We start from the raw sequence: 243,793 nt of genomic DNA on the forward strand, positions 1-243,793 counted from the left end.
ATTAAGAGACCAAAAGGGGAGATAGAGGGAAAGATGAAGAATATAACTAGGACCTTTTCAGTGCCCTGCCACTATTTAGTAGGTGTTTGGCTTGAACTACACCAGTTTCATCTGAAAATGTGGCTGTAGGTTTGTGTGTTCTGAGATTTATTTTGGCCTAAAATAATGTGATTCGGTATAATGTTCACAAACAGTTGCTGAATGTGTACGCTGCCTTGTGCATCACTTTATTTTGCATCCGTGTGTGTGTTCAGAAGTACATCTCATTATTAGTTTGTGATAGATGTCCTTTATGAGCAAAACCAGTTTGCTGTTTTTAAAGATCGTCTCAAATTTTCCTGTGAAATCTTTTTGATTATTACTATTGTTGTCTAGCAATCTGGATTTAATTGCCCTTTGGTTTTCCTACTTCAGAGACTGAAATGATGCATAGCTTTACTTAAAGGTTTTTTTATTAAAATGAATGAGGCTTTTAACATGAATAAACATAAGTGTATGATTTAATGAAAAAAGAATACCTTTGAGCTTGTTTTGAAAGGCCTGAAATTATGAGATTTCCAGATAAGAGGGCTAATATTAAAATCCTTTATTTCTTCCTTAAAACAGGAATTCTTCCCTAAAAGCATTGTCTAGATTAATGTAGAATCTTCAGTTTTGGTATTAAGCATTTGCTTTTTAAGTAGTGTTTTGAAAGTTTGTCCCCTTGCAGTGAAATTGGAAAAAATCCCAGACTTTGTACTGATCAGAAAACCATTGAGAGAGAATAAAAATACAAAATTGTGAAGACTGAAATGTACTCTGAATCATGCCCCAGCAGGATGGCATCTGTTTCCAGCCACATTTTCAGAGTCTTGAACTGTCTCCTGAAGTAGACACCTAAAAGCAAGTTTGTTCTTTGAAGGGACTGTAGAAAACTTACTCTTTTAAGCAATGTGCTTGTAAGTTCTCTATGAAGTATGAGAGATCAATTGAACTGCAGTTCTCCTCTCTTATAGCTGTATACCTTTGAAGAGGAAAAAGAAAAAAAAAAAAAAAAGAAAAAAAAAGAAAAAGAAAAAAAAAAAAAGATTCCTTGAGATACAGAGAAAAGAAATCTGCGGTCACATGTTTAAATTTAGAGCGTAACGGTTAAACCCCTGAGAGGGAAGTTGCAGGACTCCGTCCCTCCCCCACTGTATTGTGTGTTTTACCTAATGATTGTTTCATGTAAAATACATGAATACATTTAAAAATTACTAGCTGAGGAACCAAACTGCAATGTCTTAATTCACAGATGAGCACTCAACCTACTAATGCAAAAGAGTCAGATGTTCTTACTTGCCTACTGTCATTGTTACTATCGAATCTTCTCGGAAAGATGGAGAGTGTTACTTTTGCAGAATTGCTAAAAAAGATTGCAATGCTCTCTAGACTTCTTGGAGATATTTGTTTTTACATTCTTGGGCATGTGCATGAATTAAACCAAGGTACTCTGAGTATGGTTTATTTTATATAACAGCTGCGTGGAACAACTTTTACCTCTTCTTCTTACCTTTCCTTCCTGTCCCCACGCCATGTATTTCTGGGAAAGATTTGAGCAATTTAAACAGGTTTTTGAGCAATTAAATAATTCTAGAGCAATTCAGTGTGACAGGTTGATAGAACCTGACTTATCTTAAGCACTGAGTTATTCGGCCATGTCAAGATTTAAGGGTTGTTGCCAAGAATACTTAAAAGTATAGTTTTAGGTGTTGGAAGATATTTAAAGGAACATATCTGAAGTAAGTAATTTAAGTACCTCTAGGGCTTAAGTGACAGCTGAACAAGGGCTTGTGATTTTGGATTTAAGAGTTTAAATTCCTTTTTAAATCCATTTTTAAGTGCTGAAATCCCATTTTTGCATTTAGCAGAGTATCAAGATAAGGGCTTCTATAATGCCTAGTTCTTACATTTATCCATTAACTGTAAAAGCAATAAAGCAGTGATGACTGCATCCCATTCTACTGTTAGGTTGATTTGTCCTTGAGCTAGAAACATTTAGTTCCTTGCAGTAGTAGGAAAAATTATTTACTTCATTTTTATGGCGCTCTTTTTTTTTCCCACTAAATTGTATTCAGTTTGTGGAAGCAGAATTCTTGATAATACAGAAATCTATATTCAGTATGTATGTATGACTTAAAATCCAGAGAAAGGTCATTTTATTTTGACTTCTGCTGATTACTTTTGATCTGCTGCAACTCTTAAAAACCACTAAAATTAATCAGGATTACATATTGGCAGCACTGAATTTGATAGGATTTACACTGGTAATCCTAAAACATAAACTGCCACTTAAGAGATACAGTATAATGTACAAATTCTCAGCTGAGGTGACTGTATCAGTCTAACCGCAGCAGCACAGAGCATAGCAATATAAATTAGCTCATAATGAGTTTCATGTTGCCCTGACCAGTTTATTGTCAGTGCCTGAAGTAAATAATTGAAAATGTGCTTTCAATTAAAGCTTCTCTATGGTGTGCTTCAGTCTCACTGATGGTATCTAGCACAGACTGACTTGAGTTTCTTTAAAAATGCATTTTAAAATACACCCCCTAAAAATACTTCTTTTTTGTGTGAGGGGAGATATTCAGTTCTGTGCTGCCTCTGTGGAGTACTCACACCGCTGATTCTTGTGGCTCAACAGTGGCATTTTCACTAGTTACCACATAAATGACTATGGAAATTAGTTGCAGATAAAATATCCTTCCTTCCTTTTTCTGCTTCCTCCACTCTCAAAATGAACAGCTTAAATCATTATGATTGTGAAAAGTTTCATTTTATTCTTCTTTTTAATATTTGTTGTTTCACTTGATATGTGATACTTGATGTGTGATATTCTTACTTCTAAGATGCTACTTTTGGGGGGACAAAAAAATTACAAAACCCCTCAACTGTTGAACAAAGTTTTTTTACACCATTTTTTGTTTCTTTCTCTCTTTTTTTTGGCCCCAGTCGTTGTTCACAATCTCAGTGACACATGCAATTACTGTAACTGACAAAACAAATGCTACCTTGATACCAAGGAGAAACCATGTTTGCTGTTGCCACCACAGAAGAGTAATTACATAGCTAAACACCGGAAATTAAAACTACGATGTAAGGAATTCTGAAAAATAAGTAAGACATTAACTGCAGTTCTGTTTGGCACAGTAATTATGTGTAAATGCCAGCTTTTGACCCAAAAATGTACTCCCAGACTGTGATTGCAGTTTAATTTATAGCAGTGTAAATCTGGAGTAAATGTGATGTTGGAGTCAGTGGCATTACAGGAGCATAAACCAAATGTAACTAGCATGCACACTTTGGATTATTCCCAGTTTTACCATTAGTCAAACAAGAGCATGAGTTGCACCAATAAAAACAGAATTCTTCTCTGCAGCTGGGTCTTACACAGTGTTGTAATCAGCAGCACTGATTGTTGATTGCCACAGCTGCAGTTGCTACAAATGTGTCACAATGCTGATGGTGAGAATTCAAGTGCTTCCAATTTTCAGCTATTAACAAGGTATGACCAGAAAAAGAAAGATGTAAAATTGAAGTTACCAGAAAAGTATAAGTTTGGAAGAAAACTGTTAAATGTGAATGAATAAATATTAACATGTTGAACTGTTTGAAATGGCAGCTATTTGTAGTTTATGGGATTTTAAGCTTTAAGGGCTTAAAATGAGGTTCAAGCACAGAAAATTGTAAGGGGACAATGATGTAAATATTATCCACATGAGACCACTAGGAAACAGTGTTATGGGTTCCTTTGAAAGTAGATGCAACTGGATTTTTATGCTTAAATGCAACTTTGTTCTTATTGAAATCAGCAGCAATATTGAACTAATAATTAACTTCTAGTGTATGCCATGTGTGCTGTTGAATGCTCTGTCATAAACACTGTAGGCCTAACTGGTTGTTTTTACCATAACTTATGACATGAGAAATTTACATCAATTGGCTGTTGAGGGCTCTGTTGGATAACATTAACTGTCCCAGCCTAGTCGAAGCAAGTATATTGATTGACTGGAGCAAATACAACAAGAGTAGTTTCATCATCTGTGTAAAAGCAGTTGATTAATTTCTGTTCTAGATATTGTCAGACCTGTATTTTTTTCTAAATTTATATTTTCAATGTCATTTAATCTAAACAATTTAAGGTCTTGACCTTTCATACTTTCTATTTGCATTTGTTAAAGAGATGGAAATGATAGTGCAAACTTCAGGATTGGAATTTAGTTTTAGAAGTTGTTCCAACACATTACACTACAACTACAATTAAAATTATAACCTGGGATTCTATAAAATGCAGCAAAAGCCATTCCTTTAACTTCAGCCTACCAGCAAAATTTCTCTTTAGGCTGAACTATTTCCCAGAAGGGTTTATTCTGTCAGATTATGAAGAGAGGCTTTTTGAAACAGGAGTAAACCTTTTGTGCTCATTCAGTCATGACCAGTACTGCCAGCTAGTGGTTGTAACTTCAAAAGCTTAACCTAATGGAATTTATATAGCAATTTTAAAATAGAAAAATATAATAGAAATAGAAAAATGCAATAATCTGCTGGGATAGCTGACTCTCCTAGTATTTGTCTTGAGTGACATGAACAGGGAAAAAGAACCTACCTTTATTAAGATTGCCTTCAACTTTTAATACTCATTTATCTGTCAGACTTATTTCAGGAAGATAAATTAACTAATTCATGTCACAAATTGCCATAACAGGATGAATAGTCACAGGAGTTGTCCACAGAAATCACAGAGGATTTTCCAATTCATTTTTTCTGTAAACAATGTTGTATGAAATATGCAATATTCAGGATACAGTGAAAGTATATCTAATATGCCTATTCAATGCAGGAAAGCTTTGCCTAGATTTTTTCTCTTTAAATACACTCAATTTATCACAGGTTTCAAAAAGTTGGAGCGATATAAATTTCATCTAAAGCTAGTATTATCATCTAAAAGCTAGTACTAAATTTCTTACTAATCTACCACAGAGAGTAAGGAGGCAGAAAAAAAGATTCTACAAAAGTACTGGACTTCTGAATTTGCTTGAGCATCTAAAGTCACTTCTATAAGAGGTAATCATTCCCTTACACATCCTCTGTTTCACACATGCAAAATAATTTTAAGGTAATTTTTCCTTCTTTTCATGTAACTTGGATCTCTAAGAATGTTTTCTACATCTGAATGGTGAGAATTGCTAATAATTTTAGATAATCCCATTTATTTCAAAATACTATTACACTCAATTTCATATTTAAGGTGGAAATCATAGCTGCAAATACTAGTTGCCTACTAGCGTGGTTCTGATTTGCTAAACCTATAAATTCTTAATCTGTAACAATATCAGACTGCCAGACAAACTTTATTCTTCCCTTTATTCCTTTTGGTATCTCTGAGAATGTGAAGACTGAAATTTTGGAGGGAATTCACCCAGTTTAAAAACTTGCTCATTTTAATAGCACTTCTGCAAATTCTTTCTTCTTGTCCTTTAATTTCGTAGAATGGAATCTGTTTCTTTCTAATGTGCTATAAGGCTTTCTGCTGTTCCAAATGATACATTAAGATTTTTCTTTTGGTTTCTATTTTGATCTTTGCCAAAGGACTAAGTCTTTAGTCTCTGTAAGAAGTGGGATTTTGGCCTATTTTCAAGTACGCAATAAAGAATGTCTTCGACAAGATGCATTCTCTACATTTCCATCTTCTTTGCAAGTAGATTGAGAGAAGTTTATACTGCAATAAGAAAAAATGCCTGGGGGTTTCCACATCACCTGCACAAGAGTCAAACCAGTCTACAATAAAGGACGGGTAACCAGAAACTGAACTGCAAACATTTAGCATCATTACCAACTAATGTCTTCATACATAAACACATATATGAAATCTTTGTTATGACAGCAGCAGTGTTGGCTGAGTTCTTCACCTGACACTTTGGTGGTTAATGCAAGCTGGTATGTAAAAGGTAGAAATATTGTAATAAACTGTTTAGAGATACAGATCACAGAGCTGTCATTTTTGAGCAAGTCTAATAGAAGACAACTGAAGCAGTTTTTCACAGTGCTTAGGTTTCTGGTCTGTACCAGCTCTCTCTGTTTAGTAGACAGGTGGTTAGTTAACCAGATTAGTTAACCAGATTCTGATGTGTCTGGCCAGGAAACTTGCATCCGTATCAGTGGTTCCACCTGCACCATCCATCAATTCATCCACCTGCATCAGCAGAGGAAGGAGGCCCCTGGGCAGTGACTCAGTCTCCCTGTACTTTACACAAAGTACTTTTGTTGGAGAGTCTCCCTGAAGCTCTGCTGTTTTATTGTGGGTAGTGTTTTGTTTTTCATACAGTAATGGATTTTTTTGAGTGTGTGTTGACTGGCTAGAGGATTTCTATTAGGATGCAGATGCTTGTGATTTAATACAAAAAATATCATTATGCTAGTTGCAATTGAGAAGATATTGAGAATATAATTTTGGAATGAGAATGTGATTTTGATGTGAGTTCTATGTCTGCCGGATATTAAACAGAAAATTAATTAACTTAATACATTATTTTTAATTAATGATTTTGGTGAAGTTGACAAGAGGAGGTAGGCATGAGTAATGCCCCTCTTATGTACAAATGCTGAGTCTTTGATGAGGTACAATATTATAGGAAACAGCACTGCATTTTGATATGCATTACTCTGTTCTGTTTTGTTGTGAAATAGATCTGTGTGCTTACCCAATTTTTGAAGCATATTCTAAATGTGAGTTAATTTTTACTTCTTGATGTTTTTCAGTTTTTCACTTTCTCCTGAATTTTTCCTCACGTTGTGTTTACAAGTGAGACCATTTTCAAGCAACCATGTTTTAAAATCCTTTCATTTTCTACTGTGTGGGATGCTATTGCCTATACTGTTCAGGTACTTTCAAGATTACAAAACAAAGACAAAAATCATGCATGCTTTCATCCTTCTGTTTCCCTGCAGGAACATCTGAAATGTCTGTTAAGCTCTTTATGAATCTACTAACAAGGGAGGAAAGCACTGGGCTCCGCAGACTCTTCACACAGGTTTTTGTTTGCTTGTTTTTTAAATATATTAAATGTTTAATTTAATTTAAATATTGTTTGAAGAGGGTGGGATGATAAACAGTCATGATAGTAACAAGTGGCCTTTGGACAGAAGGCGGCTAAGATTTCCAGTTTTGCTTTAAATATAACAGCTGGCTGAGTTTTATCACTGTTAAAATGTCAGATATGACAGAGAATATTGTCCATTAGATTTGAGATTTTGAAGCTAAAAGTAAATTTTTTTTCTTTGATATATTTAAAGCTACACACAACATGTGCAATTCTTAGGCACTAAGGAACATACATGTCCACATCACACCAAAGCCAAAATGTTACCATCTTTAGAATTCACAGAAACTTGAAGTTCAACCTAAATTTATTTTTAGCTGAGTGACTACTGCTTCCACATTGCTTATCTCATATAATCTCAGTATTGTTTTTGCTGGTGATGGTGAGATATTGATAATGATGGTGAGATACTGATTTTGTCTATTAGTCAGCCAGCTTTAGTAGCCTTTCTCAATGTTAGGGGAAAAAAAAAAAAAAAAAAAAAGACATTTTTTCAGTGTTTTAATCCCTTTGAAAAATGATGTTGTACTCCCATCTTGGTGTCTGATGTCAGGAAACTTGAAAATAACTTGAAGTATTGAAATTTATGAAAAATACATTCAAATTAGCAAACTAGAAAAATCTGCCATTTAATCAAGCAACAATATACATTGCTTTTTAGGACTTCTACCATAATCCATTATAATAATCATTATAAACTAATAAAAAAATTTTGCGGATGAGTTATAATACTGAATTAATATTTGTGGTTCATTATTTCAGTTCTCTGGTATCACAATGTATTTGATTATGTACCTTCAGAAAAAACCTGCAGAGGACAAAATGAAGGAAAAAGCTGAATAAACACTGATTGTGCTGTCTAGTTTTAATTAGTCTCAACAATTGTACATTCTGTAATGCAATAATGTCTCATTTTATGTAAAAGTTGCATGTTAGAAGCAACTCCAGGATGCTCCAATGTAATAGTTCTCTGATAAGTGCATTGCTCTCTAGTACTGTAATGTATAGATTTTTTTCTTCTAGAAATTATTTCTTGGTTTAGAACACAGATATCAATCAGTCTTAAGTAGAAAATACTGATATGTATGAGTAGCATTCTCTACATCAACACTGGATAGATGAAGTTTGGTTCTCTTCACTATTTTTTTTGATTACTACCTTGAAGGCAGATGTGCTTTGCTGGGGGCAGTCATGTAATTAGACTAATATAATGGCAAATAATTTTTTTGCTAGTTAAAGTCTTGCAGACTTGTGATCTCTGAAAGCAGTATGGGCCTAATGGAACAGTGGGAAATTTATTATTTATTTGTGAATACACTGATACTAAACTTGTCCTGATCTGAAGGTCTAGCTTTTCATGCACCTTCAACTTGCTCCTCCTGTCTGCTGCTAATTTGTGTGCACTTTCCAAGGTTTACTTTGCTCCAGGTTAGTGCCTTCAAGCAGCTCCCTGGAGTGGAGCATTTTTTCTGGGAGTTCTAGAGACAGAATTATATCCTGGTTTTTATCTGTCCTTTCAGATATGTCCTCTTTGTCATATATTTCAAAAAACATGTTACTACTTGAAATATTTTTCCATGTTGTCATCTTTTGCTGAGTGAAATTGTTGGTATTAAAAAAGTGGATGGAGTAGGCTGAATGAAAAGTGTACACCACTCCTCTGGAAAACTTAACATCTGTCTCTTCCATATGTATAATATCCATAATAGTTGTCATTATTCTCTACAAGTGTACTATCAAACTATTTTACCATATAATGGATAATCTGTTGATAATCTATTTGATATGCTGTCAAATTATTTCTGTTATACCTCTGCAACATCACTTAGTCACTGTCTTGTGTGTGCTAAATATATCGTAGTTAATGTAATTGTTGGTCCTGCCACTTTTGAGTGGATCTGTACTGGCAATAAGACTGAAACTCTTTTAAAACTCTTTAATGCTTAGCCTGGAAAACCTTTTCTGCTCATCTGAGTGCAGTGCAGCTGCCTGAACAGAAGCATCTAGTACCATTTTAGAAACACTAAACTGTATTACCTCTCTTGCAGCTACTACTGGAAAAGGGCATGGTCTTCTAGAGGTCATGTCATGTCCATCAGCAGCATGCAGATACCTTTGTTACCTTAAGGCACAACACTCAGTGCTTATGTGGAGGCAGCTGAACTGATCCCCTCACTATCAGATTTTATCTGATCAAAACAGTGTGCCTGCTTAAAATACCTTTTGACTCATGCCTAAGTGAGTGAAAATGTCTCTGTGTTGCCCAGTTGAGTATCTGAGTAGCCTGGAAACGTTATGACAGAGAAAAATGCACTGGCATTACACTAGTTTGGGCATGAAATTACTATATATACAACTACATATATACTGTATTCAAGCCAATAACCAATAACTGTCACCCATACAGTATGGTTTTAATTTCTTTGGGTAGCTGTTTTACTCTATACTATAGAAACCTACTTTCCGAAATGATGCATGAATTAACAGAAATGACTATGTGCTGTTTAAATCAGAGGGACTTGGGCCCTACACCCCTGCTGACATTTCGGGTTTTCATCCCTTGAACTAAGTTTAGGGAGTCTTAAAATCAAAAATCTTGATTTTTGCTTTGATACTATGTGGCAACAACTAGGTGTGCACCTCAGCTTCAGAGAAGTTTTCTAGGATTAATTAATGCTTTGTTTTCTACAAGGGAAGGGCAAAACTGTTCATGGTTTTTCATTACTTTTTTTTTGAGAGCGGAACTTTTATTTGGAATTAAAGTACTTTCTCATTTGAATCAGTTGCTTTATTTTTTCTTTTTGAAATTAGTGTATTGGCATTATTTTTGAAGCATTGTAAGAATGTTTTATCGAGTCTGTGTTCGTTAACTTCAGTGTTTAAGAAATTTTTTTTTGGTGAAGCAAAGTCATATTTTACTGTCTCCTTTGTGATAGGTTTCTGTTCATTTAGCCTAAAAACATTTTCTTTAAACAAAAATGATCAATTTTGTACACCACATTTAATGCCTAGTCTAAGGTTATCAGGTCCTTGGTAAGGATAGTATAGATCTTAGAGTGGCTCTTTTCTGTAGGGCATTCCAATGTCATGTAATTTCAGATTCTTTTGATTAACCTATTGATTTGGGAGGATAAAGGGTAAACTATTTTTATTTTTATTGTCTTTTTCCATGAGCTTGCTTTCTCTTCACCAGTAAAAGAAGAAATAGAAGTTTCTAGTGCAATTTTGTCAGAACCTATTAACATTTGCATTATATTTGTTCATTAGGAACAGTAGTTCATTTTCAGAATCTTTAGGTAATGATGAAATAGTGAATTCTTAAAAAGAAAAAAAACAAACAAAAAAACAAACAAACAACAAAACAGTTAATGAATTCACTAGAAGTGTTTTTCATAGATACTGAGAATATGGTAGTATTATATCATATATATTTAATGATCTGTTGCTAAAACCCATAGATTTTCCTCAGAAAGAACAAAATTTTACAGGCTTAGGGGTTTTTTAACATGTTAATGGAAGGTATCTGACAAAAAGAACCATTGTCTTATTTTTATTTGAAGATATATACTTTTTTTAACATTTACAAATGGAAATTTTTGTTACACCATTTCAGAATCCAAAATGGAAATGCCAGTGTTTTTAATTTTATTTTCATAGAAGCAAAAAGTTTGCTTTCCAGAACAGAAATTTAAAAATGCTGTCTAAAATACTTTTCATTCCTTAATTTAAAATCTTTACTCCAGTCCATTATCTATGTGATGCTCTCATTTAAAAATGCTTTATTTTTCATCAGGAATATTTTAATGTGAAATATTCTGGTCAGCACTGTGACACACTTCTTTCTCTGAAAATTTCTGTGAAAATACGTTGTGATGAGTCATGTTCTGCAACTGTGCAAGGTGGGGATTTAGATGGTTTGCAATTTTCCATAAGTGAAGTTACCCTACTTTAAAAAATGCTTGCCAACTGCTTTTAGCATCCACAGTACTTCTAAGTCATGCTGTTTGTCTATAAACAGAAAGTAGTTTGTTACTTGTAAAGAAGCTCTTAAATTCCTGTGTTTAAAGAATCATAAAAGGATATATGTGTTCATAGATTTTCATCTTGGTCTACTGTATGCCTGTGTTGACTAGAAAGGGACTAGTAATCAAATTCATGTTTAGAACCAAGGTATGGACTGCCATGCTTGTTGTTGGAATGCCTGGACAGGAACTTTATTTAACTGAAATATGAGATTGTCACAGAAGTAGAGTCCCAGTTGGTTGACAATGAGTAAACATACTGTAAGGTAACTAGAGTGAAAATAGCTTTTTTTTTTAGTTTGGATGCTGTTTATAGCTGATGCCTTGCTGAAGATCCTTTAATCTGCTCAAGCAGAAGTCAGGGAGACTTACATGGGTAGGCTTGATGGGCTGTCTAGATCCAGGCTTCCATGATTTCCATGGAAGATACCTCAGTAGGTGACCTTATTGAAACCCGAGCAAGTACTTCAAATATTGGAGGAAACTCTTAGTTCAAAATCTTGGCTCAGATTGCTACAGGGTCTGATGTATTTAAATTCAGTTTGTAGGATTCAGACTCTTAGAAAATCTATGTAGGTATATAATGATAGCTCTATGTTTTAAACATCATCTTCAAAGTCTCTGGAAATTGTAACTCTGTAGAGTAGATAAATTGCATTAATTTAGCAATTACGTGAATCTTATGATCTAGGCAACATTTTATTGTTAGTTGCTTAATCTGAAAATTGTTTCCAGATTATTTTTATGTACATAAATTATAATTCAGAATACATCCCACACAGAATACAATTATATATCCAGAATGATTAGGAAAAAGCAGAAATAATATTTCTCAAAGTTTACATTTATAAAACTTTGCATGATTATCAACATATAACAGAGTAATTCAACTGTCAGTAACCACATATAACCATGGCATAAATGTATACAGAAAACAAAGTCATTAAATAGAAATAAAAATTGAAAGGGTTGTTTGTTGTTTTTTTTGTTTTGTTTTGTTTTTTTAAAGTAGAACAGAAGCATAAAATAGTTTGTCTTAGGGAGAGGATAGCAGGTGTAGGAATGGGCAGCAGTCATTTGTCAACATAAGAAAACCATAATGGTAGCATCAAGAAGAAAATTATGCTAATAAAAAAAGTCATGCCTCATGGTACCATTATTACTTGCCTGTGATACATGAATGATAATGAGAATTTCATCACTTCTTGAATTTCTAAATTGCTTTACAACCTGATTGTTTATACATTACATTCTGCTTCCCAGTTGGCAGATTTTCAGCACTTTCCAAAGAGTTTATATTGTAACATTGTATGTTCTTTGCCTTAATTATACATGAAGATGTTGCTTCATGTTTCCATAAACCTCATGAACCTTATGCCTGAGGCTTGTCCCAATTTGTTAAGATACAGGGACTAGGAATTTCTGGTGCAGAAAGGCCAGATAACCTTTCTACTTACATGGAAAATCGTCTTTCCCAATCATATTATTCTGTGTTTTGGGTTTTTATCATTTGTGAACCTAGCACTGAACCTAGGCTCCTCCTTCTTATTTATATGTATTTTTTTTTCTTGGTAGGATTTGTAAACTTTTTTTTTTTTTTTTCCCCAGAAAAAGGATGTTCTGATGCAGTTTAACTTTGAAATTGTTCATCTAACACTACTTTAATGTCTTTTACCAAATATCCATTTTCTTTTATTTGGATCACAGAAGAAATGGTGATAAACCTTTCAGAAACATCAATATCATAGCCTTGTAATTCCAAATAATCATACAAATAATTTTATTTAATCTAGACCCTAATATGTAAATCCCACACAGCAGTTTCTCCAAATTGTATCACACAAGATCCAAAATGCTTTTGAAGATGAGTTGAACAATATTGATGTTTTGAAAACTGACGGATCCTAAACTGATAATCTATTTGATTCAATATTGGTAGTCATAAACCCTTAAATTTGCTCTATGACCAAATAACTCCAATTAGTTTATTTTACTAAAATTCTGTTATTCATGTTAGACATGAATTTGAAACACGATGATTTGGTGATATATGCAAGAAAGTAACCACCTACATGGATGGATATACTCAGTTGCAATGAAAGAAGTATCTTAATTTTAAATCTACTTCTGTCAGTGTTTTTCAAAGTATAACATAGTCTTACTAGAACCTGCAGCAGATCATGCAGTAACATCTTCGTAAGGTTTCTGTCCTGATGCAGAGAGACGTGTTGAGTAATTAAAGAAAATATGGAACTTTAGATAAAGTGAAGGCTTGTCTGTGCAGAAACTGTGCAGAGCCAACTGTGAATTTGGTATTCACTGCATGCTCCTCACTACTCCCTAGCAAATATTTTTAGTTTTTACCAGGAGTGCATTCTTGTGCTGCAGCTGTCTACATGAGTGAAATTAGTTAGGGTATTATTAATTCATAGCCTGGCTTGTCATGTGCTATCTTGCTATAGACAAGTCCTGACTTCTTTTTTTAAACTCTCTTCAGTTTCTGGAGTTTAAGTCAAACTGTTGAACTTTATTGCTAAACATTTTGAAATATGCAGTACCCTGTTCCAACCTGATTTATTAATTTTTATTGTTCACTTATGTACAGTTATGCTGCTTCCATAAAACACAAATATAAAAGATTTCTTCTGAGTCAGCCTCATGTTAACTGTAGCCCAAAACTGCATTCAGAAAAAGCTCCAAGTTTCACCATAGTGTTGAAACAGCTCTTCTCTTATGACAGTACATGTGAAGAAGAGTTTTGGAAACACACAACTGTTCAGTTTCATTTAAATTATGAATAGAAAATTTATGTCATTACAGCTTTCTAAATGCACAATATCCTGTTAATTATGCTTTATGGGTCTCTTAGGGATTTCATAATGCTTCCTGTAGCACAATATATTTTTCTTTATTACAATATGTTGCTTAGTAATGCACAAATCTCACTTAAAATGCAGATGCTTGTGTTTTTTTTAATGGTAGTGTACCTTTACTTAAAGAATGGCAGCAGTAATATGCCCCTCTCTCTGTAGTGGCAACGAGAATGATAGTTTCATATCATGCTTGTCAAAGTTGCCATCATTAAAAGGGTGATAGCTCTCTTTATATGTCTTTTCAGACACTGGAATTCATGAGTCAAAAAACCCCATATACATGAGGGTGAGGGCAAGCAGTTTGCGTAATCTAGGATGATATAAAAAAAAAAAAAAATGGGAGAGGCAGAAGTGGAGAGCAATATACATTAGTCTTTAATGTTCTGCACCTGGATTCAATCACCCTTTCAGGCCAAGTACTGGGCATTCTGGAATGCAGTTTTGCAGCTGGAACAAAATACTGCCTCTTGGGCAAGCCAAAACCATTAGGGGTGTGAGAAAGGGCTGGTTGGATTTAGGGTTGAAATGCTCAGTTCATAGTAAGATTTCTATTTTAAAAAGGTTAATTTCATCAACCACATCTATTAAAAAAATGTAACTGCAAATTAAATCATGATGTGATGTTTTTTCTTTGCAATGGGCACCCGTGAACAAGTGAAATCACAAGCAGTATCATCCACATACAAGCTGCTTATAGGAATGACAGGTGGTTTTGTTTTTTCCATGCAATTTAATCCCTTGTTGGCATTCAGTATGACACTGACTTAAAGCTCTCAGCTTTTTAATTAAAATTCATAGGAAAATGGGAAAAAATTGTAATAAATGATGGCAGAGTGTGGGAGGAAGGTTGCTAAGTAAGATTTGGGATTAGGGCAGAGAACATAAAAGGAAAGGTCTTTAGTAGCTTTTCTGTTTCCTGAAATAGGGATGACAAATTAGCTAGGGAGGGCCTGGTATGTTGTTGTAAGGAGGCTCATTCCCTATACCTCCTGATTCGTATTCCTGAATACTTATAGGCATACAAACTCTTCAGGTCTGAGTAGTTTCTGAGAAAAAATATTTAAAAGTTTAGTTGTAGCTTATAAGAGAGTTTGAGACAGAATGGTTATAGACAATGGCATAGTTGTCTGGCTAGTGAGAAGCTGCTTTTGACCTTGACAAAAAGGAAACGTTTACTTTGTGTATCAGAGCAGCTAGCTCAAAGTAAAGAGGGTCTTTTGGTGCCTCAATCACTAGTACAGTAATACGAGGAACTTTAAATAAAAGGGATCATTCCTTCTGTGCAGAAATACTCATAGTTTGAAAACAATCTACAACTGTGACACTATTCAGATTTAAGGTATGTGATAAGATCCATGAAGGTTTGGAGATTTAGCTTTACATATGTGTAATGCTTTATTTAGTCACAGGCAGATTTCAGTCACACTTTAGTCTGTTTTTTATTGACCCCAAATCGTTGTGCACAAATTTGTTGTCTTTGCCTTGTTACAGAAGCACAATCTTTTTTTTTTTTTTTTTCTTTTGAGTTTCTTCCTTCTACCTGAAATTTTTTTCAAGGCTACTTGACATCAACATTAACAGCCTCAGACCCAAGTTTTCTGGCTCTGTATAGAGTCATGGAGCTTCATGGATCACAGTGCTTCATCAGCAAATGCTGCTTTGCAACCTGTTTGCAGAAACACTCTTAGACCTCAGGCCCATGATGCCCAGGGAATGCAGAAAACTTTTCTGCAGGTAACTGTGGGGAATTCTGCTTCCTATTTTTTGCAAACAGTAAAACCATATCAGTTTTCTAGTGGTGGGTGAGAAAGGAAATATTCCCTAATAAAAAAGACCCTACTTTTGAAATGGCCCCCAAATTGGCAGAGGTAAAGATTTTGTCTCATATATGGTAAACAGTAGGATTACTATTTAAGCAGTCCTTGAATAAAATGGTATGCAAAGTTACATAAGCACATCTTTTTCCTTCACAGTTTTCATATTGAATTGATGAAAAATTAAGTAATTAAATGAAAATAATTAAACTTTTCTTTTTTTCTATTTTGCTTGCAAAGTTGAGGGAACTGAGTTTGTTTATTGCAAAGGAGATAATAGCAAGAAGAAATCTTCAATTTTGTAGATATTTCTGGAACAGATATGTGTTTGACAATAAACTGCTCTTGTGTTCATGGCAGGAAGGACAAGAAGTAGACTTGTATAAGGCAAAAAAGATATAGGTTAAAATTGTGAAAAACTTTCTAATGGTAGTAATATTGAAACACTGGAATAGATGGCATGGAAGAGTAGCAGAGATTTAATTTCTGCAGCTTTTTAAAGACACATCAGATTACTAGTTGGAATTAAATGTCTGAATTGTGTAGGTGGGAGAAATGTTTCCTGTACAATTCTCTGCATGTATTTTCTGAAAGTGCAGTCATTTCAAAATAAATGACAAAATGTGATCTGATCTATTTAAGGCTTTTGGGCATGTAACAATGTATCTTAAACAAAATATAATTTTTAAATTACCTTCCTAATAAAATAGTTTTGAGGCAGCCTTATCTTAAAATCAGGAAGTTCAGAAAAATAAAAATCTGATGGATTGGTGTTGGAGGGCAGTGAATATTTGTGTAATCTGCCATAAGAAGATGTACTTTAAGTGTTTGTTAAGGGTGAGAGAGTTTCATGGAAGCACAGCTATCCTCAGAAAAAATGAAACAATTAGTTGGAACCTACAAGATGTTGTCTGTCCTATAGTTTTTATCAAAATGTGTGCTTACGTGTTGAATGACAAATTCCTTTAAATTCCTCTTTGGTCTAAAATGTGATTTAACACCAATTATATGCACTGATTAGAATATGTGTCAGGTTCCATATTAAATTTCTACCACGTTAAAATTACATGTGATCATGAATAATTAAAATAACCAGTAGAAAAGCATTGGCTTTGAAGGTTAGAAAAGCATATTGTCTGTGAAAATCTTTTTGTGCTCCACTTTGAAATTATGTTCTGATGTAAGAAAAACATAAAGTGAAATCCACTTTTTTCCCTCTTTAAAATTCAGAATAGAAAATACGCAATGTACATTTAGATCATGCTTAGACAAATTCACTCTGTAGCTCAGTGCATGCTACAGGCCAAATTGGTAGAACTACAACTTAATTGCTATGAAATGAATGCTTGTACCTGTTCTCAAAGCCTTTACGTTTACCCAGTTTCAGTTAATGGAAATCATGTTAAATTCAAAAAGACAATATTGTAGCTGTGAACAATATTTCAATTCTTATTTTTTTTTCCTTAGAAAACAATTATATCTCTAAAATGAAGTGAATCTCCAAAATCTTGCAATGAAAATTAAGTGATTTTCCTCCTTCTCTATTGTCATAGTATATAGAAACTACTGTTAATATTATGTCCATAATGTTCTATTTTAAATTAGGTTTTCATAAAGGTATTGCTGCATAAAGTTGCAGCTTTTTATCTTCCCAAGATGTTTGATTAACAGACTGTAACTGGAGATTTTGAGAAGGAGAATATGGCAGCTTGTCAGTGATATGGCCCATTGAACCAATCAATCAGGCCTAAACCACAACAGAACTCTTCTGATGCCCAAACAACGCTAACTTATTCTTGTTTGGATAATGGCTTAGAAGGAGCAGTGTCTTACAAGAAAGGTACTTTTCCTCTATTTGGCTATTTCCTTGGGTTTTTTGAGCATTAAATACATCCATTTCTTCTAGGTTATCTTGCATTGTATCCAAGCATACTTATTTGAGAGACTAACATACACCATTCAGATGGTTATACAATATACCTTATATTATGGTCAGATACTTGTTTCTTCTCTGGTACTGATATATTCTAGTTAATGTTGAGTAATCTGAAGGATAGAACACTGACATTAATGGATAGATACATTCTTAAACAAATCTTGATCTGTGATAAAATAGTTTTTTCTAAGTTCTGGATACCTTCTCTGGCGTTTTGATATGTCTTGCTTGAGCCAAACTTGTTTACATTACAAATACAGTTGATGTTAATCAAACTCTTGACAGTCAGTAGAACTAAGCAAATTTGTAACAGCTGAGATTTTGCTCGTCTGCTACGCACTACACTGTATGAAACTTTTTTTTGTTTGTGTTCACATGAGCTGAAAAATTAATTCTTAGAAATTACTGTAGTACTCATCAGCACATAGGTATTTTTAATCAGCAATTATGAAGGGAAGATTTTAGATTATATTACCTTAATTTTCATCTGTTCAATAAATTTAGACTACCTGTCAATGAAACTACCTCAACAAAGTGAAATTTTGTCCTAATACCTTTCTCCCTATATTTTTTTTTATCTCTTTTATATTTGATAGCTTCTTCAGAATTATGTAAGGTGTTCCTTTCTTCCTATCCTAAACAGTCACGTAACAGTGCTGACATAAGGAATTGATCTGCTGATGCGCTGTTTCCTTTTCTGTTTGTAAAGTCCATGGGAACTTTGCTGCTTGGGAAAGTGTTTCCTAGAGAATAGCTTATTCTGGTAGGTGTGAGGAGGGGAGATTAAACTTCTGGAAAGGAAAAAAGTCATCCTTGATCTTTTGAAAGAGTTATGTAATACCCTGATACAGGTGCAGACTCTCTAGCCCCCCTGGTTGACTTTGACATGTTTTTTTGATTTCAGATGCAGGAAGTTCAAACAGTGATATATTTTGCAGCTCTTCATACCCCAGCCTGTGGGCTGAAGAGTATATGCACTGCTTTTGCATTGTGCAAGGGGATGAACCAGTCTGAAGTACACAGTTCAAAACCCTCAGCATGCCTCTGGTCCTTCTCTTGCAGTACATAATCTTCTTACTGGTACTTACCCAGTACCTATGGGGAAAAAAGGGAGACAGGGATTCTCCATTAAAAGGATCAGTTTAGCTTTGGAATAGATAAATACCATCTTCCTTAGGACTTAACTTTTCTTATAGGAAGTCAGAACAGCTGGAGATTGAACTGTTGAAAATTGCTTCTAATGAATTCTGGAGGATAAAAAGTAAAAGGAAGAGCACTTTCACTTTGTTGCTTCCCCTTCTATTACATTCTCATGCAATATTATTAAGTTTTCCAAAAAATCTTCAAAGTAAAAATGAAATCTTTTACACTACCCTTCAGGGAAAAACAGTTTGTTTTTAACAAGATTCAATATTTCTTATAATTTATTATTAATTTCATTCAGTGATTTTAACTTTTCAATGTAGCCATAGAGAAATAATTTCAAAAGAAGTTGAAACTACTTAGATCCCCTCAGAGGAGATGAGCAAATGGCTGTTAGCCTTTATTTCTCTTATTCAGAGAGTAACTATGACTTTCTTTCATCAGGTGAACAAAAATATAATTGTTTCCTATCAAAAAAGATTTTATTTTCCTTACAGCATTGTGATTTAGATTCATTTTTATAATAAAAAGATAATTTTGAATGCTGCTCAGCTCTATTTTTCTGAGCTCCAAAATATAAAACATTGTCAAATATTCTATATTAATATATCTCTCAATATGTAAAATGTTTTCAATACAAGGGAGAGGTATAAACACATCACTCAGATATAAATGGATTTCAAAATGTTTCTCATCTTTCTTTAAAAATTTCTGGTGTTTGGCTAGAAAGATTCAGGGTTTGCTTCAAAGCCAACTGAAAGCTGATTGGATGAAAAATATATTAATCAGCTTGATATCTTTTTTCTTGTATTTCTTTTTTATTTTCCTAAGAAGGGAACTAATTATATAGTTTCAGGTAATGATAAATTTCATACCTATTACCATCGAAGCTTACAATGCTTGGTTCCAGGCTTTTGAAATTATTTCCAATAGCAACTTCAGAATATTTCTATTGTTGGAAAAAAAAAAATGAAACTTTGACTATATTTTCAATACAAATTAGCTTGTCTTGGTACCTGAGATGATGCCAGAAGGTCTTGATAAGAGAATTCAGTGACCATCCAAAAGAGAGGAACTTGCCTTCCTCTTCCTTTTTAAATTTGATTTCCAGCCCTGAAAATAAAAACTATTGCATTTTTTTTTTCAGTAGGAAAGGGACCAAGGATCTTGCCATTTCTACAGTGTAACATGGTGAATAGCGAGCATTTTATCTGAACTGCATTTACTTGTATTCAGAGTTTTTCACAAGGTGTCAGTCTTCTAGCAAATCCTGGCTTGAATTGGCCTATTGTTTCCTGTGTCTAGAATTCAAGGATTTCATGCTTATTATGAAACACATAAAAACGTAAAGTGTTATGAAATTTTACTGCAGCTACAGTAATATTTTGTTTCTTTCCTAAAGTACCGTGTGGCAGAATATTGCAGCATGAATCATACCTGGTGTACCAGAGCAGGATCATGATCTATTTATATGGGTTTTCTTTATGCTTCAATGAATTTCAAACCTTTTCACTTCATTGCTCAGCCTTACTTCTACTACTACACAATATTTACAACAGATGTTCTTTTATTTATCAATAGAAAGCAGAAAAACACAAGGTCTCTACAAAAAAAAGGACGTTTTCTTCCCATCCTTCCATGACAATAAACTCTTGCTTTACCCAAAGTAACTGAATTTGCTTAATACTTGATGGCATATTTTGTCTCAGTTCTTTTCTCAATTTATGGTGGAAAGAGAACAACTAATTTGCTTTGCATAATGCTTTGGCATGAAAATATCTAGTAATAATAATAATAATAATAATAATAATAATAATAATAATAATAATAATGCTTACTTTTCAGCTCCAAAAGAGATTTCTAAAATATTTCTAAGATATAAATATTCTATTTTAATACAGTAATAAACTACCATAAATTGGACACAGGAGAAAATTTGAATTCTATTAGTTCTTCATTGATATTGAAGTGGAGTTTGCATTTACAAAGAGGTTCCACTACCTAAAATGCTGAGGGGGTGTTTTTTCAGATAATTTTAATGCTAATGTGTGAATTTACCATTTTTGTATATTAACACTGTGTACTGTAAGAGTTTCCATTTTCCTAAATGACAGAAAACTTCTGCTTGCTATCACTATTCTAATTATAGCTTCTACTTCACAATAAATAACTTCAGAGGTGGTAAGAATAGTTCTTTCTCTGCTCTGTTAAGATATTGCTAGTCTTTTTTTTTTTTTTTCAGCAGGTGTGGCATGGTCTTAAATCCAAGGTACTTGCCAGACCATAACCCACTACATTAGTTGAGGCAGAGGGATATTGATGGGATATTCAAAAAAGCCTCAGTAACTAGGTTCTCATCTATTTTCTGAAAGTGTTGAATTGAGTTAGCAATAATCTTATGAATTCAGTAAAGGAATTTTAACAGTTCATACCAGCTGAAGATCTAGACCTCAGGTGATAAGGTTTGATATGGGTAATAATTAATATATGCAATCATTTTCAAAGTGCAAGAAGGATGTGAGGACACAAAGAATGCTTTATTTTGAGACATGAAGTACTGGATAGTTAAAATCTGAGATTACAGGATTAGGGGGCAAAGTTAAATCTAGTAAAACAGTTCTTGTTTTAAGCTTAAAGACCTCTTAAAAAATTAAGGCATGACTCAGTTGTTAGTATTTAAGAAATCTGAGATCTGCTGTCCTAGAGTCTGTAATAAGTTATAAAGTTGAGGGAGTGGTGTTGTGGGGGGAGACCTGTTTCCCTCCTCTGCCCTTTTAAAGGAAATGAGATATGAACTTCATATGGGAAGCTAAATGCTTTTCTAACAGAAATGGAAGAGACTTGTTTTTGCTGAGGCTGAGATTCAGCCTTTTGTATCAAGCCCACACAAGATGTGTGTATCACCTGCCTCAATTAACTTCCACTTAAACAGTAGTTTAATAATGTGCCTGAGGCATCATAATTAGAATGATCATGCATGTCACATCACCGAATGCCATATTCCAAGGTAGACAATGGTAACTTGTGTTTTTTGTATTATACAAGAGCTCTCATAGAAATACCATAGCAGTTAAGTTGCACGAGTTTTAGCTATTTCTTGACCTTATGGGCTAATGTTGCAAATGATAGCACCTTGGCACATTTCCATTTGTTTCAGTGAGATTGGGATCATTTTGGGGAAAACCTGAACGTCTTTATTACTTTTTTTCTTCTTTATGCTTCTTTAAGTCAGAAACAGTAACAAAGCTACAGACCAGAAGCTTTCTTGTTACACATTCAGTATGCTTCTTTCAAAGACAACAGGAATCTGATCAATCCTATAAAAAGATATTTTGTCTTAAGAATTGATTCTGATTTGTGAATTGTTACAGTGGCTGATTTCTACCGTGAAAAGGCAGTTTGGTATGATAAATTAGAGCATATAGAATAAAAAAAATCTTTTATCCATGTGTTTTTCATACTATTATGGTAACTCCTGCAAGTTTCACAGAGTTTCAGTTCTATTTTTTTTTTTGTTTAAGATGATTTTAATTGCTTATGTAGGGATAAACCAGACTCCAGAACGCCCGCTAGTCTGTGATTACTTGGTAGAAAACAATCAACCTCTCATCTTATGATGAGACTAGAAACTCCATCTTCAATTCCTCTTCCTCACAACTGGAGAGAATCTCAGAATATTTCCTGGAATTTTTGTTGTTATGAAATGTGATAATGGTATGAAAAAAAATTGAGATCATTCAGGACAGTTACCTGGTTATGAATGAAACCTCTGAAAATCAAAAGATTCCAAATCTGTAGGGTAAAAGAAAATGAAGAGGTGACTAGTATCGGGGTAACTCTGCACAAGTATAACTATTTGAATGCGCAATATAATTTTCCCATGTATACTTATCTAACTTTCTACTAAGGACTTACTTGCTGAACCCTCTTTGTCTGGTGAACGAAACAGTTATCACCTGAACCACAGTGCCTGAGTGAGCTTGAGGGGGAAAAAATAGCTTTGGCTTTTACCCAGGAGGAAAGGAGAAAGAGTATTTTTCTCTCTATCTCTCATCTTACAGCAAGGGTGTCTGAGTTGTGTTTTGCTCACATTATGTGAAAGTCTCCAGGCATTTACTCCCAACATTTGCTGCAATTCTGGGCACAGGCTGTTACTGAAATACATGATGAGGTACAGTCAGTAATTTTTTTATTTCTTTGATCTTGGCCAAGGAAGCTACTCTATATAAGAATTTGCTTTAAAGACCTAGGAGACAAACATCACAATCTGTACAGGTCTAATGCTATGATGGAAGAATGAAGTTTGAGGTTGAACCAGATGGCTCATTAGCTAGAGATTGCAATTTTCCTCGTTAGCTATAGGGATACATTTAGAGAAATATCTTTTCACCTGACATGAAGTATGTGTCTGTTCACATATATACATACCAAACCCTCTCTCCACTGTAATATCTGAATCTATCTGGAATTAATTTTTGTTAGATAATAAAAAGAAAAAGGGTGAGAAAAACATAAAAATACTCAAGGCTTCTTTTACTGACATGTAATGAAAAGTTGTATGACCACACATTACATCTTGAAGATCTATGAGGATACTATAGAGTCAAGTTCTGGTCTTCCTGTGGTTTTGGAAGAACTGTTCAAAAAAAAAACCCCAAACCCAGCAAACTCATGAAGGTTTATTCCAGGAAGTGTGGTGGTTTGTCTCTTAGATAGCTTTGTATGATATATTAGTCAGGACCTCAAAAGCCTTTTTACTGATTTCTTTTTTTTTTTTTGGGGGGGGGGGTGGGAGGCAGAGAGGGAACAAAACAATGGTAATAGAACAACTAGCTAAAGTGATCCCTTCAGAAAACACAGACCATTTAAAAAGATACTGTCTTTCCTGCAGCTCACAACTCGGGCAGCTGCACATATGTTTATCAGACATTGACTGCTTCTGTTACAGAGCCTTTTAGGGGAATAATCTACTTTATACCAATTGAAAAAGCAGCATGATATGATCAGCTAGGATGCTTTATAACACCCCTTAAAACCGTATCACCATTTTTCATATCTTCCCATTCAATTTGATCCTTCTTTATTATTCTGCAGTATTCTTCAAGGTTCTTAACTGGGCATATGTTTTGTTTAGTCAAAGTAAAAGCTCTATAAACCCAGAGAAAACAAAAATATTAAGAAAAAAAGAAATTAATTATTTCAATTTACTTTAGAGTTACTTTCATAACACCTAGCAAAGTTTATATACCCTGTCATTTTTTTCCCATTAGAAAAAACTTTAAAAAAATTTATATAAGCACTTTTTACTTGAATATATTCTCCATATTCTTTGCCTCCATTGGATTTCTAATTCAGAATTGTGTCAAATATTAGCTGTAGCATATAGATATAATTTTTTTAACTTTTTTTTTCTTGCTTATCAGAATATGGCAGACCAAGCTTTGTATGTTAGTGGTTATATTTCTGAAGTGGTGAGTATTTACCATACGCAGCCATTCTGTGAGATCATTGGAACATAGAATGATGACTTGATTGTTAGAAGTCTGTATGTTTTGAGGTACCCTTGATATCCACTTGCCAGTCACCAGATCTCCTCATTTAGACCTGTTACAGTATGACTGCTAGAATATCTGAAATTTGCAAAGCATATAATTATATGAAAGATCAAGTTATGTAAAAATCAGTAACTACTTAATAAAAAATGCTGCTTAATTTCTGTGGCTAGAATAGGATAACACTGTAGTATTATTTCTTCTAGACTGAGGACAGGTGCTTTTTTTGGAGAGTTTTAATGTATTTATGTTACAGATGATATTTCCAGGTTTAAATCTCTGTGTTCCACTTCTGATAATCTAAGTACCTAAACATCTACCCTCCATGAAAATGCATCTGAAATATACTCAGAAATGTAGTTCACTACAAAAGTTTTTGAAATTTGAAATAAAAAGTCACTATAGTGTGACCTGCTATTTCTTGGGAAATGCATATGTAAGCAGCTTTTTTGTAATTGTTCATGAAGCTTTCAGACAGGTATCCCCTCAGCTACCTGCAAATTTCAGTGCAGTGTGTGATGATGTTGTTTATTCAGGTTAGATATTAGCATTCTTTATACTTCACTACTTCATTTGATGTCTGGTACTTTGTATAATTGGTTCTGTAAACTTATTTTACTTGCCTACGTTGTGAAAATTATTCTCTATAATGTCACATCTCACTATGGAACAAAGTAGAAGCTGTACAATGACAGTTTCCTGATGTTTACAGAAGTTTACCTCTTGCCCCTGCAGGCCATAGCAAGTCACATGGGAATTCAGAGTCTAATGCCCAAAGTTTTGTAATTTGACGTGCCAATAGGTATGTCTAAAATTATTTTGCTGATGAACATTCCTCTGTTTCACTGATCTGAAAAGTCCAGTGAATGCCTCAATGGTTTCACCTTTCACTAAGATTTGAACATAACTCTATCCTTTTACACATAATAAGAAAATATTATATTGGTCAAGAGAGATTCCTCATCTTTTATAAATTTTGGTGTTACCAAATTCCTTGTCACCTTTCCACCTGTCCTCTGATTCACTTGGAGTTACTAGCTCTGGAATGATTTTTCTTTTCAGCAGATAAATTTGGGATTTTTCTTAAGAGTAGTTTTAGCTACTCAAAATTTTGAACCTGTGGAAAGGAATACGTAGCTGACAAGCTGTTTACTGAGGACTACACATCCCCTGTAGTAACCCACCAGAAAAAAAAAGGTAGTCTGCAAGTTTTCCTACAATCAGAAAGTATCTATTTTATCTTTGAGAGTATTATTTTGAATAAAACTAAATATGGCACCAATTGGCATGATTATCATGAGGTAATTGGACCCAAGGGATTGGAAGTATTTGGCTATAGGTTGTACCTGTAATAACCTAGAATGCAAATTATAATACTTACTTCACAATAAAACTCTCTATAGCTGCACCTTATTTCCCAAGTAGCCTGAGGTTAGCAAAATGCTTTTGGATACCTTCAGCAATTTCATTTCCTTCATACCTAAAGGTTACTTCTATTAACATCAGTTTTATGAAGGAGAGAAGTGAACAAATGCAAATATAACTGAATTATGGTTCTATGACTTCAGTGCTGTTTTGTAAAGAAAATGTTTATGCCAGTATTGTGTCATTATTTCTACTTTTTTTTTTTTTTTCAAAATAAATTCTGTAGATGACTTGTCCTACACAGGTGTTCAGTGGTTATTATCTATAAAGTCACATTACTCTGAGATTTTTAAGCAAGCCAAAGAATTTTGATACATTACAGTCAGAAGCCGAAGAGGTTAGGAGGAATCTATAAGGTAGCTTTAAAGACTTAAGCCTTTTATCCTGAGCTTTATGCATCTTGGATATTTTACTGTAGTTAGTACTGCTATGCTTGTCATATTATGTAGCCTCAACTGCTGACAATGCCACTTTCTGCACTAGGAACTCCTTATATCACTTCAACTGGCAAGTATATAGTAGTCTGACAAGGGGAAGGGAGAAATCTCTAGGGTCATAAAAAATGAAAAGGGTGATTTATAGCTTATGTGATGAAGCAAGTACTTTTGGCTCTGCTTACGTGACCTGGTAGAAGAGAAGGACACATTAAATTTTTGCATATGTTCTCTTTCACTTCTGTATATCAGAACTTCCATAGTAGTTAGTTAAGAAACAAATGTCCCTAACCTGTTCCTGTTTTGGCAACTGTATTCTACTCATAAGAATAGTAGTGGTAAGAACTGTATGTTCTCTGCATTTTCGGGGCCTAAAAATGTTAAGACATTGTTAAAAGAAAAAAAAAAAAAGGTAATGGATCTGGCTTTTGCCTTTCTGATACTTCTCTCTTAGAACTAAAGTTATCCATTGGATAACGCTAGTTCTGTAGCCCAGCCAAATCTCTCTATTTCTACTAATCTCACCATAAAATTTCCCATGGCTCTATCAAATCCAGTAGTAAAAAACACTAATGTTACAACTTCAGAGAATTTCAATCCCATAATACTTTATCACCACTGAGTGATGCAATAATTCCAAACCACGCAACACTAGTTGGAGGACATACATTTCTAAGATCTTTACTCACAGCCTTAACTTGCCACACTGAATTATCCCTTAGTGTTTGTATATATTAGACAATGAATGTTTCACAGTATCACAGTGATGTTATGAATGGATGTGTTTTCTTGCACTTATGCGATACTAGAGAGTTCATAAGATCCTTAAAGATTGCTATCTGATGTGCTCATTTCTCCACCTGAATTTGCCTCCTCTTTTTCTTTCATTTATTTTTCATTAACAAACAAACTTTATACTGAATTACTATCTTGAGTCAATTTGAACAGGCTGTCTTTTCATGAATTATATTGCTTGATAAATCATGCCTCAGAACTGACTTCTTTAAGCAGTGTGTCCCAATCTTAGTTTATTTGCAAGTGTGTACATCTATATATATATATATATTTTATTATTATTTATTTAAACATCTCAATACTAAAGCAATTTGAAAAATTATATGTCTGAAATAGTTTTAGGTGAGTGGCTGATTCTGGAGTACGCCTAACTCCATGCTAAGTATAACAAAATTCATTAGGGAAAGTTTCTGCATGTTTTCCTTATTTGTCAGACTTTGCAATGAAAGGGATTCAGTGAGGATTCCTACTTTCATTAGATTTAAGGCTTTAGTGGAGCTAATGATACTACAACTGGTGGAGGGGAAAGCAACAAAAAAACCTCCTTTCATTTCTTTGATTGTTGTCTTTCTCTTTCTTCTGGTATTTAAGATCTTCATCTTGTTCATCTTACTTCATAGGATGCTATTAAACTCTGTAGATTATGGCACTGTTCTAAAGTATAACTGTGAGTGAATGCACTTCTCTACCTTAACCTTTTGTTAGAAATTAAATGCTTCTCTGACTGAACAACTTTGTGACTAAAGGAATAAGTGAAGCTAAAGTTTTTAAGCAGAACTGGAAAGTAAAACTTATTTTGTGCTCTGGTATGAGGCCTTCAAATATGCAGGAATTTGAGATACATTTTCTTTTTTCTTTCTGAAAATATGGGTTAAAATTGATCTACCCCTTAAAACTTACATATGCATAAGAATACAACTGAACAGTGTTTGCTAGCACAATAATGACCTAAGCTGAGTAGTCATTAATTATTTCCATCACAGAAATATATAATGCCATTAGAACAAAAGCAGACTGTCTTTATAACTCCAGGAAATCAAGCATCAGCCACCCAAAACTAATAGCCTGTCATTACATTTCTGTTTACCAGAGGAAAAAAAAAAAAAAAATTGTTCTTGCTGATTTGAAAAGGTTCCCTGGAGTAAATGCTCCTATAACATACATAAATCATATCCTCCATCAAGTAACCTAATGATGCTTTGGGGGTGCAATCATTAGGCTTCCACATAATATTTTGCCTGTCAAGAGATGAAAACTGTCTTCTAATTATCAGGGAACTAAATAACAGGGACAAATAAATGATATTACATGAGATTTACTATCATCTTTTCCTTAAAAACAAACAAAGAAAATAAAGCACACATTTCTGGGGTCTGATTTTACTAAAATCCCAGTCCCAAAGAATATATTCTTGTTTTCAGTAGGAGTAGAACTGGATTCTTTTTTTATTCAATTTTTTGCTTGATGTTCTTATTGTCTGTTCTCATAGATAGGGTGGGTAAAATGCTTGCAGTTTGTCATTGGGAGTAGGTCACTGATTTTTCTTCATGCTTATTGAAAATTTCTTCAAGACATTGGCCAAAATCTGTTTGATTTTGTGTACTGCATCTGCAGTATTGTTTCCTTGAAAACACTTTTTCTTGTCTTTCCTTTCAAGAAAAGTAGCAAGAGGCATTAATTGTTTCCATATTTTACTTTTATAAATCAAAGTGCCAAATGTGAAATGCTTTTAAAACATCCAGAACTGCTAATCTGTGTAAGAAAGTATTAATTCCATTTATTCCATACATAGTAACAAACTGTTATATAAGTGCTACTATGAAAGAACGTAAATTAAAATTTGAATATCAAAAGAATATGATTTTTCAAGTTGTGTCACACTATGGTTACCAGTATTGCCATTTCTGCTCTAACAAGGGAGAATAAAAAAATGTCCTGTGATCACTTTAAGCTGCCCCATGGTACTGGGGAGGGAATATTTCCTTGTAGGAAGTATGACTAACTTCTGCTGCATCCTTTAACACTGATTTCCTTAGGATCTACCTGCAATTTGAATCCAGTGTCTTCTGGAAATTGTAACTGAAATACCCATCTTAAGAAAGAAAAACTATGAACAAGCAAATGTCAGATCACTGTTTCTATGACTCCACTTTGTGTAGGCTGACTGACTCCCTCACATAAAGAGAAGGTGGGGATCAGGAAGGATGGAATGTTTGGGCTATTGATGTGGATCTCGTATCTGAATTATTCATCTATAATGGTAACAGATTAGTGCTTCATTTATAGTGTTCAGAGTTGAACCTAATTCTTCCAGTGCTGAAACATTTCTGCTTAACCATAGTACCGATGTTAATTTTTTCTTACTCTAATGTCTTGAAATCCACAACATACTCTCCTTCTAAGGTTTGCACGAATTTAGCATTCTTATTTTCAAAAGTAGATCTTGGCTTAAAGTGGTGCTAAAAGCACATTAGGCAACTTGCATTATGATGATAAATCTTTCTGTCCTATCTATAAATCATGTGGTCCAGGCAGTAGAGTCAGGAATCACAACAACATGAATCATTTTATACAGTGTGCCTGACTGAGATGATTTGAGTATGTTACTAAATTATACATACACACTTCTATGTTTCTGCATGTACCTCAACACCAACTAGTTCTATGAAATCAGAATCATCCCAATTCACTATTAGACCATAATAACCGCCATTCGTGGTTTGCTACCCTCTGCTCTGCCAGTTTTCAATCTTCGGGTATAAAATTAATGAAATTGCTGACACTTAAATGTCTCTTCATCCATACTCCAGATAATTACCTGTATATACTTTAATGATTTCCTCACACACTTCATGCAATTAAAGACACGAGCAATTTGTCTTTCTTCTAATACCTTTTTAGGAAGCATACATCTTAGGGCTATTTGTGTAAAAATGTTATTTTGGCGTCAACATTGTCCTCTACAATTCAGAAAGTTCCCTAATGTCATATCCTTGGAGTATCCGACACTAATTTAGCTGTTTTAAAAAATAAATTGCTTAAATTTGCCAAAGTTTTATTTTGGTGATTTTCGTTGAAACTGGTCATCTATAGCAATGTGGTGGCACATCTCTTCAAGCCTAGAAAGAAAATTTAAGACACCTGTTAAGAGACAGTAACTTGATGTATTTTAGATACTGCCATCTATAGTATTAAACAGAAGCTGTGTAGATATTTTGAGGACTGTAACTTTGGACGTCACTTCGTTCTTCAAGAAGGCATATACTTTTTGTGTCTGGCTTTCTGAGCCTTCTTGAGTGACAAATTACCTTGTTATCTTTTTATAATTTTCTCCATCGAGTATCATGGGGTTTTTAATTTAACTTTATCCTATTGCTTTTTGTTGTGGTTCTTACTTGTCCACATCTGTCATAGATGAGTGGCCATGCCATAGAAACTCTTGGCATAGATAACCGCATGATTAAACTATGCACAAAGTTAGAATGAAGTTTAACTCACTCTGGTACTGTTTGTTCTTGATGTCTAATATAACAAGTGCTGTTCTAGACTGTAGGTCAGTACTTGATAATAGCGTTTCTGTAATATCACTATTTGTTTTTTCTTTCTTGTGGAGAGAGGGCAGATACAGTATGTAAGAGCTATTAAATCAGAGATTCATTTATTTCATAGCATTTCTACTTGCAACTGTGTTCTACTTACAGTGTGACCGGGCAGGAAGCCAAGTAGATCGAATTCTTTTGCTTCCATTACAAGAACATTCCTTTTCTACAGCTTAAGGCTAATGGTTGATATTCACAACTATTACAGCTTCAAGATCCTTCATTTCTGGTGATTGTTGTGCACTAAATTTTGTTCTACTACTGCAAATAGAAGCTAGGATTTCTCATTTTACCATTTCCATTACACTTTATTTTAAATCATATAAATCAAAATATGCTTTCTTTTTTTTTTTTTTTTTTTTTTTTTTTTTAATTTCAAGTTTAAAGCTCATTAAACCTACATCAATTCTATTAAATTCCATACCAAGACTAATGGTGACCAAGCTGTGATATTTAGTAGTGAGAACTGTTTGGTTTTGATCATAAAAAAAAGCCAACTTTCATTCATTTTGTATGGTCCATCAAAGAGCCCCTGCATGCTTGAAATGGTTTTCCCTATGAATTTTAAGTAGCAAGCTGAAGACTTTACAGTCAACATATCTTTGCTAATCTCTTGAGCCATTAAGTTTCCTTATCCAAAATAAATTTTAGTGTTATCATATGTCTTGTTACCGATGTTTCATACCTGTAATGAGACAAGCCTTCCTTAGATTGTTAGCTGACAAGCTTCTAGAGCTGATCAATCTCTTTGATCCTTCACATGGACACAGGAAACGTTGAAGAGGCTTACTCAGATATTGACACATAATCACAGCAAAATCCCTTCCTTCCCCACCCCCAATTCACATTCAGTTAGCTCATGTAATGAACTATGCTAACATTTCTGAAGTACTTTGAAGTTATAAAATGTTTTATAAGTGTCTTCAAACAAGTATCAAGCAATAGCCATTTTATATTGAGGTGTTGTTTCATATCTTGTTATACTGAAAACATGGTTTCTGTGATTTTTAGATCCCTTTGAAAAAATTGCTTCTCACTTTGAGTTTTCTCAGCTTCATCTGTGAGTTTCATGAAAATGGATAAACCAGTAATTTTTCTACTGTTGTGTTAGACTTGTGGCTGAAATCTATGGTGTTACAGGAAGATTACTTCTATTACCTCAGTAGTTCAAAACTATCTAAACTCCTACAGGAGATGCAGTCCTGCTTTCAAGACAGACGTCTCCAGGAATATCTTTCTTTATTGTTAAGGTCATAAATTGGATTTAGTACTTACTCCTTTTTAAAAATTTGTGTGTGAGACTGATATGTATGAAACTGGATGGATGGCCAGGCCCAAAGAGTTGTGGTGAAAGGAGTTAAGTCCAATTAGTGGCCAGTCACAAGAGGTGTTTCCCAGGACTCAGTACTGGGGCCAGTTCTGTTTAATATCTTTATCAGTGATCTGGATAAATGTGCCCTCAGTAAGTTTGCAGATGACACCAAGTTGGGCAGGGGTGTTGATCTTCTTGAGGGTAGGAAGGCTCTTCAGAGGGATCTGGACAGGCTGGATCAATGGGCCAGCGCCAGCTGTATGAGGTTTAACAAGGCTGAGTGCTGGGTCCTGCACTTGGGTCACAACAACCGCACACAACACTACAGGCTTGGGGAAGCTACCCCGTGGAAAAGGATCTGGGGCTGTTGGTTGACAGCCGGCTGAATAGGAACCAGTGGTGAGCCCAGGTGGCCAAGGCAGCCAACAGCATCCTGGCTTGTGTCAGAAATGGTGTGTCCAGCAGGACTAGGTCAGTGCTCATCCCCCTGTACTCGGCACTGGTGAGGCAGCACCTCGAATACTGTGTTCAGTTTTGGGCCCCTCTCTACAGGAAAGACATTGAGGTGCTGGAGTGTGTCCAGAGAAGGGCAACAAAGCTGGTGAAGGATCTAGAGCACAGGTGTGATGAGGAGTGGCTGAGAGAACTGGGGTTGTTTAGCCTGGAGACAAGGAGGCTTAGGGGAGACCTTATCACTCTCTACAATTACCTGAAAGGAGGTTGTAGTGAGATGGGTGTCGGTCTTTTTTCCCAAGTAACAAGTGATGGGGCAAGGATAAATGGCCTCAGATTGCACCAGGGGAGGTTTAGATTGGATATTAGGAAAAATTTCTTCACTGAAAGTGTTGTCAAGCATTGGAACAGGCTGCCCAGGGAAGTGTTTGAGTGACAACCCATGGAGGTATTTAAAAGACATGTAGATGTAGTGCTTAGGGACGTCGTTTAGTGGTGGACTTGGCAGTGCTTTGTTAACAGCTGGACTTGATGATTTTAAAGGACTTACCCAACCTATATGATCCTATGATTCTATGATAGTCTGAGTAAATGTCACACTATGGCCAATAACATGGCTTTCACACATTGAACAGGAAAGTGAACATTGCAGGATTCCCCATACAAAATCTTACCATTAATTTGGGAATAAGCAGGCCCATATAATGCCTCACAGCTGGAGCTATAGCATTTCCTTGACTAGAGATGTAATGAACCATTAGCATACTACACTGTCTGGACAACTTCTTCATACTTCAAAAGGAAGAGGGAGATGAAAAAGCACAGAGATGAAGCACAAATTTTTCCCATTCCTTAGTTGTTGAAAATAGAAAAGATCACGTATAAAAACTAAACTGCAGGGTTGATCTCTGAGAAAGAAAGACTCTTTGGTTTCTTCTGTCCCAAAGAAGCTTAGATATTTAGGAAAACAATCTGGTACCATCTGCAGCACAAAGTAGCTGAGTGGCAAGCTGTTAACGATAGCTGTGGATTTCTGTGTTGATGTATGTACATCACCGTTAAAGTTCAGAGAGCCATGCCACAAGTATTTTAATGTAAACGTAATGGATTTTTAACATTAAATCCTTACTTATTTCAAAAGCAAATTTCCTAGACATTTGTATAATAAAGGTTATTTTCTGAGTTTTTATCTAAACTTTTAAACAGAGTTACTCAGCTTCTAAAACCATAGAAGTTTTAAAAATGTTTGCCATCTTAAATGAGCTCTTCGTGTCAGAAATTTATGTAGACACATCACATTTGGCTAACTTTTTATTCTAGAAAAAGTAGGTGTAAGTTAGGTATGACTAGGAGACTGTATCAAAATTCAAAGGTTGAATTCCTCACTTTTCCAGATTAAATCAAACTGGAATTTTAGGCTTTGTTCTGGTTCTACTTTTAGCATTGTAGATTTTGGAGATTCCATGACAAGAAAATTTAAGTACATGTTCAAAAAACATCTGCTTATTTACTGAGACTTTAAATTCTGAAACTTCTTAACAGCAGATGTAAAAAGGAGCTATTCTAGAACATCTAACTGACCTTTTGGATACTGCTTATCTGAGGTTCTGACATCCACGGTGTGTAAGTCCATAGGCATAATTGTATAATACCATTGTCAGTCCATGGTTGTAATTAGAGACAAAGAGCTGTAATGCTTTTTTTCAGGTTACCATAGTTCCTGATTTTACTTACAGAAATTCTAGTTCAATCCCCCTTTACAGCAGCCAGTAATATTTTAGGCACATCTGCATGTATGTGCACAGTGATTGGAAATGCTTTTATGCTTTTTCATTTTGTTCTGTGATGAACATATGGAGCTTTTAAAGACACATCCAAGCCTGGCCCATCACCTCTGACCTGTTAACGAAACCCAAGATTTTTTAAAAAGAAGCTAAAATATCAGTAAGATGACATTTGTGAGCTGTGTAGTTAATTCAATCTTGCCTACACTGGTAGAGCAATGTATGGGTTTGCACAGTAGTTACAGTAGTTCTTTCCTCCCTTTAGTATATTCTCAAAATTGCTTCTAGTGTTGACCTGCGTTATAAAATTATCTCATTCAGGAAAGAGTTGGATGAGATGAACTTAGGTGAAGTCTGCTGCAGAGAACCTAAAATCTTTTTCGGGCTTAAAAGTGTGGATGTTTGCAGGATCAAGCCTTTATCATATGTAAAGCATGTAAAATTCAACATGAAATCTGCTCCAGATGACCCTGCTTGAGTAAGGGGTTGGGTAAGAGGACCTTCAGAGGTCTTATCCAACCTCAACCATTTTCTGATCCTATATCCTCTTGTTATATCAATCTTTATTTTTATTTTCTTATATTTCTGAGTAGCTAGTGAGAACAGGACATGCAAGACCTCATTCCATTTCTTCTAAATTCTGTAAGATTTGTATATTAACTCATGGAATGTCCCTGGCTTCTGAGGACAATTTTTCAAAATAGTGTATAGCCACAGATTTAGCTAAAGTCAGTAGAGGTGATAAACCCTGAAGGAAAATTCACCACTCTCCTTTTAGTTCCTTTGTACTGTACAGAAAAAGCTGATTTCCTACAGGGGAATTTCCATTGTTGCTGTACTGTTGAGGATGTCTGGAGGAGTCTCATAGGCCCCATGGAAAGTGATGGAATGACAGTGTACCAGAGAGATATTGGAGACTTCTGAAATGGCAAATGCTGTCATTTGATGGACTCTGTCCTTGAACAGTGTTAGGCCATGTGTGGGATGGCAAAAATCTTTCTTGAAACTGACTACACTCATTGCGGCCTCGGGAAATCATGATCCACCTCTTATCAGCAAAGTAGAAAATCACAGAGTATCCCAAATAAAGTGTTTACAGGCAAATTAATAGCCTGCAGAATTAGAGTGTAAGTGCATGATGCCATAAATACTAATGGCAGTGTATATCACTTAACTCAGCTATTAGGTCTAATTAGCTTGATGTAGACTATTTGGTAATAATAAACTAATGGTATATTCCTTGGAATTAGAACATGAAAACATTGCACTCCTGTTGATAAAATGACAGAATTATGTTCAATTACCTATTGGGAGATACATTCATTACTAAATCTTGATATCTATGAAATGCAAACTCAAATGTGTCCTTAGAAATAAATTACTTCATAAAACTTTCACCCCCTTACTATAGCAAGGCTGTTATGTGTACTGATGAGTTGGATCTTTGCCTTACTTTGTTTTCTAATGTAACAGATGCGCTACTTCACCTTATTGTACATTGAGCAAATCCAGAAAGCACTTGATTTTTCTTCTAATGTCTATCTAATTTTCATGCTCCTGCAATTTTAGGAGTAGACAGCTGAAAAATATTCCCAAATATCTTTATCAAAACTAGAAGAAATTAAGTTTATATCAAGCATTTTAAAATAAAATATTCTTATAAAATATAATCTTCAGAACATGGATTCAGTTGTGTTAAATGTGCTAAAACACAGGCAGGGTTGTGCTGTTGATGACATTATTTATAAGTGCCTTAACTGACAGCTGATGACAACTGGGATCAAATGCCTATGCATGACTACTTAATGCAGCAATTAGAAGTATTTGCATATAGTACTTCCCCTTCTCTCTTTTCTTGCTTAGAAGCTTGTCTTTTCCTTCCTAGCACAGCCTCACAGGCTAGGAAGGATGTTGTTTTTTATTTATGAAGTGAAATGTCTGACGAAAGTTACATTTAAAATTTGGCTTCTTGCTGCATATACACAGACATATGGACTCTTTAAGACAGAGTAGAAATATAGGACGTACACTAGCAGCAGTGAACTGTGTGAAGAATTTGTTTCAACTACTGATTTTTTTAAGAACTAATAGGAGCTTTAAAGTATTTTCCTGTTGAATCTTACATGCTTCTACCTGTAGTCAGGGCTTGATCCTTCAAACCCTCTCAGATGTAAATATGCTGAAGATTTCAGGATCTCTGTGGCAGGCATCACCTGAGCTCGTCTCATCCAGATGTTTAGTGAATGAGATATCTTATAACTCAGGTCAACACTACAAATGAAAAAATCACACCATTAATTATTGAAGGAGATAGAACTATGTGAAACTTGCAGGAAAATTGTTTCATACTTGTCTATCAAACCTTTTGATATTCTGAGGCCATACCATCACAAGCTGATTACAAAGAAGTGCTAGTTATTTTTTCAGAACTGTTTTGGAAGCCTGCAGTGATAGTAGTTTATCAACAGAGTAAATATGTTGCCTCATACTAATAAATTTACAAAATTTTGAAAAATGCAAGTCTGTACAGGCAAAGATTTAAGTGCCTTACAATTTGTAAGTTTACCTTCTCAGTGATAAAATGTTTATTGTAAACAGTAGAAACTATTACGGAAATCACACCTCACAAAATTATTGCCAACTTGCAACTGAGGTCTAAAATTAAAATCCATTCAGCTTTCCCACTAGTCAACTGCACTTGACAAAATTTACAGTTTTAAATTAAAATTACATATTAATGAAAGTGCAGTTGTCTATTGCTGTATAAAGGTAAGGCTGTGTTCCATTAGTTTCTATGCCATCTTTAAGTAGCCTTGTTCTGTATCATAAATGTAACTAAAATGCCGTTACTGGCAGATTTCTAAAGAAATCATTTCTATTAATAAAATTATTTTTTACAGGAAAAAACAAACAAGAAAAAAAAAAAGAAAAAAAAAAAGAAAAAAAAAACAAAAGCAAAAACAACAACAAAAAAAACCCAAACAAACAAAAAAACCAAACAAAACCAAGCAAACAATAAAAATAACTGGATAAGGTGGATTTTAGAATGTTACACTTTATAATATAATAATATTTTCCCTCTTGTTCTATTTTTCCCGTTAAGAGATGTCAGAAGGACATCAGACCAGATGTTTGTCTAATCAAAGAGTTGAACATCTACATTAAAAAAGAAAGATGCAAAGTGGCTTTAATAACATCCTTTTTTTTTTTTCCTCTTTGAATTCTTATTCCATCAGAGTTTTATTGGATAGTTGGACCTAATCCTTCAGGCTTTCAATGTAGGGCTAATTTTTTTTTTTTTTTTTTATTATTGGGAGAGTTCCATAATACTAGGGCATATGGGATGTTTTCCCATAGAAAAAAACAGACTCTGATCAGCTGATACAAATTATACCCATCTATGCATGTAAAATTCTAATGATGTTAATTGAACTGCTCAAATAAAGGCTGCTCATGGGGCACATGGGAAAATTAGCCTGTATTTTGTGAAGAAATTAAAAATATCACTTTGTCAGTATTGCTTAATATGTAAAACCTGTTATACAAAACCCAGTGCTCGGGGAAGAGAATACATTTTGCTTTTATATTCCCATTATGCTAGGAGCTTTGCCAACTCATAAACAAAAGTACTATTTTCTATGTTCTTTGAATATAAAACAGGCAGTAGAGTTGTGTGACCTATTGATTTGAGTGTTTAATTTGTGCAAGAACTCCTGAAAGGCTAAAAAATCCTCTGTTCCTGTTAAGACTTGGGGTCTTCTATAGGCTCTAGCATGTCTGAGAGCTTTTTGCATTCCAAACTGGTGATTCAGTTTTCCCTACGTGCTCCAGATTCATGAGACCATATTCAGAAATGAAATTTCATTGGAGAAAAATAAGGTGATATTTTCATCGTCAAAAAACAGTTAACTCAATTGATTAGCAAGAGAGAGAAAAAAAATGGGAAAACGGTCTAGGAAGTAGCATTTCCCACTTCTTTCATCTGAATATATAAAAATATAGATGAAGTTGCATATCTATAGAAATACATATATATGTAAGTTTATTATCAACGAATGTACTCAAGCCTGATTTACAGTTTGTTGAAATTAATGAGAATTTTTTTCAATTATCTGTGGGTCATTGCTAGGAGAATTATTATTCTGAATCTGGATTTATAAACTTTGGCTTTTGTATCATATTTTTAAAACATTCTTTTGATAAAGATATGAAAATCAAGGTTCTCAATGTCTAATTGGAATAAATTTCCTTTTACATGGATCTTATTTTCTTTAAACCCTAAAATTTGTGGCACAACATGAGGCATGCTCTGCAGATTATGAAAAATCCAGAGAAACTGCATTGGTTTTGTTTCAACTTGGGTTTTCCAACAGTATGCAGGTGCACAGCTGGCCAGTTATGTGATAATGGGACTAAAACCACAATATTCAGTGACATACACTCTAAAATTTATTTACTAACCAGGATGAAAAGTGATTCTTATTTCATGGCAATTGCACATTACACACATACAGAAATCTAGGTCTTGCATCCTCTGGTCCACTGTAGACCAGCATCACGGACCTAGCGGGATGGGGCATCACTCACTTGTCAGTGTCCTCCTATCTCATGGCCTAGCCCCTACATGTAGGTGTTCCACCTTGGGCTTAGTTTTCTATATGGTGTTCAATACCCATGTAAGTATTCTACCACCCACTTCAATTATGTATTTGTATTCTCACTAAGTAAAAGTGGAAAGGAAGGTTTTAAGGTCTTAAAAAAACAAAGTGGGCAAAATTAGTAGATGCAGGTACATTTTTGTAACAGAACAGGAATCTTACTTTGCAGGTCCTAAACTGCTTTATAACATACATTACTTTATCACAGAATATTTAGTATTACAATCAATCTTCTTTTTATCTGGGCAGTTTATTTTCTTTCCTTTCTCTTCAGAGTTGTTTGTTCTTCTTAAAAAAAAAAATAAAAATAAATCCAAGGACATATTTCTAATTGTGTGAAACTAACTGTTTCATGTCAAGATTGTCAGATGTGTTTAAACAGTATTTAAATACTGAGGGATGTAGCTATTGTGAAAGTGTCACACCACATTTTGGTGTTAAGCTGACTAGATATGATGATTTGAAGGCACTTAGTGTTCATCTTCTTGCAGAATGTACCTGTCAATGTGAGGGCTGGCACAACACTAACATAGAGCAGGTTTTGGTGCAGTCAACACTTGAAACTGTGTCAGGTCTCCATTTTGTAAATTCCTTCCCACACTTGTCCAGTTTTGTTTATCTCTTCAGGTATTAGTGATGGTTAAGAAACTACTGTATGAAGTAATGTACAGAGTCCGCTAAAACATCTGTAATACATCCAGCGGTAATACATTTTAAAAAATGAGCATCGTTTCTTTTGTAGTCAAAGATTTTTTTGCTTTAATGTATGGGGACAGACAACATGGCACACCTTATCCTATACCGATTGTAATTTCTTGAAAATACACTAAATATTAATAAAATTAACACCACCATGATCCACAACAGTAAGTTTAAAATTATGTGGAATACCACCATCCCCCTGCGCAAAACAGAAACTAATGTCCGTGCTGGAACTTGGTCGAAGGCAATGACAATTGTTGCATGGTAAGGCAAGAGATCATAGAACACTGGCAGCAAATTACAGTAATGTTTGATAGTAGCTCCCAACTCTAGCCAAGTTTCCTCAGGCATGAAAACTGTTGGCTAGTTAGGGGAAATTTGCTGGTAATCACCTGTCTGGGAATAAAAGCAGGGACCCGGTTAAAAGTTAGCTTTATTTTTTTCTGATGTTTGGGGACACATTTTACAAGTTGAATTGATTTCCTGGAGTTGCCATAGTAAGATAAATTTATTTGCCAGAATTATTTTCAAGAAGCTGATTCTGCTGCCATCTTAATCATTTTGCTTGAAATACTAGATCCAAAAATAGAATATGGTTGTACATTTCCCCAAATATCTGTATAACTTAAATGTAATAAAAAAAGCATAAGTAATTATTTTAAAATTGTACCATAGTTATAGGGCTAGTTTAATAAAGGGTAAATGAAACCTTTCTGCAGGAAGTGAGGTTTAGGCTAAAATAATTTAAAAGAGGAGATATAGTGCATGTTAAGCATGATATTAGTGTCAATACAAGCCTAGTTTCAGGAGAGATCTAATATTCTATCATTCACTAACCATGACTTTTCATTTGTTAGTACCTGTTTTTTCAAGCTATCTTGCTTCTATTTCAGTAATATTTGTAGGAGACTGGCAAAGAGTCCTCTGAGGCAAGGAGTCTATAGGAGTCTTAAAAAGTAACTGTGGGTACACTGCTGTTTTATTTTGTTTTGTTTTTTAATTGAGGAGAGTTTTTTCCTTGTATGTATTCCTAGAACAGAATTAGGCACTGAAAGAGAAATTTATTCCACAAAGAAGTGAATATTATAAGAAAATATTCTTGTCAGCAGGTGATTTAAAGAAGATAATGTGACAGTGCCTGAAATATCAAAAGCTGAATAGCAAACATCTGAAATATGATCGAATAAAACAGTTATGGAATTCAGTGGTACAATGTGATTATAGTTTTCTAAATAAATTAGAATATACAAATTCAGCTGTGAATACCATCTTTGTTCTGTGTAAGTCAAAAGGAAGCATGAAATCTGAAAGCTTGATATTTGTGTATTCTAAGCGTCCTCTTGACAAAAGGCTATTTTGAAGGTTTCGACTCCTGGACTTCATTTAGAATTAAATTTGAAACTGTTGCCCAGATTGCTAGCATTTCTTTTCCATCTGGTTGAGGATGTGATGCTGTATCTTTAGTAATGTAGTATTTTTCACTGCAGGATATAATGATTTCAGAATAAGATTATAAACAAAAAGCACATGCTTTAAAAACGTCACTTTTATTAACTCATATTTTTTTATCCCAATAATCTTTCAATTTAAAAATACATTATTTTTCTTCAGATGATTAGCTAAAGATGGCTTTATACAATAATTTAATGAGATCTGCTATGTCGCTATGGGTCTTTGGAACATTCTGTATCTAAATTGCTAGAGATTGCAAAAACAAAATTTAAGTATCCAAATCTCACAGAGGCATCTCAGGCCAAATTTGTATGCATCCTCATATAGAAATAATAAGTAAATGGAAATTATCCTGGTTCTTGTATTTTCTAAATTCAGTGCTATTCAAGGATAACAACATTAAAACATTCAAGATATAAACAAACTGCTTCTTTGAACAGAAACACTACATATCTCGTTAATAAAAACCTGTTACATTTTGACAAGATCTACTGATAATTTATTTTCATTAGATTTATTTATTTTTAATATATTTATATGGAAAGACATATGCTTTTCAGAATGTTATACCTAAGTTTCTCAACACACAAAAGTAATTATCTCATTATTGCCTTTGAAAGATATTTGGTAGTGTATGCTTTTCAAGTCGAGATAAAACTGGAAAAGCAGCCTGTAGCATTCTTTACTGCAAATGTTTGTGATTATAGAAAATAGTATTTCCAAAAATAGGGTGCCATTAAGCCTTGTTCCTTCCTTGCATTACAATTAGATGAATCTAATTAATACTGTGTTTCCACTGAGATCACCAATGGGAAAACATGTTCAGTTTGTTCCAGGTTCTCCTTTCCATCCCAGTCTACTCATGAAACTCTTTAACCAGCTGCAAAACACCAGTTCTAAGCATAAGGAGATAAATAATTTATGAACTTTGTTTGGAGGTTTTTTTTTTTTTTTTTTTTTTTTGATTTGTGTAGAGCAGCGTGGAACCCAGCTTTGCAAATTTCAGCTGTGATAATTTTCTAAGGACTCACTTCTATCTACAATGAGTAGAGGCTAGAAAGAAATGGTTATCAAAAAGCTGTATTTAACTTGAGCTAGGATATTAGGCATTCATCTAAGATTATCAAAGCTTTGTTGAATATATAGCTTGGAGGGGGGTGGTGTGTAAATTGAGAGGGGCAATTCATCTCATACTCTTGGTTTTGTGTGATGCATATGAAAACGCAATGACTCTTGCAGACAATTCCTCTAAAAGAAATAATGAAATAGAAGCTGTTACATCAGTAGAGTAGTTGCCACTGTGAACAAGCTTCCAACAAGAATAAGATGTTCTATAAAAATGAGTTTCCTTTTCCTGTAACTTGCACATAGGTTTGGATAAGGAGAAACCAGAGATGACTGCATCCCAAAAGCAATGTTCTTGATAGTTCAGGCAGCCTGTAAAAGATTATGAATTTTACCTGAAGCAAAGTAACTTTGCCAGGCCTGGGTTTTGTAGGTACTGCCTATGGCAGAGCAGCTGTATACACCATCTTTGTTATTGGTGACAATACAAATTTCCAAATGTTACCTTCAGTTAAATTTATTTCCATTCAGAAAGTAACCGTGGAGGCTTGAAAGCTCTGGAAATAGCTGTAAATTAATTGCATTGTCTAAACATAATAAATATGGTGGACTAACAAATATAGTAGACTTCAAATTCCTAGGGCTCTCTTGTTAAAGTCAATCTTTACAATCATGAAAAGTATGCTTAAATTAAGACTGATCTTTTTCTTACAATTGTATTTTCTACAGAAGTACATTTGCAATTTGCATTTGTAATATGTGCAACTGTGTTTATCCATTTATTGTGCTCATTTTTAGATTTCTATAACTGAATGTTTGAAGCATCTTTGTTATGGTTATTTTGTCTTGAAAATCCAGGGATAATTTCCATTAATCTGGTTAATTGCCTTCCTTACCAGTTCCATTAACCACTTTAGCAGAGTGTCTGCCAAAAGATAGTATGTAAAGGCTCACTGAGCCTTTAATTATAGAATCAAACCCACTTCAGTACATCAAAATATCATCTAAATACCTTCTGTCAACCTATTATTAATTTCTTTAGCTCCAACCAGATGTAGACTTGTTGGGCTGTCACAGGCTCAACCCAGGACAGCCTGTTACCATTGTGGTCAAAAATGTTTGTCTAGAAGTAGGCTATGGCAGTGATTCTGCATGCTGCAGCATATTTTATTTCCCTAAGATCAGGATATTTATGTAGATTCACATGTTTTCCTTCAAATTGTAGTCTAAGTCCTCTGACTGTATGATTTTCAAAGTGAGTGTGACCACTTTATTACCAGAATGTTATATTCATATGAAGTAAATTAAAAGAAAAATAATAAAATGTAGGCTTTTTGACACGGTGATGTAATTATTGTTCCATTTAAGTATCACACATTGACTGACCTCTATGAGAGAATGCCAGAGCCAAAGCAGTGTAATTTAAGGATCCACTCTGTCAATCTGCATTTCTGAGTAAATGATTTGTTTCTATTATAGAAGTTTGTCACAGGTAAAATTATTTCAAAGATGTCCTGCTTTTTCTTCAGAAAGTTTGCATGCTGTGAGTTAACGAGCTCTGGAGAATAGCTGTTCACAACAATGATCTCCTTTACTGAGTTTATGTTTTCAATTATATTTGCAGCAGTTGGTTTTAACTGATACTGTATTTCAGCTGACAGCTGTCTGTTCAAATGACTGAAAATCCCAAGATTTACACTTCCTCACTAATGTCCCCTTATGTCCTCTCTTGTTGTGGTCCTGTGCCACAAGTAACATAAGGTTCTACTTGTAAATTTTAACCAAGAAATTAAAGCATTTTGCTGCAAGTTTATACTAATAAAAAAAAAAAATAACTTAGCCATTGGATTCTTGAAATCAGTTTGCAAAAATGATATTATATGCTCTTTTCTAGGTTTAACCATTCACCAATTCACTGTTCTAAACTCTCTCCCATCTGGAATTGTGATTTATTTTTTTTTTTTTTTTTTAATTTTTTTTTTTTAATTTTTTTAACACACTCAGTAGAAGAGGTATCTCATGCTGGGTAGAGTGAGGATGGAATACTCTGCTGCAGTTCTGCTGCTTATGTTATAAGATAAAGTGCTTATTATGGAAGGCAGTACTGCTTTGTAAAACAGGAGATCTTGTTGACTAAAGGAGGTGTCAGTCTCCACCAGCGTCTGATGATGATGTCTTGTGTGACCCTTGCCTTCTTGGGCTTTCAGTCTACCTCCTCATTTTATCTTTTCTGGAATGTGTACATTTTCTGTCAGTGGCTTATCATGTGCAAACCATCAGCTCTGAGTATTCTAGGCAGTACTTGAAACCATTGATGGTTTGTTCTTGCAATATTTATAATGTAAAGAACAGGATAACCAGCCCCTGACTGGAAAAAAAAAGGTGTTCTTCATGGATTGCATGATCAGATCATGAACTGTTGATTTTCTTCAGTTTTGTGGGGACTTTTAAAATAATAAGCAGACATGATTACACTGGTGACTCATGAGTGCAACCTGCTTGAGACCAGATTGATCTGTAGGGCATGGATGAGGTCCTTATTTGCTACATGAGGACTACTGCAGGTAAAAGGGTGACCTTCATTATTCAGCTTTGAATTTAAAACTTGCAAAAACCAGACTCTTTATGATGGCAAGTAGTTCTAATTAAGTTTTTTTAAGTCACAAATTGTGTAAAAAAGTCCAGTGATTCTTCAACAAAGTGATAAAAAAGTTTTTTTTTCTGTTTAGCTACACATTTGTGGGAGACAAGCAGTGTAAAAGAGGAAGTGCCTGATGGAATCTGACTCTAATAGTCAGCAATTAAACATGCTGCATCATTCAGATATAACCTTTCCACATCCTGTCTGTACATGCCCTCTAATTTTAAAACACGTTAGTCATTACATGTAGTAGGTCAGAGGATAATGTTAAACTCTAAATCAGTTTCTTTTCTAATCTTTCTAAACCTTTAATGCCTTCTTTCAGACAGAAATGCAATTGCTAAAAGGATTTTGTCAGCCATTCAGTGTCAGAATTTGCAGCAACAGGATGGACAGTATCTTTTCACACTTTTCGCTTATAATCATAAAAGAAGAAATGTCTGTTACCATTATTTTTCCAATCCAAATCGATTATTATAACCAATGAGAAAGGGAAAGAGGTATATTGTGACTTCATTAGAACTACTTGCTATTTCTACCATGAATTGAAAATTCCTTAGTACCAGCTTCTAAATGATAGTGTTTCATTAACAGCTTTCATCTGTGGATCTTTAAGAGGTTTAATTATTTAGTAGTAGTGGTACATTAAATTAATTAGTTAAGCCTTATTATATAGATTTGTGAAAGAACCAAAACATTTTTAATCTTAGATAGGGAGAAAAAAATGTCACAGAGACTTTAACACTTATCTCATAAAGCATGTGTGATAAACTCGGATATAGGCATTTCAGATGACTGACCTGATTTTCATGGATGTTGCATATGTGAAATCTAAATTGTCTGTTTGATTTAATGAAAAATAGGGAAGGCTGTTCTAAATGATTTGCCCACAACTGCTTGATGACCTAGGTCATTTAACTCTCAGTCCCCTGCTTTATTGATATAGCATGCTTCACTCCCATGTAAAAAATATGTTTTTCATTGCCATTAAGACCTTTCTGCCACATTGTGTCTGGTACTACCAGAAAAAATCAGTAGTAATTCATAACCGTAGAAGAGAATCCAGCTATGTTTGGATGGAAAATCCAATCTATAGTGCTTCACTGGTGAAACTGAATAAAAATAGGGGATAAATATATTGAAAAATTTAAAAAGAGGAAGTATGGCTTTTCAACACCAGAAAAGACATTGCTGAAAAAGAATGTGCCAGATGGGGGAAGAACCACCAGATTTTTGCTGGTCTTTCTCAGTTAAAATATAGGTGAATTTGGCTGAAGTTGTTCCAGTAAAATCTGCTTTAGAATAAAATCACTGCCACTGAAGCTAATGAAAAAAACCTCTCACTTGAATTAATGTGCCCTCTGTTTTATCTGCAGTTTTTGCACAGTGTAAGAAGGCTATGAAAATCAAGAAAAAAAGAACTATGGTCGTCAAGGGGTCTAATAATGTCTGTCAGAGGAAAACAGTCTCTCTAATGGCAAAAATTTCAGTGAGATACTCTTTCAGTTGTTTGGTGTATATTTTACTCATTGGATTTCCAAATCCTGTGAGCAGATGGAGTAACTTAAAAATAGGAGTCATGTCTTTTGCAATTAACATTGGATTCTTGAAGAAGTTGGGGCTGGGCTATTTCAGGGAAGGAATCGTATGAGACCTTTAAGGGTATCTCTTTTTTTTTTTTTTTTTTTTTCCTTCTTCTGTAAAAGAAATGGTTGGCAAATGATTGCACCTCTAAGATCTCAAATATATACTAGATGATACAGAGAACCATGATTTATATTGGTGGTAGTATAAACCCAGGGCACCTCTATTCTGTTAATTATTTTGCCTGGCTTACAGGAGGAACTGCATCTTGTAAGAGGCTTTTCAATAATACATAATGAATTAACTAGAAGGAGGTTAACAAAACAGTATGTATCAGCACATAAACCTTTTCCATTAAGCACTAACTGCATGAATTGCCCTCCTTTCTTTTCTTTTAGAGATAAGAATAGATTTATTAAAGTAATTCTAAATATTTTATCACCTTTAATGTACTCATATAGACAAGATGTTGCAATACAGTCTCAGACATAATTTCTAAATGAGCTCCTTCCTTCATAAAATCTCTCATTAATCTGTCTAAAAAAGGGATATATGACTGTCTGCTCAATACAAGCGTTGTCAAACCTGTGATATGTTGGTTTACGTGTAATAAAGAAGCCTAAACTACATAGATAAAAGCATCAATGACATAAAATTATAATTCCTGAAGCTAACTGAAATCTTACCTTGTTCTCTATAGCGAAATAAGATTATTGTTTTTTGAGGCAATGAGTACCTCTCATAATTAAAATGAGTGGCCATAGAGTGTACTCGCCACCCTTCTGAAATAGAGGGACATTTTCTTCCCATGTAGTGACATGCTGGACCCCATCAAAACCATTCTGAATTTACTTCTGACTCGAAGGATGTAACCAATGAGCTATTCTTTGGAATGACTAATTGCTATTTAGATTACAGGTGCTCCCTTGATAACTGAAAATCATCTTTTCTTTGATAGCCTTTGTCACATTGTGGCATCTTGTGGAACAAATCAGCCCTAACCTACAGAAGAGGAGCATTGTTCTCCTGCTTTCTAATGGAACTTGTGACTGAGATGGCTGGAAAGGCTAAACACCTTCAAAAGTAGCATTCATCTCAAGAAAGACTAACAGTGGAGACTGCCTCATATGTGTAGTACTTTATACCTGTTCCCAAATGTCTTTGGGGACTCATGATATATGAATCTCACTTGTCTCTGTATATTTTCTCAGGATTGTTTTGGGGGTAAAATAGGGGACAGAGCAGTTGTTAGGCCTAAATTTCAGTACATTACAAGTATCTGCCCTTCAAATCAAAGTAATTAAATTAAGTTCTGCTGTTCTTCATTTCTAATTCTTACTCAATAAGCAAGACTGCTTTCTTCTGAACCAGTAGCACACCTGAATATCTTCTGTTCTGCCTGTTCACGTTCATCTCATACCCAGTTAATACAGTGCTCAGTTTTCACACCTGTATTACCTGTATTCTTCAGGGCACTGCACTGTTAAAGTTCACTCTGTGCTTCCCCTAGGTGAAGCTAACAGATCAGTAGGAATCTGATAAATAACCGACTAAAGTCACAGACTGACTTATTACTCCACTATGAAACTGGAGACAGGAATATGGAGAGCAAGGTAAACACCATGTATTATACAAGTGGACTGAAGAATTAAGTATTAATTTTCCAAAATGTGAACCTAGCTTCACTCTGACTCCCAGGTTGCTGAAATGGAAATGCAGCTGTAGCCTTTCTCTCCTTTACCACCTCCTTATCCACTAAGGGAAGAATGCAATTCAGCACTTGGCTGTTTTAAGTCATAAACTAGATAACTGCACAGTCCAATGGTCCTCTGGTACTTGCTAGACATTAAAATATAAGAATATTACATCTTAATTTGTATTGTGTGCCCTGCAAGCTGTTAACTAAAAAACAAAACTATCAACAGCTGCCGAGAAGCTGTAGGAGCAATCCAATATTAACTACCTGTTAGCAATAAAGAACAAAACAACCCCTATTTAAACCAGCCTTTTTGAAGTATGTAGGGTGATATATATCTCATATGTATGTGTGCACTTTCAGTCAGCTCTGCTAATATAATTTGTTACATCTCCTACCCAGAAAATGGTTGCTGATTTCCAGCAGACACATGAGGATGCCATGGAGAGAGAACTTTTGGAAGCCCTTTTATAAAGGGTCTTGATTATTCCTTTTGGGACAGTAATAAATTTTCAATAGTCTTGTTCATGGTATAATAGAAAACTTTGCAAAAATCTTAGACAGCTCAGGCAGAATGGAGAATATTTCCAAAGTACAAGATAGTAGTCAAATGAAAGAGCAACTCCTGTTTCTGGAGAAGTGCTAGGCAGGCATATGAAGAAACTTAGATGGACAGGTAGAAATGTACTAAGGAGAAAGAATGATTCGAATGAAGAAAAATATTTTGACTTGGAAGAACAGTGAAAATAGAGAATGTGACCTTATGGCTAAAGTGTTCATCTTTCTGTCAGGCACCTGAACATGGAAATGTAGCATCCTCTATCTTTAGATTGTTGTGGATGAAGAGATAAACCTTAAAAAGCTACTGTGAAGAGCTTCACCTTTGTAGATTGTCTATTCAGAATCTCTTTAGTGGCACATTATTAAGCTTTATTTTACATGAAGGGTAGTGAAGGAAGGAAAAGGTTTTCTGATTTATGGCAGAGTCTCCAAGTATTTAATGTTTCAGTGATGGGTCTTAATCTCTCTTTGTGTAAAGATTTTGCTCTGAGAGGTGGTACAGCTGGTACTAAGTAAGTTCCCAATGTTTGGGGTTTCTTTTTAATAAAAAATAAAGAAAAAAAAAAAAAAAAAGCTAGATTTCATTTTGGAAATCCATGCATTGGCCAACCATAGATAGACATGAAAGAGAACACTTGGGTTGCTGTTTGCAATATGTATGGTTTGGTGGATGGCACTGAGAGAACTGTGATCTTTGGAATATTCCCATAAACAGGTTTTAAAGAATTAGTAAACAATTCTTGGAAGAAGGAGGATGCTTAATCATCATTTGGAAAAAAGTTCTGCTGTTGCTTTGTTCCAAGTTTGTAAGTTTTCATAATTTCTCTTTTTCGTATATAATTCTAGAGAAAACAGATGTGTTATTTCACAGAGCATGTATTTAGTTTTCTTGTGTTGTTGGATAAGGGCTTGAGCTGGTGTATTTATTTGTACAGAACCAAGATCTATTGCATGCAGTCCTTTATGCTGGACTTATTGAGCTTGCAGAATGTTTACAAATAAATAAAAAGACTGTGGTATAACTGAATGCAGTGGTAATAGAGCACAGTAAATATAAATGTATGTACATCACTGCATGATACTCCCAGAATAATAGCCAGAGAATCCAAGATGTGTTTTGAAGGGGTAACTGTGGGTATTGTTATAATACATAGTTTACACATAGATATCGATAAATTCCACAAAACGTACCTTTAAAAACTCTTTAAATACATTAACATATCTTATCAAAAGGTCATTCCCACTATTAGTATCTTTGTGCCAGCTATACTTTTGTGTTAAATCAAATGAGGGATGTTGTGCAGGGAGAAAGACTTGTCACTTGGAAGGGTATGTAGTGTGATGTTTGAAACAAGAATGAGTTGAAGTATTTTTGGGAACACATGGAGCTTGGGAAAATCAATGCAGTAACAGCACTGCAGCGTGTGGAAGAGAAAGACATCTTTCTTGTAGCACTCTGCTTTAAAGCTTACACAATGATGCTTCCAAAATATCTAAGAATAATGCAAAAGAAATAACAGTAACTTTGTCCACATTAAGCCTGTCAGACTGACTCTATAACTTGTCCATAGTGAAAGCATCTCCAGAGATTCTATACCTGTGAATTCTTGCAGGACCTCTGAATTCAGACATAGTTTAGTCAACAGATGATAGGATGTTTTTTCAGGGTACACCCAGATTTCCCATAGGAAATCTGGAAATCATCCCAATCTGGCAAGTAACAACTGCACAGCTGGTGTGGCCGCATCTGTACAGAGTGGCCTAGATTAGCCAATTCTTTCTACTGTACAGAAAAACCTATGGCTATGTTTTCTAATTAAGACAGATAACAGAGCTATTTCTGTGAAAATGTATTGTTCAAATCAAAATATTTGATTAAAAGCAGGGTTCTATCCTTAGAACTTTATTTCAAGAAAAAACACACATGAAAATTAAGTAGTCCTGGCAACCTCAGGTTATTCTATTTTAAAACTTGTTACAAACAGTATATCTTTTTTAGAACAATTTTTAATATTGGTTGTTAAAAAAAAAAAATGTGTTATAATACCAAGCAAAAAGAAAGTTTAAAAATTAACTCTCCTGGTCAAAACAAATTGTCTTCAGATAAATGTATTTCCCTTATGGAGATTATAATGATTTGGTTTAGAATCACGGCAAAACTGTATTTTGAAATCTCAAAACCTTAGCGAAGTGGAATTCTTGCTCTCCAAACAGCCTGACACTTTAAAAATAGACCCGAGTTAAAATCTGGAAGTATGAAATATGAATAGCATTTGGAGAGGAAGATGGAATACAGTTTAAGGTAATTGTGAGAGACAGGTGCTTCTCTGGGGAGGGAGAAAAAAAAAAAAAAAAAAAAAAGGAAAAAAAAAAAAAGAAAAAAAAAAAAGAGGAAAAAAAAATGTTTTCTGTGTCAGCAATTGAAACCTCTTAACCAAAGGCTAAGAATTTTTAAAATCTTTATATTAATTTGGGACAGGTATATTTTTCATTTTTTTCTCTGAATGTCATTCAAAGAAATAGTTTTTGCAAACGTTCGACAGAAGTGGCTGTTCCAGTGGTACATTTAAGACTGAGTAGTCTCACTGTCTCAAATAAAATGATGTGTGCTGAAGTGGGTTATTACATTTGTGAGACAGTGAGTCTTTTCCTCATAAATTATGAGTAAGCTGAGCATGAAGTTATATGCCGGGGCGTGTCTGCTCCTGAAACACCTTTATCCCATATAGAACTGAACTGGCAAGTATTTTTGTACTGGTTTAAGGAAAATGGAAGGAAACAGAAAAAAATATTCAGTGGTTTCAAACTTTAAATCAAACTTTTTTAAAATTAAACATTTATTCTTAGGGGGTTAATTATGATATTTTCATAATGGAGAAGATGGTTTGAAAAGCTTACAATTTTTTTTTTTTTTTAACAATTAAACTTTATATTATGCAGATAGTTTAGGGGTTGTTTTTTACTTTTATTCAGTTTTACATCTGAACTGGTACCTTAACAAATGGAAGCCAATGTGAACTGCTTTAGTTTGTTTATTTGTTTACTGTAACAAAAATAGAAAATAAAAAGAACTCAATTTAAAACTTTCCCTTGCACCTGGAAGTAGGACAGGACAGAAACACACATTTCCCTTCTTAGAATTACTCTTTCTTTCTAAATATTTACATATTTTGTGTAGAAATTAGTAACTCCCAAGATAAGTAACTTAACTACATATATACCTTAACCTTGGAAGAGCTGATCTAAATCTCTGGTTTGGTTCAATGAGAGAGTAGATTTAGGAGGGGAAGGCAGCATCAGATTTGTGGTGTCTTTAATGCATAAGACTTGTGACCGGCAGCAATCGAGAATGTGGAACAGTTTATGTAGCGATCGCTTTTCCACAAACTCAGTGAATGTGAACCAGGCACTTATCCGGTGGTGGGTATCAGTCGAGTAGACTGAAGTCTATTTTATAGTTCTGTAGCAGAACACAGAAGACATTTGTTTTTTAAATGACTTCTTGGCTGTGTTTCTTACAGGCACAGCTAGAAGTAATTGTGAAAGAAGACACAGCTAGAAGGTATTACAGCCAAAAGTATTACTGAAGTTACTTCCAGGGAATATTCCTACCATTGGTTCTCATAGCATCTGGCTTCAACCTTGCTTGCAATAAAAAATGAAGCTCTAATGCACTGTGGAATCAAAGCCATTGACTCTTATCAACAACAGTAACTTCTTGAAGTTACCCTTGAAGATGATCAGTGAAGCTGTGAAGGATTTAATGGATCAGTGAGGAGATAGGCAGAGGTCCCCACAGCCTCCTGAAACAGAATCAGAAGGCCTCATAGAACTGTGTTCTCAGACCTCCATCTCCCCACCTTGAGACCTCTCAATGGCTTACTTGCAAAACTCGTCTCCCTGATCCTGCCTCAGAGCGTTGCTTTGCCGTTGTAGCAAAACTTTGCAAAGCAAGATTTCCACCAGAATGAGAACAAGGTATTTTCCCTTCTCATTCTTGCTGAAGCAATGATGAAATACTTTGAACAGGTTGTCTTACTAGTGAATCTTGAAAAGAGAATTTCACTTTCCTTATCCCAACACCTTACAATGCTAATTTCATTTAGGGGTGAATGGTTTTGTATAGACATTCATAATTTTCTCTCTTTAGAAAAAAAATCCACACACAGAGGAAAAGTCAATCTCTAAAGATTCAGTCTCTAAGAACAAGATTCCTATTGCATGAATCTTCATCAGAGTATCTCATTAGATGGCTCAATGTATTGCAGAACAGTCTTTAACCTTCTGCTGCACAGATTAAGTGATCAACTAGTTGCAGGATTTCAAACACTTTGCTTAATCATGTCTCATTATAAGCTCTTAATGATGGAAGAGGGAAGGGGAGAGATATTCATATTCTTTCCATTTCCTCTTTAAAATAGTCTCAACTGACCTTGCCTAAATGACCCTCAGATTAGGTTCCTAATAACTTCTAATTAATATTTTCCACATGGTGCTTTACATATGAAATCTTATGTCCTACTTTTTCAAATACCCAGCAATTACTGTATTCAGTCATGGTTTATGAACTTGACTTCAGCAGTGCATGTGAGGTCTTCTAAAACTTATTTTTGTAGGACGTCCAATATAAATGCAAAATACTACCGGTGTTAGATGTGCAAAATGAATTCAAAGTATTCTTTGCTATGACAGTAAGATTAATTTTTAACAGATTTTTGCTGAAGAGTATTAAAGGTTATTATGAATCAATCACACTGTAAAATCTGTAGAGATACATGTAATGCCATCTTTCACTGTCATTGCATCAGTTTAAAAAACATGTTTACATTGACAAAGCATTTATAATTTATCAGTAGCAACCTTGCTTATAGCGCAATCATAACTTTTCATGGATTTGACATCTAAAAGAAGGTAACTGTAATTCTTCAATATTTTTGTGATTTTCAAGATTTAAAGAAGAGACAAAGTTACATCTGGATACAAAATAGGCTTTATTCTCTGAAATTATTCTATGTGAGTACAAGAGTTCCCATTATTAACAGGAAAATTTGTGATTTCATCTATTCTGAGTTTTACTGTTTCCGATGAATCTTTTATTCTAAAATACATTATAAATGTAGGTAGTTGAGGGCTAAGATATAATGATATGTCATTTTCCTGGGATGCAACCAGCAGTGACATGCAAAAGCCCTCTAAGCTCGAACCTGGGATTTTGGAAAAAACAAAAACAAAACAGAACAAAAAAAAAACAACAAAACAAAACAAACAACAACAAAAAAAAGACAAAACCAAACCCCCCAAAAAACTAACAAGATTTAATAAATTTGAAAGTATGAGCTGGAACAAATTGACATTCATAAAATTTGAATGGAGAAAGACTTAGAAGAAGTACTTCTAGCACAGTTAGAAGTTTTAAATAATTTTTTTTTTCTACAGTTCAGGCATGAGGACATTATTCTGTGTGACTCAAGCTGACAAGTTTGATGGTTTTATGATATTTTGTAATAAATGGTGTTACAAAATGGTACTACTACATGTATAATGTATTTTAGAATTCACAGACAGTTACAGTGAGGCAACTGTTATTTTTTTTGGTAATATTTAGAGAATGCAGTAATACATCCAACACAATAAAAACTCTATGTGGAGCTACCAAGTAACCTACTACTGAGATGTTTCTACATGTGCTAGAATTTTTTATTTTTTTTTTTTAATTTTAAGCCTGACTTCCCAGTTCTTATCTAAATGCAGTGCTACTTTAAGAGTTCAGAGATCCACAGGGCTCACACCAAAAGTAACATTTATAGCTTATTGGAGTAGGAGGGCCAAACTACTCAAATGCTAAATTTTCTATTACAAAACGATTAATATTTTAATAGTACTCTTAAATGTATGTCAGGAGTATAACTATTCATACCATTCTAGCAAGTGCTCATATTTTTACATGGTACATGCGTGACAGTAATTTAATAGGTGACAGACTTTGCAACAAAATGCTTGCTTCAGTCTTTGATCAAAAATTTATTTTCGCTATTTGTCAATTGTGGGGATTTGAGGAACTTAAGCAGTTGCAATCAAGATTCTTTAGGAGCTGAGTGAAGTAATTTAAACCATCAAGTAAGGTAAATATGAATTACTTCTTTGTACTGTATTTTGTATTGCCGCTTTTTTCTTGAAAGTGTGGAATGAATCTATTAGAAGTCTTGATTGGAGTGTAAGTGTGCCGTGTATACAGAGGAGAAAACATCTCTCTATATATTCAGAATTTCAATAACATTTGAAGATACACAACTATCACATGAGATCATGCTGAAGTGATTATCCAGGATAGTTTCTGAGTATATTTCAAGCTTCATGTTTGTCGTGATTCTATAATATTATTCTATCCCAAAGATACAACTCAAGTTTTGTCTTCCCAGGAGTATTAAAGCACAAGTTGTGGTTTCAGACCATTTGAACAAGCAATTAAAACTGTCCTGTAACAGTCATTTGTCATCTGCATTTTCTAATGTCACCAATCTCTACAAAATTTTACTTTGTTGCAACAAACACATCTCATTTACGCTGGATATCTTCTCTGTTTTTTTTTTTTTCAGGATTAGTAATCAGTTTAGAAGAAGCTGTCCCATGTCTTTTGTGCTACATATAGCAAAATTCTCCATTCTGTGTCCAGTTCCATTTTTTTTAGGTAGGATGAAATGAACTGGTACCCTCTGCTTAATTCTTGAAGTTTGGTGAATAAACTTGTGTAATTCTTTGAGGATAAGTGTGCAGAGGGCCCTAGTAGATGCGGTAAACTCAAGCACTGTCAGCAAAGATAAAATCTCCAAATGAAGTAATAGTCAAAATTAAATCTCTGAGCATGGAGGAGCCTTTGGTTTTTTTTTCCCTATTTTGGAGAGTGGGAAGGGATGGCCCCCTGTGGAGACCCATAACTTAACTATTGGATGTTTTTTTCATGGAAAGAGCAAAGATATTTTTTGTAGCAGGGGATTCTTCCTCAAATTTCATGACACCTATCCAAGCTATGATAGCACTTAAATTTCTTCAAAACAGTTCTGATAATCTTTTTAAAATATGGACAAAACATATCTCTAACTATATTCTAGGAAAGGCTCATTAAGTGGTAATGTATACCTGTTGAGAGTATCTGCCAGAAATTCTGTCGTGGAAACATATCCACAAATTCTAATTCCTAAACAATAACATTAATACTTGGAATGTCCTTACGTTAGATTAGACTGGTCACTGTAAACAAATTCAGTTCCAAATGCTAATGAAAATTTCCAAATATTCAATTAAAGTTGTTTATAATACGTTGCTAAAGCAGGTCATTTACAAAATTAAATCACAGCAACAGGTTAAAAGAAAAAAAAAGTATTGCTGGATCTGACTCATAGACAGAATTTCTGCTAAATCTGTGACCTTTGAAGTCTTCAATTACTTACTAGAACCTGAAATTTCACCTCTGAATTTCTTTTCTGAGATTACTTAAGAACTTATAGCAATCCCCCAGCTAAAGGTCACAGTGCTGTGTGGTGTTATCTGGGGTTTTATTATTTCCTCGTAAACTATGACATTTATGAAATGTCAGCATCTGAGGAAATCAGGCCTATATGAACATGGAGGATGAATAGAAAAAACCTGCTTACTTTTGCAATTCCATCAGTGGTGGTTCGGAGTTATAAATGTAATTGCAATAAATAATACAGTGTTCTCTATTGTTTACAGGTATTAGTAATTGTCATCCTGGGTGAACAAGTATGTTAGTACACTTAGGAATAAAAATCCAAGTTATATACTTTGTTTAGAGTGATTGTGCCATGCTTAGTGACCACAGAAAGCTCTTTCTTCTCAGAACTAACAAATTTGGTTCTTTAATTTTCTTCTTCCTAATCCTAACCTGGGGTGAGCCACGCTTAGGTGACTCATTTTGGTACCAGAGTTCAGACAAAAGTAGATCTTTCCCATATTCTGATAACTCACAGATTATCTGGGGGGTAAAGAAGGATAGTCATGATGATAGTAAGCTAACAGAAGGTAATATGTTAGATAAAAAAAGGAACAGCAGAGGAGCAAGAGTAAGCAACATCCCTGTCTGAGCCAAGCTGCTTTCTCTTCCTGCTATCATCTATTTCTCTTGCTGGTGTCTCACCCTGCTGCCCTTTCAGGCTTGACTGCCCATTGACCCTCCAACTGAAATGACAATTTATATTTCTGTGAAGTGAAAGAAAATGTTAGCATTTTCTAATCTCAATGCACAGGCATTAAGTGATAACACACTGTGATATCAGTGAGACATTGGGCACTTGACAACAAACCCCCCTGTACAAAGCAATGGAGATCCACTGTCTTCAATTTTACTACTTTATTTGCTTGTTTTAATTTATAGCAAGATTGAAATCAGCTTAGATTGTTAACTTGTGACTGGTTTTCCAACTTCGGCTTGCTTAATTTACAGTAATTCTTGATTCTGAGTCCTCGAACCCCCCTGACAAATATTTACTGAAATCAGAGGGACACAGCAGGGACAAAGAACATAGATATGTTTCCTTTTAATTCTAAAATCAGTGTTTAATCACTGGAGTGAGTCACTTTGGGAAAGGAACAGCAGTTGATGTATCTATACACCTTATTTCTAGATTCTAGATACATGCACTGACTGCATACTTGAGGCAAGGCAGGAGGATAAAAGGTTTTGGGTAGGAACCAGGCAGAATCCTGGGCTCAGGTAAGGGGAAACACCTGACACGGAAGATTTACATCTCCTCCAAATTTTCCATTCTCAGGTGTTTTTCAAGTCAGGCAGGAGGAGCAACAATTCATGGGCATCTGATGGAAATTTTGGAAAGAGTTTTGTGATCTGACTGAGAATAAAAAAATTTCTAGTGGCCTTTTATCAGAGGCAGAGACTGGTTAGAAATTAGGAGGTAGAGTGAAAAAACTGGAAATGGGTGCAGAAAAGTAGCTGGTAGTAGGGATGGAGAAGTTAACTGAAAAATAAATAGGTGAAGATAGGGGATTACAGGTATCTTGTAGGGCATGTGTCAACTGTTTGACAGTGATTCAACTGGTAGAGGTGGCAGTCAAAATGAGCAGGATTAGAGCATTGGGACTCCAGTTGGCGTGGGGGCTTCTGGTAAACTGGGGAATAGATCTTCATCGTGACAGTGGTCCAGTTCTCTGAAAATGAGGGACAATTAACCAAGCGGTTAATGTCATAGTTATATCTGAAAAAGCCTATGAGTTGCAATACATTTTCAAACAAGCCTTCTGTTTCATCGACAGTACTCTTTTGTCACCTAGAATTGGATTTGAGGAACCTCACAATAATAATGAGAAACAATTCAGACCATAGGCTTATCCTTCTGTAAGTTTTTTCCTGACTGGCTTGTTACTCAAATTCCAAAGGATTTTTATGCTCATGTATGCTTAGTATGCAAAATATATGTATGGGTTCCTCCACATGACACCCCCAATTTATCATATTGAGATCAGTTTCTTTTTTAAAAAACAAAACAAAACAAAACATCCCCATAAAACTTAAAACCCACCTCACAGTGTATCACTTTGCAGTTAAAAATAATTATACACAGCAATGTAAATAATGCTTCCGTTATGTTAATGCAAATTAACATCTCTGTGGACATTCTTGTCTGTTTAATTCTGGGTATCTCTGTGTTATATGTAATTAAAGTGTTATTTGCCATTAAATAGAAGGTGTAAAATACATTTTAACATTTTAGAGCATTTATCAATTTATACCTAACTGCTGGTCATTGGGAAAGTCTGTTAAAAAAATAAGCATAACTAATAAGTACTATTTATATTATCACAGTGGAAAAGAATGGTAACCATAACAAGAGAAAGAAAGGAGCATGGTAAGTAATCAGTGAAGACAGGACAGGGAAGGCATGGGATCCATTTAAAAAACATCAAAAATACAAGTTATATTTGTCAACATTTGGACTTGTTCTCCTGGCTCTCTTTATTGTCAGCGGAGAGAAACAGGGACAGTGATTTACCTTTTTTCTAACATTGGCATCTAAACTAGGATGATATATTTGTCTTTAAATTTTTTTCCTTTTTTCTATTTTTCAGCTCCAGTTTTTAACTTGCATTGAGAAGCAGATCCAGGTGTGTGGTTACTATAAAGATACATGAAACAGAGTAAAATAGACTCGGTATCTGTTGCTAGTGAAAGGCAGCTAAATATCCTCCAGGAAACAGGCTTCATTTTTTTCACACCTTGCTAAGTTAACAGAATTGTGGCTGCATTTTGGTACCACTGAAATTGCATTTGATGGCTTTCATCACTTTGGATTTTTATTTTAGGAAATGAGATTCTGATTTCCTTGTCATCAGTTTAAAATCCATTGCAGTTAATGAGTTGATTAAGTAAGGAAATGGTATATGAGCAGTAAGTATTGTCTATTAAGAATTGGGTCGAATATCTAGCTACACTATCTCTGTTAAAATGTCATTGTAATGAGATATTGAGGGAAAGTATGGATTTTCCTTTGATACTGATAAGGTTGGTGCAGTTATGCACTTTTCCCTAAATATATATTTTTTGCTCTTTGAATGTAGTGGGCATACTGGTATATTTGAACAGTTTTCCATGATTATTGCTAAACGCACTGGTTCTTTTACTTGTAACAGCATTATCACATTGTACCCATGAACTGATAAGGCAACTTCACTCTCAGATGAAGCAGGTCCTGTAAAGAGTAACTTGACCTTTGAAAGGAGCATTGATTTTCAACCATTTTCTTTACATTAGCAAATGTGTATAGGAGAGGAAATAACTCATTATTTTCAATACAATAGCAAAGTTTAGAAACTTTTTTCTTACCAGAAAAGGTGATCATTAAACATGGTGGGAACATTTCAATATTTATTACTAGTATCTGTGATCATTCTCAGCCTTTTTTGATTAGTAATCAGGTCACATTATTCTTGAACTTTGACTTTACAGATCCTCTTTCCATAGGTTATATATGACTTTGGACCCTGTAAGATAAAGTCTTGATTTTGTGTTCTTTAATTAATAGCATAGATCATTTAGTGCTGTTTCTGCTCTCTTCTTCAGAACATTTAAAACTGAAAATCAATATAATATTCAGCAAGTTGTGATACTTTGAAGAAAAAAATGAAAAACATGCTTTATTCCCTGGATATGTCAGGAATATGGACTTTTTCCTGAATAAAAAGGTATCATTTATATCACCAGGTTTAAAGACTCATGATGTACATGATTTAAGTTCTTCTTGTGCTAGTGGCAGTGCTCTTTTTACCTCCAATAGTCAAAGCTATTTAAATAAATTGCATGTCATTATGAAGTCCACTAGAAATAAAGGGTTAGAAAAATAAAACCTTCATGGCCTCACAAAGAAATAAATTAATTAGTTTCAGTTCTGTGCCTCCAGCTGTACAGCCCCTTCATTATGTGGGAAAGGAGTTGGTATGTCTGCCATCTGTCAGCACTTTTTCATCTGTATCCCATTCTTGCTCATGCTGCTTCACCTGTGAGCTGAATACTCATAAACACTGTCTTCTAGTGTTACATGACTATATCCTGCTGCAACAGCAGGAGCTTTTTAAAATCTATTTGTCCAGCTTCTTAAAAAATGCAAATAATTTTTAGCAACTCTCACACTTTGCCAAGTTTCACTGAAATAATTCACTCTTTCTTTGATTCACCTCAAAGCCACTGATAAAATAGAGAAAATGATCCCAGATAAACTGAATGTCATAGAAAGACCTGGAAATGACAACAAAATTAGTTTGAAGTAATAAGAAGCTGTTCTGAAGTATAAGCTATTTTATGGGCAGAGCCATTTTCTCAAAACAAGAAACTTGCCATATAAAGTATGAAGAAGATGAAAGCTAGTATAAAGAGAACTGAAGACTTAATGCAGATTCCTTTCTGTGACATAGATCAATTATTGTCAGAATATGAGGCAAAGTCATGTACTTGTATAAAGATCTCAGAAATTAATGGGAACCTTGAATATTTCATTGAAGAGAATAAATTAACCGGGTGGGGGGTGGGGAATTCTTTTTAAAAAAGGGTCTACCGAGTGTTTTGTGTGTTTGTTGTAAGATGAAGTTTGTCTAATTTATTCTTAAAGCTCTTCAGTGATGGAAGCTTCAAAAGCTTCCTGTGCAAATCTAATTTAGTGCTTCCTGTGTTTATTTTTCACTTTCATTGTACTTTCTGACAGAAATGGATGAAAAAAATCTAAGATACGTTCCTATTCCTGTGTGTTTTGTTTTCTTACTAGTGTTTTTGCTGGTTCCCATAGCTCTAGCTAAGTGCCCACAGACTTTCTCATGAGAGAAAAATCGAATACTGCTTGACTGAATCCAAGAGGATGCAACTAAGAAGATGAAGCATAAGGGTTGTATAAGCTAAATCTCCATATGGTTAGAAGATCTAGCTAAGATGAAGCTTTATAATGAAAATGGGACTTTGGAAAATTAGGTAATAATGGGCAGCCAGCTGAATGCTTTTAGTCAGACTCACTTTCACCCATAACATCATAAACATGATACGATTTAAGAAAATGAAAACTGAAGTTTGGCTTTAGACATTGTGCAAAAAGAAGACATGTATGAAATGTTTTTTAAATTGATTCTCACTGTTCTATTCTGAACCTTTTGCGCAGTTCTGAACTTTCCCTTCCCCAAGAGTACCTGAAGATTATTTTTTTAGTTGATTTTTATCAAGCAAAGACACAACTATTCATATACATGTTTGCCTCCTGTTTTCTAGGATGGGACTTGAATCATCCTGTCAGCCTTACATCAACCAAGTACTGTTACCACAAGCTCAGAAGAGAAGCAGAGGTGGTCAGTCTAGGTCAATGTAGTCATGGGCTTGAATTCTCTTTCTTTCCCCTCTCCTGACTCATCATTCTTTGTTGCTTGCCCCAAACTTGCATTTCTGTTCTTTGGTTGTAGCCTCTGTGACCACAGCCTTGGATTTATAAAACTGTTTTCAATGTCTTTCTTGCCTGTTACATCAAATATTTATTATTATATTATTCATATTATTATGTTATTATATAAATTATTTCAAATATACAGTATTTTAGCTTTTTCTTTCTTTTTCAAACATATCTAACAGGGACAAATAGAGTATTTCTCTGGGACACAGAAATCCCTGTTGACATAATTTCTTAGCTGTAACCCCATGCTGACCCCATGCACACTTATGCCTGTAAAGGACAAATAACAGTGTTAACACTGACCAGTGCCTCCCCACCAAGGGAAAAGTAAACAGCTGGGACAAAACTTAAAACCCAGTTACCTATTGTGAATTCTGTTTAAATTGTTTTAGAACTTGTGATCCTTCTGTCCTTAGATGTTCAGAGAGGGATATCTTTGATATATATTGCTGGTAAGAGGCTTATTCCATTAAGCTGTAGTGATTCTAGTTTTCATGCATCATTTGACAGAGAAAATGAGAATTTGCAGAAGTAATAGCTAATGTAAAGTATATTAGGTTGCAATGCAGTTAGATAGGTAGGAAATAAAGTATATATATTATGTTATAGAGGGACTCACACGTTTTATTGTATGTGCACAAAAGAGATCTTTTGGGGTTGTTTATTCCATATGAAGTTTTAAAAATGCTAAGACCACTGTTTCTGGAGCAGACTGTATCCTCTTAACAGGGGTTAGGATTTAATTTCAAATAAATATTCTTACAGAAGTCATAAAGGTTAAATTGAAAGTGGAAGAAGAAATGGAAAGCTGTAAGCAAAAGCATGAGGAAAATAAAATGGTAGTTGGCTCAAATAATAGTTTTACTAGTTCCATATCCTACCTAATATCTTCAAGCATACACACAGACACAACCTTAATGATTAAGTAATGCTTGTGTGACATATTTTTTGGCATTATTTCAAGAGCTTGTCAAACTAGTTCTCACCCTGTTTGCTGAAGTTCACCCTGAAGAGGGATTTCTTCATCATACATTTCTACTGATGAGAGGATGGGAGGAAAGCATTGCAAACATTGAGAAAGTGCATGCAATTGCATTTTAATTAATGCCTTTGATATCCGAGAAAAAAAATTTCAACAATTAAGTACTTTGTTGCACAGCGAATTGTGAAAGTGACTTGAAATGACAAAATATATTACAGCTTATTAAAATATCCAAGCTTTTTGGACATATGGTAAGCACAGAGATAGATATTTCATTCCTGCTGTGCTTTAATGCATCCATAGCTTCTAAGCAATAATCTGAATTGCCTATTATTTCCAAAAATGGAATAAATAACTTAAGATATCACTATTTATGTAAGGAAATAAAGTGACTATGACAACTTGTATAATGTCAGAAAGCATAAGCACTATTTTATATTGTGGTCTTTGCATAGCTGTGCATAAGAAGTTGTTTTCCATGTTAGCAGTATGATTGTCTCCCATACTTTAGAAACAAGATATGAAGAAAAAGAGGGACAAAGCCTGCATTCCTTCATACTGTGCACTTAAAGGAAATTCAGCTTAACAAGATTTCATGAATAAGCCTCGGTTCTGACAGTTTCCTGGAAACCTTATCCACTTTCAAAAGGTGTTTCAACTGCACCAATAGATGATCAAAACATTTCAAGCTTATTGAAAATTCATTTTTCCCCCCTCTGCAGCCCTATAATAGAAGATGAAAAGGAAAACAAAACTTAAGTTTGGGAGTGTGCATTGTTTTGGTAACTGAGATGCTCCCCTGGGATGTGTGAAACCCATGTCCATTTCTCTGGTCAATTTGTTTTGGAGGGAAAAGTTCTTTGGTAAGATCATGGAGATAGCACGAAAGCAGGCAAATTAAGGGTTTCTTCTACATGCACAGGTGAAGCAAATAGCCAGCTTGTAAAAAGCATATCCTTCTTTCACCAAAATTTAGAGTCAGAAATTTCCAATAATTTCTTATTTTTGCCATATATAAAACAATAGAATATTTTATTATTTCCATAACATTTTATTTATATCAATCCTAACCATAAATAATTAACATGTTCATATTAAAATGTCATCTTAATATTTCCAAAAGTCTTTGTCCTTTGTTTAGAATGACCTGCTTATCTTAACACGAGCAGGTGGTGTTTCAGATCTCAATTCACTGTCCCCTTTCCTACTACCACAGTATTTCAGATAGGAATGCGAAGTCTGAAAATATCTCTGCTTTCAGACTAAGGAAGAAATTTGCAAGTGATCACAGAATTCTAGTGTTGGAGCCTTTTATTTATGTTTCCCTTTTTAGATGACTTGTTTATCTGATGTTATCAGGGAATGGTGGCTTTTTTCTCCCTTGGAAACTTTTGATCACAAGGGAGTTACACAACAAAGTACTGTTATGAAAATCGGTAAATCCTTTATGCAGTATTAATAAATTTTACTTTCCACTGCTTTTGCGGCTGAGTGGAGCTTCCCTTTTGTTGCCACATATATGTTACTTCTATGTTATGAAAAAATAAGTTACAGTTCAAAACTATGTTTTATTTATATATGATAGACTTGTAGTATTCTGAAGTGCAGAACTGAATTATAAATCCTAGTAAAAATGGTATAAGATCTCAAAGTATGTTAACAAATGGAAGAACATTAGAACTCAGCGAAAAAAACTTCATGTCTAATTGCTTCTTTTCTTTTGCTTTGAGAAGGTGATTCCCATGAAATAATTCCACTGTATTTTTTTCAGCTACTACAACATTTTTCTGTAGCAAAAAATCAGTAAGAGAAACAGGGAGATTATAACTGAAGAAGAATGTAAATAATACCAAAAGTAACTTGTTATCACCCACTTCACATACTAATTTTAGAACATTACAGATATTATTGCTTTCCTAGTTCAGCTATATACTTCAAATATGTTGTAATACTTTTTTCCGTAAATTCCAATTTCTGTAACTCACATAATTTCCTAGTAGCCATCATAATCTTATTTTTAAGAGATTACAATGTAATCCAGTAATGTGATGAAAAAAATACTGTATTTGACAGGGAAATACCAGTTTAACTTTGTGTTTGAAAGCCCAGTATTTTTAGTGGCTGAAGTCTTCTCATCATTTGCTTTTGTATTTATTGTCTTCAGGACAAAAGATTTTGGTTTAGGAGACTATTGCTATTTATCTTGATTTCACAGATTCTTTCTATATTATGTGACACTAAACTGTATTTGTTTTTCAGGATTGTGACTACTTGATATTTGATTAGCTTCAGAAGGGTAGAACACAAGACAGTTACCTAGTATAGGAACAATATATATAATTCAAAAGGCATTGAATCTGATTTCTAGTTACAACTAGACAGATTTTTGCAGTTATGTGTCTTGCACTTGAGAAAGCTGTGGATGAAGCCCCTTTTATTTGTTCACTAACTATGTGAACTAACTACACTTTTATAAACAAGTTCATGCAATTCCTGTAATGTAAATTCCTGTCCAGTCAAGAGGATCCTATGATGCAGATAATGTGCTAGGAACACACTTCCACTGCAAAGACTATGGCCTAAAGAAATGAGTATCTTATCCTTCATTTCAAAATCCAGTCTCAGAGGTGATCAGAGAAATAATATCTCATTATTTTAGATATGCTGTACTGTGTATAGTGCCTTGATAAAGGTTCAGTCTACCTGCTGTGATATCCTTAGTGACTAGAAAACTATGGTTTTCTTAAGCTTTGTAGGAGTGATTTTGAAAACTTAGTTTTCCAACTCAGCAACTCTGTAAGAAGTAAAACTTAGTATGAATCAAAAATAATCATTACATCATTTCACTGTGATCAGTTCAGTCATCATAACCCATTATTTAATATAGAAGACACATAAATATATCTTGGCACAATTAATGCATAAATTTGTTATGAACTGATTAACTTTATAGGTAAATAATCTAAACATCAAGAGCAGAACATGAAAGCAATTTTAAAGTACTGCAAAAATATATCCTGAAAAGACTACATGAGACATTCTAAATCCTCCCAGAGTTCATTTTCCCAGAAGGCTATTGCTGACATAAAAGTGATGTTTGTTTAGATGTCTGACTAAAATGACAATTATATTTTTTTTTCCTCTAAAGGAACATAAAAAAAATCTTTTTATATTACAGTGGAGTGTTTTAACCCTGATCTGTGCTAGGGAATAATGATTTGGCTGTCATGGCCAGTAAGAGTGCAAATTCAGATGGTGGAAACCAGACAGTTTTCCAATAAAACCTGAACTGGAACTACTGGCTTGTTTTATGGAGACTGATAAGGCATGGATTTTATGACTACTTTGCAACATGAGCTCGGTATTGGCCACTGATAAAAATGAAAATAACCATATTCCATGCCAATCTTTTCTGTTACTATTAATGGTATTACACTACCATCTAGAGGGCCAGCTGAGATTAAGCTATGATAAAGGAATACTTAGACCTATAGAAATGTTGTGCTTTGAACTAGTTACATATAAACACCAGTACAACTTCTGGAGCATTTCAGCAAAGTTCTTCTATACAAGTGAAAAATGCTCTCTATTCTGTGCAACCTGAACAGTGGCACAAGTGCTGGAAAAGCATTTTCTGTTTATATTTATCAGTCCTTTATGATTACCTTCAGTGCATGATTATTATTTCAGCACATGCTTTGACTTCTGAAGTTTTTAGCCTAATGGAGAACTTAAGAAATCTTAATGCACAATATTGTTTCCCCTTGAAATGCAAAGTTAAAATAAAATAAAATCTTCCTTCCCAGAATTTCTTAAACAAATTGACTTAGAAATAATTTTTTTTTTTTTTTAAGAATCAGTGTAAGAACTTGCTGTTTTGAAGTACCTTATGAGTATCAAAATTTTGTCCTTTTAGGCCCATTTTGCTGAAAGTTGTCAATGCCTGGCAGTGCAACTGCCCGAGTACACTATGGCAACTTGCTGAATATCTTCTAGAAGTATTCTTCTTGACTGTCAGGACTGAGATTAAATTCCTTGGGATCCAGCAGAAAGGTGAAGGGTTTGACAGGAAGGGCATAGATAGATATTCTCACCCAGGAAATTAAAGGTGCTTTTTAAGTTTTATTCAACCCTGCATTTCATTCTGTTCATGGTTTTGCATCTTCTGATTGTTTTAGAACTGAAATGTGATGTAGTGTTTTTGAAACAATTATACCAGAGGACGCATGCCTCCACATCTGGATTTGCAGCTGTATCTGGCGAAGTTAGATGAGGAACAGTAAGTAGATACCTGTGCTGATATTGCTCTGGAATTGTCTAAAAATGAGGGTGATCTCTCTCCTACATTGAAGGGGGCTTATCTGTAAAGGTTTAGAGAAGAACCACAAATCTGAAAATCTAGGTTTTAAAATCTGTGCATGGATCAGATATCTTCTGCTCAGCAATCCTGGGAGCCCTAGTGCTCCAGTGATCAACATTGCCATGGTCTCTTTGAAATACTATGTGGCTTTAGATAGTGAAAGTATTTTACCACATGCAACAGAACATGGACTGCATAAAGGAAGATTAAGGTGAAATTTAGATGTATATTCCAGTAAAACTGCAAGTCTCAACTAAACTTCAGTCTAGCCCCACAGCACCTGAAAAATCCTTTGGTGTCTATATTTTCACTGAGAAGGTTTCTCGAGGGCTGTGCGTAGTGCCTCTGGACACGCTCACAGCAGTCTGGGAAAGGCTGACAGCTTCTATCCATCTCGCTTCTAAACTCACCTCTAGAATATTCAAACAGGGTAATATTTTGGTTTCATCTTTTGAAGGTCTGATGAGCGTGCATTGCTCATGCCTGATGTATAAGAGTGACATTAAGAAACATAGCAGCAACCATAGGAGATGAAGGTACCCCTCTGTCCAGGAGAGGAGACAGCTGATTCGGTGCCTTTCCCAGCTGGAGGGGGTTCCAGGTTACCTCTCCTGTGATTTGACTCCCTGTGGTGAATCCATATAGGAAAGAGCATGAGACCCACACAGTTACATTGGTGAAGAAACATTCCCAGTCCCTGCAGGGAACAAGCCCTTTGAATGACAGCCAGCAACTGCTGAACAGAAACCCTGACTTTCCATATGCATGTCCCCCTGTGACGACAGAACAAGGAGCTCATGTTCTAGAAAATAATGAAGCTTTATAAATGTTAGTTTTAGCTGAATTAAATTATACTAGTTCATGATTAACTGAGAGAAAACTTGAATGTTCTGCAGTTTTTACAGGAATCCACATAAAGCATTAGGAGACACTAATCCTGAAGACTAGTTGTTTATGAACTACTCACACATAAACACCTGTAATTAAATTTATGTTAAATTTTGTTGTGATTGATCGAAGTAACTCATTACTGTCAGAACTTATAATTATAAAATATAAATTAGCCAAACATCTCTAATATAAATTGCTATTCTAATTTATTCTAATTCATATAAAAACCCAGTCATGTACTAAAGTTAATAAAGAAAATTGATGTAATTTTGGTTCTTGTGCCCATGATAAATTTAGTTTAAGAATCCAGACATAATTGCAACAAACAAGTATAAGATAAATTTCATAAAATGAAAATTTAACCTAATGTGTTGTTTCTAACCTGTGTCTAAGCTAGTCTTTTATGCATGTTGTTCTGATTCATTTAAGAAAACAGTTGCATGGATGTGTGAGTATGTAGAGTATAAAATAGCTGTCTAATTCATAATGGGGCCACCTCTGGGTGGACGATCAATGGAGAAAGTATGTTCTGCAGATGGCTCCCATTAGACTACTGCTAACATCAACTGCTTTAAAATAGAATATCACTCTTCTGATTCCAAATTTTGAATTGAATTCCTCATACTCACACACCCTTACCTTCATGTCTTTTTATATACACTAGTAAATTCAGATAATATTTGAGGTAGCTGTGTGTAGTAAGGTAATATCCTTGCAGAGACCCAGTTTCCATAATGGTAAAATGATATCTTTAAATTCTAGTGCCAGTTCCACATATGCAAATAAGGTTTGGGTTTTTTTAATACTCAGAAACTATTGGGAGTTTTATTTGGCACATTTTGTTTGGACTATATGTTGAAGACCCAGACCCCTGATGAAAACCTAACCATGGGGAAACAGTTTTAGGTTAAGCAAAGAAATGGGAAAAAAACTGGTAGTCACTGCCAACAGTTTGATCCTAACACTGTTCACTAGCTGCCCGAGACTAAAGTAGATGGAAAAAATGAAATGTTGCTGTAGTTCTAGACGGAGTGTTATTTTCACCATGGTCACAAGATGGCATCATTACAAAACCCTTCACGTCAAGTAAACTAGAAAACAATTTTGTATGTAGGAAAGTCTTACCTATTTTGTCATTGCTTAGATGTGTAGGAGTGTTTATAGCTTTAATACTATCAACTCTACATTTAAATTATTATGTTAAATTATGTACTTATGTATATCTTTCAAGTGTCAAAGATTTTCTGTGATGTAGCGCATAAATAATTAATAAATAGGGTGGTTAGTGTTCTGTCTATGGTCACAATGTCTGATCAGTTCCTAAGTGACTATAATGGAAACTGCATTTCCATAATCTGTGTAAAAGCATTTCAAACTTACTGCCAATACTTACTGTTTTGTCAGAAATAAGGAGAAACTACGCTGACATTTTTGGATAAGCAGTGAAGGATCTAATGACAGGGTGCTTGTCACTGTTGGTAGTGAGTGGGGCAGGATCACTAGGTAAGGAGCTGTGGGGCAGATGAAACTACCATGAGTGGATTATATAACTGTCTAGAAAATCAGTCTCAGAGACTACCTTGCAGTGATTTCTTATGAAAGTGGAATTCTACATTGACCAGGGCTTCATAAGGGGCTTGGAATAATGTGCTAAAATAATGAGATTGTGATGGATAGGGTAAAGTGGAAATTATCTGAGATCATGAGAAGCAAAGGTAGCGTGTTGGCTAAGTTGACCAGCCATGTGGAAATGGGTCCCAGCATGGAGCAAGTCACAAGCTATACCTAGTTTTGCAGTAGCAGATAATGTGGATCAACAATCTAATAGTTACAAAAAAGACAAATGTTTTCCCAGTGTATATGAACAGGGAGAAAGCCTGGTGGGCACATGAAATAATCTTTCTGTTCTAATCCCCCAGTGCTAGGCTTCACCTGAAGTAATAAGTCCCCTTTGTCCTTTTGGGGAGATGTCAATCCGTTGGAGAGAACTGAAGAGGAAGAATAAGAATGGTTAGAAGTTCAGAAAACATATCAGAATTGGAGATATAAGTGAAGTCTGAGAAGGGACAAGGTGAAAGTTATCAAATGCTCTTCACAGAAAAAAAGAATATTTGTTTTCAAAGCTTTAAGAAGTAATAAATTTAAAGTGTAGCATGGGAATACCAGGTTGGATTAGGGAAATAGGCAGAGTAATGAAGCATTGAAGAGATGCTTTGGAAGGTTATGGGGTCCAAATTATTTAAGTACAGATTGAAAAGGCATGAGCAGATGTTTGTCAGAAATTACTTGGTTAAAACTGATACTGTTTTGGGACAACTTATGGTCTAGAAGTCCTGTTAACGTCTCTCTTTGTTCAGTTTTCTATGGATATCTGTAACACAAACAGCTCAAAATGCTGTCATTACTCAACCTCTTTCTTTGTTCTACCTAGATGATTAAATACATTCTGTTTGAATTTGCCAGAGAACCTGAAACTACAGAAGCTGTCTTCCTTCAGAACTGCTCTGCTGTGTTCAGCGTCTTTGCTGATAAGAAGCAGTATCATTTTCCTTTTCACTAGAATGGCATTTTCTAAGGGTGACTAGGAACCTGGGACTTTTCATAAATTCCCACATGATCCCCATAGGTGTGGATCCATTTTCTTCTATCTGCGTATTGTTGATGATTGCTGAGAATACAATATATTTTAATTTTAAAAACAACAGATATAATAAGTAGTAGAAGGATATTCAGCATATGTAAATTAACCTTATAGTTCTCGGGTCTAATTGCTGGATGTGACATAGGAAGAAAACACAGTTTAATACCTGGGGCAAAGTTTCATTCTTATCCACAGAGGGTTTGCTGGGTGACCTTTGATCTTATTGCTTTTTCTTCTTCCTATTACCCTCAGTGATAATGCGTAGCTGAACTGGCACACTGTTTGGCATGCTTATGTTACACCTTCATTTATCTCTTACCTCTTCACTATGAAAGTTCTTTCTGGAAGGAAACTTTAAATATCAGGAACTGGTTTTATGTTTGTGGGTTTGTGTCTCTGTTTTGATTTTTTTAACAAGGTACTGTTCTATTTTAAGCACAGATACAATATCAAAACAAAATAAAAATATTTTAAATATTGGAGAACTCTCCTGTTTTTTCTACTCTCATAATCAGGGAAAAGAGCTAAGTAAATTGCTTATTTCATTAGCATGGTGCTTATGCTTTTGTGAACAAAAGTACTATAAGGTGCTTACGGTATGTGCTTATGTGAATATCCCTTTGTAAAAAGAAGGGTGAGTACAATAAAACATACTTTATTAGGCTGTAGTTTAAGTTTACATCTCCGTTTAAAAAATTGTACTTTCTAGCAAGTCCAAATTAAATTTTGTTTTAAAGTGAAATATTATACCTCAGAAAACACAATGTAGTTGAGGTAGCTTTAATATACTAGTCCAGCAGGCATTTTCAGAAGCCAGAGTCTCTTCTCCATATGTATTCCTGTCGCACCTGAGAGAAGAAACATCTGTTCTTAGGTTAGCACTGCTTAGCTGTTTACCAGGAAGACATTTTTCTTTTTCTGATGAATGTTACTATCTTGATAAAGCCATTTATCAGACTGCTGGGGAAATAATAGTTTATGACAGATAGGAAATAGAAATATAAAAGTAGAAACGCTTTTGTTTCTAGGTCCAAGTTTCCGAGTTCATGCTAATTTTAACTTTCTTCAACTGAAATAATGGTGTTGGCCACTTCTAAATCAATGATATATTTGCTGTCTTTATTTTTTAACAGTTTCCATCACAGTTCTGTTGAATTTTACTGCCGTGAACCAAACCACATCGGACAGCAAAACTGCTGCAACATTACCAGGATCATTCTTTGTACTATGCTCTCAAGCACACCCTTGCTTTTATCTCACAAAGCTACATACTGTTTCCTTCTTCAGGTCAGTTAAAAGGATATGGTCCATTATCTTTGTATGAATTCTGCAAGCCTCAGAACAAGACAGATTTGTCTGATCTGGCCTTGTATGTGTAGAGCTTTGTTATAGCTTTTTTAAGCTGTAACAGCGAATTGTATAGTGATTTGGTTACAATTACTCAATTAGTTTTAGCTTTAGTTTAGCTTTCCACAGTTATGTGGCATAACTCCTATTTTTATAGCCATTTTGCTTTATTTCTGCAGCAAATAGCTATTTTGTGTTGAGTACCTGTTTATGTCACTACACTAAAAGTATAGTGTAATAGGGAAATGTGTAGGTATGGGATGATAACTGAGGAAAAGTGCCACCAGTAGTTAATTCCTTACTACTATAGGAATGCACCGTTGGGAGCTGGGTAAAACTGGATTTAGCCATAACAGGGAACAAAGAGGAAATATCCAATGTAAACACAATAGGCATAATAAAATCATTTTCATGTGTAACTGAGAACCAATGAAGAGAGAGGAAAGTGTTGTATTAGAAAACACATGGAAATTAGCACTAGTGCATTCTCAGGTAGGGAAAACACTTCATCAACATCAGGATGTTCCTTCTAGTAGAGAATGTGGGACACTGATAATTTGCTGTAAAGCCCTCTCCTCCTCCACCTCCTTCTTGAGAAAATCTGGCACCACTGACTCATAAGACTCCACCAGAGGGGCATTAAAAAAGGTAAGAATGATGTGAGGGAAAAGGGGGAGATACCAGGGACTGTGTGTAGAACTATTTAGCTCATTCCCCCACTCCCCCCCTTTGGTAATAATTAAATTAAACTAGTAACTGGTTTTTGATTGGACAGTTTTGTCAGACTAAATAAATTCTTGGCTCCACACATGCAGTGTATTCCCTTTTCTGTCCCATGACAAATTTTTACATGTAAGGAATGCACTTTGCTTGCATGAAACCAGGGAATTGCGCTGTTTATATGTGATTAAATATTTAGTATCCACATTTCTGTGTGTACTTTAAGAAACATTGATATAGCGGCTAACTAGAGACAAGCAAACCCTAAGATAGCTATCGCTGTTAAATTTTCCTTTAAGATTGTTTTTGAATCTGTAATATAATTATACAAAGAAAAAGGGAACCTAACATTTTTCTTCAGTTTTTCACATATTCCTGTTTTTTTTTAAAAAAAAAAAACAAAACCAAACAAAACAAACAAACAAAAAAAAAAAAACCAAACACAAAACCCCAAACTTTTACAAATATTCCAGTGAAAAGTAAATATTGTTTCTCTGCAGAAGTAGCATTTTGATGAGATTAACTCAGTGTAGGCATAATTTAAATCAGAAAAATGCATATAGAAAGATTTTACAGAACACTAGAAAATATACTTTATATATCTGTTAAATTGGTTCCATATGTTCATTAAATACTTAGAAGTAGTACGTTAATAACAATACAGTGTTTTCTTTAAAGTGCTTAATTCCCTTCACAGTTTATTAAGCCATTTGCTTTTCAAATTGCTGTAATCATTGTAAAAGAAAGTGGTGTTAAAAATATACATAACAAGAAATTTATGCAAAATAAACCCTTATTTCAAATCTTGAAATAACTGAATTCAGATCTTTCAAACAATACACAGCAAGATAAAAAGTTTTTTCCTTCTCTCCACCACAAGCCTCAGCAGTAGACATCTGGACGAGTTAATAGGTGTAAGTGACAGTAGAATTGCCTGGGTTTTCTGGGAGGCCAAATGATCCTGGTAAAAGGAAGTGGAACTAGCTTTCTGGTCCTCGTGTGCCTTTAAGAAAGCTTTTTTTCACCTGTAACCCAAGAATAAATTAGTAGAGCTTGCTTCAAAAACGGAAACGGCAATATCCCTGTTTCTCTTTATAACCACTGAGAGTGAGTGTCACCAGGATGTCCAAATTAATCCTCCAAATATATATGTTTATATATATATAGTATATAGGTTTGAAATGAAATACTGGTTTCGAAAAAGAGGGGTGAAATGGCTGTTGCTTCATCTCACTAACTCCACGGTCATCTCTGGGACTTCTTACAAATCAAGCAGGAGGTGGGGATTGGGGCTTTTTTCAATCTAGTCCTCACAGAAGGCTGCTTTCTCTGCTGATCTGGGACTGCAGGGAGATGGCAAAGTGCTGAGCAGAGCTGCTCTCCAGGAGAGGCTGCCTTTATTTTAGCTGGGTGCATCTCTGCTCTTCTCTCACTTCCCAGCTCGTCCTTTGATGTATGTTAAGTCAATTCGACTAGAAGTCAGTTTAACTAAATTGAAACAAAGTAGTCAAGATACTCTGATCTGTTTACCAACTGGCAGCTTTAAATTAACTTCTGTATCTCACGCTTTCCGGCAGCCTTTAGTTTGCAACTTCAAACACCTGGATCATTTTCTCGAGAGATTACTTTGCAATTTGCCGTTTGTGTGACCACCTTAGAAGGACTGGACTGTAAAACTCATTACTTCCAGAAGTTGGACAAATATCAAAGCATTGCTAGAATGTGAGGGGTTGGTTTGTCTTATTTTGAAATTCTTCCAAAAATCTGGCATGAGATAGGGTAGAATTAGAACATTGTGAGGTAGATTTTCACTCATGAACTGTCAAGTCAGTCTTTTTTAAATAAATACGGAAAAGATAACATAAACAGGAGTGGCAACAAAAAGTACCATATTCATCTCCTTCCTTTTTTTCTAATTCATTTTCTGGTTTTCCTTACTCCTTTCTACTCTTCTTAATATTTTAATAAGGCCTAGTTCTGGCTTCTTACAGCATATTCGATGTAATGTTAAATTCTGAATATAGTTAAATTGCATGTATATGTGAATAATCAGTGTATCACTGAGGCAACAATGTATATGGGGACTATAATTCCAACTTCGATACATGGTTGTTTTTAGAAAAATAATCCTCATGAATTCTGATTGTTTTGGTTTAATAGTATAGGTAATTATTGTGATTATTGTGAGTAAGAATTTATTTGCAAAGTATGTTTCTTTTTTTTTTATGTGAAGAATTTTAGTAAAAAAGGAAGATTGTATTTTGAGAGCTTCCTAGCATTTTTAAAAGTTATAAGCAAGATAAACTGTCATTTTTCAGATATATATACTGTTTGCTTTTCTGCAACTTGAATTCTTTATTAATCTTGTAATAACTGTATCAAACTTGAAACAATAAGTACTCTAGCTCCCTGTTAGAAAAGTCTTCTTAGAAGTTCCTGTTCTTTCCACAGTGGAACCAGGTTTTCATGTAACAAATTTGCACTTTTTAAAATGAACAGAAGCTAAAAAAGACTTCGACAAAATGTTTTCAGCTTAATCATGAAAATTTCCATGCAGAAGTACACTGAAAATTACCTTTTACTCTTGCTGAAGTTCTCACATTTCAAATACCAGCAAAGCAATTGGTGGATACAGAAATGCCTCTCACCTTCTGAAACGGTACTGCCTACATTCTTTCTTACATTGCTTTATATTTACTTTTGTTTTTGGATCCTTGATATTTAAAATGTTAATATGTCAAAATATAGATTTTCTAAAAAACTAAAAATGTTGCTAGAGCTAAGCCATTACTCACCCTGTTCTTAATATTTTATGGATGCATGACATATGTAAGGTGCATTAGTTGAACAACTGACCAGTTTATAATAGAAAATGCTTATGCCCTTTTTCTCTCAAGCCTAGAGCAGTTGGATATTTCCTGAAGGAACTGTGGCCCTTGAAGAGCTCACACTGGAGCAGATTTTTCTGAACAGGAAGAGGAGCTGTGAGGGACCTTAACCCCAAACCTCTTTCTGCTGCTGGGGGAGCAGGTAAAGGAGTTAAGAGGAGCTCTGGAAAAGATAAAGAGGGGGTACTGTTTTCATTTTTGTCTTTCTTTCTCACTATCCAAATATATTTTAATTAGAAGTAAATTAAATTAATTTTCTCCAAGTCTGTTTTGCCCTTGTCAATATCTGGTAAGTGATTTCTCTATCATTACTTTGATCCACAAGCTTTTTCATCTTATTTTCTCCCCTTGTCCTGTCAAGGAGAGGTGGAGTGGATGAAAAATGAGGTGGGTGTTTGGATGCTGGCCAAGGGTAATTCACCATGCATTTGCATTCAGATTAATCAACATCTATTTTATCCAGATTAAATTATAATTGAGCATGTTAATTTTTTAGTTTACATTTCTATTGCATATCCTAAAATGGCTAAATGCAATCACATTTTATAGACTGTCTCTTCACTGCTACCAGTGTCAGTATTTTTTCGCTTTCAAATAGAATGGTGAATGTCCTGGTGCATTTTCCTTTGCATTAATTCATAATTCCTCTGGAAAAGGCTTAGGACAGAACCTCAGGGCCCCGGAAGCTTGTCCCCAGGTTCTCCATGGGCGCAGAGATAGGATCTCTGACTCTATTTCAGTCCTCCTAAATCTATCATTTCTTTATGAAGCAGCAAGAATCTACTGAAGAATCTGTTCCAAAAATACCATGATTGTATGACTGGGATGAACGTACACTTTCAAAGATGATGGTAAGAAGTGTTGAATTTTACTGTTTGATTGTGAGCTACATTGCACCTATCAGGTAGCGTTTGGGCACAAAAAATTTGAAAAACTAACCTACTATACTTCTGCGGCTCACTTCAGAATATGTGTGACAGAGGTAACATGTTTACAGAAGTACACGCTTACAGAGGTAGATGCTGGCAGGGGGCACTTTGTCTCATGTAAGACAACTATCTTTTGATGGCTAAGTTCGCCTCTGGAAATGCTACCTCTCTGTCTGCATTAACATTTTATATAGCCTGGACAATCACTTTCAGTTGTGTATCAAACTTTTAAATGGCCAAATGTACCTGCCGTGTGATTTATCCTAATAGTCTCCAAGGCTGTGAATCCATAATCAATCATAAACTTTCATTAGCTTTGGATTATTCAACTACACAGTAACGTTTTGTAAAGCTTACATGAATATAAGCTATATTTCTTCTACTCTTATAACCCAGAAGGGAGTGTTGTAGCAATTGGAATAGCACAATCTTTATTTTAAACATGTATCTTTTTAGTGTGTTTTAATAAATGTATGCATTTGAAATAGAATATATATTCTACATTCTACCATAACTCTTATGTATTCAGTACTCTGCTATTAGTATTGAAGACAACCATGTTGAAAGATTGATAGGCATTTTGCATATATGTATAAAAATATTAAAAGATTGATTGAAATATTAGATTAAATTCACATTTATATTTTACATATATTCCAATATTTATATATATATGATTAAGCTCTGTTCTATCTGAGAAAGTTATTATTTTTGATACTGTAGTTATTTAGTTTTATTTATTGCTTACTGTATTTGTCATACAGTATTTATCTTAGGAAGTAAATCCTGAAAATGAAATAATTAAAATTTTTTTAAGATTTTTTTTTTTTTTGCTCCTAAGAAAATCTTTACAATTTATTCTAAGATGAAATAATGGGATACCTTTAACAAACAAAAAAAGGAATTCTGAAGAATCAGAAGCTTGCAGATTGCTTTTATCTTCCTGTGTTACTGAGGAAAACAATTACAAATAACTGCTCTTCTGACAAGATATCTGTTCAATTAAAAAATACCCTTTTGTGCATTCTCTCAAAGCTGCCAACATGAACTACTGTAGCGGATTCTTCTTCTCTCCTTGGGATTGTGCCAAGAGAAATGTTTTCCTGATTGCCTCCATCTCTTTTACAGCAATATGTTTGATTTCCTATCTTGTGAATTCTGATTGCCTTGCTCTCATAGCTCAAAGTAAAGGTCAGAACAATCATGACATAGAAGAAAAAGACATACTTTTTACCAAAAGGTATGATAATCTTCAGATGGAAAGTGAAAATATTTTACATAAAAACATTATTTCAAGTTTCAAGAAATTCTTATGGAAAGAAAGTGGAAAACTACCAGCTGAAAATGAGAAATTTGAGAATAAAACCAGATCCACCTCAAGATGGCCATTTAAATTCATTATTAATGAAGAAGAGAAGTGTAAAGATAAAACACCTTTCTTGGTATTATTAATAGCTACTACAGCTGCTGAAATTCAGCACAGAAGTTCCATCAGAAGAACCTGGGGAAATGAATCTGTGGTTCACGGAGTTGAAGTTGTTCGGTTGTTTATGCTGGGCATTGAGAGCAAGGGTCCAAATGCGGTCCTACTGAGAGAAAGCGAGCAATATCATGATATTATTCAGCAGGACTTCATGGACACTTACCATAACTTAACTCTTAAAACTTTGATGGGCATGAAGTGGGTTGCCTCTTACTGCAGTGGCACAAGCTTTGTCATGAAGACAGACAGCGATGTTTTTGTTAATACAATATACCTGATAGAAAAGCTCCTCAGGTCTCTTTCACCTCCTCCACAAAATTATTTCACAGGTTGTCTTATGAAAGGGCATAAGCCTATTCGGGATAAAAACAGTAAATGGTACATATCAGAAGAAGAGTACCCGGGTGACAAATACCATCCTTTTTGTTCAGGAACTGGCTACGTCTTTTCTGGGGACCTGGCTTCAAAAATTGTCAGTGCTTCTGTAATGATAAAATATATACATTTGGAAGATGTTTATGTAGGGCTCTGTCTTAATGCAAAGGGAATACAGATAGTACCTCCACCTAGTCCTTCACTTTTTAACATATACAAGGTTCCATTTTCTCCTTGTCTGTACAACAGTATAATTACTTCTCATCACATTGGGACATATGAGCACATACACTATTGGGAAACACTGCAGAAGAACCGCCACGCATGTCAGACAGGAGGGAAAGGCCCATAGCAGAGAATCCTTCCTTTCTTTGACAATGGACAAAACAACAGGTGTTTTCATAGAAACAGGGCACCTATGCAGTGTTAACTTTCAAGGTTCAGGAACATTCTGAATCAGGGGTATGGGGTTTATTTTAAGTTCAAAGCATTTTTCTTCCATAAAACAGGGTTTCTCTGTTGAATGAATACTGCTTGGTACCTTGCTTTGTTTTGGATGAAGCACAATTAATTCTTATACTGTTTTAAAACATGCCAAGAGATCATATCAACTACACTGAAGCAAAAGCAATGAAGATGCAATGAAACTTAATTTTTCTTGAATGGGTAATAATGAGTTAATATGTTAATTTTATATTGGTCAGATGTGATTAGTCTACATAACATTACATTTACTCAGGTGGCATTTCAAAATGACTGAAGAAGATGCATACATGATATCCTGTGCTGGTGAATTAGTGATAGAAATATAGATGGAAACTGCTTTTTTTTTTTTTTTTTTTTTTTTTTTTTTTTTTTTTTTTTTTCAGAAAATCTAATACTAGCATTTGCCAGATCTCTGTTAGTGCATGTAGCTACTGTTACTCTTTGTAGTCATATATACAAAGAACATGTCACATACAAGATACCACTTTGTTGCTATTAGTATGCAGATATAGCAAATGAGGAAAATTAAATGCTGAGTGTTTTGATATGTTTTGATACAGTTTGAACATATTGAATTCCATTTTGGGGTACTCAGCCGTGTATAAAATATCCTCATAGCTAAGATAAAAATAAGATGATGCTTAATAACCTTACATACTAAAAGTTTCAGTCAAAATGCTTATGTAAGTAAATTACTTTCCAGATTTCTCTCCAACCAAGAATATAAATTACCTGCTACTCCCAATAAGAATTAAAAGAGTGTAACTGTAGTTACTGAGTGGACCAACTGGCTGGATTAATTGGATAGCTAGAAAAAATACCTGTACCTTTGCAGGAAGCTTATCAGATGCATGTGGTAATCAAAATGTCAATCACATAAATACCAAATACTTCAGCTGGAGCTGAAGTGAGAAAGTGAGTATACAACATATATGTCCTCACTGTCATTTTATAAGGATACGTTATGATGTTTACTAAGGAAACCTAACTGAATTATATGTCTTCCTGTGGAGAAAATCCTTTTCTGCAGTTGCTCAGAAAAATCCAAAATACGTGTCTTTTAGGAAATTCACCTATAGAAATCAAGGTTATGGACTGAGTTTCCTTTTCTTCCTCTTGGAAAGCAGGTTATTTCTGTGTGTTTTCCACTGAGTCCAAAGATTTGAACCATTTAGAGAGAGACCAAAGGACAAAAACATGAATTACCAGGACTCTTGATTAAAATGACCAACAATGAAAACCTGAAGAAGCTACAACTCATTTCTCTATGTCATCTTCTAATTCTAGGTTGTGTTATACTAATATGCCAGCAATAGCTTAGCTGATCTTCCCTGGGGTAGAGGTAAAGATTAGATTGTACTTTTCATCCCTACAACTAGAAAAAGCCCTGAGCAGCCTGGTCTGAGCTCACAGCTTCTCCTGCTTTGAGCAGGGGGATGGAGACTGGAGACCTCCTGAACTTCCAAACAGCATTATTCTGTGATTCCATGAGTTTTACTTTTCCAGTTCTCTTCCCCATCCCACTGGGAGCGGGGAGGAGTGAGCGAGCGAGAGGCTGTGTGGTGCTTGGTTGCTGGCTGGAGTTAAAGCACGACAGGGCTCTAATGAACAGGGATGTGAATCTGGCACCAGAAAGAGAGAACAAGTCATTACATACTGCTTTGTTTCTGCTATATGGCCTAAGCCCTTTCAAAACATTTTTATTTGTCCCCAGAACAAAAAAGACTCTTAAAGTGAGATTGGATTCTACATTAGTCATGGTAGAAAAGCACTTGAAATTCATGTTTTTATTGTTATGCTTTTGGGAAATATTTAACTTTTATTTTGCAAATGAAATCGATATGACCTGTGTAAGACATGATGTTGGTTCTTTAAGGCTGGGTGCAGACACAGGTAAATCTTTTTATTGGGGTGGTTTACAAAGAATCATGGCAGAGATTGTGGTTCTTGTGGGAGGTGTTTGAGCTGCACAGTCCTCCCTCCTCTGAATCCTTCTTTTTTTCAAGTCTTAATTATGTCAGAAACAGTGTGGGTAGAAGGATACTGGGAAACATAGCTTTTCTGTATCAGGTTCCTGCATTCAGGTTAGACTAATCTCAGAAAATACTAGCCTAAGAAGATTACCATCTTCCAGTTCTGATATTGGCTGGTAAAAATGTAATATATTTTGCACCAGAAATAATTTAAAGCCATGGAAAATCTAACTGATAATTGGATTTTGTTATTCTCTTTATGGTTGCTGGCATGTTTTTTACTGTTCTGCTTGTCAGTACACAGAATTAAAAGAAGCTTTATTTTAGACTTGTGTCTTGATATATATCCTAGGCACTTCTTTCATTTAGAAGCTGTTGGAGAAGGGTATAAAACTTCAGGCTAAGTTTTATCTGATTTAGAACAACCGTTTGTGTAGTTCAGTGTATGGAGATAATCCCATCGGCCATCCCCTATTCAGTGCAGATCTGTGTTTCTTTAATGAATGTATTCATCCAAAGTATAGAAGGAAAAAAATACCAATGCAATCCAATTAACACATAATCTCTTGCCTCAGATACTATATTGATTTGCACTCATAATTGGGGTGGATTTCTGAACATTTGCCTAACATTTTCATATGACCAGAGAGCTGTTCTTACACTGCAATATATTCCTGTCCTTTCTAGATATATGAATAAATTATTTGAATAGGTCAGCCTAAAAAATGGATGTTGCTTAACACGGTGTAGGATTTTATGTTACAATTGCTGAAAGAGCATAGCAAAAGTGTAGAAATTGTCAAGTTTGCTGAGTGCCTCAAAGACCTGTGAATTTATGTGAATTCTTTGGTCACTAGTTTCATTGAATAAAAAAAGCTTATACTTAATTTATCATAGTTGATTGGTCTTCAGCTGTATTGAATTCTTATTTTATGCAAATTCACAAATACCCTAAATGCATTTAGAAAATGTTTATTCCCTCTAATGTGTTGGTGGCTGTGCAAACAGTAGCTCTTTGGATGGTAATACTGAAATTATACTAGGGCTGGAAGTTACGGATTATATATAAAATTCATATGTAGCTGCAGTATTGTTGCTGATAAACATTTTAAAGAAGTCAAATCTGTGAAAAGAGGTAAGGTAAATAAAGCATCTGTGTATGTTTCTAGCCATCATCTAGCCTCATTACCAGCCATTTCTAGCTGGTAACGAGGAAGTTCCATATAGTAATCTTAGGACTTTCCTGCAGAAACAAGCCCTGTTACAGTCAAAGTATTTTATATCACTTCTTCCCTGCCCTGCCAAGCTAAATTAAAAAAAAAAAAAAAAAAAAAAAAAAAGCCAGAGAAAACTATGCCTATCATCTCTTTGTCTGCTGGGATGTGAAGCTTCTCTGCATTTGATGCAGGTGGGCCACACTGGCCAGGTAATCTGAACAGAGAAATGTAAGCAGCCTGTCCATGGGAATACTTACCACCTGAGATCAGTTTGAGGGACAGGTTGTAAGCAGTTACAAATGCTCTGGATGTTATATGTCTTTTGTTTTAGAATAGTGCCCCTTGTCTTGGGAGTAGGGGGTTGTGACTGGAGCAAGACCTAAGCAGTTCATAAGCGCTGCTCAAACTGCTTCTGTGACAATTCTCTCTGGTTAAAATTGCCTTCTTGCCCAGGTGTACAGCATAAGGTTTTCTTCAAAAGGACTGATGTCCAGCAACACTTTCCTGGTCCAGCTGCCACCTAATTGCTTGTATGTAGAATACCCATCTGGTGACTTGGAGTTCCTGAGGTCTCAAAATGTTCTTCTACTGAAAAACTTCTGTACTTGGTCACGCCTTCCTTTTTGGTTCTTCATGTCATTATTTTGCTGTAATTATGTTGAGCTTTTTTGCCTTTTTTGTTTTTTTTGTTTTTTTTTTTTTCTCATAACTCATACATGTGAATATATTTTTGTGATGTGTTTTTAACAGATGCTTGTAGTTTACAGACAGATGTTGATGCCTTTTTTTTGTTATAATATTTTTGTTCTAATATTGTTCTAATAACAGGACTACCTCCAGACCTTCCTATATGAAGCCTCATCCTGCATGTGTGGTTGCTGAAGAGGCTATAAGACAAGTAGTGGGGCAGGAGCAGGGAATACCTGATGTGAGACTCGCATCTAACTGCTGGTGGAATGTAGCTTTCTAGCAGCTTTGCACTGTTAGAATTTCAGTGATCATGCATGCAGTCACTGTGAGAAACCTCAGGTTCTTTAGCAGTGCTGCCTTGACCTCTGCTTAACTAACTGTTGACACAACCAGAACTCTGTATGCACTAAAACAATTACACTTAGTAAGTTTGGTTTGGCTGAAGCGAGGCTTACTTTGTCAGGCAGTAGTTGGCCCCAGCATGAATTTAGATAGATAACATATTAACTTTTTTGACTAGCACAGTGGGATATAGGTATATTTTAAATATGACTTCTGCAGTTTATTCCATCCCATCATTGTCAGTGGTCTAACTGTAAGGAGCACTTATGAATAACATATTTGGATGCCTCATACAGGCAGATTAGTGTAACTACTGAAGCATAAGCAATGTGTTCTCAATTAATGTATATATCTAGAGACCAACAGTGTGCCCAGTAACTAAGCAATTAAAACTGGCATTGGGGAAAGCTGTTGCAGTAGACCATTCCACAGTTTAATCATATTCTAGGAAAAGCTCTTTTCACTGGCACTGAATTTTCCATAGGTGGAAAAAAACTGAAGCACTAAAAATTGTTTCCTCTCTTGCTATCCCCAAACAGGACAGTGATCTGTGCCAACTGATGTAGGGGCAGCAACTACAGTCTTGAGAGTTGTATTAGACCAGCTTAATCACAACTGTGGAACACTCTTATACGTAAGAACAATTACAAAAATGAACTTAAATACTTGGATCTAACTGATTTGTCTGGATGAATTATATCTGCCTGTAGAATCTTATACTGGATGTGTATAGAAACTATAGTTGTACTGTTTTTCAGTAGTGGAATAACAGGGATTAAAATCAATGGCACGTTCTACCTAATTTCCTCTGTTAAGTTTCTTACTTTGGAATTAACTTCTACTTTCTGTAATGTTTATATGAAAACCTGTAAGAATCAAAGATATCTCGTTGTACTTCAGCCATTATTCTGGTTTGTGATTATGATTGTTTCTTAGATTGCCTAATCCCTATTAAAGCTTTATGAGGTCTGGCCAATCTCACACCTATGTTTTACCCTGATTGCTGAGAATTTTGCTGCAACTTCAATTCTGTGTTCATTCTTAGTTGATATTCAAAATAGACTCTGAGTTCATGATGTTGAGTATGCCACAGATAAGAAAATCTGAAACTTGAAGAAGCTGATGTCGATATCATGTGCTTGATATTTCTTATATAGTGTTGTTGAGAAAATGTGTTAAACCATGCCATGTTTTAAACTAGATAGCATTCCTATGGTGTCAAAGTTCTCAGGCTATGCTACTCTGCCTTGTGTTGAATACACCCAAGTGGTGATAAAAGTTCCTGATAGACAAGAATCTTTTTGAAGCACTTCCTTATTCCTTTCCAAATATTTTCTTTATTTGAGTTAGGTAAGGGAGAGCTGTTCAGAAGAAAGTCAGCTCTTCTTTTTGGCAAATACAAAGAGAGTGTCAATTTTCAAGTTTTCATTGGAGAAATGTAAGGCAAACATTGAGTCATCTTGGTGGGGGGCAGGGAAGATAGGAGCAAGAACAAGGATCTTGGCCATTATTTCCTTATCTGAGACACAAATCTAGAAGAACTTTTCATTTTTTATAGTGCTAAAAAGTAATGTTATAAAAAATACCTTTCCCTAACCATTATATCAATCAGTCTTTCTAGTATGAGTGTATTAACTTAGATACTAGTTCACGTTATACACTGCAGTGTATTGAGGTAGTGGAAGTTTACTGCAGATTTTGGTATTGTTCACACTCAAGTAAAACAAACAAAAGGACAGCTTTGCCCTGGAAATAAGGACTTTACTCCTCAGAATCTTAGAGCTGTCCATGAAGGATAAAAGATATCTACGGACAACCAAGATAATGCTAGCATCCTAGTCCTTTTAACACATTTTTGAAACCCTCCCAGCTTTGTCTGGCATCATAAATATCTGTATCAAGTATGGCTCCAGGGACATCAGGATCAATAGACAAGCAGTGAGAATGCTGCAGAGATATAGTTCTTTTAGCACAAAAGGAAAAGAACAGAAAAAAAAGCTAGTCCTAGGTTAAGGGAACAAGGGTGTGGAGATGTCCAAGGTGGGACAGAGGAGAAAATGTTTGAAGTGATGGATTTTAAGGAACTGAAGACTACTGTAATTGCAACAGGGCCATTGGAAATGGGAGTGTTTGGTATGACAAAAGAACCCAACCCTCCCAAAAGGACCTCTGAACCCCATGGTGCAGTCTTTCCCTGTTCTGTGCAACACGGGCAGCTATGTTTCACCCAGGATTGACAGTTAGCAGAAACCTATTGTGCAGTCATTACAGGAGCCTCTGAATACAAAATATTTTTCCCTATGAGAATTCAGTCTTAAACTTTCTTGATTAATTAACATAATTACCTGTGTCTAATACATACAGGGAATACTTCTATCTTAACAGGGGATACTTCTTCTATCTTAAATCATCTGGATTCTCTAGACCTTTTTGCATTTGCCTGGGGAAAGATACAGCTAACATGGACAAAGCTTCGTTAGCTTTCCTCACTGAGCCCTCCACTATTTTTCTATAATTTTAGTAAAAATTTTCCAGGATGTTGTGTTTAAAAAATGGATCCGTTTTTCACACAGCATGTTGAAGTTTGTTAGCAGCCATGGCATCTTGCATAGCTGACACCTGTACCTTACATTAAGCAATGTAATAAGCTGAACCCTGCAACTCTGCTCCCTTTACAGCGGGAAGGAACACCACATCATGATTGTGCAGCTGAAAAAAACCCAAACCCAACCCTTGAGAATATTCTAATGGATGTGCCATTTCCAGATCCTGGTCTTGAACTATGTGTAGACAGTTCCTCATATTATCTAAATGATAACCAAGTTACAAGTTACTCAGTAACTACTGAAGATAAGGTAGTGGAGGCCTCACCACTCGCTCTGAAGCTGAGTACTCAAGCAGCAGAACTGATTGCATTAATAAATATTTGCCATCTGTCCAAAGAAAATATAAACATACCAGTTTTCTGTATTTGGAGTCTGCCACACCACTGGACAGTTATGGAAGTAGTGAGGGTTTATAACTTCTAGTGGGAGTAAATACTGAACTGTTAAAAGCTATTACAATTGCTAAAGAAGCTAGCTATTGTTCATCAGCCAGCCCATACTGGTGAAAGAACTAAGGAAGAAATATTAAATTATCTAGGGAAGCTTTACTGTATTTAGTAATTGGTAGTGTGGGTGACAGTGATTACTCAAATCAAGTTGTACCTGAATGCTTTAAAGGTATAAAAGCCTTATGCAGAATCACATTCAGGGTGCCTCAGTTTGGCTGGGATGCCTCATGCACATGAATAAGCATTTTCTCTTTTAATTCCATACTTTGCATCCCAGCCTCTCTCCTCGGTTGGCATAGGCCAGTTGCAAATTTTTGTAACAGTATACAGTCTAGATTTTGTAGAACAAATAGAAAATTTTAGTTCATAGAAACTTCAAATGCTTGTTTTTAACTTTATGAAGTGGAAATATTTGCCTGTTTAAGCTTCTTGAGAGGCCGTGAGAGTTTATGCTTGCGTTGAATTACCATTACTAACAGCATTCTTGCATTAGTAGTGTAGGCAATAATGAGGTATATAACAAAATCATCACTGATATTTTGAATTAACTTCAGAAGACGACCATAAGCAAAGTCTTGGTCATCTCTCATAACTTAATATGAATTAATAACTCTTTTCCTGTCTCCCTGCAATGCTTATTCTGCATCTAGCACAAGCAACAGTGGCTGAAAATGTAAACTGCAGCTCTCCAGACATTTATTCAGCGTATGTCTGTTTCATAGTGGCGTGGGCTGTTTCTAATATAATATCAAGAAAACACAAGAATATTTTATGCATATTGCTTTATAAATTCGGCATTTATATTACTGCCTTGAAAAGGTATTTTTTATAACCTTGATGCCACTACGGAGTGCTGCTTGTTTTTATTAATTAATTTTCAGATTGTAGGAACTGATTTCCCTCAGATATCAAGTGGAATTCAATGCAGTAAAACCTCATGCATCAGTGGTCCAAAATTACAGAATGGTTGCTGTCAGCCCTAGCTGCCTAGAAACTACAGAATTGTGTGTTACTTCTGGTGCACTTGATGTCATTTCAGTTTTCCTTCAGTGCTGAAGCCTGAAATCTATTTGTTCTATAGCATTTTATTGCTGCATTGGTAAACAATGATGGATAAGAAATGTTCAGTAAGATATGAATTTGTATACTTGAAAGTTGTTAAAGAATAGTTGTAGTAGGAAGTTGTGGAAGGGAAAATACGTATGCTGGGAAATAACTGTTCTTTTAATTTCCAAGTCAAAATGTCATGAAAACGTCACTAACTGATTTTACTGCAGGTTTTAAAAACTCAAACTGTATGCTTTTTACTTCATATGTGAATTAATGTGTGTTCTGGAACTGGAGTAAAATAGTTAACGAAACATACTGCATTCCACCGAAACACTTTTTGTGACTTTTTATTGCAGACTATGCAACATGTTTTCATAGGTAGGTCTTGCTTTGTTGGAGAATTCTCTTGTGAGAATGAAGTGATTATTATCCACTATCATTTTCTTCACTGGGATTGTGACTTTGGGTACCAAATTACTTGGTATGTGTTAAGATAGTGTTGGGGAAGATGGGCATCTTTGAGTTATTGGTAGAAGTGAGCCAGGAGTTAAAAATACATACAGTTAAGCAAAGATTGAAATTGTCCCTCTTTTTATTTATATAGGTTATCTGACCTTTAATAACTGGTTTAAGATCAAATCTCTTTCTTATGTTGGTGATCATAGCTCTAAATTTTCAATCTACTGAGTGAAGTATGACCAGACAAAAATCCTCTGTTCAACAGTCATTTGGACCTACTGATTCTAGAGCTTCTTCATCCCTTTTCCAGTGCCAAGCATAGCGATTCCAAGTCCAGCTAGACTTGTATTATGTTTGTGATAATCACAATGAGAAGAAAGCATGTGACCATAAGACTTCCTGTGGGATGACCATTAAAGAATCGCCTCACTGGCCAGTGAAGGAATGTGTGTACTCTCATTCAGTGTTAATGTAGAGGTGCTTAGAATGGCTCTTGAAAGGTCTAAATCCCACTAGAATGGGGTCTGTCTGTGAAGATACCCCAGAGGAAGCAAAGCTCTTCTGCTTTCAACGTGAAAGGCAATATATTTTGAGTAACAGAACTTTGTGGCATATTATTTATGGGTTATTAGAACTTCTGCTTCATAAGAATCTCTTGTTAGTTTTTATTATCTTGATGGTCTTCCAGCAGATTTTGAAAAGAACCAAATACTTTGTTTTGAAAGATTGCCTTTCATTCATTTTAGAGACTGCAAGTGTCTCCAGCTGTCTCTGTGTTTGCTTTAGCAAATCTTCTGGGCCTAATGAGCAATTAGAAATTAATTAAGCATGGAGAAATATCAGGTCACATTAGATGCTACTATTCAACTCTAGCTGAGCAGCAATTCTGCTGAGCTGGATGGGAAAATGGATACACCTGACTGCTTGTTTCTACTGCTTTATAGGCTGTTAAATGTGATGCATCAAGTCCTAGCCGCAGATCCTTGTGGCAGAGAGTCCTTAAACCTGTGGTGGGTCGTGTAGGCAGTGTACAGGGAATGCCTGTGAGCAGCGTGTGAATCGCATGGAAAGCAGAGTACCTGGCTAGCCAGCTGAAGGGCAGGCGTGTTTCTGCAATCCTGACTGCCTACTTGAGACTCTATTAGAAAGGCCTTCAGTATGAAAGAAAGGATCCTCCCAATATTTTGGAGCAAACATTTTTAAGGAACTTGTATTTTTTTTTTTTTTTTAACTATTCAGCTGGAATACAGTCTTCTCACTGAAGGCATTAAAAGTAGTAAGTTATTCACACTGCACATGCAATCTCTTCTGAGATAACTTCTATGACAAATCTTGGACAAGATCCTGCAACATATACCATTTTCTAAAAAACCGTAGACTTCAGTAGCTGTTTCAATTCTTTTTTTTTTCACATTGCCCAGAGGAAACATTTGAAATGATTTGTCTTTACATGTGAATAATTTGATAAATGGCTAGTGTGTGTGGAAAAACACTGAACGATAACAGACTCTATGCAGAATCACTGACACCTTTCTGAACCACGATGATACTTTAATGTCATTATAAAAAAATTGCTGAGAAACCTGACTCTCCAGTTGTCCCTTTTCCTTTTAAAACTGGTACTTTTGGTCTTCTGATGGCTTCAGTCCATTCTTAGACCTCTGTGGATTTTTTTTTAATTGTGGCATTAGGATTTCTGACTTAATATGGAACAGATGAGTTAAATTTTGGAAGAATCAAGAGGAAGGGAGGGAATAATAGCAGATTTGCTGTCATTCCTAATATGAACATGATTTGATTTCAACATCCTTACAATGCTGATAAGTGTACTCACATCCATGAGTTGTTCACTGGTCACCTTGGTATTTTATTTTTCAGAAATAAATTGTAGTTGTTCTATCAAATAACATGAAGAGAATATAAACAATTTTGACTGGTTTTGTACAGGTAGGACATCAAGGGTATTCAAAGAATAATCATTTCTTCCATTGTAGATTACCTGCCAAATTTCTTGTACCAGTTCTATATGGATAATTGTAACAGTAAGGTTTTTTTCTTAAGCATGCTCTTCCCCTTTTGTGACAGATGACAAAGCAAGAATGTGATTTTGGAAGATCATGTATAGGCATGCTTAATTCTATAGAAAGCTTAACCAGTTGTGGCATTCTTGCATGTATAGACTCGACATTTTGTAGCAGCTTCAGATGTTTCATACACTAGCAGATGCTTTCTTGTGTACTTAATGCCAAAACAGTCTTCAAATCCATGGTGCTTCTTCACATAATGTGCTATTACATTCATTTTATGTAACAGGTTATAAATGTCTTTAATTTTCAATGTGATACACAATTTCATATGAAAATGTATCACACTTGGGTAATCTGAATGACTGGGCATGTGCATACTTTGGACAGTTGCAATTATGGCACATTCATGGAAATGGAAAGGACTTGTGGTATGAATCACTCCCTAGAGGGCTGCTGTCGTTCAGGCTTCTGTTGACAAACTAAAGGTTAAAAGGGTTCTATTTCACCTGAGCTATCATTGTTTGCAGCTTCACACAGACAGTACCTTCCCACTTTTTGCAAATGTGGGGGGCTGTCTGTCTGAGATGATAGGGACTTTCCTCCAGCTGGGCTCCTCTGAGCTAATCTTTTAGTGGATATGCCTCAGATCTCAACCTCTACAGTGTGGCTAGCCTGTGTCATTCAATCTGATCTGTGTAAACCCAGAGAACTAACACCGAACTCCTGGAGGCTAAAATGGGACTGAAACTAGCCTATTCTAATATAAATGGGTGACAGGCTGAGATTGAAAATTATTTCCAAGGCTGGATTTTTGACACGCAAAGCTTTGTTGGCAGCTTTAGGTATTAACGTATTTTCTACTACAAATTATGCATGGTCTCTCTATGGGCATCAGATAATCTTTACTGATGTAGGTCAGAAGCTTAGTCACTGACATGCTGTCACCTTGATAAATAGGCTTAGAAGCATCTAAGCAAAACACTTGATGGAATCTGTCATTTTTTAAATCATATGTTCATACTGGTTAAATGTAATAGGTGTCACAATTCTGTTAAGCTGTCAAAGTTCAACTACCATACTGAACAGGCCACAAGCCTGACAATCCCTTAAATCAGAGTTTCTTGACACCACATTTCTAAATTTGATCACTTACCACTGTCATTTTGTTTCCAAAACCTGAATTGAATATATCACTCAGTTTGCAAAATGGTTAGTGGAAACAACATGTGTATAAAATTGTCTCTTAATTTTGTGTTGAGTTACATATCAAAGCTGTGTTTCCTCCCTGGTGTCTTGTCCCACTGTATTGCAGAAGCTGTCTTTTCGGATGGGTGCAGTATTTGGAACGTAAGCCAATGGATCAGGGCGGATCAAGTATCTATAAAAAGAAATTATAAGACTTGGTGTAAGCAAGGATAAAATAAATGCATGCAGTTGTAATGCTGAAAAAATCTGAGGAAGACTTAGAGACTTATTTGAAAGTGCTTAGTCTAGTTCCTGTTTGGTAACTTGGACACTTGGGTAACATCAACTGACTTTAGATGCTAATAATAAAGCTTTTCACATTTTGTCTGTGTAGACATAATCTGTATGTACTAGGCACAGCTAAACCTTCATTTTGACTGTCAGGTCCTTTGCCAGTAACTCTGTATTTCTTTATGCAGCTTCTTTATTCATCATGCATTAAATTAGGGACAAGCAGTCCACAAAGTAATTTCTAAAATAATTCTGTGAGAAAACAATGGAGAATTCTTGTCACAGTGCTCAATAAATAAAAAACATGTTGTTGATAATCTTGGTGTAGGCTGACAGTCTGGAGATGGACCCTTATTCTAAGAACTTCTGTAGATCCGAATATTTGAGGAAGATGCCTCGTGTTTGAATCTAAGTTTGAGATGTTTAATGTAACTGCTTTTCTTAGGATAAGGATGAAAGAGCTTTCCATTGATTTATAAGTGGTAAATTCTGCACTGTTTTGTCAGCTGTCTCAAGTGATAAGATCTGAAACAACTTTTGGCATACATGCAGTAGCAGCTTTGTGCTGCTGCAGAACTAACATTTCAGTGTTCTGACCTCTCAATCAGTGCTTTCCAGTGCCACTATGCTCCTGAAGAGAAGACAGACAACTAGATTAAATCCCAGCATCTTGAACTTCTCCAAAGATGAGCAGTACTGTTGAAGCCATTGGAACTTTTATTTTGGATCTTGGTTTTCTTTTTTTTTTTTTTTTTTAAAGAAAGAAAAATTAAATGCAGGAAAATTAAATGTGGAAGATTCCTTTCTCATATCCTCAGAAATCTTGGCACCACATGTCTGTCTATCTCCTCGTCAGCCAAATGAAAATGCTTAAATATCCAAATAGAGATCATGTGCATGCTGTGTGGTGCTTATAAAACTTTGCAGTGTCCCTGAAGAAAGTTTCTGTTTACGGGTCCTGAACTTCTACCATGCAATATAATGACTGTGTTTTGCCCCAGACTTAATTAAACCACCCTGAAAAATTCTTCAGCAAAAAATGAAATGGAAAATCCTGATGGACTGAACTAACATGTTCTGTAAGTATATAAGCAATCACTGTCATGTTTCCTGCAGACCTGCTGTGTCTGTTTTCAGCTCACCTAGTAACAGACTGCTCATGGCTCCTCAGAGCACAGGCTTTGAGTCTGTGGCCTTTATGGTGGATACCCAGGAGAATCGCCCCATCTCCACTATTTGGAAACACCACCTGCCCCTGTTACTTTGTTAATGTTTCTCCTTTTGTCACGGCTAAAGTAGGATAGCAGTGTTTGTTGCTACAAATAGCCTGAAATCCTTCATGTAAGAAAACAGCTGAGTTACAGAATTAAAAAATCTATTTATGCTATTTCTATCTAGATCATGTTCTCATGCTGTTTATTTAAAGTTAGACTTATTACCCTCTATTTATGACATCTGGTATTTCTGTTTACTTCAGAACAAAGTATTTGTTCATCTAGCCAATGAAACAATGTTTAAACATGCTTAGATTTGGGGGGAAAATTCAGGTATTTCTGTATTTATTTTTTTTTTTAGACTTGTATCTGAAATACAGAATTCACAAGTTCTACATTACAAATATTTCTGGAGGCAGTAAATCACAGGATTCCATAAGTAAAAATGAAAAATACTTTTATAGTAATAAACCTTGATAAAATTGTAAGAAGCCCAGCTATATGACAAAACAACTGCTGGAGTCTCAAGGGTTTGTAACTGGCCTGGTGTCACAGCTGCCAGATCTTCTTCCCTTGGTCACCTTCCTCCCTTAGGCATGTTTGGGGCAGTACTGCATAAGCAATTCCTATGCGTGACCTTTGGATGTTACTGCAGATCGCTGAAATTTGGAACCCCCAATTGTATCTCTTGGAACTGTAACTGCAACTCTGAATTTAAGAGTTTATAGGGCATCAACACCAACCCCAGAACAAATAAGGAGAGTGCTAATCTCCAGAGGAAAAAAAACCCAAACACCACCAAAACATGTCAAAGTACCAAACAACCAGTAGTGGGGCTTTGGGGTTGGATCTTTTTGTTTGGGTTTGGTTTGTTTGTTTGTTTTTTAAATGAGACAGCTAGTCCTACCAACAGAATGCATTGTAGTAATTCTGGAATGAAAGAGAACGAGTGTCACTGCAAGATTCATTTGCAAGTACTAAACTCTGATACAGAAAAAGAACATGATGCTCTGCTGAGAGTCAAAATGTTAAAAGTTTTGGTACAAAAATCTCATGGCTGTAGAATGAAAATGCTGCTATTCAGTAACTGCTTTCTAAGGCAAATAGGCTAGATGAAATATGGAGTTATTAAGGCAAAGTCTGAACCTATTGAAATTTAAGTGCTTTTTTTTTAATTGCTAAATTAAGACAGTGAGATTGTTGTCCTTTAAACTCTATCAGGTCAAGATACTAAACATTAGCTTGCAAAGCTAATGCAAAGACTAACAAGAAAGCTTTTTGAGCAACCAACAGCTGCGAATGCTGCTTTGGGTGCAAACTGTCTTGAAAAGCTAAGAAAATTTCCTCATATGATGGTTCAGGGTTGTATGTTACCTAATATACCCACAATAAATTGCAAATACAATAGGATTATAGGGAATGCAAAAGACTTAAGGTTGTATAAGCATGGGAAATCAAAGCATGGTTGCATCTATAGGACTTAGAAGCCAAAACATGTATTCACTCTGTCATAGATATGCAAAGAAATATGTGGTTTGGATAAGAATAAGCCATGTTGGCATAAAAGTGCATCTAAAGTGTGATGGAAGAGTAGCCAGCTGGAGGAAGTCTGCAAAATATATTGAGAAGAGCAGAAAAAAATTATAGGAAGACTAACCGGAAAAAGCAAGGAAAGACAGCAGGAAAGACAAATAGAAAAAGCTTTTTATCTGTTTTGGGATTTGTGCCTAAGAATTACAGAAAAAGAACCACCTCTTCTTCCTTGCCTCTCCACTAATAATCCCCCATTGCATGAAGGTGAATTGGCTGTCTAGTCAAGACAGCTATAATCAGGTAATGATCTGGGTTACTGAACCATTAACTGTTATCCAGATACAAGGATCATGTTCTTTATGTTAGATTTAAAAGAAAAAAAAAAAGTTTGAGCTTAATCTGAGACACAGACCCACTCACTAAGCATCAATAAATTAATATGAATCAAGCTAGGTAGCAGTATGTGCATTTACAGGCTAAATATGTGTAGGCAGAACACTACAAATTCAGTACCACTGCAAAATTCTGCAATATTGGATTGCTGAGTACCTTTGTATTTTTGCAAAGAAAGAAAAATGGAATGCAGGATACCTAGTCCACCTGGATAGACTACGTAACAGTATGTGAATTTACAGGTTAAATATTAGTACACATCATATTGTGGAGCTTCATAACAATGAAAGTAGTGTTCCAAATAATTTCAACAAATTTTATGATAATTGCCTTTGCTGTTTGACACAGAATTATGCTGTGCTTTTCATATACTATAGAGCTACAAAGCACTATGATGATGATTTTGTTTTAGTATCAGTTCAAACAGTTTTCCTCCTTGTGAGCAAGCAGTGAGGTGGGTGAGCACTGATGGGGAGGACCTTGAACAACCAGGCTATGTGGTTTCTTCCCTGTGGAGCAGATGGGGCATGTTAGTATGCAAGGCAGTGGCAGGAGCGGCTAGAGGCAGGAATGGCTCAGGACCTGAACACAGCAATCACATCAGACTTCAGTATGAGACAATGCCAGATAATTATGTAAAATTATTGATTTTCAAAACTTTCTTGACAGTTCAAATTTGTGTTCTCTTTTTTATCCTTTTTTTTTTTTTTTCCACGTATTCTGCAAAATTCCTGGTAAGCAAGTGAAAAAATTTCCTTTGTTAAGGTCCTGCCATTTGTATTTGAATTATCTTAAGCATGAATATCACATGATATCCAGGGGAAGACTGCTGTTTGCTTTAATGATCTTTGAATCAGTGTAATAAAATCCTGTTTGAAAACACTGATTTTGAAGGGTCGATCTTTCTATTAAATCTGGGTGGCTAAGTTATATGCAAGAATTTAATGAGACTATTAATTCTGTGAAGCTATCCAGCAGATCTGGTTAGATTATTTTTTTAAATGCACAGAGTAAGAGAAGGATGAGAGAACATGGAGCTAAAAGCATTACTAACATATGGATTATACATTTGTATGTGTATTTTAAATATATACATATATATGTATAATTAGGTGTCTATCTAAATAGGAGTCTCCACATTAATTTCTATCTTTTACAGATGCATGGAAAAGTTTGGGGTTCTTTTCCAGCAGAAAGATAATAAAATAAATTCAGGAAGGAAGTGCAAAGCAGAAATTTTGCAGGTCTTGTGATTTTTTTTAATTATTTTTTTGTGTGTGTGTGCTTTTACTTACACGATATCATTCAGCTCTAATCTTGTATCTGGAGAAGGATTGATCAGGATGTAAGAAAGGGTGTTCTGATGATCATTCATTTCATCTAGAGGACAAAAAAACCCAACCCATATTAATTATATTTACCAACAAATTGCAAATTGTGAAAAGTATGATTTCTGACAAACTAATTTGATAGATGATCATCTTTGATTCACAGAGCTGTCAAAAAGTGTCAGGTGTCACAGTAATTTCAAATAAGCTTAGCAACTTCTTTTCAACTGTACCTGAATTGGAACTGACATAGCATCTTTTGGGTTTTCAGCTCTCAAAATATCCTGGTTTCTTTCTAAATGTTCTAAAAATGTTCTTTTGCATTTTTTTTAGTCATAGCAATTCTGAATGCAACCCAATTTTACTGTAATTTACCAATCTGTCATGTAGCTTATGTTAGTATGTGGGAATTACGGACTTTCATCCTCAGCTGGCATTGACTTCAACTGATAAACAAGGTTAAATGCAGATGTATGGCAGTCTCATCCATTTCCAGATTTGGTCAATATAAATGTTTTTCCCTTTCCCTGTTTATCTAGTAAGGGTTTTCCTTTTATCACCTGTGTCAAGGAATTGAAATATGAACGCTATATAAATGGAAATTGATGTTTCTTTCTTGCATTTTTAGCTATTCTTCTAATGGTATGTTGCAAATGAAGGATGACAGAAGATGTTGGGGGTTTTTTTAAAGGTTTTTGCCTAGTCGAGTTTCTCTACACATTTGTAGCTGTCATTGCAGTATTTTGTATAGCTTTTCTCTTGGTATGCTTCTTGGGGTGCTGCAGTGAGACTAGTTTTAATTTGATAGGATGAAAAAGGAGAGGTGTTGCTTCCACGTTCATTTATCTCCTTAACATTTTAGGGAAAATAGTTTGAAAGAAAACAGCCCCATTTTAGTTTCAATGCAATTCCTAAACCTTTTGGTAATGAAGTATTCTTAATATACTGTCTGTAGTTTAAAAATCACCATATTGGCTATTTTCTAGTATGTGTAATTGTTCTACGTGCTTCTATCACATATTTGCACCACCATAAATACTTCTGTCTAGTAAACAATTAGATAAGATCATATAGACTCTCAGTATAGATGCAAATACACAGCTAAAATGGTGTTTTACAATACAGCTTATTTCTGTAAGGTGAAACCAATGTAAAGTATCATAACTAGTTTTACAGGCAACTGTACCACCATACTAACACCACACCTCTGCTAGAGGCTTGCATAGTCAAAAACTGGGTTGTGTCTCAGATGACTTATATGGATTCACAGTTAATTGAATTTAAATTTGGAGGCCTAAGATATCACTCGGTTATCAATGTAAAAAGGACACTGAAGATGTGAAATTGGCTTCAGAGGTCATCCCCATACATGGAGATACATAAGCAGCTGTGATTTTTGTTTCCTGATTGGTTTTTTTTATTGTTGCACACACATGCAGAGAGAGGGCACTAAGGAGTATGTTTAACTTCTGCAGGGAGCTGACTGGCATGATTGATTCCTGCTAGTTTGACAGAACAGGGCGATTTAAAGGTTTCTATTCCAGTGTTTCATATGTAGTGGGATGAGTGGGGAGTGAGCTAGCTCTGAAGGGGTGTGAAAGACTTCTGAAATCTCTTTCTGAATATGAGGGATGGTGGAAAGATGGCAGTGGGAATGTGGCAACCCAGGTTTGCAGCTGACTGACTGCATGTCTAAAACTGGTTTGTAGGGTTTTTTTTGGATTTTTTCAGAATGTGGCTCTTTCTGGGGTTGTAAAAGTAGAAGTTTTTTTATAATGAGGTACATCGGTAAGAAAATAGGGAAGTGCTAATGAAAACTTATAAATCAGAATCAGGGCAGATAACTGTAATCAGGTAAAGAATTTACCTACCAAGATTTTGATGTTCTGCAGAAGGTGTATAATCTTCCTAAATTTAAAGAATGAAATGAACATTTATTGTTGGCTTTTAACTTGGATTTTAAAAGAAAAGCAGGAATACAACAAAGTTTTCTTGTTACTAGTTTAAATATGAATCAAATTTACAAAACGTCTTTGCGGTTGATCAAATGTTATTGTGGCCCGTGTCACTCCTGGAAAATATTTAGTCCCGAAGAGACTCATATAGTATCCACAAAGAAAGCAGGAATAGTAATTATCCAGTTGGAATGTGGGATCAAGAGCCTGTATTTACATATCTAATTTGTAAAGACTGATCAAAACTATAACCGTGTGTTCTGTAGCTGCCTTCTCTCACAATTAAGTTGATTTTTGTATCAATAGCAGCGACAAGAACTACTGTTGGGTAGCATATTGCTATTGGTGTCAAAAGATGTTTTGACCCTGCTTTAAGAATGTATATAGTTAAAATGGACAAATAAAAATATCCATTCTGCAGGAAAAAACACATTTATCTTCAGTTAATGGATATTTTAGGGATAAGTCAAATTTAAAAATAATTGTATTGAAAAATGAAGAGTAACACATTTGTAAAACAGTACATTTTGGGTTCTTCAAATGAAAATTGAGCATGGGAACCCCACTGCTGGTTCTTCTGATGTAGAAAGTGTGAACCTCCAGAATGGACCTACTATGCAGATAAATAAGTTAGAATCTAGAAATTCTAGGAAAACTAGAACCCACAGTTCTGGGAGTTTCTACACAACACACTACAGAGCCAAAGCCACAGAAAGGTAACCCAGGCAGCTGTGGTGCATATATTAAAAAGTGTGACAGACCTCTTGTCAATAACTTTTAAAAAGCCCAAACAAACAAACAAAAAAGTAACCCAACATCAGCCTTGATGGAGACTTGATGAATAAAAATGGCATCTGAAGACCTAGTGCAACCTGCTTCATAAAAATTACTTTAATGTGACACTTAGGCATTACTTTTAAAAACTGTGGTGAAAATGCGTATCCATAGACGACTCCCAACCTTGACATATGACTGAACTTCACAACAGTTCTGTCTTCATCTATATTTCAGTAAGTTCGTGGAAATATGGCACAGTTGTTCAATGACAGGGGAATGTTTGTATATTCTGCATAGACATATCATATGTGCGAAATATGTGACTGACATGCTGTCTTCTGAGCTTTCCATCTGAAAATCAAACTGATTAAAAACACTTCAAGTTTCTCTCAATAAGAAAACAAACCAAAAAAAAAACCAAACCCAAACAACAGAAGAAAACCATTATCATAAGCTTAATATTTTGTTTATGGCACCCTCAGTTCTTGTAAATAAATTAATCTTGCATAATGCTAATTTTTTTTAATTTAAAGTGTTATAGTAATCGTACCATATCCTGCTGGAGAAAGGCCCAGATGCTTCATTCTATTTTTCACAAGTTCAGCAAGCTCCTGTCTTTCTGACCTCCTGTAAAGGTTCATTCGCTGCTGGTTTATCTTCTCAGCTGTTTTACCAGATTGTCTTGGTACTCTTCTGCTCAGCCGCCGGGCCCACTGCATGCTTTTTCGTCGTAACAAGGGATGATCAGACTGATCACTAGATGTTGAGTTACGATGATTACTACGATAACTAATCTGTTCTTTGGTGTCTTTAGTGTCTTCCCATTCTTCCACACTGATCGAGATTTGAGACTTGGAAGGAAAATGACAAGAGAGATTAAGGGCTTTAAAAAATGGAAGCAGATTAAGATGTTCTCGCTTCTTTTCAACAGTGCAGTTGAACATATGTTCCAGTTGCAGTGGAGCTGAGGGGATGGATTCAGCTGTTCGTACTTAGCAAGTGTTCCTGAATTGGGCACCCTTTACTAGACTTTGACTTTTTATGTGAAAAGCTCATTTATGATATAAATACATTTCTCAAGTGCAAAAGCAGTTAAGTGTTATTTAGTGCCTGATTCCACTTTGATTCTGAGAACAACTCTAGCCTTCTGATACTGCCTTTCCTGAATCTAGGAATCTGTTCTGAATGAGTTTTCCACTTTCCTTCAGGTCTGCATATTTTTAGAAATTCAAGTTCTGTAACTGCTTTTTAGATGCATGCTGTGGGTTCATTAAGTAATAGTTCAACATTGGCTGCACTGTTTTGAGTACTTTTTAAAGACCATAAGTGGAATGTGACTGTTACCAGTGTCTCACATTCCCAGGCATTTTTGACCTTCCGGTACATAATATCTGAAATGCCTCTGTGTCTGAAAGTAAGGACGTATGCAGTAGCTTCCAGTGTGATTCAGGCCACCTCTTGCAAACGAGGTACTTAATTCCTACCTTACAGCATACCGATGTTGCTTTTTCTGGCATATAGTAAAAAAAAGCAGACTTAAGAGCCAAAATCTATCTCTCTGTTGCTGTATTTTCTTCATGCCACCCAAATATTACCAACAGTATACTCATACAGCAGTACTGAAATAATTCAAGTGGATGGGCTACATATGCAGTTCTAATACACAAAAAGATTGTAGGGAATATAAGAGGAAACATTTCAAAAGGTAACTTTGAAGTTGTTTTAATGTCTATTTTACATTTAACTAATACTTTCATGTTCTAGTTTCAAAACTACTTCCCTATAATCCTGATTTATTGTTGTGACCTTTGAAACATGCATGTCTTTTACTGTCACTGAAATAGTGAAGCCTTCACTGCTATCAGGACAGTCATATGACCAAGTTACTGGTGACTGATTTCAGTGTGTTGAGTGTGTAAAATAAATAAAAGTAAAAGTATAAAGCAAAGTATACTGTAAAAGTATAAAACAAAGAAGACTTAAAGTGGAGCTGGCTCAGTTTGTATAAATCTCCAGAACAGAAAGAGTTCACAATATGCTGGAAGTGGTCAGTGAATAAAGCAAATTTATCTGAAGAGCTACTGAGGTTCTAAAGGCCTTTTCCCATTAATAAAAAATCTGAAAGCATGATTCTGTTAACCTCATCAGTATTGAATATAACCTTTCTTTAAGAGGCTCACCACTCTGCCCCAGGCAGAATCTGTAAAATTCCTGGGGTCTCTAAAATAATATTTGATATGAGTAAGTCTGACAGTGTGAGAAAGATATTTATTTTTTCCCTTTTGCACAGGCTAGCTTTTATCTGTGTAAAAAAAAAAACCCAGACAAACAACTTACTTGTGAAGCCGTTTTTCATGACTGACAAAGGAAAGGGGGAAAAGAAAACAAAAGACAATTTAAACAGAAGTGAACATAAAGAAACAAATATGGACTGTGTAACAGGAACCACAGAAAATTGGCTACCTGAGTAGGAAGAGTTTGTATCTTTTTTCTTTTTTTATGAAATGGAAATGATTTGCAATCCAAATAGGTGCATGTCATTGAGAGGCAGGTTAGACTTGCTTGTTATTCAGTAAGTAGATCACTGAAAACTTGCTTTCTTTTTAAATGAATTACGTTTATCTGTCAAAAGAACAAGTCTTCTGATTCTGTCAATTTTCAAATCCTTACCTTCAACTTTTGAAACACTCGGGTGAGTTGACACAATACATGAAGGTGGCAAAGTTAAATATTTACTTAGGTGACTATTCAGTTTTTATGCTGCCTGTTGAGAAAGCTGTCGAGAATGACCCTTCTCTGTATGCAGAGGTTATTTTTTTATTTTGTTATTTTGAGGTTTGGTTGCTTGAATTTCTTTCAATTTAATTTCCTTTTTGCATACCTTGTAAACCTGCAGCACAAGAAGTGCAATTGATGATATGGTGTCCCTAATATTGTATCATAGTAATTGATCATATGTTTTATGAAGTGTATATATTTTTTGTGAGATTCCCTAAAATAGAAATGTGGTGAAATCTCTGGAAAATACCAAGGAGCATGTTAAATCTTTACATAATCACTCCGACTTTTACTGGGGAAAAATCTGTTTGTCATACATTAAGTGAAGAAACATTTGCATTTACACATTTGGTGTTTTTTTAAGCTTCACGTTTTTTGGTTTTATTTTGTTTTTTAAAGACAGGTTCCCATGTCAAGTATCGGACTGTGTGCCCAAATGGGTGTGATTGCTTGCTTGTACTGCTGGAGTTCTGAGGTGTTTTTCCACTCGGGCAAGGTGCTCTAATTGGATGTTTCACACCCTTATTTAAACACTAGCTCATGTTGGCCAACACGTGGCAGGAACGGGAATGCAGTTGCAAACACACTAGTGTTCCTATTTGATATGGTCAGGGTGGCTGTGAGTATAGTGGTAACAGCACTACAACACCAAACATCAATTAGTTTCCTGGATGTTTGTTCCATTGCTTTGCTGCTCTGTGGGACCTAAGTGTGGTGTAGAATATGAAACAGTTTTAATATGTAGATGCGTCTATTCAGTTCTGAAGCAATGCCTTATTTTTATCTAACTGCAAGATGTATGTTAAAATAACCTTACTGTTCTGTATACCAATAGCTCTGAATTGCATCTAGGGTTCTAGGAAAGTTTTTCTGCTCCAACATCTGTCTGAACTGTTGTTAAGTACAACCACATACTCCTTTTATGATAAACGTGGGAATATCTGTCCATTAGCATTTAAGGTGTTTAGGATCAAGGCTCTCACCAGACTGTAAAGATGATCTGTCATCTTCAGAATTCAACAGGGACAGGCCCAATAGGGACCAAATTCCATTGGGCTTTTTTAAAAGTCCCAGTTAGTCATCTGACAGATTTTTTGGTAATAAGTTTGTGTGCAGAACAACATTGCTTTAAGCTTTATTTACTCAAGGATAATCCATTGTGTTGTTCCATTTCCTATACGGACTTTACTCCCAGGGTTTAACCCAGTGTACTGGTTTTGGCTGGGATAGAGTTAATTATCTTCATAGCAGCTTGTATGAGGTTGTGTTTTCGACTTGTGATGAAAATGGTGTTGATAAAACAGGGATGTTTCAGCTACTGCTGAGCAGGGCTTAAACAGAGTCAAAGCCTTTTTTGCTTCTCACAGTGCCCTGCTGGTGAATAGGCAGGGGGGGCACAAGAAGCTAGGGAGAAAACAGAGCCAGGACTCCAACTGTCTAAAGGGATATCCCATACCATATGATGCTGTGTCCAGCAACAAAAGCTGAAGGACGATGAAGGAACAGGGGGACTTACAGAGTGATGGCATTTGTCTTCCCAAGTATGTGGGACGGAGCCCTGCTTTCCTGGAAATGGCTGAACACCTGCCTGCCATTGAGAAGTGGTGAGTGGATTCCTTATGTTGTTTTGCTTGCACACGCAGCCTTTATTTCACCTATTAAACTGTATTTATCTCAACCCTTGAGCTGTCTCACTTTTACCTTTCTGGTTCTCTCCCCCATCCCGCTGTGGGGGAGCAAGAGAATGGCTGTGTGGGGCTGAGCTGCCTGCCAGGCTTAAACCACAACTCCCAGAAACAGGTAGACAATAAGTAAATACGTACTTGTGAAGCCATTTCTCGTGACTGACAAAGGAAGGGGGAAAAAGAAAACAAAAGACAATTTAAACAGAAGTGAATCTGAAGAAACGGATATGGACTGTGTAACAGGAACCACAGAAAATCATCTACATTGGTAGGAAGGAAGAGTTGGTATCTTTTTTTTTTTTTTTTATGAAGTGGAAATGTTTTGAATCATAGGTGCATGTCATTAAGAGGCTTGCTATTTAGTAAGTAAATCACTGAAAAGTTGCTTTCTTTTTAGAGGTATTAATTTTACCAGTCAGAGTGAATTGAGGGCTTGTCATTTGCATACTACAAAACAGGGGTGTCAAAGAAGAAATCATATGTATAGAAATGTTAATATATTGTTCTTGTGACTCAAGGTAACCTTTAACTGATAGATTCCAGGTTTGTGCAATCCAAATTAAGTTTCATACATCTATTTAAACTCAAATTGATATATACATTGGAGGTTCTCTGAGTTAGAAACCTTCAAATTATTGTTAGAATTTCCGAGAAAAATAGCAATTTACATTTTTCTAACTTCCATTTTAAAGATCTAATTCAACAATATTTTAAAGTTGTTTCTGGGTTAACATATCGAAAAGCTAAACTGATATCTCATGCTTGTTAGTGGAATTATTTGAAAATTTCTTTAACTTCAAAGAAACACTTTGCATAGAGATTACAGATTTCATTAACTCTGCATTTGTATCTACCCATAAAGACCACAGAAGCAGAGCTAGATGTTTTTTGTATTCTAGGGAAGAATTAGGTCAGGAAAGATTCCCCTGCCCCTCTATAGAGCGGGAAGGGTTTCACAATTGCTTGCTCAATAAACAAAAAGCTGCTGAAGAATTTAAGTGTGAAAATACTAATGGGGTTCTGCATTCAGAGCCTTGAGCTTTTTTAAAAGAGCAACAAATGCTTTTACTTCACTTACTATGAAAAGACAGTGCCACTCTTCCACATGAGTCTAGTACCTGAGAATTTGAAAACTTAACTAGGAGATTTCCACTCCTTCCTCTACCTGATTTAACCCAAACTCTTCATGAGATTGCCTGTGAAAGGTGGCAGGAAGTAATAGTAGAACTCCGCTTATCTATTGGCCAGTGCCTTCCAGGCTGGTTTCAGTGTCTAAATGTTTTAAGAAATTGCTTCTTTGTAAAAGATAATAACAATCTTAAACCAAATCTGAGCCTGGTCTGATCAAGTACTTGAGCACTTGAGCTGCTGCATGTGTACAGGCTCCAGAGATTCCCAATATTTTGGTAAAAGTATGAGTTTAGAGTTGCATGACTGATGGTCCCAAACCTTGTTTTCAGAAAAACTTCTGAAAAATATTTATCAGTTAAGCTTGCTTACCCTCAATCCTCCTGCCCCAAAAAAAAAAAAGTTCATGCAGACTCTTAGAGTGACCCCCTCCCCTGTACAGATGCTGTTTGTCAGTCAGCCCATATGTTTGAAAGTATGTGGAAATGATGAAAGGAAAAAAAAAACATCAAAATGCACTTTTCATAGTATGTTGTACATTCACAGTTCAACTGTTCTTGATTCTCTTTTTTGGACCTGAAGTTAAATAGCCAGCTGTGAACGTGAGAATAAATCATTGCCATGAATTTCATCTTACTTATCCTTATTTAATGAATTCTGAAAATCTGGCATGTCCTCTGTTTTGTTGAAAGCTATGACAGACTTTTTTTTATATTAGCAGCGATGCTGCCTATACTCTTCTCCAAGGAATGATTTTGATGGATTATGTTAATGCTGCTATATTTTTAAAAAATCAGCTGACATTATTGCAGTGGCACAGTCCACTGGCTAAGCTGTAAAAGCCGCCTGTAGAGGTATTGGTGGGCCACAGAGATACACTAGTGAACTTGATGGAATCTTGCATAGCTTTTTGTAACCCTTATTTTTAAGTTAAGTTTAACTGAATCTTTGCACTTCCTTCAAGATAAATCATACAAGTGTTACATGGCTTAATGTTTTACAATGTTTTTCTGAAATATGGAAGAAAAAATACAAATTGTCCGTCTTGGACATCAGTGAACTATGTCTGAGTATTTCAGAAGAAAGGAGAAATTTGTTGTTCACTGTTGCATTTAGACATGTATTTGAGCCATGGTTTAATGAGATGGCAGTATTAATGGTCACATAAACAAATGGCTTATACATGACAGAAGTAAAAGGTGAGCAAAATGTGTGCATTTAACAAAAAAAATGTATGTTAAGTAGCCAGGAAAAAGTTTTTTTGTCATTCTTTTTATATATACATAGGGAGGAATGTATACATTTATATGGCAGACTCATGAAACAGAGAAATCCCACAATACTTTTAATAACATTAATTGATTCTCTTGTCACTCACTTCTAGTTAGAAATTCACATGAATACTGCATGTCAACTGCTTTGAGATATAGCGTTGACATTCTTGACACACCTGATACAGGCTCTGGTCATACAGCTTGTTATGGGTACTGCCACGACTTACCACATGCAAGTTCAGACTAGAGCTAACTATTCTAGCCTGTCCTATCCTGTGCCTGAGCTGCCCCTTGTTTTCAATCAGCCAGTTCTCTGTAGGCAAGCACCGGAATGAAAGTCAGTATGTAGTCTGGCTCTGGGTATTCAGAGCTAGTCTGGAGCTGAATGTGAGCCCTGAGTTAATGTGACCATACACACGTCAGCAGAGGGGGAGACCTTCAGTGGGTTATTGGAACTCTGTGCATTTGCAGATATGGCATTCACAATGTTCTTTAATTAAGTGGTTCCCATTCTTATGAGGACCAAAGAATGTTGTATACTCTGTAATCAAACCCAAAGAAAAGTATAATAAACTGACATACCTCAGATGTTGTAAGCTTTTGGGATTCTGTCCTATAAACTCCAATTGGAATGTCTCCTGTAGAAGAACAAAGTTTCTGATATAGTCTGGCATATGTCCTAATCCACAGATCCTCTTCTGTGATTCTCATCTGAATAAATAATAATAAGAAGGAGGATTTTTAACTCTTGAGGGCTTATCACTTGTTCACTATACTACTCTTGGAAAAATTTTAAAACTAAACACTAGCTGGCAATGCTCATATTGTAGTATTGCACCTTTGCCCCACAGCAAATCTGAAACTTCTAGTTAATTTGTAGACACTGTTTCTCTTGGTCTCTCCCTGTTTGGGAGACATTGTAGTGAAAATGGTTCAGTCTTACGAAATTACTCATGTTCTTGTTCTTAAAAACTTACATTGCATCCTTCATCCAGTGTTCATATCTGACTAAAATATAAAAGAATGAACTAAATATTGGCAGCAGTAAGAAACTGGTGATGGACAGACTGAAGAACACAAGAGTATTTTGAATGCAGCCAAACAACTGTTCACCAGACTGCAGGCTGAATATCTGAGGAGAAGGGAGTGGGGGGAAAGTAATACACTAAGCAGAAAGGGCTTAAGGAAGTCTTGAATTTCTCAAGTATTTCATTACTACTACACTAGCTTTCTTTCAAGATATGCGAGTCCCTTCTCAGAAATTAAACTGTCTTGCATTCAGTGTAATAAAGCTTAACAATTGACCAACAAATCCATAATTGTTTTTTATTTAAACAATTTTCTTAAACCATCATTGTTAAATTCCTTTTTGAGAACAACATCCTGCAATTCTTTATAGTGCCTCAGAAAGCAACTGGTAAATAACTCAACTTCTATTGATGTGATGGGTGTGGGAGAAAACAGCAAGGTGGGTTTTATTTTTAATAAAAAAATATTCTTTTTATGGTTTTATTTTTGTGTGTGTATATGTACATATAAAAAATAGATTTAAAAAATAAACTCTGTATTGGGGAATACTGACATACATAAGAACAAGATGACTTTTGAACTTTGACTCCTGAACTAAAGTAATTTAATACATCTTATCTTTATGTAAAATTCAGTTCTGCCCTTTATTGTCTATGATGGAAATGGGTGTTGTGAAATACCATTGTGTGTAAGTGCTAGCCAGGCTGTCGAAGATAAGTAGTGCTTCCTGGTTTTTATGTAATTAATTTTTCAAATTGGTTGCTGAACTGCCATTGCTATTTCATATAAAATGCACCCTCCTTGCATTTTCCTTTCTTTCCTATTTTCCTTTGTGCTTTACAAAACATGTTGTGTTTTCTTGGGCTGGGGAGTGTGGGGTGTGCTTTTTGCTGTGGAAGTAACTAAAATTAATATGTTTTCTATCTAATTTTCTTGTCTTCTCCCCTGGTGGAAAAGGAAATAGATGGACTGTTTTGGACTTTCATAAAAGGAAGTGCTGTACAAAGAAAATAGAGGTATTTTGCAGATATTACAGAATCTTCTCTGGTACTCAGTAATATTTTTTTTTTTTTAAATAACTTACAGAACAAAGAAACCCAGATCCTGGTGTGGTATCAAGTCCCAGCAGAAGTCTTGTGATAGAAATCATATAATCTTTCACAAATGACTGCAAAATTTTTAACAGGAGAGATGGAAAAGAAAGAAAAAAGCTTTAATGAACTGATGAGCAGGTAACCATTAGCACCATGAGTGAAATTCAAAGAAACTGTACAACTTTGTTTACAATCAATTTCTTTATCTTTTAAAGTATCTTAATTGCTGTAGAAATAGCTATCCCTTTCTTTGTGCAGAATCGACTTACATAAAATGTTATTTGGTTCTGCATATGCATACAATGTACATACAGGATTCAGAGACTAAGGCATAATAAGGCACCATGAAAGCAAAGGTGAATGTAGACGTAAGATCAGTGGAAGGTGTTAGCTTTACTAGGTATGAAATTACAGTAATGAACTCTTCTGTGCAAAAGAAATGCTGCCATATGTTAGATGGGTCTGCAGTACTGAGTAGTGAGACTGCTAATATTTTAATTCAAACGAGTCTGCAGTACTGTGGTGAGACTGCTAATATTTTAATTCAAATGAGTCATTTGCGTTCGCTAATTCATCTGTTTTTTTATGAGTTGATCTGCCTTATTTCAGGTCTGTCTTGTTTTTCTAACAGAAGTGTTTTGCATGTCATCTACTTTGTTCCTTGTATGCAGAAGAAAAAGATGCCATACAGAAAAGGATAAGACCATGAAAACGAATAGAGAGAACTTGCTGTCATAGTATTTGTAACTTGGAATAAGAAAGATAATTCTAGAAAAATGACAGTTCACCTGAGCAGTAGGAGTTCAAAGAAAGAATGGGTGGAATTTGAGTGAGAATGAGTGTGGGAAGGTTTTTTGTTTTAAACACTTTCTGGTGAATGGTTTTACTCTGTCAAGTCATAGCATGACTGATCATGTCTAGGAGAAGATATAAAATATTGAAGTTACTTCTGTGCTGACAGGAGTTGATGATGACAGATCTACTTCTAGATAGGTGTCTTAATCTACTTTAAAAAAAAAAATGTTGCCATATGTGATGTTGATATTCTGAGACATAATTTAAAAAGTTTCATAAGCAAATACATTTATTTCTAAAACATCTAGGATTTTATAAATGGATTTACATCTGTTGGCTTATCTGCTTTTGGTACCTGTCCATATACATGACTGTTTTATATATTAATGACTTTTTGACAAATGCCTAGCTCCAGGAATTTTCCTGTTTACATTAAATTTGCCTTCAGGGAATTTATATGGAAGTAGAATTGAGACGAAAGAATATCTTTCATGCACCAAATTACTAAGTAAACTAATTTCTCTGAAAGAACATTTAGTGCCTGAATACAAAAGCATCCACAGGCTACCCCCAGGTATCGGTAGCAGCTTAGGTGAGCTGACTACATGGGCCATAGTGGTGTTGCCACTTATTCTGTGTAGCTAGATCCATGAAGGCTAGTGCTAGGGGCTGCTGCTTGGGCATCCCGGTGTATCAGTGTGCAGAAAGATGGTCGCTGCCGAGGAGCAAGGGCAATATTCTCTTTTTCCACCCTGCAACCAGCAGTTACTACCTTCACTTGTCCTGACCCCATATTTTCTGATATATTTTTCCTTCAACTCTCTGAGGCTGTTGCCCTTCCCTTATCCCCACAGACTGTCACCACTTCTCTCCTGAATTCTTGGGCAGTAAGGTTCAGCGCTGCCTTTTCTTCCCCTGCTGTCTCTTTGTATCCACTGCATATATTTCTTGTTAGGGCCAGAATGGGTTACTTTAAGATACATCATCTGGAGGTCTAGTCGACATGAGTAAGAGGACAGGATACAATGAAGTAATTGAGGCCTCTATTAGCAAATATAGGTGACTGATAAATTGCTCATAAAAGTAATTCTGTTGATTTTTGTGGTTAGAGACACTGCTTTGTGGGAATAGGCACTGCCTTTTTGTTGCAGAGAATAAGCGTTGTTAGTCTGTATAATCCTTATTTTATGTAGCCCTTATCAAAACTATCTCACTCGAGTTCACAAACAGTATTATATTGTTTAACAACAGAATTTGTGCAAGGACAGCATGATTTTGGGGTTGATAACCAAGCTAGTACTGTCATGTGGAACATTCTCCATTACCTTTTGCCTTTGATTGTTCTTGGTACAGATATACACATTAACGGCTTACACATAGGAAAACAGGGTCATCTAGCAATTAAGTACAACAAAATAGGTTGTAACAATGCACGTCGGTGTTAAGTCACATTATTGTTCAGAGTACCTGATAAAGCAGCGTATCCAACATACTGATGCTGAAAACCCTACCAGCAGCAAAGGGTAGTCGAAACATAAACGCCAGATTAGATCCCTTCTCCCGCTCTTTCTGTTAAGGAATTAAAAAATAGAAAATACTTTTAGTGCTGCTTTTGGAAGGACTATAATAAAAGCAACAAATTGAGATTACCTTGAAAGAGGTCAAAAGTGTAAAATCCCTTTGATCTGAATATTGTTTCTTTCTACAAATATTGTAGCGTCTTTGTTCAGTACTTACAGCTTTCCAGGTTGAAATATTTTGTTTAATGCATATGTTGTTTCAACCATCACATCTCAAATTGCATGGGCATATTCTACCAGATCATTTTAAAAATGATTGAGGGATTTTAACTGTGCTTAGAGCAAGGCTCTTGTTATTTATGCTCCAATTCCTTGGTTCTGCCAGTGGACTCTCATTCAGGTCCAGAAAGTCTACTAGGAACAGGAACATGAAACATGAACAGATTCTGATGCAAAAGGGAAGAAATGTTATTTCAGTGAATGTGAGGATGTGAGAAGAGATCAGACATGGACTGGGGTAGAAACTTCTTGCTTTGATCCTTCTGGGTAAGGGATGCAGAAAAACGTAACTATAGTTATACCTTTTTCTTATCACATCTCACTTGCTGAGGAATCACACCACATTGCGCTTCCTATTCCTTTTGTTATCAGAGAGCAAAACAAAGGTGGAAGGGATTTTGTTATTCTAAGAAAAGAGGAAATATCAAGCTTTCAGTTCAGAGGTGTCGTGAAGAATACGATGTGCTGTCAAACTACAGAAATGTTATATGTCTTGGAATTGAGACACATCCACCACAGATATGCAGTACTACATGCTGGGGACTCACTGGTTAGCAAGCAGCTCAGCAGAAAACACCCTGAGTGAGGGTCCTGGTGAACACCAAGTTGAACGTGAGCCAGCAACATGCTTTTGTGGCAAAGAAGGCAAATGGTGTCCTGGGCTGCATTAGGAGGAGTGCTCCCAGCAGGTAGAGGAAGGTGATCCTTCCCCTCTACTCAGCACTAGGAAGGCCACACGTGGAGTGCTGTGTACAGTTCTGGGCTCCCCAGTACAAGGTACAATGGAGCTACTGTAAGTAGTCCAGAAAAGCACCACTATAACGATCAAGGGACTGGAGCACCTCTCCTACGAGGAAAGTCTGAGAGCTGGGACTGTTCAGCCTGGAGAACAGTAGGCTCAGGGAGGATCTCATCAATGTGTGTAAATACCCGAAGGGAGGTTGTAGGGAAGACAGTCAGGCTCTTTTCAGTGATACCTAGGGGACGGGACAAGAGGCATTGGGCACCAGCTGCAACACAGTCGGTTCCTTCTGAACAGCAGGAAACACATTTTTGCTGTGAGAGTGACTAAGCACTGGCACAGGTTGCACAGGGAGGTTGTGGAGTCTCCCTCTTTGGAGATAGAAGTCCTCTGGACATCCTTCAGGGCAACTGGCTCTAGGTGGCCCTACTCCAGCTGGGGCCTTAGGCAAGATGACCTCCAGAGGTCCCTGCCAGTGCTAACCGTGCTCTGATTCTGTGATACACAAATAAGCAGCCTGCTCAAACTAAGGGGTTTGTTGAACAGAAGCATTCTAACCCCTGTTTGTCATTGTTGAATAGTCTGGTTGTACCTGTTGATTTCTGTGGCTTCATATGAGTGGAGTTGAGAAAGATGTTGCACAAAAAGAATTTTGTCTACAGATAAAAACAGACAGCAAATAACTTAAAAATATGACATTAAACTGTCCTTTATGAAATGTCACCTCTGTCAATCTCTTCAGATTAAAGGGGTTTCAAAATTTTTAAGGAAATAGAATATAATTATTATTTCAAGGTTTTTTTATTCCAAACGTTCTCTATGTTCTGACTAATTACTACTGGGTTGTATTAGAAATTATTTTCCCTGAGAAAAACATACATATACTCTCATACTCTCACACACATATGCACACACACACACACATGTACTTTGATGGCTGAGCAACAAAGGGGTATTTCTAGCAAGCTGTGTACTTCTGCAGGCTGAAGAAGAAAGCAGTCTAATTGTACAAAGAACACTTTTACCTAGACAAGCATGCTATTGTGCTTACTGCTGTAAGCCACAAACCCAAGAACTTATGTATTTCCTTTGTAGTTCAATCTTATATATTCAAGTATTTTTCTTTTAGTGCAGTCAGACAAAGCAGAAGATATTTTTCTTCAGTTGCTATTGAGAAAATAAAAACTTGTATGAGAATTATGGAAAAAAATATAAGATTTGTTTTACAACAAATACTTCAAAACTAAAACTACATGCATATTATAACATACGTTACATTAAATCCTTTTAGATTCATGACATAAAATATTTTATAGGGAAGTGGCTGTGAAGTGACTATCCTATCATGTGACTCAGGTATTATGTTTATCATTCCATCTGTTTAGAGTAATTTGTAGCAGATTCTGGGTTTGTGCCAAGAAAGATAGGCTAAGGCAAGATATATTTGGGGAATAATTTGATTCTTATACAAAATTCGATAGTAAACATAAGGATGTTCCTATTTGTTTTATTTTAAAATGAAAGTTTAGAAATTTATTCTCCCCCTTTATTTTAAATTTCTTATATTGTTTCATTCCACCTCTTATAACAGTCTTGCTTTTTCTTTGTTCTTGCTTGAAAGAGATTTGTGAGAAATAAATTTTCTACTCAGGCACTTTGCATTGAGTTCTGCTTTCTTACTTGCAGACTTACTTGCTTCCCAGAGAATACTGCAGATGTAGAAGCCAGAAATGTGCCAGAATGTCTCAGCAATTTTATTTCATGGTAAGTGTGATGCCCAGCAGCTACTGACACTTTTGGAATTAATGAGGAAGGAGATATAAGCACTTAAAGAAAATCATAGAATGTTTCTAGGAACATAAATAAAAGATCATGGCACAGTGTGTCCTGCAGAACTTCACATATATAGATGACATTTTAAGATACAGCTATTCATAGATGGAGATCTTCATCCTGTCTTCCTACGTTTGTGCCTTTGCTCAAGTCACTAAGTCCAGAATTATTACTGCTGTCTTTTGAAGTAATAACAGGTGTACACTTGTGGTTTTGAGAAGTTCTTAGCATGTGCTTACTCTATATAGGCCATTTAATTCGTAGGTAATTAGTTACTTCCTTTTGGGTTTTCATATTGTCAGAATACCAGAGAATATCTGCCCAGAAGGTCAAGTTCCTATTCCTTCATAACAGTTAATTCTATGATACCAATAACAAAGTACCAACCCCAAACTAATGTGAAGCTCTGTTTTGGCCACTCTGTCAGTGGTTGAAATGAGATCTAGGGCCCATCTTGATTTTTAATATATTCTCCTCCAATATAGACAGTAATGTGTGGGAACTGCCATGATAGGCTGTAACTGTTGCGTCCAAACAATGCAAAGGTGCTTTAATGAACATACAAGCATATGGGGTGGAGTGGCTGGGGCTGGGGCCGGGGCTGGGAGTCATGCAAGAACATATAAAGGTGACAGAGGTAGTGTTTTTTTACAGGGAACAGTTAGTCCACTGATAGTTTTGGTAAATATCGGTTGTTGCCCATGACAGTTATAAGGCTGATCAGAAATGTGGGCATGGAAACCTCTTTACTGTTCCTTTCTTGATGTAAGGGATTTTGGATTGATAACACTTCATCTCTAAAACAGTTTACACTATTTTGGACTATGTGTTCTTAATTGCTTCTGTTCTACCTTTTCAGCAAGAACAGATTAATTTTCTGTTGTTGATCTAGAACAGGCTTTCTAAAAACCTGCCAGTTCAACAGCCAAATGTGTATGCTAATTATTTATACATTTTAAAAAATGTAGCTGATGTAAACCATTAGAAATCCATCTAAAATAAGTCTTACAACAGTTAAGAGGTACCAATCTATTTTTTTTAATAACCTATATATCATTATTTCTTGCTGCTACTTAATGTTATTTTAAATCTGCTTAAAACCTTAACATATTAAAAACAAATGGACACAGCATGCCCTATCCTTAACTGAAGGTGAAAAAAGCAGTCTGGCTTTGTGTATATCACTGCAAATATACTGGCCATCCCAGAGAGATTTCCACTCACCTAATGTGCATGTGCTTACTCCTGTACACTATTGTTTGATTAAAAGATATAGGAGTTAGCCCATATTTTAAAATGATCACTTAAAGGTTTAGAATTTTTATCCTTCAATTAATGCCTCCAATATTTACTTGGAAAATAAAAATAATAAAAAAAAATCATAGAAAACTCAAGTGTGAATCTTATCAAAGACATTCAAAAACCTTCCTTTCAAGAAAGAGGGAGTGGTTACCTCATTTTTTCATTATCTAAGACAAATGGAGAACATAAATGTTAAGTTTAGACCATGTGTGTTTTGTTTTTCCTTTTCTCTGTTGTATAACAGCCATTGCTTTCTCCTGTCAGTGCTGAGTTTGGTGTTCAGATTTCTTTATCTCTAAAATGAGGAAAGTTGCAGCTGCAATAGCAGATGGACTCGTATTTGTGAATCTTTCTTCTGCAGCCCATTGGGTTTAAAAGTCAATTTTGCATGTGTGTTTCACTGCTACCTAAAGGCAACTTGCCTGACTTTTTTAGACTTTCTGAAAATTAGGTACTAAATGCAGAAATAACAATCAACTGTACATTTGACTGCCTTAGATAATTTTTACTTGAGTTTTTAATTGTCTTTCATTTTGCATGAGGGATTTCTGAAATATCAAATGAACTACAGCACCACCTGTGAAGTGCTCCTTGCAAATGTTAAGATGAAATGAGTGGGAAATATCAACAGCAGGCAACTTCAACAGCAATGAAGAAAATGTTCTTTCTTTAAGATAATTTATCTACCTCTATTTCAGCATAGTATAGTTTGGGTAGGAAGTTAATTAACTGTTCAGCTGCCAGCCTGCATTCACAACTTTATATTTGTACAATAAATTAATAAAGATAGGGAAGAAGTTATAACATTTCTAATGATTTCCAGAACCTTTGCTGAAAAAATGAAGGAGCCTATGTAAAGCAAGGAAGAGAACCGAGATAAAAATCTTGGATTGAAGGATTTTTTGAAGGATTCTACTACATTGAAGTAGACAGGCTACAGCCCGCGGAGTGTTCCTCCCTGGGAATATTCCAGCAGCAACTTAGACACCACATACTGGAAAAGCTGTTACTATTCTTCTCTCCTCTTATCACTAAACTGTACGGATTCAGGGAATATGTTAAAAATTAAAACAAAACAAAACAAAAAAAAAAAAAAAACACAAAAAAACCCAAAAAAGGTGTTGGTTATAGTGCACCAAGGAACTAAGTTAGGTTGGAACATAGTCTTAAAGGCATCATCTAGCTGTTGGCACTTGTTGCCCTGAATAAGCTGGCAATGCAGGATTCGTCCAGTTCCAGCTTATTCTTCCTGAAGTTACCATTGAGGGAAGGAGTGCTAAAATGGAGAAACCACAGGTACAAACTTTAATGGATAGTGGGAGTGATGAGATCCTAATGAAGATGTGCCTCCCACTGCAAACTGCTCCCCTCTTTGTGTAACAACTTTTGTCTAGCTTCCTCACAGTTTTTTAATTTTAATTGTAAATGTAGAAAAACCTAAATAAGATTAAGCCTTCATTCTATTTCAGGCAAAGATCAACATCACAAAAGATCATCCAGAAATTCACACCTTGTGGTTGAAATGTAAGCATGATAGTCAACTGAGTAAAAGGTTGAATTTTAACACTTATCCTATCTAATAGGATATATGGAGAGGCAATACTCAGCGTATCTCAGAGACAGGCTTCTCTTCTCCAGGCTAAACAACCCCAGCTCTCTCAGCCTGTCCCCATAAGGAAGGTGCTTCAGCCCCCTGAGCATCCTCATGGCATCCTCTGACCCACTCGAGCAGGTCCCTGTCCTTATTTTGGGGGTCCCAGAGCTGGACACAGCACTGCAGGGGGGCTCTCATGAGAGCAGAGTAGAGGGGGAGAACCCTCTACTTCAACCTGCAGGCCACACTTCTCTTGATACAGCCCAGGACATGGTTGGCTTTCTGGGCTGTGAGGGCACATCACTGGCTCACAGTCACTTTTCCATCCACTACTTACCCCCAGGCCCCTCTCCACAGGGCTGCTCTCAATCCACTCTTCATCTGAGATACGTGAAATCCCCCAAACCTAGGAAATTTACTGTCCAGCTAGAAAATGGAAATTATGTGCTAATTCTGTATAATGATAATGATTTTAGCATGAACTCAAATTTGCTGAGATATGCGAGATATCTGGGGACAATAGATTGGGAGGCTACATGAGAGAAACTAGTAATAATATCTAGATTGAAGCAAGGGGAAAAAGAGATGACAAGTGAAAGATCTCTGTCTTTGAAGGCTGGCACAGTGATATTTTTTGTCTTACTCTCATAACCTCATAAAATGGCCTGAAAGATCATGAAGGGGATACTGTAAGTTTTGTGGACTGCAGAGGTAGGAAGGTAGGTCAGCTCACCAATGAAGATCTATGAAAAAGAGGACTGTCCTTGAATTTTCCAGGTTAAACAGATGCACAGTGTTATTTCATATGCTCTATCTAACATTTTAGCAATAGTATTTTGGATAAGAAAATTAAATAAAACTTATCTCTCTGTATAGCCTCCCTGTTCCACAGCTTGAAAATGTCAACACATGTACTGGAATGTATAGAATATGAAGGATTTACTTAGCACTTAAGTAGTGTTACTATCCCAATTGCCACTAGGAATGCCCTTCAACAGAGAACAATTGCTGTTCTCAAATTGTCACAGTAACACAAATACCCCGTACAGATACACGGAAATGTATACAGAATATGTAATTATAGTGCCTTTAAAATTAATTGGAATAAAAAATTCATTATAATAGAAGCTGTATATGTTTTAAGCATTTAGTCAATTAAAGTATTTTCCACAATAAATGCCTGTGGCAGCCTCTTGGAAAACCATATTAGCTCTAAATTAGCTCAGTTATCCAAAAATATCCAATTTTCCTTAAGCAAATTCTGTGTCCACCTCTGTTCAGAGGGTTGGTGGATTCCTATTATATTGTAAAGTGATGGAACTTAAAATCAATCTTCATTCTTAATTGAGGGTATAATCTTTTATATCAGCTCTGCAACCATAAAATCATTTCACTGTTTTCACTTGTTTTGAACGCATTGTTATAAAATCAGAAAAAATGTTAAAATTATAACATTTAAACTGTGGATGGGGGAGGAAAATCTTACCTTTTCTAATTTGGATAGAGCAAGAGAATAGCAGTCTTTGGCTCTGAACTGCATGAATCTCATATTGGCTGGGTGAGTTAGTTCTGTGATAATGCTTAGGCTTGAGAACAACCTGCATTTTAAAAGAATGTAATCGTTAGACCTCTAATTATAACAATTCACAAATGTAAGGCTCTACATAATGCTGTAGCTTCTGTTCACGTCCATGTTTTTAATGAAGTGCCTGAAACCTGTGGTGTTTTTTGGCACAATGAAACATTGGTATAATAGCAGAGAAAACTACAAAACATCCTCTGTAGAATTCACAAGTAAGCAAGCATAAATTCAGAGGTTAAGCTTATAAAATATTTTAATCCTGGAAAGGAACCATTTAATTTCATTTCCAGAGGTTTTACTTAACAATGTCTAAAATGACACAAATCTGTAGGAAGCAATAAAAAAGGCAAAACTATATAGCCCACACTTAATATGTGGTTGCATGTATGTTCCTTGTCCACAGACTAAGCAACACAAATGAAAATTGACAGTTCTTGGGAGTTGCTGAGAAAATGGATGCCTTTGTATACATATGTTGTCACTTTGAAATGTTTGGATATACAAAATATTTGCAAGTTAACACTCATTCAGGTTTCCATTAACAAAAAACAGTGAAAAAATGTAACTCTGATCTGGATGAATTACACAGATTTTCATGAAGCAGAGTAAAGAGCCCCTTCCTAGCCCTCGAGGGTCTAAGAACAAAAAAGAAATTTGTAGTTTATGCTATGCAAATACTAAACAATTTACAATAGAATGCAGATTATTATTTGAGTGTTTTCTCTACAGATTAGTGTCAGAAAATGAGATGTCCATTTGTAATCTGTTCTGCTGATCCTGAAAGTATTTATCTACATATGACAGTAGATAATTGTAGTACTAATGACATTATTAATGTGGCTTCCATTTCATTCAGATAAAAATTAAAGTGGTTTTCTTGAAAGCTGAATTTAGTAAGTTAGTGTCAAATGGAATCCAATGTACCTTTTTGCAAGTCTTTAGCCTTTTTCCCTCTTTTTTGTAGGGAGGAACTTCACTGAAATGGCAATTCAAGCAGAGCCTAAATGTGGGGAAACGTAAGTCAAAACTATCTGCCATTATGTGTTAATGCCATATTATTACAATACAGTATCCTAGGTCTGTTGATGCCAAAACGTAGACTGGTAATGATCACATATCCCAAACATATGACCGTATATGATGGTAGAAATGCTAGTCACTCTTTTATTAGCAGTTATCACGTCCCTGTGAATAACCAAATATTAAATGTGATCATATAAAGAAAAATGGGTTTGGCAGACTGGGTGAGAATGTGAATCACTTAACAATGACCATTTGTGTGCACTGTAATTTGAAAGATATTGTGCATGCTCAGAAATTTTTAGCTCTTACATTCAGACTTTGATACAAACTCAGAGTGGTGTGGTATTGTTACACAAGGTCTACTTATGTCCTACTAAAGATTAAGATCTTAGGGAGTGGACTCTACATACATAGATTAAGTACATGGCAATCACACCCTTGAGAGTACATCTTCACTTGTATGCTGTGTGTTATAAAAACTTGTGAAGTGCTCATGAAAATTGAAAAAATTACTGATAATATAACACTTGTAGCTATGAACTTGGACTTATTAAATAACTTAACAAATGTGTTAAAGTTCTAAGCAAGGAAAATAAATTTCCTCTGTGTTAATTCTGTATCATGTAGCACTTAAGCTTCTACTAGCTGGAAATTTGCTTGTATTGCTGTATTAAGGATAGGCATTCATATTTGAAAACTAACAATATAACATTCAGAACTAAGAGTAACAGGAAATTAAAAGCCGATCTAATGACAAAATATACACAGCTTACAGAAAAAATGCAGGTTACTGGGTTTCTGTTAAAGATGGGTTTAGTTTATCACCGAGATACGAAAACTGATTTATATTACGAAATCAGTTTCAAACCAGCTACTGGTAAAATTCATACTTATGAGTGCCTTTTAGTGGAATTATGGGAAATAACTTTCCAGGTGGTCAGGGCCAGGCTGCCTCTTGTCTTGGGTGTAGGGCACCCTGCTCACAAGCCTTCAGCACCAGAGCAGGCTGGTGGTAAAAAGGGACTGGATGGGGTGAAGAAAGACCTAATCAGCTTGGTGGAAGACATGGGTTGCTGTTGAACTGGTATTTGGGAAGCAGACAAGCAAGAGATTCATTTAGTTCTTTCCTGAACCAAAAAGATAACCCAAGAAAATGTAATGCCATCATAATACCCCATTTTGTTTATCTATAATTTGGTGCTGATTGCAAGATACCAGCCAGACTATTGACTTGTTAAGTGTACTGCTATCAATAGGCTTCTCGCAGTATTTGAAACATAGCCTTAAAGATGTTAGCTGACAAAGACTTGAAAACAGGGCCTCCCCAAACACTAACATTTAAACCCATTAATTAATAGAAAGCAAGAATAAATATAAACACTCCTTCCAGTACAGACTTACTGCCCAAGGAAACCCAATATTTTTCTGAGGTGGACCCATAACTGTCAACAGGGACTCAGTGGTTGGCTTCATATTTCATATTAAAAAGTGAAAAGCATCTCCAGGGCACAGTCCAAAACTAGTAATCTCTCCTTGCACTTTTAAACTATGCTAACTTGTTCTTTCCCATCCAAAGTATTAAAGATTTCCTTTCTTTGTCAGTTTGACCATTTGAGTCACACTTCTTTACTCCTTAACTATAATTATGTCAGATAAGCTAGTGTCGTGTCACAGTTTTAATTGGTATGGAACAGTTTCTAGCCTTAAAGGTGCTAATAACCCTGTCATTATAAACAATACATGTGTCTTCTGCGTTGTGTGGGGGGGGACAATCTTCTGGCAAAGCAAGATTATTAATTTACATAATGTCAGAACAGGTGTATGAGAACTGGTAACCTAGGCCAAACAGTACAGCAGCACACATCACCTTTTCAGGCCTGTGCACAACCCTTAATGATTTGAGTCAATCAAATCAGTGAGGTTTAGATTAGCCTGTATATTCTGAATGATTTCACTTGGTGAGACATAAGTGGGATCTTCTTCACTGATGATCTTGGAGACCAGTATATATTAGCAGAACTCCAGTGGTTTAAAATCCTTCTTTAACATTACAGTTTGTGTTAAGTGATGTTGTTCTCCACCATGTTCAGCCTCTTCATTATCTTATTAGCTCTTATTAAGTAATGAAAAACCTTTAAACATATTTTTAAAGTTAATTTACAAAGCTAGTTACCTTGGTGCAATGAATGCACTTTATTTATTACATATGTACTGTAAAACAGGTAAATGCCACTACCTTATGCTTCTTCCTAAAGCTTACTTATTATTTCTACAACTTTTACATGATGCAAAAATGCAGTTAAATTATTATACATGTTCTAGGAAAAAAAAAATAGGAAAAAAAATCATGCAATACACTACTTGTGAAAGTTTACAGAGTTTTCTGGAAAAGTATTGTTAAGTTTTAAACCAAGATATTTACTTTGATTTCATTTGGTATTTGTAAATAGTACCTACAGTCTTAAAATTATACTGAACCTGATATATACTTCATACATGAGTTAAAACTGCCATCTAGTTGTAAGTATTGTGCAAGACAACCAAATAATTACATAGTAAGTTCTAGTTGGATACCTATGGTATGTAGTGTACTACTATGATATTTTTTTTCTTTTTAATATTTTACAAAGTAGAAACCAACTACAGAAAAAATCAACTGGTACTTTGTAAGTTTTACTTTTTATTCAACTCATTTTTCTGTTGTATATTTGAGGGTGAAATGTATTTCTGAAAAATGTAAGTGATGTATGACAAAACCTTAGTGAGATACCCTAGCACTATATGGTTAAGACCAAACTTGAATGATGCACCGATTAAGTTCAGTTATAGTTTCTAAATTAAATTTAGTTGTGATTATGAAACACATACACCTGTGTTAGTATTAGGTACAAATTAAAAAACTCAAAGTTAGGAAAAGACAAAACTGACGTTTCTCAGGCAGCATGGATTTTGCCACTTTTGAGCACATGCAGAAATGCTAACAGCATTTAACTTCATTCTCACACACAGCTGCATTAAAAAAAAATCTCTGAAAAACTTCTGTTTTAATGAACTCAGTTTTCTAAAAGACAGACAGATTCAAAAGACTTTTACTATGCATCTCTCTCCAGTCTTATGTGGAAGGCTCAATACAGAAAAGGGCAGCAATATTGAACGATACTGAATCCTCTAGGGAAGTACTTAATTTTGCCCTAGTCATTAAAATGAACAACAGGAAGTGCTAGACTAAAGCTCCAAACCAGGAAGGCATTTCGTACTTGACTGTGTAGTGTGTTCTGTTTTGTGTGTTTTGTTTTGTTTTTTTTTTTTTTTTTGTGTTTTGTTTTAATCAAAGAAGAACTTTTTTCACAGTTTAAAGGGACACATATCTTTTGATACTCGTGTTAAACATCTTGATTCAACAAAGTGAGGCTTTAATCAGGAAAGGTTCTCAAATGAACACGAAACCTCTGTGTGCTTAGCTCTCCATCACAGCTCTGCCTTCTCATCCTTTTTACTGGACTGATCATTTTTTGACTCTGTATTCAGTTATTCCTTCATGACTCAGTATATTGTTGTCATGTGATGTTGCATACAAGTGCCTAAAAACCTATTTTTTGTTCAAAACTAAATATTGATAATGTGAACACTTACTACTAACTTCATAGTGTGCACCTTCTTGAGTTAGAAGGATCTGCCTCTCATACTGGCTTTAGTATTACTGTGAAAGACTGCTGCACTGAGGAAAAAATGTTCCCAATTATCTTTTGTCCTAAATCTTCAAAAGTAGTTTTCTTTTCCTTCCTGAAAACCTGACAGTTGACTTTTAAAATGATCAGGTTTGGGATGCATAGATTTAAGTCTGAGATTTCAGGAGAATGCCTCACGATTACGAGCTTATTGCTAAACAGGGTGGGAAAAAGTTTGCTCATGTAAGACACAAATTCATTTAAGGGAAAACTTAAATAGAAAAAAGAGAAAAAATATAATTTCTTACCTGAGTACAAAAGGTATTAAGTATTTCACAATTTGTGAGGATGTACAGAATATATAGCAAAAATGCCTTACCTAAAGAGTGTTTGAACATTTACAATAGTCTTAGCATCTGCCATGTAGTCTTCCTCAGCACTCATTGTACTTTCTTTGTCCACCACCACCATATTAGCTGCAAAGGTGACCCCACATCTTAATAAGTCATCTAGGCTTTTGTGAAGAGAAAGAGAAAGAAACAAGCAACTTAAATATGGAACACTTAGAAGATTAGGGATGGCTGGAATTTGCAGATCACAGGCTGAGTTGCTGGTTCCCTTCATCTCCATGTACATATTGTAACTTCCAGTATAAACTATATCAAGTATATAATCTCAATTAATTGATGGATTATGAATAATTATTTTCCTTGAAGTCATACAGAATGCACTTCAATACATTGTTACAGTCCCTATTCATTTGCTAAAATGATAAATTTATTTCAACTTTTTAAAATAAGCCTTTGTTACTTGTGAAGACACTATGTGCTTACATGCTGCAAACACTTGTTTCATTGCAGTTACTTTTGGCAATAAACAGACTGAAATAAATCCCATGGGTTGCTCTTTCCCACAATTATTCTTCACTTTCAAAATGCTAATAAAGGTTCTGCCAGGACATCTAATACATTCCTCTTTTAGGTTAATTTATGAGTTGGAGTGTTCCCATGATGTTTTTACGAGCAGCTGTACATCAGCAAAACTTCGCACTCTGCTGGGCAATGTTTTCTGTGAAGCCTGACCATAGAAAGCACTTACAGACAACTGAGTTACAGTTCCCATTATGCCTTATGGCTTTGTTTCCAAGATGAAGAATATTTGTTGTTTTAACAATAATATTTTCCATTGAAATTAAGCACACTTTTGAAAAGTTTATAAAGGACTTTTCTGTAATAATAAAGACTGATAGAAACCTAGTAATTTTTAAGTGAAAATAAGAAAAGGTGACTTTCGTGGTTTCCAAGGGAAACTGGAAAACTAAATTTTTGCATCATTCTGTTTACATCCAAGGTGAAAAGCTGTTTTGGCATTATAATTGATTCTCATTTAGCAATCTGCAATACTAAGTCTCAATTGTCCTGATACAGGTTTTCTTTTCAGCAGTGATCTTCTTAGGTTCCTAAGTTTATGTAACCTATTATAAATTCTTTTTGAAATTCTGGATAAGGAGAACTCAAACCACAAATATGTGGTATTTATTTTACATCTTATACATGTTCTTTTAAAACCAATATATTATATAATTATTTCTGAAACTGTGCAGTATCACTGGTGGCTGACTACAAAAAAAGAAAGGCTGTACTTTATGTGATCTATATTAATAACTTCAGCATACAAGTAGAACTCTAACCTTTCTGTGAGCAATTTGTATTTCTGCTTTTTTAGTCTTTCCATTGATCCCTGAAAATAGCAGCATATTCTGAAGTATCCTCAATTTCTGCATTTCAGTGTTTCATAAGGTCAATGGCTATTCTTATTTTAGCAGTTACATTCAACTCATTTGTGGGGAATTTAAAAAAATACTAATTTAGAAGTATTATAATTCTAGTTCTCAGGTAATTTTAGCTATAGGTTTCCTAATACTGAATAATTTCCTCACAGCAGTGAAATCCGTTCAGTTACAGATCTCACATCGTTTATGCCTGAGGACTGTAGAACAGACTGCTACTGCTTGATGACATATTTTGATGAATTTCATCATAGCTGTGAATTTTGGTAAAGCTATTTTTCTGCAGGCCATCTACTTCTAACAGAAAGAAGTGGTAAATGAGAATAATTCCTTTGGTGGTTTTCTCTCTAAGATGATGACATTTCATGCCAGGTGACCAAATGACAAATATATTAGATACTTAAAAAGTAGGAGGTGGCACTTTGAGAATGTATTCTATACTTATTAAATAAGAAAGGAAGCTGCATGTTTTACATTTTATTTCTTAGCTAAAAACTATCAACTTCTGTTAATTGTACGTTATTTAAAAACATGTTTAGGAAAACACAGGGCGTAAGTATGAACTATATTTTTAAAAGTCTTCTTATTGATGAAAACATGTCAAAAAAAACCCCTTACAAAACATGATCGGTTATTGCACTAGGAATTAAAGCAATTGTATTGTCAGAAAAGATGCATAAGTTCATCACAGTACTACTGTAAACTGTAGAATTCTGTACAATCACTTATTTCAAAGACTACACACAATTTTTTTTATGCACTCAATTCTAAAAGCAACAAAATCTCTTTAGGGATTAATTTGGTGATTTTCTTTTTTAAATAAACTCAGTAAAATAATTAAAGTTTCATTTTCCATTTTAATAAAAACAGGTTAACAGCTCTGGGTTATTAATTACTTTAGATACTTTGATTCAATTCAGTTATTCGGCGGGTATGAATTCTTTTTATAATTGTTGTGGAATCAAGAGTAAGAAAGTAGTAGATATTAACAACCTGAGATACTTTCTTGGTTTAGAAGAAGAAATGTAGAAACTGAAAAACATTTCTGTAGATTCTTTGCATATCTAATAAGGACTAGATATAACCAAGGTATCACTATTATAAGTAGTTTTAAAGCCCTTATTACAACAAGTCAAGATGGAGAAACATTCAATCTCCAGAATCCTTATTGAAAAACTGGATTCTGTTAATTCAGGAAGGGAAATAAGTTTTTTGATTTCTACCAAGGAATGAGTATTATGGGCTTGTAGCCCCAACTCAAAGTTAGATATGTAGTGAAGCAAACCATTTTCTTCTTTAAATTGACACTCTACACACAGGAGTTCACTAAAATGCTAATGACCCCTTGCCCTTCTCTTTTTTCTCTCTGATTTTTACATGAAATCTATGTTGCCAAACCTAGATATGCAAATATATATTAGCAGAGGTGAAGACAGAAATGTAGGAGTAGCGGATATTTTAAGAAGTGGAAGAGGAAGACTGTTGGACATATTCAAGACAGTCAGCTGTATTCTGTAGCGATCTTTACAAAACCCTAGTCAGTAACTCCAAACAAATTATAACTGAGTATAGAATGATGCTAGAATCAGGGCTATAATCTGGTAATTTGTAGAAACATATTAATGCACCTAAGTAAGTGTTAATCTTATGTTTTTGAAGAAATTAACCGGTATTCCTTGTCATACTTTTCACTAATGATATCCTTTGTAAGTCAGAAATTTTAAATCCCAAATTATAGCACACAGATACAAACTATGCATGCAAAAAGATCATCTTCAAATACAAAACACACTTAAACATGCAATGACGATACACACAACAAACCACTGAGCACTACAATGTTAAGTTTTCTAACAGTTATTTCACCTACTTGTCAATAGAGCCCACCATGTAGTAAACCATTGGAAACCAACAGATTGCATCCAGAAAATGCATATCTGGCCTAAGCAGCAGATGGGATTACAAAATGAAACACAGTATCACAACAGCAATATCTCTTCTAAAACATTTCAATAATCTGGTAGCTTTTTAAAAAAACAAACAAACAAGCAAAACTTTTTTAAACTTTGAGAATATAATATCACTTTAAACAGGAAATAGGTTTGCAGAAAGCTGTGAATTGTTTGCTGTGATCATGAAGAATGATCAGAATTAACATGTTTATATTAATAAATGCACCTCTTAAATCAGAAATTTTATGGCACAGTACAATTCTAAATATAGGAATGAATGACTGATGTCAAAGACAAACTAACAAGCTATACTCCAATACATGACTTAGGAGTACCTAAAATAAGCAGTGAGAATTTTCAATTAAAATGTGAAGTGGAAACCCAATCATCATTTGGTTTTTGTGTCAACAGCTCCATTCAAGTCAATGAGAAAATCTTAGATGAAAGCTTATTTTTAAAATGGAATGTGAAAACTAAGATATTTTATTGCATTGTTTCTTTAATCCTAAATTTTACTGTGTTTCTTCTTATACACCAAGAAACACTGGAAATCTTACAACACGTGATGTATAGATATCAAAATAAGCATACTGTAATAAATTGCCTTGATAAATAGAGAAAATAGGAATATAATAACAAGGCGTATATACGTTCATTGAAGGTGGCTGAATTCCTAAATTCAGTGAAGTAAATTACAAGATTCCAGTTAACTTGAATGGCAGCCTGAATTCTACCTCACGCATGTATGAAAGGCATGCTAGCTTTTCAGCTAGCTTCTGTAGTCCCATGAATGCTGGCCTTTCAGAGGAGTTACTGCAAATGCTATGTAGAGAGAAACAACACTAAGGGTATTAATTTAATTAGCAACCATAGCTTTTACTTTATGCTGATAAAAAGTGGTTTGAGCTGTAAGTGTCCCAACATCATTAAAGTATGTAAACTCAAGCACTACACTGGAAAAGAGAACAAGCACTAGAGGGCACTGTATGCTCACATTTTTAATTTTAAGAAAGTTGCAATCAGAAGTCCTTTAGTCTGATTTAGGCTTTTACCAATGTGTGTAATCCACTCTATGCTATCATATATACATAAAAGAGCTTATGTTTTGAAAACACAGGTGCGTACAGCTTCATCAAAGAGCTGTCTGAGGCAAAAGTGGGACACTTCAGAGAAGTTCTTTGTATAATAAATCACTTACACTAGAACATATATATGCTAAGGGAAGTGTCAGCTTGGAATCAGAACCTGTAAGAAATTTCTGCTGCTGCCATTTCTTTGAGTCATAGTTTGATCTAATTGCCTGTATACAGCTAACCTCCATTTTTGTGTCTTCCAAATTGTGATTTTAAGTACTTGAGTAGTAGCAAAGTGTTGCAAAAAAATAAAAAAAGTCTCTCATCATTGTCATTGTCAGATTATAAATGAATCAGTTTTGCCAGAGAATAATTTGTCTGAAATTTTAAACAGCTGATGCAAGAAAGGCAAAAATTCCAGTGATCTCCAGACAGACGTGGTAGTAACAACAATATTGCAGGTTTTAATTTTCTTCCATGACTTTATACAGTTGTAAACAAAGAGGGGGTGGTGGTGGTGGTGGTGGTGTCCTACTGGCTTAAAGAACTGCTTATCTTAGAGTCTAATATTATTAAAAATATTTAATTTTAGCAGTAATATTCACATCATTTGGGATATTTTTAAGAAATACTTAGCTGAAATATTAGCCATGAATAATACAGACATTTGAATTCACTATGGCCATTCACAGTCAGTAAAAGTGAATTTGGTATACGACAGTAAACATAGGGTATTATTTATGTCACCAACTTTTCTCAAAGATATATGTGCCATAATGTTTTTGATTTTAAGTTGACCACATGAAGAGTGATCACCTATTGAAGTAATAGTAAAATGAGTTTAAAATGTATGACAAAAAAAAAAAAAATTGAAATCTACTTACGGGTTATCCAGGAGTAATACAATGGGATTTAGTTCTTTCTTTGGTCGGTAATAAGCTCTGAGTGGAACAATAAAGTTATATAAGCCATTTCCAGCAGTTTCTGCTGCAACTATAATCAATTTATTTTTGAACCCATAGGCTTTGGCATCTTCATAGTAGTTATGCTGGCATCCCTAAATCAAAATAAGAAACAAGTTCAGTGGATATGAATAAAGAGATTTTGCTGTGACATTAAAGGGTTTTACCATTAGAAATAGAAAATTGTATCAGATGACCTGATATAGATGTGATTAGACATAAACAAACGCTTGGTAATGCAAAGGATGAGAAAACCTATTATAGCTTAGCAAATGCTGAACAAATCTCACCTCTAAATAGAAACCAGTATTTAACTCTATTCAGATGCAAGACACAAACAAAAATGCAGTTTTATCCAATACCAGGAACTCCCTTTACCTTATCTAGTCTTAGACAACAGAAGGGTACTTTTTCATGCAGAAGATGACAAAATGTGGGAGAGCTGCCAATGTATGGAGAGTAAGGAGGATAGCCTTTGGCATACCTAGGAGAATAGAACAAACATTTTTCAGTATAGCAAAGTACTGAAACACTGTATTCTATACAACTGTTTTATGTGATGTTTATACTATGTCTAAGTTTTGCAGTTATCTGTAGACTAGCAGAATCAAGTACTTGAGATGAACCATGTTTAATAAAGATCAAAGGAATATATTTTGCAGCTTTGACCAATTCGATACAATTTAGTGAAAGCTATCATGATTTTGTGGACTAACTGAATTTTGCTTGTTTTTTTTGTTTTTTTTTTTTTATAGGCATCTTTAGAAATGAGCTGATGTATCATAGTGTACTGTCCTACTGTTTGGAATGCATGTACTGGAAACTTCTAAGGAAAAAAAGGAAGAAAAGAAAATGGAAACAATTGTGCTTCTTCCTTCTCCATTTTTCTTTCAAACACCTACCAAGAATGAGTAAGGTCATTACCTTCTTGCTTTAGTAGCATACTTTCAACATGGTTGGAATAAATTTTAAATGGCAAATCCTCTTGCTGATGAGATGAAATTTCTAATTGGCCTTAGTTTTTAGTAAGAGGCCTTTTAAATCCCAGTGTTTCAGTCTGCCAATTTAAGATGACTTGTTCTATTTTTTTCTTGCATTAGAGCTTTATCATCTTCTATGGGGCTTCTTATGCTTGCCACTGTCGGAGATGGGAAACTGCTAGGTAAGCCACTGGTTTAATTGTGTATTTCAGTTTTAACATCCCTGACAGTAATCCCAATAAACATAATTGCTTATCTGCATGGCAATTACAGGATTGAACCTTCTGTTTTTATCTGAGTAATGCATCATTACTTTCAGTAACATGCTAGCAAGCATTTTAAATTAGATGTAATAATTTTTTTTCATACTGCTTTTTTGATCATTCCTACATTTTTAGGTCAGACACCTAGCCCCAGCATTCAACAAGTCTGTTGAATGATCTGATTATCACTGTGTTCTCAGGACAGAAGTAATTATCTGTTTACAAATTAGTTGAATCTGTCTTTATAGAATGTAAGAAAAATTGTCATTAAAAATGCTGTAAAAAACCCTGCAATACACAACTAGATCTTTATGACTAAGTATAGAAAATCTCCAGCAAATGGAGGAATTAATCTGTGTTTTTTATTTCAAGATAGGCATAATGGCATTCTGCTAACGGGCAACAGCATTTCATAAAGGCAAATAATATAATTGGCCTTCATGGGTCTTGCTTGCTACAACTGCTTGGATTGATCTGCATGTCAAAAATTATCTAAGCTATTTAAATAATATTAGCTTTTAAAATGATGTTGTTGGTTTTTTTTTTTTTTTTTATTTAATATACATACTCTAAGCCCGCAGAGACTTCATCATCTGATGGTGTAGTTTCATCTTCTGACTGGTCACTTAGCAGGTCACAAGTCTGAAGGGAGGATGAGTCTGCAACCTCCAAAACAGGTGCTATACTGGGCCGTCTGCCCTCTTTACCTCCCTCAGAAGGAAGAGCTAATGTAGGACCGCTGGACGTTCGGCATCCTGTATCTTGTAAGTCGATAGCCACTGTCCCTGAAGTAGCATTGAAAGCATTTTCTCAATGTTGTTGTCAAAACATTTGAATATGATTCCCTTACTTAGTGGGGATTACATGACTACACAGCCAAAGACTGAAAGGAACACTATATTGATTGTGTTTATTACATTAAAATATAACATATATTTAAACTATACCTGAGGAAGCTTTTTCCTGCAAAGTAGCACTTTTCCTTACCATTAATATATATTTTCTTGATAGCTACCTTTTTAAAATCATACCTTATATAATTAATCCATATTTATATGCATCAGCAACCTGTAGGATATTATTGTGCAAGGGCATTTTTTTAATTAAAGAAGCTTATGAAAGTTTACTACAAACAAGCAGTTACAAATGACAAAGAAATTACTCATGATTTTCCCAGTTGTTTTGTTTTGCGTACATTTTATTATTACTTTTTTATACAAGAGTCTTAGGCGATTTAATTCCATATACTCAAGTAAAATAAAACATAACCAAATTCTGTTGGGTTTTGTTTTGTTTTGTTTTGTTTTTTTTAAAACTATGAAGCCAAGTGTTTAATATTTTTTCTTTCCACACACTATTACAACTTCTTATATATTAATTTAAATTATAATTTTAGAAATACACTGTTAAGAGCTTTAAAATGCACTATTCGTTGAATAAGAGATATTCTGAGGCTTTTTTTTTTTTTTTTACTTACCCATGCTGGCTATTATACTGTGTACAGGTAACCTAGAAGCTCCATGATAAGATAATTTTGATTCATGTTTTTTTCTATGCTTTTCTTGCTTCTTAAAAGCAGAATTCTCTTCTTTGGTGATATTTATGTAAAAGCATATATCTGTAGAACTCATGATATATCGAGGACCTGGATTCAGCAAAATGTTTTTGTTATCTTCCTTTCTAACACCAATCAGACAGACTCCAAACCTTAATTAGAAAAGGAAAGGCATGGTTCATTTTACATAGTCTTGTATATACTAGAATTTCCACTGTTAAAAATGAACCTCGAGTATACTTTTCTATTTTGAGTATTATGAACATTTGCAGACTTTTGGATGACAATATGAAAATTCTTATCTAAACAGGCTACTTCTGATCAAGTAGTTTTTATGAGCTCATGAATCCCTAGGCATTTGAATACAGCATTTTTCTTAATCCCCATAATATTTTTCTAATGCTGTTCCAGTTGATTTTTTTTCTATCAGATGAATAGTCCCTTCTGGGAAAATATTAGAAGAATGGATATATAATATTAAAAAGTAGTCATCATGTTAAATTGTTACATTATTCATATGTAATGGAAACCATTTTCAGAATTAATTTTTGCGATTCACTCTTAGAAATGTATTTGATTAATGTTAGAAAATAAGGAATTAAAGCAAAATTCTTTCATTTATTAAGTATGAGAATAAACTCAGTGTTCAGGATTTGATATATGTTCATTTCATTAAATATAAATGAATATACATGATTTGTGTTCAGTTTGTACGTTTATCTCAGAGCAGCACTGAATAAGTGATACATGATCTAGAACCTAAAGAAGATATGTTAGCATGTAACAGAAAAAACATGGGTTTGTTTTGAACAAATACTTGAAAGTAGCATGTACAAACTTTAAATTGAACATTTTGCATAAAATGAACATGGCCACGAACGAAGTCAGATTTCCAGATGACTCCTAAGTAAGTAATTTTAAAAAATACATTAACACACTCCCGCTCACCCTCTTCTAGATTGTTTTGGGCATGGAAATGGGTTGGTGTTCTCATATAACCTCTCGAAGGTACAATTTTTTTCTGGTTGTCAGTCTTATCCTATATATCCTGTATATTCTGTTCTCTCAGACTGAGCTGGCCTATACAGAACCAACATGAGCTTTTACCTGATCAGCTGCATCTTACAGGAAAATATCCATGAAATATATTAGTGGCCAGGTATTTAAACCTAGAAACAGAGCAATGTGTAATACTGCACCTTTGAATGCAGGGCTATGTTGAAGGCAAAACAATTAATTATTTGTTCGAACTTCTAATTGTTGATAGGAAAATAAACATACTTTTTATGTGCATGGAAAGAAGCATATGTGAAGCTTTTCCCCTCGTACTCAGCAAAAAAAGCACTTTCTTCCAGGTTAATATGATACACTTCATTACCAGAGCACCTGCCATACATTTTCTGCCATTGTTCCTGTGATTGCTGGCTCTCCCTGAAACATGTACAGATAAAGAGAATAATTTAAAACTTAATGTAAAATTCTTATTAATCAGAACATTATTTTGTGGCAAAAGAAACTACAAATGTCTATTAAAAAGGTCCCACAGGCTAATCTGAAAGAAATATTTGATATCAAAGCTTGCTAATACTGTAAGTACAGAGATTATTTTAACGAATTAAAGAGCATTTTCTTCTAAGTAATAGACGCATAAGATTATGTACTTTAATATTAGGAGAGATATGGCTGAATTACTTTAAATTCACACCCGTAATAAGTAGATTCATTGCAATTTAAAGATGACAGGTGAAACCAACAGCATGCTCATTATGTTCATAAAGGCAGTCTCTTCAGATGCTCCATGGCAGACTGGTTCCTGTTTGAACTAGGTAAAGAATCATTAAAAATAACTTATGTAGGAAAGACCCATTTGGCTCTGGTCACTTAATGTGTAAGAAAGACTTTTTTTTCTGCATCTGCTTAATTGTTACCTTCATCATTTTCCCTATGGACGTTTTTAGTTACTGTGCATTGTGTACTATGACAAATGTATACCTCCTTTTCTCTAGTGCAAGAAAATAAATTATTACTTTAACCTTATTAAGCATATCATCTTTTACTGTATGCAGCCAATATTCTTTATCCAAATGGACTGTTAGTGGAAAAGTTCCAAACCTTAGCTAACACCAAAACTTGCAGACCTGGGGCTTCTGTGAACTTCTTAGTTAAGTTTCATCTGGAAACAAGGTTCTGTCTGCATGAGTTTTACTGAATATAATAGATGTGTATATATGCAGATAGGACATAAAACTCACAAATGTGCTCTGTGTTTCGCCACTTAGAGCTAAGATCTCAAGATATTGGGACATGCTCCTTTGTGATCATTTATATATTTCCAATATCTTAACACAGTTTCTGTTTTTCTTCAATTTACTGTTCTTCTCCACTCTTGTCACAGAAACAATTTGTTTCAAGATGGAAATATGTAAACCATTTTTATTGCAACAGTATTAACAAACAGTGCAGTAGGTTTAGAATAGCATAACTAGAAATATAATTACAGAAGAAAATTTTTCCATATTTCACTTTTCCCCTAAAATAAAATGTTCACCTGTTTAAAGTCTGTTTGGTTCCAGTTAGTTGTCTAAAAGCTTCCCATGGGGCTGTTCTGTAAAGATCACATTAAGTTCAAGTCAGAAAGGCTATTTTATTTCAATATTTTGTATCATAATACAAACCCAATAGAGTTCTATTACTAGATTACATAGATGACATTTAAAGATAAATGTTAAAATGAATAATTTACATCAATAATAGGAACATAAATAAGATTCAAGGTAGAATTTTGGTGTCTTACAGACTGAGGTTTTGAATTCCATAAACAGTTGAGAAGACAGTGGGATTATTTACATCTAGTTTGTTTAATCTGAAAAGTAGCATTAAAGACCAAAGCCAGTTCACATAAAGCTTTCCCTTAATTTTAATAGCAGGTTGATCTGGCCAAAGTTGCTTAGAAAATGAACATTTTCCCCAGCCTCCTCACATATTAATACCAGAAGATAAGGTGTTTTTAATGTATGTACATCTGTTTCTTTTTGTTTACTGTTTATTGTATTATCATTCTAATTAGGATAATAGAGGATAATAATTTTTCCTGTGTTCGGCTGCTATGTATTGTCTTTAGCTTCTAGTAATTTCCCAGTGTACTTATCTTGATGATTATCAGAAATGAGCTTGTATTATTAACAGTGTCACACTATTACTCAATAAATATAGGAAACAGATTCCCTGTGGAATAGGTAGCACTTATTTTGCAAGAGTACAGCAAACAGTTGGGATGATATTTTATCAATGAACTGTTTGATTACATTAAAATTGAAGTCACTTAAGGTCATAAATTCACTAAATTAACAAATTAAGAAGCTAAAATTTTAAAGTGGTCATATTTTCCCTTTATGAATGACTTCTCACCAGGAAAATGATCAGACTAGAAATCAATTATTTTAACAACTCTGATCCCATCAATTAATTCTGATTTCAAAAGAAATAATAAACACTTTTGCATTCTACTATAGTTACTTTGCATCATAGTTGGGAATCTGTATAAGTGGTCAATATGCCCGTGTTAAAAATGAAATGCTAGATTTCTTAAATACAGCAAAAAGCAGAGTTCCTTTTGTATGTCTGTTTTTGTGCTGATGTAAAATCTTCTGCTAGCTGGTAAGAAGACTACTCTTCTTTCATATACATATAATATGAAATAACTAAAAAGGGCTCTTTATTCTGTGCATGTCAGGTAATGAAAGCTATACACGAGGAATGTATTTCACCATGATTCTCAGGAGACATGGAAACAGTATTTTGTTGTCTTCTTATTAACAGATTCTCGTACAGACAGTGCCATTAAAATCTTGACATTTGTTGCTCTTGGTAGTAAAAATTCTAGCAGGAATTTCAATTTTCCCCATCCAGGGCACAGGGGAATACTACAAATGCCATACAGAAGGTTAAGTAACTCTACTTGTAAATATCAAGATATTACTGGGTCCATGATTACTTGAGAAAAAAGTATGCATTTTTATTAGATTCTCAAATGTATTCTTGTGCAGTCTATATGCATGTATTTCATTTCTACACATATATTTGGAGATTTACTCTTTAATGCCTCTCTCTGCCCACAACATTTTAATAAGAGTACCTTATTATTTCCACAATATACAATAACAGAGATATAACAGATGTGGTAAAATTATTTTGGTAAATATAGAATGGTTCTACTGTGTCTGTACAGTCTGTAGAGACACCATAATTCTCTACCCTTTTCAGTAGTGTGGTGGTTATGTTAAAAACCATCTCTTCACATGTATGTTTGCTTGCTTCTTAACATACAGGCACTGAATAGCAAATAATACTTTATATGATATCAGAAAAACAGTTTTTGAGCTCAATGAAGAGGAATTTTTATGTGTAAAAAAACAGACATTCAAATTAGCATATTAAAATAGATATTCTTGGGTCTTGCTGGTGTTAAGTAGAACTGTGTGATAGATCCATGACTCAATCTACTAAACCGGAAATACAGATTTTTCATATTTTCTATTGTGGACAGCATGCAACGAATTGTTAAATATTGGGGGGGACGTTTCTATTTGAAATTATAATATCTTGAGTAAAACATCTTGATCCTTTTATTCTGCAGAAAGTTCTAATTTCCTTTAAAAACTGTAGTCATCTGGGATTTCAGGATAAGTTGTTTTCCAAATAATATCAGCTATTACTTTTACAATTTTTTAAGTTCTTTTGAATTGTAGTATATACTTACTGTCCCCTGGATGTATGAACCAGCAGTGTGATTAATGTAGAGGTAGCTGGACATATACAATTTAGAGCTAGCATAGCATACTTGAATTCCTCTTCACACACAACATGATCTGTAGAAAAGAAGATACAAATTGTTTTACAAAAATACATTCCATTGAACAGAATTATCACTTCCTTTGCTCATTAAGGAAAATGGTGAAGACAGGGACAACCAAAATTTGCCTCCAGATCTTAATTTTCCACTTGAACCAGGAGGGCAGCTGTATATGATTTGCTCCATCTATGCTATCTTTCAGATTGAATGAGTACAGTTAATTTTCTATCCAGCTCATACCTTCTGTCCTGCAGCTACACATGGAGAAGATGCAATGGCTCTGTGTATCCTACTATCTTGCCGCACTAGCTGTATGAGTAAGCCATGTAGCATAGTCTAGTTTGTATCCTTTTCACTTTCTTGCATAAACTGGTATAGAGACATCAAGCATTGTACAGAGATGAAATTTTGTGTTCAGGAAGTAGCATACCAAGGGTACTGCAGTGCAGGAGTGCTGATCAATTACACAGGCTGTACTGGCTTGCAGACTGGTTACTTGGCAGTGGCTCTGGGATTTTGCACTGCACTTCAGTGTGATGTAGATTTGACTAATATCTCATCCAGGAACTGCTAACAGCTGCTGCCTCCTTGCAACCTAGGCAAGGGGAGTGGCTGTTTTTTTCTTTCACACTTACTTACAACCTTGCATTGTTTTTACCCCAGTCTTTGTCTGGCTTTTGTAATCACAAAATTGTGCTTTGTTTTTGAGAATCTTTACAAGAAGGTATGTCTGCACATCAGTACTTGCTTTGATGGAACAGTACTATAGACATACCTATTTTTTTCCTTCTTTTAATGGAATTTAGGGAAGAGAAGTGAGAAGAGGAAGAAACAGACACATTATATCTAGTCTATATTGGCTTATACTTAAAACTGCCAAATCTTCTGCACGTGCTTTCAGTATTATATAAATTATCATTCAACTTGGATGGCTTGTGCATAAAATTCAGATCACAGTTAAATGCTTTCCAGTACGGGTCACAGCATGAATAGGGACTAGAAATTACTCTTTAATGTCATTCACGTATACCTGACAGTATTAAAATAGATATAAGAAGGGATAAGTGCAAAACTTACAACTTAATTAAACTACATGTCAGTGCAGAAATTTAAAGTCATAAAGGTTTTCTAAGGTCATGAAGACATTTATTGCATGCTAAGTAATTTTTTTTTCTTCTGAATTTAATGTTTGATTCAGTCTATGTTACTTTCAATGGGAGCAGAATTTGCTTCTGAAGAGAAAGAATAATACAAGTAGTACAGCTGATGATCAAAACTTAAGTCACATGAAAACTGCTGAGTAAAAGTAAGCAAATAATCTCCCCACCTTAATCTGAGCTGTCTACATAACTCGACTTGTAGTTGCACTAATGTATCATTGAAATCCTTAGAAACACCCTACCTAAGCTACTTTCTAGACAGAATTTATAGTACAGCTATAAGCATGCCACTTACTGAAAACAAAAGTGAGGACATACTTTGTATGCTTTCTCTATTCCTTTTTTTGAAATTTCTAGAGGCTTTTCTGACATTGACTACTGAAAACAGAAATTCATTCTGCCATTTTCTGAAGATCAAGACCTATTTAAATGTCATAGGGAAGGAATTAATTTAGTTATATAAAGACACTGTCAAATATAGAGCAAAATGAGATTTTTTCTCCCCTAAATACATTTAAGCTACAGCAATTAAATATTTCCTGCAGAAAACATTTCAGACAGAAATGTGTTCTTTTAGCTGACCATGTGCCATTAATATATCTATTTGAGTTTTAAACTAGCGATTTTGAGCAAGTAAGGTATAGTCTGCTGTTTGGATAGAGTATCTGCATTCCATTACCATTAGTCAGATGGCAAAGATTTATGAAAGTGAACACTGACTTCCTGATATTGAAGGAATAAGAATTCTCCATATTTTTGCATTTGGATAGGATTTTTCCAAATAACCCCCCTAATTTTTTGTTTAGAATGTTGTTATATTATAGCTAATACTTTTGAAAATAGGAGCAAGAAAAAATATACAGGAAAACTATTTCACTATCTGTTATTTCAGATCTTGTACTTGAACCAAATTGTACATGCTGACCTAAATATATATAAATGAAAAAGAATAAATCATGAATGGAACAATGCAAATGAAAAGTATTTCTCAGACTTAAATCCTCCATATGTTCTGTACTCTATAACATATGTGGTGGACTTTTTGGATGTATTTTATGTAAAATATCATGTTAACAGGGAATATAGCACACAGAAAACAGAGACTGCTGTCCTATAATAGTCACCTTAATCTCATATCTGTAAGAGATTCACATTGTGTTGTCAAGTATTTTTATATCAGGAGCCATGGAGCTGGGGCTCATAGGACTATTTCCACTCCTATTGTAAACCTTGAGCTTGTGTGAGTTATTTATGCCCTTCATGACTTTTTATGCATTTGTAAAATGGGTATATGAAAATAACACCCTAACTACTTCAGAAGTGGTTTGAAGCTTTTGAATTCTCAGAGGTACTTCAAGAACACCAGGTGAAAGATTGTTCAGTATTCTAATTACAATGACTAGAAATATTGTAGCCATTTGAAAAGTGAGGACGAGTACTATGGGTTTCTCCTCTTGCCTGGGTTTAAGTTCTTATATTAGACACAGTGAGGTCAAAAATTACTTGCTCATTTCTCCAATTATTTGATAGATTATAGCTTACCTATAATGTTATGTTTTATATTTATGTTCAAGACTCTTATTGTGGAGCTGTTGTCAGGGTTATACAAAACTTTAACTGAAGCTTTCTCTTCTAAAGTGAGTAGGGAGGAAGCAGGGTGACAGCTCTCCCACTCCTCCAGTCTGGGACATCAGTCAGGTCCTGTGACAGCAGGTACTAAAATCAGCAAACTACTAATTCAGTGTGGCAGTGAAGCACAGAGGAAACTGCTGTTTATCTTGAATTGAATTTTAAATATGTCAAATCCGTTCACCCAACAGAAGTATTTTGATGGCATTTATACCAAAGAAATATAACATTTAGAATTTACAGAAGCTGTAGTTTCTGTTGAAAATACATTTTGACAGTAAATTCGTTGCTAAATCTGTCTCAAATAGATGTAGTAATGCAGTGTGGTGAGTTATGACTTTTATCACGTTCCTAAAGCTAAAACATACTCAAAATATTGATTTATGCCTGCAACATCAGCCATATAGTACTATACCTGGCACAATTATTCTGAGAAACCTTACTTTTGTCAATTTGATAAATTAATGTGATCACTACCAGACGAGATAGAGAAAAATGCCCATCCATTATCTCTAGACTATTTTTATGTGTAATTGCATAGATTAATCATCTGATGCATTTAATATCCGTTTCTGTGAATCTGGATTATGTTCCTGTTGAATAACCTACTGAAGGTTTAATGTCAGACTTCGCCAATCTGTGCTAATTCATTGGTGCATTCTGAATAAATAATGTCAAAATGTATCCCCAGTTCCTGGAATATTGATTATACATAATTTCTGAATATTTGAGGTAACAACAATTAATTTATTTCCTAGCAAATACATACAAATTATAAATTCAACTCAGAAAATATGCAATTTACTCCAGTCTCTGAATTGCATAAATATATTGATCTGCTGTGGATAATCTTCACTTTATTCCATGTTTGTGCTGAAATGCAAGGCCAGATGCATGCATTAAGGGTACCCTTTTGTAGGCCTGTGTGTTTGAAGGAAAAGCAGGAAGATTAAGAAAACCATATGTAACTCCCAGTCAAGGAAAATGCAGTTATTAGTGAAAGAAAAACAGGGCATGTCAAGGCATTTTTATACTGGAAATTACTAAGAAGTAATCAAAGCATTTCAGCTTAAGAAGGTTAACAATGGTGATACAGTGGTTCCTTGCCCATCTGATAACTGTCACGTTTAGAGTGACTGCATTCTTATAGAGTGTTCACACCTTGAACTTCAAAAGGCATTTGCTGGGACAAACACTCACGTCCTGTGCTTTTCAGATTCCACTGAAGAATCATATTCAAGCATACAGAAATATTTCTACTGTATTAATATAAGCATAAGTAGTTTAACTCCATTGTAAAAAATAACAGAGAAAACACAGCATGTAAGTGTGTGTGTCTGGCATCAGGTGAAAAGACAGGAAGCATGCCTTTCTGACAGGCCATATTACCTTGTGCAATATGATGCTGTGATGACAAGAGTAAGTTCTCATACTCTCAATAAAGACCAGAAGAACTTAAAAGTCTTGTCTACTAGATGGGAATAAATTCTAACAATTACTTGTCCTATATACTGTTTCTGAAGCCTAAGGCAGAAAATCTCCAGGATGCTATTCTACAGAAAATGCAGTCAGGGTCTAAATCGCAGGACTGTCTCATGCAATCTAGGATGACTGGTCAACCTAATATAAGATGCTCAGAAACTGGGCTTCCAGTGTTTTATAAATTTTTCAATATAGTTAAAAATTAAACTTCTGTTGGGGGACTTCCTGGAACTCTTTGGTTGTATTTTTTCGAAATTCAGAAACTTTCTTTTTGACAGTTATAGTCTCTAAACCTGTGTGTAAAGAAAAAAAAAATAATCCTATTACTGAATATTTCAGGTTCATAAAAATATACAATATTGTTTTGAGAAACCTCCAGAAGAAAGGAGTCATTTTTTTAAAGGAATATAAAATTTAAAAGAAGCTGTTGCATTAAGGCAGTAATAAAGCAGTCCTGAATCATAACAGGAAAAGCACTTAGAAAAATGTTCCATATGGGTTTGACAAATTTTATTCATAAGCACTCTGGACAGGGCTATAGTCTGCGGCCCCCACTGGGTATGTACTTCAGAATGAAGATTTGGATGAGATTAATAATCAGAGTCCTCTTACGAAAATGTATGCAAACAAATGTTGTCCTCATGACTTTATAATTTGTAGTAGGTAAGCCTCCAGTGCTGATGCTTATACCATGTTTGTAACCTTGCTGAATTTAAAACTGCATTAAAATTTTCCTGTGCCTTATGTGAGTAAGATTAAATTAATCTTGAAGGAAGGCTTCTAGTTTTCTGCTTTTACCATTGTGCAGAGAGAGTGTGTAGAAATTGATGCAGCGATCTCTGTGATCCGTATGAAATTCTTTGGGGATGTAAGGTGCTATCTGCCATACAGTACTACTATAATTAATATTAGAGGGGGCTAATGAGGCACAGAATATATAAGGTCTCCTCAAGCCCTTGAAGAGCTACAGAGTGTAACCGAAGGCAGTAAGACACCAGATTGGTTAAACTCAGTTGAAGGAAATATTACAAAAAGAGGTTTGGGGGTTTTGTTGTTGTTTCCTTTTTTTATAATAAAAAATGGTTTGAATTCTCAATCTGAGACTTAGATATGAAAAATTACCTCTGTTTAGCAAGTCTAGTTATATACAAGCCCCTACAGAGACAAGCCATTAAGAGTAATGAAACTCTCTTAAAAATACAATTAGGAACAACAAATTAACACAGTTACTGATTGAGAAAAGTGGCCATGGCTAGGGAGAAGAGATTATGTTTGTGCTGTATGGTTTTAAGGGGGAGATGAAAAAGTACCATCATTCTTCTCGCAGCATGACTCTTATTCCCTGCTGTGCTATCTCTTAGTTTGAGATTACACTTTTATAACTTCACTACTGCTATTGATGTTTTTTTCCTTCTTTCCAGCCTAGTGGCAAATTCAGTAGCTTTTAAAATTACAGCTTTGACTGTTGCTCTGGAATTGTTTTGCAGTGGAATTTACTTTTTCATCACATTCTGGGATGATGGAGGAGACTAATATTTTTCCATCGTTTTCTTGAATTTTGCAAGAATCAGCAATCTTTTACTCCCTAGAGCATTCTTCGAAATAATTGAATTTTCAAAATTACATTTAAAAAGGAAAGCTTTGTTTCTACTTCATAGAGATATTTTTCCAAGAATAGGCAAAATGGGTTCATTATAAAAATATTTGCTTGTTTTTGCATGTAAGGATATATATGTCTGTAGGTATATATATTTATGTATATGTGTGCTTATATACAGACAGAGAGACCTACCTACACAGTGCAGAGAAACAGTATGTCAGGTTAAAGGTGCTAATCTCTTCTTATAAGAGAGGATTTGTTTGGATTTCTTAACATCATTTTGCATTTTATGTCATAGTTTCTAAGGCATGCATTTTACTGGATACAGAATTACATGTCTCTTTCCAAAATATTTGAAAGTAATTAAAATAATATTTTTCATACCACATAGAAAAAATTATTGCAATGGGAAGATTTTTTTTTGCTTGTTTGTTGGATAAAATTTCACCTTTTCTGAGCAGATCTTCTGATATACCCCTTTGTACCAGTATGTTTTAGTAGACAGAAACGATTTCAAGACATGGATATAGCAAGCTGGAAACCTATCTGAATCTATAATTAAGGAGTAACAATATGTTTTATAACAAATAATTCTACTCTGTGTATTATGTAACATGAAAGAGTAATAATCCTTAAAACCGCTTATAAATAAGACATTAAAGTAAAACATGACATTTTACTATTGATAGGTTATATATTGACCATGTTATTTTACAATACTGCACTCTTAATCTGCTTCTAACCAGTAAATGTGCCTTGGGAATCTGACTTTACTTGTGTATTTAAGAAACAAACTGCCAAATACTAACAAGTGTTTTAAATGGCTGAAATCTTACACTTACCTGCAAATTTGATGTGGAATTTATTCTCAGGTTTCAGTATTTGGACATACAAAGGACAATTCGGAGCAAAGTCTTTAACTGCCCATGCTCTTAAAATGGTTTGGTGATCCTAGAATAAAGAGTACAGGTGATGACCATGACATACAAATAACCGTGTTACATTAGAGAAAGAACCTCTTACCAGATTGATTCTATTGAAGAAAATTAATTTTAAGACTACATAACACCAGCTGGTATGGATGTTTATGTACATGTTAAGTAATATTACATATTTTATATATATATTTAAATACATAATTATAAATATATATACACATACACAGGCAATCCAGTAATTCTGAAGGCACAGGCAAGGCTGAGTTACTCTCAGTGTTCACCAGCAAGGTCTCTCAGGCCTCTGCAGGCAGGCTTCAGGCAGGAGGAGAATCACAAGCAGCGGATGATTTTAGACAGGAATTATTCCAGAGAACTCAACCCACACGAGCCCACAGGATCAGATGGGTGCAGAAAGCAGGCGAATGTCCTTGTATAGTTGCTTTCTTATCTTTGAATAGTTGTGAAGACTGAGGGAGGTCTCCAACACCGGCAGAAAAATTAATAGTTTCACCCATCTTCAAACAAAAGGATGATCTGGGGAGCTATACCTCTGGGCACATGAATGTTGTGTCTCAGTATTCTCATTTCCATGTTCAGACACTGCAGTCTGGATGCATGAAAAACTATACGGGTCGAACGCTAGTTAGATTATTGGAGTCTTAGAGGAGTGGTAAATGGCAAGTACTCTACCCAGAGACATGGAGCAAGTGGAGAGTCACAGAGATCCACACTGGAACCTGTTCTGTTAAACATCTTTATCCATGACTTGGAGGAGATGAAAGAGTGAGCACTGAGCAGGCTCGCAGACAATACCAAACTGAAGGGGACAGTCAAAATACTTGAGGGCAGGACTGTTGTTCAGATGGACCAAGGTAAGATGGAGGAACAGGCTGACAAGAACCTCATAAAATTCAGCAAGGGCACAAGCAGAGTCCTGTCTATGGAACTGAGTAACCACCTGCGTTGGCACAGGCTTGGGGGCTGACTGACTGGGCAGCAGCTCTGCTGGGAAACACCTAGGGGTCGTGGCAGAGAGCAAGCTGAGAATGGGCTGGCGGTGTGCCCTGACAGCAGAGGACACTTAACAGCACCCTGGGCTGTTTTAGCAGGAACACAGCGAGTAGATGGAGGGCAGTGATTATACCCCTCTTACTGAGCACAAGCCCTCAGTACAGCAGACATGTACAAGGTGGATTGAGTTCAGCAGAGGGCCACCCAGACGGTCAGGGGCAGAGGCAGAGGCCCTGTGAGGAGGAGCTGAGGGAATGGAGCTTGTTCAGCCTGCAGAAGAGATGGCTTCAGGGGGACCTAGCAGCTGCCCCAGTACCTATGAGATGGCTACTGAGTGAATGGAGCCAGGCTCTGTATAGTGATGCGTGGTTGGAAGACAAAGAGACAGTGGATCTAAGTTGAAAAGAGAGGTGCAGGCTGGATATAAGGAAAAAACGTTTCCCCGTGAAGATAGTCAGGCAGTGAAACAGGTTGTACAGAAAGGCTATGCTGTCTCCACCCTTGGACACTTTCCACACCAACCTAGAAAAAGCCCTGAGCAACATGGTCTGTGTTCATAACTGACCCCTGTCAGACTAGAGACCTCCTGAGCTGCCTTCCAACATCCATTATCATATGAACTTAGTATAATATATCCTATTTGTTGGAATGCAGAATAGAGGGTTTGTTTCCAGAATTCTTCTACTAATAAGGTATTTTGTCCCTTTGCTATCTTTCTGCATGTGTTGGAGATTATATAAATTGGAAGGGGTGGCATTTGGATGTGGAAGAAATGTGTGAAAACTTAGATGGTAGTGATGAGTCATGTCTAATTAATCAAGAACGAACTATTAGATATGTCCTTCCAAAGAGAGTCAGAATTTAAGTAACATTAAATGAGGACACCAGGAATTAAGAGTTTAAAAGTGTTGATGACTAAAAAATATCAGCTCAATTAAAAACAGAGCTACATTTTTGTGCAACTGAAACATGCATAACCAATGTCAGAATTTAGCCAGCTACTGACCGAAGGATTCCAATAGATTTCCCAGCCTGTTAATTTTGTTACCACGTGTCAAGAGTGAGTGAACCGCAGGAGGAATATTCCTATCCCATAAAAGTAAAGTATGTGATAATACATTCATATATTGACTTTCATGAAATATGGCTAATTTCAGCGTATCAGCCATCAGTTTTTATTTATTTCAAAACTAAAAGGGAATATTTGAGAGCTGCATGTAGGAAGTAATACTTGGGTGAAAATGCCTTGCCTAGTCATGGAATTGGTGGTATTAAAAGATAAAATATAAAGAATGATTCATTACGGTTGCAGCATCAGCAACAAGAAAAGCTTTCAGACTCAGGAACACAAGGGAAAAATTCTGCCTGGAACAGAGTATAATTGACATTTTCAAACCGTAATATTTAATGTCAATTGAGATGTTAGCAAGTACATTTTCTACTAGAAATACTAGAATGGAGTCATAAGAGGAAGACCTTTTGAGGATAGCAAAATACATTATTTTACATTTTTCTTATTAACAGTTTTGTAGATGTAGTATTGCTGTGCCCATTCAGGAAATTTCAGAACTTGGATGTACTGTGCTATAAGCTTTCCTCGTATACAGTCACTTTTTCTATAGCACATGGCGACTCACCCTCCTTAGGGGTTTATTGCCTCTTTTGTCTTAAGGGAATGAAATGCCAACACACTTTAGAAGAAGAAAATGGATGGATAATGGGATAGATGGCAGTCATACAGATATACCACAGGAGGAGTAAGAGGTTTGGAAGAGGATTTGGGACAGATTTAAAAAACCTGTGTTGTTGAAGACGTTACCTAATTTTTTTATGCAAAAGATGTCAGGGAAACACATTCAGAGTCACTTGTAGTGATGGTGTGGCTTCATTGCACAGGGTTTGACATTATTAGTTTCCTCCCTTCCTTTCCATTGCAATCATTCACAGACCACATTGGCTTGCAAAAGTGGTGAGAAAAGGCTGTTTCCTGTATGCCACATGCATAGAAATATAGCTTATATTCAGTGAAATTTAGATGAATTATTTTTTTTATTCTTGATTATTACATACATGAGCTATGATTAAATTTACTGTGATAAACCAAAGCTGTACCAGTAATTACAATTTTGGTTGTACATTTCAGACTAAATTTACTCTTCCTCTTTTCTTCTCAATGCTAGATATTTTGATTTTTTTTTTTTAATTATTTTGTCTAAAAAGTCTGGTTTTGTCAGAAGGTGCAAGAATTGTTAAAAATAGGAACAAGGAATGCTTATTAAAATTATTCAAATGATACCATTTTATTAAAAAACCCAAACAAACCTGGACCCATAAAAACAAGTGTTGTAAAACCAGAAGTATGAATCTCAACATAAAATACTTTTTGATAATTGTATAGAAAAGGGAAGGACTCCTTAAAATTAAAATCCCTTGATGATTATTTGGCACATTTGTAGTTTTAACACTGCGAAATATGTGTTACTTTCCATTTGCTAACTCTTTTTGGAAGAAGCAGTCTACAAATATGTAATACATATAAAATGGATACCTAAATGCCCTATATAGTTTCATAAGATCAACTCAATGTCTATGTACTGTTAAAATAATAACTTTGCATTATTGTTTCAGTTTCTCTCTTTTCACTTGGTAAATACATGTGTTTGTGTACAAAAGTTGGTTATTTGGGTTTCCATGTGTTTTTTTTGCTTAGTTACTCTGCCAAATTCCACTCTGGAGAAGCACTCCAGTGGAGAAATGAAGACAGGTAAGCATTTTAAGTGATTTCTTAGATTCAAACTCTTCGTATAGTAACTATGGCTCTCTGTTTTACATATGTAGAAATTTCTATACTGTATTAGAGTGCCTTTAAAAAATGTTCACATTTCTCCCAAGAAAAAAGGAGATATATATGTACATACTATAAACAGAGATAACTGAAACAAAATTATTCTTCTTTTCACACTATAAAATATATGCTTCTTTGGGAGAAAAGGGAAAAATATATTCTCCTCTGTGTGCTTTCCACACAATGAACAGTAGTCAGTGATTAAAAATTACTACTGATACCAATAGTGATTAATGTAGAGGTGGTATTTAAGTTCATGTATCACAAGCGGTAAGTTTTAAAGTGGGTGTAACATGAATTTAAGTAATCAGAACTCAGAGCAAGACCTTGATTTACTATATATTTTAAAATAGTTAATTTTTTTGTTGCCACATACAACTTAACGAATTATTTATATCTTCCTATGCAATGCATCCATCTTGTAATGTTATTAAGGCAGTGTAACTTAGATTATCAGTATAGTAGTGTCATGCAATTTGATTAATGGAAGGGAAAAAAAAAGTTGCAAATTTGAACTTAACCAATTTTCAGAAAGCATCAGAGCAAAGCTGTCAGCAGCAGAAGTGGTCTTTCATATATTTATATACCCTACTAATGACTTATCTATAGGATAATTCAAAAGAGACTTCCCACCCCTCCTTGGCTTAAAACAGCAGATGCATTGTTTTCAGGCACCTTAGTTTCGTGGAGCAATTTGATGTAGGCAGCCCACTGAAGTCACTGGCTAACTTCATCATGTGGCACAGATTCCTCTTCTATACCCACCAATTAAAAAAAAAAAAAAAAAATTCTCATCCAGACTTAAGTACAGTTTGAACTCTCTTTAAAAGTTGCATCCTCCAGAAGTGAAACAGATGTCTGTCCTGCTTGCTATAGCAAATGAGCAGCTTACATCTTGGTCTGAGATGTCAAAATAGCATTTGACAGAATAAAATTTGGCAGAGCTTTGTCTTACGAGAGAAAAGAAAGTTTCTGGCAGGAGACTTTGGAAAGCTGACAAATTCTTGGTATGACTGTTGAAGTTCCTACTCCTCCAAGTGAAAAAGGAAGCAACTGACAATTTTTATGAAGTAACTGCATGACACCTGTTATTGCACTTTTCTTCTGAGCTATAGTTGAGATCCCTGGATCAGAGGCAACACAGACTTTGGCACTAAAAGTTATTAACTAATGAAGTTGCAAGTAATGAACAGCCAGTATCATCCAAGGCAAATGAGTAGATCCTCTGCTGAGGACTGCAGCTGGGGAGATGAAAACCCCAATGGACTTTGAAAAATCACATGAGTAACAACAGCCGTTCCGGTCAGGAATCTCCTTAATGCATCTGTTAACTTCTATTTTGACAGCTGTCAGACATAGGAGAGGATCCAAGTCACTCCTAACAGTTCGTCAGCTTCTCAAGCACAGCAGGGTGAAAAATCAGTTGTAGTTACAGAGATTGATACTGTGATGACAACTGAACTTCCTTCAGCCCAGTGACAAACTGTAACCTTATGTACTATGTTACTGAAGTTCTTAGTAGTGACTAGAGCTGGAACAGTGTAGAAAATTAAATCCATTTAATTTCAAAGCTCTAGGGGACAGTAAAATAAAATTAATAACAAAACAAAAACGTCCTGTTTTCTACTTGCAGTGTAAATGATTGCATTCCCTGTGAAAGGGAAATCTGAACGACAGAAAGAGGTGACACCTTGTTTAAAAACTTCAGATGACAGTGACCCCGAATATCACTGCTACAGCTGAGATACTGCGCCATTATGACTAGCCAGCCAGTCACCCACCAGGGCATTCTGTCCCAGTGGAAGGTAACAGGATTGTGTCTCTGGTATGATTTGCCAATTTGTATGCTCCAGATAAAATGATAAATGAGATCTGATAATAGGCACGCTGTCCCTGAGGGCAGAAAGAATGCCTGGAGAGAGTGGTAGCTGGCCATGACTCTGAAACCAAAACTAGATAGTGCTGCCCTGAATGAATGGAAGCAACATGAGCTCCATATAGAGTCCACTGTCTGCCCTGTAGGAGAGTTCAGCAGAGTTGAAAATTGTCCTTTCTTTGTATAAATTCTGGAGATATTATGAGCAGAGATGAACAGCTTACCACTAAGTAAATCCTGTGTTGGTGCAGCTGTCCTTAAAGCTCCACAAAACTACCAAGTGCGATGTAAATCACATGCTCTGCTTGTATGGGATTTCTCATTTCTAACTATTTCACAACTGTCAAGTATATTTTGTGAAATTAGATGATGTAGCTGATTTATTCTGAACTTCATAGCAAATTTAGGCAAGGTAGTTTGGCTTTTTGATATTTTTCAGCCTCACAGAAGTTACCAGTATTTTCCCAGGTATTTGCAAGAACTGTTGCTTGTTTTTATCCTTAAGTACCCTAGCACCTCTGTCACTTCCAAACAGTACGCTTACCTTACTTAACTACTCCAGGATTACTTGCTGCCAATTCAGTGACTTTCACTAGTGTGTTTTGAGGAGTCTATTGCTGATTAACCAAATCTCAAAGCTCTTATGAGTTCAGTAAGTTTTAATATTACAGTAGAAACACAGATTTATTTCTCAGGGAGTTCCACAGCTTTCTGCAAGTGATGGGTCCAGCTAATAGTCTACAAAAAATTAAGGTTTTTCTGAAAAAAATTGCTTCTGCTGGATCATTTGCCTAGAAAGGAAATAATCCTTTCTTCTTGCTAGCTGCAGCTTATGTTGCTTGTTTTGTTCTTGCTTCTCTGATAAACCATATGCATAGGTATGGAAACAACTGAGTTTTGATGGCAGATGTAGCAATTGTAGCAAGTGATAGAGAATATATTAAGAAGTACTACATATATAATGCAGAGCCCTCATTTCCCATATTTTATTGTACCTATTTTTAACATTTAGAAAAATGATGGCTATTTCTTATTATGTAGCAGCAAAGAGTATTTTTTAATTGAGATAACTTAAAACATAATTACCGAATTATAAACACTCATTTCATCTTGTTAGGCAATTTGTAAGCATCTTCATTTAACTTTGTGAATACTCAGACTTACTCTGATCTTCCTGTGGAGTTCAAGATCAAACTAAAGCGTGCAATAATTTAGCATGCAGCTCATCGTGAAAAATTTAAAATTGTATTCATAAATCCTTCCTCAGTAGACTTTTTTCCCGGATATTTGTGATCCATAGGTAATGTAATTAGTTTGAAGAGTTCTAGTTCATATTAAAATAGTTTTATTCTTTTATCACAGATATGCTGAGTAGAGGCTTGTATTAGCAGTATTCCTTTGTGGACAGTAACTTACCTGACTGTAAATAATTAGTAGCATGGGAAAAGCCACAATTACTTATTTAAAGAATGTTGCCATTTTTCACATTTAAAATTGGCCAATATGAAAAATGGTCAAATATTATCAGATATATTGGCTATTTAGTATTAGTCACTAATTTATAAAGTTGAATTTGATCTTTATTTTGTAGGTAGTTAACTTGTAATATTTCAATAGTTCTGAATGGAAATACCGGTCAGTTGATATATATCTCTTTTCTGATTTAATCAATATAATTCTTTGAATTGGGTATCTAGAGAAAACACTGATACTAGTCCAGGTAATTTGAATAAAAGTTTTTTGACAGAGTACTACCCTTTGGAGTGATTAATGACCAAGTATCAATATATCTATAAGGTACCATGAGAGCGCTTATATTGTATTCTACAATTGTTCCATAAAAAAGGAGAGGACATATAAAAATTTACTTTATTCAGAAGGAAAATTGTTTTTTGAAAGTACTGTATTGTCACAGTACTTTTAAATATTTTTTTAAAGTCCTGTAAGAATGTGTAAATTCTTACCTTTTTTAAAAAAAAGTTCAATGTATAACTAAAATGTGTTGTAAATTCCTAACTTGCTTGGTAGGTAGGACATGTAATTTATTTTCTAAAAAAAGCAGAAGTAGGTATGTTTTGTGAAAAGAGCCATTAGATCATGTTTCATAAATTTGTGAAAACCTGGCCTTACAGAATCCAGCAGAAACCTTTTCTTTATCCTAATTGAGACAAGAAGTTCATTCCATATGCAAAATGTCTGTGTAAATCAGCTGATTTTAATCTTCTGTTCACAGAAGTCTCAGTCCCTGAGAGGGAATAAGGGCAGTAACAGTATAAACAGCATGCACATTAATTTTTATTTATAGCTTCAAAACTTACAGCTGCTGTCCGGTCCACCTCACAGCGGCTACTCAGAATGAAACAAGCTTCAGCATCATCCATTCTAGAAGAGGCAAGACAAGCGTGTTACGTACCAAGAAAATACTTATGTGGACTTATGTTTCACAATTTATAGTCTTGCATGCTTATAGAAACAGAATACAGAGAAAGTTTAGTCTATCTGTTCTCATGCATTATCTGAATGTTGGCAGCAGTCACCTTGTATACTAACTCATGGTCTACTGGTACTTCTTGACTTGGTCCTGGGAAACTTTCTTTCCCTGGTGCCAATAGAAGCTGCACCAAACTAATAAAAGCAAAGTGGCCTCAAACACAATTTGCAAAATAAATATTTATCTATCACGAGTATAAAAGGTGAATAAATAGCACCAGCCTGCATAGTGTGTAAGGAAGGGTATGATGTACAAGTTATTGATAAGAATGAATGAGAGGGGGCAGATAACTTAATATAGACTTGTCTTAACTAGTGATAGCAGAAAGATGGGTAGATGTACTAGAATAATGCATGGGATAAATACCAAACACTTCTGTGTACATACACATTAAATGAATTATTTTCAGTTCATGGTCTCTGAGAACTTTTAATTCCTAATTGTTCTCTAATGGGTACAACTCGTCATGCAATAGAGTCATGGCGAAAGTGTGGAGAAGAACTGTCTGACTGAATGTTTCATCAAAGTTTGTTTTTCCTCTCTTGCCTCAGATCTTGACATCCTTCTCCAGTGAATCCTACTTCATTTACTGGTATGTGGAAATAAAGAAACAGGGACCTGATTGACCTCTTTAGGAAGACAGGACTTTCTGGGCAAAGACAAACAGGATGATCAGAATGGGTTTCCTGGGAAGGTGAAAAGTGAGATAGAAGGTGGGGAGAATGAACAGGCAATTTACTGCTCATTACAGCGACTTTATTCTGGAGCACGGAATGGGATCTGAGACTCTTAAATCTTTGGTTTCTTTGCTGCTAGAAAATGGAATTGGTGGTTGTTAGTAGTAGTTTAGGCCATTAAGACCCTAGGCTTAGTCTGAGAGCCCATTCTTTTAGGTACTATACAAACACAGAACAAAAAGACAGTCCTTGCCATAGAAACTCTAAGTGATATGTCAAAGGACAACAAAAGTATATGCAAACATGGAAAACAGGAATAAAAGATGTGATAATACCTGAATATAAAAATGATCATGGTAGAAAGTGGTCTTACTAGATATCAGAGCAGAGAACTGACTGAAGAGAGGAAGTGATGGAGAATACTAGGATTACTTTACAGATGTTTCTGAGAAATTGATCCTAGATTGAAGGGACAGTATGGGTGAAATCACAGTGGGACTTGTATGTTAATCTGTTGTATGTGTGAACAAAAATAGCATTACAAACTTATCAGAAGGTTACCTCTCAGAACTGGGAGTTGCAGGCTAAGTGAGAATAAGGGATGACTCCTTGATGCCTAGGTCACATGTAGCAGTAGGAAAAGAAGGGAGGCCTCAAAAGATTAAGTACTTGAAACGGAAAAATCATTGTAACAAAGGCAAATCAATATATCTAAAACAGTAATGTCAAATGCAGCTGATGTGGAGAAGTGAGGACAGGAGGCCACTTCTGAGTGCTGATTAGGAAGAAATCATGGGAGCTATATAAGTAGTTTTAGCTAAGCGTGGGAGCAGAATTGGGAAGATAAGGTCTTTAACAAAGATGTAGGAAAGAAAAATCAGTGAAATTAGGTGACATTTTGATGAGAGCTGATGAGGTAACTGGGATTGACCTTATATATAGATGATTTCATATGGAAATTAAACACCATGTAAACATATTCACCTTTTTCCCCATTGTTATTTTTGTAACTTCTTGAATCACTTCCACCATTGATGACAGTGATGATAACCTCAGATAACATCTATGAATGTCATTAATTTAGACAACAGAACAACTAATAGCATCTGTGTTAAAAACATTTACTAGAACCCAGAGTATCCTTATGAGAGAAATGTTATTAATGTCCTAACAACTGAAAAAGCTTTGTCAATTACACCATTTTTATGTGCCAGAAAACTGAAGCTGAGACAAAAAAAAAAAAAAAAACCAAAAAAAACAGTATTTCCACTGCTTGAGGATGGTGAAAAATAAGGGGACTTTATTTACTGAAGAGAAATTTGTGAAAGGAAGAAGTATAAGGTAAAGAAAAAGAGTGCACATGAAGAGGATTAAGATTTGTGATGGTTCACCAAAGAAAGTAAAAGGAGAGAGAAAAAATATTTGAGGTCATGACAGAACATGGGAGAAAGCTGTAGGGGAAGAAAGCAAGCATGGTACCACCACTTTCTAGTGCTAGTCTACATGGAGAATGAGAGCTGTTTTAATCAGTCACTGTGTTATTTCAAATGTTGAAGTATCTATAAAGGTTCCACTCATGCTGATGAACAATATCAGCATCAGTGTGATACCTCATGACAGACTTCATTCGGGTTTTTTGTTAAAGCTGGGCACATAAACACTAGTCAGAGAATACCAAACAAATGCAAAGTAAAGTTCTCAAAAGTAGAAAGCAAGAACGAATATAATTTTTGCAAAGTCAAATTGGGTACTAGGGCATATAAAGAAAAATACAGTCCTTAGTTAACTGACTATTTACTACTTATGCAGTCAGCCAACTTTTTGTATTCCCTTACTTTTTGATGCAACCTTTATCATGCTATTTTGACACTGCATTCCACATATACGTATGAATTTTGATAATGAGACACTTGATTATTTTGGTGGTGGTGGTGGTAACCATTACTTTATTTATTAGAAGAATTTTACCATGTGCCTTGTTATCTTCTCAGTACCTTATGTTCTCATTAAAAAGAAATACAGCAAATGTCTTAGGTACTGTGTTACATTTCATATTAAATATTCTATTAAATTCCCACTACGCTTTTTCCCTCAGGAGAGGTTGAAAATTATTCTATGACAGGTACATTCAATTACATGTTCTGCAGGAAAAAGCACAGTTCTATAGTTGACTACCTCCGGGTTATTATAAGTGAAATTCAAGATTATCTTTAGGGAACAGCCTAATTTTTCTTCTCCTAATGTGTAGAATAAATGCCAGCTAAATCCCCACATGAATTCCTTCTTGAAATCAGCAAGAAAACAAAACAAAACAAAAAAAAACCTCTCTAAAAGAAATTTCCTAATCCTGAGAAAACTTTATTGTCATTTCAAATTTTAAACAGATACAAAAGTAGTTGTTTTTTTTCAGTTGCAGAATTCTGAGTAGATAACACTGCTTACTAGACTTCTCACAGATTAGATTCTTGGAAATAACTCCCCTGGGGTAAGGAAGGCTGAATGACACAAATAGTCAGAGAGGTATGGGCTTAATTTTAGATATCTATATTAGTTGCTGAATAAGCTCTTATAAAGAGCAGTGCAGATGAGTTAAATCAGTTATTTGCTAAGAATCACCTTTCTCTCTCTTTGGAGAGTTTAAAGAGACAATCCTCCTACAGTGAAATGAATTTCACTGTGAATTCCTTCACACCTTCAAGTGATTGAGTGGGGTGGGGAGTTTGAGGAACTGTGTTTGACTGATGTGTTTTGATCAATGTCATTCACTATTAACTGGGAGAGAGGATTTTTTAGAAGTGGTGGAAGTATGTGGTAAGAGAAAGGCCCTAAAAGAAGAGTATGTGGAGGTATAGTTGCTTATAGGAGGAGTAGTTGCTTATACTACCAGGTTGAATTTAGGAAGAAAATGAAACTGTGTTCAAAGGGTGATAATTATTTTTGTTTACTTTTTTCCTCCTTCAGTTGGCCAGGAGAACTATCATCACATTTACCATGTTCGGTCAAGGAACAGAAACAAATTTTAGCATTACTGGCAGTTTTGGAATTTTCTGTGCTGCTTTTTCAGAAGAAATCACAGGCACTCTGTTTCAATAAATTTAAAAACTGAGACAGAAAAGACAGTGAAGAAAAATTTGATCAGATGAAAGAGCTTATGAATATTTGTTCCTTGAAAAATTTCAGATATTAAGGAAAACAAATTATATCAAAGAGCCTTGCTTTCTAAATACACATGCTTTACTTCTAGCACAGCTTTTGTTGTTTGTCAAACTTATTTATCAAACAGTATGAGTGAAACAAAATTAAAAAAAACATTGGTCAGTATTTGCCTACTTAGCTCTCAACAGGTCTTGATCTTTCAGTGCTGAGCCTTGCAGATAGATAACTCTTTGGGACCACATCGGGATTTGTAACACCCTTCGGACCTGAGCATCCATCTCAGTAGGACACAAAATAACGACATAATAGTCCTGTCAAAAACATAAGGGGGAATAGTCCTGTTATTTTTTATGTTGTCATTTATTGCTGCTAGACAATGAGTCAACAGAGACTCAGTATGTCAAAATGTCTCTGATAATTCTCAAATTTAATTGACAAAAGTTATTTGAATACATGTGTTTAAAATATTGAATTATTTAGTAAAAATGGCTGGACAGTTTTCAACTGCTCACAAAAGACTCTAGGGTGGCAACTAAAGTCCATTTAGAAACATTTTTGTTTCCATATAGGCATAATTTTTTTTTAGAGACAATTTACATTTCTGTCATTCTAACTGGAAAATGTAGGAAGTTTTCAACAATCAAAATGGAATTGTCTTCCCCAAAATTTTTTTCCTCCTCTACATTAACAGGCAGATCTAAACTATGTTTGCTCTGCTACAGACAGTACTGGTTAGGAAAAGTAAGGTTGCTCTGAAGCATACATGTGTGTACATATGAAAAGGAGAGATAAATGGAATGTGAGAGGAGAGACTGAGAGCTTAGGACAGGCCTGTCATTGAACTCTTCCTTAGCACAGACAAGCTTTTGCAGAAAGCTTAGTGAACTAGATCCAGTGCATCATCTGTATTCTCCAGCTTCCCATTTAAACTGTGAAGGGTCTGTTTATAAGCTCTTCTAGGCTACATAAGTAGTATTGGGACTTTTCTTCTTTGTCTCCAGTGTATCACAGAGCCTGACTCATTCTTCAGACTAGTTAACTAAATTTTGGATTTCAATTTGTGTTTGCATCTATAAAGAACTGGATTTCTTTGTGTATTTGCTTATGCTTCTTACTACATAATTATTTTGGGGAATATTTTGGATTTGGGATTTGTCAAATTGCTGCTCAGCTATTTGAGGATTGTATTTTTGTGATTCTTTTGCACTAGTTAATGAAGCATGGTACCACAGGTAACTTAGTAAAAGACACAGAGATTTAGGAAAAGAAATGGTCTGTAGCAAAGCTAATAATAATGAATTCAAATTGCTATCTCACATAAATAAGCTTTTATATGATCAAAACAAGTCATATGGCATGTTTGAATTAGCTAGGAAATATGTGTATACTAAGAAAATCTCTTGTGTGTAATCTTTCAAGGTCTTTGTCCTTTAAAGTACATCCATTTATTTCTTAATTTCAACAATTCCAAAAGGATCTAATCTTCCTAACACTGGCAAAAACCAAAGCAAAATGCAAAACCCAAAAGATGCTTTGACTTGTGAGGAGTTTTGGATCCACTCCCAAAACAACAGGAAAAAATAATTTGAGTAGTTTTCATTTATTTTGTATTTTGGGTTAGAATATAAGGAATTTGCACCGAAATACCTGTTTCTAAAAGGCCTGGCATAATTCAACAAGACAGTAATTCTATGTATTTAGTCTATTTACCTCAATTTAAAATTAATGTCTCCATACTGTATGTCAGCTTCTTTTTGCAATTATAGATTCCCAATTCAGTCAGCTATTCCCAAATTCAGTTTTGTAAATTAAAAACCATTTCAGAAGGCTGTCTGTAAAAAATCAGTGATTTTTTTTCTTTTTTTTTTTTTTTCACTATAAGTACCTGCAATCTGGGGTGAGCATAGAATTCATTTAAGAAATCCATAAGTAAGTCAATCTTCAGAGAGCTAACACACAGCACAACATGTTTTTCTGTCTGAGCTCTGTGTCGACTGTAGTTACCACCAGACTTTTGTCTCTCCATCCACAAATATGCCAGCTGTTCAAACTGCAAGAGATGCCAATTGTCAGTGAAATGCAGACAAGTAGATGTGCAGTACAACCATATCATGACTTAACAATGTTGCATCATTCATCTCATGCCTCTATGAAAAGATGCCCTTAGTACACTATGTCCTTTTCTTTGTAAAAAGTTCTCCAGTAAGTGGGTGAGATGAATAATAGGGTAACTGAAAACATGGTACTAGAGTCAGTCTCTACCACACACAAATACCAGGATAAATCCATTAAAATATCATGAGATTACAGTAAATCTCAAGATTTTAGAAAAGAATGAAGGCTGTACCTTATTTCCTTTATGTATTTTATACCTCTGAGCTCTCTTTTTCCAGTGCCATGTGACATGTTTCCCTCAAAAAAAAAAGGTTAAATTTTCACACACTTCAGTGTATACTGTGAGTGTAGATACTCAGAAGCACAATTTTACTTAGTGTGGGCAATAACTCTTCTCAGAGATTTTATAATGTCCTGAAGGTGACTTTCTGTATACTTTCTTATCTGTCTTATAAATTTAGATACAACTTACATACACAGCAGCTGTTAATACAGCAAATTTGCTTTTTGCCAGCTGAATGGTATATGCAAACTAACAGTAAACATTGCTCTAGTAGTTTGAATCCTTTAGGCTAAAGAAAATACTGTAAAAATCAACATACAAACACCATTTCAAAGCTTCTTGTAAGTAATATGTGTTTAATACTGATCTTAATTTTAATTTGACAATATATTTTGTGACAGTTGCTTTTTTCATCCACATTCCATTGATGGAGAGACTGAATTGTGAATAATAACAGATTTCTTATCATAGCAGGACAAAACCTCAGGAGAGAATGCCTCCCATATTCTGTGTATGGAAAACTATATGAAGCCCCATTATCACAAAGTTGCAAAATAAAGTAGGTAATAATAGGTAAATTTATGTGAAAGGGCAGTAGATTCCAGGTTATTTACTGGTAATTTCATAGGTCTTATGCCTGAAATGTATATCAGAATTACCCAAAAGATGAAATTTTTATTTCCTAGGAAATTCCAAATTTCTTAAACAAAGTATATCTTAGTTTTCAATAGAACATATATCTTATTAAATATCCACTGAGTGGGAATATAATTGTGTTAGTGCATATGTCTGTGTATGCAGACATTAAGTATCATAAAAACGTTCAAATAATTTTAAGAAAATTAATGCTAAAGGCTTGAGTTTCCAACCTCCCAGAGTTTCTGTGTTGTCTGCTCACAGTGAGCTTTAGTTCACTGTCAAAGCAAAGTCTGGAAACTATAGCTGTGTGAGCAACTTTGGAGCTTCATGGTCTATCAGGTCTACTCTAAGCTTTGATAAGCATGCACCATCTCCCCACATCCCTTTTTTCTGGCACAAGATCTTGGTGATCACTGGGTGTGGAACAGTTAATATCTTGGCAAGGCTTCCCATTTAATCTTGGGGTTTCTGTCATTGAGACTCACCTAATGAGCTGGGAAATGTTTGGCACAAATTTAATGAAACTGATTGACTCCTTGAAGTATTTGGATTTTCATAAATCAGCCTTTTCCTTTTGAAACTGTGAGAAGTCCTAAGCTTAAGTAGGCATCAAAAATTCCTAACCGTTGTTGGCTCTGTGTGTGTGTGTACAGACACACACAGCTGTGAACCCAACTTGCTTGAGTTGCAGGTTTAATGAGATTTTTTTTTTCAAGTTAGCACTGATCTCTAAGAGTAAGAGGGGAAGTGGAGAGAACCAAGATTAGAAACAGGGAGAGACTGCAGAGGAAATGCTATACTCATAAAGAAAGTGCTGGCTACTGTTGTTTTTTTTAAAATTGCTCCCTTAATAACAAACCCATATCTCAGGATGAAGGAAGGGCTCTGTGGTACATGACAGGAATGGAGAGCTTTCATCAGCAACTGAAAACTGTTATTAGTGCTCTGTTTTTTAGTATAAATCTACACTACAGGAGAACTGACAAAGGAAAAAAACCATCAGAATAGGAGGTATTGAAGATGGTTATTTTTTTCTGACAATTTTTATGCAGTAGTAACAGCGATGATAAATTACTTCAGTTATTATTCTTTTGTTTTAATAACAATAATAAAGAGAAGCAAAATCCACATTTACCTGTATGGGCAACACCACAAGAGCAACACAGATCATAATGACAACAAGCAGCTTTGAAGGCCATATCTTGGGTGTAACATCCCCAAAGCCCACAGTGGAAAATGTCACTATGCAGAAATAAAGGGAGTCAAAGAGAGTCAACCTGTTTCCTGCTCGTTCCAGATGCTGAATTCCACAAATACTATGTAGAAAAGAATGAATAAAGACATGAACAATAAAAGCTGTACTTAGGGTCAGTTCAAGTTTGATGATTATATGTGCAGAGAACTGTTTCTTTTCAGAATTCATAAACTGCTTAACAAATACATTTTTTCAAAGAGTAAAAATTAGTATAAAACTAGAAGCGTGTTATTAAAACAGTTTTCAAATGTCATTTGTAATGAAAGAAACTCATTTTTTTATTATTTCAATATGAGAGTCATAACTTTGTTGCTAGGTTTTGCTCGGTGGCTGTTGTGAGGGAGAGGTGGTATATGGAACATGATGGATTGATGCAATTCCTTTCTAAACCAGAACAAAACAGATGGTATATAGTTGCCACCATTCAGAATTTTTTTATAAACATCTTTTAACTTTTTCAGGGCGAGTTTGCTGGTATGGCCAAGAAAATATACATACTGCTTTCTCTAAATCTATCGCTCTTTATGTCGGTCTCCATCCCTTTCTGTAGCAAAAGTTACTAGCATGAACTAGTTATTACAGTATGTGTTGCATACCAGAAGGATAATGGTACAAATGGGTACTGACTGTCTAGAATAAACTGAATGTGAGAGTTGCAGGCTATTGAACTGTCAGAAGAATAAGTGTTCCAGGTCAGCCTTCAGGTAGAAAGTGGAAGATGCCAACTGGTATGAAGATTCTGGTTGCTAAAAGTACACAATAGAAATGTAAAGCTTGGTTGTCTTTGATAGCAGAATGAATAAAGTTCATTCCTTCTGGTCACGCATTCTTGTGAACAAGTAAATTACCCAATTGGTAATTATTTCTCTTGAGATCAGCATGATACGCCTTTCACTTTGTGAAGCAGCAGCAGAATCTGTCCACAGGTCTTACTGCTATTTCACATGCTGAAGGTTTTTAAAATATTTCACTTTGAAAAAATACATAATGATGAAGAGCTTCCCAAGCTTAAAATATGGTCTTCCCTAATATAGTAAAATTACTTTGATCAGTTCAGGCTTTTACATGATATTCACCTATATGAAGAAAATCAACGTGTGAACCACCCTGAATAGTGGAGTTTTCCCCTTGGAGATAGCGAAATGATTTCTTCTTAGAGAATTAGATAAATAATTGATAAATAATATTATATTCCTTAGTAATTATTCTACAACATAACAAAGATGATTTCTTCATATATGGTATCCAGATGGCAATAGTCACTCATTAATATCTGCCATGCTAAGATCTTTGCATCACCAGGGAGACCCTGTGTTTATAACAGCTTTAGCAGTTGTTCTTCTGTTCTCTGTTCTGTTCTCTAAAAATAATTTATCTGTGGGCAGTGGCATTTCCAGAACATATGGATCAAATTCCCAGTTTCCTTTTCACAGTTCTAGCATTTGTAGTTTTCACACATTTCAAAATGTTCTAGAAAGGGTGGGGTTTTTTTTCCCCGTTGTTTGCATAAGTTTCATACTTCAGTCAGAACTGATACTTTTATATCCCTATCCAATTTGTCCCATATTTTTCACTGCAGTTGTAATCTAGATCTTCCATAATTTCACTATGTTCCCAGGTTCCCAGTTTTTCTTTTCTCCTTCCTTTTTTTTTTTTTTTTTTTTTGACAAAAAGGATAATTGTACTTTTGTTCCTGAAAATATTAACAGGACTATAAGGAATTATGTTAATGAAGCTTTCTTTTGGTCTCAGACAAGGAAGTTTTTCAGCTAAATTGTCTTCCAATGTTAATTTGAAATAATGGAGTATACTGCAGAGGCATCCAAGTATGGAAAAATAAGCTATTTAAATATGATAATTCACATAAGTTATATGTAATTTAAAAGCAGAACGGTGATGGAATTTTAATTCTTGATTGTTATTAATCTTGATCACCTTGGTGCATTTTCTTCTCTTTAGTTGTTTTTTGTGGGTACATCTCTAAAACACATAACCTTGACTTCAGGAATTAAGGTCACAAGGCCCAGGAAAGCAGCAACTATGCTCAGACAGTGACATGGCTCCCACACAACAGGACAATTGCACCATGTCAGTAAGTGTGTTAAGTATCTGCACATAGGTTTGTGTTGAAGAATAATGCATGATCCTACCACTGGTAGAAACGTATTTTTTCTGATGCTGGTGCCTGTGAAATTGCTTGGTGTTTATATATGCAAAAGGATCAATTTTACCCTTTTATCTGACAGGATGGATAACTTCGGTACCCTAGGGGATTTTTCTACATTTTCAAATAATGAGAATTGTTTCTTTACTGTTTGTTCTTTTTGTAAAACCTTAAAAAAAAAATTAATAGCTTGCTGGTAGGAAAACTCGAGTCTTGATGAAGGAGATACTTTCTTTATTATTAATATTCTTCATGAGCTTTCTGTAGCCAGCCCACTCAAACACACTTTAGCTTAACTGAAATAAGCTAATATATCATGAACCATTTCAGCCTTTTCTAAGCGAACAGCAAAATTCCGATTGAATTTAGTGAGACTGAGATTTAATTTTATCAGCTGTACTACCTTATAGTCCTATATATCCCTATTCCTTGGAGCCATCAAAATAATTTTGTGTCTGATCCAAAATGTTGTGGATTCAAGCTGTTTCTCACTGAACTCAGCGGGCATGAGCCAGAGCTTCTCACATTTAGTTAACAATATTAGTCACTAAGACATGGGAGCTATTTCCTCTTTGCTAAAGCAGAAATTCAGCTCTTCTGACAACTTGTTGAACAAATTAATTTCTTTCCTCAAAATTGCAAAAAGTAAAGATAGTAACATGTAATCCCTGAAGATTAGTCATGTTTAGTTTAGGTATCATTTGAACTTTTGAGAGTTCAATCTTCATTTTACTGGAAGTTTTCTTTCTAATTCCAGGAATTTTTGTTTGGTTGAGTATTTTATGTGCCAAAACTAACTCCTGTTTGTAAATAACGTACCTCCACATGTAGTACAGAAATAAATACTGTAGAGTAAAATAATCCCCGAGTAAAATAACCCGGCAAGTACTGTACATTAAATATCTTTATTTATAATATTTTTTTAATAATATATTTTGCATCAGTTTGTATTTTCATTTGTCAGTGTTTCCATATATGTCTGATTTCTACCCTTTTATTTTTACTTTTAGAGAAAATTATTGTTTACAGGTACAATCTCTTGAGGTCTAAAATAATGCACCAGAGGCTGAAGCCAAAAGCTGGGAGATGCTTAGGTGTCTTCAGGATTAGGCAGCAGCTAACAGCATTGTTTTCTTTGGACTTTAACTTTGAGCTTCAACTTGTATAATTACTTTGTTGTGTTTTAAGTAGCTAGCTACAGGGACTAGCTAGTTAATATGTTGAAATCAATGAGGATTAATTTTATCGGGTTCAGTGAATATTCTGTGTACAAGCTCAGTGCTTATATACTACAGAAGTTATATCTGAAATAACTCACAAATATAGTAAATCTGCATATTTAGTAAGTGTTCCCAGTAGTTTCTCACACCCAAAACTCTAAAGTTTCCACATATCCTACCACAGAATAGTGATATTAGAACAAATTACTAATTAAATTACAATTATTTGATTATTCTGTACTGACAGTTGCTGTTTGTATTACTTTAAAATTTTCTGATGCTATTGTCATAGATTATTTTTTTTTTTATGAGAAAAAGTGGAATGAAAAATCAGTCACCAAACTTTAGGAAATATTTATGGGTAAAATTAAAATACAGTGAAATACTGAAAACGACGACCATGTTAACTTTCCAGGAAATACACAGGCAGGCATTTGAGACATAGTTTATCACTTTAGTGGCCATAACTATCTGCTTAAGGAAATGAAGATTTTGCAAAGTTCACCCGAGATGTTTAAAGAAACTTCCCCAATCTTTACATGAAAATAAAAAGTGGCTATAGAACAGTTCATACTTCAGGTTCACTCTGGGAGGCATGTAATATCTCTTAGAAGGCTGATAAATGCATAGAGGTTTTGCCTGAAATTGAGGAAAGGTGCTCAGTACTTGACAAAAATTTTACTATTAAGCTGGTTCCAGTCTTAAGTCCTCAATATGAAAATGATGTTAGGACTAATGATTAATCATTAGTCATTTCATGGAGAATGCCCTGCTTTGTACAGAGGCAAACAGTTTTTCATACTGGAAGTTGTTTCTGTGGGTTGTTCTGTCTTCTAATGTAGAATCAGATGCAGTTTTGTCCAATATTTTAAAATGACACATTATTGGAAAAGCAATTCTCAGTGCTTGTAGAATTAGTAGACATAGAATCATTAAATGCTCGATTTGCACTTCATAAAAGTCTGCGTTGAATACTGATATAACTGGAGTGACATTGAAGTGGCATTTTTTTCATTCATTGTATCACATACATATAGAACTATTATATGTTGATGTCTGAATGATAATACCTGTCCTCTGAATTTTAATTATCTTTTTCCTATAAGACACTATTGTGTAGTCTGGTACTACAAAAGGTGAAGGTGTTGCTAACCACCTTACCTGTGACCTAAAAACCTAATGCTTTCTGACAGAACTTTGATTCTTGTGTAAATAATGAAGAAGAGGAAAAGAAAAAGAGCAAGGGATGAGCAGAAACTACTGCAAGTAAATGTGTGAAAAGACAATCAGAAAATACTCTGACCAATAATAAAATATCTACCTTGTTGAAACACCCTGAAGCTGAAGTTTTAAGTTGCTAAAAATCATATGCTTCAATTTTTTACATGCACTGTGATGGCTTCTCAGGTCTTCTATAAAACCTGTTTTTTTTTCTAAATGTTTATTTTCTGAAAAGTGATTTTCCATAAGCAGCATTAAAACAGAAAAAAAAAATATTACTAGTTTAAGTAGATGTGCAATTTTCAAAATGTTAAAATGACAGAATCTGGTAAATATATCTTGTATAATATATAGAATTTAAGAATTACAATGAGAAGTTCCAATTTGCACCCTTCATTCCATATAGAAGGCTTTAAAGCTGTGGGAATATCTGAATTCCAGGACATAGAAATTATTAATTGCATACAACACAATGAAAGGAAATGAGGGAGAAATGCTGATTTGAAAAAGATGGAGGTTGTTATGCTGTCTTTAAAGTAAGTCAGTAAAGAAATACAGTTGCTACTCTTAGTTGGTAACAAATGATCCTACAAATGCAGTAGAGCATGCTGAAACGTATGCACTGACTGGACCAAAAAAAAAAAAAAAGATACTGCAGGAAATTGTGGCTTCTTAATATTCAAGGACAAAATTAATGTTATAACATGTATCTCACATATTTTTGCAACTTTAATGCCACTTCATCAATCCAATGTAAAGCTTTTGATTTTTCCAGAATATTTTCTTTTCAGAGACTGGCATATGTTTTCATACAACATTCTCCCTTTTTTTCAGAATCACAGTAGTGAAGGGAAAGACTCAAATTACTTCAACAGGCTTTGAATCAAGCTCTTCGGTTCTGTAGGACTTTGAATACAAACTGAGGTAGGGGTGCAGAACTCTCTCTCACTACACAGTAATCCCACCATGTCAGAAATGAATTCTGAATTTCTCTTCAGCTGGAAAGGTCACATTTTTCTGTATTCCAACTGTATCTTTATCTTAAATTATGGTGTTTAATGATATCATTATTGCTTACCTGCATTTTCTAATAATCTAATATTTTCCTCCCCCAAAGATCAGTACATTATATGCAGCTAATGTTTGCAAAAACTCAACTTACAAAAATAAACTTCCACTAGTAAGCCATGTGACTTCCAGAAACTGCAGAACATCTTGTTAAGCAGAATAGGATATTATGAAATAACTAGCTGTATATAAATATTTGTTGAAACTGATTGAGAACCTTTCTACTCTTGCTGCTGCATTTTGTGAAATGAGAAGTAAAGCTGCAGTAAAACAACTCTGGTCATTGAGACTGAACAAGTAAAGTCCCACTGTGGGCAGCATTCAGCTCTATGCACAATTCAGTTTCTAAATCCAAAGAACTATCTGTATTTTTGTATGATTTCAGTCTGCCCAGGTGCTTTCATGGTAAACAAAGTAAACCTTGACGTTCCAACTTCAGTGTGTCAATACTGTTGCAGCTAAGAGCCTGCTGGAGTTTGATGTTTTAGACTGCTCACCCAAGGAGTCAGTAACTATTCAGGAAATAGAATCATGCAGTCAGTACTTCAACCACCAGATACTCTTCACCTGCAGGGCATTACAGAATTAGGTAATACTACATACCTATCTTTTCTCAGGAAGAATAATTAAACTATTTATAATAATCAGAAATTATATGTGTTGTGCTAGAAAATTCAAATGCAAACTTCTAATTTAATACACCCAATATGTTATGCTTTGGAACATGATGTTTAATGTTTCTTGCAATAGTTTTGAAATACTCTTTAAGGGGGCAACAGTTGTTATGCAAACCACCCACACTCATTCCATCAAATTGAATTAACAATTAAAAGGTTCATTATCTAAGTATTTGTTAAATGTGCATAAGAAGCAACTAACCCAGAATGTAGAATCAGGATAGGAATTGGAGACAGAGGTGTTGATTATGACCAGGTAACACATGTATTTCAATTCCTAGTGACAGAATGCAGTCCACAGTTATTCTCTTAGCATAAATAATAAAGAGTAATAAGAATCCTTATAAATATGAAGAAAACCTAGATAATGCAAACTAGCCCTAGGACTCTGTTTGGGTATCTGCCTGAACATAAGTTTGTTTTGAGGTAACTCATGGAAAATCATAGTCAATTAAGAAAATCTGGTATACCACTATAGAAGTTGTTTAACTGTGTACTTGACAGATTTGATACATGCTAAACTTGCATTTTAATAATCAGATTTGTTTAAAAAAATCTTGAATCATAAAAGGTTGGTGAAGAGAAGCCAAGAGTAACAGGGAAACGGAAACTCAGTCTTTTAAAACTCTGAGATCAAGTTCTATCTACTATGGAAGCACCACTTTTAATCTTGTTTATTATTTGCTCCTTTTTGAAGGAAGTAATCATTATTGATTAGATTGCTACTGGAGATATGGAAGATCCAGCTTCATATTCATCCTCTATGACTGTGAATTCAAATCCAAATCCTGTTTCTTTCCTCTTTATCATAGTGATGGAAATGGTAAAAAGAGACAAAAAGATTCTCAAGTAGTATGGATAAAGTTTCCAAAAGGACAGACACAGAAAAAATGGCTAAGTGGATTAGGCAAAAGGCTCCTCTAATTCAGTGTCCCACTTCTACATCATATTTTTAACGAAAGAATAAGAAAAGACAGTATTCAAAGATTCTCCTCTGAAATACTCTGCCTACATTAAAAGAACTTGTAATAGTAATTCAGTATGCATACCCTACTTGTGGTCTATAAGCAAGTTTTCTCTGATGGAGGGTGAATCAGCTCTGAGTACATCCTAGCCTAGGTACACTTCAGTCTCATTATAAACATTTATTTGTTGTAAACAAGCCTGCAGTTACTGACCTTGAAGTATTCTCTCTAATGTTTACACGTATTCTGTACCAAAGCTGCCTACGGTAAGAGTGTTTCCAGACCTCACTGAAACATGTATAATCTCTCAGTGCCTGGAAAATCCTAGATGCCAATATTCCTTTATGGAAGTTTACTGGATTTACACAGCTCTTTGTGTGCATCTGTAGTGGTAAGACACCTGAGCTTCAGCCTATTCGGATAGTTTGTTCACGTCATATCTAGTTTATTAAATTTTTGATTCCCATATAAGCTAGGCCATGGAATTAAATACATGTTTAGGAGAAGAGTTGATTCAATATAATTTTACAAACCCTCAAGACAGGATCAGTCTTAGATGATTTACAACCTTACAACTGTTACATTATGATGATAGTCTATAAACTACTGATAAAATTGTTTTGTTCATTTTCAACCTAACTCAACACATAGCATATTTTAATACCAAATGGATTTGATTTTATTTTTAAGTATTCATTTTGATTCATCTTAGACTCAAAACATGACAACTTCTCCTCTCCTAGTTCCTTCTTTTTAAGACAGGCTTTTTGTGGTATAGGATTTTGGAATTTTCTTCTTAGTTTTTCTTCAAGTCTGGTGATGAAAATTCTGACTTTATCAGATTTTGCCTTTTCATTTGATTCTCAAGGATATTCATCATGGATCTTCCCTACACTTCTATCCATTTTTACAACTCCTTGACAGCCTCTCAGTTGTTTGCATTTTGAGTACAACTCTTTTTTTTTGCAGCTGTCATTGCTGCTATTAAAACAACTGCTTCAGGATAATCCAAATTGCCTTCTCCAGTTGCAAAATTTTTGTGTTAATAACACCATTAACAAAAATTAATTTATTAGAAATTTACAGATTAGTAATATTCAAGAAGAATGGTCTTTCTTGCACTGCTTATCCTGCTGTGAAACTCAGGCCCATAGTGAATACAGGGTGGAGTGGTCTAAAACTTGAAAGTGATTCACAGCAGATACCACTTGTCTTATCCACCTTAACCATAGGCATGAGGGGTGCAGCCCTTTGGAAAGCTCACAGGTGAAATTTTCCTTTCCAGCTTAAATTTCCATAACACATACATTCTGTTGCAGTGTCACACCCAAACTCTATCAGAAGTGAATTTTACTTGAAGACATGGAAGAAACTGTTTTCTGCTTGCCTTATTTATACCTCACCCAGAGTTTTCTAATATGCTATTGCAGCCAGTCATCACTGTCTGTAATAAGTTAGTCTTTTGCCCAGAAAGTTTCATTCACATTAGTTTTCATCACTAATTATCTAAAAGGACTGCACATTATAATGATAATGATGAACAGTATAATGATAATCTTCATCATTAGAAGACATGGAGAACTGAGACTGATACCAGAAAGCTGACTTTTCCAGAGCCAGAACACAGGCTCTGAGGCCCCCTTGAAGCATGGTCTACCTCACAAACTCTACCCTTCCAGGTCCTGCAAGTCTAGCTTATAGAGTGATTATTTTATATAGCAATATTTTAGTATGTAATGTATAACCGAAGCAAGAAAAACTAGTCATGGAATATTACTAGAATGAAATATTTCTATTTACTAGAAACAGCTTATGTTTACTGAGCTTATGGATTCTTTTGTTAGGCACTCGAGGGAGAAGAGCTTTTCTTGAGAAAAACAACAGAATATGTGTTTTGAAGACTAAAGGGTGAATACACAGAAGACCCGGATATGTAGGCTAGAAACTGATGAGAAATATCTGTTTCTCATGGCAGCTGCTTGCTGTGCTTTACATAATCTTCCTGAGAACAAAGGAGAGAGGTTTGCAGATACAGAGAGGAGACAGATGGAACATGATGGACTTACTTGAACATTTTCAGAAGCCCAAATGAAGACCGCTGTGAAATGTTACAATTATGTAGGAACATAGAGATAAGAGATCTGTTGTAGTCCTTATATTGCACAATGTTTATGCTTACAACGAGGAGTTCATTCAGCAGATGAGTATTTATAGATTAGTGAATGCAAAAGATTTATGATAACATAAATAAGGATGTAATCTGTTTCATTTTGGATTTTATTATTGCACTATTACTTTTTAAGTAGTTGTGTGCATTTTTATGAACTAAAGATGGTATTTTAAATTGCTCAAGATGCTGAACAATGAACATAAGCACATCCTCTAGTACTTTTAATAATAATTGAAAGTATCAGTTAAAATAACAGCACTGCATATTATTTAAATTATAAAGTTGTGCTCTTTTAAAATGTGGTAAGCCCCTTATGTTTATAAAATGAAGCAAGCAGACAGGTTTGTTCTCCAAGTCACAAGTTAGATGGACATATCTGTTTATGCATCTCTGGATGTTGGATAAAACACACCTTATAGGTGGGAAACTTCCTATTGTGTACGCTTCTCTCATTTCAAGCTGTGCTGTGAAATCACTGACTCACCAATGGTCTTTTCCCTGTTACGATTATGAGTATTTCCCTTCATTATTTTTGTTGTTATGTGCACAAATATGGCATCATTCAAACTTCTTTCCTATTCATAGTTGTTGTCAGTGTTGGTACCTCTGCCAGTGAAGTCATCTGTACAGAAAAGAATGAAGGCCACTAGTTACTGTAGCCTCCTTGCAAACATCAGGAACAGTTGCGCTTCATTTCTTTGATTCCTCTCAGCTCTTACCAACTTGTTTCTTGGGGTACTGTCATCACCTTTTGTATTTTTGTAGAGAACTCTTGAGATTGTGAAAGACAGTGACAAGGGATGGATTGATAATTAAATGGGCAGATGACTGCAGTCTAAGCAAGTGGGAAAAAATCTGGCCAATAATTAGGCAGTGAGGAAAATGGAAGCATGCACTGTGTTGCTGTTTTACAAGGGTACTCTCCAACAAGCTGGTTAAATGAGTGGCTGTATGGTCAGTCTCAAGACAATTGCACTAACGTGCAGTCTCGGTCTAATTAGAAACACTATCTGTAGGCTCATGACAAGTAGAAAGTCCACTGAAAAAAGTAGTACAAGATCCAAAGGGGTGTATGGAAACCACCATGTGATTTAAAGTACTTTTTTTTTTCTTTTTTTTTTTTTTTTTAATATTCCTATGGTACGCTTTGGCTCCTTTATTTCATAATAATTTATTAAAAAACCAAGACCATAAATGAAAATACATGCCACATAAATAATTTTTTCTTGTTTGTGTTCCTACTGGGAAGAAATTTTTACTTCAAAGTTGCCTCCTTGCTGTCCGACTGTCTTAGCTAGAGATAAGTTGTTTGAGCAATGGCCAGAGAAAAAACTGGCCTGTCAACATAATACAATTAAGCACCAAGCTTAACACTTACATTTGCCGAAATAACAGAAAGGGGGAAAATGTTAAATAGAGGTTGTCTAGTGGGGTGAAAATTACAGGAGGTACATGCTAGGAGATAAAAGCAATATATCATATATTGCAAAACTAGGCTCCTTTATGGTTTGAGTTTCTGCTTGGAGGCCTAGCAATTCTTCTACCTATGACCCAGAGGACTTAGGTACCTTGGACTGTCTGTGTCTTGTTTGGTTTGATCAGCGAGCTCCATGATTTCATCATTCTCCTCCTGCTCCTCACAATTGTTAGTGCTGTTGGAGTCCTGATGGTGTTTTGAAGGAAATGTTTTTGTTGAGTGAAAAAGTCTGAACCTTGCAATTGCTAAAGAGCTTCCTGAAAGTCACAGAAGTTTTTATGAATTCCATCTGAGTTTTCTTCTTTGGGCTACTGGTTTTGACCATGTGTTTGCTTGACTAAAACCTTTCAAGTCTGATAACTTCTTTAGCTAGAATTCAAATGGATTTATGCATATAACTCTTTCTAACCTCACAGGACTATTCTGAAGTCTGAGGTGTGACTTTAACAATCACAAGTACGTTTATGATAGTTTAGGATGAAATCCCAACAAGCTACCTTCTCAAAATAGTGCACTTGATTACACTCATCATTTAAAGGAAGAGCGCAGGTTGTATCAGGATGACCAAAATAGAGCAGACATTCGAGTGAAGAGGGAAGCTGATTCAAGTAGCCAGCAAAATAATGCGGGATTAACGATCATAATACTGAAAAGATGAAGGCAGAGGAGGAAGAAGAAGGAAGATGACCGTGACTACCAGGACTGACAGCACATTATATAGTAAGTCTCTGCTATGTTTTGTCTGGCCTATTTTCCCCTTCATCGCTTAGCCCATGGAGAATACTCAGTAAGATTTTAGTCTTACTAAATACTCACTAAAGCCCTTAGAATTAGACTTCCACTCTGAATATTTAAGATGAAGTATTTCACATTTGCCTTGAAGTTGGCTGAATCTTTATTTTCTGCATTTTTTTTTTTTTTAGTTTTACAATAGGAAATGAACAAAAAGAGATTGAGTGAAGGAGGCAGCTGAAACATGACAATCATTCTTTTTGCCATATTTATCCAATTCTAGTAAAAGTACATACATGCCCGCATTTAGCTGTGCCCTCTCATCGGTAATTTTATTTTGAACTTCACTGCATAAAGTATTTCCTTTTGTTTTCATTGCTCATCAACAATGATAACGAATTTACAAAATATGGTGCTGTATTTAATTTGTTGATATCAATACACCATAAACTGAAAAGCAAATTAAGTACACGTGCTCATTCTCAGCAGTTGACTAATGTTTGTCATAAATGTAAGCCAGTTGTAATAGATGTCTTGAAAATACAAAAAGGTAATTTAAAAGTTTATTGAATGCCATGAAGAGTTTTGTTCTTACACTGTACAGTTAACCAAAGCAGTAGAATGCATGTGATTATAGGAGACCATAACGTACTGGATACTTTTAAATAGCTTCATCCCTTATATGATCTCCTACTCTTTTTGTAATGTATTAGTAAATATACTGCTTTACTGTGGAATGTAATTACCTACAGTATTCTGTTCCCAAAGGAACTGACAATTTGATTTCATGGCTGTTGTTAAGTTTTCAGTCTGCAAAGTCAACCCACGGTTTGTACTTAAGTGTTTATGAAATGAATACCAATTATTTTTTCTTCCTTATTGCTGTGACTCAGGGCACTTCCACTCTAATATACAGTATATATAATTTTTCATATATATAGTAGAAATGTACAACTTCCACAAACAAAAAAATATAGCTGTGTTATTGCAAAGAATGGGAGCACATATTCAACTTTAAGCTTATATTTGAGTTTCTTTATAAGTATAGTTAGATATTTTACTGAGGTTGAGAGATAACAAAACTCAGTATAATTTACTGTTTTTAACCTTTTTTAGGACAAGGTTCTAATTGCCAATGGAAGTACAGAACTCATTAATCACAGTGCTGTTTATCTGGATTATAACCTAAAGGGTCCTTATTTACAGACTTCTGTTTCGTGGTGGAGAGGGAGAATGGGAAGTGATATCTAACAGTGCTAGAAATACAAATTTATTGCAGCTGAGATACCATTTAGAGATTAATCTTTAACAGTCTCTGACATCAGGTTGATGTTTAATTGTTGTGAGTAAGTGACACATGTTTTAGTAAAGACTTTTGCTGAAGTCCACAAGCAATTATCAGAGATTGAGTTTACAAGTAACATTTTTGTAATGGATCATTCTTTTAATTCGTTACTTCCTTTATTTAAGCTCAGTAAGTTATTTTGGCATGTGACAGCTCTGTCAAGGGGGATGGGGCACCTATTGCTAATGGAAAGAATATCACATCACAAGTGAGTTAGAGAAATCTGTGGACATTGAACTTTTACATGTATTTGTTTATCACCCAAATGTGATACTATGATTGGATGACTACCCCTCTACCCCTCTAGTGTTCACCTGTTTGAAAAATATCTGTCTAAACATTATAGTACTTTCTAATGTTATATCATGTATACAGAAGAGAAAACTTATAATTTTTTCTTTTAAAATTCATTGTAAATGCACTAAAATACATCTTCTTTTTAGATCATCTCACATCACATCCCTAGCTCTGCCAAAGCCTCTGAGATGTCATTTCAATATTCCATAAAGTTATGCCTAATACAGGCAGAGTGTGAGTGAGTAACTGCTGATGGCTAGTGCCAGCTTCTGTTGTTAGTGTGGCCAAAGTTGTATCAGCATCTTTTTTAACTCTTCACTTTCTGATTTGAGAAAAATGAACTTTGCTAAACTTCACACCCTTAAAATACAGTTGGACTATGAAACAGACAACTCTAGTGATTTGTTCACTTTTATTATACTGATCACAAATCATCATAATAAATTACTGCTCATCAGAGAACCAGAATAACTGATGGCATCTAATAATACAGTTAAATGTGTTAGCACAAACCACCATAAACACCAAATTCTAGTAAAGTAAAATAGTTTGTCAGCCTAATGAATCAGTCAATGAAAGATATATTTTTTTAAGTCTGCATGCTAATGACAACTTCATTTTTGAGCCAGGAATTGTGAGTGATGATGATTTGCTGCCAGGCATTGAATTTTAAATAGTGAAGTAACATCCTAAACACAGTTAGTCATCCGTTGTTACACATGGTATTCTATTTGCTACTGTCTAAAATGATGATAACATTCTCAAAGACAGCATGTGAGTTTTAGCTTTTTTCTTTTTACTGCAAAGATAAAACAAAGAATGTGAAAGGTGATGACTTCCTGTAATGAATGAGATGCAAGACAGGGGTTTTTAACACATATTTTATCTATCAAATTGCCCCTTTAAGGAGAACTTTACCTGTTTCTATTGAAGCTCTCCCAAAACTAAAGCAAAACCTAAGATTTGTCTTACTAACATTATGATACAGTATTTCACAACCTGCAGACTTTGTTTATATTACAGATTGACTTTTATTCTAGCATTTTATTTTACCAAAGTTATTCTTGTCACCCCTGTTTGGAAGGTAACACGCATATTTTGCATATGTAACATTTACATTTTCACGCAAGATATCTACTTGCAAGTCTGTGATTCAGCAGCAGGTGTATGTGTGCATCTGGTTTATAAACTAATGGAAAGCTGAATAGAGAACCCACATCCTAATAATTTGCATGCCTCCACCTGTCTGTTGAGTTTACCTCCATTGCTCCCTATGTCTCAATCCCCAAAAGCTTTGACTACATATTGCACATATTAAAATATGGTAATTGATTTTTGGTAATAGAATATGGCATTCCACTTCCCTTGGACGTTCCTTATTGTCCTTGCTCTTTGGATAATCACTTCTAGATTTTCACCAAATTCCCCTTTATTACATCATGGGGTTTGTATGACAATTACAGAATTATATGTTGTGGCCTCAGTTCTGTCCTTATTTACATCTGTGTGACACAGAAATTTAAAGCAGGCTTTGCTAGTTTAATTTTTAATTTTACTAAGACTCTGTCTATGTAAGACTTTACATATGCCTTGTAGTCATTCTATACTGTACTATGTTCCTGCAAAAGAAAATGGAGAGTATTGCATTTAGAATAACTTTGAGGAATTTTATGTGTTGCTTTACACATGCTGGCAAGCCATAATTAGTTAATATTAGCAGTAGCTTGGTTTTATTTATCCCATAGAATTCAAAATATGATTGTGAAAGAAGGGATGCTATGTAGATGCAGTCTTTTAGAATTGTATTTCTAACAGTCCAAATGTTATATGACTCAAAATCATTTCCATTTTTTCCTCCTTTCATAATGGTAATTGGTCTTTGCTGCCAGAACAACCTTTTCTTGTTATGGTATCTGGTAATATTATTACTGTATTACAAGATGTCACAATAAAAGCCTAAAAATTGTTCTCCCAATGGCATATTCAGAGTGCATAATGTTTTGCAAAATACTGTGTATCCATCCCAAATATTCTCAATGCATCTTTAATGAAAAGCTGTCCAGATTATTGTGAATATTATCAGCATTTGGTATCTGACAGACATTTTTACATCATGTGAAATTTATTGGGGAAGAACCTGAGAGACATTTTATCTCCTTCTTGGGCAGGAATTTGGTTTTGAATCTGTTTTTACACTTCACTTAAATATGCATATTCTGATGAGTGAATTTTCAGTACCTTCACATAGCAGAAAAAAAATATAAGAGAATGATCACAAATGATTCACAGGATAGAGGCTGGAACTTTCAGAATGGAAATTAATTTAATGTCTAACTCCCACCAAGAGTAAGTCTTGAAAGCCACGCTGAAAGTTTTTCCTAGTGTCAATTAAAAATATTGATTTAAACAGCACACTGGTAAATTGTGAAATTGCCATTGCATTAATTGTCAAAGGATGATTCACCTGACCTATAATGTGGAGTTAAATGCCATAAAAATTATTAAAATATTGTGTGGTACAACAAGAAAGAACACAAAATGTGGATAAGTTTATTTTGTCTTTCAGATTTATTAAAATTTAACTTTTCCCACCTTTATCTAAATTCAGTTTGGAACTACTGATTTTCATCTTAATAAATGATCTGCAACCTCTGCTATAAAATCAGAAAAAGCTTTGACTGTAACTTGAGAAGATCAAAAGTACCCAAATCCCCAGCTCATCTTCCAGGGTGCAATAAAACAGAAATCTCTCAACCATATTGTTTACTTCCTTAATTTAGTATTTCTCTAAATATTAAAAAGAATAGGAGGATATGCTTATAAGTAATCTATAGTTGACACTCCATTTCACAGAGGCTTTGTAAAGGGCAGCTTTCTGAGGTACCATTTAGTCTCATTATTTATTTTTAGAAGACAAGATGACTACAAATGTATCTCTCACACTCGGAAGATAATTTAGACTGAACTCTAACCTTTATGTCTTTGTTCCACAGACCACAGTAAATAGGCTATTCAAATTAGTATTAATTTCCCTGGTCTCTGTCTCTAGTTTTAGATGTTCCATTACATCAGTTGCACAAAGAATTTCCTGCATGTAGCATGGGAAAGATGCTGACATAATTATTTTAGAAATAACTATGTAGAAACTTCTAAAAAGATTAACAAAGGAAATATTATGTCACTACAAAATTAGTAACTAAAATAGCATGGAAATCACTGTATAATTATCTAGGTTTCCACAGAAACCATGTTTGATGGATAACCAAAAAGATTTCAGATTGGGCTTCCATACTTCTAATCTCCCTATAATAAACATGATTTTTTTTTTGGGCCTTTCACAAACAACTGATGGGTTTTTCAGTAGCAGAAGTCTTATCCTATATGCTTTAAGCAATACTCTTTAACGGCACTAATCACCCATATGCTTTTTTTAAACTTTTTTGAACTTAAACATGTAAAAATAATTTTTTAAATGTATTATGACAAATACCACATTATTGACCAAAGGAGGGGGGGGAAGAATAAATTTATATATGGTAATATTCCTGTGTTGTCAAAATACAATAGTTGCATAAAAATAAGCAAGGGCTTATTTTATATCCAAGAAACAAGTTGGGGGTTTTATTACATTTTTTCATAGTAATTTTTCATTACATTTTCTCATCAAGCCTTTTCAAAGCCCTTAAGTATTAATAATACACATGTAAGTAAATGATCTCCAGTGTTATCAAAGATGAAAAAGGTGTGGCCCATCCTATAAGTCCTTATTCCATCATAAACAGGAGTTTTATCTGAATTTATGCTTCATTTAAATATTCTAAATTGACAATCATTTGTAGCAATACTCTGTTTTCACATGCTTCTCATAGAGCAGATTTTAACAAAGCCACCTTAGAAATTTCTATACCTAAGAAAAGATAAACTGCAATATGTTTTTCTCCTATAATAGATGATGAAAATGTTGTCCTTGTGTTCCTGTGCACAGTTTTTCCCAGAAGGAAATAGTTCAGATAAACTTTAATTGAATTTACAGATTATTGGTTTGCAAATAAACAATATTCATTTCTTAAAATGAATATTTTAAGAAATATTTTGTTATTGACCTTCCAGAGGCTGCACAACCTTTCTGGTGTTCCACCACTTAAGGAAATGTTAAGGTAGTGTCTGAAGTAGATTGCAATTCTAATTGTATACACTCATAGGAAAACCCATACAAACTGCCTTGATTCCAGTAATTGAGAAGCAGGACAACGGTAGGATGGAAGTTGGTAATAAGGATTTGGAAGGTACAGCATGTGCTACCTGGCCTGCTTCTAGATCTATTTGTTAATGTTTAGAGAGTACTACGTAGGAATATTTCAAAACAGAAAATAGATATCCTTTGTTTGAAACAAGCAAGTTTTTCACAGATCTGCTTTATTTCAGAGAAAGAAAAGCACAACCACTATTATTTTAATACTTTGTGAGATTAGTTGAATAATTCATTTTGTATTATTTACAGTTACTTACATCTTTTAATTAATGTTCTACTGCTACTCCTGTTTAGTCCATTAGACCCTGAGACTTCATGGGCTTTACCACTTTAGAATCATTGGATTTGATCAAACTAAATGACAGAATTACAGTTTAATTTTGTCCTGTTTTTGAATGCATCAAATCTTTCTAAATCATAAGCTGAGACAGGGCCTGAGCACTCAGAGTGCTATACAACAAAATGCAACATCGCAGAAAGAACTGTAGACCCAAAAAACATTTTATTCTACATTACATAATCCACCAACACTCTTCAGGTTTGTCCTACTTAATGCTAGGCATCTTTCTTGGAGAACTGCCATTGTATGCTCCTGATATAATCAACACAGAAGGGCAGAGATGCACAGACCTCTATGTTGTGATTTAGTTCCCTTCAGGGAACTCAGGGGCATTGCCCTCTGAGTTGTCTGTCTCTACTTATTGATAACAGAGAACTGGAGAACTGAGATGCCTTATTTTCTCTAACATTATGTGGGATTAATCGTTTTTTGTTTGGTTGCTTTTTTTTCTGTAACATACTGTTCCAAATCTGAAGGTCTTGGTTTGTCTTGCTTGGACTAAATCATCATCTGGATTTGTTTTCATCCTTACAAGCAACTTATTCCTACTGTTTCTTCCAGATGAGAATTTTGACATTGAGGCTACAGTACTGGCATACTACATTTACTCTGTAAATCAGTGTGTGAAAAAAATCCTAATTTTTTCATGTTGAAAGCACTGAAGGGTAAAAAATGTTAAGATCGACCTCAGTGAACTTCCAGTGAAGACATAAGCAAAGTTTGTGCAAAGTTTGTCTTCAGTATGAAAAAGTAAAGGCCCAGCTCAAACAGTTTGTAGCCACCTTTTTCACAGGCTAATCATTCTACACTGGTGATATATGACTAACACTGATTTAAAAAGTAAAATAAGTCTTAATAGATGATTCACTGTGTCACAGAAGGATGCCTGAAATAGTCATTCACTGTTATTCATCTTCTTGTACAATCTACAGAAATAATTGGTATTCTATTTGACAAACAGATGCAAACATCCATTAGCTAAATGACACAACATAGACTAGGTCTGCAACTTTCACTAGAACTCTATCAATAGTAACTGCTGAACAGTGTCATATAGAAGTACACATCTTTTAGTATATATATATAATTGCTCTGGTTAGGAGGCCACTGAAGCATTTAAGGAAAGAAAAATTATTGGATAGCCTAATCTGTCTTTGAAATCAGAAGAGAAAAAAAAATCCTTGTATTTAATCTGTAAACTACACATACGTGGAGTTGGTCTTATGAATTTATTGATCTGCAAGTGAGTTCTACCCCCATATCCATAAAGAATTATCATCAAATATCAGAGTGGAACAGAGCAAAAATTTTGTTGTGTGATTACTGTTTCTTCTGTAACAACATCGAAAATTGTTAACTGTATACAAAAATACAGAAGGAGCCTTTTCCCACTGTATTCTGAGTGCAAAGGGCACCCTGAATAATGGTATCTAAAAATTTTTAGATTAGCAAATTAACTGTAAACTTTAGATAATTTATTAACTTTTCATCTGAAATCTTACACCTGAGTTATAAGACATAAATTGGAATGCATCTAAGTGTGTAACCACAACTTACAAGATTCTGTTGTGGAAATGTAACTGGTTTGCTGTTATGCATGAGGGAGAAGTAATTATCCGTGGGTTTTCTGCTAGCTATGGTAGAAGGTAATTTTAAAATTAAATTATGCAGACAGGCGCAAAGTTGATGAGGAAGAGCTCCTTTTATGCATTTATGATTTTTAAAAAATGTTTTCTATAAATATGCTGTTTTCTTGCAGCTGTTGTACATAATATAGATTCCTCAAGTTGATCTTTGAAGTAAATTTCTTTTGAGAAGGACAACCAGTCAAATGGTAACAAATGCAATGCTGTTGTTTATACACTGGAAGAACAAGTAATAATGTATTGGGCTTAGACATACCAAATTTTCTCCCTCCATTGTAAAACATCAGGAGACCAGGAGGTCCAGCTAGGTTCTTCCCCAGGGTCCTGGGTGTGCTAAGGCACTTCTAAGTGACTGGGACTGAACAGTTCCTCCACATTTCAGAGAGCATAATTTCAGTTCTAGCTAGACAGATAGATGGCAGAGGCACGTTCCTACACGCTGAACTTGCACTCATACAAAGATCTAAGTATCTTCTGATATAAATATCCTCTTACTCTGTAAACACCCGAGCTTTCAGAAAAGATCCTATAATATACATTCTGCAGCAAAATTGTACTTTCAGAATTACCAGTGGCGGCATGTCAACTTCAGTATGCTTGTAAATATCCAGCTACTTTGTACTCTGTACAGAACTATAAGTTTCTGTTATTGCACAAGGAAGTAAAGAAAGCATATATTTTGCACCTCAGCAAAAACCTACTTTTAAATATGTTAAAAATAAACCCAAAATTCTGAAAAATTGACCAAGTAGCATATCTTATAGATATGAACTAATTGCTAGAAAGTAATCACGTTTCAGTGTTTATTTGTTTTAAACTTTCTCACAGAAATTACTATCAAAAGACTTACAAAAGTTTTCAGTCTCACTTGAAGCAGTAAGAAAGAACCTTTGTTCCACCTTTTCAGTGCACCAGTCTAACGGAGCTGGTAAAAAATGGAAGTAGAAGGAGGAGTCTTTCTGACCTTCATACCATCTTGGACTTCTTATAAAATAGGGTAATCCACATACGAAGTTATGTGCTGCCTCTTTCTATGTGTCTGATAAAAAACCATAGTTTTGAACAGAACCCAGTGTCGCAAAGTTACACTGACTTCTGAAATGCTGAGAAGCCAATGTTCCTATTGAAGCAGATGGTAAAAGCAAGCCTGTCAACCAGGAACTAAGAAGGGCTGTGGTGTTACAGTTTAATCTATACAGTGCCTGAAAGTTGTTACCTCATTAATCTTAAAGGTCGGCAGGGAGGCACAGTGAAAGCATTCATCAGTGGTGCCAAAAGCACACCATGAGCATGTCCCCATGGTACTGAATATATTTTAAGGGGAAAGTGCTCTGAAACTGTAAGCACTGTATTTAAGGTACTAATCTAGGTTTACTAATTTTGCTTTAATGAAGCTATGGTACTTCATGGACGAAGACAATATCTCTAAATGTAACGAAAACGTCGTTATGAAAACAGACTGGTGCTAGCTCAAAATTTTTTTGTGTTGTGCTTCGTTACATGTATGGATTAGTCTAGTGCTGGCTCCCGTATGTGTTTTGGGGGAATACACTTGGTTACCCCTTGTGGTGGCAGAAAATGTGAAAGATCAGCCTGGTGAATGCCATCCTTAAGTGGGCTGATTCCAGAAATGGACTTCACTCCTCTTTCAGCATGAAGAAACTCATGCAAACTGTGAATGATGTCTCTTAAAATGAAACATTGTCTCAAATTCACCACAGATGTAACATAATCAAAGACATTAAGCTGATTGATTTTGACTGGTTTTAGATAATTTTTTAGATATATTAAAAATATACTCTGTAATATGAAATCATACATGGATGTGTAAAAAAGTGTAAAAATGCCATTATGTGTGTTCATGTAAGCAATAGTAACAATTGCCTAAGCAGAGCTCCAGTCTTAGGCAAGCTGCAGATGCTTGAACAACTATTCTTAGTCATTCCAAATGTGCTTCATTTCCGTAGTTATTGCATTACTGGGTGTTTTCATCCTATTTAGCTTATTTTGCAGTCTAGCAGGGTCAATGCTAGGTCAGTATATAATGATCTATAATGAGCTGGTATCTGCGGCTGTTGAGACCAGACATAATTTCTGTAGTGGAGCTTGCCATTTTCTGCATGTTCTACTGTCAGTTATTAAAATGCCTGGTGGTGAGCATGATGTTCTGTTTAGCTGCAGCTTCTGTACCTTTTTCAACCAGGGATCATCACAGTGAGTTCTTAGGAAACATTCTTGTTATTAGCTTACTTCAGTGAAAGCTGGATACATATTTTATTCAGCAGTTCAGTAAAATATTGAACTAGGTTAGTAAAAAAGGTTAAGGAATATTTACTCAAGAGCTCTCTGTATTGTAAAAAATTAAAAAGCAAAATTAGAGCCAATTAAAAATGTCCAGGTGCTACAGTGATAGAATTTTATGCATTCTGGTTCAAGTACTGTAGTCCTTATTCATATAAAATTTCCTCTTAAAGGGTCATAATATTCAATAGGAAATTTAATCTCACAAAAATTTGTTAATGTTTAGGATTGTCAGCATTTGTCATTATGCAGTTGTGCGCCCATAAAACAAAGGGTAAAATTGGACCATTCATTTAGCCACTAGCTAGAACAAACTCCTCTTCTTGAATAAAGGACAGAGAGGGAAAAGACTGGAAAAGGCCATGTGTTATTTTACACTGTTATTACCACAAGGATTAGGCAGCACATAACAGTGGCTATCAGAAAAACAAGCTAGAGAAATAAAGTAAGAGAAAATCAAATCACTGTCTCCAAAATGACAGACCAAACTTTATCAGTGTACTGACCCAAAGGCACCCTGTCTGGCAAAATAAATACAGGGGATTTAGCCTTTCCACAGTGAACCATCTTCTCTGTTCGCTTCCCCCCTGTATACCATCTTGTAACACACACATTTTTCCTCTATTGTTCTGTGGGGTTTTTTCCATGTATGGTACTCATTTCTCAGGCACTACTGCTGAGGAAATTCTGTATGTTAAATATACTACCAAGCTACGTTATAACCACTATCCATTTATACAAACATAAGCATGACCATACTGGGTGAGACCACAGATTCATTGAGGCTACTCTACCTGTCTCCAGCCCTGATCAACAGCAGATCCCTAAGGCATAGTATAAAAATGGGGCAATCAAGTGGTGTTTCATGTGGATCTTTTCCTAGCCTCTAATAATCTGTAGTTCATTAATGTCATTAAGCAAGTATGCTTATATTTAATGCCATCAACATATTTTTTATTATGCTTCCCAAGCTTCTGTAAATTTAAGTTTTCAAGGTCCTGCAGCAAAAAGTTCTTCAGAGTAATACATTTTGGTTGTTTGAATCTACCATTCACTACTTTCTGTAATCTAGATTAATACAATCTACACATTCTGTAATCTAGATTATTAGCAACTGACCCCTGTACTCCTTATAGGAACCTGACTTGGTCATTAGAGTGATAAGGCTCTCGCCAGTCAGAGGAAGGTGACTTTAGTATGGATACTTCTATTAGTACTCTTCAAATTTGAGTAACTTTTCTGCTGAGATTGCACTCTTGATACATATGTAAATTTTTCCCCACTCCTCTCTCCTGTGCTTTTGCATCATCTGTATTTCGTTCCTTAGAGTAGGAATGATTTCCATCCCCATGCATGCACATTCTATTTCCAAACCCAGTGTATCACGACCCCAGCAATAGCAGCTGCTAGTTAACACTTTCACTGCAAGTATATTACTCGCTTTATTTCAATGCACGATTTCCACAATGCCTGTTTTATCACCATGCAGTAAAGGAAGAAAAGCCAGTATATATAATAAAAACAAAGCAATTTTGGCCACTTACCAAGTGAAGATAAGACACAGTAAGGTAGATATTAAAATGAGGACTTGGTTAAACATTGCAGACTGTGTGCGTTGGATGGCTCTGTGAAGATCATTCTATATTAATGGAAAATAGGTGTTATTTTTGGTTTTGAATTAATAAGGCATGAGCTCATTCTAAAGAGGAATTATATAGTGCCCTGATAAATGCAGTCATTCAAATGCACTTAGAATTTGCTGATCATATAGAATGGTGCAAAAGAGCCAGCTGTGATTCTGTGATTATTTAACTAGTTCTTTGTTCATCCTGGCACAGTTCTGATACTATTGCAAGCTGCCTTAAGGTCTGTCTGCTCATGTCTAGCTTACAAATTACAGGCTGCAAGGACCAATTAAGGCATGGCAGTTGAGTTCCCTGCAATTGCGTATGAATGGAAGAGTAGCAAAAGAACCAGACATTCCAACTTTCCCTTTCTGGCACAGTAACAATTTATACTAATTGAGATTTCACTTGCTGTCTCAATTTTTTCTAATTTTGATGAAGAAAGCAGTTTAGCAATGCTTGACCATTTGTACAATCTAAATACAGATCTGGTTATTTTCCTATTAAAGTTGGACAGTGGACTGTACTGCCAAAATCTCACTAAAGATAATATAGTAAAAAAACAGAAACTCTAAAATAGTTATTTCCTTTGTCATACTTACAATCATATTCTCTAAAGCATGCTTTGCCAACCAGCAATTTAAAAATACAGGAATAAACAGGTTTCTTAGGACTGGCCAGAAAATCTGAAACAAAAATTAATAAATTCATTAAAAGCTTTTCTATTCAAGCAGCAATGAAACACTTGGGAAAAATACTTAATATGTTTCTAGTGTGAGATATGGCTTTAAATAACATTTTTTCTTCTTTTGTCATGAACTGTAGGTAAGATAATTTGATAAAATAAGGACAGTCAGTTTTCAGTGCACACACCAGAGATTCTTAGATTATCTAGCTGGTTTATTTTGTTGATTGTGCAGTAATTTGACTTACAGTGATTTGGTTTTGTTTGTCCCCTATCATGGAGGAAGGTGAAAGCGATCTGTATTATTACTTCATTCAAGTAACAAACTATCTTCCTGTTGTTGACAAATTTCTGTTCCCACAGGCACAAGTCCACATAAGATTGAAATTTACTTAAATTAAAATAAAGAGTATTTGTGCAGCTATAAAAGTGCAATGTGTAAATGCATTAATTCAAATATGTTTACCGTGATGATGAAAGGGACGGCATTAATTATTTCCAGGAGAAAAGGTATTCTCAGAATTTGTTCCCAGATATTTCCCTTCAAAGAAAAGAAAAAAAAAAAAAAAAACAACACCATGTCACAGTAGGCTTACATATAGTTCCAATGAGAAATATATGTGATATTCCAATGCCACATATGGAGTCTCTCCCACTAGCTGAATTTCAGGAAGATCATTCATCCCAGATTTAAACACATATGTCAAATACGAATATAGAATATAGGCCACTCTGGCCTATTTTTCTTACTGTTTATCATAATGTACCTCACAGGTAAAAATACATACTTTTAAATCTATATTTTTGCTAGAGCATTTCTCTGTTTCCATATGACCATATATTTCCTTGCTACGACCTAGTTAGTAAGACAGCTCAAAGGATGAATTCTAACTGCATTAACTAGTCAACTCATTCTCTCAGCTAATGAACAGCTTCATGAAATTAAGTTTTAATTTTTTTCAAAGAATAATATGCTCCTGTTATTTTCTATTGCATTTTTAGGTACCTTGGAATCATACACAGACATCTTGTCTCTGCTGTTTTCTTCTTCAAAGGTTAGTTTACTTTTATTTTTACATGCACACTTAAACACAGACAAGGAGGTGAGGTTCCTGTCCTAAGGAATTTATCTTTTTAATAATTCCCATTTTACAATGCCTCTTAATACAAATAACAGACTAACCTCCTGGCAAATTCTCTTATCTCCAAATATTTCTACTTCCTTTTCTTAGAAGCCTCTGAATCTTTAAAATCCTGCATTACAGTGCTTTTGCTTTTGACTATGCCAAAGTTCTTCTTACCTTAATCCTTATGTCTTAAAGTATCAAAAAAATAGAGACAAAGCCCCAGTACAAGCTAAGAGTTGCGGAGACAAATATGCAAAGAACATGCCCTGTTAAGAAGATTTGTTGCCATCATATCAACTGTTTTGATTACCACTATGCACAGGTGGCTGCCCTATAGTCCATACTAATGTTTGCTATGAACGAGCCACTCTCTATGCTATTCTGATAGAACTTTATGGCAAAATGTAAAGCAAAAGGGGAATGCAAATACGTTGTATTTTCCAAAGAAAAAAATACCAGCTCTTTTTCTCTTAATCTTGTTTCATTAGCCTCTGCATGTAAGTCACAGAGGTCTGGATATTCCTCTTTATTAATTCTAATCCTGCTATTAAGATATTAACTTATTAAGAAGTACTAAAAAGAGGAATGAAATTAAGTTAGGGAAGGATAGCAGTATAGTATAGTGAGTCCTTCCTTCCTTTGCATTTATCTTCTTTTACCTTTACTTTGTATTTTCTCTTTCCCAAATGTTTTGGAGAGAGAAGTAGGAAGACAATCTAGTGTTTAATATTTGAACTAGGACTACAAGATCAAAGTTCTGTATTTCTGCCACAAACACTTCAGTATATTTCAGGGCTTTTTGGAACTTGATCTTGCTTACATGAAATCACAGGTATTCCCACATATTTCAGTGGAAGTGGTACTGTTGTTCTAATCTGGATAATGATAATATTACTTCTTTTCCACATCTGAGCAGTGATTGTGCATGATTATATGTTGGGTTGAAAATCCATTAATTTAAAAAAGAAAGTATTTAAAATTCAATGATTTACAGCTTTACTAACTCTGTATATCAAGACTTCATCACAGGTAATGCAACAATGTAGCATATATCATGGCCATATTACAGGGATTTACAGGACATCAGTATATTTTCAGTTGCAATGACATATTAATCTTTCTTGCTAAAATAGCCATCTGATATAACCACTGAAAATTAAATACAAGCTCCAAAGCATATAAAATTATTTTTCTATTTTAAACTATTCACATCTGGAAGCCATTGTACCTGTGGGGCAGGGATTATTGTCTTCCATGTAATATTAATTGGTGGGAGTTAGACAAACTTGAATAATCTTATATATTTCATGTGATAAACAGCCCTGTAAACATAAGTGAAATTATGAGACTGCAAGTTGAGGTTTTATTTGTAGGGATAATAAAATAAAAAAATTCATTTTCCCAACTGACCCATTCTGTGTTTTCACTAATTTCCTTATTTTTAATGTTAAGAGCTTTCTTTTCTGGATTATGGGAAAGAAATGCTACATAATTTACTTGTGCAGGTAAAATGTCTATGCAGATGTGCTCCAGGTACTCAGTGATGTGTGCCGTTTTAAGATACTGGCTTCCACATACAAATGCATGATGTCTCCAGCAAAACTGCCTTTTACAGTGACAATGTATGGTACAGATAAAAGCAGCTAAGGCTGTCTATGTGTCAGTGATATAGTAGGATTGCCAGATGTCTGTGACAAGTTTTAGCAATGAAAATTTCTAATGTAGACATCTTTCAGAATTTTGGCCAAGGGCAAACCCTCATATAATGGGTTAAGATGTGAGAATGCAGATTGCAAACCATTCATTCTTGGATCCAAATGACCAGCAGTGTAATACAGGGCTACATTCTTTGTATTCCTCCCCATATAAATGCAATAAAAACTACAAATTAGCTGTATCCTAGTAGCATGATGTATTATGATGTCCTCACTATTCTGCGTGTTGAATCATTTCTCCTATGTTATCAACCAAGTATCAGAAAGGTGAATTCTTTGCAGTATTCTCTCAAATGACTGCTTTATTTATTTTATAGGTTATTTGTGAAATCCTAGCAATGTGCACACAAATGCAAACACAATCATCTTTTTCTTGTTGTTTTCTCTTGGCTTGTCCTCTGACTTGTGCCTAAATTGTTAAAGGTTTGGAAATGTTGTCATGAAATAAGTAATCTGTCACAGATTTACATGAATCAAGACCCCTTCAGTCATCCTGGCTGTGCAGAAAGGCCTTACAGTGGGCAAAATAACAGCCTTCTTGGCTTCCTGAGTCCAGTGTAAAACTGGGGTAAATGGCTCTATCATGACATTTCCAGATTTTAACTAGGAGGACAGGACCAGAGGGAAGGAAGTGTTCACATCACATGGATTCCCAAAACACATTTCAGTACCATTATTCTTCCTTACATTACTCTTATTCCCCTTATGGGGACTGGAAATACAGCCATCATAAAATTGCCTCACCTTCTGGTATATGCAGTAAATCAGGATAGTGGAGCTTTACACCCATTGCACACTAATAATTAACTTCTCATGGGACCTGACTTGCCAATATTTCTCTCATTTTCTGTACTCACTGAAATTGATGCAGACCACAAGCAGAATGGATAGGGATAAAATGCTGCCCAGTAAGCTCAGGAACAGTAAAAATTGTGATTGCTCTTTACTGTTTTGGCACTAGATGTGTTAATTTTGCATTGTTTCTGCCTATAATTGATTTGCATTTGTTACTCCCAACACCCAAGTACTACATGCTGCAGGGATTAAGAATAATAATTTTTAGACGGTAGACAGTTTTAAGCCTTTTAGCACTATTGGGCGCTAAGGAAAATATTTATGCCGTAATCACTTGATGAGCATGCTAAAGTACAAGTCTCTAACATCAGTAGTGACTCTGATAGCTGCGGAGCCGCGGAAGAACGACACGCCGAGACAGGTTCAATGTGGGTGATAGAGCATCAACTAACGTGTCTTTATTGGTCCAGGGTACATATATTTATACAGACAACAATAATTATTATGCCTACTAGTCACTAGCTGATTGGCTTAAGCTCTAAAGGTCGTATTCGCATGGTCCACCTACTTGCAGTTAGCTAACAGCATAAGCTTCTCATAACACTAAGTTTCTTAGACCACTATTCCTAATTCCCCTTAACCTGTTTTTGACACACCACAGTACACAAGGCCGAAGCGTCCTTGACATTCTTCATGTATCAGCAGCTGCGAGCAGCTGCAGGCAAACCCTAGTGGGGCCCAGCATCAGCGAGGCCCAGCATCAGCCCCTAGAACTGGCTCTGATCGTACAACTGCTCGGTGGGCTCATGACCCCTATCTCTGAGCCATTCTCCAACAGATAGCTACTGAATATCAGTAATTCAAAAATTTAAAAAAAAAAAGAAAATAAAATATAACTATGCTTCAAGATATTTTCAGCCTTAGAAAACAATTGTTTTCATATTTACTTTGGTAAATTAATTTAGTATCTTTCTCCTGAAGATACTAAAAATGCAAAGTACTTAGAACTCACTAGGATAACACACACCAAAATGTAATGAAGAAAACTGAATAAAAATATTAGGAAAAACATAACTTTTTAAGGATAATGCAAATACAAAAATATAATGTATTCACATCAGATGATTTCAAGGCATTCTGCAATAGCATCAGAGCGATGGATAACACAAGTATGTAGGTATCCATAATTTTTGAAAGTACAGTCTTGGCCTAATGTGCAGTTTTAGAGGCCTGAAACTTGAGTTATAGATACTGAGTAGCTACACCTCTGACATCAATGAGAATTGTGTCTGTTGCATTATGGATAGACATATAAAGCTCTGCACTTGAAAAATCAGTATCCAAAAATTAAGGTCACTGTTGAGAATGTGTTTTCAAATTACAACATTCCAGTGGAAAAAAATGGAAATTTCATTTCTGACTTCCCCTCTCTAGATATTAGTGTTTGCTCATAAATTTGGAAACATGAACAGAGCTGTCTGTGACAATATGCTGTCTTCTACATGTGTGTTTTTCTCAACTTCCTGCTTGTGCATCAGTGTGGGCACAAATGTAGGCATATGAATTTTATATCGAAACATTTAACTCAGTTACTTTTTGTGATGAATTATGCCTAAAAGTAACTAAAAGTGCTTACCTTGTAGCTTAGATAACTCAGCAGCAGAGTTTCAAAGAGACTTATTAAAGCCACAGAAACCTGAAGTGATAAAATATGTGTATTAATACTAGCTTCTAAAGAATATATGACATTAGGCATTACAATGAAAAGATAATAAAAAACAGCTCTTCCATGCATCTTCCGAAACCATCCCATCTACCAGCATTTAGCATGAAGCTTAAATATTGTCATTTGTCTGACTAAAGCACAGGCTGTGACTTGAGTTTCATTGCTCTTTTCCAAGTATAACACTCCAGAGAGCCTGCAGGGTGACCTTTCCATGTTTTTTAGAGAACTCCATACACAATCTGCCAGATTGTTTCTCACGTTTCAGTTGACTGTTCCTAAAAGGTACTGAGACCTTTTCACAAGACAGAGAAAGAGAAAGGAGGAAGCTGTAAATAATGGAAGCTAGTCAGGTCTTTACTTTTTTGTAAAGATGTTACGAATGTGTGGAAAAACAAACACTTCTCTTACTGTGTATAATTCAGAAAGTTGAAAACAGCAAAAAATGATACAGACGAATCATTATTGATTTTAATATTTAAATACAGCTAACCTCAATTTATCCGCTTTCGCCTAGATTATATGTAGTTAGTGTATGTATTATGTAATTTCAAAATATTCACATAGTCAAATATCAAAATACTAAAAATTTTTACTAAAACTTTATACATATTAAATAATCACTTGCTGTGGTTTAACCCCAGCTGACAACTAAGCACCACACAGCCGCTCACTCACTCCTTCCGCCCCAGTGGGATGGGGAGAATTGGAACAAAAAAGTAAAACTCATGGGTTGAGATAAAAACAGCTTAATGACTAAATAAAATAAAATATAATAATAATAATTGTAATGAAAAATAGTACAGCAAAAAGAGAGAGAGAAATAAAACCCAAGAAAAGACAAGCGATGCACAATGCAACTGCTCAGTACCCACTGACAGGTGCCCAGACAGTTTCCGAGCAGTGGTCAGCCCCTCCTGGCCAACTACCCCCAGTTTATATACTGACCATGACATTCTATGGTATGGAATAGCCCTTTGGCTAGTTTGGGTCAGCTGTCCTGGACATGCTCCCACCCAGCTTTTTTGCGCACCTGCTCGCTGGCAGAGCATGAGAAACGGAAAAATCCTTAACTTAGGATAACCGCTACCTAGCAACAACTAAAGCATCAGTGTGTTATCAGAATTATTCTCACATTAAATCCAAAAGACAGCACTGTAGAAGCTACTAGGAAGAATACTAACTCAATCCCAGCTGAAAGCAGGACACCACTAAACTTACTTAAATCCTTTGCATAGCAAGTGTTTGTATTTTAATGTATATGTGGGAATATTCCATCAAGAATATGTACAAGTTCAGCTGGAGCCTAAATTCAAACAAGCCTCAGGATTTCTAATTTTAAAGCAATGCTCACTACTACTGAAAACTCAGAATTCTGAGTGCACTATTTTGACTCACAATATCATTATCTAGAATTTAAAAATATGCTAAGAATTGAAAAATTATTAACATATGAAATAAAAATGTAATATCAGTTTCTCCAAATAAGTATCACTGTTTTATATAAAGTCAGGTTGTATCTCAAATAAAAATAAATCTTTGTTTTCAACTATTGTATATACCTTACTGTGAATGCATGTGTATATACACATACATACACATAAATCTCTCAGCATTTTTTAATTCAGTTGAATACTATAATCTGAATGTCTAGGTCAAAATTTATTCAAACAGTGCACACTTTAAACAAGGAACTGAAAGGTATTTTCATCAAGGGATTTTTCTCTTAGTAAAATTGTATATTGCATAGGAGTACAAACCATCGTAATGACATTGCATTAAGCGTGGTGCAAGAATATAATGATATAACCATTCTGGAAGATTAAGGAGTTCTTACTAGGAAAACATATTTCACAGGGAGAATTCCCACAGCACTGTCCACAAGTAAAAATAGTATTCCTAGAATGAGCAGGCTCCAGGACACTGAGGACTGAACCACAAACTTCAAAAGATCTCCATGACCCACAAAGCACTGATGTAGTGCATCTTTTGTGACATACTCCTCTAGACATGAAGGATTCTGTATTATGAAGTAACTTTAGCTTTCTACTGTATTTAACAAGAAAGCCCATGAAGCATGTCAAAGGCTAGTCATAAGCAATTATGAAATTTAAACTCATCATTAGAGCAAACAGTGACTACTTGAGTCAACAGAACTTGATAATTCAAAGAGAAAAGGCTAATTCTACAATATTTTGTTCTAAGCTTTAATATTTTATAAATATTTTGTAAAGACATATAAATTCAAATCAGTTAGCTCAGATTAGTTTATCTTTACTTTATGCTTTTGTTGTACTTAGTCATCAAGTAGATTTCTTTGTTAATGTACTTAGTCACCAAGTAGAATTCTTTGTTAATACCAACTTTTCCAACTATCCTTTAACATCACTGAAATGCTGTAAACCAATATAGTTGTGGATGCCCACTCCCTTGAAGTGTTCAAGACCAGGTTGGATGGAGCTTTAAGCAACCTGCTCTAGTGGAAGGTGTCCCTGCCTGTGTCAGGGGTGTTGGAACTAGATGATCTTTAAGGTCCCCTCCAACCCAAACCATTCTATAATTCTTTGATTCTGTTGTCCACACTTATTAAATGAAATAGTTAAATTGGCCATTTACATATTACCTGTAATCCCCATAAAGGCAAGCTGCGATTCACCCAAATAATAGGAGACCTGTTCATTATAATAAGAAAATAAATATGAAAGTAATGGAAATTTGGTTAGTGTTTGTAATAAAATCAAGAGAAAAAAGATTTGTACATATGAATGGAAATTAGAGCAGACATTTTTTAGAAAAATTCTCAGTAATAAAAATTTTAAAGCAATAGTTACCTACTGAATATTGACATTGTTTGCATTTCTAATCCTGAGCCAACCATTGATTTCTCATGGGAATAATCTAATGCCCAGTGACACCAAAATCTTTTACTGGCTTCAGTGGCTGCTAGTTCATCCCACATGATTCCAGAAAGAATAAATCAATTTGTGCTTTTGATTCTGGAGATGCAGAGGAATAATTTTTTGCAGTAGGAAAAAGAAACTTGGCAATTCTTTTGTGTGAACTTTTTGCTATCTGTGTAATGACATATATAAATGGTATGTAACTCATAAGGGCTGTCATATCTTGGAAAAATTTCATGTTATCTTCGTATTTAGTAAACTCAATGATAATAGGCACTTGATACAGTACTGCTGGAACCTGGCACACTCAGTGGCACAGTAGTTTACTGTTAGTCACTTACTGCTAGTCATAATTGGGTTTTAGATAAGGGCATCCATTTTTTTTCAGCAAGATATAAACACTGATGGAATTTAGATCTTACAAGAGCATCTAATCCAGCAGTTCATTTATGCAATCAGAGAAATGATTAAAATAGTAAAAGCAGTTTTGAATTTTCAGAAACACAGAAGTAATTGCTTGAGAGTTAGGGAAACATCACTGTTATATGTTAAAATGTCACCATTCCAGATAGAAATGGATATGCCTTCCTGCTTTCCACCCCTTCTCATCATTGTGTGGACTTTTGGTTTCCTTTTTTAAATTAGGAACTCACCAATCAATCATTCCAGGTGTGTAGTTTTGATTGGAACAACTCCAGTTTGATTCCTTGCTGATAGTTGTCAGCCCATCCATGCAGATTCCATTTTCATTAGTAAATGTACATGGGAACACAATCATAGAGATATATGGGAAGAAAGAGATATTAATTACATTATTAAGTGTTCTATCAAATGTACGCAATAGTTTGAAATCGTATTCAATGGATATAGACATTTTGGAGTGAAACTACTTTTAGAAAGTAGTTCCGTATGTGTTCCGTATCTGTAGATATTGGATTATGAAGCATTTTAAGGTTAATTTAAATCTTTAAAGATTTATTTTCAAACATGTTCTAATTTAAAAACAAAATGACTGAAATGATACTTTCAAAAGCTGAACTAAGTACACAATAAATATTGAAGATCAAGAGATACAAGAAATCCTATCACATGGATAGTCTGGTGTAGGAAGAGCATATATACTTGCCACACTCTCAACAGGAAAGACTGCATCAAACTGCACTTTATATCCCCTTGTGAGGATGTGAAGAGGGCTGGAGATTCATGCAGCAGTAATTCGAGTAAGAAACTGGTGGCATCTATATAAAAAAATAGCTGCTATGTATGTGTGATATTATCTTGCCTTGAATTGCTGGCACAAATCCTCCCTTCAAATGGTCATGTAGGCATGTGGGAATATATATTTGTGTAAATGATGAAAAATATCCTGTTTATCCTTGGCAAGGAAGGTCACAGGAAGTGGAAAGGATCTGCAGACCACAGATTAGTAATAGCTGTATTTTTACCGACTATGAGTGGGACAGGTGCTAAATGGTATCCATTAATAAGGATGCTTTACGTCTTAAGCTTTCCCCTGTACACTTGCTGTGCCTGAAGGAGTAAATGAAATATACTAACTTGTTTAGACATTTCTGAAAAACAGGAAATAAATCTGCAGGAGGGGGTTTATGATGAAAAGCATTCCTCCCAGAATTGTCAGTTTAAAAACAACCCAGTGATAATGGTTTCCTTGGCCATGCTTTCAGCACACTGAGTAGTTTCTTTCATCAGGCTGTGACACAGTATCTAGAAATCTGTTTTCTTCATAACACTGCATTGGCAAGAATGCATTATGGCAGTATCTTAGGTATCAAGCCTTCATGACCTCTATGGGCAAAACCATTGACATTAATGAGGTACCATCTGGGCACAGGGCTAGTTTGTTTGGCATAGCTTCTACAACTGGGGTCTTAGTGAGCATGCAGAAATGACATCTGAAATGTCTCAGCCAGACAAATGTTATACAGAGATAGAACAAACTAACTAATCTCCTAAATGTACTGCAACAAAATATATGGGAATAGCACATATAGAAAATACAAACACACTCTAGGACTGGTGGATTTAGATTGAAGGAACAAACATGTCAGGAAAGGCCTGGGTAATTAAGCAGTCTGCAAGATGCAGAAAAGTCTTTGCATATGAATACAAAAGTAAGTGGTGAAGTGATGATATTCTAATCTGTTCTGCATACCCAGACATAACCTTACAGTATAATACGCTCATGTACGCTTACTTGAGTACACAAAACAAAACAGTATCAGCAGATTCTTCATGCCAGAAACTATCAGTAGCTGTAAAATCTCATCTCCTTGAGTTGCTGTGGTACTATGCCTAAATTTCTAAGAATGGATTTTCTCTTCTCCATCACTTTTAAAGGGTTTGCAAAATCTTCGCTGCTTGTTTCCTCCCTAAACATTTCCTCTCCTTGATAAGATATTCTAAGATACATATGAAGTCAAAAATAGGTTTTTTGCAGTTCTTGCTTTTCTAGGGATGTTTTTTTTCTGGCCTTTTTTCAGATGTTCTAATTTCTTACAGTAAATTTTGACCAAAAAAAAAAAAAGTATCAAATGAATCTTCTGTACTTCACACATCCTTCTTTCATACATTGCTGAGTAAAGCTTATATTCTTTAACTCACTTTGCTTTGGATTTGGTTCTGGTAAAATACAGTATTTCTCCTGTGCACTCACTTTTTTATAGTATTACCCTTATTAGATTTAACTGATTTTCAAGTATTAAAAGTCATACTTTGTCTTTTGCCTAACATTGTGTGAAGAGTGGTAGTTTTATCATCCCAAGCTTAGTATTTTCATCTGTGCTTTGTTTCGTTCAGTATTTAAGGCCAACAGAATCAAATCACGTGAAAGCAAGTAAGTTAATAAAATGTAGTGCTTATTTGCATTTAGAATTTAGAAGATTCAATATATCCAGGATACAAATACAACTGAAGTACAGGACTGAATAAATTGTAAATAGAATTTCTTCTACAACTGGTGGTTGACTGTATAACACATAGAGGAAAAAAAAAAAAAAAAGCAAAGTACCCAATGACCCATATAGAATACCATACTGACAATTGTAGGTGTACAAAATCACACATTCTGACCACTGATCATCATGAATATAGAATGTACTTTTGGTCTCCCCCTCTTCTAAGTGTTTAGAGAGAGCAGAGGGCTAGTAAATTATCAACAGTGTCATCTACATCAAAGCTGTGTTTCTCTGTTTCTGGGATCTGGGGTTTTAAGTAAAATTATTTAAGTAAAATAATAAAATTATTGTTGCATAAACTGGCAACCAGATATTTGCAGCTTTATTTTTACAAATATAAATATTATATATAGAAGTGTTATGTGATAATACAACCAAAAGACATACGTTTGAACAACTATATCTGTTGCACAGTACCTGAGCAAAGAGCCAGGATTACTTTAGCAGTAAAGTAAAAAAAATAATATTGTTATTTTAGTTCTTATTTCCATTCACAATGTAAGACTAGCTTTATAATTCTTTTAAAACATCTGTAAGACATAAAACCAAATCCCTGTTGACAGAATATCAAACACATATTCATTAAATTCATTTATTTCTTATAACTTAAACAATGCTTTGAGAGCAGAAATAACAGAAAAAAAAAATCTACATTACCATCCAAGTCCTTGTGTAGGATCATCCAGAAGCACACGAATTATGTATAAGAAACAGCTTAGTAGTTTAAGAGAAAAATTGAATAATCGTATTCTCAGACCTATTTTTAAAAGAAAAGAAAATACAGAAATAAATTCAGGTTCTTTACAGTTTCATCCACTTTTAAGATAAAACTGAAAGGAAATAGAAGAGCCATGCTGTACCAGAGAAAAGGTCAATCTAGCCAGTAACCTGTCCCTGATATGGGGGATTGGTGTATCATACAGAAGAATGTAAGAACAAGCCTGTCAGATATACATGTAATACACCTATCCACATTCCAGAAATCTCTGGGTTAAGACTCAAGTCTGTCTTAATGTAAAGAACTAACTACTCAGTCATTTGTTTGAAAGCTACTCTATGTCATTTGTCTTTCCTGATGACATTTTGTGTCTTTTGTAGTTTTACAAGTCCAAGAAGTTTCACAAGAAAGTTTTTACTTTCTCAAAAGGAGAACCAGCACTACATATGGTATTTGAGATGTAAGATACAGTGACATGAAGACATACTTCCAACCATAGTCAGAGGATATACAATGGCAAGTATTTAAATATTAATATCTGAAAGTCTTCATGCACTAGGTTTCATACAGATTATATTAGCACTATCCCAACTTATAAAATATTAAACTATAGTTATTGAATGTTGAAGTTGCGTAATTATGAGTCCAAGAATCAGGACACCTGAAAATCATGCTGAATGCACAACTAAACTGAATCAACAACATGTTGTCAGACCATGTGAATACTGAAATGTTTTATCTGAAAGGATATATCACAAATACTATCACAAAATATTACAGCATTTCCCACAAACAAAGGTCTACTGCACAAAGACAGGATTCCTTCAAAGGGATCCACATGCGCACTGTTATTTCAGAGCTAATTGGAGCCATTATCTACTACAGTGGAACTTAACTGTATTTTAATCAGATTTTGCAGTCATTAGAGGATTAGAGTTTAAATTTTCAGTCTTGTTATTAAATTCAGTAGCCTAAAAATTTTGCCAGTGTAAATATTTGTATCCAACGCCTGGTTTTACACTTTGTTCACTAATTAAGTTAAAACTGTAGGTTGATTAAGAATAAGTGGGGGGAGGTCACTTTAAGCATTAATTTTTTTCAGTCTTGTGAACTGACAGTCCAATGCTGCATGGCTGAACCCTTCTGTCCAAAGCTGAATACCACTGACTGAATCTTATACAGATGTGACTTCATTTGCACCTAGTCATAACAAAGATAGTATCTTTTATTGTTGTGTTGCAAATATGTTAGCAGGTATGCTGAACTCAATATAATTACTTCTATGATTTAAGAACTGCAGCTTCATTATGCATATCTGAAGCTGTGTGCATACATTTCCTTTTAAGGAAAGAATCATCATTAGAATTTTAATATTATATACTTTTTCACTTTACTCGGTCCTAAGTTCAAAATGAACATATTACAGATAAAATTGATAAATCAACTTTTATATCTACTGGCTCCCCTCCCATTAAAATGCAACCTACGGCAAACACAGAAAAATAGAAAACATATTCTTAAATATTCTACCATGCAATTGCTGAAAGAAATCTTAAGGTTTATTACACAACACTGCTTACTACTTTTAACTGTGAAGTTGCAGTTATCACATGAGAACTGGATGTATTTTTATAGCATCTTGTAATCTGTAAACTAGGGGTTAAAATTCTGTGGTCCTGACCATGAGAAGTACCACATCTGTTATTGTCAATTAGGTTTGTGAACATTAACCTAGTGATTCCTGCTGTCCTATCAACAGTAATTAGGCACAGACTATTTATTCCCCAACATGAGTGAAGGAGTTGGAGTAGTAAATGGGTTGAGAGGCTGTAGTGAGCAGGTAAGAGTAAAGTGTGTTGTTATGCTATCGTTTGACTAGGAAGATTATGCCAGTTCTTTTCTTGGACGATGCTATGATTTTTTTTGCAGCTTTTTTTGAACTGTTGCTGAAGGAAAACATGAATTGTTTGTCTGTACTAGCCCTTTTGTAGAGGTCTGCTGGAGTATGAATGGTTGCTATAACAACTAGGTTATTACAACAAGAAGAGCAGAATAATGTTAAAAAAAAAAAAAAAAAAAAAAAAAAAACCACAACAAATTAACCCCCCAAAAAAACACCTAACCCCAAACAAACAAAATAAAGCCCACCAGGATTTCTTTTCCTTACCAATTTCTTGTTGTCTAACTTTCCTAGATCAGTACAAAAGTCTGCTGTTTATTTCTTCTGGGTTTTAGATCTGTAAATGTTAATCTTGGTGTGAAGCAATTCTTTCTGCATTGATAATGGACTGATTTCTAGTCATCATTTGGAATTATATGTTAATTTAAATGCCAAAAGATGGTGCTTTTCTGATTAAAAACTACATCAATGCAAGGTGTCCATACTCCTGCCTTAAATTCTTAACTCTCAAATCTTAGTCCTGAAAGATCTAGAACTACTTAAGTATTCAAATATTTAAGTTCCATAGGTCTATTCCAGTCTATGCTTAAAGTGCTTCAGGCTCTGGATATCTCCATAGGAATGGCTGTTTCCCACAGAATGTAAGGTGGAGTTTTCATATCAGGAATGATTTCATTTAAGGGTTCTAGTTAGAAAAGATATAGAGTGCATATCATGGACTGCATTACATATTAAGAAAGGCAATAGAATAGTTCTTGTTCTGTATGTGATTGGGTCAGATATTACAACATAAATATGGAAGAACAGGCTTCAAGTCTATCCTGTTTCAGGTCACCTCTCCCAGTTGTATATGCCTCAGCCTTTAGAAACAAGATGTGCAGTCAAAGGGAGCATGTTTAGTCACCCCTGCTAAAGCTTTAATTAATGTAGGACTACCAAATAAGTATTCTCTCTGGTCAAAATCTTCTGTAGCCTCATAGCTGAGGATGTCACCTGTGAATTGGAAGAAATGCATTTATTCCGCTATCATGAAGATCTAGGATTTAAAATATGGGAAGAAGGGGACAGTCACTAGAGAAGACATTTAAAACAGGTTTTCATTTATTACTCTGCTACAAAGAAAACATTTCATATTTCTGTTTGCTAGCTGACTATTTTTGTCCTCTATTTTACATGTTGTCAGTGGTCTGCTTGACTTAATTTCTCTTTTTCTATTCTCAGTCAGATTGTTCAAGTAGCAGGGTCATTTGCACAGAATATCTCTATGTTTTGACAGTGGTTCCTGAAACTTGTATTCAGCTACATCAATCATACACTGTTATCCAGTTATGTATCGTTTAATAAGAATGTAATTTCACTGCCTATGTAACCATGGTGTTACATTCTTTGTCTTCTTTAAAAGAAGAAATTGATAACAGCTCAAAATCTGTTCATTTGGTGAAATAAATGTAACTACATCAAATGTTTCCTTACCAGTTTGAACAAGTATTTACTACTCTTTAGAGGTATTTTTAAGTACAGAGTGATACGTGATACTTCACCAGTACCGACTCTAACTTTCATTTTCATTATAAATTTTTGACACTTCCCTTACAAGCATTTTTAGAGATTAATCATCCGATTTAAAGTGCTGATCTAAATCAAAGCAAGAGTGATGGAGATAGCAGTTGAAGATTTTAAGATCACCTTCCATTATTCCTTTCTCGTAAGTCTCCAACATCTTTCTGTTTTTTAGCAAAATCATCTCAGTAGCAGCTGGCTTTAGGAGTTGAATCAAAATATACTGTTAATAATTCATATTCTGGTGATGGTTATCTTTTATTCCCTCTCCACTGAATTGAAACTTCACTTATTTTTTCCATTTGAGACTTATTTTAGGCTGTGATAATGCAGTGTGTGATCTTGGCAAGTACTAGCAAGTTGTACCAATAAGTGATCTTTTCCTTTTTCTCTTTTTTTTTTTTTTTTTTTTTTTTTTTTTTGCTGTCTGACACCTTTGTAAAATGCTTTTCATGGATTGGTTTAACTTGATTAGACATTTCCCTGCAGAAGACTGTGTAGAAGCTAGGTTGACATTAGACATAGATGAAGGCTTGTTTTATCAGTTTATAGAAATACTTACAAAACCAGAATACTGATTGAAACAGTTGGTATTTTATGCTACCAGTTTTTATGTGATTTAGATCAGAACAGTACCCTGTAGAAATTCATATCAACTCTAGAGTTGACTGCTCTGGTTGACAAAACCACGCGATATTGCACTCTGATGTGTTAAATTCACTTGTGAAGTCTTAAGGATTAGCAAAAACTATATGGTGAACATGTGTAGTTCGATTCAGTTATATTATCTGAAAATTTGCTGATACTATTGACAATTATTTTTTCAGTTATAGCAATTACATCTTTAGTATGTGAAGAGAGGTCTTTAGTGTTCTCACTGAATACCAACCCAGCTAAGATCTAAAGCGCAATGTATTTTTTCAACTCCCTGAAACCTCTGGGCAATAGAATCCTCAAATTTCAATGGAGAATTGAATGAGTACACATGAATGGCAGGTACTATCTTAGCAGCAGATTTTTGGAGATTGTATTTTAGAGGATTCTGGCTGTATTTGTACAAGAACCAAGATCTGCATAAGCAGAAGTGTTTCACTGAATTTACTAATTCTGAACACTTTGGTTTGGGGATTTTTTTTTTTTTTTTCTTCATTCAGCACAGTAAAATTTTGCTGCATTTCCTGTCTGCTTCTCCTGAAAATGGCCTTGTTTAATGTCTAGTTGTTGGTTAAACTTCTTGTATCATAAGAACCAGCAGCAATGATTGGGTAACCTGTGGGGTTCTAGTGGGAAATGGCATGCCCATGCTGTATGCTGCTCTAAGTACAGTAAGCACCCTCCTTTTCCCATTTATTTTCCATAAACTGGCTGCATAATTCAACAACTGAAAAAACATGCCTCGTCTCCTAGCATCTTCTCTAGATACCTCTCCTGAGGACCTGTCAGGAAAAGAAGGTGCCCATAATGACAGTGTCTCTACTAGCTCTCTACAGGAAGAACTCATTACTGTGTTTTCATTTGTTAATCAAAAACACAGCATGCTTCTACAAAATTTACCTCAGCTCTGTATGGCATCACTGTGTAGGAGAATTCATCAGAATGTGGATTTTTCAAGCAAGCCAAAAAGGAAGGTTCTTGTGCTACTTGTCTATAGCATGAACCCATCTCCAGTAAGATGAATTAACAGTTGCTTCCTACTCTCTTGCTTATTTCAAATAAACTTCCACATCATTCCTCTCCTTTGGACCCATGCATCACACCCAATCATAACCGAATAGAGACATCCCAGTATAGTAACTTATGGCAGTTCTCTTAATGTGCTTAGCCAGAAAGGTATGCACTTGGCAGAGGAATGGCCATGAAGTCATAATAATTAACTAACTTTTGGTTTCATTTTTGCGCTGATGATCATAAATTTATCTATTTTTAAATGTACAGTCTGCAGTTTTGCCATCAAAATGTGTATCTGCATATATGTATTTTTTAAATCTTGTTAAGATCCAAGTAGGGAAAAATATTTTTTCACTAATCTCAAGCAAAAAGGTGCTATTTCAGAACCTTCTTATCTTATCAGTGAAAAGAGAATTACAGTGAGTCAGGTCATCATTTTATAGATGTTCTTAGTAAGCAAACAAGAGTGCATCACATCCCTGTTTTGTGGACTAGATCAGGAACAAAAAGGCTATTTATTGCTTACAGCTTCCCAGTCTGCCTTTCTAGCCAGGAGTAATACTCTTTTCTAGTTTAGGATGCTTTTTCTGTTTTGTCTCTTACTCCATTACGCACTATATCAACAATGTTAGAAGTCAAAGGCTATAAAGATATAAAATACTTAGACATGTGAAGTCATAGGCAGAAAAGTAGAAGAGAACTAAAGCAATTTGAGAAGTTGTAGTGCAAATAATTAAATTAAAGTGTAAATCTAATTAAACTTACTTATCTCTAATAAGAATCAGAGAATGGTTGAGGTTGGAAGGGACCTCTGCAAGTAATTTGTCCAACGCCCTGCTCAAGTAGAGCCACCTAGAACTGGTTGCCCAGGACTGTGTCTAGATGGGTTTTTTTATAGCTCTATGGAGGGAGACTCCACAACCTACATACAAAAATGTATGAACAAAAATTAATTATTTGCAACACAGTTCATTTGTAAACATAAAGTGGAGTATAAAATTGTTCTTCGCACACCTCCTTTCTTTGTTCTATGCATACTGAGTTTTTGTACGCAGTCTTTTCTTATTGGCCAAAATGCAATAAGAGAGCTCTGAAGTGTGCTAATACAGAATAAGAAACTTGAAATAAAAATATTCATTAGAAAATAAATTTACCAACCAAATCTAGTTAAATATATAATAATGTGAAAAAAACCTAAGTCCCAACTAAAGTTTAGAAGAGAAGATACTCTGAAGGCTATCCATATACATTTACCAGCAGAGGTAATCTTCTGATTTCTATGCTATTTAGGCACTTGAATTAAGATGAATTTTCCCCTGTGTATCTATGTAATCATAATAAAGCTATCCCCAAGGATGAACCTCCAGCATATTTGTTAAACCTGCTTCTTCAGCTGGAAATTGGCAAATAATTCCAAAGCCAAAATTCAAAATATCAGTTATTCATAGTACACTGCCTTTTTTTTTTAATTTTATTTTATCATTAGGGGAATATTTTGTTTATCACATTTGGAAAGTTAGAGAAGTTTGGCCAATAAAAAGATCACGTTCTGTGATGTAAAACTAGTATTTCTTTAATGCTAGTCCTTATAGATAGAAGATTTTATGGTCTGTCTTACTTTTACAAACTTGATCTAGTCTCCCAAATTTTGTTTGTCTGAATTTTTTTAGATTGGGAGAGTGAAAAATTAAAGTTCTTTCTTTTCTCCTTTCTGTCCTTTCCTAGACTCAAAGCGATGGAACCATCTTAATTGTACTAAAAAGCCCAAAATGTATTATCTCTTCGAAAAGCTTTATGTACAAAGCTATTCTAATTTTAAGGTTTTTACAGGTGTAGGGCAAACAGAGGTAAATTCAATCCTGCTACACAGAGGAAAATTGAGGTCAGTTACTGCTCTTCTCATCTATGAACTCCACTGGTCTAATCAAGATTTGATAAAACACAATGATTTCACGTGGGCATCAGTAATATATTCATTAGCAGTCTGAGGAGTATCAGAAAGGATTACAGAGCCCTGGGAGCAGCAGTAAGGGACTCTGGAGAGTAGGTATCTTCAATACTCCTTCCAGTCAAAGGGAAGGGGTCTGAAAGGACCAGTTGAATCTGCCAAATCAACAATTGGTTACAGGATTGGAGTCACAGGCAGGGGTTCAGCTACTTAGACCATGGGACTCGCTTTGTGAAACCTGGTCTACTGGGGGCTGATGGGGTCAATCTGTCAGAGAAGAGGAGGTGCATCTTTGGTCATAGGCTTCCCAAGCTGGTGAAGAGGGTTCTAAACTAAAGTTGACAGGGGAGGGGAACCTCAATCCATTCCACTGCTACCAGCTTGATGCCAGTGCCAGCAATAGATGCCCAGAGCCTGGAGAGGGGTCACAGGTCAGCAGGAGAGCACCTGAAGAGCAGCACAAAGGAATTCCAGCCAGTAAGTCAGCTTCATTGGGGGCCCAATTTAAATGCTTCTATGTAAACGCACATAGCACGGGGAATAAACAAGAGGAGCTAGAGATGTGCACACACCTGCAGGGCTATGATCTTGTTGGCATCATGGAGATGTGGAGGGATGGCTCCTGTGGCTGGAGTGCTGGAATGGAAGGGTACAGGCTCTTCAGGAAGGACAGGCTGGGGAGATGAGGTGGGGGTGTCACCCTCTACGTCAGTGACTAGCTGGAGTGCATGGAGCCCTGCCTGGGATGGATGACAACCCAGTCAAGAGCTTATCGGGCAGGATTAGAGAGAAGGCAGGGACATGAGATGTTACAGTGGGGGTCTGCTACAGGCCACCCAGCCAGGAAGACCAAGCAGATGAGACCCTCTATAGACAGATAGGAGCAGCCTCATGTTCACAAGCCCCGGTCTTCATGGGGGAATTCAAGCACCCTGATATCTGTTGGAAAGACAACACAGCAGGGAATAAGCAATCCAGGAGGTTCCTGGAATGCTTGGATGATAAATTCCTTCTCCAAGTGATAGAGGAGCCAAGGAGGAGAGGTACAATGTTGGGCCTCATTCCCACCAGCAAGGAGGGGCAGGTGGGGAGTGTGAAGCTAAGGGCAGCCTTGGCTGCAGGGACCATGAAATGGTGGAGTTCATGACCCTGAAGGCAGTGAGAAGGGCGCACAGCACCCTCACTACCCTGGACTTCAGGAGAGCAGACTCAGCCTCTCCAGGGATCTGCTTGGCAGAGTAGCGTGGGATAAAGCCCTGGAAAGAAGAGGGGCCCAAGAAAGCTGGTTGATATTCAAGGATCACCTGATCCAAGCTCAGGAGCGACGCATTCCAACAAAGAAGAAGTCGGGTAAGAATGCCAGGAGGCCTGCATGGATGAACAAAGAGGTCCTGGACAAGCTCAAACACAAAAAGGAAGCCTGCACAGGGTGGAAGCAAGGACAGGTAGCCTGGGAGGAATACAGAGAAACCGTCTGGGTAGCCAGGGATCAGGTTAGGAAGGCCAAAGCCCTGGTAGAATTAAATCTGGCCAGGCATGTCAAGGGCAACAAAAAAAGTTTTTACAGGTATGTCAGTGATAAAAGGAAGACTAGAGAAAATGTGGGCCCTCTCTGGAATGAAACAGGAGACCTTATTACCCAGGATATGGAGAAGTCTGATGCACTCAATGACTTCTTTGCCTCAGTCTTCACAGGCAAGTGCTCCAGCCACACTGCCCAAGACGCAGAAGGTAAAGGCAGGGACTGGGAGATGGAAGAACTGACCACTATAGGAGAAGATCAAGTTTGAGACCATCAAGTTTGAACCTGAAGGTGCACAAGCCCATGGGACCTAATGAAATGCATCCATAGGTCCTGAGGGCACTGGGCAATGAAGTGGGTAAGCCACTAGCCATCGTATGTGAGAAGTTGTGGCAGTCCAGTGAAGTTCCTGCTGCCTGAAAAAGGCAAAACATAACCCCCGTTTTTAAAGAGGGGGAAAAAAGGAAGACCAAGGGACCTACAGGCCAGTCAGTCTCACCTCTGTGTCCAGTAAGATCATGGAGTGGATTCTCCTGGAAAGAGTGCTAGGGCAAATAGACAATGAGGTGACTGATGACAACAAACATGGCTTCAGTAAGGGTAAATAATGACTGACAAATTTGGTGGCTTTCTACCATGGGGTTACAGCAATAGTGGATAAGTGAAGAGCAACTGACATTTAGCTGAACTTGTGCAAAGCATTTGACACTGTCCCACATGACATCCTTGTCTCTACATTGGAGGGACATGGATATGATAGATGGAGTACTCTGTGGATAAGGAGTTGGCTGGATGATCGCACTCAAGGAGGTGCAGTTGATGGCCCAATGTCCAAGTAGAGAGAAGTGACGAGTGGCATTCCTCAGGGGTTGGTGTTGGGACTGGTACTGTTTATCATCTTTGTTGGTGACACAAACAGTGGGATCGAGTGCATCCCCAGCAAGTTTGCCAACAACACCAAGCTGTGTGGTGTGGCTGACACGCTGGAGGGAAGGGATGCCATCCAGAGGGACCTGGACAGGCTGGAGAGGTGGGACCGGGCAGACCTCATGAAGTTCAACAAGGCCAAGTGCAAGGTCCTGCACATGGGTCAGGGCAATCTCAAGCACAAATACAGGCTGGGAGAGCAGTGGATCAAGAGCAGCTCGGTGGAGAAGGACTTGGGGGTAGTAATGGATGGAAAACCGACTGTAAGCCAGCAATGTGCCCTCACAGCCCAGAAAGCCAACCGTGTCCTGGACTGCATCAAGAGAAGTGTGGCCAGCAGGTCGAGGGAGAGAATTGTCCCCCTCTTCTCTGCTCTCATGAGACCCCACCTGCAGTGCTGTGTCCAGCTCTGGGGCCCCCAACATCAGAAGGGCATGGACCTGCTCAAGTGCATTCAGAGGAGGCCACATTTCTCAGGTATCCCATTCAGAAGAAGGAGGTATGTTGTCTCCATTGGTTTCCTTTCCGAATTGTCTTTTTTCAGTATAGACCAAGTTTGAGTTTTATTTAGGAATGCTTAATAAAACTGAACACTTCAAAAAGCTAGGTACTTCTGCAGTTGTTTTTCCTCCAGCATCTTAGAGGCTCTTTGCTTTCCTAGGCACAAGGTCATGACTTGTCAATGAGCAGTGCAATGTCAGATCCATGCAAATTAGTCAACTAGATCACAGTACAGAAGTAAAATCATGTCACTAAGTATTTGATCCTACAAAGTAAGTATATTAAGTTTAAATAATACTTTCTGAATTTGTTTTGGAAATTATGTAAAACTGACTCCTCTATGTGGTAAAATTTAGCTCAGAAGAAAATTAATAACTTTGCTGTTGCCTTCAATAGAATTGGATTCTACTCAAAGTATCACAATTATGCTTAACAGAAATTAATCCAACTGCTTACTTGATCTTTGGTTTTTGATGAAGAAGAGCTTTAGTCTCTCTTTAAATGTATTTTCATTCATATAGAATTCAACTTGCACCCTGAAATACAAAAGGAAGTATTAGAATTGAATATGAAAGATAATAAATGATTTTCTCAAAATCATTTGTTTCCCTAATAATCTGTTCTTTATATATAACTGGAGGAACATACAGAGATTGTTCAGCCAAAAGCTCACTTGGATTTTAATGACCAATGTTACAAGATTAAAAAACAAACAAAACCAAAACCAAACAACTTAGTCTATCTCCTTCACATGCAGAGTCATTTTCATATTACCTGGATACTCTACCCTGCAAAATCAGAAGCATCTATGTTTCTGGTATTTTCATTGGAAGACTAGTCTCATCTGCATCTTTGTAAGGAATATTTCCTTGGTGTTTAGGTTAAACCTTCCATCTCAGTTTAACTGCCTTTCCTTAAAATTGACATTTTAATGATTCTTCTTTTTTATATCTTGTTCATATCTCTACTAAACATTCATGTCTCGGTTAAGTGTTCACCTGTTTGTGTTCACCTTTAATCAAATGCTTATGCACCAAACAAATCACCTTCTCTGAATTTTCACAATGAAATACTGAGACCTGAAATCAAAACGTCATTGCAATCATACAATATTCTACAAAAAATAACTTCCCTTCCTGATTATATTAAAGCAACATCACGATCTTTTTTTCCTCCCTTCCCCCCCAGATTTGCCAGGACCTATTTCACTTTTCTGTCTCTCAATACAGTTTGAGTACAATTCATGCAATAGTTCTAGACTAGAAGAAATAAAACTGTTGCAGGGGCTGAAAATGGGAAAAGAAGGTGTGCATTAGTTGTACAGAAAAATTTAGGCCATTCCAGAGTTGTGGAGTTGAACTGCTTGCTGTAGGCTGAGTGCAGCAGTGGTTCCATTTCCACTGAAGTCACTGTTCTACCCAACTGACTGGATCTCCCTAACCAACCCCAGTTCTCTACAGCAGTGAATCGCTTTACCCCAGCACAATTTCTGTGCCTTCCTGAGAAGTCAGTCCTCAGTTTGAGAACTGTTCTACTATTGCTAAAGAATAAAGAGACATCACAGAAGTGAGTTACTTCTTTATTTCTCACATTCTCTGTATTACCATCAGGTGTTGCAAAATTGCATATACCTTTTCTGTTCATAGGCATACTTGATCTTTATTTGAGCTTCAATTACTTGCTTTTATATGTACTGTCGTATATTTCAAGCAGAATCCTGACTAGATTTTCCCTTCTTTCATGTGAACCCTTTGTTGAAACAATTTTTGTATAATCTAATGTTATCTACAGTCTCTCTCTTTTCCTCAAATACTTGCCTAATACCATATATTTCTGTACACTTATGGAACTGGAGGATTATTTAGTTATGGACCCAGAATGGATGGCATCTCAGGTAATGTGATTTTTTCATGCTTGCTTACTTACTGCCAGAAGTTTAGGTGTATCACTTTGTGGGACAGGGTCAGCACATCATAAAAGAAAGGCTCTCTACGACTTGTTTAGTGAGGTCAGTTAATTTTAGCTAGTCACTTAGCTTTGATGTGGTTTATTGTAGTGTTCCTTGTAGAATGGATAATTATAATGCTTTCTAGTCAGAGGAAGCAAAAACATAACTTTATTAAGAATCTGTATAGAAACTGAGCTCTATAACTTACAGAATTTTTAATTCATTTCTGTGCAATGACACCTTTGGCACAGTGATAAAAGCAACCCCTACCCAAGACCAACTTTTCTGCCCTACCTGGCTCTACCCCTTCTGTGGTAAGAGCATTAAGCAGTTGGAATTAAAGAGGATGAACCTACCTGCCCTCTGCTTTTTAAACTAAGAGTAGTTGCAGCTGCATATTTCAAAGAGCCTGGACCAGAGCTATGTCCTAGAAACTGCCACCAAATTGGAGGAAGAGCCCACTGAATGAAGAGCAACTTGTTTTCGGACTTTTATTGAGCTTAAATATAGACTAAGTGTTGAGCTGTTCAAGACTGCAGGAGTCGTTGCCATGAACAGAAATGCAATTTAGATAGTTGATAACTTTAAAGCAAGTAAGGAAACATGTCCAGGCATTAATTAGTAGGTGAGCAGGTCTGTGGGGGCCTGAGCTCTGCTTCAGTTCTTTTCTACACATTTCCCAAGGTACTTACTGTCATTAATGCAGTGACAGTTTTAGTGGGAAACATTTCCCATCATTTGGCAGCTGCCACATGCTAGGTGTATATACTTAATCTTCAAGGACATATTTCAGTAGGTAAACAATGTGACACAAGCTACGGAAGTAAAGGATGTTATTTTAAAGGTGCACAGTACCAGTGATCTTTTTTACACCTTTTAAACTCTGATTTTTTCAGTAAGAAAATTACAGTAGTCACTTTTCATGAAAGAACAACATGTTAACAGTAAGCCATGATTTAATGATAATGAGGAAAGAGGATGTGGGAGCTAATCGCCCTCCTATCACTACCATTATGAATTGCTCTGATAGCCTTCTAACAGCTGTCTACTTCTCTTTCCTTAGCAACCTGTGCTCACAGCAGACTGGGATTCCACAGTGCAGCAGTTTCCATGGCAAAATGGATTACAAATGTTGCTAATACCACTTCCATGGCTCAACTCCTCCTCTTTCCCCTGACTTTTTTTTAAACCTAAGTGAAAAGTGTATCAGTCTTCTACATTTGCAGGAAATACATTATCATGCATCTATAATGAATGTACACTTTCATGATACTCTGGCTACCAGAGAATACTTCACTTTGTTTCTTAAAGGTTACTAAGTAAAGATAAGAATGAATGAATGAAGGAGCCACTGGCAGGGATAAGGACAGTAAACCTCCAGATACTGTTCTTTCCCAATACTCTGCTTTTTTATTTTTTAGGGAGAACATTCATTCTACTTAAACCTTTGTTGCAGCCTTTTAATGATTAACATTTTACCTCAAGTATTTGTTCTTTTCTGTATTTTGCCCACTATGAAGTGTAATCTAGAAAAGGAGTATTTCAGGAATGTAACACAAATAAATTCTGATCCTCGCTTGCAGTGTTAAGTTCACTTAGTAGTAGTGAAGGGCTTAAGCTTTTTTGGGACTTGAATACCAGGTAGTAAGGATGTTTCAAGTGAGTGAATGAAATTCATTGACACATACATATATAAGACTTGATTATTCTGTTGCAGGATAAATACTAGTTGTAATTTGATTCCAAGCAAATGGTTTTGACAAAATGGTACACATGCTGTACAGGGTGATAGTATATGTGTACACAGATCACCTGGAGTAGGTTTGGTTTTGTTCTATATTTCAACTGTAAGTAATTTAAAAGTGTAGTTTAAGTAATTTATGCTTCACGTTTTTCATCTTCCAGTAAAAGACAGTTGTGGCTCAGTCCACTCTGACCAAAATGAAATCAAGCTGAAAACGCTATTCCTGATGATAGTTGCTGGGACAGAAAAGGTTGATGAACATAAGGAACTTGTGTATGCAGTCAGTTAATAACTTCTTTTTCTGTGTATGTGGTAGGCATTGAATACTCCACAAAAAGCTGCTTTTGGCATTTAAAGAACAGGTTTTTTGCTTTATTGACTCTTGCTTCATCTGTATTGAAAACGCACAAATACGTGGCTGATACACCTGTGGCAAAACCACCTGAAGTTAAATGATCCTCTTGAAAACACAGTGTGTTTTTTTTAACTTTCTTATTAAAACTAAATACAGTTAATAGTGGTCTTCCCGAGTTTAAACCCAAAGGACAGTGATGTCAGTGGAATCTTTCAAACTGTAAGAAGCATCTTGAAGTACCAAAAATATAAGTATACATTGCACTTTTCTAATTCAGTCAAGATGTGATTTGAGTAGTACATTTTAATGTAACACAAATATAGCAGGAAAATACTAATTCATGCCAAAGACACTAATGCAAAGCACTTCTCATGACTGTAAATCACAAGGACTGATCTGTCTGCACTCCGGTTACTTAACTAATTTTGTCTGTGTTTTTCCATTGCTATTTACAATGTCATTCTAACTCCATAGCCACACTTTACTATAGTAACAATATCACCTTACACCCTCAAATCTACAAATTGTCTTTCTTTTGTGTTAGAAAATAGAAGATTTTGCAGAAATAGTCCCTTCAAAAATTAGAGTTGGATTTCTCACTACATTCATGCTAGGAGCTGTAAATGTTTCTGCTTACTATTACTTGACATTGGAATGAAGAAAGATGTTAGCTGTACAAATGGAGCCAATCTGAAGAAAACTACATCAATTTATTTAAATCCATCTTTATGGGAAGGGACATTTAATGTTTTTCCTACAAAGAGCCTTGTAATATAGACACAGTATGGTTTTTATTGGGATTTGCCAATCCAGCATATGTGAAATCCTGTTAGATTCAAACCTGAAAGTTTATTATGTAGGGTGTAAACAGGTGCTTAAAAATTAAGCATTTGAAGTGCTAAAGTGAACTGCTATTGTCAGAGCTTATTTTACTGAAAAAAAAAAAAAAAAAAAAAAAGTGGGCATTTTTTTCTTATAGCTTTTAATAAAGGATTAGTGTATTTTAATGATGACTCTCTTGGGTAGCAGATCTCTTCTTTTTGAAGTTTTGCAAAGTCTGAAATACTCAAAACTCTGATTTGTTTAGAGCTTCCCAGACAAATGGTCATTTGATTTTCCAGGTCTGCTTGGTCCATCAGAATCAATGCAACAGATCAAGACTGCTTGTTGAATGATACCTCATCATCTTGTGCTGAATAAAATGGCAGTAAGATCAGGACTTTTGCATTACTGGTTCTTAACTTGGGGAGGCATCCTATTTGTTTCTGGTAGCAAATCAGTCAGCAGTTGCATAGGTCATGATGAACATTGAACAGATAAAGTTCTGGGGTTTTGATTTCGTCTCCATGCTGAATGACAGGACAAATGCTATTAATTGGGGGAGGAAGGGTGTTTGCTTCCTCTCACTTATTGTAAAGAAAGAAAAGACACTATTTCTTTTGCAGCCTCCTGATTTGGTAGTCCATTCTTGCAGTGTGAACATCACACGAGAGAGTTGTGCAGGTCAGAGCCTCAACATTTTTCTGGGTACTTTAGGAGACAGTCTTTAAAACTTACGTCCTTAATGAAGCTGTTTGTAATGCACTATGTTGATGAAATCTAACATTTGCAATATGGCCCTGCGTTTTCTCAAAGATGACTTCTAACATGTGTTGAATAACTAAAACTGACAGATATAAGGGTTTTTTCTGATAGGGGATTTTATCTGTTTTTATAAATAAACCAATTAATATTTTCAAGATCTCTGCAGAACTCTGTTCGTGTAATACTGTCTTGTAGATTCTTTACAATGCCTAACATTTTGAATGTACCTGATAGACCACAAGTTCCACATGTAGTATGCAGTATTATCTATTATCTTGTTACTTTTCCAAACTAAACTCTCTCAGTACTCCTCTAGAACAAGTCAGGAAGCATAATTGTCTGGTTCAACTTTGAACTGTCACGCAACAAAGACACGTTTGGTCATCTTAGTACTTAGACTATATGCTATGACATCTGTACCTGGGCATTTATTTTGTTCTTTTCTTTCTACGGATATATTTATTTAGAAGTTACCTTCTGAATCAACAAATTTATCTAGTGAAGTTTTTCCAGACATACCCACATTTGCTTGATTATGTAGCTGGATGTTACCATAACTAATGGATCAGGTGTTATCAGTGTCACCATAAAAATCCTCTGTATTAATTAAGATAGAAATAGCATGCACTGAGTTCAGCTTAAGCACAAGTTACAGAATAAAGGATCAACAATGCATAAATAACCTCGTAGCTTGGAACTGTATGTCTGCTCAAACCCTTTCTACTGTATCTTTCCAATAAGTGCTGCTTGTTTTGATTGAAACAAATTCGAAAATAGGCCAAACCAAATTTTTCAGGTTGCACTTGCAACCACAAGAAAATATTTTCTATGTAAAAGCAAACTCTTTCTTTACTTAATTGTTCAAAAGCCAAAATGCTAAAAATTTCAGCCCTTAAAATTTTATTCCTTACAATTTAAATAGTTTATGTATATCTATATTTTTAGGTATATAAATACAAATATGTTTTAAAATCTGATTGTAAGCCAGCTTCATGTTCCTTTTAACACTCAAATGGCCTCAGTTACATAAAACTGTCTTTGAAACCTATACAGATCCATGGCAGCAATTTAACATTACAGCAATAGAGATATGAAATTACATTATTTTTCAAACTTTTCTCTGTAAAGTATCTTCATTTTTTCCATTCCTTTGAGGGAAGGATTTTTAAGGGAAAACTGATAGGAAGTGTCTGAGACTCAGTGATGGGTAGTGTGCATGCTTTTCAACCAAATAATAATACTTTTTTTTAAAATCCTCCATTCACAATCAGTCTTGCAAATTCCAAAAGGAAATTATCATCTCAATCCTGCACCCATGAAAACCAGTGACAAATTAACCATTCTAGTAATGGTGCAGTAATAAAAAATTAATTTGCAACCTGTACGCTTTGTCATGAAAAACTTTTAAAAAAACAAAACAAAACAGAAAATACTATGTTGTTTTACTATGGGGAAAAGAAATTGCAGAGGAATCTCCCTCTTCATTTTAGTGGCCCTGCAAATACCACACACTTGATTTTTTTATTGCACATACACCTTCCTGTTGCAAATCTACTGCGTAAGGTTAGAAAGTTAATAAATCAAATATGAATGATGCATTAAGAAATAGTCAACTTTTAAGCTAAATTTTGCAAGAAAATCACATAAGAAAGATATCTGACAAGTTTGGTAAAACTTTTCTGCTGTTTTTTTTTTTTTTTTAATTTTCTTCCCCCAAAGCATACAAGGAGGAGAAAGTATACATATTTTAAAAGTGAATTTATTGCATGTGAAAATAGCTCTTTTTAACCTCTCGGCAAAAATACATCACATGTAGGATATATACAGCACAGAGCTACTGCAATGAAAATCCATTATGCAAAGCTTTTTAACTGCCTAAGTAAATGGGGTATGCTTCATGCATCTGATCTAGACACCATTCAGTTTTATGTAGTTGTGCCAATTAACCATACCTGAATAGCAGGAATGGTCATTGGTTTTGGGTTTTTGTTTTTTTTTTTTTTTTTTTTAATGTTGGCAACTACTTGTCAGAAGGAGACTTGAAACAAACTTGTTGAACAGCAAGCACACATTGATAACATCTTTCTGCTGCTGTCAGCCTGGATTTAACTCTGTATTAGAGTGTTAAGAGCAAAAGACACAGTAACACATCACAAGCTACCATATCTTTATTTTTTCCTCTCAAAATTGATTCTCTATTCACCAGCACAATTTCTCTACTGCTTTCCTGAAATTGTTTTTCTGTACCAACTTTTCTCTTTGCCATTCAACAAAAATTTAACTTTTGTTTCAAGGGAAAGAGTCCTTTGCTATGAAAGGCAACAGAACAGCTGGTGATTCATGAGTAATGAAACTGCATTAGAAGGAGGAGAATCCATGTGCCTAACGTGCTCTAGTCCTCTGTATCACAACTACATGTACCTATCACCTGTCAATGTTCTAAAACAAAAAGTTAGATGGCAGATCCTTCTCCTACAACTACAGGGGTGTAATCATTAAATCTGTCCTCTTTGTGATAGGTGAGGCATATGCAGGATCAAGCAGCTTGCCTGGGTGCCCTGCATACACTGTATGAATTAATTAGAAATTACTGTTCTTAGAGTAACAGCATGCCTCAGGATGTTGACTTAAAATTTAACAATATTTTCTACTCTAGTAGAAACACTACTACTTTAGTACTTTAATGCTAATCATTGCAAACCTTCCATCTGAAGCTATTTATTAATACTTATTAAACTTCTGTCTGTTGTAACATTGGCAATTAATTCTTACTTTAGTAAGATACTTGTTCTCTCTCAAAAAACCCCTTAGTTATTTCCCCAAGCAGACACACTTGTGTCTACACTAAATACAGTCTGCAGGGTCAGGGGTGGTTTTAGGAGTTGTTTGTAGCCCAGCATCTATTTCCCTTCTTGCTCCCAACCTCTTTCTTTGGTCCTCTGAGACCTCTCTCCTGCTAGTCCATGCTTGGCTCACAATTTATTTTCCACCATCCCCTCATTCCAACTGCTCCCTCTCTCTGTTCCTCCATCCAGATTTTAAGAATATTTCCATTCCCTTCTTCAACAGTTCCTTCTCTCTAGTTCCTTAAAGATTTCACCCTGTCTTGTCTTCCTCTATATACTACAGAATTTCATTATTTCACTTGAAAACATTGATGAAATAGCACACTGTCCCTCCTGTGGTATATTTTCTTTGCTCCGATTCCCTACATGGACCTTTGCTTTTAACATGCCTTTCTTCTTAACACTCTCACTGTCTGAAATTGTAACTCAGGACTCTGTTTTTCTTCCTTTCCTGTCCTTTTCTGTTCTTTGGAAACTTCCAACTGTTGGTGCTATATGGCCCTTAAAACAGACTTCTTTCTCAGGCCCATCAGAAACTGAATGGTGACCATGTATGAAAATATCCACTGCATATTCAAAATAGATGGATGGCAGTGATGGAGTTGTACCACTCCTACTCCAACATTTAACATGTGATGTTACTTCTCTGTAGATTTTATTTTAATAAGCTTGGATGCAGTTTGCTTGCTCCCCATTTAACACTTTTCTGTTACAAAGCAAGCAGCCAAACACTATGAGGGACATTGTCATGGAGATTAACCAGATAAAGATAGAAACAGGTGTTAAGATAAATAGGAGCCTTAAACTGTTCTGGTAGATTTTATCATCTCTAGAATATTAAATAAATAAAAATCTTAAAGACTTATTGCTCACTTTAGATATGGCAGTTTACAGGTACACACACCTTCCTTACAAATAAAAAAACAAATACCTGTGAGTGAAATATGTTATCTTTGTTTAGGCACAGGAGCTACTTATTACTTTTTCCTAATTTTTTTTGCATGTGTGGGTGTGGGTGTAGTAGTCCAAGGCTTAAACCGGCAAAAAACTACTATGTGTGCATATGTCTTTTGTTTAATGAGAGAAAGGATGAGCCCAACATGTCTTGACTTTAAGGAAATGCTGAGCAAACACTCTTCTTCAATTTGGTCCCTGCAAGTGACTTAAGTTAGCCTCTGATTACCACAGAAATCCAAATCACTATTCATTTTAACACTACTCATTTGTAAGACAAATATATCTGACTATTCTGTTAGTGCTCTTCTGTAAGTTATCTTTTTCTTCCTTATTTTTCAAGATCGCATCCTTTCAAAAACAGCAAGTAGAACAAAGCTGAGAGCTGTTCGTATATGGTATCCTCACAGATTAGATGGCTTATCTCAGTTTTATTTTTGCTTAAAAAAAAAAAAAAAAGAAATTAAGATTTACTTTTCTGAAAATGCAGCAGAAGGGAGAAGAAAAAAGAGCAGATGGATAGAAAAAAAAAATCCAAAAAAGGAACAAAAAAACTTTGTGGGTGAATCCCAATCTGTCATTTTTTTAAGTATCACATGACCAAGTGTAAAATATAATTTTAAATATGACTCATTAATATGTTACCTGAAACAGAGCCAGCTTCCTAGTAGTGTCTGATCCAATGCCCATTTAAATCAGTGGAAAGATTCTATTCACTTCAAATTGAGTAAAATAATCAAATAGTAAAAATATTCAAACTAGATATCTCCCTGTTTCTTTAAGTAATGAATTACTATTTTTCTCCCCAAATGAAAGCAATTTTCTTGTCATTTCAATTATACAATATATTTTACATAAAACTGGCAGGTCAGTGTGAGATTCAGAAGAGCATATATATTGATTCTTCTTTAATTCCACATCTTTTTATTGTTACCATTCTGCTTTATTATTACTTCTGTTTGCTGGCGTTTCTGCTTTTGGTTTTTTACTATATTATGCTAGTTATACTTGGTAATCTTCAATGATAACCAACAATTTATTCAGTGTTTCCTGGAAAAATGTACAGCATAATTATATCAAGTCAGAAAAACAAATTTTGAAGGTTTGTTCCTCCAAAATGAAACTTCAGGATTCAGTAAATTAACCTACATTTTTACCAAAGACATAGTAAATTATAGGGAAATATTAGCTGCACCTACCTAGAAGGAAAGAGAAGCTTATGAAAAAGTACAGCATTCACTGTAAACAGATGACTTTACGTGATCTGTGTATGGAGTCTTACTCACTGATTAATATTTCATAAGGAGAGAAGTTTCAGAAATGGAATGTTCTGAGTTCAAAGATAGAAATGTCAATATGTCGTGTCAAAATCACAAATTGATGTTTTCCCTCTGAAAATTGTTTTGTCCAAGAAGGTAATTATATATTTCCTTTACTGTTCATTAAGTAGAAAATCTACTGAATTTTTCTAAGAAAAATATATTCATCAACCCAAAGAACAGTTTTTGTTTGAATTTTGGTATTGCTTGGATTTTTCTGACCCAATTAAAACAGAATATCTGAAATTTCTTAAGTCTTTGTGGCCTTACCTTTATTTCCTGCACAACTACAGTTACTATGCAAGACATTAAGCTGCCTTTTCTATAACATTGACCTGGTGGGATGTGATCTATATTCTGTGTCCTCCCTTTTGGGAGCTGTATTCTTCTCACATTTCTCTGTCCTAACTTAGTTGTCATGATTGCTTTCTGAATAACTATATGGGGATGATAATATGATTCTTAGTTGTTTAACAGCTTCCCACAGAGTTCAACAGTAAAAATGGCAAAAATAAGGCCATCCTCACTGAAAATACTAAAAAATGTTTTTTAAGAAGAATCAGATGAATTGGACTAGCCTGCAGTTTCAGAAAACATTGCATGTGTCCTTCAAACATTTCTTCCCAAGTGTTAAGCTAAAAATGAGTACATTTTACACTTAAGAACCTACTCTTTTTTTTTTTAATTGGCCACCAAAAAGATATCTCTAAGCAATCTGAATTCTCTGATCCCATTCAGACTGATCTGTTTTTTAGTTTTTTCCATCTCCTAAAGCTGCTTCCTTCAAGACAAACAAAATGTCCATATTATAGATATTTGGAGGAGAAACGAAGTCCGAAATTTAGCATATTTCTCTAAAACAATTATAAACCTGAAGTGTATATAACTATTTACCTTGAGAAAATAACATCTGAACATATTGCAGTTGATGGATCTAAAAATCCAGCTTCAAAATGAAGCCAGTGAAATGCCTTCTGTACTTCCTGTGATGTGATACTAACGATGCCTTGGAACTTGAATCACACAATTCCCTCAAAAAATATTCTGTCTGCTATAGAAAAAACCTTGCAGGTAAAATTCTTCTCCAGCCAAAGTTTGGCACTTGGTCTATAATTCACATGTGTCTATTCTGCAAAGGCAGCCCAGGTATGAACTATGTTTTCAGAAACTAGTGGACTTTACTGCCAAGTCACAGGAAAGTAAACAGCAAAATTCTTTGAGACCCTATAACCTTCAAATGTTTAGACCTTTCCTCCACCAGAATGAGGCTGCTGCTAATTTTGGTCTCCAGTGAGATCACCTGTAGTCTGTATACACCTCTATATGCCTGGGATACATACATCTTTCATGCCTTGATTATTTCACCTCTTGCCTGTTTCTTTCAGCTAAACTGTAGCATGTTTCTTTAGCTTAGGAGATGTGAAAGAATAAAAGTGCTCAATTTCACTTTCTGTTACCACTCTTGCCACTTACTTCTTTCCTTCCATCCGTAATACTCACAACTTCCTCTTGCCACCCCCAGCTGTCACCACAGTTTGCTTTGTCACCTCCTAATCCCCTCCAGGGAAGGATATGATGAGTGTGGAGTAAGTGCCAAAACTGCTCTCCAGGGCCCCGTGCAGCAGACTCACTCACAGCAGTTTATACAGCATGAAGAAGGCTGCGTGAGTTTTACGCTATGTGGAACGTAAATCCATGTACACATCTACCTAGCAATGTAAACATAAATAACTGGATAGGACTGGCAAATTAAGATATTATATGTTCAGAGAAATGACCTGAAACCTTTTATCTGACATGTGCTATATAGTGCATTAAGAGTTTAAATAGAAGTCTGACAGTCCAAATCACTATTGCAATAGTAATCCACAAAGGCCAAATGATAAAACTGATTATTTCTCTAGATGCGTGTTTAAAAAAAACAAAACAAAAAACAACTGAAAAAGAAGCCTAGAAAAACATGAGAAACAACTGTTACAGAGGAGGCATAGCCAGCAGCTACCACAATGAAGCTTATGTCTAGGCTGGTGTAAGGGGTAGAAAAGCCTCACAATGAAGTATACAATGTGGCAAATAAAAGCAGATGCCCAGGATTTTAATGTGGGCAGTAGCTACTTTACACAAAGTCTTTGGGCTCTGACTGATGGAATGGAGGGGCCTGTAGTTTCCTCACTTTTGCAGCCTGCAGTGGAGAGAATAGCAGCCCTGAAAGGAGGAGAGGCCCAAACCTTGGGCTTTGATTTCAGCATGCTATTACTGGCACCACAGGGAAAGAGCTGCTGCCAAAGGCCGGGCAACACAGAGGTGTTTAAGCCTTGAGGCTATGCTTAGACTGCACTTCCAGGTCTACCAGGTTCAGTTTCAACTTGATGAACTTTTTAATGTTGTGGTGTACAAGTGAAAAACTTGCAGTCAAGTATATACATAGTATGGATGTACACGTGTTCAGAATTTGCTCTAATTGAAGACTCTATATTTTTTCCTTTGGATAGGGACTTTTCAATTGGATCAGTCTGTTGATCAGACTCATCTTAATCACTGTGATTATCATAGCTAATGCAAAGGTATAGCAGAAGCAAACACACCGGGATAGTGGAAAAGACAGTGCAACTGCAGTGTTCCACTGACTTACAGTGATTATGATCTCCTTGTCTTGGTGTAAAAGACATCATAAATTTACTGCCATGAAGTTAGTGGATCAATTCTTTAGTCACCCAGATAATGAAAATAATTGGAGGAAATGGTGGATGGAGAGACGACAATCAAAAACTCTGAGTCTAGTATTGTACAGCGTGATTTTCATGGAATTGCATTCATAAATGTGATTATAGGTATCTGGGTTTATCGTGCTATCGATTCTTTTTAAAACTAAACCTTGATTTAGCATAATAAACTGTTGTGCATTCATTACTAGTGAGATTTTTGCTGGCTATACATACTTTCATCACTGGTCCTTGGGCTACTGAGACTTTTAGGAAAGGCCTTCCACCAATTCTGTAAAACATCTATACTAATTTGTAATACAGTAATAATAGCTGTCATAGTTCTATTACACATTAATTCAGAATTTTTGCAACTGGCAAATTTATATATTTATAAACAGCATTTAAAAAAAAAAAATCAGTTGGTTCATTTTTGTCTCCTTTAAATCTAGGAAAATGTTATAATCTTATTTTCAAAATTAATTCCATGAACTAAGACAATATTTTTATAGGCAAAATCCCTAAACAGTGTTCTTAAAGTGCTAAAATATTTCGAAGTGGATTATGAAAAAATCATACACCTGTCACTATTTGGATGTTAGAGCTCCTACAGGGGTCATTTAAACAGAACATATCACTTGTTTACTTGATCATGCTAATAATCATGCAGTCAAAGCCCATTTCACAAAAACAAGTTTCTTCTGTCTAAGATAGTACAGATGTTTCTCTGTAACCTTTCCTTAATCACACTGTCTATATTAGTCTGTCTAATAACATTTTGTAAATGTTAACAAATACAAAAGTTTCAGACCACATTGTAGCACTTCAGAACACAGTATCAAGAGCACTTTGGTATCATTAGGAGAATGTTGATGATTTGTTTCAATAACAACTATATCGATGGTAAGAACAAAATGGAGATAATACAGGCATATACATAGGAATGGGATGAGTGTTAATGGAGGGGAAAGCAGGAAAAGAGGGTATACCAGAATGAGGCTATATTAAAATAAGAAACAGTGTGTCACTTGGTCTGCTCTTACATTATTTCCTCTTATCACTTACCAGTGTCTGCTAAATAACTGACCAGACCAGTTCAATCTGCTAAATAACAAAGTAGTTTGCTTCAGTGCAGATACTCTTCATTTTTAAAAGAAACCTAATTGAGCAAAGGCAAGTATGACTATTAAAAAAATAATATTGTAAGAGCTTTTACCCTTTTAACAGTGGGAGTTAGAAAACTTACAATCTTAACTTTCAGCTGTAGAAATTTACAGTCAACTGAAACAGCATGATACACTACTAGGTTACTAAAATAAGGCACAAAATAGTTCTCTTTTTCAATTTTTAGTGTTCATAAAATCAAAACTGATCCTTTTACAGGCACAGAACTGTGTTTGAAAGAAGTACAAGTAAGAAGATGCATAAGCACCATATTCCCAAAAGGAGGGATTCATGGGTCATCTTTTTTGTGCTAAACTTGATTCTGGACTAGTAGTCGTTACCCACAGTCAAGAGCTGAATCCCCTGTTCTACTCTACCACATAAACACATACCTAGCCATGAAGGTTATCAAGCCACTGTTCTGTCTAGAGGAAGGCTGTATTCAATTTACTGGTGTAACCTTGTCTATTTTTCCTTCAATTATTCTTCCATTTTCATGTTTGCTGTCTTCAAATGACCTTCTCCTTAAAGTGCCTCTCAAGTATTAGCCTTTTGTTTGTCTTCAGGATTAGGGGTAGTTCAGTACCCTGAATTCTTCATTGTTTGATTCAGATTTGATCTATACATCCTAGCCCTGTGCTCCATCTACTTGCTGCACATCACTTGACTTCTGCCACATTCTTTTAGAAATGGGAATCATATGCTCCTCTGTTTCCCTACAGTGCTCTTCTACAACGGTCTGACCTAGATGCAAGATCTCTGGATTGCATCAAAATACAATCAATAAAAAAAATATGAAGCAAGTATATATGAAGTTCAAAATCAGTTTTTTGTATATCACAGGGCTTTCCTTACCATGCTCTTTTGTTCCTCCAATTTTTCTCTTTAGGAACTCCTTAGAATGCTTTGTCTTAAAAAAAAAAATTAAATATGAAAGTCTCAATGATCCAGTTCTATAGCCACTTAAATTGGAGAACATCTTCATATTTTAAACAGACAGGAGATCATGCTCAGTGTGGAGTGATTTCAATTTCTGGAATTGAATAAGCCATGTTCTTAGCACAAATATGTCCACACAATTCATAATTGGATTTGAACAACATGCATGGGTATAGTAGTCTCAGATATATGGTTAATGTTATTCAATGTATATCATAATTCTGCTTAGTTTTATATATTGTTGTTGTACTCCTTAACATCACTAATATGTTAGGAGTTTCCAGGAGCAGAGACTAGGCTACAATGCCAGATACAGAATTGTCATGTTTTGTAACCACTGTATTAGAGATTAAAGAGATAAAAATAGCAGCTAAATAAAATCATGGCAAAAGGCAAACAAAAATATTCTTATAATGTACATTACCAATGGTAAAAATGTAAGTACTGGTTAGAATGTCAACAAGAGATGACAAAAAATAAATGGCACCCATGCCAAGACCCACCAGTTGGATTTAGCCTTGGAACAAACTAAGAGTGAAGCAAATGACAGATTATAAATAGAGTATGAGCTGTAGCACTCTGCTCCATTATGAGATAATTGGAAGAGATAGATAAGGGGCAAGTCTGAAATGAACATCATGTACTTAAATTTTTATAAGGCATTTGAAAAGGTTCTCTGGAGATTGATACTGAAGGTAAAAAAAAAAAAAAAAAAAAAATCAAATGCTTACAATAAGGAAAAGAAGTAAACAATCCAAAAAGTAAATAAACAGGGTTGATACAACACAAAGTCAGTGCCTATCCTCACAGAAGACATTTTCCTTTAGAAAGAATGTACAGCAAAAATGCTATTATGGATACAGAAGCATGCCATCTTATATTTAGATTTTTAATATAAATTAGCTTGAAAGTCAAAGAGGAAAAGAACCTACTGAATAGGAAGGTAACAACTTGAAAAATAAAATAGTACAAAATCCTTTTTCATAAAGGAGCATACAGTGTTCCTTTAGAACAGAGAGAATCTTAATAGAATAACTTCTTATAGATATAGCAGAGACTGGTTGAACCTATAAAGCAGAAGCAGACTAAGCAAGACAAAATTAATCTTATTTGCCTTGAACCCAGACCATAAGAACACTAAAATAATCAAAAACAATGAATAAATATTTTGCAACTTCTATATATATATATTCAGTTGCATCAAAAAAGAACTATAAATACATATACTTCAACTCTCTTCCTATGGTGTGAATATCATTTAGGTAAAAACGTGTTCACTAGCATTTATTAACCAGACTCGGACTTCTGTACAACTGGTCACATAGGAGATAAAATTGCTTTGTGGTCAAATGGGACAGACATACTTCAGGTATACAATAAGCTACTTTGGCAAAAGTGAAGGAAAACAGTTGGAATAGCCTGTCAGAACACTGCATTGCTACATACATTAGGTGTTCAGATAATGTAGCTGCAGAATAAAGTTGCTAATGATTACCTCATGTTTTTCTAGTTTCTATATTGCTTTGTGTTGTGGTTTAGGCCTGATTGGCAGCCAACCACAATGCAGCAGCTCTCTTTCCCTTCCCCTCCGGCAATGAGAAGGGACAGAGAGCCAGGCTTGGGGTTCAAGATAGGACTGGGATGGGGAAAAATCCCCCTTTTATGATCACGAGCAAAAGGCAGACTCGTTAGGGGAAGAAAAAAAGAACATACATTTATTACAGACACTAACAACACATAACAGAGTAGGACAGTGAGAAGCATTGCCACATCTTGAGAACACCTTCCCCCCACCCCTCCCTTCTTCCTGGGCTCAGCTCTGCTCCCAATATCTCTACCTTCTCCCCCAGTGGCGCAGGGGCAGGGAATGGGGGGTGCAGTCAGCGCTGCCACTTTCCTTATCTTTGGTGAGGGGAGTGTCCGGAACTGGTTCCTCCTGCTCCATCGTGGTCCCCCTCTCACAGGAGACAGTCCTCCACAAACTTTCTCCGACATGAATTCCTCCCATGGGCCGCAGCATTTCCCACACTGCTCCGTCATGGGTCACTAACTTTCTCCGACTGGATTCTCTCCCACGGCTGCAGCCCTTCCCGAGCTGCTCCGGCGTGGGACTCCCCCGCGTGCTGCAATCCTCCCAGCACTGAATTACAGCAGCGGGGCTGCCTTTCCCATGAGACCCCGGCCTTCTTCGAGCACAGAACCTTGATTATCCGAGCAGGAGCAACAGGCCACAAATCAATGTCTGCTCCACCGTAGATCTTCATGGGTGGCAGGGGGGGCCCGCCCTGCCATCTCACCACAGGATACAGGGGGGTCTCTGCTCCAGCACACCTCCCCCCTCCTTTCTTCCTCCATTCCTCCACTGACCTTGGTGTTCATGCAGCTGCAGCAACTCCTCCTCACAAGTCCCACTGCCCGTCACCACGTCCCTTCTTAAATACATTATCACAGAGGCACAGCTGATGGGCTCAGTTTCCAAACAGAAGTGGAGCCGACTTGGAGCTGGGGGAGCTTCGAGAAGCTTCTTACAGGGGGCTGCCCCAATAGCCCCCTCCCCTGCCACCAAAAAACTCCACCACTCACTCAACCCAGAACACTTTGGTAAAATAATATACAGCTGACATGTAAATGATAATATAAACATACTAATGTCTGCTTTATGAATTATATCTATGTATCAATGCCATCTAAGGCAAGTAAAGTACTTTGTGTGCCCACAGGTGGAGGTAAAAGCAATCAACAGATCACCAAATAAATACTTCAGTTAAACAAAGAAACACAGGGTAAACACCAGTTGTTGATTTCATCTGAATAAAGTTTTCTTAAGACCATGACTCTGTAAATATTTCTAGACTGGAATATTATCTTTTTTTTTTCGGTTTTTTTTTTTTTTTTTTTTTTTACCAGAAGAATTCTAGCACATAAGGACATTGCTTTGCTAAGTACTGAGAAAAACAGAACACACAGAAAAAATTAGTCTTTCCTAGTAAGAATTTATAACCAAATATATAAAAGAAAGTAAGTAATTTCATGACATTAACTGTTACAATGAACGGTGGTCTTAGCATAGTAAGTATTAAGGAGGGTATGAATGAGAATGAAAAAGTAAATTCTCAATTATTATAATGTTATAAAGTACCTATATACACCTCCCCTGCATGCAGACATATCCTGGCACTACTAAGTAAGATTTTTGCTGTTTGTCTCACTGTGGGCTAAGATTCCATCTTCATATCTCATAAGGGAAGAGCAGATGTAAGAACTTTGATTTGCGCTCACTTTTCAATCTTCATCCCTTTATTACCAGGAAATTAGTCTATTATGATAACTTTTCAATCTCAGGTTTTCTAATATTCTACTGCATTCACTCTTTTCTAGAGGTTTGGGTTTTTTTTTTTTTGGTAATGAAAATGGAAGGTATATATTTTTTAATAAGGAAAGGAAAAAGAAATATGAACAGTTTCCAAGTATGTGTGATTCAGAAAACCAGAGAGTTCCAAGGCCTTTTATTTTTTTTTCCTAATAGCTCAGAGAAACTGCATGTATTCATCTTCCCCTCCTGGTACCTCTGTGACTGAACTGAGAGGTCTGAAATAGCACTGTTACAGTTGGAAGTCTGAGAAATTACCTACAATGGAAAGTTTAGGACTTGTAGTTTACCACCTGCACTGGAAGAACACAAAGATTATGATTATTTCACTTCCTACATTTTAAATGTTATCATCTGATCTACCCGTCTAATGACAGGTAGGTAAGAGAAAACGTGGCCTTTTGTTGCATGTCTTTGAGATCCTGATTCAAATCCCTTCTGTAGCCTGGACTTCCTTATATTGTCTGTGGTCACTTGCTTATTTCAGCACTCCCCAACTCTGAAATGTTACCACAAAAACTACAAATAGATAAAAGTTATAAAATCATGCTTTCATACCTCAGAGTGTTGTGAAATGTACATTATAATCACTAATGTGAAGGAAACAGTCTCAGTTAAAATGACTGAGTGTAAAATGTCTTGCCTTCAGAATGGTCTAGATCCTTATCATTAATGAAGCCATGAAATAATGACTGGTTTGGGAAAATTTGTTGAGAAAGCCGTAGCCTGAATTCAGTCTAGACTCTGAGATTAAAGAAACTGGTAACCAGTCTACCAGAGTTTTTGCTTTTTTGCTTTTGTTTTTCTCAGAATCTTTTTTTTTTTTTTAACAATTCTTCACAGTTGAGAAGAAAATTAATATAATTTACCGATAGAATAACTTTATTCCAGTTGACTGTGTTGAACTATTTCTCCACTGGAAATGGAGAAGTATATCTCAGATATATTCAAATATACTGTTAAATAGTGTTCCTACTCCATTTATGGCGTCTATGTCACTATTTCAGCATTTATCCACCAATCCTACTTATGCTACCATATTCTGGGTGAGATGAGCAAATAGCAATGGGAAATTGTCTATACCACTCTGGCTTTTCTCTTTGATGCCTTTGAATATCACCAAACTTTCAATGAATTTAGTAAATTAATCACATATGACTACAATCTTTTTTTTTTTTTCATTCTGAATATCAACTTGACAATGTAATTTTACTTTTTGTGCTTATCCATAAAACATCCTACCAAAAGACTTCAGAGTAAGATTTAAATCTTCTATATATGGTTAGAGAACCATGTAGCAACTTATGAGATCTTTCCTTGTAATGTTAATGAGAGCAAAACTTCCTCTTAGCTAACTAAATGCCACCTACTTCAAATAACAGCTTATCTCTGATGCCAGATATTTACATTCTGATATAAAGCTTTACACACAAAAAATTGTTTTAGAAGTTTCAGTTCATTATTTGACACTATAATCTGCAGCATGGAGTACTTTACAAATTAAAATAAATAAAATTAAAATAATGGACATGCTTTGCTTCATAATATAACTAAATTTCCTAGATTCCTGATACTCCTTATTAGCCAGTTTGGATTCTTTTGGATAAAGGGCAAGAGTACTTGAAATGGAACCTGATGCCAAGGTTTACAAGAAAACAAGTGCTACAATATCCAGATTCCATTTTCATATCTGCTTGTTGATTTTTAGCATTGGACTTGCAGAGCAGTTGTACTTTCAGAAGTGCCCAAAGCATGTCCATTCTTAAAATACTGAATAACAACAAATTAATGTATTATTTTCAATATTTTGACAGCTACACATGACTTATCTGTGAACTTCTTAATCTTCTAGAATACTTTTAGATTGTCAAACACTGGTCACTAAATTGTCACCTGAAATACTCTATTTAGAACCTAACAGTATGCACTGGTAGCACTGTCATTTAAAATATCTTATGTAACATAAAAGACAGGGGTTCACTGGTGTAACGCTCCATGAACCTCAATATAGAGTGGCAGTACTGTAATGGGGCCAGTAATTATTAGTTGTACATACATCCTGACTTTGTAGGGGGTGAAAATCTACACACACATGTTATTTATCAAACCGAGACTTAAAATATAATAATAATCTATTATTTCATATTTGATAATGAAAAGATCAGCATATGAATTCACAGGACATTTGTTTAGATTAGTTGTAGTTTTCACCTATTGTGCCTATATTTATTCTAGTGATAAGGGGAATTGAAACTAGCTTTGAGTTTTCCATAAATTCAAAAATCTGTGAAATTATATCTGGTGCGTTAGTTACACTGAGTTAAGGTGCAATGAGTAAAGCTGTTCATAAAGCTTGACAGTGTATTGCCTGGGATACTTTCCATTCAGTGGAAAATAACCTCTTCTACTCAGACTAAGACCAATAAATATTCCCATTGAAATAAACAGGACTACTTGTAGTAGATGATATTTAATGTAAAAATATGAAAATCTCTCTGCAAGTTACTTAAAAAGAAGCTGTGAGTCATATGTGCACGTGTGTACCATTTTTCCATAACTGTTAGAACACATTTTGGCTAACTTTCTTCCTGCAGATTTAGTATTTTTACAGTATCTTGATGAATACTTAATGATATACAGGGAATGAAACTCTGGCCAAAATAATATTGTATAGTACTGATGTAGTATTCTACAGTCTCACTGTACAGATCAGAATTTGTATAAATCCATTTAAGGTAGCATGGCAATCTGATGGATAAAACACCAGTGTTTCGATTCCACAACATAGTCTCAACTCTAAACCTGCTGGAGGTAAAGGAGTGATTATGCGAAGAGAGGAGCATGGCAAATAAGGAATAGAGTTGGTATTTAGGGATTTTTCCATTTGTGCATAATTTCTAAGTAACAATGCCTTTGACAGGTTATCTACATTAGTTTTTGCAAGAGGGAATAAATGCTGAAATCTTTTTTGTCCTATGATCTAATGTGAAAATTGGTATACAACTTTTTGGAGTATGAATCTTTACTTGATCAGATAAGCAGAAAAGGACTTGAAGAAGATTTTTCAGTTTTGAAGAGATTAGACTTCCAATTAAAATCAAGCTTTGTGCTAATTCTCATCAAACCACAACATTATAATTTAGCCTTTCTTCAGTTTGAGGGAAGGATTAAACTAGCCTCTTCAGAGTTATTGAAAGACATTATGGAATTTTACTGACCAAGTTGCATGGTAAATGAACATAGTCATCTTCATCTAAAATAAATATCTAGCTAATTCTGATCATTCCTCACCTTCGTATGAACTCTATTTATGAGGAAGAAAAAACCTGGAAAAGTACACAATGAAATCTAATTTTTATAGCTCATTCTTGACTCTAGTCATAGCAAGCAGTATTCCTTGTTGATAATAGTACTCTTAAAGATAACGATACTAGATTTACTATTTTTAGAATTTTTAGTAACTAAAAATAGTACACCATTATCTTTTGGACTGTATTCCGAAAATGTGTACCAATCATTGTCACAAAACACACTGAAACATGAAATAACATTTACATCAGACTGTTTAAGCTAAATTTTTCTTGTGCAAATATTTATTTCTTATGCAAGCTATATTTTTCCTTCTACTGATATAAGTAATATTAAGTAGGGTGCAAGAATATGACATCCAAAGCAACAAATAGTTTCAATGCTTCATTCATTTTTTTGTACTCTGTTCGGTTCCCCACTTGTCTACAGCTTAATTTAGATTAGCAATATTTGTTTAGTACAGTGTAAGAAATTATAGGAACCACGACTGAACAGAAAGGAAAAAAAATAGTAAAAAGTCAAATTAAACTTGTCAGGAAATTCCTGGATACTTAGCAAGCCTAGAAAGAACTCATCTGAGATTCCAAATATAGCTGAAGTGTTTAGAAGTGAAAAAGAAAGAAGAAAAAAAAAAAAGTGATACTGTACATGCTTTTTACACATGCCTGAGACCGGGGTAATTTTACAGAAAGGAGTCTTTTTTCTTTTTTTAAAGTTACATATTAAAACAGTTCATACTTGAAATCTGAAAACACTTATACAATACCCCGAAAGCTGCCATTAGAATACCAACAACTCTGAGAAGTAAATATAGAGCTGGATCTGAGATTATTGCTATTTCCCTGAAATTATGGGAGCTGTTATTATGCTTTCAGTCTCCCACGATCATGTGTTTAACAATTACACAAAGGACAAAGGTGAATATTTAACAGATAAATGCAAAAAGGAGAATTATTCAAGCAAAGGCATAAAACAAAAGTCCAATATTGATGGTGAGAGTGTCGCCTGACATTTCGACAGAGAAAAAGTTGTCAGAGACTGCGTTTACTTTACCAAATCAACAGAAGACTGTTAATGACATTTCCTGCTGATGTCACTTCCTAAAAGAATTGTGCATTGATATGTATCTATCTTCATTCTCTAGTACTTAAATGTGCTTTAGCTCCAGTGTTGTCATCCAGGTAGAGGATAAAATACCTAGTATTTCTGAAGTAACATATGTATACACTCTAATATATCTAACAGTGCTGTGGAATTGCTTTCTTCCTTTCAAATGCAGCTTGCTGCACAGTACAACCGTAGCATATGATTATTGTTTTACATTTTAAAAATTTACAACATTTTAATACAAATTGTAAATGTCTCATTAGAGTGGCCACAATTCAAGAACTTTGAATGCATAATAGAACAAGTATTTTAAAAGTCATTATCTCTAAATGTCACCTGTCTGATACTATTCTCTCTACACGTAACAGAGGACATATAATTAATGACTATATAAATCTCAGTCTCTTTATTCAGAGTGAGCTATTACACTTCCTTGTTAGTCATAAGGCATGGTTTTAATTGCCTTTCCATTAGATTAAGAAAAATTCAAAATATCCACTTTCACAGTATTTTAAGTTTAATTCTGTCATCCATGAGTCCTGAGGGCACTGGCAGATGAAGTGGCTAAGCCACTATCCATCATATTTGAGAAGTTGTGGCAGCCCAGTGAAGTCCCCGCTAACTGGAAAAGGGGAAACATAACCTCCGTTTTTAAAAAGGGAAAAAAGGAAGACCTGGAGAACTACAGGCCAGTCAATCTCACCTCTGCCCAGCAAGATCAAGGAGCAGATACTCCAGAAAGCTGTGCTAAGGCACATGGAAAATAAGGCGGTGACTGATGACAACAAACATGGCTTCAGTAAGGGCAAATAATGACTGACAAATTTGGTGGCAACCTATAACGGGGTTACAGCATTGGTGGATAAGGGAATAGCAACTGACATCATCTACTTGGATGTGCCAGATGGATCACTTGATGGATAAGGAGTTGGCTGGATGATCGCACTCAAGGAGGTGCAGTTGATGGCTCAATGTCCAAGTAGAGAGAAGTGACAAGTGGCATTCCTCAGGGGTTGGTGTTGAGACTGGCACTGTTTATCATCTTTGTTGGAGACAAGGACAGTGGGATCGAGAGCACCCTCAGCAAGTTTGCCAACGACATCAAGCTGTGTGGTGCAGTTGACATGCTGGAGGGAAGGGATGCCATCCAGAGGGACCTGGACAGGCTGGAGAGGTGGGACCGGGCAGACCTCATGAAGTTCAACAAGGCCAGATGCAAGGTCCTGCACATGGGTCAGGGCAATCTCAAGCACAAATACAGGCTGGGAGAGCAGTGGATCAAGAGCAGCCCGGTGGAGAAGGACTTGGGCGTAGTAATGGATGGAAAACCAACTGTAAGCCAGCAATGTGTGCCCTCACAGCCCAGAAAGCCAACCGTGTCCTGGGCTGCATCAAGAGAAGTGTGGCCAGCAGGTCGAGGGAGGGGATTCTCCCCCTCTATTCTGCTCTCATGAGACCCCACCTGCAGTGCTGTGTCCAGCTCTGGGGCCCCCAACATAAGAAGGACATGGACCTGCTCAAGTGCATTCAGAGGAGGCCACAAAGATGATCAAGGGGCTGGAGAACCTCCCTTGTGAGGCCAGGATGAGAGAGTTGGGGTTGTTCAGCCTGGAGGAGGCTCCAGGGAGACCTTACAGTGGCCTTCCAGTACTTAAAAGGGACCTACAGGAAAGGTGGGGAGGGATTCTTTATCAGGGAGTGTAGGGATAGGAGGAGGGGGTGACAGTTTTAAACTGGAAGAGGGTTGATTTAGATTAAATATAAGGAAGAAATTCTTTACTGTGAGGGTGGTGAGGCACTGGCACAGGGTGCCCAGAGCAGCTGTGGCTGCCCCCTCCCTAGAAGGGTTCCAGGCCAGGTTGGATGGGGCTTGGAGCAACCTGGTCTAGTGGAAGGTGTCCCTGCCCATGGCAGGGAGGTCAGAACTAGATAAGCTCTAAGGTCACTTCCAACCCAAAGTGTTCTGTGACTCTATGATCTTTATTCGTGTTAAATAGCACTTAACATCTCAGAACTGTGAAGTAAAATGCTGCTCATCATTAGTATGGCTGGTAGAATAGTATGCCCAATATTTAATTTTTCAAAGTAATAACTTTCATAATGTGCCTTGTGTGTGTTTAGAAAATCATTTAGCAGATGCCTTCAGAAAATTGGCCCGTTCAATTTAAACACTGGGGTTTTTTCCTTAAATGTCACTTCCCAAATGAATGCAGAGTTTGATGGCTTTGGTAAGAGTCAAATTATTTAAGATCTCTTTAGCTAACTGTATTGGTGAGGTGGGTTAGGATTTTTGTTCTGTCATCTTGTTTTTAAGTCTTACATAGCTCTTATCACTGATCAGACTTAGGTGGAATATATGGATACAATGAGGAGAAAATTAAGTTTATGAACTGGATGGGACTGGCTGTATCATAGAATCATAGAAGACCGGGATGGAAGAGACCTGAAGGATCATCTGGTCCAACCTTTCTTGGCAAAAGCACAGTCTATACAAGATGGCCTGGCACCCTGTCCAGCTGAATCTTAAACGTGTCCAATGTTGAGCAATCTACCACTTCCCTGGTGAGATTATTCCAATGGTTGATTGTTCTCATTGTGAAAAACTCTGCTCTTGTGTCCAGTTGGTATCTCCTGAGCAGTAACTTGTACCCATTACCCCTCATCTTTTCCATGTGACTCCTTTTAAAAAAGGGAGTCTCCATCTTCTTTAGGAGGTCTGATAACCAATTGTCAAATGTCTAGGGCGATACAAGAAGGCACAGTAGTACTTCCAGCTCTTCCTTCTCTCCATATAACCATTTCTATCACCGTAAAGTGGCACTGCCATCTTAGGAAAGGAATTTCTAAATGCTCAGTTTACCTTAGCCTGAAGTCAAGTAGCAGCAGGTTGCTAGATAATTCTGCATTACATCCCCAGTCATCTCTGCCTTGGAAGAAGACATTCACCTCACAATTTTAATAATGGTGATCTTCTAACAGCTCATTTTTGTCTGAAATTGAAAGCAAAACCTGAGGTCTTTCACAACAGTCTCAGACTAGCCCACGGCATATGTCAGAAGACTGCCTATTAGAGACTCCTACAAACCAGCCTTGTTCTTCCCACCACATGCAGTACTTTGCCAACATCACACTAAAATCCCAACATTCTGAATGACCAGTTGAGCTAGTCACAAACAGTAACTGCCACAATTAATTGTATTAAATGGATTCATAATATCAGCACAAATTTAACTTACTTTGTTGTTTTTTCCTGGACTAAGACTGTGATCTGTAAACTGCCAAATATGAGGAAAAATGGGAAGCAAAAATGAATCAAGCCTTTAAAATTAATTCAGTGCATTTTGAATGCTGTTTGTATCAGTTTAGCTAAATTGTAATTTTCATGCAATCTGTGGTCAGTCTCAGTGCAGAAATAAATTACCATGTGGATCAATGTTTGAATACAATTTGCAAATGATTCCTCAGTGTCAGTGAGATACACGCTATCTGGAACTACTCTTGTGAGAAGCTTCACTTTGATGATACTCCTAGGTAAGTGAAAAATCTACTTAGATTTTGTTAGTCTTTATAAAACCTGGTTGACTAATCAACATCTGCACATTACAGAATATTTTGTTCCACTTTCTGTGTATTATCTTTTTTTGAATGACTACTGAAAGAAGAAAACAGTAATTAAAAACTGGACAGTATCTAAAAAAAATACCTTTTAAAAAGTTAATTGTTTAACTGATGAAACCCTTTTGAACAAGTAATCAAATGCTAGATTGTGGTACACAGTGAAAACATAGCTTGCTCACTTTTCAGAAAGGTACATTCAGCTAAATATAGAGCTAAGCCTTTAGACCAGCTCTGTTATAGCTCTCTGTGCTTTACCGTGAGAATTACAGAGCAATAGTGATAAGTGACCAGTGCCCTTAGCTTCTTCTGAATTTGGTGTGAAGATGGGAAATTAAATCTCCTTCCAGAGTCAGGAAATGTTGTGTATTAACAGGTGCTGTCACATAAGGAATAGCTATAACCACAGTTTTCCATTTGCAGCTCAGCTTGTTTTTCCCATCTGTATTTGTTTCAGATTTGGTTTGGTAACACTGCTTTTATCTGTGCTGCAGTTTTCTCTAGTCACAAGGGGAAGAGAAAACAAAGTGAGAAAAACATAAAACCTCTAGAACATTTTTGGCCATTTAGAAAAATAAATGAGTGAGGCTATTTTATAGTGTTTGCTCCTTATTAAATATTTTAATAATCACTGTACTTTGAAGGAGCTCTGTAACTTAAAGCTACTTGAAGTAAGGTAAATACTATTAACTTTAACACCATAAAAAGCTAAAGGGCAAACTCTTTTCTTTGCAAAAAGTCAAAGTCATTTGACTCAGGGTACAGAATCTAGGAGGCAGGGCTGGACTTTCCTGACAGAGCTCATCCATAGTGAGGAACGTTGCTCAAGTCAAATAATTGCCCCTGCCTGGCATATGGTCCTTGAGCAAGCTGTTAAATATGCAGTTATTAATGGTAAAGCTAGCAGGAGACTTGTAAGACCCAAGCAGAGGGGTAGGCAAAGTCTTCTTTTTGCTAACTCAATAGATAACTTGCACTGATCTTAGCCTAATGCCTGCCTTCCCCTTCTTCCATAGTTTGATACTCTGCAAGTCAAGCACAACGATGTCAGACTTAGCAACCTGCTTTTCACCACAAAACTCAGCACTTCCTAGCAGATATTTCTGTAAGTGGAGGCAGGATTTGTCCCTCAAGAAATACTTCTGAGTAAATAATAATATCACTGTTTTTATCTGTGAGTATAAACACTGGGTTTTGTCTCTTAATGACTGTTTCTGTTTTACTGCTACTTCCCACCAGGAAGTTGACTGCTAACATAATTAGCAGATGATTGCACGGGGGAGGCTGAAATCTTTAACAGCTGCTTTAAGGCATTCTGTACCAAATCTTCTGTGCTGCACAACATTTACAGTTTTTGAATGGCATTCTCTCCAGTGACACAGAGATTATGGGACTATGGTGTGCAGGCTTTCAGGAAGGACTTAACCTGCTCATTTATTTGAAAAAATATGAAGAATCCATTTTTAAAGCATTTAGTGGATTAGTACGAGTACTTGGGCGTTACCGTACATCTGAGAATTCAATACAAAAGATCACGTTTAATAGTGAAGTCTAGAAACTGAACATGTGGCGCTGAAATAGTTGGCAGATTTATTTTACATTAAAACTGTTTTGAAGCTTCAGGTATTTCTGACACTCCAAGTGATCTATTTATTTGTTACAGGACAAAAGGAAGACAATATGAATCAACAGTACCATTTGTTATAGAAAAGTAATTTTGAAAGTAATGCATAGTGCAGCACAGAATTTTACTGTTATAAAATAAATAATTATAATCACTGGCTGTGGTAGAATAATACTCAAAGGTCTGCCTCAGTTCCCCATGGAGTATTATAGTGTCTGCCAGATGTACAGTAGTATGTATCAAGTTCTAGATGGAAAAATGAGAGCTTTAAAAGCAATGTGTATAATTAAGTAATGACTGAAATACCAAGCATGTTTACAAACTGTGCATCATGTTGTCCCAGAAGAGAAAAACTACTTGATCTGTGGGAATTTTTAAGCTGGGACACTTAGGACCTGTGCTGCACTAGAGAACTTTTGCTGGGGCATACCACCAAAGTCTTCCTTGAACAGATACAGTTGTAAGACAACTGAAGTGTTCCTTTTCTCTTTTCATGTCCTTCTCTCAATTCCAGTGTGGGCTACTTTAAAGGGAATATAGAAACAATGTATTTGTGCTTCCACTGTTGTTGCAAGAACGATGCTAAAACAGAAATCAGCATGAGACTAACAGAACTGCCTTCTACAAAGCATTACTTCCTTTTCTGCACAGGTAAATTGATTCCCTCTTTTATCTATAATAGGGACCCAATCCTAAAATTAATTTATAAGGAAGGTGAGTACAGAGATATATTAACAGTTTGCTAATGTGAGACTGTACCCCTAATCCTGCCACAAAAGTGTAAACTCAGACCTCTTGGTGTGGCCAATGCACAAGTGTTTTACAAACACTCATAGTTGTCTTTAATCTTTTTTTAATTTAGGTGGTTTTTCACAGTGAGAAACAGCATGGCCTGTACATGCAGCAGTTTTTTTCAGGGTTTAGGGCAACTCAAACTTCCTAACAACTACTGTGCAGAGCCTCACTGCAGATATGAAAACACGTGCTCTCTTAGTGAATTAGACTGTTAAAGATCTTGAGCAGTTTCAACCAAAATCAAGCTTTTAAAGATAGAATTTAGGCTTCTGAATCACTTTCTTTATTTTGAAAATTTACTTACAAGGACAAATCAAGATAAATTTGACAATTTGGTTAAGGCCTTTTATTTTGTAGCCTCTGTTAAATGGAAGAACTCATAAAAGTTAACACATTCTCTAAAATGAGACTAAAATCTGACTAAAGTATTTACTGAAGGAAAGAGGAGGATTAATTTGAAGAAACCATAATAGACTTTTCCTATGAGAAAATTATAATAGAATTTTTGTGCAAGTTGAATCTAGACTCAGGTAATTAAATCACTCGATTCGGAAATATGTGGTGTTTTAATGCCCTTTTCGTTTAACAATCTCAGGTGATTTCCAAAAGGAGGGCTTTACTCACTAATTCACACTGTGACAAATGACTGTTAAAGTGCCTTCTGAGATTTACAGTAGGGAGTTGTTCCTTGAAAGTCACCAGTCAACATGACAGACAGCAGTATACAATTGTCCAAGTGATGTGTGGAGGTGTTCGGATTATCTGAATCTCTTTCCTTTTCAGATAGGTGGTAACATTCATTTATGCAGTAAACACATGAGGAGGGAAAGCTGATTTTAATTTAATCCTTTAAGTATACAATGTAAGAACAGTTCTTGCACAAAGGTAAAATTTAGCTCTATAGTTTCATCATGAAAGTATATACTGAAGCAAAATGACTCAAATTTTCATCTCAATACAGGAGCAGGATTTAAAATGTATTTCCAGTACCAGCTAATGGGTGCTGTTACACATAAACAGAAAAATAAAAAAAAAATACTGAATTAGAAAATGTACATTTTTGTTCCATGATTGTGAAATTGTAAACGCTTATTGCAACAGCATATAGAAAAGTTATGAAATCTGATGCTTTGAGGGTGGGGGTTGGAGAATATATTGGTTCCTATGTTCATTTGTTGTTCTTTCCATTCCTTTTGTTGTACGTGATTTTGAACTGGCACAATAATAGTGAGTCTTCCTAGAACATATTAGCTCTGTATACAAGGCTAAACTTCAAGCGGCAGTAGAATTAAATAGTAGTATAAAATAGATGTTTGTGATTGTCAAATGATTTGTTCATATGACAGACTGTATTAATTCAGCAATTCAACACTGGAATGTGTACTTCATACTCTCTTAATTACTACTGTTAGAAATATTTAACATTGATAAAATTTACCTTGATGTGCAAGGTCCAAAGAAAGCCCAACATACTGCTTAATCGTACCTAAACCCAAAGGGACTTAAAGTGTAAAAGCTATATAAACCAAAAAATACTATATACATTTTTATACAGACAATAACAGACACTAAAAAAATACAGACACTAACAACAATACTTAACAGAGTAGGACAGTGAGAAGCATTGCCACATCTTGAGAGCACCTTCCCCCCACCCCTCCCTTCTTCCCAGGCTCAGCTCTGCTCCCGATATCTCTACCTCCTCCCTGCAGTGGCACAGGGGGCAGGGAATGGGGGGTGCTGTCACTGCTGCTGCTTCTTCCATCTTGAGTGGGGGGAACTTCTGGAAGTTCTTCCCCCTGCTCCAGCATGGTCTCCCTCTCACAAGCAACTGTCCTCCACAACTTTTCTCCAACTTGAGTCCCTCCCATGGGCCACAGCATTTCACTCACTGCTCCAGCACGGGACACCACAGCATGCTGCAATCCCAGCACCAAACTACAACAGTGGGCACTGCTTCTCCCCATAGGATCCCAGCTGCCTTCAGGCACAGACACCTTAATTCGTCATGTGAGACCCCTCCCAGGCCATATATCAGTGCCTGCTTCACCGTAGACCTCCATGGGTGGCAGGGTTGGCTGCCCTGCCATCTCACCACAGGATCCAAGGGTGTCTGCTCTGGCACACCTCCTTCCCCCTTTCCTCCTCTGTTCCTCCACTGCCTACCTTGGTGTTCATGTAGATGTTGCAACTCCTCCTCCCAACTCAAACTCCTCTTCTCAGGTCCCCTTCTTAAATACATTATCACAGAGGCACAGCTGGGTCTGACTTGGAGCTGGGGGAGCTTCAAGAAGCTTCTCACTGGGGGCCACTGCTGTTGCCCCCTCCCCTACTACCCAAACCCTCACCTCTCACTCAAACCCAGGACAATAACATATTTAAGAAGGGGAACCTGAAAGGAGGAGGTGTTGTGAGGGAGATACCTCTACAAACACTGAGGTCAGTGGAAGAAAGAGAGGAAGGGAGGTGCACCAGAGCAGAGACCCCCCCCTGGTGAGAGGGCAGGCTGTGCCCTAGCAGCCCATGAAGGTCACTGGTGGAGCAGATGACCACCTGCATCCCATGCCAGAGCAGGAGGCTGTGCCCAAGGAAGGCCAGGACTACTGAAGGAAGCCCAAGCTGTTGTAGTTTGGTGCTGGGAAGACTGCAACACATGGGAGGGATCCACGCTGGAGCAGACTGGAAAGAGCTGCAGCCCATGGCAAGGACTCACGTCAGAGAAGTTTGTGGAGGACTGTCTCCTGTGGGAGGGACCCCACGCTGGAGCAGAGGCTGAGCATGAGGAGTCCTCCCCCTGAGGAGGAAGGAGCAGCACTGCAACCCCCATTCCCTGTCACCCTGCACCACTGTGGGGAGAAGGTAGGGAAATCAGGAGCAAAGCTGAACACAGGAAGAAGGGAGGGGTGGGGGGGAATGTATTTTTAAGATGTGGTTGTATATCTCACTGTCCTACTCCGATTAATTCAAACACCACCACCACTTAATTTATCAAATTGATGTTCTTTTTCTTCCCCAATCAAGTCTGTCTTTTTGCCCCTGTCCATAATTGGTGAGTCATCCCTCCCTGTCTTTGTCTGGATCTCAGAGCCTATTGTTTAATTTTTTCCTCCCCATCCACAAGGCAGGGAGGAGTGAGCGAGTGGCTGTGGGGTGCTCAGCTGCCCTCCATGACATCATTGCTGGGCGCTACACTGTTCAGGATGATTTTGGCTAGCTGGATATGCCCAGAGCATGCAAAGGAAAATTTGAACAGTTCACTAGTATATAGTCATGCTTCAATGGTTGGAAACATTCCTGGCTTGCTTGAATGTACTAAAACAAATGCAGTTTTTGTATCTTTATAAGCTTCTAACAAATGGACTAGCTGTCTGTACATAAATGGTTTAAGAAATGTGAGGTAAATTGTGCTCTGCAAGATACCAAAGCATTGAATTTATAGGACTGACCTTACTAAAAAAGCAGCGATATTGACAGAATCTAAATGCTTTTTTATTTTTAACTTAGAATTATTTCTTTACATCTCTAGCACCCTGTGGTTTGGCTATTTTGAAGTACACAGTAACTGCATATGTACACAGGAAAACATTTTTTTGTGTGAATAACCTCTTCATTTTATCTTTCCAAAGCTTACACAGGAACCTAAAACAAATACCCTTTTTTCTCCCCTCCTCTGAAGTAAATTATTTATCTGATTTAAACATGTCAGGTCTTCACTAGGTAGAATATTTTCTACTTTTATTTTTGTTGGTCTTCAACACAGCTGATAAGACTAAGGATTGATGATCAGTAGGTTTATGAAATGTTTTATTATATAATTTACTGTTACAATCATGATTCAGTGAAACCTCACTGAATTAACAAGTGGATAACTTGTTGTGTTAATCACTGAGTTTCCCCTTTATTTGTGCTCCCTTCCCCAGCAGCCAAACTGAAAGACAAATAGCATCATGATAGTCAAGAAATATCTCAGAATATCCAGCAAATCAAAACAGTTTATTTCAGTTTCAGACACTCTCAATAATGAAAGCAAAATGTGAGATTCACAAAGGCATAATAGCAATCTTTACAAAATTAGTGAAAAAGTCAATGACCTAATCTTCTCTTTACCCTCAGCCCCGTGACTGGGATATTTACATGTCCGGAAGAAACCTAGTACGCCACCCAACCTGCCACAGAAATCACCCACTTCACACACACACACTCCAGCTACAGGGCTGATCTTTTACATGCTGTCCTGCCAAAGCTTTTCAGATTAATCTAGGCAATATTTAAATATTTTATACAGTGACAGGAAAACGGGTGAGTTTTTACTCAGTTATCTGAGTAAATGAGTATTTAACTATTCCATATGAAATGTGTGTAGTGTAAGCATCAAGCTTCATCTCCACAGTTGTCAAAGGGAACCAGGTCCTCTGAAAATCTAGCCCCTCAAAAACCAAAACTGGTTTTAACATCTAACTTTTTCATGAAAAAAAAAAAAAAAATAATCACTCAGAAAATCAAAGAATGTTAATAAATTATTCAAAATAGTTTATTTACTGAACAAATGCATTTGCCAAAGATTCACTATGTTCTTCTGCAATCAGCAACTTCTTTTATGAAAAATAATATACAATCCAATTTGGAGGTTTGTGGAATATGACAGCCCAGAACCCATCTGCTACTGAAGCCAACTGCAAGGTTGGTTAGGAATCTAAACTATGCAAGCAGAATTATTTTTCTGGAAGATAAATGTAAAAGCCATTAGATGGATGTCACTGTATTAGAGACATATGGGTAAGAAATGGGCCATGAGCTAGACATCAAAAAAAGAAAAGAAGCCTGAGTGAAGCTCTACCATAGGAGAAGTCCTTGAGAAAGAATGAAGATTAGAAATCTGCCTCCAAACAGGTACAGATCTAAGAACAAAATTCCTGAATCAGAGTCCTATTATATTCAGGTAAGCCTTTTAGCACATGTGCATTTTATAAATTAACAGGCTCAGTTGAAAGAAATAGCCAATCAAGCTCTCCTCCTAAAGAAACATAACCAGTAAAGTTTCAAAATTAGCTACAATGCTTATGTCAGAATTGTGTCTTTCAGCAAAAAAGAGGGGAGTTCTGTATCATTTCAATCATATTTATTATTAAATACTACCATATGACTTACTAGCAAACTATGCCATCAAAACTGTAATTTGGTGACACAGAATCCTGGGTGGTTTGTGGCAGATGAAAGGAATAATTTCATCTCCTCTCCACTTTGAAGAGAATAAACAAGCATCTGAAAACACAGAGATGGAACATATGCCTCCCAGCCAGCAAAAAGTGAGCATCTTTCCAGAATGGGCAGAATGGAAAGAGAAAAGAGAGACCTCAAGGATGAACAGACTGGGAAGATCAAAAAGAGAATGGGACTAAGACAGAAGACAAAGCATTCAGCTGGTAACAGACCTGAAGTTCACAGACCACACAGATGGAAAACCCTTGATACAAATCAGACTGCCAGAGTTGAAAGCAAGTGGAATTAAGAAGTTGCAGTGAACTGGAAATATTCATAAAACTATTTCCAGCATCTTGGCCAAGGTCCAATAACCTCCTAAAATGAACTATCTTGATCATTTGCCACTGTGTATACTATAAAGCTACTTCAACTGTATTTCATTGTTCAGATATTCGATCAACAGTTAAATGCCCATTCAACTGAAGGGGTTACAAGAAACACCTTTGGCAATATCTGTATTGCACACTAATTAGAATAGCATATAAAAGATGTGCTTCACCAAAACCAAATTTGAACCGCTTATGTGAGGGTGCAAAGAAAAGACAAAAAAGCAAACCATTAAAAATACTTTGTATAATACTAATCACTACTAACTAATAAGCAGCTGATCTCAGGGTCCCCACAGGTCTACAGTCTTTCTCATTAAATATTTCCTGAAAGTATGTCTAGCATTCTAAATATTCCATTTGACAGTATTTCTATGCAGAATACATATGCTTTTTCTATAATGGATAGTAGCAAAATACCAGCAACATGTGATTGGATTAGTATTTCAGTATCAAAATTGATATCCTCCAATACAGAAAACCAAAACTCTGGACAGGACCCCATTTATTGTAAGGTGGACAAGCAAAAGACAGTACTCAAGATATTTTAAGAATGGACTTTGTTCAATTACTGGAAGGCTAGTATCAAAAACGACTGCTATGGTAACTTGCAGAGCAGGAGGAGAGAATGCTGCTACCACTACCACAGCCTCATGTAAAGCACAATCCTGATTGCATTGTGGGGAAACAGCTGCACACCTTTCCTGCCACAGTGCAGCTGTGTCCAGCCACAGCACAGGACAATACCTGAAGATCTATAAAGCCATTTCCACTAGTCGTTTTCAGTCCTAGGCTCATATTTTATATTTTAGATGTGCCAGAGATCTTATTTGTAATGCTTTTATGAATGTTAATTAAATAGTTAAAAGTAACTATTCATTTTCCGCTAATCCTTTGCTATAATTTTCCAACAGTAACCATGCTTTATAATACTGTTACGCTATAATTCTGCTATCAATATTTTTAAGGATTATTTATTTTCATTTTGTTATAAGTGAACGTAGACCTGAAATAGACATTTCTATAGCTAAATAGATGCTATGGTTTCTGCAGTTGCTTACAAGCTGTTTCCTAGTTGAGACCACATCACACTTCTTCCACAGAAGGTAGCTTTATAAAGTTGAAGTCAAACAAATGGTATTAGGGAAGTGTTTGACAAAAGTTTAAACTAGGGATGGAAAAAGTATTAAGCCACAGAGCGGTCCGAAGATTTATATAGAGAATATTTTGTTTATTTTAGCAATCAAAACCCTAGCTCAATAAATAAAGATGATAAAATATGAAAGGTTGCAGATTTTTTTCCTATTCCAGTAGAAAATAAAATCTAGAAGATATTTAAGGTGCTAAGTTCTACATTTTCTAAAAATCTCAAAAAAATACTGTGATCAAAAGTTACGAATACTGAATATACTTACGGTTTAATTGTTTTTTAAACTATAAACCCATGCTTTGATAAACATACTCTTTAACTCTCCATTATATAGTTACGATGCTGTCATTTCCGACCAACAGCATTCGTGTTTTGTGACTATCTTAAGATATAATTCACCATTTCATAACTGTCTGAATAAACATCATTTAATTGCTTCCATGTGTAGCATATTCTCCTAAACAAAGGTAATAATTAGTTACAGATGTACATGATCTTGTGATTACCAATCAATGAGAATCCATCTTCCTTTAGGAAAGTAGCTAAAATCTAAACAATGTAGACCAACATTAAAGTTTCTGACTGCTGAGTTAAAGACTCATTCTGACAATGTAAATATATTCTATTAAAATCCATCTAATATTATAGGTTACCAGGTAATTTTGCTTTTTTCTCAGTTGACCACAATAAATTGTTACTACAAAGCAGATCTCATACATAATTTTGCAATAAGGGATCATGTAATAGCTTACTGACACACCAAGTTGTGTGGTCAAATACAGTGGCATGATGCTGTTGGTGTTCGTAGATACTGTTCATTTAGCATTTTGAAATTAAACACTCATTCACGGTTCGTTTGTTTGAACATAAGGGCTTTTTTTCCTTTTAAAGACATTATTTAACTCCAGACAAACAAATATCTTTTTCTATCAGTACATACTTAACGATGCTGACAATCTTTGAAATAATTCGTGAAAGAATAAATTCATGGTAGTTACATGCAAGTATCCTATCATGAAAATAAACTGCATGTAAAGAAGCATGAACATTGGACAACAAAAACATCCAGCGACCCCGGCTGTTAGCCTTTCGACAAGCAGCAAAAGCGTATTTTGTTTGGGGTTTCCCCTCAGCGCACGTATCAACCGGAGACGGTACCGCACCTGTCCTACTCTCCCTCCTACCGTAGCCGTAGGGCAGAGGAAGGTCCTTGCCCTTCTGCAGAGGCGGCAGTCAGTGCCCCGAGGGCTGCGGGATGCCCAGCGCCTCGGCGGGGTGCGGCGGCCCCGACTCGCCCCCAGCTGCGCGGCGGGACGGGGCACCGCAACCCCTCGGCGGCCGTCGCATCGCCCCCCTTCCCGGGAAAGTTTGTCACCGGGGTTGTTCTCCTGCGAGCGGTGCGTGCCTTCATAGCCCGCTGACCTCCCAGCGGCGGGGCCGCCCGGGGCCCGGGCAGCGCGCTCCGCCACCCCGACCCGACCCCCGCGGGGCCGGGCCGCCCCTCTCAGGTGGGCTGGCGGAGGGGCGCGGGGGCTCCCCGCTCCCTCCCGGGCGGTCCCCGCCGCCCTCCGCGCCCGCGGAGCGCCCACTCACCTGTCGTCGCTCTGCCAGCCCTGGTCGCCCAGCAGCAAGTCCCGAAAGCGGTACCGCGGGGGGAGCGGGGGCACCTCGCTGTCCAAATCCACCATCCTGCCGGAAGGGAAGGAACCCCCGCCGCCGCCGCTCCCCTGCGGAGGGGCGGTCACCCCCCACCCACCGAAACGGGGGGTGGGGTGGGGGAAGCCCAGCGAGGCAGGAGAGGCCGAGGGCGGGCAGCGGTGTGGCGCGGAGCGCGTTGTCCGCCCGGCGGGCGCGGGGGGGCTGCGCGCACAAAGGCGGCCGGGGCGCGGCGCCTGAGGGGGAGCGGCTGGACCAGCTCGCGCCCCCCGCGGCGCGAGCAGCAATTAACGGCCCCCGGCTTGAAAGCTCCCCCGCGCGGCCCGCCCTAACCGGGGCTGGTGGGGGGTGAAGGCAGGTGCCGGCGGGCGGCGGCCCCGGCGGCGCGCGCGCGCCCGCCCGCCCGCCCACCGGCCGGCCGAGCGCGAACGCACGCGCGCGCGCCGCCCGCCGCGGCTGACAACAAAGAGCTGCCCGCCGCCGTGCACATGCGGCGCGGGGCCGTCGCGGGCGCCTCCGCCCGCCCCGCCTCCGCTGGCGTGCGGGGCACGGGGCTCCTCGCTGCTCGGGGCGCCGCCGCTCCCCCTCGCCCCCAACCCCGGCGCCTGCCACGCGTCGGCCGCCGCGCGCCGGCCGTAGCGCCGCGTGGCTCCGCGGGCCCGCCGGCGTGGCGGGCAGCGTGAGGCGCGGAGGGGCGCGGCGGTCCCCTCGCCGGCGCCGGTCGGCGGGGTTTGCCGGGTCTCGGATGCCCCCGCACGCCGCGGCAGGGCGGGGGGCTCCGTGCGGGCGGTACCGTGCAGCGGAGGAGCCGCCGAGCACCCCGAGCACCCGCTGGGCCCAAGCCGCTGCTCTGGGGGCGTTCAGGGGGCTCCCTCACAAGGCTGCCTCTTTCAGCCAGCAACCTCCTCGTACCACCCGGGGCTTCCGGAGAAGTACTTTTATGTAGGCCCCGAAATTTGAAAAATAAGTTACTTTATCTCGTGGAGCTCTAGGTAGTCTCTGCGCAGCCCCCGTGTTACCGGTGGTAGGTCATCTGAGCATACTTGGCTCTTTCATAACTTTGACTCTTGCTCATCTTTAGTCAGTCAGGCATATCTGCTTAGTGACATATGTCTGATCCTGTTTTGTGCCAGCTCTTCTGAAATCTTGGGTGCAGACGTGGTAAGCCGTTGGTCACTTCCCACTGCTAATTAATTGCAGGGTTGTACATACCAGGAGTGATGGCACAGGCCCTGTAAAAATGCAGAGAAGTTAAATTGTTCCAGTGATTGAAATTTGTAGGCAATGCCTGAAAGTATAAGATTCTCTAGAAAGTATTTTTATTTCTTATGTGACTGATGAAGCACATATTACCGATACGGTATTTGTTTGAATTCACTGTCACCAAATTGAAATAGTGAATAATGTTTTTCAGATTTGCTCTTAAAAGTCCACTGTAATCTAGACTAACTGTCATACTTAGCATCTAATGCCCCTGTTGCAGTAAATACAAATATTACTACATTTTCGCAGCCTGTCATGATTTGCCTTCCCAGATTTGGTCTTCACCTAAGCTATTCAGTTGTAGCATTCCTTTCCTATAATGAAGTCATGCACAGTCTTAACGGTGGTGCAGAATTTAGATTTAGATTTTGCTGGATCAGTGGCTAAGTGATAAATGAGAAGTTATTTCCTAAATTTGGTTTAAGTACCACATATTTAATTAGGTGCATTCATTCATACTGTGTACTGAAGAGTGAACCTTCTATTTTCCATTCAGTTGGATTTCTGTGCAAAAGGTAAGCTAGT

General features: G+C 35.7%; 2 protein-coding genes across 3 annotated transcripts; one reads left to right on the top strand and one right to left on the bottom strand.

Moving 5' to 3' along the window:
* The first annotated feature begins 77,258 nt into the window (after positions 1-77,258).
* On the top strand, positions 77,259-79,221 carry LOC104364668 (beta-1,3-galactosyltransferase 2-like). The gene has a single exon (XM_009971332.3). The coding sequence runs from the start codon at positions 77,374-77,376 to the stop codon at positions 78,538-78,540; it is 1,167 nt and encodes a 388-aa protein (XP_009969634.3). The 5' UTR covers positions 77,259-77,373; the 3' UTR covers positions 78,541-79,221.
* Positions 79,222-88,990: 9,769 nt separating this feature from the next.
* On the bottom strand, positions 88,991-242,234 carry KCNT2 (potassium sodium-activated channel subfamily T member 2). Of its 2 annotated transcripts, XM_042785664.1 has the most exons (30): positions 241,943-242,234; positions 204,693-204,772; positions 194,150-194,249; positions 191,171-191,227; positions 190,241-190,289; positions 187,531-187,590; positions 182,724-182,798; positions 182,175-182,258; positions 181,492-181,586; positions 157,953-158,133; positions 155,666-155,830; positions 153,955-154,091; positions 149,775-149,838; positions 141,629-141,737; positions 134,823-134,931; positions 132,612-132,668; positions 131,345-131,494; positions 129,986-130,215; positions 129,077-129,293; positions 127,644-127,749; positions 127,188-127,360; positions 125,149-125,220; positions 121,869-122,003; positions 116,703-116,814; positions 109,414-109,515; positions 107,142-107,225; positions 105,611-105,739; positions 98,714-99,014; positions 95,399-95,483; positions 88,991-90,865 (listed from the first exon to the last, which is right to left on the bottom strand). In XM_042785664.1, exons 1-30 carry the CDS (start codon positions 242,035-242,037, stop codon positions 90,754-90,756), a joined length of 3,525 nt encoding a protein of 1,174 aa, XP_042641598.1. In that variant the 5' UTR covers positions 242,038-242,234; the 3' UTR covers positions 88,991-90,753. The 2 variants fall into 2 exon arrangements, with proteins under 2 accessions (XP_042641598.1, XP_042641605.1); XM_042785671.1 differs by lacking the exon at positions 125,149-125,220.
* Between the last annotated feature and the right edge of the window lie 1,559 nt (positions 242,235-243,793).

Source organism: Tyto alba, unplaced genomic scaffold (assembly GCF_018691265.1).
Source record: "Tyto alba isolate M040663 unplaced genomic scaffold, T.alba_DEE_v4.0 Super-Scaffold_1000006, whole genome shotgun sequence".
Classification (NCBI taxonomy): domain Eukaryota; kingdom Metazoa; phylum Chordata; class Aves; order Strigiformes; family Tytonidae; genus Tyto; species Tyto alba.

Bases quoted from the DNA above. Each gene is read 5' to 3' on its own strand.
- LOC104364668 (XM_009971332.3), top strand. From the start codon at position 77,374: ATGAACTACTGTAGCGGATTCTTCTTCTCTCCTTGGGATTGTGCCAAG.
- KCNT2 (XM_042785664.1), bottom strand. From the start codon at position 242,037: ATGGTGGATTTGGACAGCGAGGTGCCCCCGCTCCCCCCGCGGTACCGC. The intron at 127,361-127,643 runs GTAAAGGGAGTT...ATTTTGATTTAG, and splicing joins GTTGTCTAAGACTAGATAAG to GGATGCCAGCATAACTACTA. The intron at 90,866-95,398 runs GTAAGTAAAAGC...TTCTTTTTATAG, and splicing joins TTAGAGCTGAATGATATCGT to ATACTTGATCCGCCCTGATC.